General features: G+C 47.1%; 4 protein-coding genes and 1 long non-coding RNA gene across 11 annotated transcripts; 3 read left to right on the top strand and 2 right to left on the bottom strand.

Annotated features, from left to right (window-relative positions):
* Positions 1-32,992: 32,992 nt before the first annotated feature.
* Positions 32,993-77,518, bottom strand: KIAA0319L (KIAA0319 like). Of its 2 annotated transcripts, none has more exons than XM_074976256.1 (21): positions 77,218-77,518; positions 74,767-74,912; positions 65,946-66,631; positions 58,906-59,200; positions 56,886-56,987; positions 54,770-54,867; positions 52,740-52,827; positions 51,554-51,646; positions 50,642-50,774; positions 49,362-49,590; positions 48,368-48,491; positions 47,947-48,079; positions 46,839-46,987; positions 44,324-44,475; positions 43,956-44,094; positions 42,380-42,539; positions 41,602-41,744; positions 40,372-40,494; positions 39,575-39,665; positions 39,057-39,148; positions 32,993-36,768 (listed from the first exon to the last, which is right to left on the bottom strand). In XM_074976256.1, the coding sequence occupies exons 2-21, from the start codon at positions 74,894-74,896 to the stop codon at positions 36,581-36,583; spliced, it is 3,348 nt and encodes a 1,115-aa protein (XP_074832357.1). In that variant the 5' UTR covers positions 74,897-74,912; positions 77,218-77,518; the 3' UTR covers positions 32,993-36,580. The 2 variants fall into 2 exon arrangements, with proteins under 2 accessions (XP_074832357.1, XP_074832356.1); XM_074976255.1 differs by having other exon boundaries at positions 77,379-77,485.
* Positions 77,519-77,612: 94 nt separating this feature from the next.
* On the top strand, positions 77,613-87,864 carry NCDN (neurochondrin). 5 transcript variants are annotated; one of them, XM_074976178.1, is made up of 8 exons: positions 77,617-77,864; positions 78,273-78,491; positions 80,264-80,403; positions 80,895-81,890; positions 82,749-82,990; positions 84,213-84,437; positions 85,214-85,356; positions 85,656-87,864. In XM_074976178.1, the coding sequence occupies exons 3-8, from the start codon at positions 80,275-80,277 to the stop codon at positions 86,090-86,092; spliced, it is 2,172 nt and encodes a 723-aa protein (XP_074832279.1). In that variant the 5' UTR covers positions 77,617-77,864; positions 78,273-78,491; positions 80,264-80,274; the 3' UTR covers positions 86,093-87,864. The 5 variants fall into 5 exon arrangements, with proteins under 5 accessions (XP_074832284.1, XP_074832279.1, XP_074832280.1 ...); XM_074976180.1 differs by lacking the exon at positions 77,617-77,864 and adding an exon at positions 77,938-78,020; XM_074976183.1 differs by lacking the exon at positions 78,273-78,491 and having other exon boundaries at positions 77,613-77,683.
* Positions 87,865-101,087: 13,223 nt separating this feature from the next.
* TFAP2E (transcription factor AP-2 epsilon) lies at positions 101,088-146,459 on the top strand. Of its 2 annotated transcripts, XM_074976159.1 has the most exons (8): positions 101,088-101,239; positions 101,398-101,847; positions 102,696-102,747; positions 134,613-134,711; positions 136,247-136,475; positions 138,445-138,563; positions 143,631-143,772; positions 144,949-146,459. In XM_074976159.1, the coding sequence occupies exons 1-8, from the start codon at positions 101,213-101,215 to the stop codon at positions 145,235-145,237; spliced, it is 1,407 nt and encodes a 468-aa protein (XP_074832260.1). In that variant the 5' UTR covers positions 101,088-101,212; the 3' UTR covers positions 145,238-146,459. The 2 variants fall into 2 exon arrangements, with proteins under 2 accessions (XP_074832260.1, XP_074832262.1); XM_074976161.1 differs by lacking the exon at positions 134,613-134,711.
* An 8,604-nt stretch (positions 146,460-155,063) lies between these two features.
* On the bottom strand, positions 155,064-183,646 carry PSMB2 (proteasome 20S subunit beta 2). Its single transcript, XM_074976354.1, has 6 exons — positions 183,448-183,646; positions 178,595-178,717; positions 175,922-175,992; positions 162,063-162,225; positions 160,180-160,229; positions 155,064-157,520 (listed from the first exon to the last, which is right to left on the bottom strand). The coding sequence occupies exons 1-6, from the start codon at positions 183,536-183,538 to the stop codon at positions 157,413-157,415; spliced, it is 606 nt and encodes a 201-aa protein (XP_074832455.1). The 5' UTR covers positions 183,539-183,646; the 3' UTR covers positions 155,064-157,412.
* A 172-nt stretch (positions 183,647-183,818) lies between these two features.
* LOC142001286 (uncharacterized) lies at positions 183,819-195,508 on the top strand. The gene is made up of 3 exons (XR_012642439.1): positions 183,819-184,391; positions 187,712-187,785; positions 195,215-195,508. It is a non-coding gene; the product is annotated as an uncharacterized LOC142001286 (long non-coding RNA).
* Positions 195,509-230,254: the final 34,746 nt, after the last annotated feature.

Raw genomic sequence — 230,254 nt, 5'->3', positions numbered from 1 at the left:
CGTATTTCCACCTCACGCCCTTCTCCACAGCAGGCAGTCAGCTAACAAGGCTGTGGGGAGAAGGGAGCAAGCTGACACACAAGGTGCAAAAAGAGGCAATTCAGACCTGGTGGAACTAGAGGCTCTCCCAGCACTGCTGCAAGAACCAGCTGACCACAGCTGCCCCCTTGGATTCCAGGTGCCCTTAGGCTGGTTTGCCCCCAGAGGCTGGGAGGGGCCACAGAACAGCTCCCTGCATATCCTGCATATCATCAAGGAATCCTGGGCCCAGCCTTGTTGGGGTTACACAGACTCTGCCCCACAGGAGAGTGGAAAGGGAGCCCTTGAGGTCAAGGACGCCTCTGGGTAAAGGAAGCAGGAGCAGGGACTCAGATCCTTTTGCTGACCCACTTCACCAGGGAAGTTCCCCTCGCCGGCAGGGCCATGCCCAGCTCGCACAGAGCTCAGAGTAAAAGCCACACAAAAGTACTTGGTCACCGCAGCACGTACACACCCCTCTGACCTCACACACGGAAGGAAGTCAGGTTTTATAAATGACACGTACGAGTGAGACTCACCAGCCATCCTGCTCCCCAGGAGGTGCTCACAGGCCACCCAGTTCTCCTTCACCCCTGGCTGACAGCCATGGGGGCACACTTCTTCCTGCAACTTTGGCTAGGACACAGATAGCCCCACTCCTTCCACAGTCAACCAACGGCCCCACCAGTCATCCACCGATCGCACAATGGACCTCTGGTCTGACTTCAGTCTCATTAATCCTCCCAGGTGGTCTCAGGGCACTTCAATCATCCTCACCCCCACAATGGCAGCAGGTTTCTGTTCCACCTTCCTCATGGGTTGGTCAGGAAGCCCAGGGCCTGTTTCTCCACTGGGTTCTGGTTCCAGGGCCCATCAAACCAGAATTAATGGCCTGATTATGCAGCCACCTCACTACACTATGGGCCTCTCCCTAGATGGTAATGTTTCAGGCTTTCCCCACAGACTTTTCCCAGGCTCTTGGGGTACCAGGGCCACTGGCTCCAAGCCCCTGGCTGGTTCTGCTGCAGAGGAAGTCTCACTCTCTAGAAGGGCAGCCCTGACCCAGCAGGAAACTCAGACAGAGTCACCTACTACCATTTCCTGTAGGCTTCTTCTTACAGCCCTAGCTGCCTTCAGGGAGCGACTGACTGACTGGCCTGGCTCCAGCCGCTTCCCTCCTGGGAGAAAAGCCAAACACATACCCACCCTTGGAGTCAGCCCACAGCTGCACCAGATTCAGCCCTTAAAACCTTCCTCTGGGCCTGATGCCCTGTGCAGGTGCAGCAGGGCTGGTTTGATTGAGCCCCTCCAGGCACCTGTTAACCCCTCCTGCTACACCCTATGGCTTCCCCTTGAAGGAAAAGTACTGTGGCCCTGTTTTCTGTGAACATCACAGCAGCTGCCTGAGAGGTTCAGCTGCTGTCCTGAAGCCTAGTGGTCACCGTACTAGATTAATTCATTACTCATATGCTCAGAAAGCTGGGGGCAGGGTATTTTTATAGGCCCCTGGGGCTGGTTTTTTTTCCCTTTGAGCAGAGGTGGGAAAAGTACACAGAAAGTTACTTTGATTAAAAGTGCAGCTGCTTTTACTGCTGGATACTTGCATACAAGCAAGATGGGGTGAGGGGGGGGGGGTTACACACACATATACTTTTTATCCAAGTAGTTTTTCCCAAGGGACACCGCTTACTTTTACTTAAGTACATTCCCTCCAGAGCAGATGCCCTTTTACTCAAGTAACTTTTGGGGGTCCTTGCCGCCACCTCTGCCTTTGACTCAGCTCTCTTGTTCTCCCCACCCAGCTCCTTGGGCCTTTGCTGAGCCAGTAATGATGCCTCAAGGCAACGTACCAGACGGGGCTCCTTTTCGAAAGGATGCTGCCTACTTCGAAGTCCCCTTATTCCCATGAGCTCATGGGAATAAGGGGACTTCGAAGAAGGCGGCGTCCTTTCAAAAAGGAGCCCCGTCTGGACGCGCCGCGCAGCGGCGAGGAGCGTCAATTTCGAAGCGCGGCTGCCGCCCGCATGCTAATGAAGCGCTGAATATGCATTTCAGCGCTTCATCAGTAAACTTAGAAATGGCCATTTGCATGGCCATTTCGAAGTTTGGGGCACGTGTAGACACAGCCCAGGACTGCTCATCAGGACGGCAGCAGGGTTCCCCCACACCAGTGCCCTCACCTCGGGCTGCCCTGCCCCACTGCCTGCTCCCAGAGCACTGCAGCCCTTGTCACTGCGGGGGCAGGGGAGCAGTGCACCCAAGGGCTGGGGGGGAGGGGGCACAGTGCAGTCAGTGCTACTGGCTGCTCCAGCTCCCACCACCACAGCAAGCGTGGGGGGGGGTGCGACCCCTCCCGCTGCCTCCCCCACACCAGCCCCCTGTAATCTGCCAGGTCCCTTCCGGCCACAGGCTGGTTGGGGCAGCCACTGCAGGACACCCCCTCCCTCAAGTCACAGGGCCTAGGGCAGCTGCCCCGAATGGGATGACTCCGCCAGTTGGATTCACTGGCTCTCAGCACACCCCCCCACACATTGTCAGAGGGGCTGGAACAATCAGGCTGCAAGACAGCTTTCGGGCTACCTGGAGACCCCAGCCCATAGGCCTGGAGGCAGGGGACCATCTGTGCTTTCCATTCCACACAGGGCCCTTATTGGCAGGCACCTCACCCTTGGAGAGCAGACAGAGACGAGGCATCACGCGCTCCAGCAACCTGCCACGGAGCTAGGAATGGACGGCTGTAAGCAGCAGACATGATCGCCATCAATTCCTTGCACTGCCCTCTTCTGACAAGCCAGCTCCAAAGGCTCACAGGTGGGGTCACACTTAGGGTGTAAGAGACACACGAGTGTACAAATGCAGCGGTCAGTCCCCCTTCTGCCACACAATCAACCACATAACACCTGGCTGCATTTAAATCAGCCAAAAGCTTTTAATGGCTTTTCTTTCACATGTCGGTGGGCAGGAATATTCAGCCGTCCCCTGGGGCGAGCACCGGGAACAAGCAAAAGGGAGGTTGCCGGGGCTGTTTCTGCAGGAGGATGAGCCGTCGTTGCTTTCACTTTGGAAAGAAGCCACCGAGTGCGCCCCCAGCAACGGCCATTGCGCCTTTGGTCACGAGAGACAGTCCTGCAGCACCTTAGAGGAAACGTGGCCCCAGTTAAGCCTTGTTCTTGGTGCATCCCTTTCCCGTAATGCGCCAGCTGGCCAGGGGCACCACAGAACAACTAACCCTGTGTTGCTTTCAGCCTGGGTGTAATAATTGCATCCGCACATTGGCTCACCCTTACCTGGGACCTGTAAAGCAGCTGTGTGGGCACCTGTCACAGAACACACAGGACTCTGGGTTCTGCTGTCTTGGTTCATTGCTGTCTAATGCAGGATAGTGAGTGAGCTAGAGTGGATTTAATCCAGCGCAGTGGCCTTTGGCTAGAGTCTGTAAGGGCCTCAGCTGGATTCGTGTGAGTAACAGGAGCTACTTTCTAATCTCGTCCCGCTTCCCTCACGCCCTTCTCCTGGGCACCAAGAAAGCCAAAACACTTTCTTGCCTCTGCTTGTTTGCATTCCTCTGCGCTGGGGTGGTGGTACTCCCAGGTACGCCTGACTCTGTGTTCAGATACGTCTAAATGTCCCCTCTGATCTTTTCCATGCACGTGTGGATTTTTTTCATCCAGGTGCAGAATAATTTTTACATGCACTGAACAATGTGCATCACTAATAGCAACACAAAACCTACCTGTGCACGCTCTGCTAATCAGCTGGGCAGCATCTGAATTTTTCCTGCATGGCTGCACAAGCGCCCCGCTGCTGGGGAACGCTGCTAGGGGCCCTGGTTTAATTTCTCCCGGCTGGCTAGAGGTGGGAGGCTGGGGCCAGAGCCCCCTTGGCAACGTGAACTAATTCCACCTTTTGTCTGGGAGCATGTGCAGCTAGAGGTCCAACCTCTGATGGTTTATTGGTAACAAGATCATGAAGGGGATTCTGGGTGAGGGGAGGGTAAGGTGAAAGCCAGTTAGACAGTGAGCCCAGGTCCGTGCTAGTGAGAGCACTGAGAACAGTGTCATATGGAGAACAGGGCTCCCTCCAATTTCCTCCACTCATGGGCAGAATACATTTTATTACGCACACTGAGGCGTGTGTGGATGTGCACCACTCATAGAAACACAAGCTGCCGGCTGTGGGCGCCCCACCAAACAGTCAGGCCGCACCTGAGTCTCTCCTGGGCAGCCGCCCGAGTGCTCAGCCGACAGGGAAGGCTGCTGGAGAGCCGAGCACCATGGCACATGTGAGCAGGAGCAGAGTTCATGTGCCCAGCCAGCGGCGGGACAGGGCTTTACTTGCAAGAGACGTGATGTGGAAACAGGACTGTTGTCAGTCAGTGTTTGCCCGCGGTCAGATCAGACCCTGATGCACGTGCACGAGATTTGGCCTCTCCCAGTGCCAGACTCACCAATGGACTGCAGCACTGCCACTGTACTCCCGGCAGCCACCCCTCCGCCATTGGCTATGGCGGCTGCTGACATCATCTTGGCAGCAAGGGTCCCGGCGGCGATGCCTGCGCTGGTGAAACCGGCTGCCCCAACCGCTGCTGGGATAACAACGGTGGCGAGTCCTGCACGAGGAAAGTGCTGCCAGGTTAATTACAAAAGGGGATGGCCAAGCACGGCCTCTCTGGCGCCGACTGGTCCCCAGGGTAAGGCCCTCACTGCTTCACTCGCTCACGCGGTGAGCCCCCGCTCCAGGCTGCAATTGTGCAGTGGCAGAATTCTGGCCAGGGCTCGCACATTTCCAAGCCAAAGTGCTGCAAGCGGAAGTCCAAAGGGCTCGTCTCCAGCCACGCTCCTGGGAGTGCTCGCAGCTTCCCTGGGCTTGGCTCAGCGTGGCGGCCTTTTGCTCTGCACAGGGCTAACAGAGCAGGTTCTGAGGAGTCCAGCCCCAGAAGGTGAGAACCCTGAGCACGTGAGCTGAGCGAACCCAATGTGAAATACGTCTGTTACAATCTGGTGTGTTAGGCCAGTGGTTCCCACCTTGGGGTCTGCAGACATATGGGGGTCTGCAAAGGTATTGCAGGGGAGCCATGGGGTGGGGGGGAAGCCAAATAAAAATGTTTTAAATAAACTGCAGCATTACAATCCAGTATTAATTTCAAATGAAATCTCTTCAAAGGATGTTATGAATAGCTGCCCGAAAAATATACCTGGTGGTTTCCTTCTGCACTGAATGAAGTGTGCGTAGCAGCTAGAATTGGCTTTGATGGTGGGGGGAGAGTCCGTATAAGTGGAAAGGTTGGGAACCACTGTGTGTTAGGCAGTACTGCCCCACGGTCCTGAGCTGGCAACTTACCTAATCCAGCAGTGGCTCCCACGGCAACAGGGATAAACCCTAGCAAAGGAGAGGGTTCTGGTGTTAGCACAGCTAAGAACAGAAAGGCAGGGAGGCCTGTGTGTCTGGTGACCTGGACATTGCAGGAAACTGTTCTGCCCCTCACCATGCTGAATTCCACTTGGCTATGGCCATGTACGCCCTCCCTCGCGCTCTGAACTGAGGCGTGCTGTCCAGCTCCTGGCCCAGCCAGCCCAGCTGGGAAGCCAGCAGCAGTGAGAGGGGGAAGAACGGTACAGCTGTGCCAAGAGGAGCAAATAAAGAAGCCTCAAGGGGAGGGGTGGAGGCCAGTAGACTGACTCCTGATTTACACCAGGGGACCTCGCCAGAATCTGCCCCCACTCCAGTCTTTGCAAGCCGAAGCTTGTCACATTCAGCCTTTCTTGGGCAGTGCCACGACCCCCGCCCCATGCGGGGATGGGCCACTGTCTGGTGGCATTAGAAGAGGAGTTTCCTGGCTTTGCCCAGGTACACAGGAAATGCTGAACAGGCTCAGCTGTGACCAGCACCCTGCCTGTGTCAGGGGCCGGACCCAGCTGTGTGGGAGGACAGTGCAAGAGCCCCTGCTCTGGGCTTGCCAGGTTACTGCCTGCCCCCGGCTCTGACATGGTGGAGGTGCTGTACCGGCCACTGTTTGTGGGCAAAGTGAAAGAGACGGAACTTACCGACCATGACTGAGACTCTGACCCCAACACCCTCGTTAGTGGCTCCGTCCTGTCAGCCCTGAACAAAAAGCCAGACATGCACTTAACACCCTTCAGAGCCGCCTGCCACGCCCTGTGCCTTGGGGCCAGCAGCCATGTGAGTATGGCTGTAACAGCCTAGGGCAGCTCCCTCCTAGCCAAGGCCTGGACCAGCTCTCAGGCTGTGTCCCAGAGCCGCTGCTACAAGAGGGTCTCAGCACAGGTCCCTTCCTTTGTGCATGCTGAGGTGATAGCTGGGGTCCCCAGCCACCTGCTGCATGACTGGTCCCTGGGTGGAGTGTGGGACCTTCTCATGGACAGGGGAACTCGTGGCTGCAAGGAGCCATGCCTGGCACATGGGGTAGGGGAGAACAGAGCTTCTGGGGTATTGCCCACATCCTGTCTCTTCTCTGCTCTTCCTCTCCCCTGGCACCACCTCAACACAGGCTCAGCTCTGCCATTGCCATCCAGTGCCCCCGGGGCCTGTGCGACTCCCGCCCCTTCTCTGGCAGCTGCAGTGGAAATGGGGATGAGGTGGCTAAAAAGTGCGTCAGGCACCAGGAGCTAGAAGCCCTGCCTGCCCCTGGGGGCTGCTGTGCCATCCGTAGCTCGCAGGGCACTGCTACCTTTGGGCACTGGTGTGCTCAAGCCAGTCGTGTGCTGCATATGCCCAGTCCCCCAGCCCCTCTGCTCCACCTCCCAGCCCTTTCAGACCCAACCCACCAGACCCCGGTCTCCCCACCCCCATCCTCCACCACCCCCCTGCAACGCCAGCCGGCTGGTGCCCCTCAGCCTGCCTATCTCCCAACCGCATCCCCGCCCTCCTCTTGCTCACCCCAGCCAACGCCTGCCCACGCAGCCCAGCTCTGCAGCTGCCTTGGTCTAATGGGCCCATGTGCCAAGGGCCCCTCTAAGCTAACACCAGGCTCCGCCTCCAGCTGGGTGTGCAAACAGCCCAGCAGGGATGAGCAGGAAACGAAACCGCTTTCCTGGGTGTCGCTTCTCCAGCCCCCCCCCACCCCCGCGGGCAGCGCCACCAAAGCCCTGGGGAGGACCACGGCTCAGCACCTGGGGCTCCGAGGGAAAGGACCGTGGCTCAAGATACAGGACCTAGTCAAAGGCCTCCTGCGCTTCCCAGGCAGCTCATCACTGTGTCCCAAAGCCCCGGCAGAAGCACGGGCCATTGTCCTGCTTAGGTCAGGCGCTTTCCAGGGGAAGCCCCCCGGCCCCAGCCCCGGCCCCGGCCCCGGCCCCGACATGCACATCCCCGGCCCCGGCATGCACGGCCCCAGCCCCGACATGCACATCCCCGGCCGCTCCGCCCAGCGCTGCGTCGCCCCCCCGAGCAGCCACTGACCTGGAGCAGAATGACTGGACTGCAGCGCAGCGCAGTAATAGCAGCAGCCCGGTCTGCCGGGACCTACTACTGCACCGGGGGGGGGGTGCAGAGAGGACTGAGCCTCCCCCCACCCCCAGCCAGGCTGGGCAGAGCCCTCTGCCTGCTCCCCTGCAACCGCGCTGCTGCTGGGCACATGCACGCTGGGGGGGGACGGACCCGCATGTGAACACGCTCAGGGCGCAAGTGGGGACGAGCCCCTCGACGTCCTTCCCCTTGCGCGGCAGACGCAGGTGGTACAGTCTGTCCCTGCGCTGCCGCGAGAGCCAACCCCGCCCGGCCCCTGCTCGCCCTGGAGCCGCTGTGCAGCAGCCGCGTGAAAACAGCCCCCGACTGCGGGTTCCACGCGCGTCCGTGCCGCCCCAGCGCGCCTGGAGCGCTGCGCTGTAGCCGCCAGCTCGGCAGGGCTGGGCCTGGAAGATTCAGCGGACAAAGCAAACGAGTGAAACGTTAGCACCGGGGAGGTAAGAAGGCCGGGGGTGTGTTTAGTGGCGTGGTCCACTGCTGCATTTTCTGTTGGATTTTAGTGCCCACTGAACTGGTGCCTGGGCTGGAGGGAGGGTGGTGCCACAGTGAGCAGAGGGGTAGCCCAGTTAGTCTGTATCCTCAAAAACTACCAGAAGTCCTGTGGCACCTTATAGCTCTGTCAGTCTATAAGGTGACACAGGACTGCTTGTTGCCACAGTGATGGCAGGATGGGAGGAGCAGCTGCAGCCAGTCCCCTCTCCCAGGGCCTAGTAACAGGGGTTGCTCTCGTTAAAGTTTTCCCCACCGTCAGAGCCCCGCGCGGGTACAAGCTTTGTAGCTGCAGAGAGAGCCGGGTATATCCACAGCCACAGATGTGGAGACCTGCGGTTATCCGGCAGAGAGCTGCCAATTTGCTGGGTTCCAGTTACAGAAGTGGTATCTGCAAAAATGAGCCGTGGGTATCCATAGCCACAGCCCATAGCCACAGATTTGCCGGGCTCTGCCTATGGCTGTGTGGTGAGTCACAGAGCTGAGTCATCAAGAGGCAATGCAGACAGTTGGCAGAGGTGGCATCATGCATGGTGGGTAATGTAGGTGAAGAAAGGCATTGCCTTCCCCAAATTAGCTACATCCCCCGCCCCCCAGCAGTGCTGGGGCCACAGCACGGCAGCCTCAGCCCTCCAAGTGCCAGCATGGATTAGGCTGGGATCAGAGGTGCCTGGCTTTCTGGGGGGAGGGGGGTGCCTCAGGGGAGAGGGCTGGGGTTTGCCTTCCCCAGCTGGGCCTTCACCAGCCACCCTGGCTGGCATCACTTTACATCGTAACCTGCCACTGAGCTAGGAGGGGCTCGCCACATCAGGCGGTCACAGCTTTAAGCCCCAGGCTTATGGCAAAGAGCCGACAGAAACCTCGATTCCCATTTTTTTCCCCCATCGACACCATGTGGCTTCCCCCCCGGCCACAGCGTGGCGGGAAGGTGGGCGCACATGCCGTGCGTTTTCTGCATTTCTCACCTGTGTGCTAGCTGTAAACAGTAGAGCCAGTTGGGAATTTTCCCATTAAAACAGGGGGTTGACAATAAATTGGGGGTTTGATATTTTCCACACAAAGCGTCTTGCTGTCTCCTTGTATACTGAGCAATAAAGCCAACCAAGGGCCAGGCGCGAGCAGTGAGTGGCCAAACCTGCCTCTTCTGCCGCACCCGTCAGCGTAACAGCATCGGCTCCGGAGCAATAAACCTCTTTTGCTTTGGATGGGGTCCCTGAGCTGTCACCACCAGCCACTGCTGCCACAAATGGTGCTCTACCCTCAGAGACACCTAGGCAGCCCTGCCGACTGGCTGGAGCTCAGTAAGCAATTCAGTGGTGATGCACAAGGGGGAGATGTGTACCAGAGCGTCACCGAGTTAGTCTGTATCCTGTGGCACCTTATAGACTAACAGGCGGAGATGGAATCTTGCTCCTGCTCCCGTTGCTGTGCTGGGCTGTCGGGCTGGTGGGAACAGATCACATCAAACATCACTCCAGCCAGCTGCTGCGGCTGAAGGGTCACACTGGCTCCCCGTCTGTGAGACCCATTTCCATGTGGCCCAGCGCCCCGCCTGAACGGACTTCAGCCTCTCGATTGCCACTTGGGACAGCTGCATGTGCTCATCCAGTCCATGCTTCAGAGGAGATGCGCATCTAGACGGCCGTGAGACACCAGCTGACAGAACCTGTTTACACCACGGAACTTCTACCTTCCAGTCGGAGCTTTTCTCCATGCAACCGCGCCTGCTTCTCTTCCTCGCCTGTCAGTGCTCGGGAAGCTACAGACTTCTGGCTCGACCAGTCTAGCGGGGGCAGGGAGCAGCTTTTTACTCCTGCCAGCACTCAGACTGATCTGATCTTAGCAGGTGACTGGCAGGACCAGTGGTAGCAGCATTTTCGAAGGAGGGTTAAAGAGCTGACCCCTGCAGCAGGAGAGTAAAATGGATGGAACGGCTTAAACCTAGGAGGCTGACCGGCAACCTGGCATAGGGATGGGTAGTGAGCTTGTGTTGTCGCAAAGCCCCAGCAGATGGGACTGCAGCATGCACACAAGGGAGCAGAGAGCGCGTCTGGTGTGAAATTTCTCTGTTCAGCCTATTGTGCCTTCTCAGAAGCCCCTGAGGGGTATCCGTGCTTGAGGGAAAAGCTACAGCCTGCCAGCCCCGTAGGCTGGGATGCAGAATTGACTCCAAAGCCCTCCCCGGAGGAGATGCTGCTAATAACCTCTGACGCTCTCTAGGCCTTTGACTCTCCCACCTCGATGTCAAACGACAACACGTTTGCTCATTTCAGTCTAGCTTTATTGTTTCCACCCGTCACCAGAGCCAGAGCAGCTCAGTAGCCACTAAGGAGCATGCAGAAGTGACAGGTTTGCAGTCACTTTCCCCTGCACCTACAAAGTAATTCCCACACCCCACATCCTGGTACTTCGGCCCAATGGTTCCCGGTGTCAGTCCGGGTCCGCTCCCGATGCCAGCCAGGCTTGTGTCCCTTTCATTTATTCTTCGAGAACAAGGCACCGACAGTGGCACCGACAGACCCGAGCGCTGCGCTCAGCCCGCCTTGAACACCCGCTGAGAGGCCCACAGCACCTGCAAGGAACCAGAAGGAACAGCCGGTCAGCGTCACAGCATTGCCTAGTCCCCGACTCTCCTAGAGGAGCAACGTTTGCCCTTCGTAGCGTAAGCACCGAGAGGCTCCCGAGATCACTGCAGTCACTCTGGTTTTGCACTCGCAAAATGGTGAATAGGATCCAGCCACACACCACCTGCCCCTGGCCCGTGCTGCTAAGGGACAGGTTGCCAGTGAAGTCTGAGAATTAACACCTTGTGCTTTCTCCACTGACGTAAAGGGCTCTGCTATTTTAAGGCTGCTGGGTACAATCTCCTTTCTTTCCATGAGCTGGCAGACACTCGTGGCTTGATCACCCATTGAGCAGTGCACCTCTGCCTGGGTTGACTTGCATCAACCCTTTTTGGACAAGTTCCTGAGCAGAGATTCAGCAACCCTCACACTGTATTTATTAAGAACTTGCCAGGGTTTGGGGTCTGCAGGTGGGAGGGGTAGGGAGGAAGGAGCTGGTATGACTCATTTTGAGAGGAGTAAAGTAAACCCCTTGAGCATTTGAACCCGAACATGGGGAGTCAGTTCTGGTCCTGCAGGGAGCTGAGCGCGCACCCCAGAGCAACAGCATGCATAAACCTGTCCTTTCTGGCTGATAGCTTGACCTGGGGGCTCAAGAAAGTGCCTCCCACCAGCCCCACCCCCATGGTAATAGGGGCTTCACCCCTTAGGGGCAAGTGCTGGAAGGCACTGAGCACCAGGGCCCGGCCTGCTCATGTGGGAAAAGCTAAAAAGCTGCACTTAAATCACTGAACGCACAACGTGATCAGTGCTACTTACGTCAGTGTGATCAGGCCCACACTCCCCATATAACTGGGAGTACAGCATTAAGAACAGCTACACTGGGTCAGAACAAAGGCCCTTCGAGCCCACTGTTCTGTCTTTTGACAGTGGCCAGTGCCAGATGCCCCAGAGGGATAAACAGAACAGGTGATCGATCCATCCCATCGCCCATTCCCAGTGCTGACAAACAAAGGCCAGGGACACCATTCCTGCCCAGCCTGGCTAACAGCCACTGATGGATCTGTCCTCCATGAATTTATCTAGCTCTCTTCTGGACCCTGTTACAGTCTTGGCCCTCACAACTTCCTGCAGCGAGGAGTTCCCCAGGTTGGCTGGCCCTTGAGTACGCCAGCAGGCCACACGTCAGCCAGGTCGCTTAGCAGCTTCTTTGGCCAAACAAGACAGTGACTCGACTCCTGCTTGGAAAGGAAGATCAGGCCTTGCATGGAAGTGGCCGGGTCACTTTCCATGGGGGGTTGTTTGCAAGGCAGGAGAGCACGAGTGAAGTGCGCTTGGAAGCAGCTTCACCTCCTGCTGCACCCCCCGCCCCGGCTTACCAGCTGATTGCAGAGTTGCCACCAGACTCCCGGCAGCCACGCCTCCGCCATTGGCTATGGCAGCTGCTGACATCATCTTGGCAGCGATGGACCCCGCTGCAATGCCGGCGCTGGTGAAACCTGCTGCCCAGATTGCCACGGGGGCCCCGATGATTGCAATGCCTGCAGCAGAGAGAGGCCAGTGCTGAGCATGGCAAAGGCTCTTAGGCCGGGTCCCCGCCACATACCAGCAGGTAGGAGAACTGCATCGCCCTGAGCTGTGAAAAATTCACGCCCCAGCGGTGTAGTTCTACTGGCCCCAGCCCTGGTGTAGACAGCCGGGGCCGCATTAGACTTGCTGGGACCCAGGGCAGAGGCTAACGAACCAAAGGCCAAGCTCAGCTGAAGCCAAAGATCAATCGTGTAACAGCCTTGCCCGGCTTCCTGCGGCGAGGGGGCGCCTGGCCATTGCTCCGTAGACAGCGCTATGTCAAGGGGAGAGCTCCTCCCAGTGGCACTGCTCCTGCGCCTTGTGGAGGGGGATTCATGTGGCCACAGGAGAAGCTCTCCCAGCGGTGTAGCCACATCTGCACTAAAGCGCGACAGCAGCACCAGAGCAGAGGCAGCGCCAGACACACAGACAAGCCCTTAGGCTGGCTTCAGCCTGAAGAACGCCCAAGAATCTGCTCCTGCCCACAGCTCCCCCCTGCACTGCATTGTTCTAGAGTCAAAGCAAGGCCAACGGGGACCCCTGGAAACTCCAGGTGAGGCAGATCACCTGCCCAGGCCTGGTTAGGACACCCCAGGCCTGCAGGGCCTTCGTGAGAAGTCCTGCAGGGCCTTCGTGAGAAGTCCTGCAGAACAGGCTGGGTTCCAATGCTGATTTCTGCTCACCAGGCCGGTGGCCCCTCCGTTCTGCTGGAGCTGCTGCAGGCTCACTGGGACAGAGTGAAGCAGCCAGTGAGGTGTGTCTGCTCCCTCCCAGCCAGCCCGTCCACTCACTGCGGGGTCTCTCGGCAATCACTCAGCATGACACCGGCCTCATCGGGGGAGAAGCCAAGTCACAAAGAACTCAGGATGAGAAAGTGCTTTGCGGTTGCCCCTTACCTATTCCGATGGCTGCTCCGATCACTGCTCCCTGTGCTTTGCTGCCGGACTCTAGGGAGGGAGAAGTTTTGCATCACTACGGCGAGATCAGCACGTTTGAAACAATGCACAGCTCCTGGGGCAGCCCCCTCCACCAGCCAGGCTCCTTTCTAAGGCCCAGTCTACATTTGCTGGATTTCGCTTAGCTAAAGTTACCAGCAAGCCCTTCCGGCTGAGCAGGCACCTGCTAACAGGACACGTCCACCCAGCAGGTCACTTTCTGATGGCTTCCTTTGGACGTTTGTTTAGGAAGCTCTCTGACCAGCCCAGAGGAGGAGGCTGGAGCCAGCAAGATGGGAAGACTGTGGTGATGTTCCAGAAGCCGTGGCTCAGGTAGGGGCAGCAGAGGACAGAAGCAGCAGAGACAGACAGCACCGTGCCCTCTTTTTTCCCATCCAGGTGTGGAATAAATATCGCTAAATGCACGGAGGCGTGTGCGGCTGTGCACCACCAATAGAAACACAGGCTGCGGGATGTGGGTACTCTGCGAATCAGCTGGGCAGTACCTGAATCTCTCCTGGGCAGCCACCCAAACACTCAGCTTACAGGAAGCACTGGTGAGGATCATTAGTGATACTTCAAGTATTTAACAATTCCACCTGGTACTGGAATCCATCTTGGCCCTGGTAATTTTCCAGGGGGACAGGGGATGCTGAACAAAGCATTCCTGCCCTGGGTGAAACAATAAGCAGACATGTGGCACCTTATAGACTAAAAGATTTATTGGAGCATAAGCTTTCGTGGGCAAAGTCCCACTTCGTCAAATGTGTCCAGACCAAGACGGCTACCCCTCTGACACCTGCCCTGGGAGAAAGTCTATATAAACTAGGGGGAGTCATCAGCCTTTCACTTCAGCTGGCTTCTGAAACTGCCTGGCACACCTGAAAAGGTAAAAAAATTTCCCACCCTGCTTCAGATCCGTCTGGGGATGTGCCCTGCTGGAGGAGGAGCAGGTGAAAGCTGGAAGTTGCTGTCTATCAGGAAAGCTGTATCTCTCAAAGAACACTAGAACAGGAAGGGACCTCAAGTGGTCATCGAGTCGAGTCCCCTGCCCTCTCAGCAGGGCCAAGCACCACATCGACCTCACCTCACGGATGTCTGTCTAACCTGCTTTTAAATCTCTCCAGTGATGGAGATTCCACAGCCTCCCTTGGCAATTTATTCCCGCGCTTAACCACCCTGACAGCTGATGTCAAACTTAAAACTCTCTTGCTGCAACTGAAGTCCATTGCTTCTTGTCCTGGCCTCCGAGGTTAAAGAGAAAGCTGTTATGTCCTCTCTCAGGCTTGTTTCCCAATCTAAATAAACCTAATTCTTTCAGTCATCCCTTATAGCTCATGTTCTCTTGACCTTTAATCTTTTTTGTCACTCTTCTCTCCAGCTTCTCCAATGTCTCTGCATCTTTCTTAAAATGTGGTGCCCAGAACTGGACACACAACTCCCAATGAAACCTAACCACACAGATGAGAGCAGAATTCTTGTGGCTTGCTCACAACACCCCAGAATGGCGTTTGCTTTTCTTTCCCCAACAGTGTCTTATTTAGCTTGTGGTCCCCTATGCCCCCTAGATCCCTGTCAGCGGTGCTTCCACCTCTGTCTCTATGTCACCCCCCATCCCATAACAAGCAATAGCAGTTCATATCACCCATAGGCATGGCCAGAAAGGGAACTTACTTGGCTTTGGTTCTGGTTCCTCCTCCGTGTCCTTAGCCTGTTCCTCTGGGTCTGGTTCTGGTTCCAATGGCTCCTCTAGCCCCTGGGAAGGGCCACCAGGTACAGCCAATGGAGTCTCAGGCCCAGGCAGGGCCCAAGCAGCAGGTGCCAGTTCAGCACTGCGTGATTTACCCTCGTTGGCATCCATCTCTGGATCAGAAACGGGAAGAGGCAGCCAAGGATCAAAGCCCTGCATTGCCATCATGACCTGGTGACTTCAAGGCAGCATCATGGAAATGGGGAGCGCGTGGAGGCCAGTGGGGAGATTCCAGAGGGATTGTGGGAAGGCATTGGAGGTGTTTTCCTTTGGTGACATTGGTACTCTCCTGGGCTCAGCCAGGCCATGGGTGTCCTGGCTGCTTACAAACTACAAAAATACTAAAGAGGGCCTGCGAGGGTCACAAGTGCTGGTGGAAAGGGATGTGACGATCATTACCACTTATGTCTGAGGAGGGAGAGGGGTGCCGGCTCCGCACCCAGGCACAGGGAACTCAACTCCAGCTTGCTCAGCCCTAGTGCAAAGGGCAGGGTAGCCAACACCCGAGTCCCCCACTGCCACTTGGGGCCAGGGCTGTCCTTAGGAGTTGTGGGGCCCAAGGCAGTACTATTAAACTGGTGTCCCTGTTTTCTGGAGATGTGACGTTATAACCTTCAGCAACACGCTAGTGAAATAGTTTAAAGCAAACATTAAACTCAGGTCCCGTCGACAACACAGTAAATTCAAAGCATGACAGAATACACCAGGGGTTGGCAAAGCCTGTTAAATGGCTTCAGGAGCACTTGACTGGCTTTTACAGGTTCTGCTAATAGCTCTGGCAGCTTTTAAGTAAATTAGGCCCTCTCCAGAGCAAGCAGAGCCACCGAGCGGGGATAGGCAGAGCGGGAGAGTGGACATGAAGACCCAGAGGTGCCTCACGCAGCCGTGTATTCGGCATATAGGCGAGGAGTGCCCTGTAGGCGCCCCAGGGGCAGGGTACAGGAGAGAGAAGGCTTTGGATCGGCTGAGGATCCAGCCCTGTCACGCCCACTGAGCAACTCCCTGATTCCAGGGGCAACCTCTCCACCCAGGCTATTATCACAACAGGGCATCAGCACAACTAACATGCCTAGCTAGGCTGGTATGTTACCCCCTGCCCAACTCCCTCCCCTAACTCACCATCAGCACAGTCCTGCCAGGGAGCCAGGCTTCAGGGAAAGAAAGAAACGGGCTGGCGGGTGTCACTCACCGGGCAGAGAACACGCCCACGGCTCTAGGGCCCCAGCACCCAGCTCGGGGGGGGGCCCACCGGGAGGTGGGGGTCCGCCGCTAGAGGGAAACATCCCACAGGCCCCGCGGGGACCTCGCCCCCCTTTAGCCGCCCCTCTGCATTGCACGGGAGCAGCAGGACTCAGTTATCAGGCATGTCCTTAGTGCGCCAACCCTTCCCTCACTCTCTGACCACATGGTACAGTCCGGATCAGCTGTTCAGTTTCCCTCTGCCAAAGTCCGGCGCTGGACCCAGTCACTCCGGGGTGCACACGTGGCCGGCAAAGCAAACAGGACTGCGGCACTTTGTTTTCCTGCTTCCTGGCGGCTGGTAAGGGCTGCGTGGGTTGCAAATGCTGCGTGGATCTTTTCACATTAGAAGTGAAGGTCTTATTTAGCTCCTCCCCCCGGGAATGAAGTGGTGGCAACACCGCAAACACTGAGCACTGAGAGAGGAAAAGATTCCAAGTCAGGCTGCGCAAGACTGTCTGCTCTTAATTCGCTAGTTAGCTCTATTGCCCAATGCACACTTCGGAGAAAGGGCGTCTTTGAAGATCAGCGCTCCCATCGCGTCAGTGACACATGGGCTCCACCCTGTGGTTCATCTCCTCCGGTTTCCTGTTTCCAACAATAGCCAGCCCCAGATTCTTCAGAGAAAGGTACAAGGAGCCCTACAGCAGGCTGATGGGGGAATACACTGTCACAGGACGTTCTCATCCTAATGCCTGTTGGAGACTGGCTTGAGCCCCGAAGTAGGAGGCTTTTATAGCATTACTTATGTTAGTGCTGGAGGGTTTTGTTATCCATATAAATATCTGGTCCCTCTTCAGGAGCCATCTGGTCCCTCTTCGGGAGCCTTCTGGTCTCCACAATCTCCTGTGGCAATGAGTGCCACAGGCCAATTGTTGAATGAAAGACAAGAGAAAGCTCCCAGCATATATCTCTGAGAGCCCCAGTGACTCCTCCACTGATACCATCACAGCCAGTCTTGATACAGCTGAGTTCCCGCAGTTCAAAACAAGTAAGTAGTTTCTTGTCAGGCAAGATGCTGCCAAACTAGAATGGTAGTGTTGGAAGAGACCTCAGGAGGTCATCAAGTCCAACAGGCTGCTCAGAGCAGGACCAACCCCAACTAAATCATCCCAGCCAGGGCTTTGGCAAGCCGGGACTTAAAAACCTCTAGGGATGGTGCTTCCACCACCTCTCTAGGTAACACATTCCAGTGCTTCACCGCCCTCCTGGGGCAACAGTTTTTCCTAGTGCTTTTTTTTTTTTGTAAGGCAAGAGGAGCCGATATGCAGCAGGCTCCCTGGCCCTCACACTCCCCAGCAGGGGTTCCCATGACTGAGGCTGCCAGTGTGGCTCTAGGCCAGCTGGGTCCCTGGGGTTGGGACTGTCAGCAGGGATCCACACCACAGCCAGCTCCCTGCCACAGGGCTGCTGAGGAAGCCCACCCCACAGCTGGGGATCCCAAGACTGGGGCTGTGGAGACGCAGCCCCTCTGTACCAGCACATAGTGGCACAAAAAGGCCCTGGTGTTCCTAATCACCAGCCTAGATTTCCCACTGCAAGCTGAGACCATTGCCCCTCATTCTGTCCTTTGTCACCTCTCTCTCCCTCTGATCCCCTTTGTAAAACTAACTTTTCTTTTACATTCTTGAGCTGTTTCTTTGTCCAGTGACACCGGGCGCTGTGAGGACAGGGTCCCCTCCGTAACATGGCACTCTCTTAGGATGTGACTCCTGCTTTCCTGCTAAAGGCTGCTGCTCTTTCAGTCTGGCTGCAGACAGACTCCTGAAGCTCTGGACCTTCTGATATGGTGACAGAGAAAAGCCGTATCTGCACATGGCACAGGCTTAGCTTTTGTAACGAGCCCCAGGGGCCGCTTCCTTGGGCAAAGTGAGAGATGTTACCCCAGGCAAATGCCCTGGGGAGCACCTACCTTCCTGCTGCAGATGACAGGAAACAAGCTGGACCCTATTAAAATACCCTGGTGCCTCCATCTTGCCCCATTCTGCTGCGTCTCATTCTTCCAGAGCACAGCAGGCTGTCCACTGCTGGAGCATGGGGGAGCCCAGGCTGTCATATGTGCCACTGCAGCTGGTTGAAGGGGACCAAATCCATCTCCAAGTTGATCTGGTTCCTTTTTACCAGCCCCAGGGACACACTCTCTCCTGGGCCAGTCCCATGGAGTGGGGGCTGTTGTCTCTCTTAGAGGAGTAGGAGCCCCTGGTCTTCTTCCAGTGGATGGGGGCAGTGCCCATCCTGGGTCTAGGCCCACCAGGCGTGAGGACCCCAGCCCAAGGATACATACTTCTTAACATTCCATATTGCCAGCTGACTCCCTATGGGCATATGAAGAAGTATGTCGGGTTGGGTGGGAGGGAGGGGCTGCCACTCCATGCGGTGCACCTAGCAGCCCGGGGTTTGCTGCTGTCACCTGCCGGCTGGGTGAGTCCAGCCTGTAGCTGCACAGGCAGGATGGGGTGTGTGAGATCATACCATGTGCACCAGCTCCCTACAGGGCGCACCAGCCGGGATCTGCAGCTACTGCCATCGCCAGACTGTCTTCAGTGATCCTCCAGGACTGGACGAACCTTGACCCACAGAGACTCCGAGGCAGCTACCCTCAGTTCCTCCCCGCTCCAGCTCCAGTCCGGAGAGGCCCATTCTGGACCCTGAAAAGAGAATGCAACAAAACAGCAGTTTTAAAGGTTGGGTGGGGGGTAGGGGGTACTGTGCCCTTGCGCTGTTCTCTGACCATCCCCTGAGCAGGAGGGAGATGGGAGCTCCCCAGAATGGCAAATGCCTCTGAGGAGCTCAGCTGTGACTCATAGAATCCTAGAACTGGAAGGGACCTTGAGAGGTCATCAAGTCCTGTCCCCTGCCCCCACGGCAGGACCAAGGATCATCCCTGACGGGTGTTTGTCCAACTTGCTCTGAAGTATCTCCAGTGATGGAGATTCCACAACCTCCCCAGGCAGTTTAGTCCAGTGTTTAACCACCCTGACAGGTAGGAAGTTTTTCCTGATGTCCAATCTCAACCTCCCTTGCTGCAGTTTAAGCCCATTGCTTCTTGTCCTGTCCTCAGAGGGCAAGGAGGATAATTTTTCTCCCTCATCCTTGCAACAAACACTCCTTTGGGTACTTGAAAACCTACTGTGTCCCCTCCCAGCCACCTCTGTCCCACACTAACCACACCCAGTTCTTTCTGCCTTCCCCCCTTGGTCACATTTCCTAGACCTTTAATCATTTTTGCTGCTCTTCTCTGGACTTTCTCCAACCTGTCCACATTTTTCCTGAAATGTGGGGCCCAGAACTGGACGTGAGACTCCAGCCAAGGCCTATTTAGTGCATTGTTGAGTAGAAGAACAACTTCTCCTGTCTTGCTCCCCACACTCCCCGCTCATCCCCGAATGAGCCTGGCTTTTTGGAAGAAGCCATTGCTTTGCAGAGGGGGCCTCTGGCAACACCAGCTGCTGGGCCAGGGCCCTCCACAAGGCAGCAGGTCACCCCAGACCTATTTTTGGCCATTGTCGTTGCACCTTGCAAGGACCTGATGTGACTTGCCCAGTGTCACATATCAAATTGGTGCCAGAGCTGCTAATAGAACCCAGGATTCCTGACTCCCAGCCTCCCTACGCTAACCACCAGCCCCCACTCCCCACCCAGAACCAAGGTTAGAAGAAGTGTTCCCTGTAAGCTGAGCACTTGGCAGCTACCCAGGAGAGGTTCAGATGCTACCCAGTTGATTAGCAGAGCGCCCCCAGCTGGCAGCATGTGTTTGTACTGGTGGTGCACATCCCCACATGCCTCAGTGCACATAAAATTTATTCTGCACACAGATAGGAAAAAATCATAGAATCATAGAATACTAGGACTGGAAGGGACATTGAGAAGCCATCAAGTCCAGCCCCCTGCCCTCATGGCAGGACCAAGTACTGTCTAAACCATCCCTGACAGACATCTAGCGAACCTGTTCTTAAATATCTCCAGCGATGGAGATTCCACAACCTCCCTTGGCAATTTATTCCACTGTTTGACCACCCTGATAGTTAAGGAACTTTTTCCTAATGTCCAGCCTAAACCTCCCTTGCTGCAGTTTAAGCCCATTGCCTTTTTTTCTATCCTCAGAGGCCAAGAAGAACAAGTTTTCTCCCTCCTCCTTATGACACCCTTTGAAAACAGCTTGAAAGTGAGAGGGAACACTGGTTAGAACCCAGGAGTCCTGGCTGCCAGACCCCCACCCTTGCAGCAGGAGGAGCTGGGCTCTCTGGCTGCTGCTGTGAAGGGCCAACTCCCTGCAGCGAGCAGCAGAGCCACAGCTGGGAGCTGGGGGAGTGCTTCCTGAGCCCCTGCCTGCAGGGACTGAGCAGGGGGATTTGGGTCTGGGAGAGGTGGGAGAGTGAGGGGCAGGGTCAAGGCAGAAGTGAAGGAGGGGGGAGAGAGTCACTAGCACTAAACGGGGTGATTGTGTCCTCCCCAACTGCCATACTCCAGCCCTGCACTGAGCCAGACCTGGAGAATGGGCCTGTGCAGAGCTGGTCCGAGCCAGGGGCTGGAGGGCAGCCAGGCCCTTCCTGAGCGACTGGCTCACAAGCGCTCTGTAAGTTGCTGCAGTGGCTCTGGCTGAGGAAGCTGGGCAGACACCCCTCCTCAGCCCAGCACCAGGGCTGCAAGCCCCGGGGCTGCAGGCAGGCTGGGCCCAGGAGGCCGTTGGCTCCCAGGGCGTGTCCCCTGGAGCAGGCAGCGCGACCTCCAGTGAGGGGTCACTCAGCACCGGGCAGATGCTGCTCCTCTGCCAGGAGTTGCTGGGTGCCAAGGATGCACTTCTGTGCAGCTGGCCCAGCTGCCGAGCACTTGGCAAAGCAGCAGCCTCCAGAGCGAGAGCCCTCCGGACAGCACACCCACACATGGTGGCCAGCGGTCCCCAGGGAAGGAGTTGCCCCTTTCTAACTCAGCACAGCCCATGTCCCGGGTTCCCTCTCTTTTTATCCACCCAGGTGCAGAATAAATTTTATGTGCCCCAAGGCATGTGTGGACGTGCACCACCTTTGGAAACCCACACAGCCCCCTGCGGGCGCTCTGCTAATCAGCACCTGAATCTCTCCTATGCAGTCACCCAAGCGCTCAGCTCCCAGGGAACACGGCCCATATCCTGAGGCCTGGCTCTGCTGGCTCCAGGCCTGAAATCCAGGCCTATTCCCTGACCTTGCCTCAGAGGGGCTGGGGCTGCTCCTTCTGCCCCAGGCCAGGGCGCTGTGTAGCCAGGCTCCCCGTTGTCTGCCCACCCCCCAGGCAGAGCCACACGCTGTGACCTTGAGTCGCTCATGGCAGACCCTGTGCCCTGCCTTCAGCAGCCTGCGTGGGCCTGGCTCACCCCCGACAGCCTGCAGCAAACCGAGGGCTGCAGTAGCAGCATTGCTGGGGGTTAACCAGCCATCCCCAGGCGGCAGGGCTGAACTGCACCTCTCCGGAGGGGGCTCTGCTTGGGCCTGCAACGCGGCCCAGCGTCCCTGCAGCTGATTGCAGGTGGTGCATTTCAGCCATGTCCGTGCGCGGTGAGGTCTGTCCACGAGCAGGAGTGTGAGGGACACCGTGCGCTGTGCCAGATGGGGATCTCTGCTACGTGGCTGCCCAACACCCCTGCGCACAGCCCTTCCCCAACGGGAAGGCTGCCGTGGCCCAGCTGGGCCACGACATGGCCCTGGCAGGCCAGAGCTGGGCTGGGCTCTCTCCCTGGGGGACCTGCTTGTGTTGCTGGGGGGGGGCTGCCCCCGGGAATCTCTGCTGGGCCCTTGGCCCAGGGGGCTCAGAGTGGGACACCACAGGCAGGGCCTGGCTCGGCAGCAGGGAGCTGGAGGCAGGCCCCAGAGCAGGACAGGCCTCTCGGGAGCCTGGGCCCTTTGACCCGGCTCTGTGGGGCCAGAGGAGCCCTGGGTCCCCAGGCAGTCCGGGCCCAAGGCATCCCCTGGCTCCCCTCCAGCTCCCCAGCCCGGCCCAGGTGACCTTGCGGGGGACCCAGCCCCGCTCCCTCCCCGGCCGTGGGTCCGGCAGGGACTAAAGCCCCGGCGCGGCCAGAGCCCCTCGGGGCCGCGCCCCGAGCCCGAGGAAGCGGCAGGCGGCGGCTCCCGGGACCTCACGCGCCTGGGGCGCTGCCCGCGGAGTCTCCCCGGCCGGGGCGCGCTGCGAAGGGGGCGTCTGGCCCGTGCTCCCGAGCAGAGCCCCGGCCCGGGCCCGGGCCCGGGCCCCCTCCGTGAGAGCCGCTGCCCGGAGCCAGACCGACCCTGCGCGGGCTGCCCCAGCGGGACCGGCCCCGACCCCGACCAGTGACCCCGGGGCCGCCCCGCCCCCGCCCCCGCCGGGCGCTGCTGCAGGTGAACCGCCGCGGGGGGGTCCCGAGAGGGGGGTCCCGGCCCGCCCCGCGCGGAGCCACTTACGGGCTGGGCTCTTCCCTTCCCGGCACTTGACTTTGCGCGGAGCTGGCGGCGCCCTCCGGCGGGGCGGGGCGCGGGCTCGGGCTCCCCCCGCTCCGACACCTCCGGCCCCGGGGAAGGGGCTCGGCGCTGCACATGGCCCCGGCCACCGCCCCAGGCTGAGTCCGGTCCGGGTCCGAGCCGCCTCCAGCCCCCGGGGGCCGGGGCAGCGCCGCAGAGGGGCCGGTGGCTGCGCGCTGGGGCGCCCCCCCGGAGGGAGCCCGGTGCCGGCCGGCTGCGGCTGTTGGTGCGGGTGGTGCAGCCCCGCCCGGGCCTCGGGGCGCGACCCCGGCCCGGAGGGGAGGAGCCGCGGGAGCCCCGCGCCGAGGGCCCCGGACCTGCCCCGTCCCTGCGGGCGGCGGGAGCCGGAGGACGGTCTGAGCCTTTGCACCGGGGGAGGCACAAAGTGGGGCCCTTCCCAGGCCCGCAGGGGCGGCAGAGAAACGCCCGAGAGCTCCCGGCCCTGCTGCCCCGTGGCACCGCCCTGCAGTTTGACGGGCCCAGCAAGGGCCTGGGGTGCCTCGGCTGCAGGCTCAGGGCACCGGGCAGCCCCCAGCCAGCGCTCCCTGAAGGCGGCCAGGAGCTTGGGCGAGGCCCAGGGGATTAGCCCCCGGGGCTCTGCTGGTGGTGCACCTCCGCTCGTGCCTGGGCGTGGGGAATAAAATGTATTCTGCCCCAAGGCACAACCACAGCGGGAGCCGCCCTGCCCTGCCCTGCACCCTGGTTCTAGGAGATGGGGGAGGGGGCCACCCTTCCTTTGTGAGGTGCCAAAGCCCCACGGCTCAGGCCGCCCTCCGCCCTCAGTGGCAAAGCAGTGGGCAGAATGGGGAGGGGCTGTGAGGACCCCCCCACCCCCTTTTCCTGCAAACCTCCTGCCCGCAAAGCCATCCCAGAGCGGCTGAAGCCAAGCGCCTACCTGGTCCCTGCGCCGGCTGCCTTCAGCCCCATGGCTTGACCTTTGATCCCGGCTTCTCCAAACTGCACCATGTCCCCAAAGCTGTGCAGCCCCTAGGGCACGGCTGAGCCCCAAGCGGAGAGAGGTGGAGAACGGGGAGCTCGGCGGGTGGGTGGGGGACATACCTCCTTAGTCTAGAGCCCCAACGGAAAAGGAGAAAAACAAGGCGCCCCCCTCCCACACCTCCCTGCAGAACACAGGGCCCTGGCAGGGCCTTTGCTCCCGCCCTTGGGCACCAGCACCCGCTCCCCGGCCGGCCGCGCAGAGTTTGGCTGCTGTTTTTGGCAGGCTTCTCCGAGCTCCTTGCAGTCCATTAATAATGAGAGTGAGAAATTCGTCTGGCCTCTGCTATATAAGGAGAGGTAGCGGGCTAGAGGCAGCTAAATATACCGGCGCGTGCGAGAGACAGGGACAGTGGGGAAGCTTTGGCAGCAAGTGTGGAAAAGAGATTGTTTGAACAATGGAAAGACGGACTCGCTCCCACCCAGCCCAGGGCCCTGGCACGTGGGGAGGTCACGTTGCCCAGGGGCTGAGCAGGCCCCCTGACTGCTCTTTAATGGAGATTATGCCCAGCTCTGATCCCCGCCCCAAAGCCTCAGGGCTGTGATCCTGCTAAGTTTTTCCCATCCACCCATGGAATAAATTTTGTTCTGTGCACCCAGAAAGTGCACCACTGGTAGAAACACAGGCTGTCTGCCTGTGGGGCTCTAGAATAAGGCTGTGGGCTCTAGAACAAGCCCGCCTGTGGGGCTCTAGAATAAGGCTGTGGGCTCTAGAACAAGCCTGCCTGTGGGGCTCTAGAATAAGGCTCTGCTAATCAGCTGGACAGCACTGGAGACTCTCCAGGGCGGCTGCCCAAGAGCTCAGTTTACAGGGAACGCTGCCCAGCTCCCCTTCAGGTACTCCAGTGGGAACTGGATTCCCCCCCCCACACTCAGCACCCAATGGCTGCAGAATTGGGCCCCAGCCCTGGGCTCCATTGGAGATTCTGACCTTCACGCCTAGGCCCAAATCTCACCCGATATTTCCATAGCCAAGGAGCCCAGTGAATAGCAAAGGCAGATGTGCACACCCCAAATGAGGGCATTGGCAGCAGATGACCATGTTTGCCCCTCACCTGCCTGCACCTGGACGTACAAGGATGCAAGCAGGTGTCCATACACCCACTGGGAAGCCAGGCCCTAAACCAGCTAAAGGTAGGCTGAAGGCTGTCTTGGACTTGCATGCTGACTTTATGACTAGAAGCGGATGGGAGAAAGGAAGTGTTCCTGGTCCTGGTTGCAGGCTGGGGGACCTGTAAGGAAAACTGTGATCAGAGTCAGTGTGGAACGAACCAACTGAAAGCAATGTGGGTTGAGTTGGACCTCATTGCCTACTGAGCACCCTGTTTTCTCTCTGGTGTGGGATTCCTAGTGTGATCATAAGTCTAAGAAATCTACCAGGGAGATGGGGAAGCTGGGGAAGCTGCAGCTTTCCAAGGCAACGTGTTCAGGCCTCTATCTGATTTGTGTGTGTGCATGTGGTAGATGTAGCTAAAGTCACCTGAGACACTGGATTAAACTGCAGCAAACATGCCAGGAAATTAAAGGGCTTTGAAACCTGCTGCAGGGTTAATTCCAGGGATTACATTAGCTCCAAAGGTAGGGACGGTTTCACAACCCTGGGTCTCCAGCTCCCTCATGTTATCCTAGAGTCCAGCAGCTCCAGGTTAGCTCTTTAAGCAACCAAGGGCTCCCAGAGAAAGGGGGACGCTGGGCAGTATTGGTCACCAGCATTATCTGCACCTGCCCAGGAAGCCTGTGAGAAGCCCTGCTGGCCACTGCAGAACAGACATGGGAGCAGCCCTCCCATGGGTCTGATCAGCTCCCCAGGCAGCTGCAGTGCAGGCGCTTCAGGGCTGTAACATGCAGGTAGGAGACGTGGAGTCAGTCCCTGCAGTTCAACGGGACCTGTGTCATTCACAGGGATTGGCTACAGCAGCTATTAGAATAACTTCCCCTCCAAAGGCATCTTCTCTAGGTTATGAGCAAGTCAAGTCGTTAACCATAACGGCGTGCGTGCGTGTGAGCTCATTAGCAGGTACAGCTAAGTTAGCTAGCGTCCCAGGTACCAGCAAGGCAGGCCTGGCCTATGGAACCAGGGGGAACCTTGAACATCGCTGTGCACCCCCAAACTGGGCAAGGGGAGGTGACCCACTGACCCTGACAATGGGGTGCCCCCTGCAGCTCCTCCAGTACAAAGATTTTTGGTTTTTTGCCCACCCTTTCCATCAGAAGAGGAAGAAAGTCTGATTCCTGCTTCACTGGCTTTCTCCAGGCCTGGACTCCCTGCAAAATGCAAAGGGGGTACTAGCAGCTCCTACCCTAAGCCCAGGGTGGGCTAAAGAAAACCCTCCTTTTGCAGTACAGGATCTATGAGACACAGTGGGACAGTCCAGTCTAGAGACAGAGCGAGGGACCCCCTCAAACAAGCTCCAGGGAACAATCCTGCACTGGCCCCCAAGGGACAGGTTGGAAGGGTTAACAAGGGATTTTTGGGTGACAGAACAGTGGCACAAACCTCTGAGGGTTATTGTCAGTCTGGACCATCTATAGCTCTGGCTCCTCTCTGTAGCTCCTTCCCTGCCAGGTACTTCAGGACTTGGCTAGTGGTAACCCTGGCACACCCCACGTGAGTGGCGGCTGCCTCTCAAGAGACAGGGGAGCAGGTGCTGAGTTCAAGGTCACACCTGTGGGGTTGGGGCCCGTGCAGACCCCTTGTGCAGCGGTGCTGCTTTGGGACAAAAACATAACCTGCAATTTAGGGGTTACCTCCGTACCGAAGGTTTGCATGTGGCAGAGTGCTCTCCCTGGGCACCACTGGTGCAATGACCAGGCCAGCAGAGAAGGCGCCAGAGCCTCAGGGTTAGTCACTATTCCTTTGTGCTGATGTTGCCCGTAAGGACCCCAGTCAGAGACCTGAGCCCCACGGCACCAGGTGGTGTACAAAGACAGAGCAGTCCCTGTGCCCAAGCACTGGCTGGTTATTAATATGCAGACCTTGCTCTTTTCATCAGCAGAAGCCATCTGCTGTCTCGTCATCAGGGAGCGGCAGCCCGGCCTGGCACTGAGACCTGATGCTGAGCACTAGAGTGGCCACCCAGGAGAGATTTAGCTGCTGTCCAGATGATCAGCAGAGTTCCCACCGCGTGGGTTTCTACGGGTGGTGCACATAACAAAAATTATTCCATACACGCATGGAAAAACTAGAGGGAATGTTGCCTACACCACCTGTGAGCTCCTGCCGCAATGCTGAGGAATCTCAACTAAGGGCAGTGCTGGCTGCAGTGTGTTCCCCCACCCCATTAAAGGGAAAAGCCAGGACTACCCCTAGAGCTGAGATGGACTGTGAATTCATCGCCTCAGGGTGCGTCCTGGCATGTTCCCTCTTTAGGCCTGGGTGGCCCCATCTTTACAAGGAGCTGAGTGCCTGCATTCCTGTGTAGAGTGCTTTGAGAGCACCCAGGGTTCTCTGCTGCAGAAGGGGTGAGGAGGAAAACCTCCTAGTGGATCTGGGTTTCCGGCCCAGCTTCTCAGGTGAGCACAGACAAGTTGCGTGGGGCTCAGCCCAGCTGGAGAGGAGCTCTTCTTGAGTACCTGGCCCTGGCTGCGCATGCTTGAAAAAATCATACCCTAGAGCTCCATGCCTCAGTTTCCACATCTCTAAAATGGAGGCAGTAATAATATATTGCTCCTGCCCCCGGTCACTTTAGCCTGTCTGCTCTTCCTGGAAGGCCCTGTGTCTGTCAGGTCCAGCACCATGGGGCCTTTTGGGTTGTGCTGCAAGTAATTGCCCTGTGAATCCTGTCAGGGGAACATGGGGGCTGAGGAGCCCTGCTCCAGAGATGGTTTCTAGGGCCCAGCTCTCTCCCCTGCTTTACGTGAAGCCAACACTGCTGCTATGTTAATGTTCGCCTGGGGTTTATGAAGCTATTGGGGCAGACACCACTCCCTACCCGTCCCACGGTGCATGCAGGGGAGGTGTAGGCTGAGAACAGGACACTTGGGACAGAACTGAAATACAGCATGTGGCGTTAATGGGAAAGGGGACCTCTGTGGTGCAACAGCATCCTGTGGTAACAGTGCAGGGAGGGTTCAGGTGAATCCTCCCACCATGAACCTGTTGCATGGGGCACCCTCTCACCATTGCTCTTCCAAGTGCTTTGATTAGACCAGAGCTGGAGTCAGCTTCAGCAGGTGGAGGTAGCAGGACCCATGGGCAGGCAGTAAAGCTGAACATTTTCCCCAAAAATGCCCTATCAGGTCAACACTCCCTGTGCCTGACCAGCTGTCAGTGCTTGGTGAGCTGAGAATGGACACAGCTGGACTGGGCTCAGAGCAGCTCTCTAGGGAACATTTCACACACATTCCCACCTGAGCCCATCTGGCTCTTCCAATGCAGAAGGCAGAGCACCCTGCACAAACTTAAGTGCCTTACCATTAAAGGCTTCTGCTTAAAAAAGACTCCCCAAAGTCACAAATTCCCCAGCTGTGGGGGACACATTGCCATCATCCAAGTGCAAAACCCCCTCCTGAGAATACAGGACAACACACTTGGTATGTCTCCCTGTTGGGAGACCCCCAAGCTCTTAACCCTCCCTAAGGAGAGAGCTTGAAACCAAATGGTAATTTCTTAATAGCTGACTTCCACATGTGCACGCAGGACTGCCTTCTCTCTAGGACAAAAGGAGTCAGATCATAATCTTAAAAAGGTAATTGTATTAACAAAACAAAGATGACAGGCTAGGTAAGTGTGCTTGATTACTAGGCATTGCTGAGTGGGGTTACCATATTTAAACCACGAGAGTATTGGCTTCTACCAGCTTACGTTGTATGAATGTATTCTATATACCATAACACACAAAGGCAGATTAAAGCACAGAGAATTACGTCCCTGGGATTTAAATTACAGTGTACAGGGGTCAAGTATCGGCGGAGTAGCTGTGTTAGTCTGGATCTGTAACAGCAACGAAAGTCTATAAGATGCCACAGGACCCTTCGTTGCAGTGCACAGGGGGTGCATCAATCACTCCAGACACCAAAACCAAAAAATTAAATAGCTTGCTCCTGTCTAACTAAACACCCCCTTTCTACTCACAGCTCTGATGTCTCAGGTTCATCGCTGGGAATCTCATACCTGGTTCACTCCACCTGTGCCCATACCAAGGCCTGCAGCAGGCATTCTAAGGGACCCACCGTCTCAGGGCTTAACCCTTACAGTCAGATTAGTTCACTGAATGGCTGGGATGTCTAGAAAAAAAGGGTAATGCCCTTCCCACTCATCATGGTGCACATCTCCATTCTTCCCCCCAACAGCCTGACTCCAGTGGGACTGAGCTGCTGCCGCTCAGGGGTTTTGGGAATCACACCACAGCAAGAACGCCAGAATCCACTGGGGCAAAAGCTCCACCATGACCAGCCTGCACACCTCTGCTGTGGGGTGAGCCCCAGACACTCGCTCCAGCTTTGTCACAGGTGTGGATCCTCCACCTTGGGCCCAGTTTCCTTCCTAGCTTGTTGCAAGGAGGCCATAAACAGCCAAATGCCAGTAGCCCCTGCAGCTGCATGAAAGAATCACAAGACCCCCACTCCCGCCAGTGAATCTCTTGGTCAGTTGGGAGTGTCCACATCAGTGCACACAAGGGAGTTGCCAGCAGCGTTTGGTGTAAGCTGAGTGCTTGTGCGGCTGCCCAGGAGAGATTCAGGTGCCACCCAGGCGATTAGCCCAGTGCCCACAGCTGGCAGCGTTTCTCCTGGTGGTCACATCCGCACTTGCTGCGGTGCACAGACCAAAATTCATTCTGAACGCAAGGGGACAAACTTAGAGAAAAGTAGTGGGGGGAGACACCTTCTCCTGTCCTCCCTGGGAACAATGTCTGCCATGGCGCTGGGGGACGAGGTGAAGGCCATTGACCCAAACCACATCACCAGGGCAGGATGGAAACACGTCCGGGCCGGCGGGGGAAGGGGCAGTCTGGGCACCTGCCTCCCTCGCTCACGGGTGGTGTCATTTGTCCCCTTTTTCCTTCTCCATCTCACGCCCCGGCTGCCTGCATCCCCCCCCCCTTCCCTGTCTCCCCCTTCTCCCCAAGCCACCTGCCCCCGACACGCTGCCAGTGACAGACCCGGCGCGCGGTGACACTGGCCGGGAGGCCGCGGCAGCTCATCACACCTGCCCCCCCCCCCGCCCCGGAGGTCCACCACGGCTCAGGCAGAGCGCATGAATGGGCCGGCAGGGCAGGGGGCGACCGAGTCCCGGCGCGGTTGCCATGGCAGCCCCACCCGGGATGCGCCTGCGTCACAGCCGGCCTCACATCTCTCAATGGAGCTGAAGCGCGCTGGAGAGCGGCCGCCCATCACTCCCTGCCTCGGGCCGGGGCGGGCGGGGAGCTGCGCGGCGTGGGGCCGGGCCGGAGACATTTCAAAGCCTCCCCCCGGCCCAGGCGCCGCTGCAGCTCTCGGTGCGGAAGAAGCGGCTGAAGCGGATTTTCAGCGAGCCCCTCCCAGCGCCGGGTGGCGGGGCAGGGCCCCCAGCCTCGCCCCCACCCGGCCGGATCATCCTTGGAGCAGCCGCCGGCCTCATCGGGCTCCAGCGCCTCGAGCACCAGCAGCGCGTCGCTGGTCTCCGCGGCGGCAGCGGGCAGCAGGCGGGAGCAGGGGCAGCCCCGGGCAGCTCCAGCCCGGCCGGCGGGTCCCCCTCGGGCTCCACCGCCGGGTCCTCCTCCTTGCTCGGCCGCTGCACGTTACGGAACACCACGGGCGGCGGCAGGCTACGGCGCAGCCCCACAGGCGGCTGAGGGCCGCGCACGACGCGGCCACTGCATCCCCCTGGCCCGCAGCCCCCGGAGCTGCACCCGCCGCCGGCCACGCCCCCTCGCTGCAGCTGCCGCGAGCCCCGTCCGAGGCCACACCCCCTCATCGCCATCCCTCCCACTACGTCAGCGCCCGCTCACCTCGATCCTCCCGCCCTTTCGCTGCGTCAGCGCCCGTGCCAGTAGGCCACGCCCCTTACCTACGTCCTCCCGTGCGTCAGCGCCCCCTCCCATACGCCACACTGCGCTCCGCCTCCGTCAGGCCCCGCCCCTACCGTAGGCCACACCCCTTTCGCGTCCTAGCCCGGTCGCTCTCCTTCTGTCCAGGATAGGCCCGGCCGCGACCGAACCCAGGCTCCACCCCTTGTCTCACAAGCCCCGCCCCTCCGGCCCGAGGCTCTGCCCATGAGGGCGGGGACGCAGGGAGGTGTCCTGCCCCCTGTGCCCCGTCAATGGTTTAATTGCTACGGGGGTCCCCCACGTGCCCCAGTCCTGCTCCCCATCATCCCAGCGCTGGGCCCGGTGCCTGACCAGGGCCATAGGCGCTGTCTGTACGGAGGGTGTTCCCCAACCTCCCCTCCCCTGGCCTGGGAGCCCCCAGCCCAGTCCAACCCTGGGCACCAGAGAGGGGCCAGAACCAACCACACCAAAACCAATTCAAGTGGGGGCAGCGCTGTAGATTTTAACCAGCCTGGCCTGGGACTCACAAAGCAACTCTCAGAAAGGAGCTGGGTATCTTGTTGCTTAGACAGCTTGTGTTTCTGTTCCACCCTCTGGCTCACTCTCACTGACATGACTCCCCCCTGATATTCCAGATAATTATATGCAGTCTTTGGGTGTGGGGCTTATCAGTTCAGCTTAACAGTCAGCGAATGAGGTGTTGACGTGGTAAGACAAGCAGAGCCCCCTTGGAATATATCAGTATTCCACATGGCACTATATTGCTCATTTCAGGAGAATTCTGCACCTCCAGGACTGTCGCCCAGCGCTGGCAGTGCTGAGCTCCACACCAAGCAGACGGTACCGGCGCAGGGTCAATATGCTTGTTAAAGTTTACCAACCTTCTTCAAACAAGTGATGATGCAGGGAAAAATTAGTAATGCAGTAAACATGTCCACTGTCACCACCACCATGCTCCATGGACAATGGAATCTACAGCACAGCCTCAAACAGCACAAAAAGTGGAATTTAATTGGATTCCCCAGGGATCTAGCAAGATCTCAAGGGGCAGCTTGATGTACACAGGCCAAGGAAAGTTTAATTCATTGTCAGGTGGGCCAGCATAAGTAGGTCAGGTGCATTTTCTAGACATCTCTGCCCCCCCTCCCTCCCAGGAAAAGCTTAAAAAAAATCTAGGAAAGCCTTTTCAGGGGGAAGGGGAGGAAGGCCCAGACTCATCTAGTGAGCCAGAGACAGAGCAAGGTAGACCAGAAAAACGGTTCAAGGGTAGGGTGCAATACAGGGAGCCTTGGTGCAATTCCCTGCTGACACAGACTTCCTGGGTGCCTTTGGGTGCTCAAAGGTAATTAGGTACCTAAACTCCTTAAACGATCTTGGCCTTTTTCTCTGTGGGCCTCATCTCCCATGTGTAAGGCCAGACAACAGAGGAGCTGGGAGGCTAACTGCATTAAAGACTGCGAGGGGTACAGGGATGGGGGCCATACTCTGCAGGCAGAGCACCTAGCTTTCCATGGGGCTCTGAAAAGGGAACATTTGAAAGTCATTTAGGAAAACGTAACTCCTGTGTGGTATTCAAGGTCTGTCTCCTACTTTATGTATCTTCTGTGTGCACCCAGAGCGAGTCCTTCACATTGCCCTCACCCACCCACCTAAGAATGGCAAATTAAATTCCAGTCCTCTGGAGTATATTACAAGCTTTCCTCTTCTTTCTACTATACTTTAATGAGCAGTGAAATAGCTGACACTTGTCATTCAGTGACTCACCACCAGCCCTCACTGATATTCTCACAGGGTTGTCCCTTGTTTCCAGTGCTCTGCAAACTCAGGCAGATACTGCTGCGTCAGTCAGACTCACGTCACAGTTCCCATGGCATAGACCATTATTCCCCATTTTGTAGCTGTGCATTTGATTTTTTTCCTTCCCCAGCACAGTCACTTGCATTTGACTTTATGAATTCCCTCTTCAATTATAGCCTGAAAAGCAGGAAGTCGGGCCAAGGGCAGCTAGTAGGGTTGGCACACGAAGTGGGAGCTGAAGAGATCATTCCCAGCAGCTCTGTGAAGCTCACAGAGTGACAATAGTTCTTGACCCACAGCACCATTGGTGGGTCAAATAGAACGCATAAAGTTTTATATTGCAGACTCCGGGGCTTCCCTGGCGACTACAGAGAACCATGTCTAGTCAAGATCTACAAGAACCACCACAGGATGCTCTACCCAGACTTGAGCAGCCTCTGAGTTCTAGGTGAAGCACACTTCCGCAATCTACAAATTAGAAATATTGCACTCTAGTGCCTGGCAACTTACCCTCAGCTAAGCAAGACAGTGACAGCACTGCTATTAGTTAACGGTAACAAAGTGGGCCGCAGACAGACACTGAGGGTAGTGAAAAGGGAACAAAGGGATATTTGTCCACTTAAAAAAATGCTACCTATAGTTAATCAATCTCACATTTCCTTCAGACACCCCATTAAAGTTTAGCTAGAGAGAAACAAGAGCCAGAAGATAAGCAGCAAAACAACTTCCCCTTTTATTTGCAAGAAATGTTTTTAAAATCATTTTTCAGTTTTGATCCAAGTAACACTGCAATCAAACAAACATCATTAAAGGTCAGTGGGCCCAGTGTACAGAAAAATTAAGAACTAACTATTTAAAATTGGATTGCAACATTGCAAGAGATTCTGGTCTTTGACTCAAATATCTGTACTAAACACAAGCATGTGTCTGAAATACATTTACACTGAAGAACGAGGAAAACAAAATCAAATTTAGCTGATGGGTCATCTAACAGATGTCTCAGCTTTTAACTTCTACACATGGGGGGTAAATTGTAGCCACAGCGTCTCCAATTGTGAAATTATAATGTATAGCCATGCAGAAAATGCATTGCAAGGTCAAACTAGAATCAGGTTACTTAGGCAACAAATGAGCAATGAGATTAATTCCCTGGGCAGAAGAGGAAAGAGCATTACAGGATTCCAAACTAATGTTTTCATTGTACACATTGCTACATCAGAGGAGGATCTTCTTTAACATGGGCTGTTGCCTTATTCCAAGCAGAGAGACAATTTGCCCACACTCTCTGCAGTTTGTCTAGCGGAGTTTCATACCAAGATATCTATTGCTTCTGCCTTCTGCTTGCAGGGTTTTTCACTGAGCTGTTCTAACTGGATCACACTATACTTTCCTAGATTCCAAATATATGAAAAGCTTCTCACATTTACCAGGGCACAGTGAAGACACGTGTATATACATACTTCTTAGTAGCCTTCATTAGGATGAAGCAGTTTAGAGGCACAAAGGGTTAATATTTGAAGTGCACAGAAGTGTTTTTTTGGGGTTAGCTGAAGAGGTGGTTTCATGCCAAGGAAGAATGTTGCACAATAAAAGAAAACTCATGACAAGCAGGAAATGGAACGTATAAGATTTCTGTGGTCATAAGCCTACACTTTGAGATGACAAAGGACGGAAAGCTCTCCTACCAAAGCAGGTTAGCAAGGATTCTGTAGAAGGCCCATCATCTTCTGCAAAATGCAAGTCACCTCTAAACCAGGCAGGAAATAACTATTCTATCTACACACAGCAATGCTGTCAGCCACCTAAAGCACTTCAGTGTAAGTGGTCAGTTCCCACAGTGAAATGGGAGGAAGGAAAAAAAAAAAAAAGAAAAACCTCAGCTAAACAAAGGTGCTGCTGAATAATAGCCAGACTGGTTTTAAAGCTTTCTCCTTCCGTAAGAGGAAAAGAGGGTGCCAGTGTAAAGGCACACTATGTATCTCCTGTGAGCAGGACTGATCTATGCAGCAAAAGGATCCCTGAAAGCTTCACTGCTGCAAACAGGCTGAGAATTTCCGGGAGGGAGGACCTCCCCAGGACAAAAGGGGAGTTACCAGTGACCAGTATGTGCCTAAGGGAGGAGAAAATTAAAGGGCTGACTACCCTAAACTATCAGTTTAATGGAGTTCCATGCGTGACACTCTGCCCAGTTTTCAGCACTACTTACAACAGTAGTAAATTTCAGACAGAAGGATGAGCTGTAACTCGACCCTGTCCCTTTAAATCACCTTAAATGGAGAACTGTGGTGTTAGTTTTGGCCCTGCCTGTTGGAGGAAAGATGGGTGTGGATATGGGATTAGGGAGCATGGTGGGGGTGCTGTGGTTTAGGGGGGGGAAGAGCCAGGCTGAGACCAGCACACGAGAGTGGTGAGATGAACAGGAGCACACAGATGCTATATGAAAGAAACGCAGTCTGTGCTACAGTGCACAATCAAGTGAGGTCAAGAATTACAGCAGGCCTAAGTCAATTGGGCAAAAACACTCCTGTCTTATCTGCCAAGTAGAAAAAAAACACAGAATCCAACATTTGTGCCTAAGGAAGACATCGGATTGCACAGAACAATAAATTAGACGCAGCCATTACTACATTCTGGGGGGAACCACTGTCTCAAATTAAATAATGTCTTTAATCTTCACCACAAGTCAGTAGTGCAGCAATATAAATACAACGTCGGCATGTAAAGCCTTTTGCCCTTCAGTATCCAAAAAAGGAAGTCAAAGAAACAAGTTTCCAGTTTTAACTAAACACAAAGGAAAGCAATAAAACGAAGTACTCATCCTAGAGGGACAGAGGCATCTTACCCACCACTGAAAAGGGCAAATGCTTACCAAGGAGGGAGGTTTGGCTCAAGAAAGCTGCACGGAAGAGACAGAAATGGCAAGGGAGAGGGAACATCACACACACTCACGCAACTCTGTGATTTCAGTGAGCAAAAGGGGCGTGTAGTTCAGAATCCTGCTGCCCAACAAGGACACACTCCATACCGGGACACGCCTCTGGGAGCCCCGTGCAGGTTTTTGGGCAAAGAGGATTTGAATGGTTGCCTTTTCAGTCAGTTAATGAATCGGAAGCATGCACGCCAACCATCAGTTAAAACCATTCAAGGCTCAGAGTCCCCGCTGCAACAAAAGGCAACCCAGGGGCCAGCCAGAGGGGAATTTCTAATCATCAGAGAGGGAAGGTCTGCACCCATGTTTGCCTGAGGTGCGTAAGCGTTTGAAGAAAGAACAGCGTCATGGCATCGTACAGCAGGGAAGGAAGGGCTAATATTCTACAGTGTTACTGTGCACACATGGAAGTGTTTAAGAGTCTACACAGTGTGCTACGGAGCTGAACATCTCAGGGCTTTGGAATTAAGCGATTAGTCACAGATCTCAGAAAGGCAGGCACTCTCCTTCCCATTAGCAAAGGATCCCCTAGGGCTAGTACAATCCAGGATGGGCTTACTGATGGGATGAGGTGCCCAGCTCAGCTGGCTAGCACAGATTCTGGAGCTGAACTGCTCACTCCAGTTAAGTTTTCAGCATCTGGTGAGGTGCCACTTCATCTCAATTCCCAGTGAAAAGACTAACAATTCAACACAATTACAACCCCCTGCTAGCTGTACACTGTGTGAGCAGGGTATTTCGAATGTGCCACACCCCACACAGTGAGGTGGTGTGAAAACACAAGCTTAATTTTTTAGGCATAGTGTTTAATCAGTGGGACGGGGGCAGGCTGAGGCGGGCAAGGGAAAAAACTTTTGCTGCAGCTGAAGTGGCACATGAGCTAGGTTTCCCTCTCTGGTTTAAAAGTCAATCAGTACAACATCACTATTTGAGGCTATGGTGGCATGACTGGAGCCCACAACACAGCTCTGACACACTCCCCAGGCTCTCCTTCACGGAAAACAAACCTCCAGTGGGGAGGAGGCTGGCGGTCTGTAGGAATTTCATCTCCATGGCAGTAGTGGGTGTGTCTGTGCTTTCACAGCTGCAGAAAGTGGTTCTGTCCTGTTCCAAGCCAGGTTCATCCTGACAGGTAGTGTGCACTTCACAGTTTCCTTTTCCTCCGTTGATTTCCCTTGAAGTCAGGATTCAAGTACAACCAGTTCTAGTTGAATGAAAAGAAACCCACAAAAATAAAGGTAGTTTCCATGAAATAAGTTAGCAGCTTTGTCCTAACATGATCCAGCTGGTCTCCAAGGGCCCCTGAGAATTGGGGAGAATGGAGTGGGCTGTGCTTCTGCTCTGTCCCCCACCTAAAGCCGACCTAGTGCTTGGCTATAAGATCTCTTCCCTCTGGTTCTTCGGTTTGGGCAGCACCTGTCCATTGCGCAGGGAGCCATTCTGACTGCGTAGGAGTTTCCCCTTCTCTCGGTCCGGCCACGTGAAGATGGCTTCGTCGCTGTCCAGTTCAGATTCCGAGTGCATCAGGCTGGTGTTAAGTACCTGGGCTTTCTGTCTGCTGCCTTTAAGAGAAGCCATAGAGTCCCACATTAGAAACACTCCCACGTTCTCAGTGACATACGCTGGTGTGAACAGGGAAGGGATTGCACGCTCACTCAGTGCCACTATTAGGCTCACATCATCAGTCAAGGACTCAGCTGAACCTCCTGGAGCTCTCAACCAAGTCCACTCAGCTTGCAGGACAACAAACCACACCTGAATTTGTTTCAGGCATCATGACATGATCAGGTCAGACATTCATGCGGAGATGCTTCAGAACACGACACACAGAGAAACTGATGAAGTTGTTAGGGGGAATGAGAGGTGTGTGGGGCTTTCACACCTCACTGACCTGGGGAGAGGGCACTGCCCACACACAGTTCTATTAGGGTGAGAGGCTGTAGTAAAGAGTAGGCAAGGATGTGAGAGAATTATCACTGCATACTCTTACTAGTCACCCTTCTCTAGAATCATTGCTTCTCCTCTGGCCTGCAAGGGAAGGAAGATATATTAATGGGTTGAAATGAGATTAAATTCACAAGGGTGGAGGACAGATATGTTTACCAATATTGTGAACATAGCAAATATTTAGATTTTGGCTTTTACTCAACAGTGAAATGAAACATTTGCACTGGAAGAGGAAAGAGTCCTATAGCTAACTGGGCAAAGAGACACTCTGCTTGGCAGACAACATCTAAAGCATCAACGAGAGAATTTAGTTGCCAGTGAAAAGGGAGTGTTTGAGGTACATTAGGCTCTTCGGTGCTAGTTGTTCACCCCAGTTAAGTCTGACCATCTGGCATGTTATGAACTGGGGAAGCACCCCCTTTTCTTCAATAGTATTCAAACTTGTGCTTTCAGGACGCATTGCTCCCAAAGGAATTATCTGATCTGCAGTCACGGCAATGCCCTCCACTGCTGTCATTAGGCATTGTTCACTTTGCTGGAACATCATTAAGTAGGATAATACTAAGATGAGCAATTTTCAGCCTACAAACAAGGATTAGAGACTATTTTCCATGCACTGTTAAAACAACTTCTCCCTTTCATGCAAACAGTAGTTGAAGAGTCGCATTAATAAGGATTGTTTTAACAGCTGAAAGCTCTCTCACTCTTTGGAGGATGTGTGCAAGTTTTACACACAGCATGCAACCTCTGTCCCCTACTCTCAGCCACTTTCCCCAGCAGCAATGATTTGGTGCAGGTGTTCTACAGGTGCAAACGTACCATTTCTAGAACTCCTGCCTAATAAATGTTGTCATTTCTGGAGTGACAAATCAGCAGGATGCACCATGTGAAAGGGAGGTCAGAAATACTGCGCCAGGTCACAGGGTTAAACATTGTTCTGTTGGGAAAGGCCCAGGGATACTATGGCACAGAGAACATGCACAGCCTGGGTTTTTACAAGGTCTTGCTCCCAAGGAGGACATCAGCTGTCCTAATCAGCAAGGCAGGCTTTCAAACATGTTGTCTCAAGTAACTGATATGTTTCAAAACTCTTTGCATAGGCCCCGGCTCTCCCATCCTCCCCTGTTCATATTCACGCCAGTTATGAGAACCTCTCAGCACACAGCCCTGCTGCCTAGTTGTCTTAAGGCAGTGACAAGAGGAAACAATTAACTCTGATGCAGACTCTTGTGATATTTTTAAATGGAAATTTGAAGCTGGAGGATGGGGGTGGCAGAGAAAATCATAGAGCCTATCATGAGCAGAGCAGACCGGGCCATGCAGGTGCATGGTTCCCAGTGCCTTCAAGAAGACAAACTCAGATTGCTGCTGTTAATTTGTCAGTCTAAATGGAATACGCTGCTCCATTTCTCAGCACCAATGCATTTACGCCAGAATTTCAGCTCTGAGATCCAGCTGAGCAGTTTAATGAGAGCATTGAGTTTTTAGATGCTGAAGATGAGTAAACACATTAAAATAAGGCCTGAGAATGGACCCCAAACTCTTTATAGAAAAATCTTTTGGTGATGCTTTTGCCCAGCTCTTAACGGCTTGGATCTGGCTGGGCTCAGAACCAGAAGTGGCTTTTTGATGTGCCAGAAGGTGGAAAGGACAGGATGGTAGTCATTAGGTCCATTTCCAGCCTCTCTTCTAAACCAAGAAGGTTTATATACCTTGAGTACGTGGCCTGTCTTTAGATCTGAAGGGCCGGAGGGGGTGGGGCAGACACGACACCCGGATCTTCTTAACATTACCCTCATTACTCAATATTATGTTAGTTTCACACCACAGTGTTACATTCACAGGAACAGGATTGTGATTTGAAAGCATTCTGAAAGCTCTAAGCTTCTCTCTCATGTATTACCTGCTTTAAGGTTTGGTTTTAACTCCAGACTCTCTTGATCAGTAGCATCCAAAATCTTGTATTTGCTTTTTCTTTTGGGTTTTCCTTTCCGCCTGGAGGGAGGAGGGCAGGAGGAAAAAGGTTAAGCTTACATTCATTTTAGACAAATCAAGACAGGAAAAGATCTAATCAGAAGAGCTGTGCAACTTGTTTTCAATGTTATTCATATGAGAGGAATCTGTATTAAAATTTTTTTGGTTGCACAATTTTACACTGATCAAAATCTTGCATCCAAAACAAACCTTGAATTTTAGAACTTATGTTTCTCCAGCACCACTCTACCCTCCCCTTATTACACCATTGATCACCCTCTATTTTTTCTAAGTTGATAACAAATGACAAGATATTTTGTGATATGGGAATAAAAGGCCTGTGTAAAGTGATCTACTTAAGCTATCAGTTTGGATCACCTCTGCCTCAGGGGGCAGCTACAGACATGGTAGCTTTAGAGATAAGGATTTAATGGCTCAGGTTGTTACCTCTTACAACAGCAGATCACAGTCCAGGATAAGATTCCAAAGGCAACCACAATGACAAAGGATGCAATGATCACATACAGCACACTCCATTCTGTGACCAAAAAACCCAAGAGATACACAACTTAGAACCTCCCACTGTTCACGGCTGGGGCTTTAGATGACCCTCTGTAGAAGCTCAATTACAATAAAGAAAAGCCTCATCAATTAATAGCATTAAGAAGATGGGAATTTTATTGCCAACTCTGCTAGTAACACCTCAAGGGAGCCTATTTCAGACCAGATTCTCCAGACTCTCTCTTTGCTTGTCTCTCATGCCTGGCTTGCTTGCTTGAAGGAAACTTCTCACATTCTATATTAACTTTTAATAAGTTAGCTCTCCATGGCAGAGAACGGTGCATCTCGTTTAATAGATAATTCTGCTTCTGTAGCATTGCACTATGGTTAGCACTAGACTTCCCGAAACGGGGGCAGAAGCATCGGCAGTGACTCCACTTTTCTGTGTGAGCAAGGGAAAGAACCGGGGTGCTAACTGAATGTTGAAAATGGACTCTTGTGGTCAGGGTTCATCATCATTTAAGGGCTTTGCTTCCTGATCAAATATTCACTGACCAGGATAAGGACTCTGATTTTAATTGGAGCAGGAGCAGATTTTGCTGTTAACCACATTGGGACCTAAATCTAGGTAACTGGATGTTATGAAAAACCCAGCAAACTGACACTGGCAGACAAGCACTGTTCAATGTGGTCAGGGGCTTCATTCAACATCAGCCCAGCTAGGCAGCGCAGAGTGCACATACCACAGTTACTCTCGCCATCCCCCATCTGCACTTTGATGAAATTCTCCATCCAGAAAGGGTCACAGACGCAGCGCTTGGTGAACGAGTCGCAGCGCCCATGCTCGGAGCAGTTCAGCTGGCAGGCTGGGGACAGGAAGCAAGAAGATGAAATGAATGGCTGGGAATGAGGACAGACAGACTTCAGCAACAGAGCCCATGTGTTACAGATTCAGCAGAGTAAAAATATGGGCTGCCAGTGGGCAAACTAGTCCCCTCCTTTTCCCCATTTCTGAACACACGTGGGAAGAGACAGCAAGACAGGAGGCAGAAATTCAGGGTTCCAGGTCCAATTTTTACACCAAATTCATATTGTGTGGTGAAAAGGGGTGGGGGCAAGTCACTGTCTCTCTGCCTCAGAGGTACAATGGGGACAATATTTTGCTACTTCTTGTAGGGGTTGTGGGATTAGCTAAGTAACAGCATTGAGTATTATTAAGGCAGAATGATTTAGAATTTGCACAGTGCAAAAAAGACTATAAGGAAGTGGATGTTCCTAGCCACCCAATCCCACAGACATCAACCTTGAAACCATTCATCCAGTAAGTGTAGTTTTCCTTTTCTCACTGGCCTGCGAAAGCAAACTGATGTCTCATTTCTGGCTTGCATTTCTTAAGAAAGTGGAGCTAAATTTCTCTCTAGCTCAGAAAGCTAGAGCTGCAAACAGATCTGTGGTATGTGTGCTGCTCCAGACCTACAAGTTAAGGATAACAATCTCTATGAAGGAGGCGTTAGCTAAGATGGGTGCCAGGCATGTCTTCTTCTTCAAACACACTAAGCAGAGAGCAAAGCTGTGCTCTGGTACTTCAGTGCTCTTCTATGAACAGGACAAAAGGAAAGTGGAAGGTTCTGAGCACAGCTCACTGATGTCTTCAGTACCTGGAACACGAATGGGATGCATTTGTGACAATCCCCTCTTGGCCAACACTGGGGACTGAACAAGCCTATTCCAGAAGTAAAAGCAAAAACATCTCTAAACATCAGCTAAACAACCAGACTCTGAAGCTGAGAACTGTGATAGACTCTGTGGATCAGACACAGGCATGGGAGCAGGGGGACAAACACCCACTGCACAGTGGGCTACCCTTGGATTTACTGTTGGCAGAAGACCTAGAATATTTTCTTGGCAGAGGGGTACGACAGCTTGGTGGAAGGGAACAGACGTTAGCTCCTTCCACCATTATTCCTACTTACTGACTGTATTAATTTCCAGTGCTCGGAAGATGAGGAAATCAGACTGCTGTTTGTGGAGTTCACTTTTGAGCGTCCATGCTATGTCATGCCCTTTGAAAATCTGATGAGGAGGTTGGTTCTGCACAAAGAACACCATTTTTGTGCTGTAAATCAGACAGGGGAAATGTTACTAAGAGAATCTAGCCAGAATTGAATGTCAACTGGTCATCACTCCAGTCCCAAAAAGAGAGTAAACAGACATTTCCCTGGGCCACAGCTCACAAAGCAAGATCAGGCAGCTCTTACTCTGAGGAAACTGTCATTTTATCTCCTAAACTGAATATGGCAGACAGCCACAGAGGCAAACAGCACCTCACAAAGGCATGTTCTGAGTTATCTGTTACAACAGAACTGCACCTTCTCAGAGGGTTTTTTCGACTTGATGCTTTACTTGTAACGGCCAATATATATCGATCAGCCTTCCTGCACAGAGGAAGAATGACGATGACAAGGTTCAAGGCAGAGATGGAAAAAATATTGTTAGAACTAAAAGCATCGTCTCATCATTTCTTGGCTTTTTTTTTTTTAAAGTTTGCTCAGGAAAACCAATTGGTCAGTTTTTACAGTTGTCACAGGTAGAATAGGTGTCCAAGAATATAGGATCCGGCCCACGGGCTGAGGGGTTCCCCCTGCCTAGTCAATCACAAACATACACTTTAGGCAGCATCATTTTTGATTCCCGCTGGAGAGTGAATCTTGCTTTGGTACCCCCTTGTGCAGGCCGCTCCATCCCTCCTACCTCTGCTCTGTGTAGGACTGGATCTTTTGTACAGTAATGTCCGAATCCAGGACCCCGAGCAGAACGCCTATCTGACGGATTAACATGCCCTTCTGCCTTTCTGTCAGCTGGCTCACATTAACATCCAGTACCATCTCCACAAGATTGTTTTTCCTTGGATCTATGGAGAACACAGAACAAGATCATGCTGATCCTTTGAGGCTTCCAAATGACAAAGATGGCGCATCTCATAATGAGGGGACAACAGAGATGACATGACCTTCATGCATTATAGCAAGTAGTATGGGTCTTTGCACTGGGGTTCTCCACTTGGACAATGGGCAACAACTTCCCCTCAGCCAGTTTCTGACACCTGTGCTTTGCTTGGTTGAGTCAAGAGTTCATGTACTAAAACATCACAAAACCTCTTATTCAGGAGCATGAGCACGTAAGACCAGTTAATTTTCCATCAGATGTCTGATATATTACCAAAGGCAGTTGAACACAACTCCTCAGCTTGTGTTTGTGTGTTTTCAAAAGGCAAATGTTTTATTTCTACAAACAGGAAGTTGGCTGTAGGAGTTTATATTTAAAAATAAGACAGCCCAGATCGATATATTTATATGTTATATATGGCGTCAGTGCAATTTGTATTGCAATATCAACTTTCACCAGAGCCCCTCAAAGAAGTAACACATTTAATTCCCAAAAGTTCCACTTATTTTACAGAACAACAAGAAGTCCTGTGGCACCTTATAGACTAACACATATTTTGGAGCATAAGCTTTCATGGGCAAAGACCTGCTTCATCAAATGCATGATGAAGTGGGTCTTTGCCCACGAAAGCTTATGCTCCAAAATATGTGTTAGTCTATAAGGTGCCACAGGACTTCTTGCTGTTCTCGAAGATACAGACTAACACAGCTACTTCTCTGATACTTATTTTACAGATCAACGGACTAGAGACTGAGTTGAAATAGCTTGTCCAGAGTCTAATATTCATCAGGCAAAATGATCCATGTCATTTAATTAACTCTCTCTAAATTTACGTTCTAACTTTTCCAAGTCTTAATGGATTTTGGTGCATTCCAAATATGGACACAACTTTGCAGCAGCCGCTTATGTCATTTCAGAGCATGCATCAGGGTACAGAATACCCATACAAAATCTGCAAAGAGAACCCTCGATTGTTACTATTGAAGGGGTAGTTGTGTTAGTCTGGATCTGTAACAGCAACAAAGGGTCCTGTGGCACCTTATAAACTAACAGAAAAGTTTTGAGCATGAGCTTTCGTGAGCAGAGACTCATTTCATCAGATGCTGGTCTTGGAAATCTGCAGGGCCAGGTATAAATAAGCCAGAGCAAGGGTGGGGATAACAAGGTTAGCTCAGTCAGCAAGGGTGAGGCTTACTACCAGCAGTTGATCTGGAGGTGTGAACACCAAGGGAGGGGAAGCTGCTTTTGTATTTAGCCAGCCATGATTGTTATTAAGACCCCACATTTTGCAACCTGCTTTTGCCATTACCAGGAAAGGTTAATTCATGGCAGGAAACTCCAGCTTAGAAAGGATCCCTGCAGTGCAAAAACCATGACTCACCAGCTTTGACTTCCACAGTGGCCCGCTCTACATCACTCTCTCCTTTGGCATCCGTCACTTTCAGATGGAATGTGTATGTCCCTTCCACCAGGTTGGAGAGAAAAAGCACGGGATGGTGGTCTGAATTATTTAACACCTCCTGGGAATGTGAATAAAATTAACATTAGGAAACAAACACACACACTGCAGATTTGACCTCTATAAAATATCGTGAGGTGCGTTACCCCATGCAGCAATCAGTGTGCTGGAACCATCGTTATACTCTCCCAGGAGCTATCTGCCAAAGCGTCTAGCTAAACCTCACTACATCTCCCATGCTCATGCAATGCTGCATATTTCCATTACAGAGCCGTGTTTGCAGCACTCACCCCAGCTGCAGGGCTCCCCTCATCCCGAGTCCAAAGGTAGCTGACAATTCCCTTATCATCCCAGGATTTGGATCCATCCAGGGCTGCTGTGTTTGTAGGCAGGGTGATGACGACATTCCCAGAAATCTTTGCAACTGGTGGTTGGTTCATCTCTAAACAAGCAGAAGGAAATAGTTAAAAGAATTTGTTAGAGCTTAAATCAGGGCTGGGGAACCTTTTTGGGGGTTGAGGGGCACTGATGTACAGAAAATCAGCATGGGCCAAACAAGTGAGAAGAACCTGCCCCCAAGCCACTTCATGGACTGGTCCTCAACTGAAAAACAAATAAAAAGGCACTCTCCCAATTCCCCTCACACACCAGCCTTAACAGCTACCAGGGCCAGGGCAAATAGATTTTTTTGGCTCACACCTATCTATGCTCTGGGGTGGGGCCAAAAAAGGAGGGGTTCAGTGTAGGAGGGGGCTGCCAGGAAGTGGGCTTGGGGTGCGAAGCAGAAACGAGGATGCAGGAGCAGGCTGCCGAGGGGTTTGGGAGGGTGCAGAAATGAGCTGGGAGTGCGGGGCAGGGTTTGTTTAGATGGCACAGCTCTCCAGAGACACATGGAGCTCCATATCCCCTGCTGGTTCCAGGTACCCTACCACTGTTCCAGACAATTAGAGCAGTGGAGAAAAAGCCTCCAGGCAGTGCTTCTTGGCACTGCTGTTCCCCCAGCGCAGTGTGTGGAGCCTCTCCTTCCCACCACCAGGCACAGCCCGTGGACTGGATCAGGCCCCATCTTGCCCGATGCAAGCCCAGGAAGCCTGGGGCTCCCTAATCCCTGACTCTGCAGTGGGCTGGATGCTGGGGGAGGGAGCCCTGAGCCTCAGAGGCTAGATCCAGACTGTAGATCCAGCCACAGGCTCCCCTCTGATTAAATGGTAGATATAGCACTGTAACCCAGCACTTGTAACTTGCAGGCTGTGGTCAGATCCAGGCTTGAAGTGGAGAGTTTACCCAGGTACTGCAGGACTCAGCGTATTCAGGTTTGAACCTGTACTCCAGTACGGTCCTAGGAGGGAACACTGTACTCTCAGATGACGCACAGGCATTCCTGACTAGGCTCATGTTAAAGATCTCGTGGCACATTTTTGTAAAAATAAGTACTAATTGCAAGGGTCTTGGCTAAATTCTGAATCAGATACTATAGCTTGTGGAAGTGAACTCCCTTAAGCAGTAGCGAGATAAACTGATCATACAGAATTGCACAAACAGGAATTACCAGACTGAATCAGCTCCATGGTCCATCTAGCCCAGTAACCAGTCTCTGATAGGTGCCAGCACCAGAGACATAAGAGGAAGGTGCTGAAAACCTCACAGCAGGCAGGTGACAATCTGTCTCACTTAGGTCTCATCCTAACCCCTAATAGGTAGTAACTGGTTTAACCCCAAGCACAAGATTTCAGAATCCTTCCAAACTGCTCATTATAGCTCAACTAGTATAATGGGATATTGTTGTAATCTATATGCATCCCTCCGACTCTTACTAAGATTTTAGCCTCAATGACCTCTCGTGACAATGAATTCCATGGTCTCATTATGACTTGTGTAAAAGAAGCATTGTATCAGGCTTGAATTCAATGCCTTGCCATTTCAGTTCAAGTCCCCTCCTTCTTGTATTAGGAGAAAGAAAACAACTTCCTGTCTCCCTTTTTCTAGGCCATTTGTTATTTTATAGTCTTGTATCATGTCCCCGTATAATCTCTTTCAGTGTTTTTTTTCCTTTGTAAATAAAGAGGAGCCAGTATAGCTCCTCACCCCCATTGCCAGATTCCAGTGGCTGGGGCTGCCGGAAGGGCAGTGGGGGCCCCAGCTCCTGGTCCCTGTTGCTGTGGGGCAAGTGGGAGTTCTGGCTCCCATCCCCACAGCAGCCTCCTGGCCCCTGCACTGCTGTGGGGGCAGGGGGCTCCAGCAGCCCCACAGCTTGGAACCAGCTGGGGCCCTGAGCCCCACCAGCAGCCCCAGCCACGGGAACCCTTGTGAGGAGGTGCTGGTAGACAGTACCAGCAGGTACCATCGGGGGAAAACAAACAAAACAAACAAACAACTTTGGTCTTTTTTAAACTAAACACTCACATGTTTTTCAATCTCTCTTCAAACAAGAGTTTTTCAAGGCCCCAGCCTGTCTCCTTCTTACAATTCGTTTTTATTTATTTGTATTATCATAGTGGCTTTGAGCCTCAGACCCCAACTGCACTAAGTGCTGTAGAAACACACCAAAAGAAGTGTCCTCCTCTGAATAGCCTCCAACTCCAAAGTCCTTTGTGGCATGGGGTAACCTCTCTAGGTGATGGTAAACCACTGCTGCATAATGACATTAGAACATCTCTTGTATTATTCTCCATCCTGTTCCTTGGGCACTTGGCTCTTTTTGAGCACAGCTGCTCACTGAGCAGAAATCTTCACTGATTGCCCTCAGTGATTGCACAAGTCTTTCTTCTGATGTTACCATTAATTTCTGAACACAACTGGACACACCTTCTTTGACAATGACATTAACTGAGCTCTGGCTTTGTAAATTCCTCTCGTCTTTGACGGTCAGAGTGAATTCGTAAACTCCAACCCGCAGCCCAGTTACAGTAGCAATGCTGCTGTTGGCATTCTCCAGTTTTACACCTTCTGGGCCCCTAGACAAAACAAAGGAGAATCAGTCTGTGCCAATGGACCCAGGATTGGGTCTCAACAGCGAAGAGGGGATTTAAACTAGTAAGTGCAGTTACCGGGTAATATTCCCCTACCACAGCAGGAGATAAGATACTACAGCATATAAAGAAAAAATTATTTCTTCCAAATTCAGGCAGTAAGATGCTAAAATGGGTAAATCCTGCATATAGTATGTACTGCACAGTCTCAGGGGGTCTAGGGAAAATTAAATATTGTGCCAACATTCCCTAGGCCAAAAGCGCTTTGTTAGCATTTACTTAATGCAGATGACTGCTTGAAAAAAGCAGCTTCATGGTAATTGCACAATGAGCAAACAGTGAAAATATTACAGCAATTACAGCTCCTTTTACAGCAGAAACTTTGTACACAGCTTGCATTTTTGGGCTAACACATTACCAAAAGTTACATTTAAAAGTTGTCTGTAGGCTTGGCTTTAAATTCCAAGAAGTAAATCAGAGCCTCCTAGGTGAAGCCTGACAATGACCAAAATTAACAGGGCTGCAGGAGAAGAAATGCTATCTCTGATCACGAATGGGTTACAAGATGATGTTAGCTGCAATTCTCATTTACACTGTTGGTGTTAAGGGGCTTTTTAAAGTGGCTGAGGTACTTTTACACCACCAGAAATGTAACGTAAAGGAGAATCAGACCTAAAAAGTTTAATATTAGGGCTAGGATATTCCAGATGCCTAAACAAAACTAGGTGCAGGCCTAGTTAGAACCCTTTTGTTCGTACATTACTCGAGCAAGGCCTACATTGGAGATCACCTTTGATTAATGATCAAACCATGGTCCTATTGTAGTTACTGGAAAAACTCCCACTAAATTCAATGAGGTGAAGATTTTAACCCTGTTTGGTTTTGGAACTAAAGTTTAAAGCTGCAGATGCTCCCAAAAGAAGGATATGGGATGTGACACAGACCTTGTTTTTTCCCAGAGAAAGGAGACTATTTTCTGGTCGTCCGAGCTCTTGCTGCCATCTAGAGTGGTGCTGTCAACAGGGAGGGTCAGTTCTTTATCTGGACCAGCATCTGCTTTGGGGGGCTTATTGTTCTCTGGAAAAGTATTGCAGGTAACAAAACAAGAAGAAATGCAATCAAACATGCTGCTTGTTCTGCAAGACAAAGTTTGGGATTGTTTCCCTGTAGGCACCCAATTCGGTAGCAGCCTCAGACAAGGTAGCCACATAGAGTCTTATCCCCATCATGCGCTTGGAGAAAGTGAAGCACAGAGTGCTGGTGAAGTGACAGTCAAATCAGAAGCATTTTGGTAGAGATGGTAGTTGCGACAGCAACCTTGCCTGCCATGCCCTGCAACAGCACAGTTTAATAAGAGAAACTTACCAGGCTGCACTATCACAGTGACCTCAGCAGTGGACTGGTGACCTGCTGAATCGGTCACCGTTAGCTGGTAAGTGTAATCACCTTCTTGCATTGCAGAAAGCTGTAATATTGGTGTCCTCACCCCCTTTGAGAAAACAAATTATTACATAACAATTACTCTTTACCCTGAAAGGATCAGAGATATGAAGGGCAAGAAGCAGCATGGGAGAGAAGGGGGCTGCTTATTATCATTAATCACATATATGTAGCCTGAAGGTATGCATGACCTCAAACTGATATGTAAAGCTCAAGGAGCCTTCATCTCAACTTGTAAATGAGGATACCACCAACACCTTGAAGCCTGATGGGAGAGTAGTGGAGTAAGACACCAAGGCTGTGTCTACACTAGCCCAAAACTTCGAAATGACCATGCAAATGGCCATTTCGAAGTTTACTAATGAAGCGCTGAAATACATATTCAGCGCCTCATTAGAATGCCGGCAGCTGCGGCACTTCGAAATTGATGCAGCTCGCCACCGCATGGCTCGTCCAGATGGGGCTTCTTTTCGAAAGGACCCCAGCAACTTTGAAATCCCCTTATTCCCTTTCCTTTTGAAAAGAAGCCCCGTCTGGACGAGCCATGCGGTGGCGAGCCGCATCAATTTCGAAGTGCCGCAGCTGCCGGCATTCTAATGAGGCGCTGAATATGTATTTCAGCGCTTCATTAGTAAACTTCGAAATGGCCATTTGCATGTGTAGTGTAGACATAGCCCAAGAGGAAACATGGAAGACATGATTGAGGCTAAACATGGTTGTTAGTTTGGCCATGGAACCCGATATAACCAAAAAGTCTATTTAAGTTTAAACGTACACTGATACTTAATCAATACACAGGCTTGCAGGGATTACAAGAGGCATTTCTGCATACAAAATGGACCTTTAAATGGCTACTAGCAAAGATCACAGAAAAGTGGATAAGCACCAGGTAGGATGCTAGGAGGACACCTCCACTTACCTGCATTTCCATCACCTTTCCTTTGCTATTGGGACTGAGTAACCATTCGTAGCTGACAATACTATGATCATCAGTGCTCTGGTTCCCATACAAGGTAATAGAGTTTTGGGGAAGTGTGATCACTTGGTTTGGGCCTGCATTTGCCACTGGGGGATAATCCACAGCTTTATTCACAGTCAGGCTTGCAGTGGTAGAGTTGCTGGCACCATCTGAATCCACTACTGTTAGGCTGAAGACCAAAGATTAAAAATAGAAAGATCAGGGCTGTGAGCAAAAAAGTTCAAATGCAAAGGGACAAGGCAGTCTGGATTTAATGGAGGGGTCAGAAAGTCTAAAATTACATTGGTATGGAATAGATGCCTTTGCACTGGGGCTTGGGGAGAAGTATACACAGTTTAAGTTGGCTGTGCAATTGCAAAATCACTATCACTATAGCATGTGTGAGGGCAGAGCACTGCAATCCACAACCAAATCCTAATATCTATCAGCTAGTTACAAATGCAAAGATATCCCCATGAAACAAGATTTTTCCAACATCCTGTTAAAGTCAATCCCCTATAGTATTGGAAAGCCAGAGCTCCTGCCAGTTTTAAAAAGCTGGTTCATTCCAGGTATCTATCGATACATCCTATCATTAATCCTGTGGTGACAGCATTCCTTCTTCAGTAGAAAAAAGGCACAAAGGGAGACAGTCTTCTACTAAATCTTCAGCCCTAGTTTGTACCACACTACTGTACATAAAATATATTGTTTTGTTAATGTGGGTATGAGTTATATCATCTGTCACTCTATTCATTAGATTCACTGTTGTATTTATCACCAACTCCTTAGCAAGTTACAGATTAAAGGAAATATACCTCCCTTTCCCAAGCAGATGTCAAAATAAATCAATTGCTACATAACTATCCATAGATTTGTATAAATACATAAGACTAAAAACATTTTCATTAGCAAAGAACAAATTATTTACATATTCTACTCTCTAAATAATCAATTTCCTCCTGAATGTAGGATAATCTATTTTTGGAACTTAAAAAGACATTTTAGAAGTAGTTGTACTAAATTCTCCTTTTTCTGCCAGTCTTCTACTGATGCCACAAGTTTAAAAAAATAGTCAGCAAGGTATTATCTTTAATCATTACTCAAGTGACACAGTACACACCTCTATTAGCAACTGGCTCCTGGAGCAGGAAAGAGAAAACTACAAAATAGGATATAATCAACTAACAAAGAAATTCATATGGAACCTTGACTAATGGAGTGCTGTATGCCAGCCTTACCTGAATGTGTAATTCCCAGGCACCAGGTTGGTCAGTTTCAAAATGGCAGTATCAGTTGATACCTTCTCCTCCCGTAGTGGCCCCTTCAATTCTTCCCAATGGAAGCTGACAATTTTATCATCATCAGTACTTTCTAATACAATTTAAAAAGTAAATGTTAGGAGCCTGGTTTTACGAGGCCCCATTTCAAATAAAGAGTTTTACTTTGTTCTTTATACACAAGTTTGGAGAGTGGAGCTTCTTTTATCCCCTTCCCTAGCTGCAGATCTTTATTATGCTGCTTTGGTCCAATTGCATGTGCTGCACTTTGGTTTTGCAGACACTCAGATCTTTCCCAGGGAAAGACACTGGTTTTGGGCAGACAATGAGACAAAATTGAGCAAGTTTAAAAGGAAAGCTTGGCAGAGCTTTAACAACAACAAAAATCAAAGAAACAAATGAGTTTCTATTCAGAACTGATGGCTTTGTGTGTTAAGCTGCAAGCATATCAGTTAACCTGTTTAGCACACAAAGCCACCAATTCTGAATAGATTCATTTGAGTCTTTGTACTTCAGTCAGGCTGCAACTTTTCAGGGTCTTCCTATTTCAGGGAACTCACCAGGGCAAGTGCCACCAGGAGGGGGACCTTGTATGTAGGCTGGTGTGTGCACAGTGAAGACAGAAATCAGCAACAGAGACAGCAGCTGTGCTGCCCTAGCCACCAAACTAACAGGAATTACAGGGAAATAATTAGGATGAGTTAACTTAGCTTTCCAGCAAAAATAAAGTCAAGACTTGTTATGAACGTGTTCTTTCCACTAAAACATAGCCCAAGGGGCCACATCTAGTTCATTTTAATGTGACAGTCAAACCACTGTCCGAATGGACAGCCAGCCTCAGCTTGCTGGATAACATATGATACGGGTACTCACGGCTGCCATCAATGACAGTAGAGGTGGTCGGCAGTGAAATTTCTTGGGATTGTGGTGACACAACAGCCACAGGAGGCTGATTTACACGAGGCTCTGCAACAAGAACAGCCCCCAGTCAATATTTTTTACAGGCAGATCAATGGTACAAACATAAGCCAGGGAACTCTGCAAAACTGTTCAGATTGTCCTCTAGGGGTTGCTAAAGTAATACACGCGGCACATTCCTTCCACTCTTTGTAGCTCTACACCCAATCCACTCAGTTTGCTAACAGAATTGTCTCTATGGTCCAGCCTCAGAAAGACCAGGAGAAGCAAGGTCCAAAGTACAGTTCTGAGGTGTGGTCACTCCCTGAGACTGTTGATAATAATAGGTCTGTGATAACCATGCAATGATTACAGCTCCCAGCTCTAATCTTCCCTGGGAATGAAAGCTGCACTAGCCAGCTAATTACACACCAACCTGAATGGTTGAGCTTCAGGGTGTGTGTGTGTTAAGATAAGGAGAACAGATTATCACAAAGCCCATGCTCACATAGGGATTCTGACACTCTCTTGTCACAATCACTTCAAGAGCATCAAGCATTCAGAAAGTGTTGTTTGCTAACTGGCTGGGCACCTGCAACTATTCAGATGAGTTCAGCCACTATGAAAAAGGAGCAGTTTAACAAATATGCTAGGCAAGCTACAGGTTCTCTGTTTACATCCTACATATTTGCTCAGGTCAAAGGCGACATCCAACAATATTTAAAAGCCTACACCTCTCCTCTTGCAAAATTTTGGGAAGGTGGAAATGACACTCCTTACTTTAAGGGCAAAAACCCCAAGGAGCTTCAAAGCACATGCTTCATCTCCCAGCCCTGCTTCCATTGGTCTTTCCCTTGGTGCAACCAGTCTCTATAGGAGTGGTGCTTTTCCTAGGAGCAGGAGTGGGTATGTATGTTTGCAGCAGTGCTCCAGGACTTTCATCATACGATGTTAAGTTTTCAACAGGTGTGCTCATTATAGGATAGCTAGATATACACGGTGCAGCTTTTCACTTGAGAAAGTAATTTCTCTCACATCCACCCATAAATACACTGCAATGAAGTCCTTTTGTGTTACACCAAACCCACGCCCAGGAACTAAAATGCCACAATACAGCTATCAAGTTAAGTTTACAAGGACATAACCCAGCCACTGAACTTACTTGGGTTAACTGTCACATTCACGTAACCTTCCCCATGCGCGTTATCTCCATCAACTATCACTTTGAATTCATACAGACCAACAGTGAGCTGGAAAGGAAATGGGAGAAGTTACACAGCTTCAAGGCACTGCCAATGTATCAGGAGCTCTTAAGAAGTCAGACTATCACCCCGATGTTGCACCCTGATACATTGTTGGTAGGATACAGCAGAGGAAATTATGTTCTGGTCCATACATGCAAGGCAGGGGGTTCTACTCCAATGCAACCTAATGGATCTTTTTTGTCAAGCTAGCTAGATTTTCTGGCAACTCTTGATGACCAACAGAAGAGGAATTACAGAGCGTAGTTCACATACCAAAGCCAAAACACAGCACATGTTTAAGAGGAGATAAAAGGTTTACTTAGGAGGAATTTCTTCTACTCAGCCTTCATGGACAAATGATTTTGTCCATATTATGGCTCAGCTAAGAGTCCCTTCACTTTCCTAAATCCCCTAAAGTCTAGCATTGCATGTTTGTGTGGTGAAGAAAGGGCTGAAAGGGAAGAAAATAAGCTGAATGACGACTGAGGGAGGAGGGACCCTCCATACTGCTACGGCTATAGCTCTTTTTCTCTGAGTGCACTGTTGGAGCAGAATTGATTCATCTCTTCCGGGGAGAAGCGTTATATTTTCGTGCACTGTTTAAAATAATCCTCGTTAAAAATTCCCCACATATCTGTGTGAAAGAATGATTCTTTCACTCTATTATATATTTTACAGTGTTTGTCTGTTTGGTCAAGAACTCCGCCTAAATGATAGAAGCTAGGACCACCAAATTCGGTATACAGCTTCCTCTTATCGTAACAAAGCACTGTAATGGTTTGGATAGTAACAGAGAGGAAGCTGTGCTAGTCTATACACTATCAAAACAAAAAGCAGTCAAGTAGCACTTTAAAGACTAGCAAAATAGTTTATTGGGTGAGCTTTTGTGGGACAGACCCACTTTTGGTTGCGCAGGAAAATGGGATGTGCCTGGAATGGGACTGCTTCTCATAAAACCAAAAGACAAGGAACAGAAACATCAAGTACAGTCCTCAAAACTGAGATGACTGAGCGACTGTATGAAAGAGGCTGACCCAAGATGTTCCAGAAAAATAAGATGATCCTGGAATAGGATTGCTTCTCAGTAAATTTGGAGTAGTGCGCTGTTTTGGCACAGCTAAATCAGTGCTCAAGTGTTGAAAACTAGAAGAAAATGTTATTGGAAAGCAAATTGATTGCAGCCCCCCCCTTTTTTTTTTTTCTGAAATGTATCGAACAATAAGAATTTATAGGGATGAAGGAAACACATATATTTGATGGAATTCCCATTTAAAAAAATTCAAAAAAAATTTTAACAGAAAAAAATGTTAATCACTTTTTTTGTAAGAAATATCAAATAAAAATTAACTGCTTAAACATAATACTATGTTTTTTAAAAATACCATCATTTACATAAAGTGTGTATGTTTTCCTTTTATCTTCCCCACTTCCGTCTCCAAAAAAAAACCCCACCTAACTTAAGGACCCGAGCAATGCCTGGTACATGTGCTAGTCTCCTGTAAAACACCTTAAAGCACAGGCCAAGAAGCTAGTGGAGCTGGTGTCATTTACAAAACTGTGCAGAAACCCAAATCCTGACAAGGTGGGGCAGGGTGTAAAGGGGGCTTTAAAAATAATCTAACCTTGGACCAGCTTAGCAGGAAAATGCTCTCTTGAATTTTATTGTTCGTTGCAATGTTAGGGTTTTAATGCTGCTCATAGACTGCAGCGAAGCTCTTAAATGGTCTCTTCTTTACCACAGGTATTACTGCACTACTTTCAGCTCTCCTTTATGAAACCTTTATCTACAAGTCTTTCAGCCAGCCACTTGCGGTTTGCCAGCCACGCAGTTTTCTATTCACTCAAAGAAATAACATGCAAGTGTTTGGGGGCTGATAGTGTTCCTTGCCTCTCTGTTAAGAGGATCACCCTGTATGACACAAAGGACAAGAGGCAGTCAGAGCTTCACCTTAGACAACTTGAGCGTCCGGGTGCGTTTGCCTTCCATCTCTCCACTGTAGTCTTTTGGGTGAGTAATCAGCCCCCAGTCATAGGTGTAGCTGGTTCCTAAAGAAAGGAGAATTTCACAGGCCACACAGTTAAGAAGCATTTAAAAAAAGAAGAGACGTGCAAGTGCTCAGATTCCCATCAGTCCCTCCTGCTGCACTATGGGGAAGTGCTGGTCTGTTCATCAACACCACACCCACGTAGGGAGCTAGCAATACTCTCACACCTCTGTAAGCAGTGGTGGGCAACCTACAGCCCGTCAGCGTATTCCACGTTGCTCATGCACAGGATTGCAGATTCCGCTGGTTTGTGTCTGCACAGTGACACACATAAAGCAAGGGCACATGAAGTGAGGTGCAGGCAGACTGCATTTACTCTAGGAGCCTTTGCGTCCAATCAAAGTACTGCTGTGGTTCAACTGTCACACCCTGCAAGTTCTAGACATGAGCACAGTTAGCAAAACTACCCTATTCCAAAAACCTGTCTTGATTACAACAATCTTGGGGTTCACTGGCATGACAGAAGGCCCTCATGCAGCCCACTCCCTAGCCTAGGTTGCCCACCACTGCCGTTAAGGGGTGAAGGAGGTTCAAAATGATCACATCTCCAGAGTACAAGAAAAGGAGAGAGAATTATTGCTCTCAAATCATGTAGACACCTGTCTGAAAATTTGACCGTGGGCATTACAAGAAATACACATTTTCCATTTTACTGCCGTTACACTTGTCACATATAGTCCTCCTTCATTTTTGCTTTTCAGGTTGCCTGGTGTCATTGTAGGTGAGGGTTAGGTCCAACACACAATTGAACAGACTCTCCAGCTTTCTGGATCCTCAGTTTCCCACTTCTCAGTGTAGCAATCCTTAAAAGCCAGAGACTTTATTCAGCAAATCAGAAGGGAGTTTCTATAAGCTGGTAAAATTCCTAACTTCAGATGTCATCAACTAGCACTGAAGACCCATGAACTCCTGATGGGAAACTATGAAGTTACAATTGCTCCCAAAACTGATCTCACTTGGAACTGCACAACTGTGGTATCTCGATTTCTACCCCTTGCTATTATAGGAGGCAACAAGGTCTAATCGTTAGGACAGGAGACACTGGGAAACCATGGTCAAATTGTATCTGTGCCTGAACTAACTTCCCTATAGAGTGGAGATCAAACTTCATCACCTCTGGTAAAACTCTGAGGCTCTCAGTGGAAACACTTTGTAGATATAAAACATTTATTATTATTGTTATTATTATTATTATTATTACTACGATGACAAAGGATGTTTGTATTTCAGGAGGGGGAAATAAGAACAGCAGAGTTCAAGGATCAAGTCTCTTATCTGGGTGCAAACACTGTCACGGAGTGCTAATGGAGGAAAGTAAGATTCTGGTTCATGAAAACTTCCATCCCAATGAACGACAAAATGCTCTCTGGAATAACTGTTTCCCAGAGTTTTCTGTAATATGTCAGCTGTCAGCTAGCTGAAGGCCTACAGTCTGGCCATCCAGGAAAACAAAAACTTAGTCCAGACAAGTAAAACACCTTTACTGCTCAAGGGGTAAATTCTGATCAGACCTTCAGCTGAAAAGAAGACACGGCCTCTGGCTATCTGCTTCATTTAAATGACAAGTCCTGTCACTTCACTGAATTACAACTAAATCTCAGCTCTGCTTTTTGTTCCTCTTTATGCCTAAATCCATATGACGACAAGAGTAAATTGTGAGCACCGTATTTCTGTGTCAATGAACAAAAAGTTGACACACACATTGTCCTTGGAAAGGGAACTGAAACTGGGTTTACCTAGCCTGCTCCAGAGTTCCTTAAAACAATGGTCTTCCCTCATAGGCTGTCACACACTGGTGAGCAAGAAGAATAGCCTCATTCTTTTTGGGCAAAAATAAGTCTCAGGAGAATTTCTGCATTCAGCTCCTCATTTCTGACCCAGGCCATACTGCCATGTGAACTGGAGAAAAGGACTGTTTGCCTAGAAGAGACTTTCAGGATTTCCCTACTTAACAAGGCACTTAGGTATTTTTGGCCTCTTCTTCATCCCACATATTCAGGGCTCCCAGTGAAGTCTTACCCATTGGTGGTTCAGGAAGGACAAATGCATTTAACTGAACTTCATTCTTTGGCAGAGTCACTTCCACGTTGTTTCCTGCAGAAACTATCAGCGCCTTCATAGCTGAGAGGGAGAGATACACACAGCATTAACAGGAACGGGGAAATGTTACACACATAAAGAGTGTTGGCTTCAGAGCCTGTGGAATATAATTCTGCAGCAAACTGCCTGTATTTTGCGACCATCTCATCACTTAGCTCCATTACCATTTCAGGTTTTTGCCTACTACTGAATCCAAAAATGTTAAGGGGTCTTCACTCTTTTGAGGGGAGCCTGCAATTACTCAGTTATCTCCCACTCTTTGGAGTAGCTATGTAATTTCTGGGGCATTTCTGAAGAGCTGAAATGGGACCTCATGCCTGGTACAAAGGCCTCCTTCAAGCCAGTCCCGCAGGGATGAGAAGAACTTAGCACAATGGTTCTTTCCTGAAAACCTAACTGCTCTTGTATGGAAGAGGGAAAACAAGCACTGCTTTCTACTGAACAGCAATGCCAGATCTTTACAAATGTATGAAAAATTCAAGGTTTCTTAGCAGAAAAAAATAAGTGCTCCTTAGAAGCGAACAGATTTTCTAAAACAAGCTGCACACCTTCCACTTTCATGCTGGGCTAACCCTAAATACAAGGTTGTTAAGGTTGTTTCACTTACTTTGAATTTTCCTCTCAGCTTCCTAAGCAGGAAAAAAAGAGCAGGACCATTTCTTTCTAACACTGACTCAAAAGAGGTGACTAATTTTGTTCTTACAGGTGACTTGACAAAGGTAAGCGAAAATGAGATTTGTGGCCTTTTCTGTCCCCCCCCCCCCTTTTTTTTTTTTTTAAACTAGGCACAAAGACTTGAAAGGTGAGTGATTTTCTCAGTGTATTTTCTGCTCTCCCCACTTGTTTTTCTTCTTTTTACCTGGGGGTGTTGGTGGAGCTGCCTGAGTTAGGCTAACCCCAGCCCATCCCCTTCGGGGACACAGACTCTGCCACTCCAAATCCCCACCTTGCCCAGGAGCTTGGTGAATCTGTCGGCCCTACTGATTCTAAATTTACAAGAATTAAGCTCTTGGTCTTTCCAAGAACTGAATTTAGTGAATTTTGATATGCTGCAGCTAGTCACCACAGGTGAGCAACACACAGCTCCTTGTGTATATGCACAGATCCTCCCAGAAGAAACACACACATCTGATGAAGTGGATCTTTGCCCACAAAAATTTATTCTCCAAATGATCGGTTAGTCTATAAGGCGCCATAGGACTTCTTGTTCTTTGTACGGAAGAAAGCTGTGAGTCAAGTTTGGTTTACCCTAGTGTTATTTGTAGTTCTTTTGTTATTTCATACATTGGGTAAGGATCACCTTTAGGAACCCTTGGTGTGAATAGAAACATGGCACTCTGCTGCAGAATGAGGCCTGGCCAAGTGTACTGCTTTTGCATGGCTAAAATACACATACATTTTAGAGGGGAAAAACCCTCATACCCCATCATGTGTCATCACCTTACAAATTAAGATGAGGAACTTCTGCTCATCTGGATGGAGAGCAGTGTACTACATATAGTTGCTGAAACAAGGTTTCCTGCCACTACCTCGAGTCAGATCTCTATTCCCATTATGACACCAGAGACACTCTCACTTCTTCTGAGATGCACTTGGAGAACAGATTCGGTAGACAAAGATTTGCAATTCCAAACACAGGATCCCATCCCTTAGCCCAAGGGCCCCAGTGGGGTGTTCAGGGACAGTCATGGCCCGTACCAGGAGCCCTCAGGATGGCTCGTGGGGCCCAGACCAACCCCCATGCCAGGACCCCCAACTTGGGCTACCGCCTCCGACTAACATACACGTCGGAAGAGATACTCCCCTCCCCAGCAAAATCTTGGAGAAACTGTATTCAGGTCCCGTCCCATGGCAGCAGCCGTACGGTGCTTTAACGTCTCAGTCAGTCACTCAGTGGAACGTTGTGTGTCTAAAAGGTGCTGCAGGTGCACACTCTCACCTAGCACTGGTGAAGGGGTGCTTGCTGATGGGGCGGGGATTGCCTGGACTGTGGTAACACTGTCATTGGTGGGAACACCAGTGGGCACAGCAGTCATGGTCTGCACCTCCGTCGTGTTTTTCTCCTGCAGAGCACTGTTTGTAGGGAGAATGTCCTCAAAGGAGAGAGGCTGGAAGGATGTGTCGTTTGACTGCTTGGGTTTCTCAGCCTTGCCAGTGGCAGTCAAGCCCAGTGCTATGGGGCTGGAGAATGTAGCCAGCATGGGAAGTTCTGATGTGGATGTCCCTCCATGAGCCTGGAAAGAAGAGAATGTCTCAATCTGAAACTGGATGTCGATTGAGTTTTAAACTCAGACTGACCCCAAATTCCCCCCATATCTGCAGGCTATCAAATGCCTGCAAGATATTCACAAGTTCCTCCTAAAATTAAGGAGGAACGAAGCCCCCTACCTATTTTCCTGTTATTAAGAAGTTTTGCATTTACCTTCCCTTTCTTTTAAACACTGTTACTACCTCTTCTTGCCCACCCTGCACTTCCCCCGTGGCTCCTTCTCCAAAACATTTAGATTTTTTCCGTCTCAACTGCGTTCAGCTTAGTCCTCGTAGATCTAAAAACATCAGCTGTTGTAGCATATGAGGTGTGACAGCAGGCTCCACAGAAGATGCTGGAGTGCCTGCAAGCATTGAATGAGCAGAGCTACAGCATTTCCCTCTGCTAGTTTGTCAATCACGTATTCCTATTTCAGAAGTTGAGATGAGGGCTGGTCTGAAGGAAGAGGATTCCACCAGAATTTTTGTGGTTAAAGAATCACTCACTGCAGCAGGGTGAGATTTGTTTACGAATGCCCCTAAAAGACACAAAACCTTGCTCCGAATTACCTGTACCTAAATAGCTGGGAGTGTATGCCACAACAGAAACTGTCTGGAGAAGAGGATCAGAAAGTCTGTACACATCCTCATTCTGCTTACCATGAAGTATGAGTCTATTCGTTACAAATAAACAAAACAGACCAAAAACTATTTATTTCCTTTCATCAGATATTGTTTCTACAGCACCTAGCGCCACTCTGTTTAGCAGCCTGCAGGGTAACTCTTGAACATTTCTACTGTTATTGGGTTTATCTGTCGAGCACATAGCATATTTTGTTAAATAAACAATGTTTCAATAAAATCTGCTGAACACTGAAAACCCAGCACTTACCCCTGTTCTATCTGGAACCTACTTTGTAAATGAATCACTCCATCACTGCCTCACCTGGTACCACTGAGTCAAACCAAAAAAAGACATTTGTGACGTTACTGGCATTAAGTTTGAACAAAGGATGCTGCAGAAGTGCATAGCCACAAGTCACGGTAGTTAGACTACACTGTAGAGAACATTTTGATACCATTGATAAAAATGAAGTCCCTGAACGTACATGCTGAAATGGCCAAACCACCAATGCTAACACCAGGGAAGGAAGGCTGGCTTCGTGGTTCAAGCTTTTCCACAAAACTCTCCTTGCCATGTTGGGTAAGACACTCATACCTGCTCTGCCTCAGTTTCCTCATCCTCAATGTAAGTGTGAAGAGTAACTAATTGTTAATGTGTTTAAATACCTTCACTCCATGGACAGCAGATACAAGGGTAAAGCACTATTAATATTACAGGCAAAGAAAGATTCTCTCCACTTTTTCTTATAGGCTAATGGACTCACACACTTTGCTGATTCTATAGATTCTTTACACCAAAGCAGGCAAATCTAGAAAGAAATAGCATTCTTCATTATGAATCTTAATATGGTCAGCAGTGGCTTCCTTAACATGTACTAGTTATCCTCAATGTCCATTACTGTATCCCTTTCACTAAGTGCACTGAAAGGATAAACAGAATAGCTTTAGAGCTATTTAGAGGTAAGTCAAGAAAGGAAGTAGCCAGGGGAATCCAGGCTACAGAGCAGAGTTTCAGGAACGCAGACATGCAAGACAGATTGTGCTGGAAAGGTAACGAATTAAGAAGTTAGCCAGGGTTTTAAGCAGCTTGCAGAAGTCACTTTTTAACAAAACCCCTTCATAGGGTTGGCAAGAGATGCATGGAAGTGTAGAGAATCCCCACTGCGTAAGGTGGGTCAGGCCTGGTCTTCTACAAATGTACTTAGGAAGTCTGATCCTTCTCTCATTACCATCTAAATGAATATTTGGACAGAGATGTGGTCTATCAGTGCAAGTGCATGATTGGAAGTCATGAATTCTAGCCCTAGTTTGTGGCCTCAGGCAAATGACCTAACTTTCCTACCCCAGTCATCCCATTCTGTAAAATGGGACTGTAACAGCAAGTGTGGGCAGATTCATTCATGACTGCACTAATCTCTTGCCAGAGCAAAAGTTATGCCTGGAAAGGGTTCTTATCATAATAATAATCAGCAGCAGCAGCAGCAGCTCATTTAACTGGACCCTTATTTCTACACAAGGTCTGAATTTACATGGGAAAAGCTACAGCGCAGTGGCCATGTGTTCATCTGTATCTGTGAAGCACACCAAAAATTGAGGCGTATGCCAAATATCACCAATAATTACAGCGCTCGTGCTGGAATTAAAGGCAGACCTTCCCCTTTCTTTCTGCAGGAAAGTTACCCAACCATATAGACTAATTGATTTAAAGGCCAGACGGGACCATTTTGACTTCCTGTGCAATGCCCATCAGAGAACTTGCCAAAAATAATTCCAAAGGCAGTTCTGTTAGAAAATCATCCAGTCTTGATTTAAAATTTGCCACTGATGGGGAATCCACTGTAACTCTTGGTGAATTGTTCCAATTTTTAACTACCTGTCCTGAGGGATGTGAGTAAGTGACAATAAAGCCCAGAATTCATGACAAACAATGCTGAGTGACTGTAATTGTGAGGCTCCATATTTAAGAATTGGGTTCCCTTGGCTCTGTTGAAGCTGCAGCATTGATCAACAACACTGTAATTTTCTCTTGACTGGCTTTAAATTCAATGCTGTATTTTAAAACAGGCAAATATTTCTGTGGCAAGGCAGAAGCTGGGACTTGGTGCCTGGAGAATGTCACTGAATGTCACTAATTTAAGCACCAATTTCTCTTTCTCACAGAGGGGCTGATACACAGGGTGGACTATAGTTCACCACAACTTGCTCTCTCCTCACCTTCCATATTGCAGCACACACACACACACACACTAAACCCACATACAGAAAACCCTCCAGATATGCACATTCGACATGCACGTATCTCATTTTAGCGCGATTGGTGGGGCACTCCAGAAGCCCCAGCCAGAGGCAGCTGCTGCTGCACAGGCGAGGGGGGGAGGGGCTCCCCCATCAAAGGGGAACAGATCTTCCCGAGTGCCGTCTCAGGGGCGGGGGCACCCGACACAAGACCCCTCCAACCTGCCCCCGCCTCTACCCCTCAGTGATGGCACTCAGGGGAAGCTCTGTTCCCTTTGGACGGGGGGATCCCTTTCCCACTTGCCTGTGTAGTGGCCACTGCCTGTGGTTGAGCTGGGGGGAGCTTTGCTTCAGTAGCCAGCAGCCTTTTAATGGGAGGATATGTTAACAAGGGGATCCCCACTCCCGTCTCCCCAGCAGCAGCACCCCCTGGGCAGAGCTGGCTGAACAAAGTGCTCTACCAGCTCTCTTCCCCCTTAACGGGGGAATCCCCTGCTCTGGCTATGGCAGCAGCTGCCGGTGCTGAGCTGGTGGCCCTGCCACCTCAACTTACACGAATTTCAAGTTACGCCTGGTTTTTCAGGAACATAACTCTCATGCAACTCAAGGGTCTACTCTACCACCACTGTGCTTTAGCAAATGGCAATGCAGCTTCAAGATCATCACCTTCATATGGGACTGGGGTGGGGAAATCGACGAGTTGCAACAAAATTTTTACTGAAACAACAACTGCTTGATTGTCTCTCCAGAGTTTAGAAACACTAGAAATTAGACAGCCCTGCTAACCCTCCAGCAGAAGTTAGCAACAGCAAAAGCTTACACAGGTAAAGCCTGCATCTGCTTCTCCTCCTTTACAATTCAGAAGAGAGCAGCCCTTTGCAAACAGCTGTCTGACGCCCTCAGAGGCTAATCATTGTGCACACAGTAATGATCAAATGTTCAGATTTCAGCCCACCTGTAAACCATGAAACTTCTCTGTATACATGTGAGTATTAAATACAATACACTGGACAACCAAAGCAACAGGCCATTCACATTGGACCAAATTTATCCAAGGTGAAAGTCCATTGGTTTCACAGTATTACACAGAGCAAAAACCTGGCCACTCACCCATCCCAGTCTGGAAATCTCACCGATTCTTCCCCAACAAAGGCTGCCGAAGAGCTGAATGCTGAGTCCTTAAACATTCCACTACACAAACTACGTCCTTGGCTTCATTTAACCGTTCTTCGGTAAGGAATGTAAGAAGTACAACTGTTCAGTTTGACTTCTGTTGACAGTAAAGGAATGGCCCAATGGCTAGGGCACTGGCATAGGATTTGGGAGAGACACACTCAATTCCTTATTCCATCAAAAACTTTCATGACACCTTGGGCAAGTCTCTCAATTTCCAAGTTTCCCATCCAAAAAATGGACATAGTCACACTTCCCTGCCTCACAGGGTTGTAAGAGAGCGACACGCACTTCTGGTATACGAGACAACCGTCTGAGCTTACACAAAGTTCTGCAATAAAACCTTATCTCATGCACGTTCGTCTCTCCTTGAGCCAGCATAGGTGCAGCAACCTTGCATACTGGGGGGTGTTGTGAGAATAAAATCCATTAGGATTGTAAGATCCTCAGATACAAATAAGGCTTGTACCACCTTAGTATGTACGGTGGTCAGATAGAAAAATGTATGCTCGTGTGTAGGAAAGTGTGAAGAAATTATGGAAGTTAAAAAAAATATTCCTCATTTCTTTGGGGAGCAGCAGGGTTATCTAGTTAGTAAAGGGGACCTATAGTAAAGACTCCTAGATTGTATTCCTGTCTCTGCAATTGACTTGCTGTGCAAGTCACTTAAGAACTCCGTGACTCAATTAACCTATATGTAAAATGGGTAAAATAGTTGCCAATCTTACAGGTTGCTGGAAGGCTTTAGTGAATGCCATTAACATATGTTATGAGACTTTCTGATGGAAGGAACCATAACTGCAAAGATCACTGCTACCTTAAACTTCATGAAAAGACAAGAGCTTATTGTACCTGGACACAATACCATGAACAGAACCAGCTGACAAGCAGCACATACAATGGGAATACGAAACTAAAGCTAGATGTCTAGTTAGTGAGATTTATCTGATACTCCAGTCTAGGTCACACAGGACATTAACAGCAAAGCATATGCACATCCTGAAAGCAGGAAATGGGGAGATGTAGCATCACTGACATTTGTTTTTTAAAAGAACATGTCAGAGAAGGGGCCTAATAACAGCTGCCACAAACTGCAAAACAACCTCCTTATCAGAGCCACAACTCACAGTATAAGAAGATCATCTCTGGGGTAACTCATGAAGAGGTTTTGAGCAGCAATAGCATGAAGTGGAACCATGCCCCATAAAGTACTTCCAACAGGATAACTTAATTATGAACAGGATAGCTCCCCAAAAATGGGAAAATCCTGTAAAATAATTAGATGGTGCGTAAACAACATCACAGCTTTTAAACATGGTTTAAAATATTGTGAGCAGATGCTGGGTTTGATTCTGGCCTTAATGCTGCTGACTGAACACACAAGGAGGTGAGAGCCAAGTAACTTAATTGAGAGAGATAAGAAAAGTTTCAAGTTAGCTGTTCAAGTTCACCAGAGTGAAATCTCCCCAAAAACCAGGTGTCTATGGAACAGGAGAATGAGATCACTGCTGAAGTCTCAATTTCTTACGAAATGCCAGATGAAGGAAACGTTTCAGGCAGGACAGAATGCTGCAATATTGCAGGGGAAGGAGAAAGAGAGAAAACTTATGAGTCACTCTTGAGTAGCACGGGGCTCTGGAAAATCAAACATTTGCAAATGCAAAGCTAAGCCACAATGTTGTTTCACACACAACTGGCTCTCTAATTCTCAGAGGTGTCCTTTGGCTCCATTCCACATCCTGCTCTGCAAGTTGGTGGCTGGTATCAAACACAGTGCTACCTAGCACAGCAAGGTTTGCATAGCTGGAGTGGATTAGATTTTCTCAATTTTGCAGAGTTAGAATGTAACCACGGGAGAAAGGAGACCTCTGCAATAACACCAAGACCCTGAAAAATGGCATGAGATATTCACATAGTGTAGTTTCCTAATGTATGATTCACTTTGCAGCACCACTCCTATTAGGGACGCTACAATACTGTTTGCATGTGTAACAGAGTACCTAGTATTTCAGAAATGCCTATTTCTGTTTAGACTAGACATCTGGAAATATCGCAGACTTCTATTTTTTTTTTAAACAGAAGGCCAATGATCCTGATTTACCCACAGCTAATGCAAACCTTTATGGAAGTTATGCCATGAAAGAGTGAGTTAAATAACTATTGAGACCGGAGCTGTTACAGAGTATGATTATATAGATTTGATCCCAAGACACATGACAAAATAGCATAGATCTCCAGATTAATGCACTGAATTGCTCCAGAATGGACAGCTCAAGCTACTTATTCATAGAAAACTACTTATTTTATGGGTCAACTCCATATATTATGGGTAACTGAGGTCAAATGTCCACCAACCTTTTCCTGGTTACATAACACACAGCAAACATCTCTCCTTCTTACTTGTCACTTTTATGGTTGTCTTCTATGGGACAGGAAGTAGTCTGCCTGCCATCTTTTTTCATAAAGCCAAATGGCTAGTGAAATAAAACCAAATCCTCCCCAATTCAGAGTCAAACTACTGTCTTTCCGCAAAAAGGCGGAAAGCCTATTTCTGAAAGTGCCTTTAAAGTGTTTTTAATATGAAGTCTGCAAAGTAAAACACAATCAGAAGGACACTCAACTGATACAACACATAAAATGAACACTAGCAACAAAACAGTCCATTCACATCCCCATTTCATTCCCAGCAAATATACTCACCCATAGAGAGCCACCACCAGTCAGATCACTCAGTGCACTCACACTACTGCTCTCCAAAGAGGCAGAGCTTTTGTTTTTCTGCTCTTTTGAGTCCTCCCCATTTTGCAGTGAAGTTCTCAATGAAGGCCTAGGCTCTAGGTTATCCTTTAGACCAATTTTACTCAAGCTGTTCTTGGATTTGCTGTCCAAGGTCCTGGCTTGCAGATTTGCAGGATTCCCACTGGCGGGGACACCTGAGACATCCCTTTTCAGCAAGACCCTCCTGTCATTTGCCACGTGCTGTCTGTGTGGCAGCAGCTCCTGAAAGGGCCTTTGCAGTCTTGTTTTGGGTTGGACTGATGTGCGCCAATCCAACAACCTGTGCAGCAGAGACCCCTCCTGGCCCTTGGGTCGAGAGCTTAAGGTGTGCTCTGCAGTCTTCAATTTCTTCAGGAATACCAAAATGGAATCTGAGGATTCAGTCTTGTTTGCCTCACACCTATAGGGAATCATGCAGTTCACCTGGATACACATCTTTTCCATCAGCCAAAAGGCATCACAGCTGGGACTCTGGCAGCAGGCAGCCCGACATGACTGGGCAGTGTGAAATCCCTCCAGTAGCTGTAATTGGTGGTCTCCCCATGATCTCAAATGGCCACCAAACAGGATCTTCTCTGGAAGGCACACAGCTCTATTCCAATTTGCATCTGGGAAGAGGGCAGAGTGGAAAAGAAAAGACAATTCAATATCTGGCAAAGTGATTGTCAGTTACTCCTGGGCACTGCTAAAGAGCGTTTAGAGTACAGGAGTGTGGTTAAAGCAAGAAATCAGAAGGAAAGGTTCCAAGTTCCAGAACTGGCTCGACTGACTGTATGTGACCTTAAGTACATCACTTCATCTCTCCATGCCTCAGTCTCCCCCTCTAAATCAAAACTGCATCTTACCCCATTTATAGACTCACCATGATGTTACATTCCTTTAGCATGTAACTCTCCGGAAGGTATCAGAAGGGAAAAAGTATTACTAGACAGCGAATCTAGTTTCTGATTTGCTCCATTTGGTCTGGTAAGTCCATCTCTCTAAACAAAAACTCCTTTTGAATTAAAAAAACCCCCACAGCATGTAGATACAAATGTTATTTGTCACCAAAGGCCTCTTGAATCAAGCTTTCCACAACCAGCTCTGGGCTGCATCAACTAATAGCAAAGCCAGTAGACTGAGCAAATCCGAGTACATTGTTTTTGACAGCTGAAGTATAAAAGCAGCTTCTATTATTTAAGAATCCTTCGTTCTTAAACCTCCCTCCCCCAACTTTTGATTTCCTAAAGGACCATTTTCTTACACTCAGAAATCAAAAGGGGGTTTTACAAAAAGTCAATTCAGGCAGCATGACAGTAAACCAAGTCACAGAAACAACATGGTCAGGCCACTGTTTCATGGAAAATGCAGCCACTTTCCAGAGACTCCTCTCAGGATGAGGGAATTTCATGCACAGTAACCAGTGCTGAGATCTGAGACTTCAGCATAGCAAGGGGCAGAACAAATTGAAATGCCCTTTCATTCTTAACCGAGCTGACATCAGTGTGTGAGAAAATGTGGACAGCAGAGTTGTAACAAGAAGTGTTGTCCAGTGGTTAGACCAGTCAGGAACCCCTAGTTCCTTTCCTGGATCTGCCAGTAACTTGCTATATAACCTTGGATTCACTGCTCAATCTCTGTGCCTTGATATGCGCTACTACAAAACTACATTAGCGTTTACCAAGGTCACAGGTAAATTAAAGTCACAAAATTATTATAAGGCACATAAGTATTAATCAGATTAATACACTTTTCTGCTTCTCAAAATGAAGACATACAAAGTGATATCCCTCACATACTGAAATGTGTGATCTGTTGCAAACTGATTCAATTCTGGCAACAGTAGGGTAAACATTTTAAAAATCAGGGGTCTCTTCTGGAACCAGATCTGCCTGTATGCTTTTGTATGGCAGCTCAGTGTATAAGGGCTCTGAACTCCCCGTCAATGCAGATCTGCTTTCATGCCGCAGAGGCTTTGCATAAAGAATGTTAAGGTTGGCTGACTGAATCGCGAGCCTTTGGTAATGAGATGCTCTGTAGCAATTAACCTTGTACTGAAGAAACTAAGTATTTTAAGCATAGGTTATCACCTGTGTAATGCACCTTGGACCACTGTGTTCTTTCCTCACTATCATTTCCACTGAGTCCATTTGACAAGTACAATAGGTACAAAATATTGAGTTCACTCACTTTATCTTTTGGAAGTGCAGTTATATCAACCACAAATAATACGTGAAGACAGTTGCTGAATTTTTCTAACTGAAATAAGCTTTACTGGGTAGCTTCATTTTAAGAAAAAGAGAAAAAAAAGTTAGACACCATGAGAAATAGTTTTAGCTTTACAAGCTGTATAAAACGTATTAAAGGGAGGTCACTTGCATTAATGGACTCATACTGGGGCCTAGAAGCCAAATTCTCAAAGCCCTCATTCTGGCTGTGCCATGATTTTTTCTGTGGCCTGTGGGAAACGGCTTCATTTACCTGTAGCTCAGGTGCCCTGAGGGGGAGCTATTAGTTGCAGAAATGTTGCAAAGATTTACAATTTCCACAGAAAGAAAGTTACTTTTTAATTTAAAAGCAAAAGAGTATTTTCACTGACTTTTTTGCAGTGAAAACTGAACAGTGAAGACACAGTATTGGTAAAGCGCAAAAAAAAAAAAACCACACACTTCCAACGAAGAAAGTATTGAATTGCTAATTTGTTTTTCAAATCTTTCAGAGAAGGAAATATCAGGATGATTTAAGAAATCCTGATAAATTATCATCGATCATCTCTGGCTTTTATTGTGAATTACCTACTAGCTAAAATTGGTTATTAGTCTCTCCTTTATAATGATAAGATAAAAACTACTGGTATACATTATAATTGCACATGGAACTAAAAATCGAGAATAAATGGCTGTAAGATTTGTTTTAAAACAATTTATGTAATGGACCCATTTATAGGACTTTAGGACTAAATGAACTGGCAGTAAACTGGTATATACAGGAAGTAACTCAGAGGGTAACATGAAGCATGACACCAGCAGCTATAGTCATACAGTAAAGGTTATGTCAGTTTACCCATTATAGACCTTTCATTTTAGAGTGTTCTGTGTCATTAAAAAAATTGCCTCAGGCTGATGTTTAAACCACTGGAGCAAAATTTTACTATCAAATTTTGGAGAGGCAAGAAGTCAGTTTGACCGATTTTCAGACTGAGAAGAAAACAGGCTGTTTTCTGTTTTCAGTTTTGCCACTTTAATTGTTCAGGTGATTATTCCACAATGGAAACTACTGTAGTTCTTTTCGGTCCTTTAAAAAAGCCAAGTTACTTCATACTTAGATCACGTACACACAGCTTGCACAACAAACTACTTTGCTTATGATTTTTTTTGGATGAAAAATTTAAGAGTACATGCATGGATCAATGTATTAATGGCTCCCTGTATTCAAGAGCTCTAAAGATTAAGGACTCCTTAAAATAGGCAAACAGCCTAAGGGATGTAACAATGCCCCAGAGCTAATGTCTCAGTAACCCATCACATTACAAACATAAAAACCAACAAAGAGTCCTATGGCACCTGAAAGACCAGCAGATTAACTTGGGCACAAGCTTTCATGGGCATAAACCAAATGCCAGATATATCTGATGCAGTGGGTTTTTGCCCGTAAAAACTTATGCCCAAATAAATCTTCTAGTCTCTGAGATGCCACAGGACTCCTCCTTGTTTTTGCAGATACAGACTAAGAAACCTACCCTCTGATACTTACAAATCATGATAATGACACCCCCCCCAAAAATAGGCTTCCTGACACTCTGGCAAAGTCCTCGATTGCTGGAAACTTTACAACTCCTATTTTTCAAGGGATGGTAAATCCAGTGTTTTTCCCTAAAATATTTAACTCTCACTCATGTTCATGTTAATATTCTGATGATCCTGCACATTGTGTGTAGCTCCTACAGTGCACAATGGAAAAGAGAAACTGTGTTATACTCAGTGATGTTTCCTAGAGTTGCAATATAGACGAGCAAGGAATCTGCGACAAGCAGAACAATACTACTCTAACCTTAACACTGCTCTAAACTTCCCTTGAAAGGGAATAATTAGTACACTTTTCCTGCTCTCTGCCATGTAAAACTTCCATTTCTCTTACTTCTCCACTCCCAAGAAAATAAGCGTTCTACATTTGGCAAAGATTTTTTCAGGCGGAATGTATGTAATTTTAAGGCAAGGGAGAAGGAGAGAGCCGGTTTCCATGCCTGAGTTTCCCAAGATATTAAATGAAAGTAATTCTTCTCTACCTTTATAAAATGCCCTGCGATCCTGGCGTTACAAGCAACAAACATGAAGTGCCATATTTCTTTGTTCTATTTTTCCTTGATCCCTTCTTCTGACCTGGGTCATGCTCAAAGCCACATGGATGGAGTAGCCTATATTCCACATACTGGATAGCCACAAAAGTTACTCAGAGAGAGAGAGAACAGGATTGTGTGTATGTGTGCGCACACGCACCTGTCCTGAACTACGGTTTAACTGAGAGGGTCCACAACTCAGCCTCCCAAAATCATCATGAAAATCTAGCAACTAGATACAAAGTCTCCTTGTCAACCTTTATTCCAATGATAAAGCAAATTATATTTTACCCAACTATCCCAGGTAACGGAGTGCATGCCATTTTGCAACAATGCAGCAACTCTGTAGTTATAACATCAAACAGTGATAGCATCTGGTCACAGTGACCTCCACACAATCTAAACAAAATACTCCTTGCTTAAAACCCAAGTAAAGATAAATTCTGCTCTAACAGAGGTTAATGTTTGATTCAAACTTGAGGCTTTATTCAAAACAAATAGTATGTTCCCCCAAAATGGTAACTTTGATCTAAAAACAACCCAACTGAAAGGTGATTTTATTCCCCGAAAGTAAGGAAGAACAAAAAGGCTGTTTTATTTCCAAATTACTTTAATGTCTTCTTGGCAAATGCAAACTGAAAATAAATGGGCAACACAACTAGTGAAAGAAAACATCAGACAACAGAATTTTACTCTAAATCGGTGTTGGCAGCAGCTCCAGGATCACCCTCCATTTAGGAGACAGAAAAGGGGAAGGTGAAAGTACAAAGCAGAGTTCAATTGCTATTTTAAAAGAAACAATGAATAAATGCACCAGAACACTAAGTTGACAACAATACCTTGTAAACCAGCACTATTGTTGTCACACTTTATCAACATGAAGTCCTGTTTGCAAGAGCAAACAAACCAGCTGCCTGCCTGGGGGAAACACATAACCTCATTATACTCTGAAGTGCTTGAACCATGATCATACTGACAGGGCATCGTGAAAGTCTAGCAGGGGAAATGACCCTGCTGTAACATGAAGTGTTTATCACGTTATTGGTATGGGAGTGTAAAAAAATAATTTTTAATGGGGGACTGGAGGTGGTGATCAGATGCACATTAAAATCTGAAACTGACAGTTCTCTGCTCTTTCAAGTTTATTGGGAGCACAAAGCAATTTGGGTCCTTTGATTGTACTATGGGGATTAAAGACTAGCACCAACACTGTGAATATCAAGAGGAATTTTGCCCATCTTGAAGCAGCTTTTAATTTAACTGTGCAAAATACCCTTGATTTTGGGAAGCTAAGAACACTCTCTGATGAAGCCAAAGTATTATTAAGTGAATTGAAAGCAGGGTGAAAATGGATTTTTCCATGCATCTGGAAGACTACACCCCTCTACCACATCCCCTTTTTACATTACTCACTTGTTCCGAGTTCACAGTGACGTCTGCAGGGGAAAATTTGTGTTTAGGAATTTAAGGCTTTATCTGAGCCCTCTGAAAATCCATGGGTATCTGCCCACAGACTCCTGTATGTGCCTGATCCAAAGCTGAATGAACAGCAAGTGGGTTTTTTTGTTTTAAACATCAAAAACACTTCCTGAGAAAGCATCTCCCTGTCTAATCACTTAAAAATCTGTGTGCCTCTAAGAACTCATGCCTGAATCCTAATAAATGTCTCCTAGATACTCTCGTGCAATTGCGTCATTGCAGACAACCCCATGGCACAGCATACAGAGCATTTCTTTTCTCTTTTTAAATTGGCTGGCACACGGAAGGGCAGGAATACAAAGCAGACATTAAAACTGCGATTGGTCGAGTTTTAGTTTCCAGAGCTCTACTAATATATACTCTCCAAAATAATTTATTTAAAAACTTCCCAGAAACCTGAAAAGATATTAGAACAAACTGTTAAACAACTAATTGTAAACATCTAAAAGATAAGAGTTATAAGGAATAGCCAATCTTTTGTCAAGAATAAATAATGTCAAACTAACCTAATTTCTTTCTTTGATAGGGTTACTGGCCTCACTGAGAGGGGTAAGCTGTAAATATGATGAATCTTGGTTTCAGCAAAGCTTTGGACACAGTCCCACATGATATTCTCAGGCTACGTCTACACTAGCCCCAAACTTCAAAATGGCTTGCATGGCCATTTCGAAGTTTACTAATGAAGCGCTGAGATACATATTCAGTGCTTCATTAGAATGCGGGCGGCCGCGGCGCTTCGAAATTCACGCGCCTCGCTGCCGCGCAGCTCATCCCAACAGGGCTCCTTTTCGAAAGGACACCACCTACTTCGAAGTCCCCTTATTCCCATCTGCTCATAGGAATAAGGGGACTTCGAAGTAGGCGGCGTCCTTTCGAAAAGGAGCCCCGTCGGGGCGAGCCGTGTCAATTTCGAAGTGCTGCGGCCGCCTGCATGCTAATGAGGCGCTGAATATGCATTTCAGTGCTTCATTCGTAAACTTCGATATGGCCATTTACGTGGCCATTTCGAAGTTTGGGGCTAGTGTAGACACAGCCTCAGAGGCAGAACAGTGAAATATAGTCTAGAGAAAATTACTATAAGATTGGCACACAACTGAACGAAATCCCGTACTCAAAGAGTAGGTATCAATGGTTTACGATCAAGCAGAGAGGGCATATCTGATGGGGTCCCCCAGGAATGACTCCTAAGTCATATTTTTCAATATTTTCATTAATGACTTGGATAACAGAGTGGAAAATATGCCTGTAAAGTTACAGATGAAACCATATCGGGAGGGGCTTCAAGTACATTGGAGGAGAGGATCAGAATTCAAAATTATCTTGAGAAACTACAAACTGGTTTGAAATCAACAAAATGAAATTTAATGAAGTTTTTTTCCCCTTTCACTTAGCAAGAAAACAAATCAAATGCACTGGAATAACTGGCTAAGTGGCAAAACTCCAGAACAGGTTCAGGGGTTATAATGGATCAAAAGTTGAACATGAGCCAAAAATGTAACGTACTCGCAAAAAAAAAAAACAGCTAAAATCATTCTGGGGTATATAACAATCATGGTATATGTAAGATAAAGCAGGTAATTGTTCTGCTCTGCATGGCCTCTGGTGAGACTTCAGTTGGGGCACTCTGGCCAATTCTGAGTGTCCCACTTTACAAAAGGCATGGAGCCCATAGGCTGGAAATAAAAATGATAAACGGTTTAGAAAATCTGACCTCTGAGGTAAGGTTTAAAAAACATGGGCATGGTAACAGCCTTTAAATAGGTTAAGGGCTATTATGAAGAAGACAGTTGTTCTCTTTGTCCACTGAAGGTAGAACAAGCAGTAATAGGTGTATTCTGCAGCAAGGGAGAGCTTGGTTAGCTAGTAAAAAAAAACTTTCTAACTATAATTAAATACTGGAATAGGCTTCAATGGAAGTTGTAGTATCCTCGCCACTGGATGTTTTTAAAAATAAGCTAGACAAAAGCATGTCATGGATGTTCTAGGTCCTGCCTCAGTGCAGGGGGTGAGACTAATGCCTCTGAATTGCTATGATAAGTAAATTCAGGTCATTTAACTGATTTACTCTGTGGAGACTTTAAACATTGTTAGAAAACTATTTTAGCTTTCAACCCTGATACAGATGAAGGAATTTTGCACAGCACTTCTCTCCTTCGGAAGAGATTTTTAACTCTGAGAAGACTCACTATGGAAATTGTCTCCCAGCAAAGCACACACATACATACACTCACGTATGAGCAAGGTGGAAAAAAGAATATATTTTTCTGTTTGAAGAAGCATTTTCTTGGTATCATAGAAGCTACTGACTAACTTTTTAAAAAGATACTCAGGTCAGCATCACTGTTACCCTAAGCCATGTCTAGAAAATGAGGTTGACTTAACTACCTATCAGATGAGCGAGAAATCCACTTCCCCACCCCAAGTAGTGCTATTAACCTGACATTAGTACAGACAGCACTAGGTCAGTGGAAGAATTCTTCCCCTCAACCCAGCTACTGCATTCTAGGGAGGTGGATTACTAATGCCAAAAGGGAGAACCCTTCCAGTCAGCATAGGTAGCATTTACACTGAAGTGCTAAAGCAGCACAGCTGCAGTGGCTCAGCTATGCTGCCGTAGTGTTTTAAGTGTAGACAAGCCCTTAGAATAATAAAGTAATGCTGCGGAAAGAGTTAATATAATCATTTTATCACAAAATGAGTTGCTCAATCTGCCTTGCTACCACCTGAAAGGCACTTTGCTACAGAGTCACACAGTAACCACCTTTCCTCTCAGGTACTTGTGTGTGGGTTGAGGGTGGTGGTGGTGGTTTGTTTTTTTTGTCTATTTCAGGCTGTCTGGCTGCTAATGAATAGATTTCACACACCCTACTCTTCAGGCACTTAAAAAAAATCTAGGCGCTAAACCTACAATGAGGCACAGAAACGTCAGAGAGAGATCTGAATAGGTACCTGTAGATGAAGAGAGGGCACAGAGGCAAGCACATGTATAGAACAGATGCAGACTTCCCAAGTAACGTTCTGATAAAATCCAGAAGCTAATGCTGAACTTGGCTTCCAATCTCTTCTCCATGGCCTTCATGGGCAGAACCAGGGCTCTATAAACAGACAAGAGAAATCATGAACCAAATAATTGATCAAAACAAAAATCAGTCAAGTAGCACTTTAACGACTAGCAAAATGCAGCTCTTCATGAAGCTGACAAGGCAAAATGGTGTGTTCAGTCTTATCTATTATGAATCAGACCAACTGCAGAGAGGTAATTACCAGTGTTACGAGAGAGCTGATATAAAATCAACAGTAACAGAGCTGCTCTTCATCATTTCCTGTCTTTGTACTGCAGTAAGTCAGGAAATTTAGTTTTCTTTCACCCTTCACAATCTCTCTAGACACCACCACTTGCATCTCTAAAGCATCAAAAGTGAAATCCCCAATACCATCATTATAATCCATTTGATTCTGTGTGTGCACTCTGGAAACTTCCTTTTCAAATCTGCAATATGCAGCTGACACTCAGCCAGCTCTGCTTCAACAAGACAAACACAAATAAGCCCAGCACATCTGCTAAGCAGGCAGCACAAAATGTCACCACTTGGCCATTTGTGCCGGCTGGTACCAGCCAGAAACGATGACAGACAAAAAAGTTAACCAGCATTGACAAAAGAGCCAATGAAAAGCCTATTTTGCTACACATTTTGCTTCTAATGACAAAGGAGATGATACTACTGGCCAAACTAGAAGTTCAATCTTTGTGAGTTTCCAGACTTCATCTGTGCCTAGAATGAGGCCAGTATCAGGAAAAAAAGCTGTAACTGGAGTATGAGCTGACCAGTTTTCCCTTTGTTCCTTGACTAGCCTTATTCGCAGACTGAGAATAAGTGTCCAGATATAACGTTAACTGGCTCTGAGGAAATCTGTCACTTAAGTTGTTTCATAACATCATTAGTTACCAAAGTCCTGTCAGTGGAAAAAGCTATTAGATGTATTGCTGTGAAATGTGAATGGCATGAAAAGTTAATCTAAAATATCAAATATCTGCCTTACAAGGCAGAATGAGGGCATTGTGGTGCTAATAGTCCATCAAGCTTCCCATATGAGGTTCAGCAGTATTATCATCATCGTTACAGAGCTGACTCAATTTATCCTTAAGAAAATTGCCACAGAACTAAGGAAAGAATTTTGACCAACAGTAGCAATCAAGAATATGGACCCAGTAGATAATTCTCATTGATGCCAACATAATTATGACAACAAGAAATAACAGCATAGATCACCAGGCAACCTTTACGTAAAACATTTTAGACTAATGAAGACTGGTCCTAATCTGGTCTATCAGCTCTGTGGAAGTCTGTTCATGTACACAGCCATAAACTGTTTTTAATCAGCATCTTAACAGCTGTGAAATGAGACATTCAGTTTGCGTAAGCAGAACTTTTTTTCCTTAAACTTACAGTTCGGGCAACCTAATAAACACACGGGATAGATTACTTATTAAAATACAGATTGACTTCTAATTGCACATATACATTGCCTTGCACATGTATTAGGGTTCAGGGAAAATTTGTAACTGCTATTTACCCTGAACAGGTGAAAGAGGAGAATAAAACAAAACCCTTTACAAACCAAGGTGAACATTGTATGAGCAGTCACACTGGTATGCACACCCTTGGAATTTAATAATGGAAATATCTCCACTATCTACTTTTCTCTGACAAAATCTTTATCCCTATACTGTGCCTCTTGATTTCTTTTCCGCCTACTACCCAATCGCTCATAATTTACGAACAGAACATCCTAAGCTTGCTGTACAACATAAAGTAACAAAGGCGTTACACAAAATACAACTCTTATCAAAGTAGGCCTGAAATTATCACACCAGCTGTGCGTCCTCCCTGCCCCCCTCCCCAGCAAACTGAGACGGGAAACAAAATAAACGTTTGTGCCTCCCCCCCGCGCCCCCCCCCCCGGCAAGCAGCTCCAGGCAGCAATCCTGATTCTGTGGGGTGCAAAGGCTGGTTTGGCTTTGTACAGGAGAGAGTGATTTCGTGGGGAGAAGAGGGGTCTGAAATGAAAGTCTGATAGGGACCCGATCCTATTTGACCCGGAAAGAGTGGCTATCAGGCGCAGCCCTTGGCCCGCTTTATGTTGGAGAACAGGGGGTGAAGCAAGACAAGGATGAGACGCAGAACAAACCCCCCCCCGGCTGGCACACCTCGCATCCCCACGCCGGCCGGGAGTTACCAGCACAGCCCAAGCAGGCTGCCTCCCGCTGCCAACTCCCCCGTTCCCACCCGGCGCGCTGGGAGAACGGCAGCGCCGGAGCTCGCGACCACGGGGGTGGGGGTGCGGGGTGCGCAGCGCCGAGCACCGGGCGCACAGCTCGCCGGGCAGGCCGGTACCTACCACGGGCACATGACCGGGGAGCTCCGGGGGCGGTTCTCGCGCTGGGGCCCGGTCCGAGCCCTGGGCCAGGGGGCGTCACGCGGGACCCCAAGGCCGGGATAACCCCCCCCCGCCCAGCGGAGCCAACGCCTGGGCCGGGGACCGGCCCCCCGCGACCTCACCCGCGCCGCTCCCCGCAGGGCAGGGGGGGCTCAGGCCTAAGGTCCTTCTCGCCGGGGGGCCGCGCAGCCTCCACCCCCGCTTCCATGGGAGGGCCGGGGGGATCCTTCTCTCCGCTTCCCTCAGCACCAGCAACAGCAGGTAGCCGGGGGGGGGGGGCGGGCACTCGCTCACCTCTGACCCGGAAACACAACCCCCTCCTCCAAAGGAAGCGGAAGTAGACGCTACAGCTACGCCGAAGTGTGGCCCTGAGGTTTCCGTGACTCTGGCGGCGCCTGGCCGCCGCTGCCCCGCAGGAGCCGCCCGGGTAGGGAAGAGCCTTGCGGGCTTGTCCCGCCTGCGGAGAGCGGTGGGGAGGGTCTCCCGACGGACCTCTGCCCGCATCCGGCATGGAGATGGCTGCATCACCTGCCTCCTAACAATCCGGCACGCGATTGGCTAGAGCTGGAGTGTGGGGCTCGCTGACTGGCTGGAGGGAGAAGCTGAAGGTGGGGAAGTGAGGGCCTTGCTGGAGGCGGACGATGTGGGGGCAGCATGTTCAGGCTCCCATAGGAGTAAGGGGAATCTTGTGTAAGAGGCGAGCGTCTGTGTCAGCCCCTCTGAGACCAGATCCCTGGCGGGGAGTTGGCCAGGTTCAACTGCGGGTCAGTAGCTGGGGGAGGGGCTGGCCCGGGGCGTGTGGGGTGACTGCGGGGGATGGCATCGGAGTTGAGGGACACGGCTAGGTGGGGGATGGGGCCTGTGGTCCCGGGGAGATGGTGTGTGGGGGGGGGCAGGACAGCCCCCGGGACAGGAGTTTCTGCTCATCCTTAAATTGACCGGGGCGGGGGAGGGGGGGTGTTAGTGTCATGCCTCACTGTTAACAAGGCGAGTGACTCCCAGAAGTCCCCTAACAGGGCCTGGGGAGATGCCACCACATGGCGATGCATCAACCTGTGGATCCGGACTGAAGCCCAAATTTGCAGGGGGCAGGAGATCCAGGGGCTGCACGTCTATCATTAGACACTGCTTTCCCCATGGGACGGCGCTAGGGACTCGGACTCGGGCTCTGTGAGGGCTCAAAGCGGAGGCCTATGCTTGTTAAGATCTTTACAGCTGAACAAATTTCAACACAGGTAAATGTTTTATGCAGTGCTTTTTTGTGTTATTGGGTACTGGCACCTTGGCAACCCCAGCCATGGGATTGGCCTGAAGGTGAGGGGTGGGAGCCAGCTAAGTACCAGCTTTTTTTTTTTTTTAAAACAAAAAAGGTGGTGGTTTATGGCCTCTCACTGTGTCATCCCTTTGGTGTGGATTCTCTTACTATTGTGAAACTGTTCTGTAGCATTGCTCTGAACTGTGAAATGCTGGCTCTCTACCGCCCCAGAGGTGGCTGTATTTCTGTGATGGATGAAGTGATTGCACATATATATTTAATAGTTTATCAACTGAAGTGCATTGTTCTAGATGGAAAGGAGCTCTGGGAATGAAACTGCTAAAGCTAGTGCGCTCTCACTCATCTGCAGATTTATGACTCAGTAGGTACCCCTGTAAGAGGAAAAGATGCGTTCATCTTCGTACGCTCTATCAGAGCACACTGTGGCACCATAAGACCAAATGGCTATTTAAAAAGCTCTATGGGAGGGCAGGGAACTGCACTTGATGACCTCCTGAGCTCCCTTTCAGTTCTAATATTCTCTGAGTCTATGTAAAGTGACTAGAGTGCAGTCATAGATTTCCCTCCTCAAATATTGTAGCTGTTTTGATGTTAAATGCCAAAAAGAATCCAATTCTGCAAAATATCCTTGTGAAAAAACAAGTTGTTGCTGGGCAGTAGAAGCACACATACAAAATGTCCGCACTCTTGTTTTCTATTTGTCTAGGGCTTCTATAACTTTAAAATTGCCTCAAAAGTTTAAAGCAAATTTCATTTAAAAGCTTTTTTCATGTCTGGACATACTGTGTCACTTTTGAGCTTGGAACAAGTTTTTATAGCCAAGTAATAAACTTCTCTGAAACTGTGGTTTGTAATGGAAATGCTGATGACAGATTCTTGAGCCCAGCCACACGAATACATAGCTATAATTAAGGAAGCTTTCTGCTATTATCCAAACAAAGCTATAAACAGCCTTCATGGAATATGCATTCAAAAAAGGCACTGCCCTCCAATTTAAGCTAGCAATAAATTTGACTCTAAATGAGCAATAATTGGCGTCCCTTAGTTTGAATTGGTGTTTAATAAATTCTTCTCTGTTTAAAGCCGAACTGCAATATTTTTCTTCTCTCTCTCTCTCTCTCTCTCTCCCTCTCTCTCTTTTTTTTTCTCCTAGTGCTAATGAAAGCACTAGACAAACAGTCCTGGAGACCTGGCACATGGGAATTGCCCATGTACTCCAAATTAGTCCCTGGATACATCACATAAATGCATAAAACAACAACCATAGCACGCTGGGCCAATTTTACCATGCTATAGATTTCTACCTGACTTCTACAGCCATCAGCTTATGTGCTTAAACCTGATGTTTGATTACCCTTCTGGTAGTTTACATGACTACAGATTTCATTAGGGGCCATAAAATAACCCAGTTCCTTTTAAAATCCAGCCACTGTGTTTGACACGCTGACAATCTGTGGTGGGGAATTCCATGGATTGAATATATGCCATAGAAAGGAACATTTTTGTTTTGATCTTCTGATTAATTTAATCCTCATTCTCTGATTAGGGGATAAAGTGATTACAGGACTCTGATTAGCTTTCAGTGGTCTTAAACATCCCTGCCATAGTCTCTGCTTCTTTTTCTTCTCCATTAGAGCATCTCTCCATCATACATTTCCTTTGAGACCAGCAACCTCCCACCCCATCCTAGTGTTTGCTGGTTGGGTAAACACAGCCTTTCTATGTTTGCAGGTGGATTCACCATGATGGCTTCCCACTCAGGAGCTGCTCGCGAGGCCAGTGAAAGCGCGGGGAATGCAACGCTGGAACGGTGCCTCAGCGTGCTCAGAGATGCAAAACATGACAGTGAGCAGTTTGCAGCCCTGCTCTTGGTAAGACTCCATTTCTGGATGACGCAACGGAGTGCGGCCCCTTTGGCAACAAACATAGAAACCGTCACCATCAGTCAGACTTCCCTGCACAGAGAATTGTTAGTGCAGATGATCCTGGGTTCTGTTTCCCGTTCTGCTGCCGACATGCTGTGAAACTTTGGGCAGGTTGCTTCAGATCTCTGCGCTGTCCCCTTCCTCTTTGTCAAAGGGGTTAAAACAAGTCTCCATGGGGTTGTTGTGAGTGTTAATTGGTGTGAGCAGAGCTCAGCTGGAAGAACCTCTTCTTAACCTGCGAGTGTTAAGAGCTGTATCTTTTCTCCACGTGCCCAGGCTGCTAGGTGGGGCAGATGGATGCTTGGGGTTCTACATCGCTGTGTAAATGTATGAGTTCCTCTGGCCTCTTTTTTAACTATTCAGCCCGCTAAAGGATCTTTAGCCAGGCCTCTGCCCCTGTGTGTGTACTACTCACTGACCCATGGTTTATCTTGCAGGTGACCAAAGCAGTCAGAGCTGGAGATATTGACTCGAAAACCCGGCGTCGGATCTTTGATGCAATTGGGTTCACATTCCCAAACCGGCTTCTTGTTTCCAGGGAGCCCCCGGCTGGCTGTCCAGAGCATGTGTACCAGGCACTTGGCCTCACCCTGCTGGCATGTTTCTGCACAGATCCTGAGTTAGCTGGCCATTCCCAGATCCTTAACAAAATCCCAACTTTCAACAACATCTTGGCTTCCCCGTCTGACCCAGACAACAGCTCCAGGAACTCCATGGTTGATGATGTTTACCAGTGTTTGGGTGCTGTCATGGCCACTCACAGGGGTCCCAAAGAATTGGTGTCCCAGGGAACTGTGTCAGCTCTGTGCCAGGCCTACCTGAATCGTGGTTATGGTTATGACCGTGCCCTTGAGCTGCTCATAGGGCTTCTAGCCACAGTGGAGACTCACTGCTGGCAGAGAGCCACCCCTGACCTCATGGCCGTGCTGAGCAGGCTCAGCGAGGAGTTCCACCAAGCTGAAGACATGACCAAATTCCAGCTGTGTGCTGTTCTCCCTCACTTTGTGTCTCCGTCAGTGCAGCTTACTGGGGACCAGCAAGGTTCTGAGACCCTCTGCAACCTTTACAGAGGCCTGGTTAGCATCCTGAGCAGCAAACTGAGCCAGTCCCAGCGTGACCCTGCACTGAAACTTGCTGCGTGTCTCGCACAGGCCTGTGACTCAGAATGGATCCCAAGAGAGAGGGCTGGGGGCAAGTTTCTGGCCCTGCTGGTGAACCTGGCTTGTGTGGAGGTCCGTTTGTCCCTGGAGGAGCTGGACCCAGCAGACGTGGATGGGAAGCAGGAGGTTGTCACTGCCTGTTATGCCCTTATTGAGCTGGGGATTGTGGAGTGCATGAGAGAAGAGAAACCACGGCTGAGTGAGGCACAGAAACTGCAGCTAGTGAGGATCATGGAGGAGGCATTTGGGGCTGTGATACACTACCTGAAACAGGTGAAACTGTGATTAGAAATAACCCCCATCCCTGTCGTGATCCCTGCCTCAAGGAAGCAGTCACTGGGAGAGCTTTCTGTTGCTGGATAAGGGGAGATGCCAAACACACACAGGCCTATGCCTGCATCCCTGGAAATCAGGGAGAGTTTCTGTGGCCTCAACCTGTTTTTTCTGTGTAGGTGAAAAGCTGTTGCCCCAGACTGATGCTGTCCCCTTCCCTCCGGGCTTCTTCTTGCTCCATGTTCCCATTAGTCCAACACTGGACAGATCTTAACAATTCCAGAAAGATTCTGGGCCGGCCTTGGCAAAGTGTTTTCAGATCTGACCAGTCACATGACATTCAGAATCATGATCACTGTAATTAGCCTCATGGTAGTGGCATCATCTTCTCTGCAAAGGGAGGAGGCATTTACCAGCTGCTGTCAAGAAAACAGCCAGAATCAAGAATTAGTGCTTGCTAGTGTCAGAAATCCCAGGATGTTGTAAATCTGTCCCTGTTCCATACGTCCAGCAATGTTGAGTCAGCTCTGATCCAGGACTGAAAACAGCAGGACCTAGGCCAGTATAATTTTCATTCCCTGTAAAGCTGAACAGGGTGGCCTGTTCACTAGCTTTCAGGAGAGTGTCAGAATTTAATGCTGACCTTCAAATGAGTTTCTCACGGGAGTGAGCTGCAGAGCCCAGCTTTTCATGTTATGTTTTCCTGTCTTTTGCTAACTGCTCAGCATTGAGGGGAAGGTCCTCTGAGTTCTTTGCCTTTGGCCTCACTTCATAGGGGAGACTGAAGTGTGGAAAAAGTCTTCTGCTCTGAGTTCTCCTCTGCTGTGTCATTTCACACCTGTTTTGTTCCATGGGCAGGTGGGGGAGCAGAAGCTGAAGGATCCTTTCATATTTGCCTCTGTTCGAATCCTCAGCGCCTGGCTGGCTGAAGAGACCTCTTCTCTCAAGCAGGAAGTCTGTGACCTCCTGCCTTTCCTCATTCATTACTCAAAGGCTCTTTTCCAAGAGGAGAACAAAGCCAGGAGACTATCCCAGCATGCAGTGCAGCTGGCTGGACTGGGCAGTCCTCAGGGCTCTGCATGTCCCAGAGACGCTCTAAGGTGAGTATCTCAAGCACAGGATAGACACAGTTTTGCTGCTGCTTGAGTTACTTCTTCATCTTGGCACAGAATCATAGGTCATTTTTCAGACAGTGGGGCCCCTACATGTGCATCCTGCTTCCAGCAGCAGCCCACAGCTGGTGCCTCAGAGGAAGGAAGAAATCCCTAATATATACATGGCCAACTCTACATGAGGTGGCTAGAGAAATCCCTTCTTGCAGCCCATGGCCACAGCCAACATCTTGGATCATGAGAGCTGACTCTTGTCTTAACAGAACTGTAGGAGATCATCATTAGTGTGATTTTTTTTTTAGGAGCCCGCCACAGTTTGACTTTGTCCCCTCCTGCAGCATAGAGTTCTGTGGGTTGACTGCATTCAGTGGGAAGTAGCATTCCCTTTGTTCTGAACTTACGAGGCATTCATTTCCAGTGTCCCCTTGTTTACAACATAGGAGGCCAATCAGATTTATTTCACTCTTGTTCATCCCACTCTTTGGATCATAAAAGTTTGTACAGAACATGCCGTTGTAGCTTCAAAACACCTTTCCTTTCTGAGCTGGATACCACCGCCCGGCTGATCCTGGCACTTGGAGCTCCTATAGCACGTAGGGTAGGGACCTTCTGCTGTGTTCTGGCAGAGTGCTGCAAACTCAACAGTATTTCAAGCCAGTCTGTGATGCGAGAGGCCAGGAGAAGGGAATAGAACCCCCATCACATGGACGGCAGTGCACGCAGCACCCAGGCTTCTCGCCTTGTGTTTCTAGCTTGGCTGCTGTTCAGCAGGAGATACGGCTTTCTCCTCTGCTGTTTGTGAGGCGGTTGGAACTCCCTTTGTAGGCTCCAGGAGTGATAGCTTGTTTACACCAATAATGAGAATAGCCAGAGCTGTAACAGTTAATGTAGTAAAGAGTTCTGGAAAGGTCACAGAACCTCCTGCATCAGAGCTTACAGTTTAGCTTGTAGGAATTATTGTGAAACCTTCCTGAGAGCAGATGTCCCACATCTATCTGCTGTGGGGACTCTGATAAATTATTCTGACACATGCTATTGGAGACAGGAGACTGGACTGGATTGGTGGTGGGTTGAGCCAGTCTGGCAATTCCTGCGTTCCATTCTCCCTTCAGTGTCGTTCCCACTCACTTGTTGTATTTGTAAGCAATGGAACTGCCTGCCTGCCCCCAGCTAACCACATCTCCATTATTGTATTTCCATTCTCGTCCAGATTTCTGCTACCTGGCTTGTGCCATTTGACTGCAGAGGACCGACCCCGGGAAATCCTCATCTCGGAGGGGGCCCCAGAATTACTGTATCAGTATTTCCTGCACCACTGGGAGTTGTTGGCCTCTGACCCTCACACCTCCGCTCTTCTGGACAGCACAGAAATCAGTTTGCAGACCACCTGTGGAGTGTTCCTTAACCTTGTGGTGACCGCCCCAGACTTGGTGAGGTAAAGCCCCAGGAGTGCACTTGTTTTAAGACCTTGGGGAAGAAGGTGCTGTGAGAGATGAGTTGGGTGGGTCTCAGGCTAGTTTGCAGCATGTCTCGCTGATTGGCTTCCCGCTGGCAGGCTCACCAGGAGACCAAAAGTGCAGGTGTCCTAGCACTGAAGTTCCGTCTCAGCCCAGACCCTCTCCAAAGAGCTGAGATTCCCCATAGGCTGCTCAGGAGGTACACTGCCCAGTGCCTGGAGCTGCATTAGAGAAAGCTGAATGCAGCCCTTCTAGGCAAGGGGCTGGATCTTCAGTGTGCACAGCTGGGCCAAAGGGGCTTTTAAAAGGGTGTTTCATCACTCTGGTTTCTGCTCCCTGTGTGTCTGAATCAGGTCAGCCACCTCTGCCCCTCATAGCTCTGCAGACCAGCCCCTGGGAGCAAGCTGGAGTCCGTTCTTCCTTTCACATCGCTGACAGAATGATCAAGGCCTTTCAGGCACAAAGAGCTCTGACGCAGCCTGTGGTGCCAGCGTGGACAGGTCTTTTGACCTGTACTAGGAGTGTGATTATTTGGGACACAGCTGAGAGAAGGAATTAGACTTTACGCAGTGATCACAGCCACGTTTCTGACACTAACCTCACTGTACAACAAACACCCGTTTTGCCCCAGGTTTAGGGTTGGGACCGTCCCGCTGAAGCAGTGTTGCTTCCCGGCCTTGGCCCTAAGCCTGGCACTGCTGAGTGTTTCTGACTCTTCTCAGTGCACATCTCTCTGAGTTGGTTTTCTTTCTAGGCAAGACAAATGCTTTTCCTCTCTAATGGAGGCTCTGGTGAAGTCTCTTCCTGCGGTGCTGCCCCAGAGAGATCGCCTTGTCCTAGCAGCCAACATTGCCACTCTGGGCTTGATGATGGCCAGGCATCTTGTCAGTTCTCCAGGTAAGAAGTGATCCTGGTGATAGAGCTGAGCACTTTTGTTGTCAATGGGAGGTGATTGGGCAGCAGTGGTGACCTGCCCAGTTTGGGGCCCTGGTAGTGGAAAGCCGTGTTCAGTAAACACACCAAAACCTAGTGGAGCAAAGATCATGCGGTACACTTGTGGGTGCTGGACAGAGACATGGGTTAAAGCACTCTTGTAGCACACTCAGGATCACCGATTCTGCTGAAGAAAGCTCTGCAGGTGGCTGACTCCTGCCAGGGCTCTCCCAAAGAATTAATTCATTTTCCTTTTGTTTCAGCTCTCCAGGGGACGCCGCCAGCCACGGACTTCTTTGAAGCTTCTATCTGCTTCCTTTCTCAGGCCCACGTTGCCAGGGTCGATCCTGCCAGTCGGGGCGTGGCCATGGCTGTGTCACCAGCCTACCAGGCAGCCTGGCCTGACCTCAGTGAACTGTGGTTCCTGGGGATGCAGGCCTTTGCCAGCTGTGTGCCACTCTTCCCCTGGCTGCCCCGAATGGTCCTCCAGTCACGTTGGCTAGACAACCTCTTGCAGCTCTTGGGCCAAGCAGCCCCAGCCGCAGTTGACTTTGAGCTCATTACGGCACTGCAGGGCATCCTGCTGGAGCTGGCCAGAGCCAGCCAGCAATGCAGAGAGGTAATCATCTTCCAGCAGGGCCGGGAGCTGGCTAACCTTTACGGCATGGCAGCGTTAGAACAGTGCCTTTGTGAGCGGTAGAGGGCCCCTCCTCCCATTGCCGGGCGCTGTGGGGGAAATACAGCCAGGCACTTGAGAGTGGTTTTCCTAGCTCCTCACACACCTTTCAAATGTTTAGTGCCAGGAGGTGGACAAGAGGCGTTTAAGTAGCCCAACACCTCATAAAATTAGAGAGGTGCAGTCAGAGCCCAGCAGGGCCTGGAGAAGCAGGAGCTGCTCTGCCCGGCACCTGCTGTTCGGAGTAATTGCTGCTTGGCTGCGTTTTGGTTCTTGGCACTCACAGGTTTGGCTGGAGAGGCCCTTTCTGGTGAGGGGGAGTCGGGTCCCTGCAGGAGAGGGGGCTGGTGCGAGGGCGCCCCTGAGAAGTGCATTCTGTCCAGGACTAATGAGGCTTTCACTTCAGTGGCTGTGGCCTGCTGACCTAAGCTGTATGGTTGTGCAGCTTCCCATTAAGCCCTATGCAAGGGCTCAGGGCTGCAGCAGGGAGAGAGATCTCTTCCCAGGCTCTGAAGCTGGCAGTAGCACAAGCACCTTCTCACCACCCCCAGCATGGAGCTGCCCCTGTAAGTCTGAGTGCCAACTCCCAGCTCCACCTAGAGCCCTCTGGCCCCTGAGCACCATCCTGCATCTTAAAGCCCCTTCCTGCACCCCAATCCCCAGCCCTATCCCAGTTCCTGCACCCCCAGCCAGAGCCCTGGCACCCTAGCCCTCTGTCCCAGCCCTGAGCCCCTCCCACACGTAAAACCCCTGGCCCTACCCCTGTGACATGCACGTTATGTGCGCCAATAGGAAGGTGATGTGTCTCACACCTCCGTGTTGCACATAAAAAAATTCTTTCAGCTCAGGGATAAGAACAATTAGAGGGAGCACTGCAGCTGACGAACTCTCCCCCGTTGCCTAGTCTGCGGGTGGTTTCCAAGGAGGGTTGTGTGTAAGGACAGTGAAAGCAGAGGCACTTGCTTCTCTGAGGCCTGAGCCAGTCATAGAGCAACTTGCTCTGCTAGCACGTCAGCCTCCCTGTCCTGGGCCACCCCTCTGTTACCTCTCCCTTGGCAGTCAGCACCCCCTGCTGGTCCAATCTGGGCTGTCATGCAGCTCTCTTGACGTACCTCCATCCTGAACTGCAGCCCTCCCCTTGCAGTGCACTTCCTCAGTCACACAGAGGTCTCCCCAGCTTTATGGCTGGATCTCGTTCCAGACCTGCAGCAGCCCCAGCTAGTCTAGTCCGCAAGGATCACGCTGTGTCAGGTTGTCTGATGGTTCGACAATGCAACGTGAGCAAAATCCCTCTAAGATCTGGATCCAAGACTACCAAAAGTCAGCTCCCCTGTGAGCAGAGCATGCTGTGCGCTTGGAGCCAAAGAACTGGAGGTGAAATAACTGCATGTGCTCAGATCCAGCAGTAGGATTGTACGTAATGCAGCTGAGCCTTTGTTTGAAAAGGGTCAAAGCTGCAGAAAATTTTGGTCTGTCAGCGTTGGCAGATCCAGTTCAATGTTTACAAGGGGGAAGTTTATCTCCCCATTAAACCAGACACAATGCTGGAGAGCTGCCCCCCCCCCCAGGCCGTGTGTAGATGGGAGCATAGGATTTAAACTTCCTAGGATGCTGATTGTATATTTTCTTACCTTGACCTAAGGATTTTTATTTGCCTCTCCGTACACACCCTGTGTTCCCAAGTGCGGTATGGCTTTGCCGCTTCCACCAGAGCCAAGGAAAAGCTTGGCCTCCTCTCGTCCTGTTGGCATTGCAATTCTTTTTGAAAAAGCATTTTAATAAAAGCCCAGTCACTGTAGAAATGGTTTGTTGCTTCAGTTTGCAAATTCCTTTGTTAGTGAGATTTAATTCTGTTAAAGTGCATGAGTTTCTCTCTTCCTTTCTCCCTTCGTGGATCTCCTAAACTCACTGGCCTTGCAAGTACAGCAGCAAGACCAGAAGAACTGAAGAGCTCCAAGGATGAGTAAGGCCAGGGGGACCCCAATATCACCTGGCCTTTCCCAAACATTTCCAAAGCTCTGATGGCCTATATGGTATCATGAAGATGAGTAACCAAGTACAGGCCCAGTCTGGCAAGGGCCACCACGTAGATGGACTCCTATGCCACACAAAGCATCTTACCAGACTGAGGAGTGTAAAGGGAGACTATTGTTACTTCTCAGCATATCTAGTCATTAGAACAGCTTACCTTGGGCAAATAGCGAATTCTGCATCACCTGGAGTCCTTTAAATCTGAGCTTTGGGTGGCTCCCCACAAGATGCATTCAAACTCAACCAGAAGTTGTGGGCTGGATGCAGCAGTCACCAGGTGAAATTCTCTGGCATGTGTTCTGCCAGCAGCCAGACTAGGTGATTGGAACAGTCCCTGCTGACCAATGTTGCCTGTCAGCTGAGCGCTTGAGCGGCTGCCCAGTTGAGATTCAGGTGCCACCCAGCTGATTAGCAGAGTGCCCCTAGCCTGGCAGCCTGGGTTTATTGGTGGTGCACATGTGCATATGCCTTGGTGCACAGAACAAAATTTGTTCTGCCCATGTGTTGACTTCAGATCCATGAATCCATTTGTCCCCAATAACTTTGATACAATCTAGCTGTATAGGCACAGCTGAGCATAACTACTTCTCTCTGAACTGATGCACGTTTCATAACTTCTCTATTGCTACACATTTCGTTTTCTGCTCTGTGTGTAGATATGTTCCCAGCAATAGACGGTACTATGAGTTTCCCTCAGTTTCACCAATTCCTCTTGTGAAATAAGCAGCTGCTCTTTTTATCCACTACGGTGCAGAGCAGAGCTCCATGGCAGCCGACTGCTACCAATGGCATAAATAGCCCAGTGCATACGTGGGGTCTTTACCATCATGAAGCTTCCTGGAACTTTTTTCTTCCCACTGTCTCATGCAGCATATTGGCCCTGAAGAATGAAATGCCTGGTAGTAATGGATCCAGCAACACTGTTCAAACATGGTGAAGGGGACAGGTGACAGTGGTGTTATCATTAGTTGAAATGATTTGGTTCCTGAAGCTTTGGTAAGCTAGGAGATCAAAGTTACTCAAAGTTGAATGAAGTGGCTGAAGGCATTTGTTTCTATGTCCTTATGTCACACACCTGGTGATATTCCTGGGACAGATGCCCATACTTTCGCAGGCAAGGGGATAAATTCTGTTTGTTTTGCTGTCTTGCCTGCCCTCGGATCCATCTTCGCCAGTGCTGCTTCTGCCATCCTGGTCCTATTTCACGTAGCTGCTCTTCTGATACCACAGACAAGTCTCCATCGCCAGCAAATATTGAAACTTACTCCCCACAAGCATCGCTGTTCAGGGTGGGACCAGTGACTTTTAAGGGCACTTCCCTTATCCTTACAGAAAGCAGAATACCAATGGGTAGGTAGTATTTGTAACCAGCAAAGCTCAGTAGCGCATCCCACACTCTCAAACATTCAGCCCATCTATAATAGCTTCCTCTTTTGAGAAATCTGTTGCAACGGGGGCTCTCAGTTTTCTCTATTTCCAGGGCCTGTACCTGTTATTACAGCTGGTTGACCTTGGGGGCAGAAGGAAATGTAAATTAGGAATGACAAGTGTTTTTAAAAACTCAAAAAGTCCTCATAACGTTTCTCTGTAATTTGACATAAACCAAATCCCTGCTGTTGCGAAGCAGGACAAAGGGTTTATTGACACTCTGTGAGATGCGTAATTGCATAATTCACAGCTTCACAGCTCGTGACTAATGTCCCAAATTCCTGCTAATAAAATGTTTATTGCACCCTATGCCATCATGTAGTTGCTCCTTATAAAACCCCAGTGCTGTGTGCAGACAGGAGGGTTTGTGCTATTTGTTTGGCTCCACCTCAATATCTATAATGATGCGATCTTTTCTATGCATGCTAAGAGAGGGGCTCTTGGACCAGCAAGTCCTTTATCCTTCTGTAGCTTCTCCCTAGGTAAGAGTTTCAGAAATTTTACAACTGGCAGCGAATTTAACCTCAGGGCTTCCCTGGGAGGTGAGGCATGTCATACCCATTTTACAGAAGGTGAAAGCGAGACACAGGGACAAGATAACCTGTGTTACACTGTCACCTATGGAAGAGCTAGGAGTACAGCACAACTCTCTTGGTGCTTAGTTTGGACTGTTACTCATAGACTGCCCCATGCTTTCTCTTAATACATCAGTCTGCAGGTGGAAAAAAGCTACAGCCTGGATGGACCAGGTAAATCCAATTTCATCCAAAGAAGATTCACTAGCAATGAACTCTTTTTTTAGGAGCCAGCTAGCTGCTCTGAGACACGACCGCTAGGGGTCACCCAATGAGCTACCAAAAAAAAAAAAAAAATTCTTCAGCTAGTTACTGTTTGCCACTTCTCAAAGAGGATAGCAAAACTCTTCAGGATGGGTGCCTGAAAAGCCCTGGGGAAGGGGCACGCTCAGCTTCCTGTGGCAGGATGCGGCAAGAGGCGCTTCCTTGGACTCAGGGCTTAGCTGATTTGTTGTTTCTTCCAAACGCCCACTCTTATGTAAGGCACTTGCTTTCGTAATCAGAGCAACGGTGTCTGCTGTCTGGAGGGGCCCAGGCGGTCAAAGACGTATCTTTCTAATCTCCCTAGCTTGAAACTGAATGCAAGTCAAAACAATGGCAAGCAGCACCAGAGAAGGGCGTCCAAGCCAACCTGCCAGGGTTAAAAACAGTACATCTCTGTGTTAGCTTGGGCCCATCTGCTGCCTGGCTGAAGCTCCGCACCCTGCCAAGAAAGCTTGGCCCTCAGCAAACAAGGGGCCCAGCCAAAGGAAGGGGAATGAATTTGAGATTGTCAAAACTGCCAAATGATTTAGCAAAGGTTTCTCCTGTTTCCATGTTCTGTTCCCCACTCTGGCCACTAGGCATGGATCATCCAGTAGCAGAGGAGATGTTTGCACTGACAGCAAACAGGACCCCTCTAAGTGCTGGGATTCTCTGCCCAGGAGCAGGGCCAGCCTGATGACCCCGGAGACTGGAAATCTCCTGGGTAGGGGCAGCACAAACTTCCCACGTGCACTGCCTGGATAGAGACCTGGCCAGGTGGTAACAGGACCCCAAGGGAGAGAATTCAGACCCTGGGTGACCCATTTAATCCTTGACCTCATGGCAATGGTGATGTCTATGATATCAACACTTGCGACGTCTAGAAAAATTCTAAAAGCCATTTCAGCTCCACCATTTAACTGCTCCATCCAAGGGGAACTAGCCATCCATGAAGATTAGAAATAGTCCCCTAAAATCCATGTCTGAGACCCCTGATTCCTGCGTGCTGCAGCTCAGGCCGGCATGCCGCTGCTCTGGCAGGAGGTGGGAATGAATGCCCATCGCTGTACAGAAGCGGGTGACAGCGCAAGCCAGCGGCAGTCATCAGTTTGAAAGATTTGTCTTCACCTCTGCATAACATTGAATATACCCCCGGCTTGCCATGAGCTGAGCGGCAAAGAGCTGGTCCAGGTAGTCATGTAGGAGTCAGAAAGAGATGGGGGCTAAATGCTTGAGAGTTATTGACTTCTTTCACAGGGCAAACACTCGGTGTAAGTGCTTTGGCTACCCGGGAAATGTTATTGCAGGCTCCTCCCAGGATCTGGCTTTGTAAAACACTGGCTGGGATGCAGTACACCGTGAGAGGTCACTCCGGTCTACACTGTCCGCGTGTGCTCCGATGACAGAAAGGCAGTGTTCTGAGTGGTTAGAGCTGGGGGGAGGGTGCAAAGCAGGGGGAGGGATGGGTGTGAAATTTCATAAGGGGGGCACAACACGAGCGGCTGCTGGGTGTCACGCTCATCCATCTCATTAAAAATGTAGAAATATTTGACTGTTTTATGTCAGCATGTTCACATTTATAGAGCGATTCATAAAGTTATTACATTCTACAGACTTATTTTCTTACATGTGCCTAAAGGGGGTGGGTGGGTGGGTGGGCGGTTTTTTGCATATAAACATAACCAACATTTCCATCACTTTGGATGATACTAGACAGGTTGGCGGCGGGCTGCTAATTGCAGGGATGAAAAGTGGGGAGGCTGAATGTAAAAAGTTTGCTCACCCCTGGGTTACAGCATATGAAGCAGGGACAGGGATCTGCATATGACAGTAGCATTAATCTCACAGGGTGCAGCACACACAGAGTGAGAGCCCCTCCCTGCACCCAAAGAGATCACAGCCAAAATAGGCCAGACAAAGGACGGCATCATGGAAAAATAAAGTGACAGCAGACCAGTGTCTGAGCCAGGCCTGGGACCCAGGCCTCAGATTCTGCTGCCTCCTAGGTTCTGTTGCTGCTTCTACCACTGAATCAGTGGCAGCTCATAGGCAAGTCACGTCACATTCTGTTAATCAGTGCCTCCATCTGTAAAATGGGAACAATAGCACTTGTTACTTTGTGCTGTCCTGAGACCTAACTCATTAATGCCTGCCAAGGGTTTTGAGCTCCCTGAATGGTGTTGGTGTTATTGCTGATATCACAGGGTGTTTATCTCACAAAATGGACTCATCGCCAGTGCAGGCTCGCCAGGAACTAGCAGACTTATTTGGCCATAGTGTGGGTGGGATGGAGATGGTCTCAAGTGAGCTGATGTACATTTGGTTTTGTTTTATGTTTAGTGCTTAAGGCGCATTGCCAGTTCTGCGGTGACCTCCATTATCTGACAAGGCTCACGCATATCAAATCGTCTCACCCTCAGCGCGCTAGTGATTAAACTAAATATTTCATAAGGTTGCTATTTGGCTCAGCAATCATCCCGGGCATCCGTTCACATGGCTTGCTGCAAAATGTGATGAAGTTGGTTGGTCTTGGCTAGGCTCTGCGGTGACAGGTGCTGCATTGACTCCAGCTCACCTCTAGGGGTAGCTGTCATCTTAATTAAGTGCCCCTTAGCTGAACCCTTTTCCTTTCTCTGAAGCCCCATGTGAACTTGGTAGTTAGGTAGCTTTGTTCCCTGGATCTCTTTTAAATGGGGGAGAGCTGGAACAAGACAGGACTGGCACAAGCGTTTGATGAGAGCTGGGACAAGATTCCTAATGGCAGGGAATCAGTGAGGGGCTGCATCAATTCGTTGTTCTGTAGGAAAAGCCAAGCGACCACATAGCCCCATTCCAGGCAGCTCTTTCCACTGGCAATGACCATGTCTACATGTAGGCTGCAGATTGTAGTACAACTGTGTAACACGCCACTCACCCCCATGGTGCTGTATAAATGGTGGGCAACGAGCCAGGGGCAAACAGACATGCCTGGGGATAAGTCACCTCCAATATGTGACCATTTTTGCAGGGGTTGCTAATTTGAATGGCAATATCCACAAGAAGTGAACAAGATTCCGGTTGACTTCAGTGGGGCCAGGTTTTCACCCTGGCTGAAGAGTGGTCTCAGCCAGCATTCCCTGTAAGCTGAGTGCTTGGGCGGCCACCCAGGAGAGATTCAGGTGCCACCCAGCTCATTAGAAGAGTGCCTACAGCCACTCACAGCCAGCAGCGTGTGTTTCTTCTGGTGGTGCACATCAGCACATGCCTTGGTCACATAATATTTATTCCACAGGGATGGAAAAAAATTAGAGGGATCACTCGTCTTGGCAGAAGACACTTTTTGTACACGTACATCTGTGGATCCATTTATACAGTGACTTTGGAACCGGCAGGCAGGAAGCACCAACTAGTTCAATGTACCACCCCACGTACACTGCGGTTTTGTTTATTAATGAATGTTGGACTTATAGGGAAGCTTTCCAATGCGAAAATGACTAAAAGTTGGTTCAGTGTGTGCATGCATGCATACCTGCCCTGGCACTGGGTAACTAAAACGTACACTCATGTAGGTAGAGTAATGAGATGATGCCTATATTTCAAATGGCACTGCTGTATTCCTTTTGACAGTCTGAACACCTGAAGTGATGTAAGTTGTGATCTCTTTGGGGCAAGGCCTGTGTTTCAATGTGTGTTTGGGCAGCATTCAGCACAATGGGGTCATAATCCTGCCAGGGCCTCTGGACTCCACAACAGTACAAATAATAAACAATAATCTCCAACCTGTGGGAGGGTGACTGTTGCATCGGGGGGCAGAAGACTGTTTCTGAGGTTCAGCTCTGCATGTTCCCCCCTTGCAGCAGAGCCGCCTGTAAGCTGTGCGCTTGGGCGCACATGCAAGCCGCTCGGGAGAAATCCAAATGTGCCCAGCTGAGTAGCAGAGTGCCCACAACTAAGGTTTTCTGTTTCTAGTGGTGGTGCACATTTCACATGCCCTGTGGCACATAAATTTGTTCTGTACATGGATGGAAAAATCCAAGCCTGGATGGTAAAGATTACAGGGAATATTGCTTGGCAATACAGCCCGGGAAGAAAGGTGTGAATGAAATGGTGTGTCCTGTCCCTTCAGCTTGAATCTGTCCTGTCTGGTTAGACAATGCTGGCTCATTGTTTTCTTGAACTCTGCCTCTGCCTCTATCACATACTGAGATGTAAGCCATTTGGGGAAGGGACTGTCTTTTTGTTCTGTATGTACAGCACCTAGCACAGTGGGGCCTTGCTCCATGACTGGGACTCTTGGGTGCTTGTAATGTTCATTGTGGATGGAATGAGGTGAAGATCAGCCCAGCAACCATCTGCACTTGTCATTGCTCTTGTGAGAAGTACGTCACTGCGGTCTCAGGCACGAACTATGACTTAGCCAAGAAGATGCCAGTAGTTTGACTGTGAATGGCTTCAAGTAGTTATGAACTTGTCCTGTAGTGGGAAGAGGGTGTTCCGAATGGTAAGTTTATGTTCAGCACGCTTGGGCAACAGCAGAATTCCACCTGAGCTACTTTTGCCAACTCCTTCTTTCCTGATTGTTCCCTTCGGCACGTCTGAGTCTGGTCCAGCAGGGGCATTGAGACCCCCCAGAAGGATGATCTGATCTTCGTTAGGGGTCTCTGATAAAACAGTTTCCAGCTGAGAGCAGAAATCTTCCTTTACAGCTTCATGGGTGTCCAGTGTTGGTGCACAGGCACTCACAAGAGCTGGCTGCTGGTTTTTAGTGAGCCTCAGTCCAAGGGTCAGGAGCTGGCACCTTACAAGTTTGTTCTTTATAGCAAAGCCCACCCCATGCAAGCCTGGCTCATCCATAGACTTTCCCTTCCAGAAGTAAGGGTACCCGGCTTTCTCCTCCCTCGCCTGTCCTTCATCAGCTCTTCTAATTCCAGACAAGGCAGTGATATGGATGTTCAACCGACTCAGTTCACGAGTGCTGCTGCTGTGCGTCGCTGTGGGTCACTGTTGTCCCTCAGGGCACGTATGTTCCAAGTTCCAAAATGAGCAAGTTTCTCCCATTTGTGACCGCTGGGGTGGTGATTCAGTGGGAGGTGGCCATCCAGCCAATAGAAACAAGACTCTTTTTAGGGCACCTTTTCTAGCCCTCCCCCTTGTGGGGTGAGCACATTGGGTCCTAAAAAGGACTGTTCAGTGATGGGCGCAGCTGCTGAAATCTTCAGCCTGCCTCAGTCCACAAGCAGACGAGCAAATCACACACCCACCACCGGTGTGTCCATCTGTGACTAGGAATCTCTGGCTTCACTGTCCTGTTCCCATCACCACTCGCCCCAGGACTTTTGACATGTGCAAGTGTTATTTTCCCAAACCTGGAAGATGTTTGTGTGGGGCTTCTTCGCTGCACTGCCCTTGACTGACAGAGGGCTTGAAACCAATGGCCTGGATGCAGGACATTTGGAAATCCTTTCTCAGCGGCAGCTTTTAGTGGTGCAGAGGTTTGCATGTTTCAATGACTCTGGGAGCCATGCTGCCTGGAATCATGGACTCCCTTTGGGTCACCCCTGGCAGAAGGGTCAAGGGCGAGGTTGTGGACAAAGTGTGTGATCCACGAAGTCCTCAGCAGCAATGCAGATGGAGGATAACTGCGTGACGGAGATGAAACTGTTGTGGAATGTGGTGCTTGTGATACAGACTGACTCTTTTCATGGTAGCCAGGAACCAAGGGCCTCATCCATCCATCCACCCCCTAGTGAAGTCAATGATAAAACTCTTCATTGCTGCAATGGGGCCCTAGTTAGGAGGTGAGAACAAGGGAGGACAGGTGAACACCCAGCCAAATAGGGTTGTGGGGAAGGAGAACCCTAGGTGTGGTGGTAGAAAACAATGGGTGATAGGTTCTTACAGTGATGCTGCAACACACACTCACAAATGCACAATCCCCAAAGCAGCAATGCACACTCACACTTTCACAAAGTCAGGCACCTTATTCGGGAGCAGCTGGTGCTGGCCACAGTCAGAGGCAGGATCCGAGGCCTGGATGGGCCCTGTGCCTCATTCTGACACTCCTACACCTCCATGCAAAGCCAAGAGCTGCTCTGCTGAGACTCACTTTCCAGGCATGTGGTGGAAGGAGTTTCCCGGGAATATTTGGTGACAATGTTGTAGCTTCTGTTTGTGCTGGTTTTGTTTTGTTCTAATTTTTCACAGCTTCCTGTCAGCTCCCTGCCTCCCCCGTTGTGTTGTGATCCTGTGGGCAAGGGGGCTGGCTGTGTTTACCACTCACATTTTGCACAGCTTCACCTCTTTCAGAGGAATAAAGACTCAATATTGTACGGACTAGATGGGCAAGCGGCTTTCCGAATGAACTGGAACATAACTGCAAAATACAGCGTGGCCAATCCCATTTTTCCTAGCCAATGACATGGATCTGGTGTGAGAGAAACACCTCTGCAGAGAGCTTTCAGGGGCATTTTTGGAAGGAGAGCCCAGGGAGAGGGCTAACTCGGCACTTTACACTTTTACATATCCCACTTCCCCCTGCTTAAATGCCATCTCTAACAGAAATAAATTAGAATAAATGATCAACCGTTGCCTCCTAAAGACAGGTGGTAGAGTAATATTAAAAGAAAGGAATAAAAATGCACTTAATGAGCATTGTTAATTAAACCTGGAAATCAAAGAGGTCGGAGATGTGGGAATTCAGAGGGAAAATGAAAATGAAAGGAGCTGTAGCTCCAGGCAGGAAGAGTGGAATTAAATTAAATGTAATGTGGGATTCTGTTTGTTAATGTCTATCACACATCACAGTGTATTACAGTTTAGGCTAAAGTGTTTCTTCTCTGCTCATGCACAAATTACACCCTGCCACGAATGGAAACGTCTGCACAGCAATGGACAGTCTGGTCCTAGCAAAGGCTAGGCTGCTGTTTATCAGTATATTACCATGAGGTCAAAGGAGATCAAGGCCCCTTTGGGCCTTGTGCCAGGAGCTGCAGACATACAGACCTGGAGACAGGCCCTACCTGGAAGCCATGACACAAGGGCAGGAGGGGAAGCTAAGGCACACACTGTGATCATTTCTGAGTGTGCTGCAGAGCGGTGAGGAAGGCTGACATCTCACGGAATGACCTGAGTGAGAGGAGGGAGTGGGGCCCTGTGTGTGACCAGCTCTTGGTCCGCTGGGTCCGGGCGCCGCCTGGGCCCTGGGAGGCAGATGGGAACTTTAAGAGGGTGCTAACAAGCAGACAACTAGCAAACAGCAGGAGGAGGACTTGGTAAAGGAAGTGGCCCCAGGGGTGACCCAGTCCAGTGAGGTCCCCAGGGGAAGGGCCTCGCCCCTCCTCCTAGGTACCCGGCTGGGAGAAAGGAGGTGCTGGGAGCATTTTTAGAATTGAGTTCTCCTCCTGGCTCCGCCCCCACGCCGGGCACACCCCTCCCCCACACCCCAGCACACTCCCCCCACATACCCCAGCGCACGCCCCTCCCCCATGTTTTGTGGGACTTTCCCTGCCCTGCCCCCCGGGTCTCTGCCCCCGCTCCCTCCCGGGCTCCGGCCGGCTCGAGTTCCCCGCAGGCGGAGCAGCCCCCGCGCCCGCCGTGGGGCTGGGAACCAGCCGGCCCCGAGCCCGGCTCCGCGCAGCGCAGGGGCCGGGGGGACGCGCCTGTTCCGGGGGGGGAGCCCCCCGCGGCTCGGGCCGGGCTCTCCGGGCAGCCCGCGGGCTGGGGGGTCCCGGCTCCGCAGCGGGCTCGGGCTGGAAGGACGCGCGGCCCCGCCCCGCCCCGTCCGCCCGCGGGTAACGCCGACCTGCTCTGGCGCTGCCGTCCTCGGGCCGGGGGGGTCCGGGGCCCGGAGCTGGAGGGAGCCGCCGCAGGCCTCGCCCGGCTGGGGGCGCGCAATAGTCTGAGGGGTGTGTGAGTTGTGTTGTGCGGTGCGGGGGTAAGAGTGTTGTGGGTATCTGTTGTGTTGTGGGATGTGAGAGTGTGTATTGTGAGTGTTGTGGGGTGGGTGTGTGGGAGTTGTGTGTGTTGTGCCGTGAGGCGTGGGGGTAAGAGTGTTGTGGGGTGTGTGTGTGTGAGAGTTGTGTTGTGTTGTGGGGGTAAGAGACGAACGCGCGGCGCCGAGGAGGGGAGAGACCCAAGGGTGGTCCAAAGCCCGACGCTCCCCTGGGCCCGGGGCGCCCGGCGCTGGAGGCCCCGACAAGCGGCCGGACCGGAGCGGCTGTGAAGGGCGCAGCAGCCGGGATCCAAGCGCCGCACCCGCGACCACGCTGCCCCTCGGCGGGGCACTTCCCTTCCCCGGCGGCGCTCGCCGCGGGCCTCCCCGCGGGTCTCGAACGCAACGGGCCGGCGAGCTGCGCAACTCTGCGCCCGGCGAGCCCGGTCCCCGCCTGCCCAGCGTCCTGCTGCAGCCGGGAGAGCAGCACGCCCGGCGTTTGCGCGGGGAGCTCGTGCTGCTAACGGGCCCCCAGCGGGGCCTGTGGGGCGGGCGCACGCGTGTTGGGCGAACTCGATCCGCTTTCTCTGAACACTAAACCGAGAGCGAGCCAGGCCCCGCGCCCTGTGCCATTTCCCTGCACCCCGGGGTGCCTTTCGCGGTGCTTACGCGCCCATGTGTGAGGAGGCCATTGCGAGAGGCACAGGCACGGCAAGCTAGATTTGTGCGCGCAATAGGAGTGTGCGCGTCGCTGCATTAGGCGCGCAATTGTCCACGGGTGTGTAATTCTAAAGACAGAAGCGCGGTTCTCTCTCTCTCTCTCGTGTGTCCGTGTGCAGTAAATGAGATGTGTCGCTATATGCCAGTCGGAACAGTTATAGACGTCGGAACAGTTATGAAAGTGTGTATTGCTATAGAGATGTTTGTGTGTATCTGTGCTGGCACGTGAATGTGCAGATCCGTACGTGTGTGCACAGATCCGTTTGCAGGGATCCGTTTGTGTGTTCACATACTTGTGTGGTTTGTACAGATCTGATTGTGTGTTTCTGTGAATATGTGTGTGCAGATCCGTTTGTGTTTGTGCAGATTCGTTTGCACAGACCCGTTTGTGTTTGTGTACGCATGCTTTTGTGTGTTTTACTGACACGTCTGTGTGCGTGCAGATCCGTTTTTGCTTTTTTGTACAGACCTATTTGTGTGCAGATCCGTGTGTGTGGTTTTGTACAAATAAGTGTGTGGGTCTGTATGCAGAGTGTGTGTGGTTTTGTACGGATTCGCTTGTGTGTGAAGATCCGTGTGGTTTTGTACTGATATTTGTTGGTGTTTGTACAGATGCGCTAGTGTGCTTGTGGGTGTGAAGATCCGTGTGCATTTAGTACTGATTAGTGTGTGTGGTTTTGCACAGCTATACCTGTGTGTTTAATGTAGGCGTGTGCAGCCCGTGTGCGGGCTCTGCGCAGATACGCGTATGTGATTGTGCGTGAAGTTCCGTTTGTTTTGCACGCGTTTGTGTGCAGATCCGGGTGTGTGCTTTGCACAGATACGAGTGTGTTGGGCACAGCCCCTGTGAGCGTCTGCTGTGGCGCCCAGCCGAGAAGTGTCCACACTTTGCTGACGGACTTCCGAGCGCCAGGAGTGTGGGGGGACGTGTTGTCACACAACGATTGTGTTGTTTCTAATTCACACGGATACCCCCCCCCCTTTTCCCAGCCCGCGCTGGGCTCCGGCCGGCGCTGGACCCCTCGGGCTCTGCACCACAGACACCTGCGGGGCTGCCTGGGACCAGGTGCGCTCCGGTGCATCCTCCCCTGGGCAGGCTCTCCACGCTCCCAGCCGCCTGAGCCCAGAGCACGTCCCCGGCACCCAGCAGCCAGGCCCCGTGCGGATGCGAGGGACCGGGGCACTCGCTCCAGCTGGGACCGGTGCAGCCGGGCCAGGCCACGAGCGGAGGCCGGAGCGGGGCAGGGGATTGAACCGCGTTCCCGGCAGGTCTCAGAGGCGGCCGGCGGCCCGGGAGACGGTTAGGCGGGCCCGCGAGAGCCACTGGGGCGCCGCAGACGCGCAAAGCCGAGCGCAGCAGGAGGAGGCCGCGCATGGGGGGCGCCAGCTGCGCTGCTTGAGCGGAGCCATTTCCAGAGCTGCGGGCGCGGGGGGCGGGCGGGTTCAGTGCCGAGGCGGCTGCCGGGGGTTTGGCTTTTCTCCCACCTGGCTCAGGCCGAGCCAATCAAACCGCAGCGCAACACCGACGGGTCCCCGAAACCGCGATCCACCCCCGCCCGCCAGCCCGCGGGACAGCGCGGACACCAGTGGGCTGCGGGAAACCCCAGCAGTCGCAAAGGCCCTTTGCAGCCGCGAGGCTCGGGGCCCAGCCCAGCCCAGCGGGCGGGCGCTTCTCGTTGGGGGCTCCGGGCTCCCCGCCACAGCGGCCAGGAGGGAGGAAAAGGTGCAGCGCGCCCCGCGCAAAAGGCGCGCAAGGCCAGCGGGAGCCGCCCAGAGGTTCCCGTCCCCCTGCGCGCCCCTCGCCGCCCGAAGACAGAGGCGAAGCGGGGACTCAGACACCGGGAAGAGCAAACCGTGTGTCTGCCCCGGGCGGACCGAGCCTTTCTCCCGGCTCCCTCTGCGGGCCCCCCCGCGTCCAGCGGCCGCTCAGCGCGGACCGACCAATACAAAGAGCCGCTCCCCGGCTGCTCCCCAGAGCCCCGCTCCCGCCAGGAGCCACGACCGGCTCCCCGTCCCTTCCGCAGAGTCCGGCTCTGTCTCTTTAACGCGCGCTCCCGGCGCTTCCTGCGCGCTCCCGGCTCTATAACTGGCGCGCATGGAGTTGCGTGGGGAGCAGAGGGAGCCGGAGTGGGCGCGGGGAGCACTTTGAACCCGAGCGCGGAGGGAACAAAGCGGGAGCCTCCATGGAGCCGCGGGGCTGCGCCCGATTTTAAGGGATTTGCCAGCGCCTCTGCCCAGATGTTAGTGCACACGTACCCGGCCATGGTAAGTGCGCGGGGTCCGGCCACGTCCCCACCGAGCGCCCTCGGGGATGCGCGCGGGGTGGGCGCAGCGCGCTGCCAGGCCCCGCGGGGGCTGCGCCCGGGGGAGCCGGGCCCCCAGCGCCGCCTGACCGGCTCTTTCTTCCCCGCCCGCCTCCGCAGGACCGTCCCGACGGGCTGAACGGGACCTCGGGCGGCAGCCGCCTCGCGCAGCTCTCCTCACTCAACCAGGCGCCCTACGGCTCGGCCCCGCCGCTGTGCCACACGCCGGCCTCGGACTTCCAGCCGCCCTACTTCCCGCCGCCCTACCCGCAGCCCCCCATGGCCTACTCGCAGAGCCAGGAGCCCGGCGGCTACGCGCACCTGACGGACCCCTACGGCGCCATCAACCCGCTGCACCAGCACCAGCAGGCCGGCTGGCACTCGCAGCGCGCCCGCCAGGAGGAGGCCGGGTTGCTCTCGCAGACTCACCGCGCTCTGGGGCTGGATCCCCGCCGGGACTACCCGGCCGTCCCCCGCCTGCTGCATGGGCTGGCCGAGGGGAGCCACGGGCTCGCGGACGGGCCGCTGGGCCTCCACGGCCTCGGACATCCCAGCCTCGAGGACATCCAGGTACCTGGCGCGGCCGGCAGAGCTGGGGGGAGGCCCGGCGGGGGCCGCCGGGGTCGCTCGGTGTCCGGGCTCCCGGCTCCCCTTTGCCTGCCCGCGGGAGGGGCTTCGCTCCAGGCTGAGCCCAGCTCCGGGCCGCCCGGCGGCTGTTGAGCGAGCGGAGCCCGCCAGAGCCGCTCGGCCGGGCCCCCGGAGGCCTGGAGCTCCGGGATCGGGCCGGGGCGAGGGGCCGGGCGGCCGCTGGCGGGGCAGCCCCGGGTTCCCTTCAGTTGTCCGCGCGGCTCTTTGCTGGGGCTTCGCTTCGCTTCGCTTCCAGTGAAAGCGGGGCCTGGGCTTTCCCGGCTTCGGGCGCCGTGCGCACGTGCGGCTCCCCCGGGCTTTCTCTTCAGTCCCGAACCCCCTTCCCCGGCCGGGGCCGATCTCCGCAGGGACCCGCGCAGGGGCCGGGCCAGCGGGAGCGAAGGACGAGCCCGTTACCTCCCGGCCGGGCCCTTCCTAGCGAGCGGGGCGCGGAACTCGGGTGACTCGAAGCAGCCGGGGCGGTTCGGGGCCGGGCCTGCGCCGCCGGCTCGGGAGCTGCCCGGGCGCGGAACTCAGCCAAACCCACCGGCCGCCCCGGCCCGGGCTCTCCGCGTATCCCGGGCCCGGCCCGCTCTGCGCTCCCCGCCAGGGAGTTAGCTCCGTACCGGGCCAGCCCGAGAGCCCCGCGGCGAGCTCTGCACGCTGCCGAGCCGCGCCAGGCGGAGCTCCCGGCCCAGCCCGCAGCTTGGGCTCCCCCGGAGCTGTGGTCGCGGCGCCCCCGGACAGCGGCTCTGCCCCGCGCCCCTAACGCTTCTGCTTGGCGCTTGCAGGCCGTGGACGAGGCGGGGCTGAATCTGCTGGACCAGTCGGTGATCAAGAAAGGTAAGAAGCTCTCCGGCCGGCCAGGGCGCGGGGCCGCTTCCCCGCTCCGGCCCCCCACTTCCAAGCGACCCCGGAGCGCCCGGGCCTGACCGCTCTCCGGCCCGCCCCGCGTTCAAAGGCCGCCGCGGGGTACCTACCGCCTGGCGAAGCGCGGGCCAGGGGCAGGAGCGAGCCGGGGGACTGGGTAACCGGACTCTGCCCCACACCCGCCGGCCCGGTCTCCAGCCCCAGGGCCGGGCGGCGGTTCCCCGGGCTCGGGCCCGCCAGCGGAGCGGAGGGCGGCGGGTTAAGCCGTGTGCTCCCCTCCCGGCGGGGAACCCGCTAAGGCCGGGCCGGGCCGGGCCGGGGCCGCCTCTGACCCCGCGGCTCCGTGTAACCCTCCTGGGCGCTCAGACGCGAAGGTCCGGTCCTGACCGCGGGCCGGATCCCAGCGCCTGCCGGGGTTGCTCCGGGCGGGGGTTCGGACCCGGGGTTAGTTACTGTCCGCCGCCGAGAGCCCGGCCCGGCTTGGAAGGCAGCGGCGCGCCCAGGTGCTTTAGCGGGGCAGGGCCGGAACTCGGGGCGCCCCGAGCGCGCGTCCTGCAGGGCCGGACTCGCCGGGCGGGGGCACAAGTCCAGAGAACGGCCCCGCTCTTACCCCCAGGACTGGCGGGCCGCAGCGCGGCGGAGACCGGCGAGCCGAGCCCCGGCGCAGGGCCAGAGCATTCACCGGCTGGAGCCGGGGCCGGCGGGGGGGAGCCCAGCCCCGGGGGGGTCTCGCTTCCCCTTCCCCCCTTCTTCGGTCACCGCGGCTAATCCCCCCCCGCAGGGCGAGGGGTCCCGGGCGGGGCGGTCTGGCCCTAGCCCAGCGCACGCTGCAGATCACTGGCCTGGAGGAGTCAGGCCCAGAGCGGGGCCCCCCGGGCAGGCGGCGGCCCGAGGAAAGGGGCCTGTTCGGAGCGGCAGGTGGAGCAGCCAAGCGGCCAAGGCCCCGGGCTGCTGGGCAGAGTCCGGCCCACGCGCAGGACCGCCCCCCCCCGACAATTACAGGAGTCAATAACACCCCCCCCCAACAGGCCTCCGAGGTGCTGCGAGCCGATCCCGCGCGAGTTTGCGCCCCCCGCCCCCGCTTTGCATTGCCGGGGCGCGGGGGTGAAGCTGCGCCCAGCTCTGGGAACTCGCCCGTTCCTTGCACAGGCTCCAGAGGGGTCCCAGAGGGACCTAACAGCTCCGCTGGGCGTTTTCTGGTCACCCGGCGCAAACCCAGGCCTAAGCGCTTTTGAAAATAGAGACCAGCGTCTCCATCCCGCACCCCCCCAAAAGAAACAAGCTCCCCCCGTGTCACCGCACAGCAATGAGCAGCAAAACGACACGAGGAACGGCCGGGGCTGGCTTAACCGGCGCCTCGAAAATATGCCCGGTATTTTCAAATGTTCAGGGCGCGCCGCGCAGTGGATTTCAAGATCCTCGCCTCTGGGTCACAGTCTGCGTAGCCACACTCCCTGCCCGGCCCCACTCAGATCAGATCGAAGCAGGGAGGAAAGCGGCAGGAATTCCTGGGAAGCCATTTGTGTAAACAACAAACGAAGCGCAGCGACAGTTAATTCCCGCGCCCTATTTTGGAACGAGCCGCCTTCTCCCCGTGCAAACCAACAGGCAGGGAGCCCGGGGCCTGCCCCCGCCCGCTTGGGGTTCAGCGGGGCTCTGCGCACCGGAGGGCCCCGGCCGCCAGCGCCTGGTTGCAAGCGATTTGGTCGCGATCTACTCGAGTTCTGCCCCCGCCGCCTGGGGCAGCCCCGGGAGAGGTCGCGGCACGTCGGGCGTTGCGGGAGGGGAGCGGACGGCGCCGGCGGAGGGGGGATTGCTGCGGACGAGCCCGGCGAAGCGCTGTTGTCGCGGCGGGGAGCCGGGCCGCAGCCGGCAAGACCCACAACTGTGTTTCTCCGTTCCTGGGCCGAGCCCGGGCGGCGGGGGATTACCGGGCCTGGGCCGAGCGCCTTTGGCAGCCCGCAAGGGGCCGCAGCGCTGCCCGGGCTGGGGAGGTGGCGCTCGGCCGGGCCCCCAGGAGCACCAGCTCCTCTCTGGGTCGCGCCGGTACCCGCCGCTGCTCCCCCCAGCTGCTGGGCCGCCCTGGGGCGCTGGGAAGAGACGAGGGGGCAGCCGGGCCCAGGGCGGGGCAGGGGGACTTCGCGTCCCCCGTCCCCGGGGAGTCCCCGCGACCAGGGCGAAGCCCGAGTGCGCCCGCCCGAGCGAGGGGGACCCTCTCCCCGGCCAAGGGGCGGCAGCGGCAGCGGGGACTCTCCGGCCCTGTGCCCGGCGCTGCGCAGGGCCCGGGGCGAGCTGGGCTTTTCTTGCCCGGCCCGAAGCTAAGGGGCGCCGCGGCTCGACGCAGGGGGCCGGGCCGGACCGGACCGGGGTGAGTGGATCCCCCCGGCGCAGCTGCCAGACGGGTCTCTCCGCCGGCTCTGCAGGTTCGGGTCCGACCCTGCTTCCCCCCGCCCGGCCCGGCCCGCTGCGGCTCCTTCCTTGCCCCCGGCCCGCCGCTGCCCCGCTCGCCGCCCGGGGTCGGTTCTCCGCGGGGAAGGCCGAGGCGGAGCCGCCTGCCCTGCCGAGCCTCTGGGCTGCGGAACGAGCCCCGGTCCTTCCCCGCTGCCGCCTACCCGGAGCGCCTGCAGGTCGGCCGCGGGGAGCCCGAACCTCACCCGGCCGCCGCCGCCGCCAGCAGCCCGAGAACCCGGGCGAACCCCGCTCCTGGCCGCAGGGAGCCGGACCTGCAGCGCCGCGCAGCTGTAACCCGCCCGGCCCCGGCCCCGGCCCCGGCCCCGGCTCCGCTCGCTAAAATACGTCTCATAAAAACTGCGCGGCGGCTCGCGGGAGAGCCAGGGCTGCCCCGCGCTTCCCTGCGCCCTTGGAGCAGCTTTGCAAACCGCGCCCTCCTCCAGGGCTTCATGCCCAGGGCGGAAACGGGCAGGTGCAGGTGTCTGCAGTTCCCGTCCCATGGAGGCAATGCCCGAGAGGGCACCGGCGTGCCCTGGTACCCCGGCCTCCCGCAAAGGCCCTGCGAGTTTTGCTCCCGTGCAGGCTGCAGCGGTGGGGCCTGACTCACCAGCGCCCTCCGCTTCGTGCAACCGTTTGCACCAGTGCAAACTAGGCACGAACCCGTCCCGCACGGGAGCGGCGGTGCCGGACGCTGAGGATGCCCGGCTGGGAATGACCCCAGGCGCAGGGCAGCCGAGAAATCCTACTGCTCAGGCGGCTTCTCAGGCGGCAGCCCGTGGGGCACAGGGGGGAACCTTCGACCCACGTTCTGCTCAGGGGATGGCGCCGGGTGCCGCCAGAGCAGCTCGCTGAGAGCAGCAGAGAGGAGGCTGCTTTGGCGGGGTCTGCTCCGGCCGCCTGTACGCAGGCAAAGGGCCAGCCAGGGCCAGCCAGGGCGCTCTTGGGTTGGGTGTCCCGCTCTCGGCGCGCGCCGGGGCTCCCGGCAGGGCAATCGGCATTGCGAGAAAAAGCCCCTGCACCGCGAGGGCCTTTCCGTGAAGCGCTCGCAACCAGCAGCATCCGAGCAAGGGCAGCGCCGCCGCGTGCGAGCTCCTTAGCACAGGCGCCGCCGGGCGCTCGCGCTCCTCGCACACCCGTGCCGCGGCCGTTCGCTCTCCCGCCTGTGCCGACAGCGGCGGAGGGAAGAGCTCGAAGAGGCGCTTCACTCGGGCTGCAAACGGGGCTGGAACTCCGCCGGCTGAAGGGCTCCAATCCACAGCAACACCCCTCGTCCGGCGTGAGCTTCGCTGGCGCGGTGGCCGCTGCTCACGGGTGCGGCCCAGGTTCCTGCAGGGCCCATAACAATATTGTTTGCAGACACCGGGCCTGGCTCGCAGTGTTCTGTGCGGTTACTTAGCCCGAAACGTCTTCCCAGAGCCCCGGCACCGGGCAGTGGCAGTAATGCTGCTGGACAATATTGACCTCCCCGGTGCAGCAACTTCTCTCCTTCAAGGGCAGTCAGGTGCCCAGGGTGCTGGACGAGAGAGGTTCAGCCTGCAGTGTGTGAAGGGATGGGTGGTTTCCCTTGTCAAAATCCATGATTACCCGGAAAGCCTCCCGAACTGGAACGATCGTTCCGGGTACGAAGCCAGGCTTGCGGCCTGGACATTTTGCTATGTCTCAAAAAAAACCAGAAGCAAAACCCGGAAAGCAGAGGCAAGTACTTACAAGTCTTCTGCGATCTCAGCCCCTGCAGACAATTTCCTTCCTGATTTCTCATAAGAAAAGTTTGGAGAGTTATCTGTCTGTCTGTCTGTCTGTCTAAAAAAAGGTTACCCTGTACAGTATTTTTCAAGCCTTTGCCCACAATTTCCAGTTTTCTCTGTATGTACAGACAGGAACTTGTTATGCCTGAGAGGCTTGGGGAGTTAATAAATGAGACTGCCGGGTGTGCAAACGAAACCGATTATCTCTGTGGACATATTCCAAAACTTTTTTGCTGTTTCAGCAACACCGTAATCCAAATGGTTCTGTTCTGATGAAAGGAGGCAGTTAGGGAAACTTTTACGTGGGCAGTGGCTGAAAATGTGCACCTGAAAAAAGATCTACTTAGTGAAAACAAAAACTAAACTAGTCCCCCGCTCTCCTCCCTGTCCCTAATGCAATAGGGATCTTCCCCTCTGCCCACAAACCAGAGTTTTCTATGGAGAAAATGACAATCACCCTTCTAAGCCCGGGACCCAATCCTGCCTTCTTGAAGAGAACACAGGGCTGTCAGAGTCAGAGCTCCGGGATCGGGCCCATGGAACATTTTCATAGCACAGAAAGCTCTCCCTCCTTTGTAAGGTAGTGAGGGTGAAATTCCCTCTGGCGTAGATGGCCAGTAAGAGGCCTGTGAGCTGTCAGTGTTGCCAGCGTGCCCTGCTCCGGAGCGGGGGTTACGGTGTGGGCCAGACTTTGAAACCCCTTACTACAGAGCACAGTGCTTTACCATGAGTAGTCAATGGAGGTTCTGACGGGGGTACAGGTTATGCTCTTTAGTTAATGCCTGCAGGATCAGGCCCTATACTTTTAAAAAGAAATGTGGGCCTGATCCTTCTCTGACCAAGCTTCTATCAGGGGAAGCCAATGAGACTCTTTAAGTAGTCCAGAGTTTATATCTACAGCAATAGTTAGTGGTATGTTAATCCTCAAATAACTGGCCATTCCGCTCTGCCTGTCTGAAGGGAAGGTATGGTTTTTGCATTGTAGCCAGGAGTTGCTAGTCAATAGTAAATAAACAGTGGAGCCTTTAATTGGAAGTCGGCAGAATTAATTACCTTGCAGCCCTGTTTGCTCTGTTGTGATATTGCATCATTCTTCCTTCACTCACCTCTGCTTACTTCAAGGTCAAAGCTGGAAGCCTTTGCGCCCATTGGTAAAGCTCCCAGTAAAGTTTGAAGTAAGCAGTAAGCAAGAATTGAAAAAGAACCTCCAGAGTAGGGTTGCTGTTTTCATTCACTAGACACCTGGACACAGATTATTGCATTTTCTCTAGGGGGATCCATCCTTCCCTGCTCTGGCATCATTAAAAGAATGAATTATAATTAAAAACAAACTGCATAGACAAATTCTAAGTCACTTACAGTCAGGTAGTAGAAGTTATGAGGTGAACAGATTTAAAGTGGGGATTTCTGAGTACATTTCTCTCAACTGGATGTTCTGGGTAAAGGTAAAGAACGCCCAGGTTTGCAACCAATTGCACTTTAATCTTAATGCATCAGGCAAGTTTAATTTGTAACTTCCACACACTGCATCTCCCTGACACAAATCTAAAATAAATTTTCACAGGTGAAAAGGCAATAACCCTCCTATGTAATTAGGCTATATTTGTCGATAGAAGTTTTTGGTGGAAGATATTTTCCAACAAAACTTCTGTCAACAGATCATAGCCAGACCACCAAGTGGATCACAAGAGTGCTCTGCTCTGTAGACCGAGAGTGCCTGGACTGCCTGGCTGCTCTCTCGACAAAAAGGCCAACCAAAAGAACAGCAGACAGGGCTGTCCGATATCCCGGAAAGCCCGTCTATCGACAGAGCCCCCCCCCACCCCGCTGGAACATCCAGACTCGCTTTGTTGACAAATGGTGGTCATCAGAGGCATTCTGCCTTGTAGGGAGTGGGATAAGACTGTCAAAAAAAATGTGCAGAGTTCTCTCAATTTACGGTGAACAGAACGTCCTGGGAATATGGACACTGTGAGCTTTGTCGACAAAACCCTCTGGTGTAGACATAGCTTAAGTGCCCAGACCTGGCTAACTCATTTGGTCAACAAAAAACCCACCAGCCACTCTGTAATCTCTGTACTGATCATTTTTATCAGAAAGTATCTCAAATCCTGGCCTATGAAATAATTTTTCTGAAGCAGACTCCAGAAAACTTGAGCCAAAAAGTAGCAGGAAAATATTCCGAGACCACTATAACGTTCCCAACAAAGACCTCTGACGCTTTTAACCAGTAGCTCTGCCGTAGAGTCTATCACCTTGGGCATCCCTAGGGTACATTACGCCTCCTCTCTTTAGTACAGTGACTGTAATTATAGATCTAGCTGGAGCAGATCCATATTCCCTTTGCACAAATTGATACTAACATTGAGTGACTGAGATTTAATGCAATCTGTTTGGCAATGGAAGTAAAACAGCTCCATAGTGGCAGCAAAGGGCAGTTATTCAATATTGCAGACATCTTGTTCAGATATTTGCAACAGCAGAAACAGTCATAAACAAGGTGATTTTATTTAGTTGGAAGCTTTATTGCCAAAATATTGGGGTTTTTTTGTTTTTTTTTTAACGTCTGTAGTTTTGGTAGCTAGTGTCATCCTACACCATTTTTGTGTGGCTTTAGGCGATGAAGTAAGTGGTTGGATATGTTGTGTTTTCTCTGATTCACAGAACTAAACATGTCTCCTTCTGCCTAAGTGCCTTTCATTGAAGAATAGGGAAAATCACAAAAAAAGAACCAAATGTAAAGTCTCAGGGGTGGAAGGAATTGAAAATAAGCAAAAGTCCCAATAGTTCTGTACCTTGTGTATCATTGACCTTAGTGCAAGTCGGTATAAAACACTGTTGTTTGATTCGGTGGACTTTTAACCCAGTTGCACATACTTTGCACAGATTTAATGGATTGCACTGAGTGGAAGGGAAGGGGAGATCAGTCCAGAGTATGCGACTTGCTCTGTAACATTCTGCATCTTAAAGGAAACTCAAAATGACAGCTGCCAAGCAGCAGACAGGGAGGGTCCTTTACATTTAAAGGTGCGGTATGCATAAAACAAAACAATGCTCTTTCTTTCTGACATAGATCTCGCTGCACCACAGTGTGCAGCACAGACAGGGTTAGAGAATTTAGAACCAGATTTTGTTTCTATACGGCTCTTTCAGCAGGCAGCAAGATCTGTGCCTACAAGAACATGCAAGTGTTTGTGGGGATATTATTGCAGGATAAACAATTTATTCAGAGGAGCCTCTTTGTTTTTCACAGATCATCTGTGAGCAATATACAATGCTCTCAGATTCATTCTTGATTGGGAATTGTCCCCTGGGTGATTTCTATGGATAATTCTGGGTCTGTAGGTTGTTTGAGAGCACTTTGTTGTCGTGCCTGGTCAGAAGTCATGACGTAGATTAGTTTTGATGGGTCATGTAGGATCATATAGGATTGTTTCTGTTCGTGGACTGAGTAAGCATAACTTTTAGCCAGATTTTGGGTGCCACACTGCATTTAAAATTCACTTGCCACAAATATTCTCATAATTGGCTTAAATTCACTGTTTCCACGTTTGTCCCAGTAAACACTGGATTTGCTAGAATCTTTGCGGGATGGAGCACAAACATAGGCTAACAAAATGTGTGTGCACATCCCAACAGAACTGTGAGGGATTTGCTAAACCCTAACGTAGGTGCTGGTGTAGACCACCTTCAGTGGCGTTTAGCTCAGGCACAGGGCCGGCTATGCTGCAAATGAAGGTGTCACTGCAGCATGGGCAAGCGTACCCACTCTAGCATTAATCTAGTAAGGCTATGGCAGCGCAGACCCAAGCATGGGGCAGCAACCTGAGTACATACCCACAGTCCCCAGCAGTTTGTATTGTGGTGGCTAATCTTTGCCAAAGCCACATCAACCACTGTTCCCTGCGCCAGCTAGATTTCCGTATGGCATCCCATGCAGCAGTCACACCTTCATTTCCCCGAGTTCACACAGGAAGCCTGTGACAGGAATTAAACCTGTGTTTTCTGAGTGGCAGGTGAGTGACCAAACCACTGAGCCAGACTTCCTACCTGTCATCACCATCGTAAGTGATGAGGAGATTTTTAGTTTCAGAACAAAATATATAAACTTGTATATTGCTAAAGCAGGGTGCTATAAATACTGTGACTGGTACACAAACTCCACCTCCTGCCACCAGTGTTGCCTCTAATTTTTTCCATCCATGAGTAGAATAAATTTTGTTATGTGCACTGAGGGATGTGTGGATGTGCACCACCAGTAGAAACACATGGTGCCCACTGTGGGCAGCTAAGGGCGCTCTGTTTATCAGCTGGGTGGTACCTGAATCTCTCCTGGGCAGCTGCACAAACACTCAGCTTACAGGGAGCACTGCCTGCCACACACACCTGTTATTGTTGGAAAGGGCTTTAGGAATGCCTCTTTTCCAGACCCATTTTTCAGATTGACTGAGAAGGGGAATAGGTTTTTCTGAATACTGGACTTTAACCAGACCAGTTAAACCACCCTCTGAGCTCACAATGAAAGTTGAGTTTAGGGGTTGGCTGTCCTGGCAGATTGAGCTAGATGGCATTTTCTGCTCTTTCACCTGCTGTCATGTCTTGGAGGTGTGAGACAGCTGCTCACACTCTGACATTAAAAAGCCTCTTCAGACAAGCAGCCTCAACACATTTCCAAAAACAGTCAGTGGGAGCTGAAAGCAGGCTAGTTTAACCAGGCTTCACTTTGCTGGCTTTTAGAAGGTGGAGGGAAGTTTTCTTCTGTATGTGAAATGGAGTAGGGTGCCACAGAGGTTTCCATTTCCATTTGATCTCAGAAGGCAGTTTATTTGGCTGGCACATTCGTGGCCCTTCTGGAATGTTTGAAACTATCTGATGGAGCCTTTTTGTTCAAAAGAAACCAAAAATCTCTTCGATACCTTGGTGCTTTAAGATACGTGTTCCTTATGAGAGCAGCGGGGGGCATGTCTGCCTGAAAAGCTCCCGTGTGGTCATGATGGTATGGTACTGGGTGTGTCCGTGCAACAGTGAGGAGGGTCAGATGAGTACCTAGAGAGAGTGCTATGGATTACACGTCTACAACGCAGTCCTATAAATACATCGGTCGGCTCCACTGTGGTGCTCCATAATTCTTACATACCAGCAAAATAAAACAATGCACCAGATTTAAATAGCTATTTGCATCTCTTGCATTTCTGGACTGAAGGCCCAGTCCTGCTTGGCCACTTCCTTCAGAGCAACCTTCCTTTGATCTCAGAGTCAGCAGGCTCAGGCACTTGCTGTTTGTATTCATGCCCTTGATGTGCTTGGTTTATCAGCTGAGGATGCTTGGCTGTTGGCAGTGGTAGTGTCACAGCTCCAGTCAGGATCAGGGCCCACTACACCAGGTGTTGTGCTGACACAAACGAGTTCCTATGTCAAAGAGCTTAAGGCAATGGTGGGCAACTTGCGTGCGTCCCATCGGCGTTCTATGCGTGGCCCACGCACAGGGTTGCCAGATTCTGCTGCTTTTTGTCTGTGTAATTTTCTTTTCTGCCAGTGTTACTACAGTGACACACACATAAGGCCAGGGCATGTAAAGTGAGGGGTGTGCTCACTGCACACGGTATTGATTGTGAGAACTGTGTGTGCCCTCTGCAGCCAGTCAAAGCACTGCTACAGTTCAACGGGCACACCCTGCAAATTCTAGGTACGCCAGCACACTTAGCAGCCTGGGAAACAATTTTGGTCACAACAGTCTTGTGGCCCACTGTGAGAAAGGAGGGCCACTCATGTAGCGCACTCACTAGCCTAGGTCATCCCTCATTGGCTTAGAGTTTAAATTAACACAAAAGGGATCAAGCGGTGTAACAAATAATGACTGGAATGAAGGCAGGAGAGTGACAAACAGGCAGTTACACAGACTAGTCCTGTGCGCAGTTTTCTAGATAAAAAAATTCCTACAGAAAAATTAAGAGCCCTGAGTCGCACATAGAATTTTCAGTGAGAACTGCATGTGTAAGACAGTGGTGGAATGGGGCTCTGAGTAGCGTTTTATGCCGGTGCCAGGTCGTGGTTTTATTTTTGTGAATTTCAGTATGTGTAAGAATCGAGCTTTAGTAAATGCAACTATGAAGGCTGATACAGGAGGGGGGAATCTTAATGATTTAAGTATATTCCTAGGACATTAGTGCAACTTCATATCTTGCAATGAGAAAGGGAAGACGTGGTATTGTTCTGTAAACCACAAGGCCACGAATACCTGCAATCATATGTCTGTGCCCACTTGTTAGGAGAGGTGCTGTTTCCCTTTCACTGTACAAACACACACACACACACACACACACACACACACAAAACGATTAAAAGAAGGTATTTGCTCTGACCCATGCTTGCATAGACATCTCTTCATTAAAATGATTTTTTAATGTTGCAGTGGGATACAACAAAGTGTGTGTTAATGTGAGATAGCACACGGTGGGCACAGTAGAAAGCCTTGGTTTTTGTCTCAGCCTTCAGAACGCCTCCGAGGCATGTGTTATCTCAGAATTTCACGCACCTTGTCATGACTTACTGCTTAATTAGATGGTTTTACATATATTCTTTTCCCTTTGTTGGAAGTAAAAACCCTTTAAAAAAAACTAACAGGTTCAGGGATGCTGCTCGGCTCAGCTGTTCCTTGGGTGTGTTCTTTAAAAGTTGCACCGACCGTTTCTTTTCGGGACACCTGAATTTGGAATGTGGATTCTTCTTCGCGAGAGGATGCCTTGGAGGACATGTGCATGACCCAGGGTAGTGTATGTTAGAGGTGCCCCTCTGAGTCCAATCCACAGCTGCAGCCGCTGAGCTTGGCTTTTCAGTTTAAGCTGTTGGGACTCATACTTTTAGCTCTGGAAGTTTCCAGTTCAGCCTCTGGCATTAGCAAAGGTAGCAGCCATCACATATGCTGTCAGGATTAGAGTAGATTGGGCAGCAGGATCTGTTTCAGTTTCCATCTCTGTCTACTGCCTTGGCCAGGTCACTGCACTTACTGGAGTGGTAACTCAAGTCACTTTGTAAAAGATCACAGATAAATGCTTTTTAAAGGTGGGCGTGGGGGGGCGTGCCATGGGACGAGAGCGTGAAACAGGGATTGAGAGGAGATTGGGAGGCTATTTCCAGGGTGAAAAAAAGCACCAGCCTAGGAAAGGGAGATGGTCAGTAGTATCGTGGGATGGATCAGGTCCAATTCACAGATTCTAAAGGAACCTCCAACTTTCTTTTCTTTTCTGTGAGCTGTCCCATTGCACGGGGCTTAGGCAGAGCACCTGCCGACAAAGCCATTTTTTCTAGAGACATTTGTTACGAAGCTGGGGGATTTGGGCTCTTGCATGGCCCAGCTGGCTGCTGCTAGATTCTGCTGAACTGTGCTGCTGCCCCGGGGTTCTGTCTGGGCATCCGTGCTGTGGGACTGCAGTTCTGCCCAGCTGCTCAGAACAGTCTAGTTAGGGCTTTGCAAGTGGTGTTCCAAATTTCATTTTACTGGAAATTCTTGTGACAATGCTCAGGTGGTAACACCCCGGAAAACGGTTGACTTTTGGTTTTCCTTCCCTCTCTTCTTTTCCATTTTGCTGTTTTGTCCCTCTGGAGGTGAGGGTGATGGGAGGGAGGAAACTGGAGAGAAAGATGATGGAAAACTGAAAACTTTTCTTATTTAGTTTTTTTCTTCCAAAAATTGAAAACCGACCGACCAACTGTTTTCACTTGTTTTTTATCAAAGGCCATTTTTATACAAAAACAACATCTGAATTTAAAATTATGACCAGTTCTAATGAGGTGTAGGGGTTCCTACACCACATGGTGTGGCGATTGTGTGTGTGTTTGTGAACATACCTAAACAACCAAAGCCACCAGGCAAGTTCAGTTCACAGTAGCAACGTGAACCTGTGATAAGCTTTTTAAAAATGAACACATTGATGCTGTTAACTGACTAATCTTACTACTGGCAGACTCTTTTGTAAGTGCTTGGTGGGGAGGTAACAAACTTTGTGGGCAAAACTTTGTTGCTTATGGGACAAAAAGCTTCCTTCTGAGCAACCTGAGCTTGGTAGGGGGAAGAGAGGGTACAGAATGTTCTTTCCTGTGATGCCATGTGCTCGCGCGCGCATGCGTGTGTGTGTTGGGGTTACTGCTGTAACCTTATAACAGGATTCAAAACAGAGCTAGATAAATTCATGGAGGGTAGGTCCATCAATGGCCTCCATTGCAGGGGGAATAACTGCCAGATCTTTATAGCTAAGAGTCCACAAGTTTTTCCTCTGAGCACAAGATCTCCTCTATTGTCCCCCAATGGTGGCTGGGCAGGTGCCCCAGGGAGCTGGGTTTCATATGTCTGGGGTAGGAGTCTGCAACCTGTGGCTCTTAAGAACTTTTTTGTGGCTCCTGGCACTATAATTGCAAAGTGAAAAGCAAAAAGCCCACCCTTCTGGTTATTTTCGATTAACGATGAAGGTCCTGCAGTAAACATGCATCACATTACAAACGGCTGTGTGCGCGGTGTTCTTAAAATAGGGGTTACACAAAGTATGGCTTGACATTATTTATTAAGGATCATCTTGTATTCACGTGTGTTGAGGCTCGAATTATGGAGTTTTTTACCGAATTACAAAAAATGGCTCTTCTTGCTATTGTGGTTGCTGACCCTTGCGCCAGAGGCTTCCTGCTTCCCCCGTCTGCCTCGTGCTCTCCTCCTGGTGCAGTTCATCTAGCAAGGCCTACCCTGTGTGTAGGTGTGTGTGTGAGAACTTGGCTGTGTGCCCCAGAAGGGATGTGGCCTCAGCAGGAAGGGGAAGAGTCTCGGTCAATCAGCCTTTAGCACTGTCCGGACCATCGCATGCTCTATTCCCTCCAGCCCTCAGAGCTGCACGGAGCGGCACGCTGTGTTCCGGTGCTCCAGTGGCAATCCAAGGGGATGCTGGGCTCTGGCTGTCCCTGCTGCTGCAGTAGCAGTGGTAGTGGTGGCCAGGAGCTCTGGGCCCTTTTGAATCTCTGGGCCCAGTGCAATTACCCCTCTGTTGGTGGGCCTGGTACCAAGTTCTCTCTGGTTATGGAGGAGAGGGCAGGATCTGAGCTTAGTTTACTAGACTTGCCTGAACATGCTGCCAGTTTGCACTCAGCTCCTCTGTTGACTCGGTTGTTAATTCCTCCTGAGAGATGCTGGCAGAAGTGGGATCTGCTTAGACGAGTTCAATTTAAATGCAGGTGTAGTAACAGATTTGTTGATAAACTGTATTCCGCCTCCACAAACATATCCACAAGCCAACAAGACAAGGGCAGGAAGGGAGAAAGCACCTTCTTCACACAATGCAGAGTCAACCTGCGGAACTCCTTGCCAGAGGATGTTGTGATGGCCAAAATTATAACAGGATTCAAAACAGAGCTAGATAAATTCATGGAGGATAGATCCATCAATGGCTCTTAGCTAGGATGGGTAGGAACAATGTCCCTGGCCTCTGTGTGTCAGAAGCTGGAAGTGGGTGACAGGAGATGGATCACTTGATGATTCCCCGTTCCGTTTATTCCCTCTGGGTCACCTGGCATCGGTCACTATCAGAAGACAGGATCATGGGCTAGATGGACCTTTTGTCTGACCCCAGGTGACTGTTCTTATGAGCAAAAAACTTGAAATGACTCGAGAGATGTTCCAGGAAACTCCATGAGCAGTGCAGCCGCAGGAGGGGGTGCAACAGAGCTCGGCAGGGAAAACTATTAGCGCTCCGGAAAGACTTCCCTTTGAGGGCAGATTGGGAAGACTTGGCATGTTCGGCCAGGAGACAAATAAGAGAAGTTGTGAGAAAAGTTTACAAGACAATGGATGGGACACAAGAGAGTGTAAACCAGGTCATATTTACCCTTTCTCCAGGGGACCTCCTAGACAGCACATTGTAAGCCAGTTAAAAGTTGTTTTTTGTTTTGTTTTTTTTAACATCATACATAGTCAACCTCTAGATCTCCTTGTGCCTGGATAGCTTTGATTCCAAGAGTGTAACCAGGATCTAAAAAAGGAATAGAGGTGATGTACAGAGCCATCGCGTCCATAGGACATGTGCCTTAGGGGGTCCCACAGTGGCCACCTCAACCATCTTGTTGCTGTGTTTCAGGGCAGCCCCAGGAGGGTAACCTGGGGGAAGGGGCTCAAGATGGGAACACTGTCTGCTGCCATTCCATGCCAGGCACGGCCCTCAGGTGATCCACAGGCTTGTGTTGCTGTGGGAGAGGGCTTTGGCAAGGGGGCAGGGAAGAGTAGGGCTGGGGCAGACTGGGGCTGGGGGAAGGGGTGGAGCAGAGGTGGGATCGAACAGTGGCAGGGAAGGGGTGGGGCATACAGGGGGATGTTGCCCCGGGCCCTGTGTTTCGGGTGCTGGGAGGGGGGGGTACCCCAGGCCAGGGGTCTCCAACCTGCAGTTCCCGAACCACATGTGGCTCTTTAAGGAGTTCTTTGGCTCCTGGAGCTATGATTACAAAACAAAACAAAGCAAAACCCTATTAATTATTTTTGATATTTCAGTGAACATGTAGAAGCGGAACAATGAACAATTCAAATCTAAATAGCAAGCGATATGTGAGCTTGAAACCCTGGATAACTCCCCCTTTAATAAGTGCAGGGCATTGTGGGATATGTGTGTCTGCTGTTCTAAAAATAGGGGTTACAAAAAGTACAGTTATTCACATGCATTGCGGCTTTTGAATGATTGAGCTTTTTACCAAATTAAAAAAAAAAAGGCTCTTCTTGCTTTCTTGGTTGCCGACCAGGGCCCTGGCCCTGCGCCCCGCCCCACCAGGGCAGCCCTGCTTACAAAGCTAATGAGAACAGCCCAAGTTACATTAGAGAGGACAGAAATACGTGGCTTATAAACTGCTGCCTTCCTGGGTTTAGGAGGAAAGTTCCCTTGTAGGAAGTTTATCCTACTGTGAGGTCTCTTGCACCTTCCGCTGAAGTTACCAGTTCGGGTCACTGCTAGAGTCCAGGTACTGGACTACCACCAGTATTGATCTGTCAATGTATCTGTTCCTAAGACACACAAAATAACGGGGGAATCTCCACTAGGAGCAGAGAGGTTATTTGACCACTGTTGGATTCTTGTGTCCAGTTCAGTGCCTGCAGTTCAGGAAGGATGTAGATAAACTGGAAAGAGCTCAGACAAAGAGCCCCTGAAAATGATGAAAGGATTAGAAAACCTGCCTTGCAGTGACAGACTCGAGCAAGTCCATCTAGTTACCTCAAATCAGAAAAGGTTAAGGGGTGGTTTGAGTACAATTCATAAGTATCTACATGGGGAACAAATCTGCAGTGAAAAGCTCTTCAGGCTAGCAGGTCTAACTTGATCCAGTGGCTACAAGTTGAAGCGATAGAAATTCAGAGTGGCGAGGTGCACGTTTTTAACGGGGAGAGTAATTAACCAGGTGCACAATTTACCAAAGCTCCTGGCGGAATAGGTTCTTTTTCTAAAAGCTCTGCCCTAGGAGTTATTTTGGGGCCATTCTCTGGCTTGCATTGTGCTGGAGAGCCAACTAGATGATCTCAGTGGTCTTGTCTGGCCCCGGAATCTACAAAAACACATAGGAATTGTCTTTCAAATCATCACGCTATGCAGAACTTCTGCAGGCCAGTTTTCTGGCTGCACCTCTCACCCTCCGTGCATGCCTAGAGGCTAAGTGCAGGAGCGGTTCCCCAACTGCTGGCTTGCAAAGCAGGCTGGAAAGTACTCTGAATGCCCACAAAGCCACGCTGGCCCCTGCAGCCTGTTCACCGCAGAGCTCGGATACCAGCAGCAGGGAACTGAGTACCAAAATGCAGTTTAACCCACCACAACATCCCCTGTGCTGCATGGTGCTGGGGGCATCTGGTGGGTGCTCTCAGGTCAGGCATGTCCCTGCTGCTTGAATCACTTGTCTTCTCCAGCAAAAGCTCTGGGCCTGGTCTATTTCTGCCGTACTCACCCCTTGCTTCTGCCCCGACTGAATTATCAGCATATCTGCACAGTCACAAACCTGAGGAGCTCAGCAGTGCCTCTGTGCTGTGAATGCCCAGGATGTGGCGCTCAGCTCAGACATGATACTTATCTGGAAATACGCCTGAGAAACTCCCCCGGCTGCAACGGGCCAGGTTCGCCTGCTCCAAGCAACCAGCCTTTGTTTAACCTCCCAGAGCAGAACTGAAATTTTGCTCTTCTTCAGCAGACTGGCTAATGGTTGGAGCTAGAACTCTTGGGTTCTGTTCCTGGCTCAGCTGCTGACTGACTTTCAGTGTAGATGCTGACCCAGCTTCAATACTGTGGGTGTCTGAATGCCTCACAATACTTGATATATTCTCTTCCTCTTGCTGGCAGCCTAGGGATTTCTGTTATTCCCATAGTGCAGCTAGAAAACTGAGGCATGGTGTGGTTCCATGACTTACTCAAGGTCATACAGGATATCCGTGGCAGAGCAAGGAATCAAACCTAGGTCTCCAAACCCAACGTTCCCATAAGTGATAATCAAAGATCACCGGTCCCAGGTGAAAATGGACAAAAACTTAATTATCCAAGGATGCCAGGGATTTAAGTCTCAGATTTTTCCTTGGTGCCTGGCCCACCTTTCCTCCTCCTCTGTAACTTTGGCTGATCACTTAGGCCCAAATCCTCCAAAATATTTAGGCTTCTAGCACCTACTGAAATCCATGGGAATCAATGGACATTAGGAGCCTAAATTCCCCTCGGGTTATTTTTCTCTTCAAAATGGGATTCAGTCACCAAAGTGGGTAAAATGCTTTGAAACCGCGTGGTGCTAAATTCTGCGCTATTCAGATTCTTACCACCTGACGCCTCCAGCATCGGGGTACCAGTGTTGGCTGAAACGGATTCGACAGAGGCTCTGGGTCACAGACAGAGTTGCTGCTGGGAAAAGAACCAATGTGTTTGCATAGATCAGCAAAGGTTCTTCCCTCTTGGTGTCCAGCTTCATTCTCTGCTGTATAGAGTGGCCCAAACCAATGCCCTGGTGCGACACGCTTGTTCTCTGGGGACAGAACTCCTAAGGGGTTGAATGGGATCAGGTCTACATTTGCCCATAAGGTTCAGTTCAGTGAACCGCCAAATAAGTCAAGAGACTTGCCTGCATAGCCAGGCTGGAGAGCTCTGGAGAAGTACCTGGGCTCAGTCAGAGACACTTTAAAGAGCCTCTTCCTGGCCCCTGGGCGAGGCAGGAGGAGAAGGGCCTCAGGCAGAGACTTTCAGAACCAGCTGAGCAAGAGAGAAGTTGGCAGCTGGGCAGGTTTAGGGGTGCATCGGGAGAGGCTCAGTCACAGGAGGTCTGGGGCCATTTGAGCCTTAGGTTCGCTCTCCACAGTGGACATACAAGGGGTCAGAGATGCCCAGTGGGAAGAGGCTTTGACCAAGCAGCTGCCAGTTGACATGTCCCTGGGGCCTGCCCAGAGCAGAGTAGCACTAGGAGGCAAAACTATAATGGCTAGAGCTGAACCTAAATGAAATCCCTGCAACTGACGGCAAGTCTAAAGCAGGGTGTTGGAGTGCAGGAGGGGTCGGGTCTCTCACCGCATGGATGGATGAAGGAGGAGTCAGCTCTGGCGCTGAACTCTTCAGCTTCAGCTCACCACCAGCCTTACCCAGCATGCAACACGCTTGCCATTCTGGCTTGGTTTGAATCCTCTCCATCTATCTCAGCTGTTTATCAAGCCTGAGGCTCCAAATTACTTAGGGGCTGGGTTGTGAAGGATCTGCTCAATCCTTGTTTTGTCTGGATGGATCCTGATCTGCATGAGCTCCAGCTCTGCAAGTGAGACAACTAGACTGAGGCACAATCTCCCAGACTTTTTGCATCTCTGTGGTGCTTCACATTCCAGTCTCTACCAGCCACGATCAGACACTCTGCAACTCTCCTATACCTTTCTCTTGCCTTATTCGGGACCCTGTTGGTCCTGGACTGAACTGATTTCCTTGCTGAGCAGTGGTCAGCGGGATCTTTCAAATCTGGCTCAAAGCTCACCCTGGTTTTATTTAGAACAGTACCCTCAAAAAACAAAAGCAAAAATAGTTTCTGATGAACTGCATAGAAATGAGAACAACACAGAAGGCAGCCAAAGAGCTTGCTTCCTCCAGGGAGCTCCATCGGGTTTGCAAAAAGTCAGCAATCCCCAACTTTACAGACTGGTAAACAGAGATACAGAGAGGACAGGTTAGGACTCTAGCGCGGGACTTGGGAGAGAGGTATTTAAGTCCCAGCTCTGGCACAGACTTACTTTCTGACCTTGAGCAAGTCACTTAGGCCCAAGGCTCCTAACTGCTGCTGAAATCAGTGGAATCTAGGGGCCCAAATACCTTTTGTGGATCTGGGTTCTAGTCTCTCTGTGCCTCAGTTTCCCACCTGTGCAATGGGAATAAGAGCACTTATCTGCCGTAGATGGCCTTTGTGAGAAGAAATTCACTAAACACTGGATGGCCCTCGGATACTGTGTTGATGGGGCCATATAAGTAGCACAGATGGAGAGGAGCTGGTTAACACAGTTGCTGTAAGTCACTCAGTGAGCCAATGTCAGCCAGCAACAGAATCCCTCCTCTAATCACTAGACACCAGTGACTCCCTGCAGGCTCATTACAGATAGACAGTAATCAGATGCATAAAAAAATCCCTGCTAAATGCCCTGTGCTTGGCAGATACCACAGCAGAGATTTTGACAATGCTGCATGCAACAGATGAGAGAAAGTGGAACTTCGAATGGTTGGTATTAGCAGGAGATGCTGCTTGTCTTTTTCTCCAAAACATTCAGGTTTGCACTAAGTGCACAATTTGAAGTCACAAGCAGGAGGAGTTATTCAAATCAGTAAGTGATCAGAAAAATTATAATAGTAACAAGAATGTACAGATATGTTAATAACTGCAGTTAAAATAACCCTTTAATAAGGAATAATAAGTCCTGTGACACCTTAAAGACTAATAGATTTATTTGGGCATAAGCTTTTGTGGGTAAAAACACTTCTGTCAGATGCATCTGGCAAAGTGATGTTTACCCATGAAAACTTACGGCCAAATAAAGCTGTTAGTCTTTAAGGTGCCATAGGACTTGTTGTTGTTTTTGCACATACAGACTAACTCAGCTACCTCTCTTAGACCTTATAAAACAGGGATTACTCCCCATTTCATGCCGATCATTGGATTCAATCTGACACTTATTAGATCTGGTTACGGTTTTTCTCATTTTTTCCTCCTGTAAAAAATGTTGATGAAACTGGATTTTTTTTTATGAACATTCCTGGTTTGCTGAAAAAGCCGTTTTACACTGAAAAAGCAAGTGGCTGGATATTTTTCAGCCAACTGCGACAGATTGATAATTGCCACCATAAATACCTAGGGGAATCAATGTCCTGAGATCTGTGGTTTTACAAAACAATCGTTTGACTCATGTTGGTATCACACATGGATCTGCCAACTCCTTGTTGTCCGGAGCAAGACCCCAGTCCAACAATGACCCATGCAGGCAAATCTGCTTCTGTGCAGAGCTCCACCGATGTCAAAGGGGCACCTGCATGGCCCAGGGGTGCAGAATTCCAGGGTCAGGATCTTGTAAGGGATTCTTCTGATGGCAGTATCTAAAGCATTGTGCTCATGCAATGAGAGATTTTTGCAGTGTGTACATTTCCATGGGATGCCTAAAATCCCACCCCAGCAAACTGTGGCAGCTGCATGGCTTTCTATAGAATGCTCATTGCTCTTTTAAGTAAGGTTTCAATTATACGGAAAAATGCCTGGCATCCCATGGATTTTTGCCAACATGCAGGCTTTTGAACTGAGAAAGACCCACAGGCCTTTCCACTGTGACACCACCGTCTGATGGAGACCAGTATCTTTACCTGTCTCCGGGCTACCCAGCAATTCCAAAATGGCAGGTGGACTGGCATAGTTACATTACTGTGGTTTGATGCTCAAATCAGAGCCCTCCCTCCTCCCCCAAATCTGTGGATTGGCAGCAAGTTCTGCATGAAGATAAATATTTTCTTTTGGTATTACTAGTTCAGTCAAATCTTTGCTGAAGGCTCTTTCACCCTTCCATAATCTAAATGCATTTTAACAAATTGATAGCAACATTACCATGGCTTATATAGGATCTACAGCCATTTCTAAAAGACACTGCATCTTTGTTCTCTCCTTTTAGATTATGTAGATCCACGCCACACAAATTCAGATGCTTCTATAGGAAATACAGTGAAAATCTCTCAAGCATATTACTGTAAAATGGATTATACTGTTTAAACACATAAAGATCCCATAGATCCGTTGCCAAAAAGTAATGGGAGTTTATGCAGTGCTAAATGAATAAATCTGTGATGCTGATTGCTAGAGGGCAGAGAGAGCACAAGTGTGTGCGTGTGTGTGTAAGAGTGTGGTACTGTGTTACACATCTGAAACTGGGCTGTTGATATAGTTTGACAGTAAGAAACTTTTTTGTGACCAGCACAGAACTCCAGTTTCAGATTGCTTTTCTTTAAACTTTACGAAACTGTCAAATCTTCATTTCTCTTTTCATTCCTTTCCACTCTTCATTTTATTTTCCTTTGCCCGCTCTTCCAAATACTTATATATTTTTCTAAATTAATATGAAGGCCAAAACATTATTTATGAAAAGGGACAGTAGTTACTGAATGATAAAGGACTGGTAATAATTGAATTAAGGATTTTATTTATTTTTATAATATTTATTATTTTTATTATATTTTTATTTTTGCTAATATAGACAGGAAGGGATTCAGTCATGACTTCAAGCAAGGTTATATTTAATTAGGAAGGAAAAATTGAGAGAGCTGAATTGTTGTAGTAAACCCCACCTTTTCATCAGAGATAGAAAGGTGAAAATAGAATCTGGAACATTGTTCGTTATGGATAATTATATGAATGGACATTTCACAACCAGTTCAAATTGATTAATAATTGCCATTATTAATGGCAAGACAGTATTGTGGAGCACATTATTAGGGTAATTATTTCTAGAGCTGAGTGAATGATGGAAAAATTTTCTGAAATATTAATTGAAATTTAAAAATTAAAATTTAAAAAAGTAGAAATTTAAAAGCAAATTTCTAAGGGTCTGTGGTGGTTATCCATTTGTATTCACTTTCTGTGATTATATGAGTGTCGACAAGAAAAAATGAATTTAAACCTTGAAAACTGGCTAATTTTGAATCGCAGATTTTGCAGTTCAGGGTGTCACTTAAGTCGTCCAGTCAGATCAGAACAGAAACAATGCTATGTGCAAACTGTGAATATTCGCATTGAATAGTTTGCAAATTAGCTAATAACAAATACATTGGAGCATTTTGTGACCCATTGGTATACAATTCATGAACATGAACAAAGCCAAAATTAATTACATACAATTATTAATTACAGATTAGTTGCTTGCCTCTATTTGCCCAAACGGAAGACGAGAGGACTTTATGTTCTAATCTTGATTGGCTGTTTCCTTAAGGAGACAATACAGTATTCAGGTTTCATCTTTAACTTAATTGGCACCTTTCAGTCCAAAGAATACTCAACTGCTTTAATAAATGTTACACGCTGTTACTGAAACCCAGCACAGACATTCAGCTACCTCTGGGATTAAAGGTAGGTGAGATTAAACAATCCACAGCAACAGTAAAAACAACAAGAAGCCCTGTGGCACCTTATGGACTAACAGACTTTTGGAGCATAAGTTTTTGTGGGCGAAGACCTGCTTCATCAGATGCATGCATCATTTAGTTTATAAGGTGCCACAGGACCTCTCATTGTTTTTACAGATACAGACTAATATGGCGACCCCTCTGATACACAGCAACAGTAGACAATATTTTGAGTGAGAGGTAAAGAAGAATCTGTATTCAACTGAAATCACAGGGGAAATATAAGTAGGTTGAATGTACAGTCATAGAAATATGAGGCGGGCAGGGCTTCTGCAAGGTGATGTAGTCCAGCCCCCTGCTCTCAAGTAGGACTAAGTATACCTACACAATCCCTCACAGGTATTGTCTAACCTGTTCTTAAACACATCCAGGGAGAGGGATTCCATAACTCCCTTCAAACTACTTGAATGTGAATTTGGTCCCATATATTTAAGTGGTCTGCTTTGGAGGTGTAATCTACTGCACTGATTTACATTTGGAAAGACAATTTTAGGATAAAGACCTGGACTAAGCACAGGATCTCTTTGTGTTACTGATCTCATGGGACCAGTTTGGAGGCTTCCTGCTGCAGCTTTTCCTTGGAGATTCTAAATGCCACTGGGTGATCAGCGCCCAGGAATCTTGAAATCCAAAAGAGAAAAACAAGATTCTTTCGATCCTTCCATTTGAAAAGGCCCCGTAAGCAAATTACAGTATTTCCCAGAGAGGCTCTTTGACATGGAGACTTGGCTCAGGTTGTGCATGTAAGATAAAGCAAATACCTGTATAATCCCCTCTGGGAAGAAAGGATAATTACAGGCTGCAGGTTTGAAACAGAGCTAATGGCCCTGACCACCTCCTCAGGACCATCAGTAAATACCTCTCAGCTGAAACCCCAGGAAATTGAACAATCTGAACTCTGAAGTACCGTCTGGTTGAAATGAAGGGCTTTCAAAGGTACAGTCTGAGCTCCCGCCCACAGGCAGACACTTCTTAGAGTATGCAAGGTACAACTGGAGACATTCAAGCTGAGGTTAGATAAGTCCCTCTTGATGGAGGATGATAATCCTTTGCCCTTCTGAAGCAACCTTCATCAGTGGGCAAAAGAGGACAGAGAGAACTCACGTGACATATTCAATGTCCTGCTTTGGACCAAGGAATCCAATTCAGGATGCCTGATTCCCTATCTCCTGCTCTAATCACTAGGCATTGCTGCTTCTGAGACAAGGGACTCGACTAGCTTATGCAAATGGTTCCTTTGTACTAGCCTCTAGAATTCTCTCACACACAGTGAAACTCATCTTAAGCAAGCTTTGAAAAGGCTGATATCAATAGATTACTCAGTGCAAGTGACTTTTGAAGGGTGGAGCAGAAATTTATGTTCATGGGTGTAACTGTATAGCAACTCCATTCAATGCAGGGGGCTGACACCAGTGTGTAACCAGTGAGAGGAAAGCCAGGACCATATACTTCTGGGGAGTGTGTCTTAACACTAGCGCTGTTTTATAGGGGTGTTTTCCAGTGTTCCCTGTAAGCTAAGTGCTTGGGCTGTCACCCAGAAGAGATTCAGGTGCTGCCCAGCTGATTAGCAGAGTGCCCACAGACACCTACAGGGGACAGCACATCCACACATACCTTGGAGCACAATAACAAAATTTATTCCACACACTGATGGAAAAAGTTAGAGGGAACACAGGGGGTTCTCCTATGCAGATTTCACTGACTACCTCTTTAAAACACCCTCTATCATTAACATTCTGATCTGTGAAGAGATGTTGCTATCACAGCTCCATTACCAGAGGTTTGATGAGTAACTGGGATATAGCATTCAGTAGGCATGTATCAGAGAGAAGAGAAAAAGCAGGCTGGAAGGAAGGGTGAGATTTATTGACCGACATACTTCCTGTAGACTTGTTTCTTTTCCAGCAACCCCAGTGATTCAGCTGGAAGTAAAGCTCAGCAACTAATTTGCAATAAACCATGTAGGCATCCAATGCTGCCATTCTTTTATGTCCCACAAATTGTTTTCAAAAAGGACAAATGTTTCTCAAATGGATTCACAATAAAAAAGCACTTGTGCATTTTTGTTGTTAAAATGTTTTCTTCTGTAAGAACAATTCTAGCATCACAGAATCTAAGACCAGTAGAACTGGAAGGGACCTCCAGAGTTCATCAAGTACAGTTCCCTGCCCCCGCCCCCCCACGGCAGGACCAAGTACCATCTAGCCCATCCCTGATAAACATCTGTCAAAATATCTCCAGTGATGGAGATTCTACAACCTCCCTAGGCAAGATTATGTGCAGAATCAGTATTTGAACATCAAAAGGCTACCTCTACACATCAGTGTTATTTTGAAATAAGCCATTCTGGAATAGCACCCAGCGATTTCATGTCCAGACACACAGTGCCTATATCGAAATAGTGCCATTGGACATCATTATGGCTTATTTTGAAATAGCGCTAGGCTGTGTCTTAACAGCATCTATTTTGAAATAGCTGTTTCAAAAAAGGTATTATTCCTCCTGCAATGAGGTTTATGAAATTTGAAAAAACGCGCCTGACATTTCAAATTTATTTTGAAATAACATATGTGGAGGGTAGATGCTTGCTAAGTTGTTTTGAAACAACAGCTGTTATCCCGAAATAACTTTGCCGTGTGGCCCTAGCCAACGTGTTCATCATCCTCTTCAGCAGAGTATCTGAGTGGCTGGCAGCTAGCTACCAGAAATCAGGTGGTATTTTTCATGTAATTTGATTGGATGCCATATGTACACTCTCTGACTGCCACTGTGCCAACTGCTAATTTTACAACTAAATAGAAGATTTGCAATATTTGCTTGGGGTGAATATTCCTGCTTAAAAGTGGCTGTTTACAAGTTGCCTACTGAAGCTTGAAGGCTCAGCTGTTTGTGTTTGAATTCAAATGAAGATTTGCAGAAGGGCTCTTCTCTGATTTGCGTCCAGATTTCATCTGCAACTTCTTCTAGTAAAATTCACTGATTCTTAAACCTTCCTCATCAGAATGGCAGGTCAGTGGGAATAAAGCCAGTTTTAGAGAACAAGGGGAAACATTTAAGCCTAAGAAATACCAAAGCCAAGGCTGCAAGATTTCTTCCATCCAGTAAAACTCTCATTGCTACATACTAGCACGTGCTAGGAGCTAAGAATGCAATTTTCTAAGGAGAGTCACCACTGCCAAGTGTACATCAGGTGTCAATTGACTGTCCTCTCAGGACAGTATCTGCCTTCTGAGACCCCAGCGCTGTAAGGAGACATTCACAAGATCAAATGTCCACTTGTTGCAAAGACAGCACCCTGTATGCCTGGAGATGGAACATCATTGCCACCAAGGCAGAGTGCACTCAGGATCAAGGATGGAGGTTGTCTCCAGAGGCAAGATCCCCACAGGGTTACAAACCTGTCTGTGATGCAACCCTAACCCATCCCTGACAGATGACAGCTTATCCTGTTTGACGTGCAGTGGGACAGAGAGATGTCTGCTTTCCAACAGACACCAGGGCAGGTGTGAGATAGGACAAACTGGACAGAGACAAATAGGAAACTCCCTGAGACTTTTCTCATTCTTGGATACAGTCCCCCTTCCCTGTCTGGCTTTTCTCTGCACCTGGAACCTGAGTACAGGGCAAAGGGCTCTGCGTGCAGGGGTTTCCTAGCTGGGACCGGGAGCAAATGTGTTAGAAAGTGCATGCTTAGGCCTCCTAGTCTTGGGAGATCTCCAGACAATTCTACAGAACCAAGCTTTACGCTGTTCTCCATGGCACTGGCTGTACAGCCATCTCATTCCACTGGCTCAATGGAGTTACTCCCAATTTACAATGGTGTCAGCTGTTGGTGAGAATCAGTCCCATGCAGCTCAGATAAAGGATCAGTTTGGATGCTTCCCCAGACCAGGACCCAAGCTTCCTTTCGTTCCGCTACACTCTGAAAACACCTCTCTGTGCATTTTATGAGCCTTGGTCCTAACCAGTGTTCCCTGTAAACTGAGCACTTGGGCAGCCACCAAGAAAGATTCAGGTGCCACCCAGCTGATAAGCAGAATACCCACAGCTGGCAGCATGTTTCTGCGAGTGATGAACATTCACATGTGCCTCAGTGCACAGAACAAAATTTATACTGCCCTTTGATGGAAAAATATAGAGGGAACACTGGTTCTAACCTTGCTCTCACTCACTCTGAATCAGTCAGAGGGGACTCCACTGAAGCCCCTGGAGTTCCCAGGATAAGCAAGATCAGAACAGGGCCATGGTTAGCAGCCAATGCGTTATTCTTCCAAGGGAGCAGAAGAGAAACCCTCCAGCCAAGCTCCCGGTGCAGGGGATAATCCCCTTAGAAATTGTAAGGTGACAAAGTTCTCAGTTGCTGGGAGTGTGATGTACCATTTAAGGGGGTGGGGCTGAGGCAGCTGCTTGAGGAAAGGCGAGTGCTGGGTGCAGGTGCTTTTGAAGGATTTTCATACCAGAATAAATGCGTAAAGACTTTTTCTAAAAAATAAAAAATTGCAAGAAGAAGGTCTAGCGTGGCTCTCATTTCCCTCTCCTCTTGCTGGGGGTGGGGGCGATGTCCTTGTAATATAAGCCCTGAGCCCCTCTTATGCTCTGACCCATCTTCACCCTGCAGCGGGACCAGCCAGGCACAGGACACAAAGCAGCAGTGGGCACCTAGGCTAGTGAGTGGGCCATAGATGTGGCCTCCTTCCTCTCAGCGAGCCGCAGATTGTCGTAACCAAGAGGGCCTTGTGAGAGAGGGTAGTTTTGCTCACTGTGCTGGCATACATGTCTGTCACATTAGTAGCACCAGTAGTAAAAAGGGCATGTGGAGGAAACCAGAAGAATCTGGCAAGCCTGAGTATGGACAAGGGTAAAAAATGTCTTGTGGGCCACACATAGAAGCCCAATGGGTGGCGTGGGTCTCCTGGGCTCCGGTTGCCCATCACTGGCACAAAGAGACCCTTACCTGAATCTCCATTACGCTCAGCAACAGCAGAGTGTGGGCAGCAGGTAAAGACAGCTTTAGGTGAATGAATGCCCTCAGAGCAAAGGGCCTTCCCAGCCAGCGTGGAGCTGGCAAAAGGACTCTGCTGTCTCCATGAGCAGCCCCACCAGCAGGATGTCCTGATGGGAGGAGGGGTGTGGCCAGGGAACTCTGCACACCAGTTATTCTGGGCAACAACAAATTAGAGCAGTCCCTGCAATCTAACTTTAACTAGGGGCTCTGCAGCTCCCTTCTCAAGCCCAGACCTGGCTTAAAGCTGCTGTCCCCTCCTCAGTGTCTCCTGAGACACCGCACAGAATCCACCACTTCTGCCACCCAGCATGTTCTGACAAAATCGCAGCATCCCACTGGAAATGCCAGGCCTGTCATGTCTACAGAGCATCAGTCAGTCTTGTATCTAGGTGCTGTATCTACTCCCTCTGGCGACACCTATCATCCCAGCCCTTTTCACAGAAGGGATCTTTCACCCAAGGATCTCAAAGCACTTGACAAGCTTTAATTAAGCATCACAACATTCCTCCGAGGTATCTTTATCCCCCTTTTGCAGCTGGTGAAACCCAGGCCCACAGAGAAGAAATAACACACTGCATGGCCATGACAGGGCCAGGAACATGCCCAGAGTCTGGACTTCCAGTCTCTTAGCTCCTACCACCAGACTACCCTGCAGCACAGGTGGGTTTAGAGCAGCTCCACTGCATGATCCAACAAGATGAGTGTGGAGTGATGAAAGCCTGTCCCACCCTGTTGAAAGCGGGGAGGGAAGGTATTCAGGACAGCCACGTGGCTGGCTGAGCTTGGAAACTGGAACACATTTTGAAATCTCTCTCTGCCATCTTGTGAAAGCCCCTGTCTGACATTAATTAATTGAGTTCTGCCTCAGTGTGTGAGTTGCACCATCTGAGACAGCTATGCCCAAGGTGTGTGCAGAGGACAAAGGCAATCCAAGTTAGCTTGCGCATGTGTGTGTGTGCGCACAAGGCATTTCTGGTTGGAAATAACACGCTTTTCTGGTTCTAAAGGAAGACAAACCAGCATGTGCCCTTGAGCAACATAGCTGGATGCCCACATGGGATTTTTTAGGTCACCATTTACACTGCTGTTTGGCACACAAAATGTAACATTTAACCACCCTTGTCTACCGTGGGAGAGTAAACTAGACAGTGAGATCCTGAGCTTGTTCCAATGGAAATGCACCTGGCAAAATGACACTGCAGAAACACAGGCAAATTCCCTTCCAGCATCTGCCCACTGCGTGCACGTTCCTGACATAGCCATGTTTTTAATGGAAACATTTATCACCTGCGAGAGGATAATAGAGCAGAGACTACGTGAGAAAATCCCTCCTGAAATCTCAGGACATTATTTCAAAGCAAGTTCAAAGTATTTCAAACTTTGGGCAAGTCCATACGTCTAGATTCACTTCACTCCCATTTATTTCACTAGAAGAGGGATGTCGAAGGACTTCTGTGAATCTTGGCTCTCCATCTATAAAATGGAGCTCATGCACCACGTTTTCATCCTTGTCTGTTTAGACGGTTAGTTCCTTGGGACAGCGACTGCCTCTCACTATGGGTCTGTTCAGGGCTTGGTCCTATGGGCCCCTCTTCTCAGTTGTGGCCTCAAGGCACAACAGGAGTGCAAGTAGATGCTATTCATGAATGATACTCAGCCATTTGTAGTCTGTGCCACTCTGGTTTAACCTGGGATTCCTAAAGGGGAACAGGTGGCTCCAAAACATCATCTCTCCATCGTCTTAAACCTGTCTGCAGAGTCCATGAGTTCCCCCTGCTCCCAAACGTGAACTTCGTGTTCCTGGCTTAAAAATAAATTAGTGCTAGTTGCCCAGCATGCAAGCCTCATCTTTTAAATCCACACTTAAGCCCTCTGCCCCAGTGCTGCCAGGTCCTCCCCTTAGCTGAGCTGATTCTTCCGCTGTTGCACAGCGTGAGGTCTCTGGGGAGGGGGGCTGGACACTGGAGTTCAATGTGGTTCTGATCTGCATAACTATTTACACTGAAATAATTATTAAGTGATAATACTGTTTGCACGTTGTGTAGCAGAAAGTGTGTGGGGGGGAAAACAAGTTTCACATTGTCCCAGGTAGTTACTAAAAACAGGCAAGACAAGCATTGCTTTAAATATGGCAGGGGAGGGGCATGTGAGTCAAGAGGATCAGAGCTTACATCCATCCATTCTAAGCTGAGTAGACAGTGCCACCTAGCCATGATTTTCTCTTCTTTACCCATCTCCCCACCCCACTGATTCTGATAGCTCTGGAAGCTCTGTTGGGAAAGCTGATGCTCACTAACTTACATCAAATCTATTGCCAGTCTCCTAGCCCAGCCCAGCACTAACAGAGAGATGCAGAGAGGAAGAGAAAGCCACCACAGCAGCATCCCACTGTAGCTTTTCTCTTGGAATAACTCCTTCAGGCTGAGCCCTATACCAGTCTTTCCCCCCCCAGGCCTGGCAGTCTGGTAATCTCTAGAGTGAGGGGTGAAAACACCCTGGTGAGTTCTGCGTGCAGGAGAGCAGTTTAACTCTTCCTTTGCCAACCAGTGGGCTGGGTTTGTATTCGTTGTGTTATACAGATGAGCGGTGTCTTGAGCGTGTCCCCGCTGGAAATACAGTCTCTGTATCATACAGAAGACAGATGGCTCAGCTCACCCAAGTTCCTAAGTAGAGTCCTATATTTTTATGGTTCTGTGTCTGCAGTACGGTTCGACATGCACCTATGTCTCATCCAGACGAGTGGAAGAACAAATCCACAATGGGAAGGCAATATGCCCAGTGTTCAAAGGCGGTGGATTGCATCCAGTACAGGAGTGTCAGGACAATGCAGCCTGCTTAATTTTTATATCCCAGCTTTCTTGCTGGAGGCAAATATCCAAGGACACTGGGAATGTTGCAGTCCAGATCTGTATACAACCTGGCTGCGCCTCTGCTTTGCACATGGAGTAAGAAAATGCTTCCACAAAGCCTTCTCCCCGCAATGCAGTTTTAGATCTTCCAGCACATGGTTCCTCATGCTGCCCTCGGGCCCAGGTTGAAGTCTCAGAAATGTTTTTTGCTTAGAACTCAGAATTGCCAGAGGGTCAGTCGTGTGGCAGCACCAACATGGTCCAAAAAGGGAGACTCTGCTCTTTTAAACTGCATCAGAAACAAAGTGAGCTCAGAGCTATCAAAGACAGGGCTTTGTGTCACCTGCTGAGCCTGGGGCCAACATCTGGCCATCTTGTGCTTCCTCCTTGTCTGCAGGCTGGCTCAGGTCCTGGTCACCTGCATCTTCTCAGGGGAACAAGAAAGCAGCAGATCAGGGGAACGTTTTTGTGTGCTTGTGACAAGAGCCAGTTTGGTTCTCAAAAAGCCCAGCAGACTAAACTGCCAGTCTCAGAGGACAGTTTTGTATCTCACCTGCAGCCAGTTTATTGGTAAAAAAGGTGCAGATTGGACCAGGCCAACAGAAAGCAATGCCAACAAGAAAATAGTTCATGTAGTTATGTTTGACCATCTGATTGGATTGAGGAAGCCTGCTGTAGTGGACAGGTGGTGTTCTTGGAGGCAGGAGATTTAGAGAAATTCCTAGCGCTGCCAATGGCCTGCTCTGTGACTTTTGACAAGTCACACTTCTCCATATACCTCAGTTTAACCTTCCCCTTGTGTCTGTCTTCGCTATTTAGATTGTAAATGCTTTGGGAGAGAACTCTCTCTCCTCTTCTGTGTATGTACAGCACCATGCCCAATGGGATCACATCTCAGTTGGAGTTTCTAGGCACTACTATAAAATACAGATCAATACTGATTGAAGTGCTCTACTCCAGCCCTCTCTCTTCTGGCAACATCCATAATCCTGCATGATTTTAGTTAGCTGGATGACCACTTACCATGGATGTGGTCGAGTCTCCCATGGGCCCATAAAGTTTGTTTACAGCCAGCAGACCTGGCTCTCAGTGTTCTGTGCCGTTATTTAACTGTAATTTATCCCTAAATGTCTTCTAAGAGCCCAGTGAGCAGAGGAAGTGTGGGTAATGTGGTAGACAATATTGACCTCCTGTGGTCCAGGAAATTCTCTCATCTGGCACCGGTCAGGTCCCCAGGGTGCCAGACAAGAGAGGTTCAACCTGTAGTAAAAGTAATTGTCCGCTATGGGTTCTCCTTGTTACAGCACCTATGGAATTCTGAAAGTCATTGCATGTAACAGAGAATGCCTAACTGGTTTTGGGCTGTGGCTCTGGCAGTGGCAAGGACTAGCTGAATCCTTTCAAGGTGGATTGGTTTTCTGCAGTTTGCATATTCCTAAACCAGTCAGCACATGTTTTAAAATAGTCATAGCGGCTGTGGGTGTCATGAGACAGCTGTGCCCCACCATATTTCTGTGCCTGACCATGCCCTCTTCGTACACCCATCACTCTGCTGCTGTGCACCGCGTCACCTGGCCTCACTGCCCAGCACTCTGTCCCGACATGGAATGCCTCCCAAACACACGTCTGCATTGTATCTTTTGTGCTCTGCAAAGTGAGCTTTTGAATAGCTTCCACTGTTAAAGCACTCCAAGTCCAAACAGAGTCTCCCTCTCTCATCCTGGACCGGGGGAGAACTTAGGTTGTGACGTGTGGATGAGCGGTGTTGCATGCTTCCGCCATTCTGCATGGCTATGTAGTAAGACCCACAGACATGGAGGTGCCCAGGGGTGCAGAGATGCATGAATACACATGATGCATGAATCCCCAGGGTCGCTTACATGCATGATAAAGTGTGGCTCTACAAGTAATGCAAAGGTCTTTGCTGTCCCACGAATGCATGGAAACGCACGGAAACACATGAACCCACAAGATATGCCCAGCTCTCCAGCAATGCATGGGACTGTATGGATGCATGTTTCAGTGAAGTCCAAAACCTTAGCAATGCATGGGCCTGCAGCAAGACATATCTTTGCAGTGATACATGGACATTTTTAAAACGTGCTCTGGCTTTTTATTTTAGGAATGTGCCAAGGGATAAATATTAACCATCCTGGGAATGTGAAAGAAAGCCCTGACGTCGCTGCTGTCTGGAAGCAGCTCTGCTTTCCTAGCCCATACGGTGATGTTCTTGAATCTTTTAGCCTCTGTTCTTCCCTTAGAACCTCCAAATCAGCCACAATCCCACGGGGTGCAACTGTCAGAGCTCTACCCTTTGCTAGTCAGTTCCAAAGGGAAACCCGTGCAATCTGTCCTTCAGCCCCCTGACGCTGGCCAAGTTTCATGCTGAGAGGGAACTTAATATACCTTAGTTTATTTCCATTCATCTAGCCCTAAAACATTAGCCATTTTTATGTAACATGTGCTGCAGTTTTATTGCCATGCTAACAAGTTGTTGAGCTGTATTTACAATATGCTGATTGTAAGACCCCTTTAATAGGCTCAGTTATACTTGCCCTTTCCGCTTAAATTTCAGGTTTGCTGTTTCATTTTGGGCATGTGTATTTCCTTTATAAAACCTGGGTCTTGTGTTGCTCTAAGTATTAGGCATGCGTGCTGTCTGAATGCACATCATGGAGTGACCATTATTCAGTAACCACAAAGAATGCCAGGGTTTCAATGATCTGTAGTGATTGCATTTGCAGTTAGCTCTTTAGAAACCATGGATTTACCTTTGTTCAGTTAAATTGGGTATTAATTTCAAAATATAAAACCCAAAGTCACTTGGTACAAGCCTCTGCCAGGGCTCTAACCAGCACAACCTTTACTGGCCTAAAAAGGTTTGTTACTGAAGTGATGCCTGCAGAAAATAGGTCAATTTCATTGTGGGTGTAAGGCCATGGCCCCTGCATGGTGCCTGTTATTCACCACTATGGGTCCGCCTTCCTGTTTTTAATTGGCTTTTCCCTATTAAGGACAAGGCAGTTTGTTTGGGGACCTGATTTTGTCAGATAACTTTAGACCAAGTGATCAAAATGTGAGGATTCAGCTTGCTGTGGTTCTGATCCACAGCCTGATGAAGTTCAGCATGAATCTTCCTATGGCCACAACCACTGCCCGTAGCTGCCCTGGGGTTTGCGGAGTCTCTGTTAATGGAGGTGCAAGAGTGAGAATTCAGGTCCATTGCTCCTCCCTAACAGTGTTGTGTAATCTTGGCCCCAGTGAAAATCCCAAAAGCAAAAGCCCTCCAAAAATCAGGAGTGTTGGAAATCTCGAAAGAGGATCCAGATCCGAGTTCTGCAAATTTGGCCTCTTTCCTCTGTGATAGGCCAAACCAACTCCTGGATTCCTGGGCACCTCAAAGGCAGATGGGGTTTGGGATCTGGACCTGGATCCAGATCACAATGATGTACTTGATCCTTTCCCAGAGGCCAACCAAAAGCCCCATGTCCTTGCACTCTGAAATGTGGAAGGATGAATTATACATCTGCATTTTCTTGGTTTTCAAACCTAGCCTGAAGGTAGTTTCTGTTTCTCCACTAAGAAACATACAAGACTAAGGAAACCACTGTAGTCATGTATGTTTATTTCTGATGATGGACACGCCTGTGCATTGCCCTCGTGGCAGAGTAGCCCCAAGTATAACCAAGTTTGGGTTTCTCCTTCTTAGACCCCTTCCAGTGACGTTCTTTTCTCTCCTGCTGCTTTTTCTCCCAGTGCCCATCCCCTCAAAGGCAAACGGCACCACCATCTCTGCCTTGTCGATGAACAAAGACAGTCTGATCGGAGGGGTGACGAATCCCAATGAAGTCTTCTGCTCTGTGCCTGGCAGGCTCTCCCTTCTCAGCTCCACCTCTAAGTACAAAGTGACTGTCGGGGAAGTGCAGCGGAGGCTCTCCCCACCCGAGTGTCTCAATGCCTCTCTTCTTGGGGGTGTCCTCAGGAGGTAAGCACCACACCTTACTTACCGTCTTCTCATTTCTCTCTCCTCAGGTCAAAGCCTATGAGCTATTTCCAGGGATGAGCCCTCACTTAATGGTATCGCAGTAAAGCCCAGGAGCCCCAGGGTAGGTCAACACAGCAAAGTTATTTTGAAATAACTTTGCAAGCATCTACACAACACAACCACAATTTTGAAATTATTTCAAAATAGTGGTTGGACTTATTTCAAAATTGGGAAACCTCATTGCACAAGGAATAGCACCTATTTTGAAAGTGCTATTTCAAAATAGGGGCTGTGTAGGGAATAGAGCCTGTATCAAAATAAGCCATAGTGTGTCCAGTGGCTCTGTTTCCAGATAGGCTCTATTGTGTGTAGATGCTCTATACTGAAATAGCTGAGGGCTACTTTGAAATGAATTGTTTGTGTAGCAGCAGTATGTAAAAATAAACTATTCTGGAACAGCTTATTTCAAAATAACACTGCTATGTAGATACAGCCCCAGTCATGTTAGCCAGAGTGTACATATAACGCTGACAGACTCCTGTCATCTGCAGGCGGAATCAAACCCAGGAGCTCTGGATCTTAGTGCATGACCCTCTATTGCATTTGCTAAAAGTCAGCTGACTATTAGCTAAGGCTGTGAACAGACTCGTAATTCTCTCTGCAAACAGTCTCGGTGCTGCTAGATGGAAGAGCACCTCACACCCAGAAGGGGCATAGGTTACATAAACACAGAACAAAAAGGTAATCCCTGCCCCTAAAGAATTCACAGTGTAGGGAATGCCCTGAGATTGTCCCACTGACTTCAGATGGCACCTGAGGGCCCTTCTGATTTGCTGTGATATGGAGGTTTGGTTACAACTTCAAAGCCCTAAATCCAAATCTGGGAAGACTCATATCCTGAACCAAACTGTGCAGCTGCCTTCTAGGTCTACAGCAGGCCAAGCCAAAGCCTCCATGCCAAATTCCCAGCCAAATATCTAGGATATTCACCATCTGAATCCAAGTCTGAATTTTGCAGCTCGTGTCCAGGTTCTGGGAGCCCTGGTGAGTGCTTTTTATCTCAGAATAGCAAAGGCTGAAGATATTTTGGATTAAATTATTCTAGTAACAGGCCAGTGTTTTCCTGCTGCTTTGGGTAAAGGTCAGTGTTTCCTTTAATTTTTTCCATCCATGAGCAGAATGCATTTTCTTATGTGCACCACCAGCAGAAACACAGGCTGCCAGCTGTGGGTGGTTGTGGGCACTCTGCTAATCAGCTGGGTGGTACATGAATCTCTCCTGGGTGGCTGACCAAGTACTCAACTGGGAACACTGGTGATGGTCAATTTTATTACCATTCATGGAGATGCTGCCCCACACATTGCAATGGTGATTTCTGCAGGGGAAACTCCCGGGTTGACTGTTACTGTTGTCATTCCAGTGAGATCCACCTTTTAGAGGTAGAACTCCCTAAGAACAACATCAAAGCCCAGTAGGTTTCTATACACTCCTGGGCACATGGGCATTTTTGAAATACACAGCATCGCTTAGAAAGTTTCTACAAGCCTGCAGACCAAATGCAATGTTAATGAATCTGAGAGTCACCTGAGCAAACTTATATGCGCTGCTGTTTGTTGGAACAAAGGCATCACTAAGAATCGCTGTTGTTGAGAGGAATTTGAAACCATAGAACTAGCTGTCGAATGAAGGTTCTTTTATGCTCATCTGTTTCATTCACTGAATGGCAGGTCTCTTAATGGCTATAAAAGAATTCGGGACTACCATATTGTCTGGAATATAGAAATTAATTCTAACTTTATATTCTATTATTGATAGTTCTTACTATTGAGATTTGTGTGGAGCTCAATGTATATTTTATGGCAAATCAAACAAGTACTCTGTTACAGTGGACTGGGGAACAGCAGGTTGCATGTTGCTTTTTGTTTTCTTTCAACTAAAATCTTTTCCCTCCTCATTTTCCCCTTTGCAGGGCAAAATCAAAAAACGGTGGAAGGTGTTTAAGGGAAAGATTAGAGAAAATAGGCTTAAATCTACCTGCTGGAAGGCGTAAAGCTGCCAATGTCACTTTGTTGACATCTTTGGTGGAAGGTAAGATTCGATTCATTCAGTGGTTTAACATCAGACTGGGGAATGCAACCTTTGCCCATTCTAAGGCTTCCATTTTCAATTTGCCGGATGGCAGAGGGCCTAAATCAGAGTAGATAGTGCAGCAGACATCATTAATCCAAAGTGGGGTCTGCATGTAATTCTCCATCTTGAAGCAACCATGTCTTCTGAAGCCAACAGGTTTCTGCTGGGCTAACAGAGAACAGTTTGGCGAAAGTACTCAGAATCAGAATGAGACTCTGTAACTGCATACCTGTCTGACCAAATGTTGCATGCTTACATGTGGCAGCCAATGTCTCTGGGGTCCTTCAGAACATCACAGGAGCTAGAATTCAGAACCACTGGCAAGGACTACACTGTAGCCCTGTCTCGAAATAACTTAAATTTGTGTTGCACAAATTATGTAAATTATTTCAAGGTAACCTATTTCAAACCCTGTGCTGGCTACACTGCACCGAAGTTTGAAGTGCCTATTTTGAACTTCCCACAATCCTTCTCACAATGAAAGGAAGTGGGAATGAAATACCACGCTTGAAATAGCCTTGCTATTTCGAGAGCTGTGTTTGGCCGTGGAGCTTCTATTTCCAGATACAAATGTACCCCAAAATAGAAATCTCAGTGTACCCATAGCCTCTGAAGTCCGAGTGCCAACCTGTGTTGCTTAGCTAGGACTGGTCCACCTAAGTCACATGTTATTCTTTCTGCTCCCTCACTATATGAGCTTCACTCTTCTAATCAAGAATTTTGATTCTTGATTGCCATGAATTTGAAATGTGCTACTAAGGACTTTGCAAACTTAAAATTCACTTTTGTGAGTTACTACAACTAAAACTTAGCTACACGAAAAGTCACAGAGAGCAAATACAAAATGAGCATGAACATGGCCAAAGCCAACTCATTAAGAAATGATCCTGAACGGTCACCAACATTTCCATTGTGCACTTACTGCACAACTGAAAATGTTCTGTCCTTGGCCCACACAGACCTGTTTTGTTGAGACTCAGACTTGTGTAGCTCTCCATATGTTGCCATATCTTGCCTTTTAGATAGTTCAAATGCACTTGCAATGCTAGATGTCTCCATGTCTGGATCCATGATACTCTGTACTCACCTTAAAAATATGCTTGAGGTTGTCTTAGTAGCACTGGTGTGTGGGGGAGCAGGGTTCAGTTCCCAAAAGAGAAGCAGTGGGAGAAGCACAGCCTTGAAGGAGCTCATCTGTAGGCCTACTCTGTGAGCAAGGTGGTGGCTGGTGAGTAAGGCCACAGGAAACACATGATGCAGGGCCTCCATAAGTTGACATATGAATTGCCCTTCAAGCACGAGGTCCCCTTGCTGAAAGCCGAACGTTCAGTAGTTCTTCTCCCAACCTTCACACTATGGAAATGATGAGATCACTATCACATCTATGGACCAAAGGATATAAGGAAGAGACAAATGCAAAAGCAGCTCCAACTCCCTTCCAGCTTCAAAATCCATTGTTTTTGCATCCAGCGTCTCAGAGGCAGCTGCCTGAAGTTTTTGAACAGAAAATCGTCTCCATTGTTGCCGGCAAATTAAATGACCCGCTTCATTAGGCGGAGGTTGTTACCAAGGGCAGTTGGTGTGTACTGAGTGACAGGCTGATTTCCATTACAAAGAAAAGAATGAAAGAAAGGAAGAAATATACATTTGATTTCACGAGGCTGTTGACTTTTTGGTTACTGCTCACCCGCTTGTAGTAAATAGAATAGTGCCATGTGTGCTTGATGGATATGATTTCCTGCCGCAACTCAGTGTGCTGGTGTTGGAGGATGTTTCATGGGGGTGGGGAAGGTGCTTCTGCTTTGCCATATTTCAGCAGATGAAAACTATGTGGCCCTGCTATGCCCCAGGCCTCTTTTTTTCTTGGACGTTTGCTGTCTTCTTTTAATCCATTTTCTCCCTTCTGCCTCTCCAGCCTCTGTGCTATTCATTTATTTATTTATTACTGGCTGGTTTTGAGCATTAATTATGTTTTTATATTGATGCACAGCTGTTCATAAATATAGATGGAGGGGGAATTAGTGTCCATGGGTAAATGAGACAGGGGAATGAAAAACAGCACCTAAAAGAGGAAAAGAGGAGAACATTAGACACAGAAGGCTCCGCTGGAGGGATGTCTCCAGTGCTGAGTGGACCGTCTGCTTGCTTCCAGAGCTTTGCTTCAGTTAGAACTCACGCATTGCTTCTTCCGCAGACAGGTCAGCCAGTTTGGGGTCTATGATTTGTCTCTTTTGATTCTCATGGGCCAGTCTCACCCGCTTCTTGTAAAAGGGAAGCAAAGCTAGAACCGAGGTGAAGGAAAGAGCAGAATCTGTCACGAGGTCCTCCAGGAATACACTATGCAAATTATCAGTGACAGTATTCAGCACTTAGACACTGTAATGATAGACAAGTTAGAAATAGCTAAGAAAGTCACACAGGCAAATAGGTAGGTATAGAAATTTGCGTTTGGCTCCTTCCATGAGATTTTAGGCTGTGTAGAGGCTTGACTGGCATGAAGGAGTGGAGGTTCCACTGGGGTTACCCCAGGGATGAGTTTGGCCTTAGTCCCACACAAGATGCCAGGTTACAGTCCATCTACCAAACCACTCTCAAACACACCAACAAAGGTGTGAAAAGAACACGGCTAACTCAAACTTCTGTCCCAAAGGCTTTAACAGGACTGCTCACACGCTCAGGGAATCCCATGTGCTGAAAAGTTGGCTGAATTAAGGCACTACTTGTTAAAATCACTTGACAACTCTCCTCCATGGCCATCCCTGCCAGGTGCCCTTCGGATTCAACGTATCATGAATCAGGTTACTATGGGCCCTGCCTGCACCAGGCAGGAGGTCAAAGGGAGAAACTCTCCCATCAACTTCCTTTTCTCTTCTTGTTTAGGGTAGAGTAACAGGATCAACAGGAGAGTGATCTGCGGTCAATTTGGCAGGTCTTAAGCAGACCCGCTAAATTAACTGCCAGTGTATCGATCTCAATGTGTGGATCCAGGCTGTAGTGTAAATGTAGCCTTAGCCAGTAGCGCATCCATCATGCACCAAGGACAGAGCCAAGGCATTCCAACTCCCAGGCCCTTGCTTTAACCCCTCTTTTAACCCCTCATTTCCCTGTTCTACTGAAGTGGATCTATTTTCATTTGCTATTGTGCACAGGTGCATACGCCTGCCCATGCAAAATTGCCCCAACTCTAATTTTCTAGTCTTTCATTATTTATTTATGGCCACCAGGAGTGAAAGGGAATTGAGTTGCTTTGTACAGGAAGCACAGACATGCTGGCCAAAATATGCTTCAAGTACACGCCTCTCAAAGCCGAGGTGGCAGTGATGGGAACTAGGTTAATGCTATTAGGATGGATGGCCTAATACAGCTGAACAGCAGGGGGCAAGTCAAATTAGCTCTGTCTGCCTAACCGGGGGTTTGGGCATGATCAATTGCCATCAGCTCTGATTATTTCCATGGGGATGCCTGAAGATGGATCAATTTCATCAATGAGAGGGCAGTTCTGTGGAATGATGGATACCCAGGCTGAGCAGTCTCCCCTTAGGCTTTCTGGCCCATGAGGACGGATACAAACAAGAACCAATCTCCCTTCTGTTCTTCCCGCTTCTCTCCCGCTTCCCTTGTTCTGGAGTAATCACCATGGTAGGGTGTGTCCCCCCTTTGATAGACTGGTAAGGCAGCACATTTGCCAAACGCCACGGGCTCATACTCTGATGCTGAGAAAGGAGAGCCAGTCGGAAAAGACAGGAGAATATAAGTGAGAGAATGAGAGAGAGGATGAGGGAGGGTGTAGGAACAAAGATGTCTCTGTTCCTCTTCCTCCTACAAGAACACAGCATGATGGGCCAAATTCCACCCAGATGAAACTTCAGCCCCGTTGACTTTGTTACATTATTTTATCAGCCACCAAAAGAAGGTGGGAGGCAGGGAGGCACAGCTTGGGACTCTCAGTCTGGACTCCTGGGGTATGATTCTCCCATATTAGAGTCTGAGAAACTCCCATTGGTATTGGTGGGCGCATGACATAATACAGCAATGTTGGAAGTTCTCTCTTGTGGCAGGCACAACAAGACACATCTGTCTGCCTCTGTTTCCCTCCTGGAGAATCCTCAGAGAGTCCAAAGCATCTTCCCAAGTATAAATATAGCCCTTGTTGGTTCCATTTATTGCAGAAGTCCTGTGTACGTAAAGCATAATAAAGTCCCACCACAACCTTGGTCTAGACCTTCCCCAGCATAATCCAAAATGGTGCACACCGCGGCACCCCAGCATTCATCCTCATGCCCCAGCTCTCCAGACCAGGCCTGTCCTGTTCTTGTACCATGACAGCCAGCCTAGCCCTTCCACACCCAGGGAGAAACTTTCTTCCCAGCAGAACTCCCCTCACCTCTCCAGTGGGAGAAATCACCCTCACCACCTTCCACTCCCCATGGTTCCTCTGGAGGTTCCTAGCCTGGAGGTATCAGCAAGGAAGCTTCTTTCTGGCCCTGGTTTCTGACTCTCTGGCTTAGAGCTAGTCAGCACCTCCCTCCCCTGGTCCTCCTGCATTCAGCCTCCACTTCTGACTTCCCAGTGGGGACACCAGCCATCAAACCTCTTTTGTTGCTCTTTTGCCTGAAGCTTCTTCCCAGGTCCAACAGATTTCAGCAGCTCTCACTTGTCTCTTACCCCACTCAGACAGCTGTGATTCACCAGCTCTCTTCCAAAGGATTGGATCTCTCTTCTGTCTCTGACACCCTCCCTGGTCCTTTAAGAGCCCCAGTGGTGACCAGCTCTCGTAACTGGCCAAATGGCAGCATTTGTCCAGGCACAGGAGAGCTGAACCTACCTCTAAACAGGGGCTAGCTATTCTGTGATACAGCTACTCCAGAATGTGAGACCAATCTGTAGCCAGAGATCCACGAAAGAGGGTGCCCAGCCCCAGCCGAAATGAGCAAGGCATCCCAATCAACATGCAGAAACTGCTGCAGAAAAAGTTCCCGTGTTGTTACACAAGTACGGCCCTGGCTCATTAACTTCTCCTTCTAGGTGAAGCGGTTCACCTCGCCCGGGATTTCGGCTACGTGTGTGAAACAGAATTCCCAGCCAAGGCAGCAGCGGAATACCTGTGCCGTCAGCACTCTGATCCCAGCGAGCTCCACACCCGGAAAAACATGCTTCTGGCTACCAAGTGAGTGTGCGTCCTGGGCTCCCTGTGCCACACGCTGTATCTACACATCACAGCAAGGCACACCCTGACCCCAGGAGCTTATAGTGTCACAAGAAGGACACACATGGTAATGAGCTGCACACGTTCCTAGCCAAAGGCTACACAGCAGCATAAGGCCTCATGCACTCACATCCGAAGGCCGAATGTAAGCATTCAAAAGGCGTGGGCTTTGACATGGCTCGCACTTGGCTTATGTTTGCCTTTCATAGCATAAGGCATCAGGAGTGATAAAGATCACCCCATTTCACACAACACTCCCCTCTTCTTTTCCTGTTGGGTTGTAACTGAGGTTTTAAGTGAACTGTTTTGTAGGGGGGTTCTACATTGAATAGTGGCTCCTTAAAAATAGCTTCACAGAGTGTCCTGTTTCTTGGGCCTCAGAGACTTTCAGATCAATTCACATTGTTTAGTGCCAGGCCTGAAAATGCAATATGGGATCTGACTTTCCTTCTTGAACAGCATCCCCAATCATAAAGATTTTACATGCTAAATTATGCCCTACCTAATGCCCTGGCAAATCCATTGCCTTCAAATCTTGCCCACAGTGATACCTGAGCAAACATTATTCTTCCTGGGGCTTCATAATGATGTACAGGGAACCAAATTAGAGACCCAAAAAACTCATCTCACCTAGGCTAGCAAAGAGCTAGCCAATGGAGATGACCTGGAATCCCTAACAGTTCAGGGCTGGATTCAGACTGGAAGGAAGACACTAGGGCCTTGATTGCACTGTGTAGAGGATTGACATGGCAGTGATTGATGCACTGGCCATCAATTTATTACATCTACTGCAGATGTGATAAATCGATGTCCAACCTTACTCCTGTCGACACCAGTACTCCACCAAGACAAGAAGAGTAGCAAGTGTCGATGGGAGAGTAGCCTCTGCCAGCCTATCACATGCAGGACACCATGGTAGGTATGTCAAATTCAACTATAATATTTGCGTAGCTGAAGTAGATCAAGGGCGCAGGTAAGCATAGACAAGGCCCCAGAGTCACTTGGCTCAGTCTCCCCCAAGGATAAAAGACTTAATGAGTTACAGAAACAGAGCACACAAAGGAACTGCCAAACAGAAATTTAGAACCATAAGTTTCCAGACCTTTTACAAATGTAATGGCTTCCTTTCTCTTATAGGCAAATTTGTAAAGAGTTTGCAGACTTGATGGCCCAGGATCGTTCCCCACTTGGAAACAGTCGCCCCTCTCTCATCTTAGAACCAGGTGTCCAGAGCTGCTTGACTCATTTCAGCCTGATAACCCACGGCTTTGGCGGCCCAGCCATCTGTGCAGCACTCACAGCTTTCCAGAACTACCTGGTGGAGTCCCTCAAGGGGTTGGATAAAATGTTCATGAACAGCACAGGGAACGGGCATGCGGCTGGAGACTCCAAAGCATCAGAGAAAGAAGTGAAGCATCGGAAATAACATGCCGTCTCCCTACCCTTTCCGAATGGATGGAGCTCTTCACGGGTCACAACAGGAAGTCTGATCTTATTGGTGTTGGGACAAAAAAAAAACCAGTACCACATGCTTCCTGAACTACAAGTGTCTGAACTTGGGATGCAACTCTTAAAACAAACAAACAAGCAGATTTAAAGAATTTAAGAAGAAGAAAAAAACTTTAGTGGATATTACTGAGCTCAAGAGAGAGTAAGACAGGTCAATGACTTTTGTTTATTTTAATTGTGGATGCAGGAAGCCAAGTTATGTGCAATTTTATTTTATTTTGTTTTTTAACCCACAATGAAATACTGAAGCGTTCCAGGAGTCTGTTGAAACTGAAGAACTGAAAAATAGAATAGAGGACAGGCCTCAACAACTCAAGGTGTTTTTGAAACAGAGGCAGAAGGAAGTCAGATGGGGATTTTTTTTTTTTTTTGTCTTGGCTGGCCAGATCTGGATGTATAACCTGCCTTCGACAGGCAGACAGGGAATCTTCCAACAATCCCACCTATACAGCAGTCCAACGTCCCAGACAAGAGGAAAATCACCAGCCTTGCTGCCTTGATTTTCAAGTAGTTTCAAGACTTTGTTTACAGTTTGCAACAAACTGATATCCACTATGGATTTTCTGCAGGGCCTATGGAACCCTGAGCCAAGTCAGGAGAACAATCTTACACTCAAGACTTCTTTCCAAGATGGGAATTGGTCAATGAGGACCTTCTGGAATGTTGTTCAAACCAAGGAGGTCGGACAGGTTAAGTTACACCTGGAACTACATAAAACTCCACTACCTACAAATGATAGCATACAGGTTTCTAAAATTAATAATAATAATTAAAAAAGCACAATGAGAACTTGAACCAGGCCAAATTGACTGAACTGTTCTAAATCTGTACATATTTATTTATGTGTAATTAAATCTGAAAGTTTTAAAATGTCCAGTGCAAGTTATTTATATCTAATTGAGTTGGGATTTTCTTTATTTTGTTTTGTTTTGAAAGAGGAAAGTCTCTGGATTTTCTGCCATTAGAAATGGGAATGAAGTTTCGGAGTCACAAAACTGTAGCATGGACAACAGGCTGTGATAATGACTATAGACGTTCTGCAGGGTTTTGTACTTGCTGTTGTTTCTCTTAAAGCTGCAATCAATGTACACCACACCACACCACAGTGTCATTCTCATTATCTTAATAAACCTCTTTTTACTGGAAGAAATCACCTCTGTGGTCTCTGTGGCACTTGGATCTTCCTGTTTGCATGGATGCCAACAGGAAAAGTTCTATGAACGCATGGGTGGGGGAGTGCCCCCCAACACCTAATGTTTGGTTTGTGTAGCTGACATTTGACTGAAATAAATTTTGGATTAATACAGGTTGAACCTCTCTAATCTGGACCTCTCTCATCCAGCAACATCCATAATCTGGCATGATTTTAGTTAGCTCGATGACCACTTATCATGGGCATGGCCAAATTTCCTGTAGGCCCATAAAGTTTGTTTCCAGCCACCAGTTCTGGCTCTCAGGTTTCTGTGCTGTCATTTAGCTCTAATTTACCCCTAAATGTCTTCTGAAAGATCAGTAAGCAGTGGAAGTATGGGCAGTGCTTTCGTTGTGCCAATACCTGCCCGTACTCAGTACTGGCACCTCAGTAGCCCCAGAAAGCACTGTGTTGGTACTGCTGCTAGACAATATCAACCTTCCATGGTGTGGGAAATTCTGTCGTCCGGTACCAGATTAGAGAGGTTTAACCTGTAGAAATGAGTTGAGAGTTCCTGGAAGTAGGATTTCTGCCCTGTTCCTTCTAATAGTTGAATGTTGGGCAGCCCCAAGCTTACAGGGAACACTGGCCAGGACCGTTATTTTCTCTACCTTCCCATACTGGACAGCTATGAGGGTTCTTTCCACAGACCAGAGCCCCCCTTGTATAATTTCCCAGGCTGGTGCAATATATCTGTGATGGAGTGGGGGATACCTGTGTGTGTGTGTGTGGCTCACAGAGGGTGTGGAGCTCCTGCTGAGGGTAACCCTGACAACCAGGTAACACCTTTGTACTGCAGACAAAGGAGGAGGTGGAGTCTGAGGGGTTTGAATTGGAACTGGGAGTTGGAAGCAGTTAGTCTGGGCTGAGGGAGAGAGAGACAAAGAAGGGGGCAAGGCCCCAGCTCTGGGGGCCCCTCGGGGCCTCCCCTCCCCAACATGGATGGGACTGGCTGTCTCTGCCTGCTGTACTGACTCCTCTGTACGATGCTGTGTCCTGTCGGCTGATAAACCCACTGTTCTCCTGCTGAGTGAGAGACTTTCCTGCCTGCGGACAGGGTGCAGAGCTTGGGGGACCCCAGAACCCCGTCACAATATCATCAAGGGAAAATGTGACATTACTGTTGGCAAAGTGTATTTCAAACTAGATTCAAGCTGATTGTTTCCACCAGTTGTAGGACTCTTTGGAATTTCAATCTAAAACCTTGTCTGAATTAATTTTGTACAAGCACCAAATCTAGGGAAACCTCAAGACAGCCTCTGACCTGAAAAGCAAGAGTAACATATAGATGAGGACTCTAAGTTTCCTAATACTTAGACATCCCAGGGGTAAACTATGGTTAACAGTGAACTGCCACTCTGTAGGTCATCATTAAGAAAAGGCGATAGTTAAGTACTGCTATTCTGCATGGTGTTGAACAGAGAGTAAGTCACTGTAATAGGCTACATTAAAATGACAGGATATTAATCTTTCTCTGCAGGAACCCAACACAGTAAATTGACTTCTGCAAGTTGCTGACTTCTGCCTGGTGTGTTTTTTTTCATTTGTGAGAGCACCTTGAAAGTTACAATTTAACAGAGAGCATAAAGGAGTCAGATGGTCAATAATCAATGGGAATCTTGCAGCAGACTTCAATGGGATTTGAATCCAACATGGTGATTTAAAAAAAAAAAAAAAAAAGAATAGGGAATCACCTTGAAATCCATGTAGTGAAATTGCAGGACCAAAATCTCTTTGCAGTGTAACAAAATCCTCAGATATAAGCAATACACTCGAGAAAAGTAACTGAAGGAAGTGACCTAGACAGCACAGTGTTCTACACGGGATCCCACCCTTATTTTATTTGTTGCTGGGCCAGATTTTGGGAGAACCAAACCTGAAGGATTCATCTTATTACTACAGGACTCTTTAGGGGAAGTTTAGGTTGACTTTATAGATTTTAAGGCCAGGACAGACCATTATCATAATCTAGTTTGACTTCCTACATGACACAGTAATTAACACTTGGTCCACCAGGGACTCTTGGTGCCATATGTGAGAATAAGTCTTTAAACCAACCCCTAGACTTTATTCTCCAATTCCAGGGCATCTCCCACATTTGAACTGACGATCTTGAGCACTGAAAGAGCCAGTGAGCCACTTAGTGGTACATAAACATCCAACCGGAATCGATGTGTTCAATGAAGCTGATAGCTCCTTTTGGTAATACTCAGCTTTAGCATATTTATTCTGATGCCTTTAGGAGATATTTCTGCCTGAGCTTTCTTGGAAAGCAGTAACCTGAAGCCATATCCTTGAATAGCCCCTAAAAATGACCTTTTTAGCAGCAGAGGGCATAGCATATGTCATATAAAAAGACCTATTTGAATGCAGGTAATGGTCCCTTCCCTGTTGATGGGAGGGCTGGGATCAGTGGAGATTAAAGAACTGCTCCAAATCAAACAGGTAACAACTAGAGTATGCTCTCGAATGTGTTCTGATCTTGTGACCATCTTACAAGAACCCTTGAGGACCAATCCTCTACTGCACAGCATAGGGAATCTTCAAGAGGCAGCATTTTCTTGACATGACTCAGATCTCTAGTGACCCATATTCTGCAAATGGAGAGCATGGCTGCTCTGCCAAGTTTCTGCATGCCTACAATGTCAGCTGACATGCAACGTTCCAGCTAATTTTTTCCATCATGGTGCAATTTTTTCCCCTGCAGGTGCAGAATATTTTTTTTTATGCGCGCCGCCAATAGGAACACAAAACCTAATTGGGAACACTGCTAATCAGCTGGGTAACATTTGGATTTCTCCTGAGCGGCCGCTCAAGTGCCTATCTTACAGGGAATACTGCTAACATTGGTGCTCTGGGTCATTATTCATGCACATTAGACAGACCTCAGCCAGTTGTGTTGCCCATTTCAAGTTTATTTAAACTGTTCTTTCTCAAACATATGGTCTAAGGCAATGTTTCATAAACTTTTTGAGACTATTAAATAATATTTTTATGTGGAACACCTATAAAAATTTTCTTTGGAAAAAAAATTACCAAACAACAACATATACAGCAAAACCAAAATGAAGTAATTTAATCAGGTATCATAGTAATGAAGACAAAAAGAAAAAAAATTCTGCAGCCAGAACTCAGCTCACAACTTGATGTTGGCCAAGAAGGACGAGGACCCAGTTCACTCTCAAGGGGTAACGTGACTGTTTCTAGGGCTAGCAAGAGTACAATGAGGGGAGCAGATTCTCTATGGTGACTAAGAAAACACAATTGTGGTCCTATAAGTCATTCAAAATTGAGTAGCAATGGTGAGGGAGCTAGCTAGCCCTGGTTCATGCCACATCCTGCTACCCACTTTAAAGAGAAGTTTTATGTGGAGTATCACACAATCATTTTTTTGAGATGTCCAGGGCATTATTGGCTGTACCTTCCTATTTTCACATGGTGCCAGGCTGCTTAACAAAAAGAGCTGCCAGTAGAAATCTTGGAGGCCTTTATTAATTCTGAAAGCTAAGTGGAACTGCAAACAGAAGTCATTGCTGTATTTCCTGGGCACCAGGTTAGATCATCCTCAGATGACTTTGCTCTTTTTATTTAATTGCATACGTTTACAGCTGAACATGCAGAAAGTATCTAATGTATACACACAAATACACATTATATAAACAAAAAAAGGAGCATTTCTTCTTTGAAAATATTGCTAGCTTAGTGAAAATATTTCAAATGCAATTTTTCAGCACAAGAAATTATTTCTAGTGATAATTATTTATGTCCCAGTAGTACCTAAAGATCCCAACAGAGACGGATGCCCCATTGTGCTAGGTGCTGTACAAGTACACAATAGGAGACAGTCCCTGCCCTGGAAAACTTGCAGTATAAATAATCAAAGGAAGGATTATCTGCATTTCACAATGGAGCTCTATTTCCTGCTAAGATAGAATGTTTCAATTCATTGCTGATCCCTAACCAAAGGAATTATTTATTTATTTATTTATTTTTAAAAAGTCGCTCATTCCAGGAGGACTGTGCCTATGCTGTTTCCAAGAATACATGCTCCACGTAACCTTCTTCCTTTATCGAAATGCCCCAGTCTGCAAAATGTATCCCTGTGTATCCTTTACTTATCCAGAACTCTCTTGCCAAGAAACATCCATAATCTGGCATGATTTTAGTTGGCCAGATGACCACTTATTATGGGTGTGGCCAAGTTTCCCGGGTTCTATAAACTTTGTTCACAGCCACCAGTCCCGTCTCTGTGTTCTGTGCTGTTTTTTAGCTCTAATTTACCCCTAAATGTCTTCTCAGAGCCCAGTAAGCAGTGGAAGTGTTGGTAAAGTGCTAGACAATATTGACTTCCTGTGGCCTGGCAAATTCTCTCGTCCAGCGGTGCTTAGGTCCTGAGGGTGCCGGACAAGAGGTTCAACCTGTAGCTGATCAAACTACAGCTGATCAGAGAGACCATTAGGACAAGAACAGTTTGGCAATGGCCAAATGAGTCTTTTAAACTACAAATTTTTTGGAGATCTCAGATGTTTAACCAGCTGCAAAAGAGGGAAAAGAGGAAGATAGGGGGCCCAAGCAAATGAACACACTACAGACTCCATCCAGATACAAACAGGAGTTCCTTCATCATCCAGTCCCACCAGGTCATCTCAGGGAGGACTGAAAAATCATATACAGACCCAAAATTGTAATAGTTAGTATGTCCGGATCACCCCATTATAATTAAGAGTCAGGCCAAGCTCCCACCACATTTTGGGGTACTCAGACGAAAGGTGTATGTTAGTTCCGCCACTATACTGAAATAGCTTTAGCACAAACTAATTTTTTTTTAAATTGATATTAATCTTTAATTGTCTAATACTTTACTGAACGAAAAGCACCTACTAAACATTCCAAATTGGAGCCTTCCAAACCAGTCCCTCCCCTTGCTCTCCTTAAACAGAAACGGTTTTCTATACTCCTTCCACAGCTGTCTTGAGTTAGGCAACATGAATAAGCTTATTGGATAACTACCTAATAGCACATTAGCACGGAACCAAAACCCTAAAAACGTCACTTTACATTTTCAAGATGACTGACTATTTTAATTGTTAACACAGTCCACACACGGTCATTGGGATGCAGCGGTTCAAAACCAAAACTAGTCAGGAGAACAGTGTGGAGAAAGGAATAGGAGTTTTTTCATTTTATCACTCACCTTTTCTACTTGAAGAAAAAACAAGTCTGCGGAAGGGACTAACCCTCAGTGTAGCTTGACTGGTGCTCAGATGTGAATTTCCTGAGCTTAGTTACTCTTGATTGCATGGACTGATAAGGACACTTGGAACCTCAGTATACAGTCAAAACCTTGTGAACAAGGGAATTAAGGATGACATTTTGAAATATTATACTTATTTTAAGCAACTATATTGAAATGTACTCCCCAGCCACACACCAGATATCACATGTAATAATAATATGACTTCCTACTGATGTAGCACTTCTCACTCCTTACATCTGAAAACATTTTACAATAAGAGGAGTTTTATCTCCATGTTGCAACTAAGGAAACGGATGCACAGAGAGCAGGAGTATCTTGCCCTAAGTCAGAATCTGTGGCAAAACAAGCAACAGACCACACCAGCCCTAACTCCAGGTCCTACCTAGCAGCACACTGCAATGCCTTCTGTTAAACCTTGACAGAAAGCAGTCTTCATTTTGTTTTCAAGAAACTGAGCAAACCTAGCTGTGTGCATCTGGGAGACACAATTTCCATTCTTCACCCTTGTTTTCTAACTATCTGAAGCATACTTCTGATGGTTTCATTACCTATCCCACATTTTGGGATCTTTCCCTATACATCCCACTGTTTTACTGGGGACGGAAGTTGAACAGTAATTACCAGGATCACAATTTTCCCTTCATGAGGACTGACACCAAAATCACTTCCTTACAATTCTTCCCAAATTCTCTGGAACTTTGATCAGATTGCTCCAGATTCCCTTATGCATGCCAGCTGACTTGTATACAGTACAACCTCAGTTATAAATACTAGAGATACAAGTTGACCAGCCAACCATACACACACCTATCATTTGGAAGTATGCAATCAGGTGGCAACAGGGATAGAAAAGCAATATGGCGCTGCCTGGTGTTCAGTGCTTTATTTCTAGGATAAAAGTACTGGAACTCAAGTCCTGCCAGCAGCACCAGCCACAGGATGCCAGGCCATGGGGTGGGAGGCGGGAGAAGGTGCTGGAACTATATTCCCGTGCATTCCACCAGAAAAAAAAAGTTCTGAGGGTGTAAAATGTAAACTACTAATAAATAATGGGAAAGTTTGACAATTGAAAAGACCGGGAAACAGTTTCTGTGCTTGCTTCATTTAAATTGAGATAGCTAATACAGCATTTTTCTTCTGCATAGTGAAAATTCAAAGCTGTATTAAGTCAGTGTTTAGCTGTAACCTTTTAAAAGGCCAGCCACAATATTTTGTTCAGAGTTACAAATATTTCAGTTACAAACAACCTCCATTCCTCAGGTGTTTCTAACTGAGGTTCTATTGTATATGCACCTGTTGACAGCAGACACTTTTCCATTCTTAATGTGCAGCTAAGAACCAACAGATATCACTACCTGCAGGCTTAAGTGTTAGAGCTGTGAAACCACTGTATCTAATGAACACTCGATATAGGAGAGGCCATACAGAAATTTGCAATAAATGACTCAGTGATGTCTTTCGTGGTACCCTAGGCTCAGGATCAGTAATCAGCTTGATGGCTGGGCACAGAAGACAAGGCAGCTACATATCTTTAACGATTGATGACAACTAGCTACATTAATTTACCCTAATCTCACTTAGGTAAGAATCTTCTGCATCACTTATCCTAAGATGTTCTCTTTGTTCACTGGACACTCGGCAGCTATGATACCCCATCCCACATGTACATGTCTAGTGCCCAAGGAAAGCTCCCCGTGATTTTTCGAGGCATGGTCCTCAGGCCATGTTTACACTATAAACTTCTGCCAGCCTAGCTATGTGGGTCAGCGATGTAATCTCTGACTCCCATAGCTGAGGTAGCAGTAGCCTCTTATACTGGCAAATCTACACTTTTGCAAATGCAGTTTATTCCCATCTCTTTAAGTGAAATGAGCTATATAGCACCAAAAGCAGTTTTGGCAATATAATCCGTATTCACATGAGGAGGGTATAGTATATCTGTATACATATCCCAAGCACTCAGTGTAGACATGGCCTCAGGCACAGACTCTGTTCCCTTGTAAACTGATCTTAAGGCATACTCTAGGCCCACAAAGAGATGAGCTGGTGCACTGATCTGTTACATACATCCAGTCCTCAGGAAAAGACCATCTTTAAACAGGAAATCTAAAATGAGAAGAGTGCCTTGTTAACTCTTTAGGCCCTGAGGCTTTGGCAATAAAACATATGGTCAGGATTACTAGCCAAAGCAAAGCAAACAGCTCAATGTAGATGTCGCAATAACTTAGAAATACTTTAACTGGGGTCACAGCATTATAATTTTCTTTACCTCAAGTTTTTATTTTTTAAAATGGAAAGCATTTTATTCTGTAGTAGTTTAATGCCTTCAAAAATAGAACTGATGAAAATTAGAGCTGTGAGGTTATATCCAGATCTCACTACAGGATTTCTAAAGTTTAGTATCTAGGATTTTTTTTTATAAATGAAGATTCAAGGGCTTTGGACCTATAGTTGATGCACAGTACCTACATGCAAAAGATTTTCTCCCTCTGTTCCCCTCCCTTTCAGCAAACAACTGGAGTGAGAAATATTTGCCTTCCATCCACCCTATTTCAAAGCATTACCGATCCATTTGCAACTGGAAATTCACTAAGACCATCAAGAGCTTTACAGCTGCAGCATTCATATGAATCTAAGAACAAACCAGCATGTCTTTAAACAGACCCTGGGATGCTCATGTTTTTATAACGAAAGGACAAATTTAAATTTGTTTTTTTAAATCAAGTCATACATATGGAAACTGGAAGTAAGGGTAGGAAAAAGCAGCTGCTTGTATGTACATGGTGCAATTCTCCTCGGGACACGAACACAGGGTTTGTTCAATGAGAGGTAGGAAAAGGCTTGCTTCTAGGAATTAAACATTAGGGCTGGCTTTCAGTTAGGTGGCAATGACTTATTAAATGCTACATCACTGTAGGAAAAATATCCACAAGTATGACTCTCACTCAAAATAAGAGTTCTTATAAAATATAAAAGTAAGATGCTCAAGAAAGATGAGGTGCCTCATTAAAGAGCATTTTAAAAATTTCTGCAGCTTCTTTGTTCAATTGCTCTGTGAGTAATGGAAGTCCATATTTATGTATTCCTGGAAGTTGCTGCTCTGTTGGCTCTTGATGCAACCCCTTGTATCCCTCAGTCAGTGGGGATTCAAAGCTTGGTCCCTGCCCTCAGGCAAAACATATGTTCCACTTCAACCTGACTCCACCAAGGGTGTTTGGAATGGAATAATTATTTTATGTTTATTAATCACCTGAATGCAGATGGGTGCCAATAATAAAAAACTCAAGACAGATCCTTTGTGAAGACACAACAGGGCTTTTATAGCACTATGACCACACCCATAGTTTGGTGTCTATTGAAACAGTGAGCTTCCAATCAGGGGATAGAGAGACACTTTTTCTATTTGATATGCAGTGAAGAAAACATCATACCACTCAGCCAATCTGTAATGTCATCCTCTAAAACAAACAGGAAACATGCAAAAACATTCAAGATCGGTGGTAAAATAAATTAGAGATACTGCTTACTAAAAGCTAAAAAAGACATTAATGCAACACAGGAAGGGTGAGATTTCAATCACCAAAGAGTCAGGACATTCCAAGTTAAGGTTCCTATGATCAGGTTAAATGTGACCTGCCAAGAGGAAAATAATTCTGTTAAAGAAACAAGACTTCACAATGTACAAAATCTGAAACGTTTTTAAAAATTCCGAATTTAGTCCAGCCCAAGATTATTTCAGACAGATCTGAGAACTGGCTTAAAACTAAAAGTCACTGCTGCCACAACTATAATAACAAAGAGCTGATAAATAAATACAAACCTGCAAAGTCTGACAGGACAAGAAGTCAGTAGTAAATATAACTAAGGGTGGCTTGGAAAGGAAAAATTATTTCCTTGCTAAGGCACTGGACTGGAGCCCAGCTCTGCCACAGATTTTCTGTATGACCTTGTGCCAGTCTCAAGTTTTCCATATTTGAGATGGGGATTTAATATTATTTTGCTGCCTGTTTAGTCCGAACTATTTGAATCCCTTCCCCAGTGTGAAAACCTAGTCCCTAAAGCCAATGGGAGTACTGCCAGAGTCAGACTTGACCCAAACCATCTGTATAATAGCACCCACGATAAAGCTCAAGTCTCAGGAGGAGCCTTTTGGTAATACTGCAAATACAAATATGTCCATCAAAGGAACTTCTGTAGGAGATCGAGAATGCTTTGCAAGCTAAGAGTGCCTAGTTCAAACACACATGTTCCTTCAGTGAGAAGGATCAAGTACCTGCACTCGGGCACTAGACCATGTGAAAAACACTATCCACCAGAAACAATTTTTCTCATGCCCACCTTTTTTTTCCTGATCAGAAAAGTACCTCACACATGTACAATCTGAAGATTCTAATCAAATATTTAATCATCAGAGTCCAAAACAAGCATCTGAACAAAACGTGAAAAAGAGGAAAAGTGCATCCGTCCCAGATTCAGGTAACCAAGTTTTGACACATGTATGAGCCTTTAAAAAAAGTTCAATTCCAGGCCAAGATTAAACAGATATCAGCCACTACATGGCAATTATTTGAAGGGGTTATATGACAGGTAAGCAGGGGGGGCGGGGGTGGAGAATAATTATAATGGAAGCACCATCTAAACCCTAGACAGATTAGTGATTGTTTTCAAGAAAGGAAAAGGCCCCTTTTACCTAGCATGAAATAGCTCAGAGAAGATCCATGAGAGGCACAAGTAATATTTAAGTTTCCTACTGAGCACATTGTAGTTAAGCCCATTTCAAAACAAGTGTTAAAAATGGATGCATCTTAGCACACATTCTTTTGAACATGCTGATTTGTGGTGCTCTCCTAATTCACATGATTCATCCCAAAATATTCTACTGTTATATTTAGGGTGGCTAAGAGCCAACTGGAAAGCAAAACAATACTTTCCAGAAGCTGGATTTCTTCCCCAACCACTGAGTTAGTTTCTACCTATATTAATTTTCTACTCCTACATATTCTCTTTCCCAAAAAGCCCTTTCGTTCAACTTCAACTTGGTCTACATAACAAAAACTAAGAGATGAAGAGAAGGATATTAAGATATTTTGACAGTTGAACCCTTTACTGTAAAACAAAACTGGAGAAGTTCTTGTATTAAACAAAGTTAACTTAATTTATAGGAGAGCTACAAGTGAAACTTTACACCAGCTGCTTGCTGGACTGCACTGCATACTAAGAGCATGGAAGATAGATACTTAACTATTGAAAGGGAAAATCAGTATCCCAATAAATATTTAAAAGGGCAAAGATTGGGAACAACAAAACAAACTAGCAGAGACGGCACAGAGACTTACTGATCAAAGGGCAGAACAGCAAGCAAGGAAGTTGTAATTTGCAGCCATGAATTGGCAATTCCAGAATTCCATCGGCTCAGTGATGACAGCTTAATTTACTCTGGGAGAAAGGGATTAATGGAATAAAGTGATAAGACTGACACAGCCAATGTCAATCTTTATTTGAAGTCTCCATGTGCAGTACATTAATTGTGTACGTCAAAGGACTAGAAAAAACCCCAAGTTCAGTACGTTAATGGTGTAAGCCAAAGGAGTAGAAAAAAAACCAAAAATGAACCAAAACACTGTTCAGGACAGATCTCAGGGATTAGGATGACACTTTCGGAAGGGGTATGTTGTCCACTTCATGGATGCCATCTTTATCAATAAACCGGACGCTGAAAGAAGGCAGGTTCAGGATGAAGCGTTTCTGAAGCTGTTCAACAGAGAGAGGGGAAAGATTTGTTCAAAGCTGAAATGAAAAACATTTCTTGTCTTTGACAGAGATACTGTTACATGTCTTAAAAGCAAAAGTTTCTCCTGTTCAATTTCTGTCCTGCTTTTAATTTGTTTCTTTGACATCTCTAGACACCAAAACTAAGAAATGCCTTTCATATTCTGGATATCTTGCCTATGTTCTCTGGGGGAAGTCAGTTTGGAAATTAAATAGAAATGAAAGGATTTGAATAGTCACCTTAAAGAATTACATGGATTTTTCAAGTGGAAAAAAGCCACAAGCAGCAATTTTGTAAGCGGACTAACTTTAATACACAAACATATTTTGTTCTGCTCTTCGAGTTTTCATATTTACCCAAAACTCCTTTTCAACAAATATGAAGCAGGACTTGTGAACTGAATAAAGAGGCTGCACACCTAGAGATGTAATGTGTTAGACTCGATAAGAGAATGAAGTTGACATGCCCAAATTTATCTCGAGCTACATCTTAAAGGAATTTGTCTTAAACTAGTACCTAACAAGAAAACAACTATGTCGAAAAATTAGCTTGACTGTGTGCCAGGGCTTAGTATTTAACAGGTCCCCACTGTACACGCTGCTTGGGATATAAATTTCAATCAATCATGCAGGAGAGGCTGGCAGCATGGGTTCCCTCTCCCACAGTGCTTGTTATTTCAGTGTGAATTATCTGCATTCTCTAACAAGATTCTTCATTCAAGTGAAAGTGGAGAAGATGACAATCATTTTCTACCATTATACTTAGATGCAGCAGGCAAACATTTGAGAGGGGTCTGAGCTCATTTGCTTGTGATGTACTGACATGTGTAAACTTCCCCGCCTTACAACCACCTCACAGGAGTTAAAGTTAGACCCTTTCTTAGGCAAATGCTGACATCACCTTTAGGGTAAGACGCTGTTTGTACTCATGAGCTCATAACGGAAGCTCACTTTGATACATAGAGGATAATTCCACTTCTTGTCTTACCTGAGAGCAAGAGGCCTTGATTATATAAAATAAGCAGGCTATTGTTTGTTCCTCGTATCAGGATGAACTATACTGAGTAAAGAGGTCCTGCTGTCATATCTTCTTTTGTAGCTTATTTGTACGTTTGGAATTTTGGTGCACGGATTACTGAGGATGCAACAATATTGTGAGCAGCTGTGACATATTTGGTTTTCATTTTTTTAGTAGTAGTGATAGCTGGGGGCACCGTGTTAAACACAAACACTAGTTTGATTCCTGAGTTCAGTGACTGAGGCCTTGTCTACACTAACCCCCACTGCTGACTTAATCTATTTGCATAGCCGAAGTTGCCATACTTAATGCAGCATCTTCTGTGCACTAAGATCAGCAGAGGCTGTGCTGCTGCCAACCCCAGGGTACTCTTCACACCCTGGTGGAGGTATCAGAGTCTATGCAAGAGCACATGCGGACAGATTTATCGCATCTAAGTGGACGCAATAAATCCACAGCCAATGGATCAACTGCTACAGACTCAATCCACCATGCAGTAGAGACAAGACATGGAAGTAAAACGTCAGCAGGTCCTTCTTCAAGTAGCACTTTGGTAATATATTACTCTTTGTTTTAAATGATTCTCCAAGCCCGTTCTTAGTTTACAAGCAGTACGCTTGTATGCTGACTTCTATAAGAACTGGTCCTACAGTTCTCAAAGTGTATTCAAGATAGGATCCTACATTTATGCACATTTCTGATGCACCCAAAGTTAAGCAATTTAGTTGAACATAGTAGAGGAGTTTTTGTTGCATACCAGAACTATGAGCTTAGCAGCACATGACAACAGCAAAGCTACTGTGTGCTTATTTAGCTACTAAGCTATCATGCCAGACCATCCTTTCAACTCACTAGATGCAAGAGACATGTAATGGGTGGAGAGCAACACAACCTCTCAGGACAGGGCTGGGCAGCACCCACCAAACAAAGTAAAGTACTTTCCAAACTATGACATACTGTAGTTGACAGTAAAGTCAATAATCTACCAAAAACCTTAATCATAAACAAAAAAGCTTGTAAGACCTTTTGCAGCAGACTTCTCCCCAGTAAAACCAGTTCACCACTTTAACCTCCAAGAGACAATGACACAGAGTACTGTTCTTATAAAGATTTCCAGTGTGAAAAGGATATTTTTGCTATAGTTGGAAATCAGCTGCTTCAATGTATGAGGTCAAGATATTATCTGACTTGGCTATTCAACTTACAAACCAAGGGGAGAAAGCAGTTTAAAAATGTGTAATAGAAAAATAAACTTACCACAAGCAAGGGATAAGTACCAGAAGGACAAAAACATTTTAGGCAGAAATAACATAAGAAAACAAAGTCAAGAGCTGTCTACATCAATGTTACGTTAAATATGGAAGGAGCAATAGTAGAAAAAAAAAAAAAGCAATTAGGCTTAACGTTTACATTCTTGAGGACATGAACCACGCTAAGACAATGTAAGTACCCACAAATCCTTTTCCTCAGTAGCTGGTTCCACATCTGGCCAATGTATATTTATTACCCCTTCTGGCAAAGGCAGGAAAAATGTGACAGAGGAACAGGAAAAATACCAGCAAATCTGAGCAAACAAACATTCCTTTCTCAGGATCACACAGGCCCAAGTCTCTGGCAACTCACCTCTTCTAGACATTTCTTTAGGAGCTCCACTGCCTCCTCACGTGTGATACCTGAACGAGAAAACACCCACAGATTGCTTTAGTTAGAGGCCAAACTCTCTCAAGTCAAACTTTTTATTAAATTTAAACAACTTTTCAGCTGAGCACAAGAAAAAACCCAGAACAACTCTCCTTCCCAGTTCACAACAAACACATTCCATATGTGCTGAGGATGCCCTGCACTGAAGCACTTGCACTGCAACTAGCCATTGAGAATCGATTTGTTATACCAATGGGAAGCATGACGGAATTTTGCCTCCCATGGCCAGTGACTGGGCTTTGGAAAAGTCCAGCCGTCTCTCTCTTCTTGAGTTTATTACGGCTTTAAATCAGCTCCATCTGTCCACAGCCGGCTGCAAGTCAGTGAAAGTGGGCGGGGAGTGATTTTAGTGCTACGATCCCTGCTGGGTATTAGTTTTAATAATGGGAAAGGCACGTGTGTGATGTCCCTGCTATTCTCACACATTGGGGGCCGGGAGGAAGGGGGCAAAATCAGCATTCATGGAGTACAGCAAACTGGGACAACATATTGTAAGTATTTTTCTTTTCCGTCCCCTTTTGAAAGGAGTGGGGAAAAGAAGAAACACAGCATTGCTTCCAGGAAATACAAGTAATGAAAAAATTACAGAGATGTATGCTTAGCTTGCAGTACGCTTGGTTTGTATGCTTTGTTCCCACCTCACACCCGCTGCTCAGGTGGAATAACCTCCAATTAGAAGAGAACAGCCAGAATCCTGCTGCACCAATTGTAGGGGCAGAGAGAAATACTGCTAAAGGAAGGGCTCTGTGATGACTCAGTAAACTAAACTTTGCACACAAAATATTGCTGCCCATAGATAAGGTGTTCTGGTGGAAAAAGTATAAGGAACTCAGGAAAAAAAAAAAAAAGCTTAACTTTATCCCCATGTGGACAAGTCATTTCAGTTGTTTTGAGAATCTTCATATGTACAAAGGGAATAATGCTGACTTGTCTCCTGGAAAATCAGACAGGCTAACTCTGAATGTTTTTAAACATAGAAAGATACATATGCGAAGAATTACTACCATTGTTTAGCATCTGCATCAGAAAAGGTTGCAAAGCAGCAAAAACAAAGCTCCCCCCCCTGCCCCCTGACCTGTGATCTATAAAAAAGGACAGTATAAATGTATTGGAAAAAAAGTGCGCTTTTATTCTTTTGTCTTTTTAGTATGCTACGAATTGAACCGATGCAAGTTATGGACAAACAGGAAATTAGGCTGCACTCTGAAGAGGAACTCTTTGGAAGATACCGTATGCACATTATAGCCAGCAATCTAGGTAACATACAGTAGCAGAAAAGTATTTGAACCATAGTTTCTAGGCAGGTGCTAGTTGAAGACATCTTCCCATCTCACTGTTTAGTTTTGGACATCATGATTTAACTACCATTTGTTAGTGCCCTGGGACCTGAAGACAGAAATGCTAAGAATCACATTATCAGTATGACACCATGGGCAAAAAGTCATTAGTACCCAAAAAACTGTAGCAAAGCCATCAAACCTCTATTTATGATATGATGGACAGGAACTTACAGGTTAGTAATTCAGATAAAAAAAATACTCACTTCCTTACTTTAAATCAGGAACTGCAAGCACTTTGAAAAAAGTCTAGTTTCATTGCAGCCTCCATTGCTGCTGAAAAGCTTGTTTATAGATTTTTTTTTTATCTTTATTCCTCAATGAATATTTAGTCTCTGCAACTACTACAGCAAAAGAACTGGGCAGAGTAACTCAACATGATTCACAAATGGAAAATGCCATTTTAGTAAGCCTTTGCTTTACTAGTCAGAAGAAGATTTGTTTCTTTGCCACAGGCTTCATACTTACTTGGCTTGTAATAGCGATCAAGAATGCTCAGTGTTAGGAACGCACCATATCCATGTGCTGCAAAGGGAGCTTTAGCAAGGGCTGCAAGGTAATCCATATAATAAAGGGCAGGGCCTTCATGCTCATCATAGCCGGCCAAAAGAAGATTCACATGGTAAGGGGTCTGCAAGCAAAAATACAGAATTTTTGGTAACGCAGCAATACAAACCAGCCTCCCCTCTATTGCCCCCCATAACATGTAGAGACTGGTAATCCAGCCTATTTCAACATGCTCCTTTGGAACCAAAGTGTTCCTAGAAACTGCACAAACTATTGAGGAAAGCATCTGAATTAGTAATCCTGGAGTGGTTCAAGTTATGTTGTTGTTGGGAAGCAAACTTCTTTGCCCACTGCATTCCTTTAAGCTGTGTAAGATGCTTACTTCCCCTTCAGTCTGCTCCTTGGGACCCTTTCACAGTTAGTATTTCAATCTTCAGGAGACAAATCATAAAAAAAAAAAAAAAATACATGCACACCACACTACAACTCAAAAAAATGCTGGGGCTTTTGTCTGTTGGCATGCAAGCACAATGTGGACTTTTTTTGGCCTGAACAAAGTTCCCGTTAATTTAATATGCTGTTTACTTAGTTACACGAAGTTAACTACATGGGGTTGTAAGGCTGTATGAAAACAGAACACAGTGTGAACAGTTTTATATATATAATGTTACATTGTAACATTAATTGCCAATTAGACTTTTATTCCATGTACCAACTTTATGCTAAAAAATCACTGAGCTAACCTGAACAAAGAGCTCCATGGCCTTACTTTCAATTAGTTTCCATCTAAATTTTCAGAACCTGACCTGACTCCTTGTTACTGTAAGAGCAAGATAATCAAAGTTCACTCCCCGCATTCCCACCACAATCACTAACATTTAAGAAACATATTCAAATTTTTGTCACTTAAGTTTCACAAATGGTCTGACAGATTCAGAGAATTATGCATTAGTCTGCTCCAGTTTAATACTTTCCCTCCTTATTCTTGTTTAAGACTTTAAAAGCAATCCATTAAATAAAGATGTTTTCATGTTTATTCTTTAGCCAAGACAGACCACCCATTTCCACTAATACAGACATGCCTTACACTGTATTATAAACACAGATCTAGTAATTCTGCAAAGCCCCAGGAGTTTGGATAACGTTTTCTATGGGTTATTTTATTTAAAAACCCATGTACTCTTATTGCATTTTCCACAGTGGGTAGTGGTTGTGTAAGCACATAGCTATACATATTCCAAACACATGTGAACACATTAGACATGATTTCATAATGCACACGCACACACAAGATTACCAATTTGTGATGCACAGACTCACAAAAGGAGTACCTAGAATCACCATACGCCTGCCCAACACTTTTACACTTAATAGTTCCATACAGATTTTAATACTTGGCATTAATAAGAAACTGACATTACACAGAGTGTTCATTAGCTTTTCAGAAAATTTAGATCAACAAACCAGCCAGCCAGAGTAGGGAAGAATAACATCTACCACTAGCGTCAGGATGGAGAGCACACTCATTCTGAAGGCCTGGGATATGTATAGTTGGTTGGAGCATGCTTCTTACATACTTGAGAATGCAAACTAAAAAGTGATTAAATCCTTAGGAGGCAAAACATTATTTCCATCACTGTCTCTCTCAGGGGCTATGTCTACACTAGCCCAAAACTTCAAAATGGCCATGCAAATGGCCGTTTCAAAGTTTACTAATGAAGCGCTGAAATACATATTCAGGGACTCACTAGAATGCCGGCAGCCGCAGCACTTCGAAATTGATGCGGCTTGTCCAGACGGGGTTCCTTTTCGAAAGGACCCCCGCAAATTCGAAATCCCCTTATTCCTAACAGCAGCAGATAGGAATAAGGGGATTTCGAAGTTGCCAAGGTTCCTTTCGAAAAGGAGCCCCGTCTGGACAAGCCGCATCAATTTCGAAGTGCCGCAGCTGCCAGCATTCTAATGAGGCCCTGAATATGTATTTCAGCGCTTCATTAGTAAACTTCGAAATGGCCATTTGTATGGCCATTTCAAAATTTTGGGCTAGCGTAGACACGGCCAGGATGTTAATTCTAGTTATTCTGACTCACTGATTCCTTCCTTAAGAAGCTATTAGAAAGCTTTAAACAAAATAGATTAGTATTACGTAGTTGGGATAATATTAAGTTGAGGCCACAAAACCATGACAGCAAAGGACATCACTGGAGACACTTACTACAAAGAATCTTGAGTTGAAATAGTTTTTAAAAAGGAATTAGAGTGCTATAATTTGAATGCCCTCATAGCAAGAGGACAGGTTGCTGATCTTTCACACTTCATGAACCAACATGTCCTTATAAAAGCTTTAGCGAATTAATTCACTCAGTGTTTCTGGACCCTCTTAATAAAAGCAATTTACTGAAGTATATAAATGGTAAGCATTCAAACTGATAAAAACAAGCTCAGATCAATCTCAGAGCTGGCTGCAACCAAATCCTGGTGTATACCATATCTTTCCAAGGCTTGATTTCTGCTTTCATCAGGAAAAGTAAAGATGGATAGCAAAACGATAGCCTCATTTACATTCCAAAATATAAACCAAGAAAGATGGTTTCAATCATTCCAGAATCAAGCTGCTACACAAATGCATTCATTTAATTAGCCAGTGTATTTTCATTTATGCTTAAACATCTCATGCACACCAAAGTTGGCATTTAAAAGCCATGACACACAGCAGAGAAGATACTCACAAATTATTGTGCTACTTCGAATTACCAACTTTTGCATGTGTGAGAAGCTTAAGCATAAATAAGTGGTGTCACAGACTAATTAAATCAATGCAGCTGTGTAACAACTTGCAGTTTCTAAAATTCTTCTGAAGAAGCTCCATGAAACATCTTTTGCTTGCGTGTTTTTTTAATTTCAAATGTAAATAGTCTTCTATATCACTACTAGAGGAGGGCAAGGTTCAAACATTAGATACTTATTTTCACATTTACTTACTATTTCTACACCCTTTCTGATCAATACCTTGATGTTTTAGAGTCCATGAACATAAAGAAATACAATATTAAAAGGGCATTTTCATACATCATGTTGAGGTGAGGGGTAAAATTCATGTCTTCCATGGAAGAGGTCTATTTTCAAGCAATGTCTTTTACTGATATCTAAAGTCACCTTTGCTTCCCTCTGTTGCCTCCACAACCCTCACTAAACTGTTAGAATTTTCAAGCGTTCCAAGATTTGTTTCAAGTGTAGCCATTGGAGACTTGTATTGGAAGTCCCAGCAAAGCTACATTTTGGAATGTGGCACATTTTGTGGGGGACTGATTGTTAAAACTATTCTGTTTTTTAAAAATATATATATTTTCCTATGTGAAAGTTAAAGTAATTAAACTGCTGATCCTTAAAATATTTGAACTGCAATGGTAGTTGGAGACAAAGAAAACTCTGAACCAAGCATTGTGCCCTTAATGCCAGGGGCTGCAACTTCTGTTAACATAAAGGCTTCAGGAACCAACTTCTAAAAACACTGGACCACAAGAAAATACCAAACTCCCACATTTGTTGAATTATACGCTCCTGACCATTTGACCTGACAATAATAAAAATCAGTTCTGTCCTAGTCTGCTTTTTTCAGTTATACTGCAAATATCAATCAGCTAACATGCCCATTTACCAGACAACTGCCAAACAAATAAAAACCAAATCTTACAAATTACATCCTCAAGCAGATTTTACTCCCAAAAGGGAGGATCCAGAGACTCCAGAAGTCCAGTAAGAATGCTGCATTTTCTATGTAAAAATTAAGACCACAGATAGTATGGTGGTGGGCAGCATTACAAAACCCTAAAGCTGTGTCTACACGAGCCCCTTCCTTTCGGAAGGGGCGTGTTAATGAGCAAGTTCGAAAGATGCTAGTGAGGTGCTATGCACCATCTCATTAGTATAATGGCAGCCGCAGTGATTCAAAAGTGCTGCTTTTGAATCGTGTGCTGCCCCGGGAGACGGGGGCCTTTTGAAAGGACCCCCAGTCTGAAAACCGCTTCTTCCTAACACCAGAACTCGCTCATTAACATGCCCCTTCTGAAAGGAAGGGGCTCGTACAGACATAGCTTAAGGGTACTGCTACACTAATAGGAAAAAAATCAACATACTGGCAGTCAATCTTCCAGAGTTTGATGTAGAGCACTTAGTAGGGACACGCTAAATCAAATGGTCATGGTACCACTCTCAACCCTGTACCCCTGCCAGTTGTGAGGTGTCAGGAAAGTCGTCAGGAGAGTTTCTCCCACTGTGTGGGCTGTGGCAAAAATCGATTTTAAATAAGTCAACTCCAGCTGTGAAATTCCTGAAGCTGGATTGTTGTATCTAAAAATCAATTTCAACTCCTAATTTAGACTTGACCAAGGAAAACTATCATGTATGTTACGCTTTTTAAAATGCCTGGTACTAACCTTTCCTATCACGGGCAGGCGTGGAGGAACCTTCCCCAATAACAGATTATCACTGCACCTTAACATGCACCAACATCTTTGCTAGTCTAGTACTGGAGTCCTCTTGCACCACTAACACTTCTACACCTGGCCTCCCAACTCAGACATTTGAAACGGAAAAACACCATTGTTAAATGCTGTCTACACTGAACTTCAGTGGTAGGATGGCTATTCATTTCAAACTAGGCATGGGGTTTCATTGCTAATTAATTAACATGAGCAAGAGCTCTGAACTTTTCAAACTGTTACCATGATTACATATGTTTAACATGACAGATGATGGACTAACACATCTGGGACCAAGTCAAAACAATGCACTTTTTTGTGTCTCAAGAAATGCAAGCTTTTCCTTCAGGTAGAGGAAATATTTTCTATCCCTGTCTAGCTTTGCACTCTGTGCCATTGGATTTAAAATAACTGCCGTGATTAAGAAGAGCGTGAAATTCTTCAGAATTTACAGCTGAAGAGAACAGTTGTGAGAAATACATTGAAACAACAAGATCAGCGACGGGAGGCTGGGCGGTGACAAGCAGCGGTGTGACATCTGGCGGAAACCAAAGTCACAGCAAGGGGGAGAGAGGTGGGCGTGAGGAAGCATTCTGCCAAGCGTGGACAGCAAGAGAGGAATTGACAGTCTTCCTTTGGACTAAGGCCAGACCCTGCCACCTATAATTAAACATAGCATCAATGAGAAGCTGCAGTTTAGATTAAAAAAAAAAATTTTTAAACAGTGTGCTTCAACTTTGAACGTTAAACGTAACTACCTAGACATTGGCATTCCCAGCAGGTAAGTCACCTCGGAGGTTGGGAAAGGCGGTGAGTTAAGAGAGGAAACATAACAATACTTTCTGCCCCACTAAATAACGGCACCAGAGAAGCATGTACGTGGATTTCGGCTGCAGCGACCAAACAGGGATCGACAAAGGGGTCTTCTCAGGCACCCATTTAAAAAAAACCACAAACATAGATCATGGCAAAGTGGATACTTACCTGTGGGGGTGCATACCCAAGGGTACTGCACATTAGATGTGAACAATCGATCTAAACCCTTGCTTACCAGGTCACTGCCAATCAGGGTGGATAAAAATCAATTTTAAAAAAAAAATCAGGCTTTTTTAATTTACATCAGATTTTTGATTTTTTAAAATCAATAAAATACTAAATTTCTCACTTCAAAATAACAGTTGCAGTTAAATCTCATCACAAGCATACTACGCATACACTTATGGTTTCATAAAAATGAATTAAAGACTCTGGTCTGTCTAGCCTAGTTACCTGCTCTTGCTTCTTGAACGTTCTGGGCTTTCAAATTTCTGCTTCTCAACAGACTAAAAAGTAACGTGGAAAGACAGATGCAAGTTGGATAGGATAGGTTTTGTTCTGTGCTTATATATTGGTGGACCTTGGCCAGCACAGCAAAATGGTTAGTTAAGACAATGTCTTAAGACAGAGACACAATATACAGGAAAGAATGAGGCATTACAGAAAGGAACAGTGGAGGGGATTAGAAAGAAAAAGGGAAGACATTATTCAGCACACACATAGCTTCCTATATGCCACCAAACTTTTGCTACAGAAAACTCTTATGGCTTCTCATGTAAGAAAGACCCCATTAGGGAATATTTTGAAGAAACTTGTTCCCTAGGTTTAAAAAAAATAAATATATAAAAATGTTAAGTGTAAGCAGCACCAGAAGATGATGCAGGATATAGTTGGAAGAACGAAACAGTATAAAGAAAACTGTTTTTTGGAAGAAAACTATGTGGATGAAGATGTGCATATGGCTGAGTAGTTCAACTGGTTATTAGTGTAAATAATTTACTTTGTAATGCATTATTCTTCAAGACTCTCTCTATGCCTTTTAGCAGAAGGGAAATTTGACAAATTCCTACACTGTTTCTTTTATTGGATGTTTCTAGGAAATAAAAGTTTGGCTTATCTAACCCTTTATGGCTTGCTTAATTAGTTAACTAGATTTAAACTCTCTCTCTCGCTCTCCAAAAATAAATAAATATATGGTATAGAAAGTTGCAGTAAGAGAAATCTAGAGTTGCCAATTGCCACCGAGTGTCATTTTCTTATTTTGTTACATTTCAAGTGAGTGAATGCTGGCAGGGTAATGTGAAGGGTCCTTCCTGTTTAAGAAAAAAAATCAGTTTCTATGATCCCAATGGAAAGTGAGAGTACCACCTCTGTGCTTGGGCAGGGTTCCACCAGAAGTAAATCACAGTCCTCCCCTCCTGTACACTAAAGGTATGACTACACTGCAAAGCCAAAAAAGGCTACACTCTTCAACGAAGGCTGCTAAGCAGACTTGCCAGGTCTTCACTGTTATTTTAACCTGAGTTAACAACACACTTTCCTTTTTTTGCAGCGTAGGTATATTGTATTTGGCTTTATTTTCACATTCCATAAAGAAAACTAAGACCCACAGTTTTAAACTGGTGCAAACCCATGTGGAAGTTCTTATTTGGGTTTAAAAATGGCTTTAGTTCAACTGGTTCTAACTGAATTAAGCTAAACCAAAATAAGCCTGGGTTAAAAACAAAATAAAAGCATCTAAAGCAACATTAAATAAGTTGAAACTGTTTTTAAAAATCATACCTGAAACTAAACCAGCTCAAATGCACATGTAGACAAGCCTCTACTACAAATGCCAATGAATGAAGTGTCAAAGTAGAAGGTTTAAAGAATTGAAAAAGTATCCATTGTAGCTATTAGTATGCATCTTCAGGATTGCAATGTGACGAATTTGGCGACCATATGCATACAGCAATTTTTACTGACTGAGAACCAAACTGGGTAGAATGCATAGCCTGGTCTACAGCTAACAATGAGTACTTTTTCTTTAAGCTGCTTGAAAGAAACTCCTCCAGGTTTGAGAACACATCACATTTCTCTGGAACACTTCAGAGTATATGGTACTTTTTCTGCAAGTAGAGTAACAAGTAATTTCAGTTTACAGTGAGTTAGGGCTCACAATGCAATGCTATCAAAGCTGGGAAGCCCAATCTAATTACACTTGACATTCAGAGTGCAGTAAACTTTGATAAGACAACCCCATTTTGAGCCAAAACTTCAAAGTGTCCCCAGGATTTTTCAGTACAAGTTGGCTGACCTGTAGTAGGCAACTGATCTTTGTTGATCGTTCGTCTGGTTGCTTAAAATAGTTACCATTATACATACAGGTTCATGTAATACTTTACATTAAAAAGCCCCTCCAAAAGCAAACACAGTCGTGCTTTAAAATAAACAGGAGTTCAACTCAAGCAATGGATATATGTAAGCAATTCTAGCAAAATATATCGATTTTGCAAATAATCTAGGAAAGCAGATTGCACATCAAGGACCACATTATGCAGCTGGGGCCACCTGACATCTGACTATGTGGGTCAAGGCCTAAAAGGATAAAGATACAAGATTATGTTTGTATACTTCTTTTAAATGTGTGAATTTATATTATCTGCATTAAAAGTTCAAGCTTTTAATTCCAAAGCCAAAGAATTTCCAAACCAACTATCCTGAGGTGCCAATACAGTGTGTGTTTTGTTTGGCAAGATGAGGACTGTAACGTGTCAGATCCTAAAGACCTAAATTATCTGTTGTCTATCTGTAAAGGAAGAAGTGGACCATTTCCTTGTCGATACATGAGATTTTATACTCTAGCAGCAGCTCCAAGTTTGTGTGCTTTTTGTTAAATGTACAGCCATATTGTAATTAGAGTGGTTTCAAAATTTAATGACTTAAAATGCAATATGGCACAGATGCCTCACTATACCAGCTAGTTAACACAGTATTTGTTTTTTCCATTCATTTCACTTGCTAATCTAAAATGCTGTCTCCACCCAGCAAATAAAGCTCACTGAAGAAATCACTGACTATCCAATGGCAAAATGTAACCCCTGTGTTTGCTAATCCGTAGTGTTTGAGGGGAATTCTGGCAATATTCAATATTTTGGAGCAGACTCCACATGTTGAAGCAGAATTACATGCTGCAAGGTAAACATTGCAAGTTATGACTGTTAAACACATGGCAAGTGCTAGAAATATGAATAACTGATTGCAAAGCATTACATTTATGCTGGATCATCCACCGAAATAGACGAATTCAAACTAGCTGAAATGGTGAGGGACACAGATGGTGGTTAATAGTGTAGAACAAGCCTCAGTTTGGGATGGGCTGTAACGCTTTGGAATACCCTGCAGAATATTTTTTCAATATAATATACAAAGACTCAAAATAATCTACGTCAATTGGTGAAATTTTATTAGAGTACCCAGCGAAAAAACACCAAGGCCTCTGTGTTGACTTCGCTACATGAACAGCCAAAAAACCCATAAAAAAGCTACGAAGGGGAAAGTTATATTGAGATGTGCCCACCCTCCTCCACATCTGCAAACACTCTGCATGACCCTCAGTAGTGCAGCAAAAAAGGGGCGGAGCCAGACAGGACAGCCACCCAAGCAGCAAACTCCACTAAAATTATACTGTAGAGCTCTACCCTATATTAGAGGCCACAAAAAGAAAGCTTCCTTAATGCAGCTCCTCTGTGATTTGCAGCCCACCACAGGTCAGAGCACAAAAGCTGCCCAACCAATAGCCCTGGGGTGGGAACAACTGAATGGAGCGCCCAGGTGGAGCTCCTATGGCCAGAGCACCTTGAGGCTGGGACACTTCATAATTGTATTGCAAGCCAGGGTATGACTAGAAAAATTCCATATCACCCCTCACCTATGAAGGCTTCAAAAGTAGAGTGTGGAAAAATGCAAACCAGCCACACATCTAGTCCCATGTGACTATTCTGTCCCCCACATTGTGTTTCACCCCCACCCTATGCGAAGAAGTGACAATTACTAGCTGTAACAGAAAATTAGGAGTTGGATCGCTGGATTAAATTTCTGACTGACACCACATGTATAGGGCCCAAGTACCTTTTGACACAGTGCTACTTCCCAACCTATTTGACAAGAAGAGGGTGGTGTTGAGAAGTGTTCTGGATTTAAGTTACCACTTCCCAATCATAGGTTTAGGCCAAACAGCTTCCATTACCAGGTTATCAATGGCTGAAACAAACCAGATTTATTTGTTCAAAATTTAAAAAGGTTTTAAAGCTAAAGTTATAGACTAAAGACAGTTGAGTAGGGTTAGTGTGGAACTCAATGAGTAGGGATTCAGAAAAATTAGTGACGGAGTAGATCTACAGGATCTTTTTACAAAGCCAAACTCTTTCATATGTCACTATATTTCTAATGGGACTATTTAGCACAGAAAAAGGGATTTCTGATCTCAGCAGGCACCTAACTGGGTAGCACACACACTCTAGGAGTGAGAAAGCAACACCTTCTCACGTACAATCCCCCAGAGAGAGGGGATTTACACCTGAAAACTCATAACTGTATCAGCACTGTGATGGGCAAAACAGCAAGTTACAAGGGAAAAAAAAAAAAGGTTAATTTAAACCAGCATAGCTCAAGAGTTCAACCTCCCACAGCATTACTCAGACAGGATAGAGACTCTAGAGCCTGGCTCTTCCTCAAGGCTAACCCAACATAAAGGACTTTTTAGGGTACAAGTGAAGAAAAAGGCAGAAGGGATCATGGACAAAATATACTCAAAGTTGGGGGTCAGACAGTAACAAAATGAACATTAGGGGATGTTTCCTAATTCGCCTGCTCCCCTGCCCCTAAAATTAGGGGAATAATCAGAGTATGGAAGGGTCACCATATTTTAGGAAGCTCCATCTTCAGATGTTCATCTCACTAATGTAACATTTCCTATTGTCCGACCAAGACAGTCTGTGCATTCACATGGTCACAGGTTTAAAGTGTCAACTTGAGTCAGTACAGAGCAGAAGCTACATGCAGCTTAGGTCCAGTGACTTTCCAAAATATTAAGAAATAAATCAGGTTTGGGCAAGGCAAACTGGCTTACACATTCCATTCTTGGATATCTTAAAAATATCTTTTCATCTTAGCCTGTCCCATTATTAGCTGCTCTTAGCCAAGAGTATATGCTCAATTCAATGTTGAGGGAACTTTGCACAGCAAAGTATGCATCAAGATGAAAACATATTTAAACCTATAGGTAAATTACCTAGACCCCCCTCCTCTTTCCTTCTTCAAGTACAGTTTAGCTTGGCATATATATTATATTTTATGGCTACAACCAGTAGAATTAGTTTAATAGACTCCCAGAGTCCTATGTGAATGATTTCTTCGTACGAAGCACCACTGGCTATATTTTTATTGATTCTAACCCTGTCACAACAGGTACAGAAACACAATATCTGACAAGTGATTGAACAAATAATATAACTTTCCAATGCTAACGTTTGTAGCTCCATGTTAAAAGTGCCATACTTTCATACAAGCCCTAAGTGCTAAGTTTTAAAACATGACACTGTTCTCCCCACAGTACAGAGATCTCTGTAGTGTGACAGTGGTGTCAAAGTGCGCCATTTGCTCGGGGGCATTGCCATCTGCAGCAGCACAACATTTTGTCTCCGGTAAATAAACACATCTGCCTTTGCCAGTGTCCTCCCCACTGTGCTGCCCATCTGGAGCAGGTGAGCTGGAAGGCAAGCCCGGGCACAGGGAGGAGGGGCGATGCAGGGAGGATGAGGCCTCAAGGGACATGGCACATAGAGGAAGAAGACTGTGCCACATCATGTCACATCCTGCTAACCACATTTGCCAAAAAGCATGCTAAATTACCCTCGTTAGTGATATTTTTATCATATGTAACAAACGGCTGTCAGTATTTAAGTGGGCAGGACATTCAAAGTCAATTTCACCTGTGCCATCTGCTTTGAGGGTCCTGTGACCTTCAGACAAGTAATCAGCCTCTTATGCAACTGACAGACAAGGATGTGTGGAGCAGCACAGAGAGAATTACAATACTGTGCCTAATTTCACTCATGGACACTGAGAACAGCTCCAAGCAAATATACAAAATGTGAACATTTGAATGAAAGTTAAAATTAGTACCCTTTTTAATAGGACTAACATCTACAGTCCAATTTGTTTGGAGTGGCAATATTCTTCCTACAGATTAAATAAATACAGAATGAGGTGTGGCTCACACAGAGGACCGGAAGCCAGGACTCCTGTGCTCTATGCCAAGCTGACTGAACCTGAGCAAGTCAAAACTTTACTGAGCCACAGGTCTCCCATTCCTCTTTTGTCTTGGTGATTTAGACTGAAAGCTCTTCGGGGCAGGCTCTATGTATGGCTGGGCCCTGACAATAGGGCTCGGATCTAGGTTGGAGTCCATAGGTAAGCTGCCCTAATACAAATAATGAATGTTAACTGCAAGCAGAGAAAGATTCTCTGGGAAATTTCTATAAAATATCCTAGCAATAAACAAGTCTCATCCCGTGCTTTCCCACATACTTGTTCAATTTAATTCACAACACCATCAATGCCCTTCTTTCTCCCGCTTCTCTTGTGCGGAGGAGATACACTTGTATATTTAGATAATACTTTGCCTTTCCTCAACAACTTCTAGTGAAAATCTTTATAGCAATTTACAAGCACTTAATTAAGCCTCTCCTGCCTGTAAGAAAGCCAAGAATTACATAATCATATGCCATACCCATTTTACAAGTGGGGAAAACTGATGCACTGAAGTTGATATCTGACTTTGAACATGTCACACAGCAAGCCAACAGCAAGAGTAGAAATCCTGACTTCCTCACGATAACTGCCAAGCATCAAAGGGCACTTATATAACTGATGAATGACAAGACAGCATTTATTAGCAATGCTCTGAAATATTACCTTAAGGAAGTCAATCATTGCACTCTGCTAACTTGAAAAACATATCTTCAACTTGGTTTTGGTATTTACTTGAAAGCTTCATGTCTGTTTACAAAAGGGGTTTGTTTTGCTAAGTACATCAAACAGCTTTGCTCTATTAAATCACTTTGGGAGAAGATTAAACGGATTCAATGCATTTGCATGAGAAGTGACAGTCTTATCTCAATTTTAAAGGGGCTTAATTCACTTAGCTGTCTGGTGTTTATGACAAAATGTTTATTGGGCCCAAAGCAGGAATATTAACACTGTAGTTGTAGTAGTTTCTGATTAGTGAGGTGATAGCCACTTTATCAAGACGAAGGCAAATCATCGCTTACCATTTCCTTTAAAACAGACTGTTTTGGTGAGGAAAAGCCTATAGTTGAAGAAGGAAGAGATCTCTTGATTACACAGCTCTTCCCTTTGCAAGTGAAAGTTATCTCCCAGTAATTCATATTGGGTAGTTAGCAGACATTTGGTCTTCACCAAGACACTGGATTCTGGAACACACTTTCATGACCATCAGATCATGTTTAAAAGAGAATCTTAGTTTATCACAGGTAAAAACTTCTGTTTTATATTGCTTCTATCCATTTCCCATTTGGAAATATATAGATTATAGCTCATCAAAATGAACAGTAGCAGGGCTAACTTTGAATAGCCATTTGGGGAAAGATATATCTGGATATTTGAAGTTTTCAGTGTCCTTAACCTGGAAATACAAGCAAACCTATTATAAAAATAAAGTAAAATTCCTTTGAGATAACATTTTACAGACAATGGAACAGCTGTCAATTTCCCCTCTTTAAATCTGAGCACAATATTGTTGCAACTATGCAGGAGAACCTTGATTTGCCAAACGTTTCCAGAGTCCTCAAAACAATAGGGTTTTGTTAAAAAGAGAAACAACTAACACAAGCAGACAAAGATGGACAACAGGAGGCACTACTGTTGTACAGTAGTTCTTTAATCATACCACTGAAAATTATTTTAGGCAAAACACAGTATGGTAGCATAATTAAGGTATAGGAAAGACAAGGCTGGACCTTAAGACGTATCTCAGAATAGCAGCAGTTTTTTAGATGCCTTGTATGATTTATGTTTGAAGTGTAAGATGAGGGTACAGAATTATAAAATGAACAATAGAACAGATACAAAAGGGAAAGATCTCCCCACCCCATCCGCAGCAACAATACCTGATTGTTCTGAAGAGACTCAATGCCACACTGCTCACTGTGGGCAGCCTGTGGATTCACTAACTCCAACTACACTCATTTGCTTGTTTCAGAAGAAACAAGAAAAACCTTAGCCAGTCACGTTACTTTCATTTTTATTTTGTTTTCTGCCCTGGAGCACTCAGTCATGTGTAAGCACAAGTTTAAATTGTGAGCCTGAGGGAAAAAAATTAAACAAAAATATTGCGGAGGAAAAAAAAACGTGGCAGAAGGAAGGGTAGCAGGGAGGGAAAAGAGCAAACACACTGACTGACTTTATCATAAAGCCTTTGTTAACTCCAGTCATTGCTAGTATGCCTCAGCTATTACTTACCCGACTGCGTAGGTAGTCGGCCAAGTTTCTGCGTGTAAAGTTTGCTGCTGCAGTAGGAGACAATTCATACCCTGATATAAGAAACAAATGCATTTATGAGGAAGATGGAGTGCAAATACACCATGCTAACTGGCCCACTGCCTGCCCCTCCTCCCCAATGATTTTATTTCGTAAGAAAACAAAAAGGGAACATGATTGAGTGGAATCCCATGTTCCTATTCTGATTCTGAAAAGTTATTTATTATGGTCTTTTTACCTCTGTCCATATTTTCCCAATGTTAACTGGGAATAATCACAGTGAGCGATATCAACAGCACTAAGAAAATTACACCTCTGTAATCTGAATATTTTTTTCACACAAACTATATCCCAAAAATGGCATGAAGTTAAATAAGACAAATGTAAAGAGGACTAGAGAAGATGTTTTTCACTCATGATTTGAAGACAGATGGAAAGTTCCTGCATTTTTCTAAATCACAGGATATGCCTATATATCAATTAAACATTCCCAGTAGACTCAGGTCAGCTGACTGTTGCTGTGAGGCTATAAAATTGCACTGTAGATGTTTAGACTAAAGCTGAAGCCTGAGCTCTGGGACCCCCTCAATTTTTAGACCTGCAGCCCAAGTCATCTGACCCAGGCCAGCCACAGCTGACCCAGGCCCTCAAACGACTGGACTGCAGAAGAGAAGGCTCTTGCCTGGCTAGGAAGCTTCCAAGATAGGACATAACTCTGAAATGGAGGTGGATTTTTTTTTTTTTTTTGGTAAAACCAATCCTTTAGACATGTAATTCCATTTTAGATTATGTATAGAAAACAGACTCAGTAAAAAAAGGTTAAAGGTTCTACCACCTGTGACAATGAAGAAAGAAAAGACTAATGGCATCTATAAATAATCCGAGACACCTGATCAAAAGTGTAATGCTAGGAAGAGTAGAGCAAGTTATTACACGAAATCCTGCCATCATCAGAACTTTTAACCTGCCCTAAAATATAAGTTTTCACTAGCAATCTGCTTTTTTTTAAAATGAGATGACAAAATGTGCTCAGTCTACTGCTTCATAGAGTTAAACAGTGAATTACACCAAAATACACAACACAAATACCTTTCACAATTCAATTACACCTCATCTATATACTGAGTACATGTATTATTATTATTAGATTACTTTAATTAAGAGTTCACACATTTGCAGTCACTAGAAATTCAGAAAGCCAAAAGAAAATAAGGCCAAATTGTTTGATCTTTTTGACCTCAGTATCTAGTCAGAACAAATCTGATTAGAGATATGAACATGTCACAGGAGGTGATAAGTGCTCGCAAGGCAGGAGTAAAGATTTCATAATGAATTACATACAGCATATTTTACTAGGTGATCTCAGAGATGCTCTGCAAACTAGCTGCATACTCGCTTGAATGAAGCATTCTCTTCTCCTTTTGCAGATGGAGAAATTGAGGCAGAGGGGCCATATGATTTGCACAAAAATTAATTCACACCAGAACTTGCAATAGACATTCAGAACCCTATTTTCCTGTGCAACCCCCTCCCTCCTTGCAAATAACTAGGCTATGCTCTGTTTCATACAGAGGAATGTGCCAATTCTGGTGTGTAGTTATAGTGGAGCCTACTGCTGATCAGGAAGGGAATTTTTTTTAAAAAAAAATCTGATTAAAAAAATGAATTACTAAAAAAAACCAGAATTTCATATATATTCAGTAAGAATTAATATTTTATGAATGTATAAACTTGGGTGGACTCAATGTGAACTAGTCAAGTCCCTAACTTACCTCACCTGCCCTCTTTATGATAGGATAGGTGTAAACTACATAGCTTTTAGCAAAAAGGCTGTGCAGGCACAGCCCTGTCCCTAAAAGTCAGTGTGTGCAAATGCTATTTGTCAGTGCTTTTGCTAACAAAATATCTCTGGCGCTCATTTATGGCTTCTGCTTCGTCTGTAGGGAGAGCATTCCTGCCGACAATGTAGCATTCACACTTGCCACTGGCAAAACTTTTGTCGTTAGGGAGGCAGCCAGGGTGATTTAAGCACCCATGAATGATAGTTCTGTGGATCTACTGCAAGTGCAGACACCTAAGCTCCTAAAATATAGAAACCCACAAACCAGACAGACCAAGAAAATGAAGTGTAGTAACGCCCTCAAACACCAACCTGAAATAATCTACTATTCTCTTTAAAGGGTCAACTTTAACATTAACCCTTATGTCTGAATATTTTTGAACTGCATTGTAGAATTCCTAAAAATTACTTAAACTAAAAAAAGTACGTTTCACAGCACTTTTTCTATAAGTTTTACTGTTTCCCTTGTAGTGAATGTGTTTATTAGTTTCTCCTGTTTTGTGCCAGTTCTTCACACAGCAACATGAAAGATTTTTTTTAGAAGGTTATAGTAGTTAATTGTGACTGTTACCCACAAAAACTGGCATGGTCTGTTAGCTGCAATGTATTACTCACAAATACATTTAATCAAAATGAACACAACACATTTTCAGCTGTCCTTTAAACTCTCAGCACGAGGAAACTGAGCCTCCCCATAACAAAATGCAGGTGTATCTGCTCACATTCATACAACTGTAAAACATGACTTCTTGTTCTTATTAGACTTTAAAACAAACCTAGTAAGGAGCTGTTTGGGGTTCTGGGTTTATACTTACCATTTCTCATTTTGTAGAGCTGAACATTTTTCTGAATGTACTCTGCAAACTGCACAGTGTCTCCAGCTTCCCCCACACACAGCAGCAAGATCTTCTCACTCATTTTAAACATCTTATCATGGTCTAGGTACCGAGACAAGAACATACACTGCAGTTATCAGCAACAATATACTATTTTACCAATAGCACAGCAGCTTCACAATCTATTTAATAAGTGCCAAGTTGAAGGTTTTCACCACTCATTTATGTTAATCAAAGTGTCCCAACTAAATTACAATGTTCAGCACCTCAGTCTCATAACTAAATCTGTTGCAATGTTCCTATGGGCCATTAAATAGCTGCTGTCACATTTCAGAAAGATGACTGCATTTCAATGTGTAATGTAGTGACCTTCATCTACTCTGTGAATCAATGTATGGTCCCATTTGTGCAAGTGGATCCATGCAGAGAGCCCCTGCATGGAGCATGCATGGGTTATGTCTACACAACAGTGATCTGTCAAGAGATGGTAGTGTCGGAAGATACGTTTCAACAAAACTGTCAATGGATTGCAGCCACACACGAAAGCAGATAGAAAAGGTGATCCCCTCTGTCGACGGAGAGCAGCTGGACTGCCTGGCTACTTTTTCGACAGAATGGCCAACCAGAAGCACAGCAGACAAGGCTGCCCGGTGAACCGGAATCCCTGTCCGACAACAGAGGGCCCCTGGAGCATCCACACAGCTTCTTTGTCAACAGATTCTGTCAAGAAAGGTGTTCTGCCTCATGGGAGAGAGGTAGAAGTCTGTCAACAAAAGTACTGCATTCTGTCAAATTACTGTCGACAGAATGCATTTTTAGTGCGGACGCTCCATGTGTTTTGTCAGCAATACTCTCTAGCGTAGACATAGCTATGGAGACATTGCCACTCAACACAAAAGAGTCCACGTGTGCAGATTCAAAAACAGAATCTGGAGCTAATTTCTGAAGTGCTCTGATATTCTTCAGGAGGCAAGATGCTGCAGAACTGCAAAATGGTATTTTTGTAACAAAGTTGATTAAAAGTGCACAAAGTCAGAATAACACATTTTTTAAAAATTAAGTATTAGCACCCTTAGTCTATTCCTTATTTGCTAGTAAAATATGTAAGGTGTGGTAGGCCAAGCATAATTCTGAGTAGAACTAAAACATGTGAACGCATTAAACAAAGAGAAATTATGAAAAATGTTGGATCAAAGTGCACAAAAGTAGCTCCTTTTCCTAGGATATACTGACCAACTAATAGCTGTTTCAGTAGGGAGTAAGTTAGATAGACAATACTTGACAAGTAAAAGCAATTCTATTATAATATAGTGGTAATTAATGTCATGACTGAAATCCGAACTTAGAACATTAGTAATAGGAAAAAATGATAAATATTGATTACAAATTGCAAAAATAACCCATTACAAATTTTAAAAAAAATTAACTGTAAACCAGAATTCTTCCCTTGAAATAAAAAATGTAATTTTGAGGTGTTTTTCAAATCTTGGCTATGACAACAAAACTATAGGAACGCAATTTTGTACTACTTCTAATACTAAGCAGCAGAAATGTAGAGCTTTCTTATCTAACCACCAGTCTGCTTTAACTAGGTAAATTGGATAAAACATTCAAGCAGTTGTTAGTGCCCAAGGAAAATTGCATCTTCATATTCAGACTAGGTCGACAGAACAACAGTCTAAATCCCCACAGCTGAATCTCACTTTCACTTTCAATTTACTAAATACAGCTGAATAATCTTCCCTGGAAGACATGTTTGAAAGCTTCCGAAATGTCACAATCCTTTAATAGGATTTGGAGAGTATTATGCAGTCGTTAAATATTTTAAAAGTTGCTACTGAGTGTTCAGGGATTGCTATTGAGATTTATCTTTCTCCAAAATCCATTTACAATTTGAGAAAACAAAACCAATGTATATATTTTTAATATTTTATATAAATATTACCTATAGCTTACTGTTTTTCAAAATAAGGTTAATAAATTCTGTATGTAACTATGTTTGCCTGAAAAAAAAAATAAGCAAATGCCCCACAGGATTTAAACAGTAGTAGTTTACAAAACAAACTTTTAAAAAAGTTGACTGTACTTGGTAATTTAGAGTAAAAACTGCTATTTCGTACAGTGATTATGCCTTAACTTTGTGTCCTAATCATGAAACAATGTCACCACCTCTGTTCATTTTTGCAGACATTAAGTAAGGTAAGGTGGCCAAATCGGCTACACTTCCAAATCAATTTCTACAATTTTACTGAAATACTCCCAATGCTCAAGGAGAAGAGATGGTGTTTGATTTACTTATTTTTAAAGCCCACGCTTCTGTATTCATGTAATTAAACAACAAAAAATATTCTCACATAAAGAAAGGAAGTGTAACACTCCTGGTTGAAAAAAACACACTTGAAAAAGGAACCGTGTTAACATAAATGCTGAAATGTGAACATCAAGTTTTGGGGGGCCTGACTCACTATTTCCTCAATGCTGGTAGCTGACAACACAGATCTAGTAACTTTTTAAGATGAAATAAATATGTTGTATATGAATAGCTGACAGCACTTGTTTTACTTTACTGTCAGTTCCACAAACGTGTGCAGCTTTGCTTGTGAGAGCTTGAGACAGCAATCCCACTGGTTGCTGGATCAAGCCCTGAAAACCTGGTCTACAATGGGTAATTTTGAGGCATCCCCAACATCAGGTGTCATATCAGTTCAATTGTACAATGGGAATCCTACTCTAGACATACTTGGATTCATGTTTTCTTCCCCTTTGACTAGACTTGCTCTACTTCATGCTATTAAAAAGGAATACAAGTTGAATGTCTCTAATCCAGCACCCTCGGGACCTGACCAGTACTGGGTAGGAGAATTTGCCAGTGCGTGGGAGGTCAATGCTGTCTAACGGCATTATGAACACTTTCACTGTGCACTGGGCTCTTAGAAGACATTTAGAGATAAATTAGAGCTAAATAACAGCACACAACACTGAGAGCCAGGACTGGTGGCTGTAAACAATATTATTATGGGAGCATGGGAAACTTGGTCACATCCATGATAAATTGTCATCCAGCTAACTAAAATCATGCTGGATTATGGATGTTACAAGAGTGTTCTAGATTATAGAGGTTCAACCTGTAGTAGAAACAGGTCTAGTCATGGAAGCCTTGGTTCCCACTGATTCAAATGAAACTGTTAAAACTTCCAGTGGAAATATTTTGTAAAATTTTCAAGTGCAGACAATAAACTTCCACAGGATAAGGGTTCAAAAGGAAGTAATGCCCGTGAACAACTAGTATCTGTACTATTCTCCAACAGATAAGTAAAAGAAGGTACACATTTTGGGTAAGCACTATTTAGGTGACTCAGCATTCCAGCAACATTTTTAAACTAATAAAAACAATCCAATCGAAAAGACCACATGGGTGCTTTATAAAACCTGAAGATCAGCTGAAGTTGCGAGCAATATATTTACATCTGCAGTGGTTACATGCACCCAATCTGAGACAAATTAATTCTTTTGGTCTCACTGCTTTTTGATATGTGAGCAGTTGTGAAGATTTTTTCTGTTTGAAGACACAAATAAGTTGACAACTTGGTTCTTGCATCTTCCAAAAACTAACATCTAAACTTTACCAATGCTCATATGATTCAATTACGGAACAGGCCTCAAGTACTCTTATTTTTGCTATGCTGCTCCTCTTGGAAGGGAGGAGGGCCATAAAAATCTCTTCTTAAACTCACCTCTTTGCAGTGATGTCCATGTGACGCTCACCAATGGCTAAAAAGGGGGTGTACTAAACTACAACTAATCATAATTTCACTGACACCTTGACCTACCTGCTGCTGCTTTTCCTCCACCACTTGACTCTCATATTTAAATACTCTATGAGCCTGAGATAATCTTTTCTTTTACAAATGTGTATAGGGCCAAACACAAGTGAGCCCTAACCTAGGTCTCAGAATTTCCAGATCTTAAGAAGTGGGTCTGTCCCACAAAAACTCACCACCTAGTAAGTTATTTTATTAATCTTTAAAGTGCTACGACTGCTTTTTTGCTCTGGATCTCTAGGATCACATTTAAAGACCCTGAGATAACTAGTTCATGAATTCACTGTAGGAGTAGTACAGAATAAAAAAAATCTAAAGTCACAGCAGAGAGACTGGGAGATAAATTGCTTTTTGAAAATTTTTCGCTGCCATGGTTGCTACGTAGCAAAAATATCCTTCCAACAGGAAGTCAGCACTGCACAAGTTGCTCTTAGGAGCATGGACCACACTTTCCCTGGTGTCTGCACCGCATGCAGCATAATGGGACCCTGATTCTCATCAGGACCCCTCTGGGTGGTTTCACAACACACCACCACATACCTTGTTTAATACCTTGTTTTGTAGAAGACAAAACAAGTTCCTTTAGGTTTTTAAACCATTTCCCAGGTCCAAAGTTCACAAACAGCAAATAGTGACACAGCAGCAGGCGCACAAGGAAAGCCATAACCCATGGGCAGGGATCGCCCAGAGAGCTGCACGCAGGTACCAGACCCCTGGGCTCTGACTCAGGGGCAGCGGTTCCACCCCGCTCCCCGAGCAACTGCCCCACCACCCACCTGCCTCATCCCACCCCCCAGCAAGTGCCCTCTGATTCCACTCCTGCTGACCGACTATCCCTTCACAAAGCCCCCTCATCCCGCTCAGATGCCTCCCCCAGTAACTGCCCCGCCCCCCAGAACCTCCCTCCCCCTGTAACTACCCCACCCCCTAGAGCCCCCCTCCCCCAGTAACTGCCCCGCCACCAGGCAGAGCCGTGACCTTCGCACCGCCCGGCCCCGCGCCGCCTCTCACCGTGCTTCATCTGGACGATGCTAGAGGCCGCCACCGTGTCGGAGGCCACCAGGATGTAGTCGGGACCCTGGATGCCGATCAGGTACTCCATGGCCGAGCCGAGCCGGGCGCGCGCGCTCTTCCTCTCAGGCCGGGGCCGGCGGCAGCTTCCCTCCCTCTGCGCGGCGCGGCGCGACGTGACACAGCGAGGCCGCCCGGACCGGCGCACGGCGATGACGCAATGGCAGGTTCTCGCGAGAGCGCGTCGGCGGAGCTTGGGGCGGGGGGGGGTGTCATGGGACCTCGGGCGCTCCAACTGGCCACCTCTGACCTCCGCCCTTTGCTCAGGTCCTGGAGCCGGCTCGTCTTCTTCCGCCTTCGCCCCTGCGGCCTTGGCTTTCTTCCCGCTCCGTCCTGCCCCTCCCCTCCCCTCCCCTCCCCTCCCCTCCGGGGAAAGGGTCCTGGTGCTCTTCCCGCTGGGCCCCTTGGTTCCCCAAAGCCTGCGGGGGGCGGGGGCTGTTGTGCCCCTCCCCCACCCTGCCTTGCAGCGTTTGACGGGGTGCGTTGGGGGAGGGCGGTAGGAGAGTCACAGAGGGAGCACCTGGGGGCACCCCATTTAGCAGTTAAACTCTTGGTGGGTGCATAAGGGGGGCAGCGCGCCTCCCAAGTGCTGCCGAGTCCCCTGTGCTGTGTGAGCTCAGGTGCAGGTTGGCTGGGGAATGTTAGCTGCCTGGCCCTTCTTTGCTCCCTCGGGCCTCCATTCACTCCTGGGCACCAGGCCCCCGGCTGGGCTGGTGCCAGGTCAGGAGGAGCAGGTAGCAGAAGGTACTTCCTTCAGGGGGCAGGCCTCTTTGTTGCAGGGTTAGAAATGGCTTCACCATATTGAAAGCATCTCTGCCTTTATGCATTGCCATACCCCTCTGCCCATCACACATCTGAACCTAATCATCCACCGTAAGGAGCAGGTCAGTGCATTTGTGCATCATCACCATCTTTTTACATTCATCACGGTCAGGCACTAGAAAAACCTGTTGTTGAGTTAACAATAAGAACATAAAAATGGGCAGACTGGGTCAGATTAAAGGTCTGTTTTGCTCAGTATCTTTTCAGTTATGGCCAGTGGCAGGTCTTTCATAAGGAATGTACAAAAGAGGGAATTTATTTGAGTGATTCATGCCCTATGCCCAGTTCCATTTTCTGGAAGTTGGGGTTCAGGGACATCCAGAGCATGTGTTTGTGTCCTTGACCATCTTGGTTAATAGCCATTGATGGACCTATATTCCATGAACTTACCGAATGATACATTTCCTGTAGTGGTTTTATATCAATCAGGAGTACTCTGTAGGCCAGGAGAGTATTCAACAATCACAGCCCGAAGAGAAATAGCCAATCCAAACTGCAAAATACTTAGTCCCGCTGTGAGTTCAGGGCACTGAACCACATGAACTCTCAAAGTCCCTTCCAGGCCTATAATTCTATGAATCTTTTCCACCATCAAACTAATTTGGTGACGACACTAAAGTTAGACACTACTTCCAAGCCACTGTAAACATTGTGCATTCAGGTGTGCATCCGTCTTCTCATGCTATCCTCAAGTGTGAGTTCCTGAAGTGGCCAAATCTGTGGCACCCTGAGGTGTAGTGATTTTCCAATAGCTACAAAACTATCCTGTGAGGTTCCTACTAGTTCCCATGGTGAGTCTAGATCAAATGCACAATGATTACAAATCAAAAGAAAAAAAAACAGCAAAAAAATGGGATCTGAGTAAATCTTCCGTTTGTCTTCTACATTATCCCAAGTAACAAAGACTGCAATTAAAACTTAGCAAACAATTTTTGCAGTGATGTGTCAGACAGGATAGCCCCCAGCTTCTCTAACTGTCAGCTCAGCAGGATTTGCAGGCAGGAGATAGAATTATTTTGTCAGTACTTTGTTAAGATAATCCTGCAAGAAAATTAGTGATGGTGACCCCAATTACAGAAGAGGCTGGGTCAGGGAAGCTTTTTCCATAATAATGGTGCAAATCTTTACTTAAATGAAATATGTTACATATACACACAACTTAGAACTGGTTGGGGGAAGAAAAGCCAACTTCCCCTACCACCATTTTTCATGAAAATTCCATTTTTTTAACCTCTTCTGCTATTATTTGTACCCATGAGGTAGCTTAAGTCTCCACCATGCTAAGTGTGGTATATATACATAATGAGAGAGTCTCCCTTTCACAAAGGGTGTGTCTACACTTGCATTCCTCTTTTGAAAGAGGTATGCAAATGAGGTAAATACAAAATGCAAATGAAGTGTATATTTGCATATTTTACATCTCATTTGCATATTCTTGTTTCAGAAGACCTTCTTTTGAAAGAAGAAAACGAGTGTAGATGCTCCTCTTTCGAATGTAAACCCCCATCTTCGAAAAAATCCTTCCATCCTTAAGGGAAGAAGGATTCTTTCAAAGATGGGGTTTACATTCAGAAGAGGAGCATCTACACTGGTTTTCTTCTTTCAAAAGCAGCTCTTTTGAAATATGAATATGCAAATGAGATGTCAAATATGCAAACATGTACCTCATTTGCATTTTCAATGTACCTCATTTGCATACCTCTTTCAAAAGAGGAATGCAAGTGTAAACACACCCGAAGAGTTTACAGTCTAGACACAAGTCAAAATGAGCAAAATTACACCTCTTTTACAGATAGGTAACTGACACAGGAAATAAGTCACTTACCTGAGAAATCTGTGGCAGAACCAAGAATCAAGCTCAGATCTCTTGAGTCCCAGTCTTAAAGTCACAAGACTCTCTTTCCTCATTAATCAAACTTTTCACCCCAATGAGTGGAATGGGAGGATGTTAAATAAGGATATGTCAACAACAGAAAGTAAGTGACAAAACTTTTGTCATGCAGAGGTAATAACCCTGCCCCCCGCCCCCACATATACCTCCCACAAAAGACAAAAGTTTTGCCATAAAAAGTGCAAGTGTGAACAGTGCGTCAGCCCTGGATGACACGTGGGGCACAGAGGGCACATGCCCCCCAACACCATGAGTGGGAGTGACAAGGGACCAGTCAGCAGCCATTGCGGCTAAACCTCTTGGGCATCTAGGGGGGAACTAGCAGGGAGGTATGTGTTCTATCACTAGCAGCAAGGGTCGAGCCACCCCACTCTCTGCAGCAATGATGGGGAAAACAGAGCAACGTGGCCCCAACTTGCTCTGCTCTCCCTGCACATTGCTTTGGGGAGGGGCAGGACCTCCCCAGTGCTCACTGGGAGAAAGCAAAGCAATGCAACATAGCCTGCTGCTGGCACTGTCTCCCCCACCTCCCCGCCTGCTAGTTCCCCAGTGAAGGGGAAAGGATGAAGGCCAGGGAGTTGTCCTGGTCCTTCCCTGGGCAGGGAAGTCATGTGGACAGTGGCCCTCCATGTCCCCCCTCACCAGTAACCCCTGGCTCTTGCAAAGTGAATGCCACTTGTAAAAGGTAGAAGTATTTTGTCAGTGAAAGAGCTGACAAACAGCAGCTCCACTGCCAGACTTTTAGTGACAGGGCTGTGTTGATACAGCCTTGTTGCTAAAAGCTGTGTAGTGCAGCCATAGCTGAACAGGTGCCCAGCTTCCTGTAGGGCAAAGAGATTTTGGCCAATGACCTCTTTAGTGGACGTGTTGATCAACATGTGTTCTGTGTGATACATTGATGAGTGTGTCTAAATGCCTGTAGAGTAAATTTGCCTCAGTATCTCCCGAATCTCTTTTCCTGTCTTTGAGTTCAGGCCCTCCCCCCAGGCACACTAAAATTCTAAGCAGTGCAAAGGTTTCTGAGGGTGGTATGGAAGGAAATGGTTTTGTGTCAGGAGCAGGGCCTTGTGAATGAAATAGAAAATCATTTAATTCCTCTTGTTTCTGATTTTGCTGTGGAACTGAAACTAGATGTATCCATTGTCCAACTTTGTGTCTGAAATAGCCAGCAGTGCCAACTGTACTCAGGAGCTGATCCACAGGTGTCTGTACATGTCTTTGTGACTGTCAGCATAGTTAGTGAGAGTAGCGGATGAGATGCTAGCAACTGAAAGTCTATATTCAGACATTCAGCTAGGATCCCCGTCTAGCCACAGTAACCACCCATCACGTAACTTTGAGGTCAGCCCATATTGCAGTCCATATAATAATGGTCTGATGCTGCTGTCCTTTAAGTCAATGATAACATTCCTGTTGAACTGAATGGGAACTGAAGCAGGCCCTAAATTTTGACCCATCTGGTTGTTCATCAAAACTTTTTTTACCCTGCAGAGTTAGAAACCAGAACCGATGGAAGTAAGCTCCTGAACTCTAGATGTCAGCCCCCAGGAATTGGGAGATTCCAGGTACTACAGTAAAATATAACTAATTAACAACAAAAACACTTGTTCTAATTGCCTGACCACTGAAAAGCAGACACTGATTTGACATGTAGAATGACCTCTGCTAGCACTTGGTTTATTGATTGGACTCCACCATAGTTGGGACCTTGTCTAGGGCACTTACGAATAGATCAATGCTGCAGAGATTGAGTTAGTGGGTCTAGTAGGAATGTATTAAATCAACCACTGCTCATGCTCCCATCAACCTGGTATTTCACCATGGTTCCAGGAGTACGTGATGTCAGTGGGAGAGTTTCTGCTGTTGACCCCCCACAGCAGGGATGCTGCACATAGCTGGAGTTGTATAACTGAGTTTGACTTTGCCTCCTAAGGTAGACCTGGCTGTGGTACGCTCACTAAGGCTAGGTCTACATTAGGAGATAAAATTGATTTTAGATGTGCAACTCCAGCTACGAGTCAGGGTCTCTAAAATCGATTTTTGCTGCAGTCCACACAGTGGGAGATAGACGGGGGAAACACCATCAACTTCCCTTATTCCTCACAATTTTTGAGGCGTACTGGGGTTGACAATGGAGCCATGATCATTCGATTTAGCAAGCCCCACTAGGCACACTAAATCAAAACCTGAAACATTGACTGCCAGCGTGTCACTCTTCCAGTAGGTATAGACATAGCCTGAGAGTGGTTCTATAAAGACTAGCAGTCCACTAGCAAAAAGACCCAGTGACACTTGAAAGGAACTATCACCAGTCAGCACAAGAAAAATTGCCCCTTGAAATAAAAGATTGGGTGCTGTGCTGCATGACATATACCTGACTATAGCTATGCTGACACAGTCGCCATTCAGCTATGAGACTTGGACATTGTACTTGTGGGTTAAAAAAAATCCAACCCTGCCAAAAAGCAGCAGCAAATTGTCTTTAGGAAACTGTATAAATGAGAGTAAGCAGCAAATTCAGCATTTTGACTGTTTTCCAGTTGCCCATAGCTACACTTGTTAAATTGAGTGCTGCATATATAAATCAAACCAGGATGTTTTCTTTCACCTAACAATGGCAAAGCTCTGTGCCAGTTTTTAAGTATGTTTTCTTGTGTGGAGCCAATTTGAAGTTTTAAACACATTTTTTCCATGTAAGTCTCAATACATATTGCACACATATCCACACAGGCAGCCGGTTTAACTTAGCAGGTTTAGGGTTTTTAAAAGGGAAGGTTAACAAAAAATCTACAGCTACCATCCTTGTTGATTTTTGTTGTGCCCTTGGGTGCAATTAAATGTTGAGATTGTTATTGAATTTTCTTGACAGATTGAATTTTCCTGTTTAGGAAGCACACACACATATACCAAATACCTACCTCCCTTTCTGGAGCTAAGGCATTACAGAAACAATTATACTGGTATAATAAAGACTGCATCTGTTCCAAGGATAATCAGAAAATGGAGACATCCTGTAATTAAATGGACACTACCAGAGCCACTGTGTGATTTAAAATTTGAATGGCTGGATGTTTTCCTTATACTTGTTTCCAAATTTTACTTTATTTTTAAGCCAAATATCTGTGGTTCTTTAAACTTTATTTTAGGGGCTGTTTTAAATAGCCCCAAATTTATAAGCAGCTATCTATTTAGGTATATTAGGTACTTACATGGCTTTCCACTGCTGTAGAATCTGAGCTTCTTGGGGAATAAAGGCACTTCAAAATAGCGCGGGCACTTCGAAATGCCCGCAGCTACACACAGGCCGGCACTTCGAAGTTTGACACTTCAGAGTTGCCGTGGGGAAGATTAGCCTAATGAAGTGCTGCATATTCACCGCAGTGCTTCGTTAGTAAACTCCCATCACCCTGATTACCATGCCCCCTTCGAAGTTGGGGGCAAGTGTAGACAAGCCCAAAGGGATTAAGTGACTTGCCCCCTTGGTTCCACAGGCAGTCTATGGCAGAGCCGGCAATTTAACTGGCTCTTCCCAAAGTGCAGGACTAGCAACAATAAGAAGCACTGCATGTGGCTTTGGACTTACAAGGAATCCAAAAATTTAAAAAAACGCGTGTGACAGACTTGGTGCTCATGAATGACTCAACAAAGCAGTGTGTGTATCTAGCACTAACAAGTAATTGCATGATAACAAACAAGCTTGGGTTTATGAGCTATCCTGCAATTACAAACCAAGCCCATGCCTCCAGGGTAACCCTATAACAATATTGACAAGGAGCTTTACAATAATGAACCAGCATATGGGTGAAATGTGTGTAGAAAGATAGGCTAGGATGAAAAACTGCAGTGTTGTTTTCTATACCAAGGTGGACAAGGTATTTGACTGTACTGGAGAAGATTTAAACCATTAAATGTTGGTAAGAAGAATACATAACACCAGTCCATACTCTCTTTTTATGGGAGGAAGGGTCCAGCAGAGCAGTGCTGATTTACACCAGCTAAGGATTTGGCCCAGAGAATGCCCTTTTGTTCTCTTCCACACACAAAGGCAAGACCCCATATTTTCTAATTTAAGATGGCATTGGTAGGAGAAAGAGTTGGGATCAAAATCTGTCCTCTAGATGCTGATTGCCCCAGCCGTGAGCCAAATGAGGACAAGTCATTCCACCAGCAATCAGAAAACAATGGTGTTTGTGGAGTCAGACACTGTTTTTTTAAACCTTCAGCAGCTCTTTTTTTTTGTCTCTTCTGAAGTTGTCCACCCAAGGTTACAGTTGTTATGGTTTTGCTTACAGTTGCAGTCTTTCCCATAGTGTCTGTCTGTCAAGTGTCTAGCTATCCTGGAAGATATCTGAGAACACTAGTGCACATCAGGGTGTGTGGTTGTAATAATATGCTGAATACTTGTATAGCACTTTTTACATTTGTAGATCATGGATCCTTCCCATATTTTACACAGAACCTACTACCTCCCTACTTCCCAGGATGGCCAGTATCATGTGCGTAGTCATGCAATACAGACATGATCAGTTTTTGTAGATGGGGAAACTGAGTCTCAGAGCAGGGGTGAGTCACTCAAGGTCACACAGAGAACAACAAGAAGTCCTGTGGCACCTTATAGACTAACAGGTATTTTGGAGCATAAGCTTTCAGATGCATGAGTGGGGGGGTGGTTTCCAGAAGCGTATTTAAAGACTGGGGTCCCAGTCACACAGCCAGTCACACAGCCAGTCTACATTAAAACTAGGGACAGAATTCAGGCATTTACCAATATTCCCTCTAATCTTTTCCAACTGTGTGGAATAATTTTTTATGTGCACTGAGGTACCACTTTATGTGCACCGAGGCACCACCCATTGAAACCTAGCTGTGGGCGCTCTGCTAATCAGCTGGGCAGCTTTTGAATCTCTACTGAGTGGCTGCATAAGTACCCAGCTTACTGGGAACACTGGCCTTTCTGCTCTTGAGTTGGATCAAAAACTCACCAAAAAGTACATTAGTTTGTCAGAGGCAGTGCAGAGTTAGTAACAGTGTTAGCTGTAGGCTAGAGCAAGGGACTGGGAGTAAGGAAGCCTAGGCTGAATTCCTGATTTGTCACTGATACACCACGTGGCCCTGCGCTGTCAACTAATCTAGCTGTGCTTCAATGTATTCAGCAGTAACTGGGGCTTTCTTACCTACCTCCCAGCAGGGCTCTGTGTTTTCTTCCTTGATTATGAAATACTATAGGACCACTGAGCAAGGAACATTTTGGAAGTGCAAAGTACAAAGAGTAGAGTGTTTATTTTCTAGATGATTTCATTCATGTTTGTATTAGGATGCTGCCCCTCACCACTGTATGTTTCAGCATTGCATTTGTGGAGATTGTTTTATAATTATCACAGATCTTGGCATGTATACCACATTTTCTAATGAGGATTCTAAAACCCTTCCCAGACATAGAGAACGTTTGTTGTCCCCAAGTTACAAATGGGTGAAATAAAGACAGAGGAAGTGGGTTACAGGAGATGACACAGTAATTTAGGGGCAGAGCTAGGAATAGAGCCCAGATTCATAGGTCCCAGCTTGAGCTGTGGGACCAAGCTATCTTCCCATCATGTAACACATGCATGATATTTTATGAAGCTAAGAAGTTGATTCTTTCTTCTTATTTAACCCATCAGGCTGAGTTCCACAGATGCAGCTTTCAGCCTCACTTCCTCATCTTGCCACCTTTCTGTAGGCTTAAGTAAAAATAAAATTAAAATGGGAGCTTTCTCTAATCCAATGGGAAGGGATTCCTGCAGCAAGAAATCTCAAGGTGCTCCTCCTCCACCCAGGCTAGGATGCTGGGATCCCATTGTCGTGCATACAACCTGATTTTGCCAAGCTCTCTTGAGTCTTGCTCACCTGTGGTGAGCTGCACTTGTCAAGGTTTCAACTGGCAAGGTTTCCATTGCTGAGTATTTGTTTCTTGTGTTGTTTGTTTTGACAGATGGGTGTTAAACACTACGGAGGTGAAGGGGTTTTTGTCAGTTTATATTTAAATCATGAGTTCCGTTCTCCTGGGATGCAGAGTGAACTATTAGCAAGATGAAAGGCAGCTCACTGCAGTGCTGGCTTTCATGCACACAGGCAGCTTTGCATCGGGAGTTGTATGAATATGGAAGAATCTCCCATGCATCCCAAAGCAATGGGGATTATTGTCAATATGGAAAGAATAACAAGAAGTCCTGTGGCACCATGTAGACTAACGGATATTTTGGCACATCAGCTTTCATGGGCAAAGACCCACTTTGTCAGATGCGTGAATGGAAAGAATATGCGTTCCCCATATAGTGACAGTAAAGCTCCTTGCTAAGGGTTCACCCTCACACTGAAATGGAAGGAAAAGTTAAATTGGAGCTGCTTGCTCTGATAATGCAAGGTGCTGAGTTGTGCTCCCCATAAGCTGAGCACTTGGGCAGCCACCCTAAAGATATTCAGGTGCCATCTAGCTGATTAGCAGAGCCCCCATAGCCAACAGCATGTGTTTCTACTGGTGGTACACATCTGCTCATGGCTAGATGCACATGACAAAATTTATTCCACCAATGGATGGAAAAAAAATAGGGGTAACGTTGGTGCTGAGCACCCAGGGCTACCACTGACTGGCATACAATGGGTTAACTGGCTCCTCTACTTGGAGCTATAACTGTTTCCTGATCTCCAGTCATTTGAAGAGTGTTTACTCCCCACCTGAGATGGCCAGAATGGAGAATCGATTGGAGTTTGCAGGTGAAAATGGATTGTAACCTGCTGTCTGTAGTGTCAATGGAGCTGATTAGCACATGCGTCCGGTGTCCAGTGGATTGATCTCACAGGTGAGAATCATTTAGAGACCAGCTGGGGCCTTGGCCCTCTTGTTCTCACTCAAGGCAGCTCATTGTTCAGCCTGTCTTGACAAGGGGACGTTAAGTGCAACAAAACAGCAGCATGAGTGTCATTTGTACTTAATCTAACAACTGATCACTGGAACATGGGAAATGTCAGTACTACTGTACAGGGTTAGTTTAAAAGCCATCCCAGTAGCAGAGCAAGATATGCTGTATTCCCTTCTTGCTGTGTGACAGCTCAAAAGAGCACAAACATTAGGGAGAGTAATAGGATGTCCAGCTCATGATGCAGAGAGCAGATAGATTTAAACATGCTTTTGCATAGCACCTTTCAGGCCCCAGACCAAGGGCTCCATTTGGGAGTGTAGAGGGGGAGGAACCATGTTTACTGGAATGCCACTCGCTCGCTCTTCTTCCCATTCCCCTGGCTGTCAGGGAGCGAGGGGAAAGTACATGGCGTGTGTGCATGCCTCTCACTCCTGGCTGGTGAGAGGAGGGGGCAGAGAAGTAATTCACAGTCTGTGTACTTTCCACTCCCTCTCTGACCATCAGGGGAATGGGAAGAAGAGCAAGCTGCATCCCGATATGCACAGCTTCTCCCCTCCTCCCTGTGAAATGGTGTCCTTGCCCCAGACATCTGAAAGCACCACATAAAGCAGCTCATTAGCTTGTGATGCTGTTATTACTTACATTCCAGGGAATGTCTAGAGGGCCTAATTAAGGATCAGGGCCCCATTTTGCTAGGCACTGTGCAAACATATAGTAAATTGACAGCATGTGCCTTAGAAAGAAAACTGAGAGTTTGGTGCTGCCCTTGTATGCTTCTTTGTACTTTGGGACATTAGAAGCAATTATGCTAAGAGAGAGAATTTAAGTGAGAGGCACCTGGGGTGGTATTTTAGGACTGTTAAAGTCAGTGGCGAAAGTCTCATTGACTTCAGTGAGACCCAAATTTCACCCCCAGATTCAGTGTTCCCTGTATGCCAGGAGTGGGGAATCAGATGCTGCCCATATAATCAGCAGAGCACTCATAGCTATGTTTTTTGTTTCTACTGGTGGTGCACATTCACATGTTTCATTGCACGTAAAATTTATTCCACATGTGGATGGAAAAGATTAAAGGGAACACAGCCTAGGTTCTATGTTATAGTATTTTGAATGGCTGCTGCAGATAATCCACTGGTGTTGGACAAGAAAGAACTTTGCTTTAGTATAATCTCTGTTGACACAATTTAGTAAAATTACAGCAATATTAAATCACTACTATAGCATCCCACAGTAATATTATTTTATATTTACATGGTGCATTGCATCAGCAATGTCAGTGACATTTTATGTGATTAAGGAATCCCTACACTCAAAAGTGCAAGGCAGCCTTGAAAGGGAGGAAGCTGCAAATGAGGGTTGGGGAAATGTTGGGGTTCGGAGCTTTGATTTGGTTCATTATATAGACTGGGGAGAGCTGTAACGTTTGCATCTGGATTCAGACTTTCCCAGAGGTTTGGGATGTTCTAATCTGGGATTTTGTCACATCACCACTGTACACTTTTCTACTACACGCTCAAGAGACCTTCTCTGGGAGAACTTTTTTCATGCTGGTCCTAGTCTTGTGCTATGTATGTAGGAGCCAGGCAAGGAGCACCAATGTGTTCATTCACTCTAAGAAGTTGTTTGTAGCATACCATCTGGGTTGTCTTGTTTCACTCATTTTCGTTGCATCCCCCAGTTTGGTGCTCCTGTTTGCTCTATTTTGGGAAGCCTGCATAGAATTCAGAGCACACTTCTACTCCAACAGCTCCATAAGGAGAAATAGTTCAATGTGTCCAAAAATGAATTCCAATTTTGAGCAGCATGAGCTATAACTATGGAGGTCTGTGTATGGAGACTGGTGTAAGGATCAGATTTCACAATCGGTTGCTAATCTTGAAATCAAGCCTTGAGAGAGAAAAAAAGCTGCTTTAAGTTATTTGATACATTTTTTCCCATTGAGAACAGACCAGACAGGAAATCAAGAATCAATGAGCTTTTAACAAAACAAATGAGAGACTTCTTTAATGCTCTGGATGTTTCATGGACAGCAGCATGAATTCAAACCTTCCTCTCCAATTTCTCTAACCCTCTCCTTCTGTTTGAATTCCTGTAGGTCACTGAAATGCCAGTCTTCTTGCCATTTCCTGTGTTTCAAAATTGGGGAAAGCACAGTCACATTGTCATCATGTTTATTGGATTAATTACTCGCTTAGTTACTTATTTGGCTAATTATAAAGTCACTGGCCACCGCCAATTCTAAGGAAATTCAGAAAGGCAGTTTGGAGACAGGATATGGAGCGAAATGGACCATTACTCCAAATCAACGTAAAGCAGTTCTTTATATTCCTTCATTTCCACTGTGTCACTTCTTTGCATAGTTCATTAAGGATTCTGAACAACCACAGGAGAAAAATAAATACTTGGCTAGAGATTATTATTTGTTAGACTCTATTTACCATTAATCCAAAGCGGCATAGAAGACCAGACCACATATTTTAAGTTTCCTTTTTTGTTGAGAGAAATGCACTGCTCCACAGGTCATAAGATGGCTGTAATTATGACCCTGAATAGATAGCAATGTTGCTTCTTGAGACAAATTCTATCTGACAGTTTTTACAGTACGTTCGTTCAGAGCAAAATGCCCTGTCCCCTGTCACAAGCATTGAAATTATTAAGAAAGACAGACATTTCACTGACAACTCTAGCCTCAGGGGGGAAAATATTCCTTCTGTTCCCCTCTGAAGGTCAGAGCTCACATAATGCAAAACACTTAAAACACACATAACACACATGCAAGCACAAAATGAAACTTTCTCTTCACTGGAACATTATAGTAAACAGGAAACATTTCACACACACTTGATAGGAAATTAAATTAAAAAAGGATAATCCTTAACATTCTTTACCATAAAGCTCATATTTTCCAATCTATTGTCTATCTACAGTATTCATATTTATATTATATATGACACACGCATACAAAAATGCACACTTAAATATATAGTCATACATGCAAACACAAACATACACACTGACAGATTTACCTGGTGTTTCTCAAGTCCTTAACTCAATGTTGTTTTTTTTTAACTGTATGTGCTTTATTTAAATGAGTGTATTTGTTCAAATACAGTGTTATTTGTATGCAGTTATTTTTTATTTTGGATTTCTTTAAAAAAGGGATTGTTAAAATTTTCTGGGTTTTTTTTTTAGTATTTTTTTAAATGGGAATTCCATCAAGTGTACTTTTTCTTCATCCCTATAAACTCTAATAATTTGCTGTGTGTTAACAAAAAGAGGCTATGGTCAATTTGGTTTCCAGTAACATTTTCTTCTATTTTCAAACCTTAAACATTGATTTACCATTGATTTAGCTGTGCCAAAACAGAGTGTTACTCCAAATTCCTTCACTTTCTCTTTTTTCTGCAAGCTTTATTAAGAACCCTTTTTCATATTCGTCTTATTTTTCTGGTTCATCTTTGGTTCAGTCTCTTTCAACATTCACTCAGTTATGTCAATTTTGAGGACTGTACTTATTTAGTGAGTCTATCGATTTCCTGTTTCGTGTTATGAGACGCAATCCCATTCCAAGCACATCCTGTTTTCCTGGCACAACCAAATCTTTATGTTGAATTAAGATATGATGAGAGACAGTCGTGTACTGAATTTGGTGATCCCTGGTCTTACTGTTGAGGAGGTGTTCTTGATCAAACAGACAAACAAACAGACAAATTCTCTAAAACAGGCGCGTCCAACATGTGTCCTGTGGGCCAGAATCTGGCCTGCAGAGCCTTTTAATCCACGGAGTTGGCAGCAGCACCATTTTTAAAAGGTGGCTGTGCGGCTCCCCCAACCTTCTGGCTCCCCACATGTAGACCACAGCATACTGAAACAATAGGACCACAGTGTACAATATGCTGACTTCTTACTACTGTGGTGAGCTGGACAGTGCAGTGTGGCGAAGAGGCTTATTAGAGCCACAGTTGTGGAGTGCCCTCCACTCCTTCGCACATGTGCCCCACCACTTGGTGGGACAAGCGTGGTGGCAGCAGTGGAGACGACGCCTCCTGCTGCTTGCTCGGGACACAGAGCAGCCCAGGGTTGGGCGGCATGGGACTTGAGCAGCTTGCGCAGTATGACGCTTGGGCCTTGAGCGGTGGTGCATGGCAGTTGGGGCTTGGGTGGCGTGGTACTCGGGGCTCGGGCAATGCAGCATGGCTCTCAGGGCTCAGGCAGCACAGTGCAGCTCTTAGGGCTCAGGTGGCATGGTGTGGCTCTCGGGGCTCAGGCAGTGCAGTGCGGCTTTTGGGGCTCGGGCGGTGTGGTGCAGCCCTCAGGGCTTGGGCAGCATGGCTCTCAGGGCTCAAGCGGCATGGTGTGGCTCTCAGGGCATGGGCGTGTGGATCTTGGGACTGGGCAGCTCCAGCAGCATGGCTCCCATGGTGGCTCTGGTGAATCACCGGGGGTGGATGGGAGGGTGCCTGGCTGCAGAGGGAGTTAAGCCTGGGGAAGGAGGGGCAGGTTTGGAGCTATTTTGTGTTTGGCTCCTGGAACATGCAAAAAATTGTCACATGGCCCCTGTTGAAAATTGGACATCCCTGCTGTAATACATATAGAGTATAGATATAGCGAGAGAGAGATTAAGTAGCTGATCAAATAAATCTGATTATTTTCCACTGACAGATTTTACCAAGAAATCACAAACTTTTTTGCATTTCTGTGCTATTTGAAAAGAAATTATGATTTTCTTTTATTTTTGCCATTTTTTAATAAAACCCTGAGATGAAATTATATTCGCTGTTCACTAGTCAAGTTGTAATGCTGACTTTTGATTGGCCAGTTAAGTCACATGGTATTATTGACATGCCAGGATTGGATAAGCACACACGTACTTACCGTATGAACACTTACTCACATGTCTCTATCTTTGAGAGGCTGTTTGTGCTGTGGAACGTGCCAGGCATGAATGGCTCCTTTCTCTGACCACAGATCTGATTGCATGTGTTAATATGAAGGTGCACGGCAGTATATGAGCTGTCATTCACTAGGACTCGTGTGGGCAGCACTCCACTCACTTAATTTAGGGCTGCAAATGGGACTTGAGCCAAGTTCGTCAGAGGTGAGAAACTGGAGTTCACTTCATTAAACTTCTTCCATAGCAACAGTTAAAGCAACATCCCCATCTTCCAACTCAAACCAGCTCCTCACACGCTGACTGCAAGGCAGTCCCCTGAGCCTTGTGTCATTTGTACTAAATACCTTTGAGCCTGCACTGAACCAGATGTGCGCTGTAGCTTTTAGGTCTTCCTTTGTGAACACTTTCTGAATCCAGGTGTAACAGCCCAGTTTACGTTCAGAATTCTGGAGCCAAGTTTGCTTGTGAGCTTGGAGATGCTCTTTGTTACTTGACCATGCTCTTCTATGGTCCTGATGGTCTTCTAGTCAATAGTCCTCTGCTCATCTGTCTGAGGACTTCAGAGCTCCTTTAAATGTTAATAAGTTAAGATGGTGCCCTTGTGAGATAGGCCAATGTCAGAGGCTGGAAACGGAGGAGAGGACTCATTCAATGACTACCTCTTCTGCTCACTCCTTCTGGGGCATCTGGCATTGGCCATTGTGACAAGATAGGATACTGGGCTAGAGGGAACTTTGGTTTGACCCAGTAGGGACATTCTTATTATGGATGGAGAAAGTGAGGCACTGCAAAGTTTAACGGAATACCCCAAATCAGCAAGTAAATCTGTGTTAGAGGTGGAAATAGAACCTAGGATTCTTGGCTCTTAGTTCCTGGCTTGTATCACTGGACCACACTGTCTCTGTGCCCTAGGAGAAATCCTGACCCTTGAGCTAGGCACTACATCATATGCCCTCCTGGCACTACAGACAGAACTGCCCACTGACTCCCAGTCCATTGCTTTAACCAGCAGATCATGTTCCCTTTGAAAGCTGTACGTATATTTTGTTGTGAAGAGCAAAATAAGTTCTAGTTTTGTTAGTTATTCCACTTGAGACATATCCAGGCCCCCTGCCCTCCTAACATCCAACAGTCCCCTCTTAGAGCTGGTGTCTTGACATTTCTTGATCTGTGGATGCTCTTGACAACAGAGGTGATGTTAAATGGTATTTATGGTGCCTGGTTCATAGGTTTTGGCCTATGATGAGGATAAACCTCTCCTGATGCATGCAGATCCAGCTTCAAGCTGGCTTTTGAATTTACTTTCTTGAATTTAAGTTCTTCACTGAGTGCTGTATGGGCACAGAGTGTTCTGGAGGCATGACAAAGTCCTTGCCTTGAACAACTTACAGTTCTCCAAGTATTCAGTCGTTCTGGCTGCTGAGCATCTTCTGGAAGGTGGTGTTCCCATTCAGCTCCTTGTGTCAAGGTCAATGTGAGTTGAAGATTCCCAGCTCTTCCATGGCATCAGACTGATACAATGCACTGGGATGTAAGACTATGAGGATGTTACTAAGCAAGGGCAAGCTATGAAGTGGCTTGAAAGAAGAATTGGAAGGTGTTTCTTGCATGGGGAATGGGAGTTTTTGCTAAGCCTGGGGAAGTGGAATGTAAGAGGGAAAGAAGTGAAGAGTGGATGAAGGAGAGAGAGGGGTCAAGGCAGCAGCAGTTGTGGGACAACATCTGAGGCAGCATAAAAGGTCTGGGATCTGGCCTTCCATCGCAGCAATCTAGCCCTGGTGCCCTGGCTCCCCAACTTTCAAAGAAATCCCAATGCCTGGACAACATCTTTGCAAATTGGTAAGAAACTTAAACTTTTCTTTCTTTCTCTTCTTCTCTTTCTCTCTTTTTTTATTTATTTAAGTTTAATTCTGAACAGCCGGCTGTGTTCAGCCTGACTGGTTTGTTATGGCTTATAATTTGTGTTAGGATTAATTAACTAATTACCGACAAATGTCCGTTGGCAAGATTCTGCTTCTGCTTGTCAACTTGAAGTATTTAATTATTTTAATCATTTACTTTCATCTTCAGAATTTATGCTCTTCCAAGAGAGTTTCTAGGCATCTTTTAATTATTATTCTGGGTTTTTTGTTCTGGGGTGGTGCGTGTGTGTGTGTGTATGTGTGCATGTTGGAGAGGGATCATATACTTTCTCATTAACTATTTCAGCAAGTCACTGTGCACTGCTACATCTTAGAAACCTGTCCCTAATTCTTTAGTGGTAGCTCACAGGGAGACAGGCTGAGATCAGAGTTGGGTGGGTGTGTAAGAAGAGATGGGTGTGTATTATGAAAGCACTAAGCAAGGGCTGAACTTTAACATTTACCAAACCTGTTTCAAAAGAGCCATCCCTTTCCTTGGAAAAGGTTTTTACAGGAATCCTTGGTACCAGACCTTGGTCACCACTGTATTTTGAATCTTATTGTGTAAACTCAGTTCTACAGAGTTACATGCACATGACTGACTATTCACTCTGGCTACGTCTACACTACAGCGACCTTTCAAAAGAGTGATCTGCTCTTTCCAAAGAGAATGTCCCCTGCCCTTTTGAATTCAGGCGCCACAAGGACTTTGGAAAAAAGGGCCCTCAGAGCATCTAAACATGTTGTCTTTCAAACGAAGGCACTCTTCCAGAAACAGGAGTGGAAGAGCGCTTTCAAAAGGAGTAATACGTTCTTTTCATTTAATTTTGAAGGAATGTTTTTGTGTGTAGATGCTCCGCTGGATATGTCAAAAGAGCCCATTCTCTTGAAAAATATTTTGAAAGAACCTGCTAGTGTAGATGTGGCCTCAGTGTGATTACACTGCCTACAGTTAAGCGCATAAGTAAGTCTTGGGGTTCCAAACCAAAATCCTCTCCTCCACTAATAATAAAATAAAAAAATAAAGGGGAAATATCCATTCATTCAGTGTCTTTCATGCTTCATGGATCTCTTATTTTTGTAGGACGCAGGGCAAATTGCTCCAAACCGTATAATTAGGCCTCAACAAGGATCTAAATTGGTAAACACTGTACAGAGACAACTTTCCCTGGATGGATATTCATATCTCCCCATCAGCTATGTTGAATGGCCACAGTCACCCTGACTGATCACCCTTTTTTTTTTTTTTTTACAATGGATCGTAACTTCTTTCTTTTGCACTAATTTTCTTACATGTATATCTGCCTTTGTATTTGCACTCCAGTTCATGTGATGAAGTGTGTATTACCTACAAAAGCTTATGCCTTAATAAACCTCTTATTCTCTAAGGTGCTACAGGACTACTTGTTGCTTTCATTTATACCCCATTGATTGCAATGGGGCCACCGGGGGACACATGTCATTGAAGATTTAGCTGTATAGATATATTGCAAAGGCTATCCCTTTGAAATGCAGCCAGCTCTGGGGTGGAGGGGCAGCAAACAGATAGCTGAATGATAGTGGAGAGAGGGGAAATTTCAGCAAAGGGCAGCTTCCTTTCTTCTTGAAAATGCTGTGGGATTGTCAGCGTCATGGGCTCTTTCTCGGAATGCTGGCATTAAGGGGTGATTTCCTATTTATAACACAGTCAGAGAGGGGCATCCATTTAAACATACGTGCAGTTGATTCAGTTTTCACTTGCCATTTTCAGTTTGTGCACACACAAAAAAAATGCTCACATACAATACACTGATATAGGTACACAACTTGTGAACTGATACCACATATAGACCGTGTCTACACTAGCCCCAAACTTCGAAATGGCCATGCAAATGGCCATTTCGAAGTTTACTAATGAAGCTCTGAAATACATATTCAGCGCTTTATTAGCATGCGGGCAGCCGCGGCACTTTGAAATCGACGCGCCTCACCACCATGCGGCTCGTCCCAACAGGGCTCCTTTTCGAAAGGACCCCTCTTACTTCGAAGTCCCCTTATTCCCATGAGCAGATGGGAATAAGGGGACTTTGAAGTAGGTGGGGTCCTTTCGAAAAGGAGCCCTGTTGGGACGAGCCGCGCGGCGGCGAGGCGTGTCAATTTTGAAGTGCTGCGGCCGCCTGCATGCTAATGAAGCGCTGAATATGTATTTCAGAGCTTCATTAGTAAACTTCGAAATGGCCATTTGCATGGCCATTTCGAAGTCTGGGGCTAGTGTAGACACGGCCATAGACATGTTGCATGTCCAATGAATTTCAAATATAGGGTACTCACACTGTCCACAGGTGCACACACAATATGCAGGTATACATACACTGCATTTGCAACGTACTGTACCCAAGTCTGCATGCATAGGTATATGTATAATATCCCACTGTATGTTCCCCATTGTCTATGGAGAACATGTATACAAGCATAGGTATACAAAATAAATATATATACTCAGGTGCACATAGAGTTTATGGATACACCTACTGCATTACAGCAGTATTGTCCAGTTACTAATGCTAAGTACTCACAACTGAAATTCTCTTCAGTATATATAATGGATACACTGTCCTTTTAAAAATAGATGTGTATATCCACGTGCACATATGCGACACCTCGGTATATATAAGCAGAAACGTAAAATCAGATAACCACATACACTTAAACACTAAAAAGATCCAGTCTTTCTCTGCCTGTCACTTCCTCTCTCTTTCACATATCAACCAGAGGGCACTTCTAAAGGGTTAAAGAATGAAAAAGTAAAACAGGATGGTCTAATAAATAGAAAGTCACTAACATTTTCATTATTATGGTTCATTTGATGTTCTACCCCCCAAATACTTTATACTGCCAATGCCCCAAATCTTAAAGTCTATGCCAAGTTTTCACTCTTTGTCAGCTGATGTAACTTAGCATAGCTCTACTGAAGCTGATTTGCACTTGCTGAGGATCTGGCTCACTGATTTCAGGAAAAATATTTGCAGGATTTGGCCCCAAGAATATTTCCTTTAGGAAACAAATTAATCCCTTGGACCAGAGAGCTGAGGAGACTGTGCTATTTAAAAGGTTTCTTCAGGGTACATAATGGAAAATAATTAGGGACAATGCAGCAGTATTGTTACTACTTACATCACTTGAAAGCTAATCCAAAGTGATCTATAGAAAGGCACTGGAAGAGCTGAAAATGGGACTTTTCCTTAACTAAAGTTATTCCATAGTGCTGCCACCTTACCAGATCAATGGTGGAGACATGGGGCCAAGAGCAACATAGACACAACTCTGCTTAAGTTGAAGGGCTCCCACCAAGGATCAATTTGCTCCAGTATTCCAAAGGCCCTGGTGCTTGACGTAGCTCAGCACTCTTAGCTGTCCAGTGGAAATTGAAGGTGCTCTGTTTTTTGTAGGTGAGACTCTAAGCATTGTCCCATCCTGGGACCGGAAACATACTGGTTATGATCAGTGTTCCTCTAATCTTTTCCATCCATGTGCGGATGTTTTCCATCCATGTGCAGAATAAATTTTCCTGAGCACTGAGATATATGTGAATCTGCACCACCAATAGAAACACAAACCTAACTGTGGATCAGCTCTTCTGATCATTTGGGCAGCATCTGAATGTCTTCTGAGTGGTGGAACAAGCACCCAGCTGACAGGAAACACTGGTTATAATGGTATTTGAATTTAATTGGCGCTAGATGAGTCCTAGAATAACATTCCACTGACAACAATGGCTAGTGAAACCCTTGTTTGGGGATAACACAGATTTACAGCACTTAAAGAGCAGCAAATCAGATTGCTACATATTAAATACTCTCATTTCTGTCCACAAAATTGCAGTCATAAAATAAAATGCTGCTTCAAGAACCCTTTAAAATGTGGAGCTAATTATCAACACCAAGACACTCTACTGATGAATACTGTCACAGAATAGATTAGCTAGATAGGTAGCTGACATTTGCCCAGTTTTATTTTGTGTTCCTTTTTAGAAGTGCCCAAAGACTTAGTCCTGAGTTAATTCTATCCAGTCAGCCAATCAGTGCATCAACCTCAGAGCAATATTTAGGCTACAGTATAGCTCTCTGCAGCCTTTACCAAATATACCATGATACACATTGTAATTGATATGCCTTTTTGCTATATGGTTTCCTTAGATCTGCATTTCAGAAAAAACTCCCACTGTACCAGTAGACTTGCATATTTACTCACAGCCAGATTCTGCCTGAGAAACTCTCTACAGTCCATCAGTCCTATTGCACCAGCTCAGTCTGAGGCTAAATTTGCTTTGAAGCCCTTTTGTCAAACCCAGATAAAGATGTGGACATGGCGCCTGTTGGGGCTACCGGTTGATAAGGAATTTGCTAGACTGGGAAGCAAATTCTACATGCCACTCTTATTCTACATCCTCTTGGCTATGAGAGCCCCGATTCCTATGGACAGTGCAGTGAAAAGCTGAAATGCAATACTGGACGTGCTGGGGGGTTAGACATACCGCGTATTGTGATCCCTTCAGAGGATCTGTCAGTCTTTTCCGATGACTTCCCAAACCCTGGACTTGATATATGACAGATCCTGCAGTGTGCACTTGGAGGGTTAAGAAAGGCTCCGTAGCAGTGTACCGAAAGCAACATTGCCCTGGTAAACTGTAAAGGAGAGATCTAAATGAGATTAGAAAGATTGTCTTAATTAACTTCAAAATCTCATTAATTAGAAGCCTCAATGCATTAAAAATTGCTTCAGTGACCCGGCCAAACCATGGCTATAAATGAAGGCTGCTACACAAATGACACTGCGGCACAGGCAGGAGCTGGACAGCATCCAGCTCTGGGGCTTTTTCAGTTTGACGGATGTATTCCTGACAATAGCTTTGGACTCTTCCATGCAAAAAGTGGGGTCTGCAATGCATGCAAGAGAGGGGCATCTGCACACCAGCACTGTTGTTTTCTCTTCTTTCCCAGCCCAGGGACCCCCTCGGTATACCCTTCCCCAAATTGACAAAGAAGCTCAGACATACATACATGCAGGGCTCCCACCCCCTGCCCAAATACCCTTCCCTGCCGGCACCCACGTACACGCACACCTACACATACTCAGCACAATGGAAACATGAACAGAGGAAAGTGTAGTCACAGACTGACACGTCAATGCCAGTGCACACACACAGTCCCTTACTATTGCCCACCATCACACACATATACAAACACACATAGGATAAACACAGGGGTCTGTGCGCATGCACACACACACACACACAAATCATCCCTGCTCACACATCCCACTGGGCCATCCACTCACCCACCCATACACATACTTATAGTGCAAGTCTCCTCCACAGTACTCTTTGCTCGTTTTGTTTCTCCTTGACACCTTGACATTTCTGCACCAAATTTGTAGTTGTTTATACTAGATTTTCCAAAGTGCTCAGCACTCAGTGTGACAGTCACGTAGGTGCCTAAATGGGAGATGGGGTTTTACTGAAAATCTCATCCACTACTTTATCCATCACAGAATAGTTCCATCCTGTCTGATCTGGTTGGTCTTGTGTTATATGGTCTTGTGTTAAAAGGGCTCAATTTACTTTCTCTGTCCCAGTCACTGTATGCCTGTATAAGGCTCCCTCTTATTGTTGGATGCAGGAGATTTGGGGTCAATATCCACGTCTGCAGCAGATAATAACCCTTCTTTTCCCACATCCTTTGCCTCTATATTGTAAGCTCTTTGTGGGCAGGGACAGCCTCCCACTTTGTCTGAAGAGTGCCTATGAGGCTCTGTCACTACTGTAATGCAAACAGTAACAATAGTGAAAAACTTTAAAAAGAAAAGAGGAAATTCTGCACTGGCAATAGTATGACGCCCTATTGGGTCAATTCTTCGGCGCTGGTAAATATCATACTGTTCAAAATCAGTTTGAACCACACATTCTCCAAAACCATTACTCCTGGATGGGAGGCTGGGCCCCATTTTGACTCCATTGACTCCCATCCACATGGTGCAGAAGAGCAGAGCTGAGTTAATAGAGTTAGTAGAGTGTAAATACAGCTGAGTGAGTGGAGGCAGAAGGAAACAGCATCCCTTTGAAGAGCAAGAGGAAGAAACCACTGCAGAGCGCAATGTCAAATGCAGCAAAAAGAGCAGGGAGCCCTCATATGACCTACTTTTAATGCTGGTGAGGAAGGAACCTTACAGCCATGCTCCAGCAGAACTATGAGTCACACTTGTGTGCTATGGACCAGGAAGAAAAGGAAAGGAAAGTGTAAAAAGTAAAATAACTGAGTGGGTCAAAGCTGGGGGCTGATTCAAAAGCCCAATAATTAGCCAGAATAGAATCAAAAAGTCACACCCGTCTTTCATATATGCCAACCTAAAGACCTAATCTTAGGTATTTATCTATCTGTAGGCCTTTCTGTGGCATTCATCTTTGTAAACAAGCATGAATGAATGTCGCCTCTCAGTCAGGTAGCTTATCATGATCCTCATCCATCAGATAAGGAAACTGAGGCGGAGAGGAAGCAGGAAGTGACCTGTCCAAAGTCCCACAGTGAATCAGTTGCAGAATTAGGAATAGAACTCCAGGGTGCCAGTCCTGTGTTTTACCTATACCTCCCTGCCCCCGAGATCAGCCCAATAGAGAGCACGATAGATTTGCAGAAATCATCACAGGCATCTATTTTGTCTCTCATATGGAACTTGAAAAATCACTGCAGCTCACTGAGAGGCAAGGCGAACATTGGCTCTGAAGGGCATATATGTGATTCCTTTTCGGAAGGTATGCCTTGCCCTTCTGCAGGCTGACAGAATGAACTTCAGTTTTTGCCCCTGGCATTTTTTTACAGCTCAGCTATTCCATTTAGGACTTCAGAGCCAGTGGAAGGAAGCTCAGATCGCTTCACTGACCAGCCATAACATCTCTAGCCAGTACATTAACTGCCCTGTTGCCCTGATCTGATGTGGTTTTACAGACAATAGCTACTGGCTATTTAGGCAATGTATAAATTAACATATTCTGCTCAAACTAGGAACATATTTAAATTAGGGGAGAGTTCCTTTCATTTGTCAATCATTCAAATGCTCCTTCAAAAAGAGAATTGCAGCCTTTTAAATTATACCTCCACGTATTTGTCTTAACAAGGGTAAAATGTTGTTTGCTTGTTCAACTGTTTCTTCTCTCCTTTCTATTCCCTTCCCCCTCCTTTAATTAAAACAATAGCAATCTGCTTTCTTGGAATTTCGTTCCTAATTTGGCTCAGTAACTTATGACCTTTGAGTCAGAACAGCTTTATTTCTGATCAAGCAGAAATCTGCCTGGCATGCCAGGGTCACAGATGCAGTGATAAGGAAAGCAGCTCACACAATAGCAGCCAGAACAGTGACACACAACGGTCTGAAGAAGTGGGTCTGTCCCACGAAAGCTCACCTAATAAACTATTTTGCTAGTCTTTAAAGTGCTACTTGACTGCTTTTTGTTTTGATAGTGTATAGACTAGCACGTCTTACTCTCTGTTACTATTCAACACAGTCTACAGAATGCTTCAGTTGAATGCTACGTAGATGAGATCTCCAAGGCTGATTGAGTCCCAAACTTTCCCTGTCTGCAGCCATTCTGCTTGTTCGTAACTAATGCTGCAAAGGAGCAAGAAGTAGTGCCAAGGCTGGACTTGTTTGGAACACAGCCCTGAAAGCAAAACCCCAACATGACCCATAATGTTATGCAAATCTCAAAACACAGCCAGGACTTCCCCTTCTCTCAAGTGCTGTTGTAATTCTGGAAGCTGTTTTAGTTTGGTGCAAAATTCAAAATAGTATCTGTGCGTACCGTCTGAGAGCCCCAGCTCACAGCCAAGCTCCTACTTAAATCAAAGGGAATAGCATGAAAAAAGGACCGGGAAGCGTCTCTTGAAACTCATACACTATCTGTAATGCTGAAGAGTAGACAAGGTTCTGAGCTGTCTAGCCCTGCCCTCTACCCAAGTGAACACGATACTGAAATGAAACCTCTATTCACCTTTCTCTCAAAATAGAATGAGCAGCAGAAAGAATTCCATTCAGAAGAGAACTCTGTACCTGCATGTACTTTTGTACCCAGCTACCTTCACTGGTAGACGCCAAGCCAGGGAGCCTACAGACAGGGTATTGTCTCCGAGTTCTAAGAACCATATCAAGGGTCTAAAACACACAACCAGCCACTTTGAGAAGGTCATTGCAGAACTCACATCACTGCCTCAGGATTCTAGAGCACAAAATTCTGTGTTGGTTTTTAAGAGACAATACACATTTTTGAGAACACACCTTAGTTCCCAGGAGCAACACTTACTCCATGTTCCAAGAGCCCTCAGCATACTAGAACATGTGCCTGTGTTTCCAGGCATTAGACTTAAGGAACATAAAGATGCATTGCGTTCAAAGGTGGACTGCTCTTCTGGGACCGACATGCAGGCAGCACACTCCAATCGCCATCAGCATTCTAGAGCACACAAACACTCTGTGGTTTACAGGACATTGAAAGTCCAGAAGTCACAGGTGCCCAGTGTTCTGGAACAAAGTTATTCAGAATTCTGCACAGGGGTTCTGTAATTTCCCCAAGAACTGCAAAGGTAGATTTCGTCATCTGAACATATCACAAAGAGGTCTTTCCTTTCACAGCAGTTGTCACAGAGCACCTTCTCCATCTGGCTAATCTAACCAATCAGCAACAAAATACGTGAGAATGCTCAGTGGGAAAATAACACTTGATATTGGTTTCCACTGTAATTATTTCTCTCGGTAAAGAAAACACAATTTAGCTGTGAAGATCCTGATCACCCATGTCTCCAACCCATTACAGATGTCATATCCTGGCATCCCCCTGATTTTTCCCCAGCACCTATGCAGTAATGCTGATATGGGGAGGAGGGTGGAAAAAATAGGTCTCTGTTAAAAAAGAAAAAATAAATCTATAGTTTGCAAAGTCCACCCCATCTCTTTCCCAAATGCCACAACCCAGCAAACACAGACCAGTGTGTTTATGTAAGATCAAAATCAGCATCCATCAGGATCTTTCAGTCATTACCCTGGAATAAACTGCTCAGGATGCCAGCAGCAGGTTTTGTAAAACAGGGAGACGGTAATGGATCTACGCTTGAATGAGCTTCCAGCCATTTGACTGAGCCCCAAGGCTGGGATTTTTATTAATAGTATTATTTAGAAAATAAACTTTTGTTTGTTAAGAAAGGAGATTTAAAGGTGCTGAAATGAGTGTCTCTTTAACACCTGCAAGAGGTCTCCCTCCTAAGCAATCCTGGAAAGAGAGACCCTCATCCAGGCAGTTTCCAAGTTATTTGATGTGAAAAACACATTACAGCCCCATCGTGAATTACCTTCCCCTTTCATAAAACAGTAAACCTTCCAAACAGTGCTTCTTGCCTAATGATTTGCTTAGTGTAAAGCGATCTCCATCCCTGATGGGTTCACGGTACCATCGCCATTTCAGACACACAGCGCTGATTAGTATAATCACCCTTTCTTTTTATTGCTTGTGAAAGGCACCTGATTGACATAGAGACAGAAGTCTTGGGTTTAGTCACAGAGCACATGCAGTGTGGACAATAGCAGTACAGGCGCCTTCCTTGTTGCTCTGTCAGTGTGCTGCAGCCTGACCTGAATGTGGTCACGTTGCATTGTCCATTCTGCTTTTTGCCAAGATTGCTGACATGGGGGCCAATTAAGTGTTACTTACAGAGGTTTTTTTTTTTTTTTTAATGTGAGCACTGGGGAATGGCCTGAGACCCTGCTGAACACATTTCACAGGCTGTTGCGTGGCAGCAGCTATGTGGATCCATCAGCTGTCTCTCCACTCTTCTTCCATATACAGCATGCACAGCCATGGTGGCAATTACGCCAGCCCTGATTTAGGAGTGACCTTTATCAGAGGACTCCTGGGATCTCCCCAGCACACACAGTGGCTACTCAGGCTGGAGATTCAGAATTTGGCTGAAGAGCATCTATACCTGCAAGTATTCCTCAGGGAGTCCTATCCTGATAACTGCTGGCCAATGCTGGGTGCCATATACTATAGCAATGCAGGCCGGGTATGTAGCTAGACCAGAAGCTAGAACAGCTGGGGTCGAACCACTGAGCAGCTTCAGCATAGTGGGGAGAGGAGATCTCTTTCCTTAGAAAGACAATATGGATCCCTTAAAGCTTTGAAGGGTTCCCAGATCCCACAGTGACAGATGCATTCGAAACGCACAATATAATGAATGATCACTCCTGGACAACTGCCCATTAACAACCTGTCCAAGAGGTTTAAACACTGGAGACTTGGGGAGATAGCAAATTATATTAACAAATAGGTAAAAACAACACCAGGAAAAGCCCAACTGCATTCAAAGTGGTGTCTTTCTCCTCCCAGCTTCCTCCTGCCCTCCCTCCACACCCACCTGCCTTTCATTTCTCTCATGCATGGAAGGTATTAATTCTAAACTTGCTTTAATAGCTCACAGGATGTGCCCTGAAGCAATTCCAGTGCAGAGTCAGCTCTGTCTTACACTGCTTCCTAGCCTGCCCGGCTGGCACAGCTCTTTGTGGTTTTTGCTCCCTAGTGGGCAGAGGAAAGGAATAGCTGATATCTGCCCATTGGCCTGGCCTGTTCTGTTGTAACTCCAAGCGGCACATGCTGAAGTCTGTGTGAGTTTGGTAGGAATCATTTTGTGTCTCAAAGAACAACTCCCTCCTGGGCCAGCTCAGTGACTTTTCACAAGAGAGTTCAGTGTGGCTGGGGCCTCACTTTTACAACCACTTCTTCAGGCAGCAAAACAGTAACTCGTGAAACATACTAGAGCAAATGGACCAAACCCACTTCTGGGTCCTAAACAGGAAGGGTTATCTTCTTCTTAAGGACTCAGACAGCCCGAGTTCCAGCCCTGACTCTGCTGTACACTCCCTGTATGACGCGGAGCGGGGCAGTTTGTCTTTCCATGCTTCAATTCCTCAGCTGTGAAATGGTGGTGATAACCCTTGCTTTGTCCCACCCTTCCTCTGTCTTGTTCATTTAGACTGTAAGCTATTTGGCGCAGAGACTGTCTCTTCCTGGGTTTCTGCACAATAGGCTCTTGATCTTTTCTAGGGCTATAGGTGCTATTGGAATATACATAAGAATAAATGGAGCTGAACTCTCTCGTGCTCAAGAGAAGTTTGTATTCATCTCAACCCCCAGACTTTGGAGCTCAGGTGCCTTGCACAGATCCGTTCTTGAAGCAAGAAATTTGCAATGGTGAGAGATTTGTAACAAATAAATAATATGAGGAACTGTCCTTGTGAATAAAAAAAACGCTTCCCCCCAAAAACTTTCAGCCTTTATCAGAGATTATGCAATTTTCATATATTTATTCTTAATTCCATCCCACTATCAGATCGTACCTACCCTGTTTGTCCCACAGCAAATAATTCCTCTCCATTCTTGATGCTTACTCTTTTACACCCTGTAAATGACACCTAGATACCACAGTGATGGGCACACTGGCAATATATGAAAGCAAGCAAGTACGAAGTTCACTAGGTCCCAGGGATGTATGTCAATAGCAAAACTCTTACTGTCCTAAATGGGATTTTTGCCTGAAAAGGGGCTGCAGGTTTGGGCCCAATATTGAAATGTTTATTCACCCTGGAGTAACACTTGCTGATATGCCAGCTGGTTTTCTCAGTGATCTAGTCAACATGACAGCTCTCATTAAACAGCTCCCAATGTTCAAGGCTTTGTGTGAGTTATTGTTGAGTACAGAGGGACGGCCTAACACAGGCCATGCCATAGCAGTATCCAGTTCCCTGCTCAGCCATATACTACGCTCTTTGAGGCCTCTTATTCTTTGCTTTGTGTTTCTACAGTGCCTAGCACAATAGGATCCTGATCTATGGCTTTGTCTGCACTTGCAATTGGTCAACAAAACCTTTGTCATTCGTGGGTGCTTAAACCCACCCTCACCCAACTGACGACAGTTTTGTTGCAGCAAGTGCAAGTGCGAATGCTGCTTTGCCAGAAGGAGCACTGTCTCGCTGACCCTGCGAGAGCTCCTTGTGGGGAGCAGAAGTATTTTGATGGCAATGTGCCAACAAACAGCGTTCGCATGTGCCGACTTAAAGCAACATGGCTGTGTCAACACAGCCTTGTCATAAAAAGCTGCGTAGTGTAGACATAGCCCAAGGAGCTGGTAGACTTGCCAGGCCCCTGGGGAAAGTGTGAGGAGATCAGCTCCTTACTCCTGTAAGGGGCAGAACCTCAAGTGGAAGGGTTGGGCCTCAGGGCAATTGATCCTTTTGTCTTGCCCCCTCCCATCCTCCTTTGGCAGGCCTGACATAGCCTATGACTAGGGCTCCTAGGCACTGCAGTAACACTAAGAGTAATCTAATTACATAGGTATATTTGTCCTAACTGCATAGGCAGTCCTACCAGTAACACAGGTGCCTTTTACTGCTATAGTTTATTCCCTTTGCCATACTGGAATAGCTATACCATTATAAGAACTTTGGCAGCAGACTATAACGAATACATAGACTGTATCCTCCCTAGGGAATCACACTGATTTATCTATTCTGTTCTAGTGAAAGCAGTGCAACTTTTGTGTGTAGATGAGTCCTAGGGTTCTGTTTTATTCTTGTAACCTCCTCTGCTATCTCACTTTGTCAGATGTTGATGTCTCTTGCCCCTGGTTAGTTTGTTAACCTTACAGACATGACAATGCGTTAACCTTTCACCTCCTCATTGGTGAGCATTGCAACTTGGTCCCAGTGACTAACATATTATTCGCTGGCACTCATCTGTGGTTAAGCTTATCAGCCAGAGTGCCAGTGGGATACAGTATTAAGCTTTAAAACGAGGGAAAAGAAGACTGTTACATTGCCATATTATGTTAACGCTGCAAATGAGTCCTAAGTCAAAGTAGTGTAAATATCAAAGCACACATAGGAGAGTGAGCTGAGATCTGAGAATGAGGACTCCTGGGTTTTTTAGTAGCTCTGGTAGGGGAGTTTAGTCTAATGGTTAGAGAAAGAAGGCTGAGGCTGTGTCTACACTGCAGGTTTTCTTCTACATTACTTATTTGGATATTCTAATGTCTAAATAAGTAATGTTAAAAAATCGCATTCACACAGCCACAGAGCCTGTGACCCAGGTGTTCAATGTGCATGGGCACTTAGAGGAAATCACCTGTGTAAAACCAATAAGAAATGAGCATTGATGAGACAGGCACAAGAGAAGCACCATATGAAAGGCATCATTCCAACTGTGCTACTCCCTTGGCACTGCATTGCATATGACTCTCACTGGCAGTAGTTACCATTTACTCCTGATTTGTATACCATGCTTTGTCCTGCTGCTACAATAGAGAAAGCCAGATGTGGAAGCTGTTTTTCCTATGGCAACATCTGGGTCAATAACATGGGTGACTGATGCTGTAGGTACCTGCTCAGACACCTGGGGGACAATCAAGCAATTTGGCTGCTTGAGATCTGTTCATGTTTGGGCTGTCTCCTGCTCTCAGGTACCACTTTGTTTGTCCTAGCCTAAACTTGAGGATAACGTGCTTATTGCATTGACACATCTGTAGTATCTGGTGAATGTTATGCCAAGACTCCCACTCCTGTGTGGTCCTGCTACTGACTCTTCCCAGGCAAGCGCTGAAATTATGGCAGATCCCAGTTAAAAAGAAGGACATTTCCAGCCTTTGAAAATTTGCAAGTTACAGGCCCCAGAGGAGAGGGTTCAGGGTCTAAATTTCAGTGGGATTCTTTCCCGACCTTCTGAACATCCCACTGAGTCATTGTAGAAGGTTACATTCTACTCTTTGTAATTGTGCCTGTGTTCTGTTCAGGATAGTATTGGATAGTAAACCTTCAAGAAAGATCTAGCTGTGAGAGGACTTGGTGTTTGTGCATTCAGCAGGGGTTGCTCTTCCTGTGAGACCCACGGAACCTGACAGCCCTGGTACCTGGAGCAGAGAGAGACTGCCTTCTCCTTTCTTTTCTGGGGTGTGTCTGTTGGAGAGTCCTATATGAGGGAAGTACAGAGGGTTATGGTAGATCCTGCAAGCTTCTTTCCCCAGGGGAAGAGGCTTTAGCATGTGGGACCTCTGCCAATTTCTTAGTTAATTACATCCTATCTTCCCATTTGGATACATGAGTCTCATTCACTTGATATCCAAAGCTACCCTTAATGGTGTGGCACGCTCCATTCCAAGGGGTCTTCATTTCCAGTTGTGGGTCAAGTGTGTTGGGATCAGTGTTCCCTGTAAACTGAGTGCTTGGCGGCCACCCAGGAGAGAGTCAAGTTCCATCCAGCTGATTAGCAGAGTGCCCACAGCCAGCAGCACGCACTTTTTTTGGTGGAGCATTTCTGCAAATGCCATGCTGCACATAAATTTATTATGCACATGGAAAGAAAAAATTAGAGGGAACATGGCTTGCAATCCTTCCAGGCTACAAAATGTAATGAGAAGTCATTCTCCCAGGAAAGCCGTTTAATTTGTAGACTCCATTTCATCTTTAGAGGCAAGGCCCTAGGTTTGTCTTGACTTGCCTCTCCTTTTGGGCTCTGCCTGCTCTGTCCCTGCTCCCTGCACCAGGACAGCTGAGCACTATTACTGCAAAGCCAATTGGCTTCCTGCACACCCATATGGCACTGCCAAGATGGCCTTATAGAACGACAGGGAGAAAGGCAAAAGAACAGCACAATGAAGCACAGGACCAGAAGGTCATTAATCACCTTGCCACGTTTAGGGGCTCACTGAACACAGGCTGCCTCAGGGTCTTTCTGCTCCCATACCTCTGTGTGCCCCAGTTTGCAGCTCTGTGAAACAAATGCATCCCAGGCGCATGCATGAACTGTAAGTCTTGGAAACACTGTCTGGTTTATAATTCCTTTCTCAGATTCTGGCTGTGTTTTCTTCCTGTGCCTCCTTCTTACCATCAGTTCTTAAAGGCTGATGTGTCCCCATGGTGTAAGTGACAATTTTTTATTTGTGGGTGGGGCTTTGCCATAGGGCTGATCGGTGAAATAGGTGATGTGTACAGAGATGGTTATTCCTGAGGAAACTGTATTGGGGTGAGAGTTATCCTCCTGTGGCTTGAAGATTTAGCACAGGCAGTGTAGCTTGGCCTTTCCCCCATCCCTATCCATGTCTCTTTAGCAGAGGGTAAGTTCCTGGGGCCCAAGGCATCTCCCACTGAAGTCACTGCAATTCTCCTTGGCTTGCATGGGAAGTGGTTTGGGCCCGGAGAGAGGAAAGCAATTTGGGTCCACTCCAGCAAAAAACTCTTGCTTTCCGTGGGAACAGCCCATTGCCTGATAGAGCTCATGCATTCAGAACAATAACCTGGTCAGCAAAGAACAAGCTCACAGGGTGAAATCCTGCCTCCGCCGGACGCCAGTGATAAAACTCACTTTGACTTCATTGGGCCAGGATCTCAACATGCCATGAGGTTTAGTTTAGTTACTTATATCAGGGCTGGAATCCCAGCAGTTTCAGTGGTGTCGCCCCAGCCCTAGCTGCAGCTGACCCTTGAGTCTGTAAGCAGACACAACCGAATGCTTCCTCCTCGGCCTTTGTCTAGGAGGTAGCCTGGGCATCTTCGGGAACAATGTGTATCTTGACTGAAGTGTTATACTAGGCATAGTCAGAGGCATTGTTCTGTTTGTTTAATGCTCTGTGTAGGGCTCTGAGGATGTCTGGGTTGCTTGAAGAACAATCTAGGGTTGTGCCAAGCCATCAGAAGATTGGAGCTCAGGGGGCAGGGATTTACATATGGCTCATGGGGGATCTCTCTGGCTTGTCTCTGACAATGAAGGCTGAAGACAGCTGGAACAGGGATTGCTGGAGCTGGAAGTCTTGAGGCAAACAGCTTGGCCATGGCAAAGAGCCAGAAGCCAATACACATTCTAAACCACAAGTTAGGAGAGATGGTTCTGCTGTCCAGGAGAGGACCCAATGGAACAGATGGCTTTGGAGGGAGACAGAGTAACAGAGGGAGGGAAAGCAAGAGAGAGCCATAGAAAGTGAAATAAAGAAGGCTGTTGAAAGGGGGACTGGACTCTGGAAACCAAGAGAGAGGGAGAGCCAGAAGAAAAAACACCATGACCTAAATCCCTGGGAGCACATCCAACTCCCAAAGGCCATGTTTCTCCATGCCGAAAGATGCAAACTCTTTTATTTAGTGCCATCCATTTACAGCATGGAAATGGATGTACACGCACATATTATTTTAACTTCATGGTTCTCCCATCTGTACATAAAACAGCCCAGGGAGTTGCAGTTGATTCATCTGTTTGCCACAGAAGATGGATCAGTTAGCAAATTATTTTATTGACCCACAGCTCTGCTCAAGGTCGTTTGTTTCAGCGGACAAGGCAACCTGCTTGGCATGGCAAACAGGAACTGAGGAGGAAGCCGCCTTATGTTAAAACCTCAGTGTGGCTGGGGTGGTAAGGCAAAGCATCGTCAGTGTCATGCCAGACCATTCACAAACCGTGTTTGTTCTTATTGGTATAAATTCACCACTCCCTCTGAGACTTTAATATTGTGGCTGTCTAAGATCATCTGGGGCTTGCATTCATTATTGCCTGGCTGGGATATAACAAAAAAACCAAAAAACCAAAAACCTCTTTTCTATACAAAATTATGGATTCCAGTTTTGTGTGTTTTAAAAGCAAAACATCATTTGAACTGAGGAGGAGTCAGATAATGAAAGACCAACCTTCCATCCCAAACAAAAACCAGATTCATCAGTCCATGCATGTTCAGGCCAGAAGGAACTACTGTGATCTCCCAGTCTTATCTCCTGTACACCATGGCCCACAGACCCTCACCCACTGTAATGCCAGTCTGAACTCTCAGAAAATTTCAGTTAACCTTGAAAACGCCACTCTAAAAAGCAATGATTCCAACTCTCATTGAACTTCAATGGGCTTTGGGTGCCCAATTCCCTCGAGCTCCTTTGCAAACCCCTGCTTTAACCCTCAGTTTTGTGGATGGGCTGATGTGCTTAGCCTGAAGGGGTATGCAAGAGGTTCGAGAAGCTGCTTGGTTTGAGCCAGGCTGGTGTCGTTAGGCTGCCAGAATATGCAGCTTGGTTGTGTATATCAAAGATGGAGATAGTTTCCCTATAGATTCTCAGTTGAATGTTGCCCTTCATTGTGTAACACAAGGAGTCAGTGGTCAGCGAGGCTGGGACAAGGGTGATATGCATTAAAAACAATATCACGGCTGCCCTGCACAAATACAAAATTTGTACCCACATCTGCATCTGCAAAAGTGACCTGTGAATATCTGACTCTGCTTCCATAGCTGTGGATACCTGTGGTTATAAAGCAGATATCTGCAAATTTGCAAGGTTCCAGATACAAAATCTCTATCTGCATCTGCATCCATATCTGCAAAAATGGACCGTAGCTATCTGCATTCACATCTGTGGTCGCAGACACCCGCGGATATAAAGCAGATATCCAGTGATTTTCAGGCTGTCAATAGCACGCAACAGATACTCCCCAAAAACAAACTTAAAACAAAGCAAAACCTCTCTCTGTCATTATCCTACCCATACCTGCTGGCTCTATCTATCGATCTATGCTAATAGCTTAGTGACCTTTGTGACATTACCTGCAGGGTCTCAGTTTGCTTCTTAGAGCACATGTCCAAGTCACCAAAACCCACAGACTGAAGGAATAAATTGGCCACAATGTAACAAAGACACCTGGAACTGACTAGATTAGGTACAAAACCAGCATTATACCCATTCATGGATAAGATGAGCACTTCATTTCTTAGCGCTGTCAGTGTGACACCTAAATTCACTTAAGATATTATTTGCGGACAAAAACTAAACACTTGTCCTTATTACCAAAAAGGGACTTTTGAGGTTTCCATGTTGTAATGGATCCATCCTGTGGTTCTCTCTTGCTGTAACTGCAAATCCCATCCTTTTGACTCTCCATGCGTTCCATCCTCAGTAAAGGAGTATGGTCATTTGTAACCATTCACATGCTGGCTACCCCTATTCCAACTGTAGGCTGCGCTGTCTAAGGTCTTGTGCCTAGCAGGTCTATCTCAGAGTCTCCCAACCACTTTGCTGCTTCTTCCATGTTTATCATTTGAGTTCCTTGTTGAGTTGGATCCTTGCTACTCACTTTACTTTTAGCCCTACATTTATTAATTGATTCCTGAATGGTTCTCACAGACTTCTGCAGAAATTAGATGTCCACTGAATATCCTTGTATGAGCTCCTGCCATATTTTCATCAACTCTCATTTGGTTCTACATCTGTTATTCTTGCTGTGGAAGCAGCTTTTAAACAAAGACATATGGGTCCCATTAACACAGGCTTTTGCTCATCTGAGGCGACCAGTGTTAGGAAACACCAGTTGATTTTTAGTTTATGGTGAAAATTTTTGGCCTAGATCTTCACAACTCAATGCGCAAGCACATAAAGAGAGATTTTTTTTATTTTAAAAAGTGTTTTTTCCTTTTAATTTCTCACTGAAGACCTAAAAAATTTGGTTTGGTTTTGGTGCAAATTTCCTTTTCAACCCAAAAGCCATTTTTTGTCAAAATTATCTTTCCATGAAAAAAATTAAACCAGTTTGGTTTTTAGAGTATTTCCCCCTAAAAATTTCCAAATGAATCAGGAAGTAAGGTTGAAATTTGCCAAGACACCCAACTGCCATTAATTTTAATGAGAACTAAGCAGCCAAATGCCTCTGGTGTCTTTGAAAATCTCATTCGTGTGACTGGAGCTGGAGCACTGAGTCAGATGCTCAGCCAGTGTAAATGGCCATAGCTCAACTGATTTTAATGGAACCGGGACCTTTAACACCAGGTGAGGAGCACTCCTTTGGAGACCATGGGCAGAAGAAACAATGATTATCTAGACTATTGTCCTGATTCTTCAAGGCCCTCAGGCTTGAAGCTAGGCAGATTGCAAATTTGCTCCCATCTGTGAAAGTGAGTGAAGACTTCTTACTTGGGGTGGAGGTATTTTATACCCACTGTGCACTTGCACACTGTACACAAGGTATAGAGTGATGAAGAATCGCACCTGACCCGTCATACTGTGGGGTAAATCCAGATTAATGCCTTTGAGGTCATTTAGGAGCAGAATTTGGTCCTATTTGAATTAAAAATGGAGAAGGACCACAAATCACTTATCACCCGTCAGACCAAATTTATCCTGGGCATAAATTGGTGCCATGCCAAATCAAATGGGAGTGTCACTGGTTTCCATGAAAACTGAATTTAATTAGACTGTAACTCATTTGGGCAGGGATAATCTTTGCCTTATATGTGCATCCAGCATCCAGCACAAGATCCTGAACTCTGACTGGGACTTCTAGGCTCCACTGCAATACCAAATAGTAATAATCCCTCGTGTTTGCATAACAGAGGTAGAATTCTTCCAATTTTTCTGGTCCTTCCAGCATCCAGATGGGCTCGAAATAGCCACTAAAACTACCTTTCTCAATGTACTTCAGATATTCTGGCTTCATTACCAGTCCGGAGCAGAAGCAAGGTGTCTTTGATAACAGTGATGCATCCTGGGATGTAACGGGAATGGAAGGACTTACAGAAAATTTTCAGAACCTTTCAAAGAAATTTTGTTCATGAATACAAAAAGGTTGGGATTTGCAGAGGGACAGCTCACAGCTCTGATGCTTTTGAAACTGGGGAAGCCATTCCTGGTGATTGTTAATTTTCAGTTAGAGTCTAGATACCACGTGATAGGCAATTTATAACTGGAGTGATCAATGAGTAGATAGATCTTTGGGCTAGGAAAGGAACAACTGTTTTTGTGTGTGTCTCTACAGGACTAAGCACATCCCTGGTGCTTAAATTAAACAAAATGTTGACACAGACAGAATTGTATTCAGCTGGTACAAAAAAAGCTCCCTGTATTCGCCACTTTTAGCTCAGTATGTCCCTGCCTTTCAGGGATGTTATCAGAATGAATTCATGTTTGAGAAGCACTTGGAGACCTCAGGGAGAGGCACTCAGTCTTATGGTTTGGAAACTATTTCACCGTCCTGTCCTTGAAATTTTTAGGAAAAAATTTCTCTTCCCGTCAGTCATGTATCATCACTTCTTCCTCTGCTCTCAATATGACCCTTTTCTCTTTCTGTCTTGCATTACATAGAACAAGAAATCCTAGTCTGCCCCGAGTCAGAGCTTTCTAGTCTTTTGCCACATACAATACAATGATTTTCATCCCATCTCATGTAATGAGCTACAAACCCAAGACAGCAAAGAAAATAGACTGGTGCTGCTGTTAGGGTGACTCTCACGACCATCCCTGTCTGGACAAATGCGTGTCATTGCTGATGCAGTTTCAAAGTTTCTTAGGGCATGTCGATACAGCAGCCTTATTTTGAAACACACTAATCCAGAAGTGTTATTCTGGAATAGCTTATTTTGAAATAACACCTCTACACACAGAAATACATTTCGAAATAGCACTTAGCTATCTACACACTTAACCCATGTGTGTAGATGCTGTATTTCGAAATAGCACTTAGCTATTTCAAATTCACCATCTACACACATGGGCGACATCTACAATACAGCAATCTTTCAAAAGAAGATCTTCCAGACAGCCCCCCCTCTTTGGAAAGAATGGGCCAGGGATCGAAAAATCTGGCACCATGAGGACTGCTCTTCCAAAAACAGGGCCCTTGGAGCATCTACACATGTCTTCTTTTGAAAGACACTCTTCCTGATCCGGAACAGAAGAGGGCTTCTGGAAGAAGAGCCATGTTCTTTTGATTTTGGGTCAAAAGAGCACATTTTGTGTGTAGCCATTCTGTGTATTCTTTCAAAAAGACCTGTATTTTCTGAAAGAACTTGCTAGTGTAGACACAGCCATAGAGCCACTGGACACACTATGAGTTATTTCAAAATAGTCTCTGTTCCCTGTCTTAACAGCCCCTATTTCAAAGTTCACACTATTCCTCATAGAATGAGCTTTACCAATCTCAAAAAGCTATTTCAAAATTATTTCGAAGTAGCAATTGTGTTGCATAGACACTAGGATAGCTATTTCAAAATACCTTTGCCATGTAGACCTACCCTTAGATAACTCAGCCCTTCAGCTGACTCATGCAGGGATACTGCAATAGTCCCCTGCCAGGGTGTCCATTTAACAGGGACCCCTCATGGTGCCCTCACTAATGTCCCACCACAGTCTGTTCCCCACTTGAGCAGGGAGTGGTGCCTCCAGGGCATCTCGTCCTGGAGGCAGAGTCCTCACCCTTAATCCTTGCCCTAGCCATCAGTCCACCAAAACTGATTAATAGTGCTATAGACTCTCACCAGCTCTACAAAGTGAGCTCTTTGAGGTGCTGTTTCAGCTCCAGCAGCCACACCTGTGGTTCCTCTCTCCTGGAGGGCTCCCACTACACTGAGCTAGCTCTGGCACTGCAGCTCTTCTTATAGGGCCTTCCTGGCCCCTGATTGGCCGCTTCCTTTGCCCAACTCTTTGGCTTCCCTTGGAGGACTCCTCTACGATTACTGGGATGGGGGTGGTGCAATTTGAGATGTCCTGCCGCTGCGTACATGAGGAGAAGTAGAAAAGGACAAAAGAGTAGCAAACACTTGCCCGTGCCCCTCCAACAGCTACCAGCACCTGCCCCTTCTGTGATAAGGCCTGTGGCTCCAGCATTGGGCTGGTCAGCCATGAAGAGACAAATAGGAAGGTGACATGAATACATCCTGTTCATTATCGAGTGACCACCAAGAGCTACAGAACCAACAATGACCATGCCCATTTCCTGGGTCTTGGTGTAGGTTTTGGAACTTGGTCTGCTAAAAACATAATGTTTTGTGGTTCATATTGGCAGTCACCAGCAATGGCACAGGTGTCAAACTGAAAAAGCACCTTTCAAAATCCCTAATAAACCCAGGAGATGCCTCAAAGCCTTAGTAATGGAGTTAGAGACCTCACATTGAAAGCTTCCCAGGAGGAAAGGAAAGAGAGAGGGAACAAAGAACACAGTCTTTCTTGTCTCTAGAGCAAAGCAGCACCAGGAAAACGATAGGTGGAACACTTCCCTTGTCTCCACAGCATCACTTTGGGTCCATGCCAGAATGACACAAAGGCTACGTCTACACGTGCAGCCAACATCGAAATAGTCTATTTCGATGAATAACGTCTACACGTCCTCCAGGGCCGGCAACGTCGATGTTCAACTTTGACGTTGCTCAGCCCAACATCGAAATAGGCGCAGCGAGGGAACGTCTACACGTCAAAGTAGCACACATCGAAATAGGGATGCCAGGCACAGCTGCAGACAGGGTCACAGGGCGGACTCAACAGCAAGCCGCTCCCTTAAAGGGCCCCTCCCAGACACAGTTGCACTAAACAACACAAGATCCACAGAGCTGACAACTGGTTGCAGACCCTGTGCCTGCAGCATAGATCCCCAGCTGCCGCAGAAGCAGCCAGAAGCCCTGGGCTAAGGGCTGCTGCCCACGGTGACCATAGAGCCCCACAGGGGCTGGAGAGAGAGCATCTCTCAACCCCCCAGCTGATGGCCGCCATGGAGGACCCAGCAATTTCGACGTTGCGGGACGCGGATCGTCTACACGGTCCCTACTTCGACGTTGAACGTCGAAGTAGGGCGCTATTCCTATCTCCTCATGAGGTTAGCGACTTCGACGTCTCGCCGCCTAACGTCGAAGTTAACTTCGAAATAGCGCCCGACGCGTGTAGACGCGACGGGCGCTATTTCGAAGTTGGTGCCGCTACTTCGAAGTAGCGTGCATGTGTAGACGCAGCCAGAGTCACCTATTCCTGGGGGAGATGGGGAGGATGTCTCCCTTCTGTCCCAACTCCCTCTGCCTCTCCATCCAGCAAACTGCTCCCATGAAACTCAACCAGTGAAAAAACAAGGGACCCCTTTTCCAGGGAAAGCATAACTGATCTCACAGCCTGACTCTCTCTGTGTCCCCATTCAAAGCATCATTTGCTGTAAAATAAAAGTTAGATTTTTTCCATCCACCTGCCCCACTCCACAATTTTTGTGCCTTAAAAAGAAATTACAAATGCTCCAGATTTTTTAAAAAGCCAAAGTAGCACATCCCTTTGTGCAGTGCTTTTTAAAAATCCCTGTTAAGTTCCTGTAAATGCTGACAGTTTTACAATTTACATGACAGCTGGCTTGCTTGGAGGAGATCTCTGTTAATTAAAATAACACAAAGGGAAAGAAGCGAAATCGTGTCAGCGGATAATTAATTCGGAGCAGGGCACCAGGCTGCACGCCTATCCCGCGAACAAAACTCTGCAGGAATTCACAGCTTAACAGGGCACAACTCAGCTACACCTCCCAGAGCAGTTCTGCCCTCTGTGTTTAATATCCCGCCCTCCACAGGCCTGCTGTCACCCTGGTAGGGACTGCGACTGAGAGTCATTTCCATACCAGAGGAAGCCTCACCTCTCAGCACCAGCCATGCCACTGAGAACCCTGCAGAGGGATGCATGTCATCTGCAGATATTATCCTTATTATTTGGATTAGAGTTGGACCTACAGGCCTCTTTGTGCGAGGTGCTGTACATTCCTATCGTGTGAAGGCTTTTGGATCCAGGTATTATTAGTTATATTACAGTGATATTCTGAGCTCCAACAAAGATGGGAGGCTGTCGGGCTGGATGCTGTACAGATACATAAGAAAAGAAAATCCTTGCCCCAAAGAGCTTACAATCTATGTAGACAAGTCAGCAAAAAGGTGGGAGAAAGGAAGGATCATTATCTCCATTTCACAGATGGGAGCTAAGGCCCAGCGAGACCCAGAGTCACCCAGGGACTGCGTAGCAAAGCTAGGAGCTGAGCTGAGATCTCTTGAGCCCAAATTCCCTTCCGAAAGCTGAAGGGGCCAGTTTAGTGCCCATTTAAGTCAAGCACAAGAATCCCACTTTAGAAGCAGGGCCCCTGAAAGCATACAGCTTTGGAGAGTGCAGCATGTGGTCCTTTGCTCAGGAATGGGCTAAGCCAGTCTGAACTGACTCCAACTCTGGGCTGAAATTTGGACAAGGACATGCAGGTGCCAGTATCAGATCTGAACTTTCTCAAAGCTCCAAAGATCTGGTTGAAGTGTTCCCAAGGGAGAAGGGGAGGTTGACCCCATTTTATCCCAACTTCCTCTGCCACTCCACCCAGCAAACTGCTCCCATGAAACTCAACCAGTGAAAAAACAAGGGACCTCTTTTCTGGGCAAAGCGTCACACTGCAGGTTGAATCTCTGTAGTCCATCACTCTCTTGTCCAGCAACATCCTTGGCCCAGCATAATTTTAGTTATCTGGGTGTCCATTTATTATGGGTGTGTCCAAGTTTCCTGTGGCCCCATGAAGTTTTTTTATTGCCACCAGTCCTGGCGGTCAGTGTTCTGAGCTATTGTTTAGCTGCAATTTACCCCAGAATGGCTTCTTAGAGCCCAGTAAGCAGCGGAAGTGTTAGTAATGTGGTAGACAATATTGATGTCCTCTGGTCTGGCAAATTCTCTAGTTCAGCACCAGTCAGGTCCCGAGGGTGCTGGATTAGAGAGGTCCAGACTGTAGTAAGTTCATCATCCCAGCCTGTCCACATCCCTACAAGGTGTTATTATCATCTCAGATGAGAACAGGTTGAGCTTATATCAAAAACAACAACCCAAACAGAAACCAATTAGAACTCCCTGGCTTGCAGTTGGATGGCTCAGTGGCCAGAGAGAGTGTGAGCCGCTGGCTGTACGTTCCAGCCCATCCTGACTTACCATTGGCTCCACAGAGAGCAATGCCAGCCAACCACCTCCATTGTTCTGTTCACTGGTCTTCTCAGTGCCACCAACCCTGGGCCAGCAGCAGTGGAGGCCAATCGTGTTTCTTACAGCCGGCGGGCTTGGTTATCTCCCTGTTCCAGCACTGATCATCTCAGGAAAAGCTATCAGAAGCAGATCCAGGAGAAGCTGGAGCAATGCATTCACAAAGAAGGATGATGACCTTCTTGGCCAAACTGCAAATCTTCTAGTGTCTGAGCTTCCCACTGAGCCAGACGGACAGCTCCTGAATGTGGCAGAAGCTCCCAGAGAGGGATGCACATTATATGACACAGTGATCCCAGGAATGTTGCTCAGGTACTACTGTGAAGTATCTATCTATCTATCTGTCTAGTTCCACACTCATCATCCTGGTGTTATTTGGCTGGGGTGGGAGAGGAGAAAGGGAGACAGAGTTGTGCAGAGACACAGGGCCACAGAAAAGAGAACTGATGCATTGACTGGGAACTCCTCCAGAGTGCCTGTGCTGAGCAGATTGGGGAGGTCCGCCTCAGGAGTGCCAGCCATGGAATTGCAAAGAGGGAAATAGCTCCTTCAGGGAAGGACACATAACAGGATTTAACTGGGGCCGAACTAAGCTGCCTTAGCCATGACCCTAAGGCTGCCTGCTGAGCACGAGATCAGGGAGCTGGCTGAGTGCATCCCCAAGCTTTGGGTAGGTGCTACTTTGCCAGCATGTCTTTGACCTCACATGCTATCTGCTGCTGCAGCCTTTTCACCTAGTTGATACCAGCAAACATTCTTCTGATCTTGCAGCAGCTGCTGGGGTGGCAGGGGAAGCCAGTTCTGTCATCTTATGGATGGCAGGAGAGGTCCCAGGTGACTGGAGAAGGGCTAAAGCAGTGTCCCTCTTTAAAAGGTGGGAAAAGAGATGCTGAGGAACTACAGACCAATCAGCCTGACCTCAACACCCAGGAAGCTACTAGTGTAATGTCTAAAACTGTCAATTTGCAAATGCATGAGGATGACTGGGTGATCACTAGCTACCAGCATAGATTTACCAAGAGCAAATCATACCAAACCAGCTTGATTTCCTTTTTTGACAGGTTAGCTGTTTGGTGAACAGGGGAATGTGGTGCATGCAGCACAGTCAACCTGTGGAACTCCTTGCCAGAGGATGTTATGAAGACCAGGACTTTAACAGGGTTCAACAAGAACTAGATAAATTCATGGAGGTTTGGTCCATCAATGGCTATTAGCCAGGATGGGTAGGAATGGTGTCCCTGCCCTCCGTTTGTCAGAAGCTGGGAACAGATGATGCAGGAGGGATCATTTGAGGATTCCCTGTTCTTTTCATTCCTGCTGGGACACCTGGCATTGCCTACTGTTGGAAGTCAGGATACTGGGCTGGGGGAACTGTTGGCCTGACCCAGTATGGCCCTGTTTCTGTTCTTGTGTGCTTACATTCTTACAATATACCTGGACTTCAGCAAAGCTTTGGACATAGTCCCACAGAACATTCTGATAAGTAAGCTGGAGAAATGAGGACTTCATAGAACTACCATTAAGTGAATACATAACTGCAAAAACAATCACAAATAAAGAATAATGAAATGATGTCGGATTGGAGGGAAGGGTAAGGGAGGTTCCACAGGGATCTGTTCTGGTCTGGTATTGCTCAACATCTTCATTAGTGAGCTGGATCATAGAATATAGAGCACACTGAGCAAGTTTGTGGGTGACATAAAGCTAGAGGCAGTTGCCAAGACCTTTGGAAGAGAGAGGGATCCTGATAAATTGGAGAACTGGGCTATAGACAACCAAAATAAAGGCTTCAAAGACAATTGTAAGTTGCTATACACGGGGAATTAAAACTAAATGCAAAAAAGCAGAAGGCGTGGCAGATTGGGGTGAACTGGTTTGGCAACATCACTGCCATGGAGGAGCTGGGAGCTGCGGTCAATCACAACTTAAACATGAGCCAGCAATGTGAGGCTATTGCAAAACAAGCACATGCAGTTATAGGTTGCATTAACAGAAGTATAACATGCAAGTCACAGGAGGTGAAAGAGCAGATGGCCAGAGCTTGTGGCAGTTCCTTCACTGGAGATTTTCAAAAGGAGACAGGATAGTCACCTGCCTTAGTTTAGACAACTATGCAACTGGACAGAGCTAATCCCCAGAGTGGCGAGAAGGAGGCACCATGTTGAGGAATCCTCCCTGTTACACAAGCCCTCAGGAGTTTGCTGCTACGGAATTTTCATCCAGTCCTGGCAGCATTTCCACAGTGGCTTGTCTAACTGGGTGCACTCGTGATACTTTCCCTGTATTGATCAGGATGTTGCCAGATAACTGAGGTCTCTATAAGGGGGCTGAATTGCATGCATCTTGGTCACTTCAAATGTATGCACATCTCCAACTTGGCATCCTTCAATTTCGCTTGGTTTGGAAAGTTTGGGGTTCGATTTTGCACCTCTTAAAATAAGAGCAATGGAAATAAGTAAGGGAGGTGCAGGTTACAGTCTTCTCTGTAAGACTCTGCCAGTGCACCTCAGTCCCGACCCACAGCCACCCATCACTGTGCCAGTTCTGCCAACGACTATCTCCAACGTCTGTCTATGAATTTCTAACCCTAATCTTCGTTCTACCAATCTGCATTTCCACACAGAACCTGAAATAAAAGCTGAGTGAATAGTGGTTCATTTTCCTCTCAAACATTCATCTGATTCTTCTTTTAAACAAAGATGCTTCCCCTGTGCTTTGGACTCTTGTGTTTGCTTTCCATGGTTGTTTCCAGAGTTTGCTGGCAAGAAGGTTTGCTGACAGAACTAATGTTTAGCTAATGTTGCAGAATTTTCCTGAGAAGTGAATTTCAAATTCATATTCCTGAGCATTTCACCAGAAACAGGATTCGAGGAGGCATGCTCATCCAGTCACGGAACAGAGACGCTATCACGTGACCGCTATATGTAATTTTGAGCATATAGGAGGAAATAGAATAGAACAGGGAAACAGAATAGAGAATAGAACAGGAAACTGCAAACACAGTTGTGTAACTCACCTGTTACAAACTATTCCCTGAACTCTGCAGCAGTCAGGGTGGGAGACAGAAGTGATTGAGAAGCGCAGCACTCCTGCTGAAAGTCAGTGGCTTCCTTTTGCTGGTGGACTACACTGTCCGTGCTACTGGGACCGTTTGTGCTCTTGCACACCCATCTAGTTTGTGTCTGGGGAAGTCAATTTAAAAACATCTCTTCTTCTCAAGGCTCTTAAAATCAGCTCACTCTTCTGCAGGCTGGGACCTTGGAGAAGGACTGCACCGTGGAGAAAAACTGATTTGTCTCTTAAGCTAAAACCTTGTCTCCATCCTCTGATCCCAGGAGAAAGCTAGAGGGAGACTGATTGAATAATGGTGACAAGGACCCTGCTAATACAAAGTGTGTATCAAGAACACAGACCCATCACACCCCCACATCCATTCATCAGACACATCTCTCTGATACATGAATTTCCAACACTCTTACACACCTGCACACACTCAGATCCATCACAGATGCACGTCCTTACAAACATGCATCCTCTCTTGCACTAACATCATGACCCTCAGTCACACTTCCCAGGTGTACCCCATCACACCCAGCACCCCCCTACAACATATATCTCATTGTCACATGTGTACAGGCATTCACTTCCATCACAGACCCTGCCCCCCACGTACACACACTTTCTGCACGTACTTGCCCACATTTCTCAGTACTTGTGGCTGCAGAGTGGGTTTTGCACCAGAGAATTAGTGAACCCCTGCAGAAACCAAGTTGTGATCGTCTCATTCTCATGATTTCATTTTATAAGGCTAGATAGCCAACTGTGACGTTACCACTCAGACATCATCCCTTATATGTCAAGATTTTATTGGCATGATTTTAGCTAAAAGGCCTCAAACACTCATGTGAGTCCTTTGCTCAGCTCCAAACCCAGAACAAGTGGGACACTTGGAAATCTGGAGCCAAACTGATTTTTACATTTAAAGGACATGCAAACACACATAGCACATTGGAGGAACCTGGCAATGGCATGGAAAAACACCCAGCTGCCTTGGCAGGGGCAGGCAGGAGGCCCCTGAGCTGGTTCTGGATTCAGGAATCCTGTGGGGCTGTGACAGACCTCTTGGCATGAATGTCCAACAGAGGCCAAGACAAAGCGAGGGACAAAGGGAGGAAAAGCAAGCCAGCCAGAAAGACACTTGTCTGGTGCTTGCAGAATACCTGGCTGTGCTATCACTCAAGACGGGCAGAAGTTGCACAATGTGGACCCACATCTGGTTCATAAACACCCCTAATTTCAGAGTGCATGGATCTGGGTTTTGATTCTGATCCATTACAAAATTCAGACCCAGAACTGGATTTTGAAGGCCTGTGAATTTTGGAGGAGTTTGGACGGATGATTTCCAGTAATCAGACCTTCACTCTCATCAGCACTGAATGTAACCCTCCCCGCTGTCCCCAGACAAGCTCCTTTCACCAGCAAATCACAGCGAGACACACCTGGCTAATGCCAGAGCAGACCTGATCCTGGATGTGCCCCGGTACTTGGATGCCAACTGGGCAGTGTTCCCCGTAAGCTCAGCACTTGTGTGGACACTTAATAGAGATCCAAATGCCACCCAGCTGCCTAGCAAAGCATCCACCAATAAGTTTTTTTTATGGATGGTACACATTCACACATCCCTTGGTGCACATAAAATCCATTCCACACACAGATGGAAAAGATTAGAAGGAACATTGCTACTGGGACCTGAGAGCCTTGTGAAAAAAAACCGTGGGCTTGGAAAATGAAGCCCAAGTTCCAGAAAACCATTCGCTTTCTGTTTACAGCAATATCTGTAAAACCGGCCACTCAGCAGGTTGGAGTTAAAGTTATGCTTAGTTAACTATTCTGCTGCTTTCTCTTGCAGCCTTTTAGTGTGCTGATCAGGCGAGCTTGGAGATGGGGGAAAGGAGAAAACAAAAAAAAAAAAAATAAAAAGCAGAAAGGAGAGAGAAAGAGAAGCCCAAGGCTCCAAAGCAGCTGAGGTGTCAAAGACAAAGATTTAATGAATATGCCTGCGGTTCACCTGAACAGATGAGCACAAGCTAGAAGGAAAGAACGAAGAAAATGGAAAAAAGAAAGGATCATTTTTCAGATTGGCAGCTCCCCTTGCAGACATCTTTTAACAAGAAAAAAAGGACGTCAGCTGTGCTTTTAAAGGGCCAGCACTGTTATTCTCTTTTGTGGCAGCAGATAGAGTATGCTGGTTCTACCAAGGGGGATCCAATCTAGGTCTGGTTATTAAGCTGCAGATGGCGGGGCACAGCAGGCTGTGGGAAGGGTGCCATGGATCCAGATTTCTTCATCCAGTGTTTATGATTGGTTGGCTAACGATTTCCCCTCCACCCTGCTGTTCTGGGGCATCTTCTAGAGCCGTGGTGTCCAACACACTGGCCACTAGCCACATGTGGCTATTTGGCCAGTGGAGTGTGGCTACTTGGCCTGAACGATAAACATTTTTTCAGAACAGTGT

The sequence above is a fragment of the Carettochelys insculpta genome, chromosome 24, assembly GCF_033958435.1.
Source record: "Carettochelys insculpta isolate YL-2023 chromosome 24, ASM3395843v1, whole genome shotgun sequence".
Classification (NCBI taxonomy): Eukaryota; Metazoa; Chordata; order Testudines; family Carettochelyidae; genus Carettochelys; species Carettochelys insculpta.
The sequence above is the reverse complement of the archived record's forward strand: the minus strand, read 5'-3'. Positions and strand labels throughout refer to the sequence as shown.

Bases quoted from the DNA above. Each gene is read 5' to 3' on its own strand.
- TFAP2E (XM_074976159.1), top strand. From the start codon at position 101,213: ATGTTAGTGCACACGTACCCGGCCATG. The intron at 101,848-102,695 runs GTACCTGGCGCG...TGGCGCTTGCAG, and splicing joins CCAGCCTCGAGGACATCCAG to GCCGTGGACGAGGCGGGGCT. The intron at 134,712-136,246 runs GTGATGTTCTTG...TTTTTCTCCCAG, and splicing joins CTGCTTTCCTAGCCCATACG to TGCCCATCCCCTCAAAGGCA.
- KIAA0319L (XM_074976255.1), bottom strand. From the start codon at position 77,464: ATGGAAGCGGGGGTGGAGGCTGCGCGGCCCCCCGGCGAGAAGGACCTT. The intron at 51,647-52,739 runs GTAAGTTCAGTG...TTCTTGTTGCAG, and splicing joins GAATGTGACAGTTAACCCAA to AGCCTCGTGTAAATCAGCCT. The intron at 39,149-39,574 runs GTAACAACCTGA...TCCTCCCTCCAG, and splicing joins GTGATCTGCTGTTGTAAGAG to GCGGAAAGGAAAACCCAAAA.
- NCDN (XM_074976183.1), top strand. From the start codon at position 80,275: ATGATGGCTTCCCACTCAGGAGCTGCTCGCGAGGCCAGTGAAAGCGCG. The intron at 84,438-85,213 runs GTAAAGCCCCAG...TTTTCTTTCTAG, and splicing joins ACCGCCCCAGACTTGGTGAG to GCAAGACAAATGCTTTTCCT. The intron at 85,357-85,655 runs GTAAGAAGTGAT...CTTTTGTTTCAG, and splicing joins GCATCTTGTCAGTTCTCCAG to CTCTCCAGGGGACGCCGCCA.
- PSMB2 (XM_074976354.1), bottom strand. From the start codon at position 183,538: ATGGAGTACCTGATCGGCATCCAGGGTCCCGACTACATCCTGGTGGCC. The intron at 178,718-183,447 runs GTGAGAGGCGGC...CTCGGTACCTAG, and splicing joins CATCGTCCAGATGAAGCACG to ACCATGATAAGATGTTTAAA. The intron at 160,230-162,062 runs GTAAGTATGAAG...TTTCTCGTTCAG, and splicing joins TGATCGCTATTACAAGCCAA to GTATCACACGTGAGGAGGCA.